The following is a 288,358-nucleotide window of genomic DNA, read 5'->3' as shown; positions in this document are numbered from 1 at the left end:
CCTTGTCCATATTTGGCAAGAAGACCAACAAGACGGCAGACTGGTTTGAAGCCCACTCTGAGGAGTTGACACCAGTCATTGAGGAAAAGAGAGCTCAAGCAGCACACAAGGCCTGTCCCAGTGAGCGCAACCTGCAGGTCCTCCGAGCTGCTCGCAGCAAAGTCCAGCAGACTGCCAGGAGATGTGCTAACGACTACTGGCTTCAGCTCTGCTCCCAGATACAGGTAGCAGCTGACACAGGCAACATCAAGGGGATGTATGACGGTATCAAGCAGGCCCTAGGTCCAACACAGAAGAAAATTGCCCCTCTGAAGTCTGCCACAGGCGAGGTCATCCAGGATCGGGCGCAGCAGATGGAATGCTGGGTGCAGCACTACTCTGAGCTATATTCCAGAGAAAATGTAGTCACCAAAGAAGCGCTGAACAACATTGAGTGCCTGCCTTTGCTGGAGGAGCTTGACAGTGAACCAACCCTAGAAGAACTTCACGTGGCCCTGGACTCCCTTGCCTTTGGCAAGGCACCTGGAAAAGACAGCATCCCTGCTGAAGTCCTAAAGTGCTGCAAAGAGATCATCGCTACTGAGCTGCATGAAATCCTCTGTCTCTGCTGGAGAGAAGGTGAAGTACCTCAAGACATGAGGGATGCAAACATCATCACGCTATACAAGAACAAAGGTGACGGGTGACTGCAACAACTACAGTGGCATCTCTCTCCTTAGTGTTGTAGGAAAGTTGTTTGCCTGAGTTGCACTAAAGAGGCTCCAGGTACTTGCAGAGAGCGTTTATCCAGAATCACAGTGTGGATTCCGAGCCAGCAGGTCCACCACTGATATGGTATTCTCCCTTTGACTACTGCAGGAGAAATGCAGGGAACAACAACAGCCACTCTTTATAGCCTTCATAGATCTCACGAAGGCTTTCGACTTGGTCAGCAGGGACGGCCTCTTCAAGATTCTCCCCAAGATTGGATGTCCACCCAGGCTCCTCAGCATCATCAGATCCTGAAGAACCTAGTGGATACCAAATTAACGGATACCGAGTCATTGAGCCTATGGGGAAAATTGGGTTAAATTCAAGGGGACCCTCTTCAGTATACACTCTATGAACTTTATTAACCTGAATATTAATGTGAAGTCTATGGAGCTGGGTGATAGCGAAAGTTCATCAGTGCCTTCAACATCTCATGCTTCCTCCATGGTAGCTGGAACTCCATACTCCAGATATCCATCAATTCATTGAAGGTTGTGGTGATGGTGATTTCTCCATGCTGGCTGTCCCTCAACTCATTGAAGGTTGTTGGCCCAACAGTGGGGCCTCAGAGTTCAGCAGTGAGGAGGAGGTGCTCCACTTGTCCCTTGGTTCCTTCCCTGGGCTTGTCCCAACCCCAGTGCAGTACTGAGGTAACCTTCCATAGTCTTCTCATAGGCTGTGCAGCATGGCCTTTCCCAGTTTGAAGAGACACTTTGCCAACAGTCTGAGGCAAAGAGGCAAAGAAGGAAGGCCCATAGCCAGGGAGACAGACCAGGGACAGACTGGACTTGCTCCTGGTGTGGAAGGGATTGTCACTCCCAGATTGGCCTTTTCAGCCACACTAGACGCTGTGCCAGAACCACCTTTCAGAGCGCGATACCATAGTCTTTCGAGACTGAAGGTTGCCAATACAATAAGTCTCATCACTAGGGTTGTAAAAGTTCTGCTGGAGTCCCCAAGATGATGGTGCAAGTCTGGAAGGGGCACAAATGTGTTCAGTTATTCTCTGGGTCAATACCAATGCCCATCTGATGTAGAAAATTGGCCCAATCCATACAACTTTAGCATGCACTGGCACAATATTTGCAGTTAATGAGAAAGGTGGCAATTCTGCCATTAGCAGATAGTGAATTCACATATAAAGAGAACTGACTGTAATTGGTATGATTTAACCCAGTGTTTCTCAACCAATGGTATGGGTACCACTAGTGGTACTTGAGTTGGTGTCTGGTGGTATTTGTGGGACCCCTAGAGATCTGTTCTGCTTGGCAGCGAGACGAGTGACATGACAAACATCAGCAGGAGTCTTGACTCAGTGGACTGAGCTCTGAAGCATGCTTTTCACACTCTTAAACTCTCCTGTCCAACCTGAGCCTCTTACTGGTGTTTGTCACATTACATCTGGTCTCTCAACCCAGAAGTAACTGTCAATGACATCATCACTGGTTACATATGGGTACTTTCAATAGGTGGAGCATGTGATGTACAGCAGAAGATAAACATTGAGAAACACTGATTTACCCAGAATCACCAATACACAGGAGTGTAGGAAGAAGCTGGTTAGAGTTCAAGGCGGAAGATGAAGAATGGACAAAGTGCTTGACATGCATACTAGAGCACAGGTCACTGAACAATGCACAATTTGAAATGAAAATAGCTAATCTTTACTAATTTTGATGTGCTGAACATGGAAATGACAATGAAATCTCTCAATCGGCTCTAGTTTAGGAGAAACTAAGCGCATTGTGTACATAGGTGGTGAGAAAGATGCAGATGCTTACCAGTACGAGTCTATGGGATTGTCTATAGCGGATTTCTCAACAAATCATAGTCAATTTTGCGTTTTCCTTGTCATATTTGTGATCAGTACCTCAAAATCTATCTTGGGGGTGTGACCTTTATAAAAATCTGTTGTCCAGTGTTGGAATCGGGAACTTTGGGCACATCATTTATTTAAAATCACTGTCAAGCTGGCTATGAAACAGGCAGAAAGGATGTACAGCAATACCTTGTGCTTTCATCTGGTTAAGGACAAAAATGGATGAACATCAAAGCATAGCCTTATTTAAGTTGCAAATTTATTTTGGTCAGTGAAAATTGCAAATAGATGTAAAAATAAGAGAAAAGAATGTCATGGAAGGTTAGATGAAATTGGACAAAAGAGGAAAGTACCACTCAGTCAGTCTCCAGTCTCTGTAGAGAGACTTTCTAGAGAGAGAGACTGGGGCTCCACTGTCACCAACTATTCTTACGAGAACAGAAAAAGTTACCTTGAGCCTGGCACTAGTGAAAGCTATTTTAGCACCGTTGCTAAGAAACTAGCAGGACTGGGACAGTCTCCTGGTACCTGAAGGGGTGCACCACGTGACTCCCACTTTACCTGGTGGTGCTCTAACCCAGTGGTCTTCAACCTTTCTTATTCCGGTAAGTTGCCTTGGCAACACAATTAAGGCTTCACAACCCCATTGGGGTCCCAACCCCAAGACTGAAGAACACTGATTTAGAAGATAAAAATACTGTACATGTATAACTTCACTTTTCAATAATCTTCTGCTGCATTGCTCTTTAAAAGGCTGACAGTGAAAGATAAGTTTTAATAAACCTAATCTGTTTTCTGTTCCCACACACTGTTCAGCTATTCTTGGGAACCAGTGTAGTATAGCTTCCTGGATTTTCATCTACATGTGCTGGAATAATTGTAATGCCTTCCAAATTGGCTATGTTGAGGTGTTTTTTTTAGCAATAATATTATTTCTGCTTCCATCAGGGTCTGTAAAATTCTGTTTCCTTACCTAATGAAAATAGTGTTGTGAGCCTAGTCTATTCTAGTATTCTGCTTCAGATGTATTTTGGAACTTTTTTTCTTCAGTGTGCAGTAACATGGCCTGTGCTGTTCTTGGACAAGAATAGTTAAGAGATCTCAAAAGAGCCATTAAAGGGAATGAACTGCACAAGTAGTGCTCTATTGCCCTTACATGGTTAAAGTACACCAACATGTGAAATTCTTGTCTGATGCTTGCGCAGACTTCACATTCAAAGGAGATCTCTATTAATTTTAGTTATTTTAGCTAAAACATCATGTTGCCTAGCCTAGCCCACAGTTACCTAGGATGTATTCCTTCATTACTGCTTAATTAATTGGGCTATATTGTTTTTGTGGGGAGGTGGGTTGGGGGAATGAGTAGTTAGCAGTTCATGAGGATCGTGCACACGTTCATATTTCCTGTTTTGATTTAAGGTGGTATTGGGTCATGACTTCTCTTGCATGGTTTTTCTTGCAGTTCTGCTACTAAAGGGATATCTTTTTTATTGTGCCAGTGGGGTGGTGAGTGCTGTAAGAAATGCAGAAGTGACACAGTCCTTTCTCAGAAGGCTCAAATATTAGTCTCCCAACTATGTTATCAAGACAAGTTGGATGTGACGGGAGGGAGGTCAGAAATGGAAGGTCAGTAGTTTGAGTGGGGTAAAGTAGAATTGGGTAGTCATGGAAAAGGAGGAAGCTAGCCAAATGGGATGGTATGCTGCTTTGGGGCAGAACTGCTTCAAGAATGCAATTCTGTAGACTGAAAGCTCCCCACATGTGTGTATGTGTATGGGGGGAGGAGGGAATCACTTTCTGCCCATATAAAATTTGCATGACGAAAAGGGCAACTTAGCCAACTCTGCAGCTTGAGTTCTAGATTGAAGGTCAATCTAGGGACAAAGGGCATGTTTGCCCAAGGTGTTGATCCCGTTCAGCCATTTTTGGCACTGACCTGGCTATTTTGGCAACATAACTGGAAGTAGCATGGCCAGGAAAGCAAAGAAGTGGCACAGCTTGGTGGCAGTGCAGAGGAGACTGGGTTATCTTGGATTAAGAATGGTTCCCTCTCTTGAGACTTTTCGGCGAGGCCTGAAGACCCTTCTGTTGAAACAAGCCTTCTGAGTTCTCGGCCTTTTTAACATCTCTTCAACATCTTTTAATATTTTAAAATACTTGGTTACAGGCCTGATTTTTTTGTTTTGCTACTCTATGCTCTTTTTACCTGACTACTTTTTATCTGAGTACTGTTTTTGTGATATGTGTTAATATGCTTTTATCTGTTTTTAAATTATGTTTTTTAATTTGTTTTAACCTGTTGTAAGCCGCCTTGAGTCCCTTCAGGGAGAAAGGCGGGGTAAAAATAAAGCTGTTGTTGTTGTTGTTGTTGCTAGTGAGAGGTTCAGGTTCTTCTGATGGCTTGAGAATCTTTAACTCAAGAAACTAACTGAGCTCCCTTAATCTCAGGAAGGTGCAGTTCCTCATGGTGTTCCTTAATTGAAATGTGATCAAAACCAGCATTATCCACATAGAACCAATTATGTGAGCATTCTACAGAAGAGATTGTAGGCTTTGCCTACAAAATTTGAGGACCACTAGCTAAGCTTGGTTTAAGTGACCTGCACTGTATGATGAGGATTTGTAGTACAATGTGTTATTTAACTTTTATCTAGCTTATATTGATGCTGATGAGTTTTGGTTGAGCTGCATTTTTCATCCTTTGCAACTTGCAATCAGTTGCAGAATTTGGAACCTGTGAGGGAAACGGAATACTTCCAACAGTTCCCCACTTCCAGCGTTATCCGTGGGACTAAACTGCCTGGAGTAAACAAAGGAAAGCCAATTAAACATTATTTCCGACAAGGAAGTAAACTATTGTTCAGGAGCAGGCAGGAGTTCCTCTTGATGAAATCCCAAATCGGAATTCATTCTACTGAATTAAGTCCACTCTGTGCATATTTCCATCAGATTAGAGCAAAAGGTCTGCTTTTCGAGTTTAAGTTAGTGTCCAATGGGAATAGTGTCAACAACGTAAACAGAATTTTATTTTCTCCGTATACAGGCACATTCTGCAAATTTCTAATTCCTTTCAAAAACCTTTGGAGGTGCAATTTAGGTCAACTTCATGAATGCCCTCTCCCTATGTTGAATTAGACCAGTGTTTTTCAAACTGTGGGTTGGGACCCTTTAGGTGGGTCATGAGCCAATTTCAGGTGGGTCCCCATTCATTTCAATATTTTATTTTTAATATATTAGACTTGATGCTCCCATGGTATGTGACTGCATTTGGGGAAATGTTATAGACCTGTACTTTTAACAAGCTACTACGTATATTATTTAACAATGATAGTAAATGGGATTTACATTTGGGTACGTGTGGTTAGGATAGCAGCCTAGGATTGTTAAAAATTTCCTGCTTGATAATGTCACTTCCAGTCATGACATCACTTTTGGTGGGCCCTGACAGATTCTCATTCTAAAACATGGGTCCTGATGCTAAATGTGTGAGAACCACTGAATTAGATTAGCCTAGTACTGTTTATTCTGATTACCGGCTATTCTTCAAAGCCTTGGGCAAAGGTCTTTCCTAGGTCAACTAGTTAAGATCCCCTTTAACCACAGGATGAACTGAAACCTTGTACAGCAGGGGTATCAAATATAAGACCTGTGGGCCGAATGCAGCCTGTGCAAGCGGTCTCTCCCAGGCAACTGCTCCCGTTCTGCTCCCACCACCCAGAATGGCTCTGAAGGAGAGGGGGCGCTTGCACTCCATGGTGACAAACCCTGCAAAACTTAGTGCTTTGCACCCCCTCTAGTTACGCCACCGCTTTTATCTTCAGTTGTTCAGCTTTTCATTACCTCCCTTGGCCACTGTGTGGTTCCAGAGAGCTGTCTTTGTTTCACCTGTAAAACAGGTGATGTCTGTGTGGGCACACCTGTCTCCACAAAATTCAACCCAAATAGTTGTCCCTGTCACAGGCCTGCAGCAAACACTTAACTTTATGGTGTCTATGCAGAACTTTGTCAGGCTTGTGTTATTTCAGTTGTAATGAAAATGAATGCTGGTTTTTTTTTTTTCTTCTGACTTTCTGAATATTTTAAAACATTTTATTGTGGTGTTCTCTTCAGGCAATCTGTATTTTTAAAAAGCATGGTCTGCAGGTTTAACAAATTTTTTAACTAGTTTAACTTCACAAAGTCAAGCTTACTTACCAGTACTACAAACATATTTAAAACACTGCCTGCAAAAGAAAAACAAAGCAGGAGTCGTGATGATTTAGATCAGCTTCCTTAAAAGCCAAGATGGTGAAATGCTACAGATGTTTGACTTAGACCTGGAAGATCCAGGTTCAAATCCCTCCTCAGCTTCATGGGTGACCTTGGGCCATTCACAATCTTTCAGCCTAACCTACATCACAGGATTGTTATGAGGACAAAAGGAGGGAAGGAACCATGGACACCATGCTGAGCACCTTGGAGGAAAGGTAGTATACAAAGAGAGGCTAGAATTACAGTCCAGTGGAGACTGTGGCATTTGCTGATGAAAGAGCAGTACCAGAAAAAAATGGGGTGTTGGGTGTTTGGAGTGCCTTTCGGGAGAAGCTGGGTTTGGTGTTGCGAGCTGGACTAATGTAGGTATTCACAATATAAGCCTTATTTCCTTTAGACCAGTGGTCTCCAAACCTTTTGGCCAGAGGGCCGCATCAAATGTCTGACTTGCCTAAAGGCAGCGTGAGGTTCTCGTGACCCGGAGTGCTACATCCCAAACTAACACTTGGAGGTAAGGTATAGCAGAAAACAGCTTGTTTATTGCTGGTACCAAAGCAAGGCAGCAAGGAGGCCAGTTGCCTCAGATCATGCGCAAGTGTAGCTAGACGCAGCTAGCTTTTATACCCATTTCAAACATAGACAAGCAAAGACAAAGGGTCCTGTAAAATTCCATCCCTGCCACACTCAAACACCCCCTTTACCCCTCCTAACAGTCATTGCTTTGGCAAGATAATGCAGACCAGCTCTGTCTGGTCTTCAAGGACTAGGGCACCAGAGAGCCAGGCTCACCAGGGTCAGGGGTGGCTCACAGTTTCTTGCTAATAAGCATTTTAGGCTCACAAGCATTTTAGGACAAGAGTCAGAACTGATGATAAAATGGTGTTACTTTAGTTAGAGTTTAGTGAGAGCATTTGGCCCACAGCATCAGCATGGTTTTGAGGGCCGGAAAAAAAATTTAAATATAAAATTTATATAAATAAATTAGAGATAGAACTTAGATGTGTGAATAAATGAATGAATGGGCGCATTCATTCAACCTCTCTGGCCCTTAGAACACCCTCCAGATGCAACCAGAGCATAATTCCAGCCATGTTTGGCAACATGAGAGTTGGGAGTAGTGAAGTCCTGGTGGTTGGCAACCTTCAGTCTCAAAAGACTATGGTATAAGCCTACAGCACCCAGTATTCCCAGGCAGTCTCCCATCCAAGTACTAACCAGGCCTGACCCTGCTTAGCTTCCGAGATCAGATGAGATCAAGCATGTGGAGGGTAACAGTTGCTGCCAAGTGAAGTCCAATGTGCCTCCATAGTCTTTGCATTACTCACTAGAACAGTAACAATGGAGCTAAATGGAGTTAGATAGCTAGACCAGAGCCAGATTTGGGGGGCACATGGTCCTTCAAACAATCTGCTCAAATTCTCAGGTTCAACAAGCTGAAAGCTGTCCATCAAATTAGGCCACACAGGTGCCTTGAGCACAGCAATTTATTCCCAATGTTGCAATGGTTATGAAAAACTTGATCAGTGACAAGACTCACAAACATGTCACGGCAAGCAACTGACATCTCCTTGCCCTCAGTTGGAGGACCCAGATGTTAAAGGCGTCTGACAATCCAAAACAGCTCCACTGGACAACTCTGTGTTGACGCAATTGTGGGGGAGAAGCCTGCTTCTTTTTCTGCCATGACTGCCAGAGCTTCTAGCCTGTGTTCAATTGAACTGGGTCCTGATAGTAGCTGATTATCTGTTAGCTGATAACAGTTAAACCCTGAAAGATTTCAATCTTCACTGGTATTTGCAAAACAAAAGCCTTCCAGTTAAGCTATGGAGAAGCAAATGTCCTGGGAATGGCCAGGCTGCGAATAAACCAAGGGAAATTCCATCCAAGAGGGTGGTAACTGATTGTAACTGGAGATAAAATGTTTATCAGAGATTTCCATAAATCCCCACATGTTTTAAACAAAATGTCATGAATCAGTAGCAGCATCCATCCGGTTCTACCCGTCTATGTTCGTCAGGTTCTATGGCTGATTTAGCTGTTGAACCCCTGAGAGAACTGCAGCTGCATCCCTGAAGATAGCATTTCCTGTACTAAGGTGTAAGCAGAAAACTGGTTAATGAGTTTCACGTACACCACTCTTTTTTCGGTTGCAGCACTCCTAACGCAGCTGGTGCATTGCATATACACACCATGTTGCTATGCTGTGCTGGGAGTGTTTACAACTGACACAGTTGCTGATAGTAAAGTTTGCAAGAACTGCCTTGCCTGAGAAGACCAAAGTCCAGCCAGAAACCTAGGAAGCTCCCAAGCTGAAAATGGAGGTTTCTGTTTAATTTTCATAGCTATTGTGGACACATGATGATGTTCGTTCATCGTTTTCGAAGGAGACCTTGACATCTAACAGGTTGTGGACTGTCCATGGTGTGTCCACAGGTGACTAATAAGGCCAATACAAGCACGGAATGTTCTGCCACATGTTGGGCAGACATGTCTAGGCACCACTGTTGCAGCATTTGCAGCTCTGGCTTTACGGAGTGCTCGCTTCTCTTGTGCTATGGTTGTCCTTCTGGCTTCAGATGTCTGACAGTCTTGGTGGATCAGTGTGCACCATGTCGATCAGTCTTGTGCCAGGATTTTCCAGGTGGTGGGGTCAATATCCAAGGACTTGAGAGAGGCTTTCAGTGTGTCTTTATATCGCTTCTTTCGTCCGTCCCCCCCCTGCAATCGCTTTCCTTGAGACAGCTCACCATAGAAGAGCTGTTTAGGGACGCGGTGGTCTGGCATCTTTACAACATGATCTGCCCAGCGTGTTTGGGCTTTCATCAGCAGGGTGTGAACTGACGGCAGTCCTGCTGGCACCCTATCCTGCCGCTGGATCCTCAGAAGTCTGTGGAGGCACGCCAGGCAACTGTAGATACATATATTTGTCTGAGCCCAATCCTATAAAGTGAGTCCCAGCTCATCACTGGTGCGCACTGACACAAATGTGCCATAAGGCACGTTTGCAGGCCCTAGCACTGGTGGAGTGTCAGTGCTAGCCTGGTACTGGGCTAGCGCCATTATTATTGGATATACCTCTGCTACAGTAAGAGCCAGGATTGTTTATTGGTTCAGGGTTAGACCTGGAATGTCCAGGTTTAAATTCCTGCTCAGCCTTGAAGCTTCCTGGGTGACCTTGGGCCAGTCACTATGTCTCAGCCTTGCCTACCTCACAGGGTTGTTGTGAGGACAAAAGGAAGCTAGGAACCATGTACAGCACCCTGAGCAATTTGGAGGAAGGGTGGCATAAAAATATTAAAAAAGAATTACTGATGAAAGATCCTGATATCTTCCAGAGACAATGAAGATGAATTGAAAATAGCATCGGACTTTGTAAGGCAGACCTTTTTTCACTTAAATGGCAAATCTTAATTTGCTCATCACTCTGATATCAGTCTTGTCTTTTTAAAATTTAGAGCCATCAGCCTGAAAAAAATTAAACTATTGTCCCCAAAACTGGGGAGAGCCAATCTCTTTCACGTAACATTGTGGTCAGAAGGGAGACATTTTATTTTCTCATTTTATACTTATACTTCATACTGTTAATAATAATTTTAAGAGAACAATCATGACTCATGATGTCTTTGTCATCGTTATTTTCAAATACATAAGCAAGGCCTATTGGAAGCAAGGAGATTTCTAAAGTAGGCAGCACAACTGCGAATTCTGTATCAGTTTCTTGAACAGTAACAGTTCTATGTCCTTTGTGCTTGCAAGAAATAGCGAAATCCTGCTGCACACTTTTTAAAAAAAGGCACATAATTTCTTCCTTCGGTTAAAATACTGTTTTCTTTATAGGTTAGCATTTGGGCAAATCTCGGTCCTTGCATCCCATGAGGCTAATAATATCCACTTGCCACTTTTCAATCTGTGCTATAAATCTACAATAATTTAGACTTCCTTCCGAACCTTTAGAGCATGCAGAACAAATGTATCAACTTGAAAGAAACCCCTTTAATCAGTAAAATCTAGGATTAGAAAATAAAGCCGCAACCTAGAGGGAAAAGAAAACAGCACAAGGAAGGAGGAGAAAGAACCACTCTCTGCACTCTGGCTGGGAGCCAAGATGCCTCCAGCTAAATCTGAAGGAACCTGAATTTTTTAAAGAGAAGAACTGCCTTTTTTTAGGGCCTCTTAACAAACATAAACCTCACATGAAATGTGCAGTGATCCTGTGACTCCTCCCCCAAACTGTCTCATTTCTGTCTTCACGATAAGAAGTCAGGAAAAAAAAAAATCCCATGGCCTGAAAACCCAAGCAGAGGTGGCAGGTTTGCAACCTGGAGATGGAGATTTTAAAATGACCAATGAAGCAGGGCTGGAGCATCCACTGCTTCTCCCACTGAAACCTCCTGCAGTCATTTTGTCCATGCCTTTCCTCCACCCGCTAAATGGTATGCTTGCAGTCCTGCTCACCACAACAACCAGTGGTGTAGCTAAGCCATCTGGCACCCGAGGGCACAACATTTTTCAACACTCCCCCCCCCCCCAATGGCTTTAGAAAGGCACTTCCAGTCAGGGAAGAGTCAAGCATGGCTTGACTTGAGTCAAGCCACGAGTCTCCATCCCCCCCCCCCCGCAAAATCACAAGTTTTTCCTTCTAAAAAGCCAGCTCTGTCTCCATGGAAAAAAATGGAGCTGCTGCCGGGTTGTGTGTGCGTGTTAGAGTTATCTTTAATCACTCCCCTGATGTCCTCATCCCATCTGTAAACAAAGTGGGTGGGCTGGACTGTGGGAGCAGGGACAGAAGCTGCAAGAGGGAGGAGAGTCATGTGCAGCAGCTGGGAGGTTTACAAGTATGACCTAATCCTTTGTAGCTCTACTCAAAAGTAGTCCCATTTGCACCAGTTGTTCAAAAGGCTTCCTCCTCCCAAGTAACAATGAAGCCCAAAGTAGCCATGTGGTTGGAAAGTATGATAGCTACGAATCACCTCCCCCAGCTTCTCTGCCTTCATTTTCCCCTCCCTGGTTGTCCAGCCAATTCTAAGGCAAGAACCCCCTTGGGCTCCTACTTCTGCCCTCCGTCACCCAAAGAAGGAGGCCAGATGCCCATTCTTCATCCAATGATCATCGGTTCCTTCAGAGATGGACAGGAGAGTCTGCTCCCGCCCCCCCCTCCTGCTCAGTGCAAAATCAAAACATTAACCCTTAATTTAATCCTCCTGGCTAGAACTTCCCTGCTGCTTGCCTGGTCTGAATTATGGCCCCATGAGATCTTTCATGCCACGGAAAAAGTAAGCAAGCACACTCAGACACAGACAGACTCCATTCTGCATGTGTGGGGACCGAGTGCCAAGTCAGTGACCTCAGGCTCAAGTCAGTGCTCGAGTCATCAATACAGGTGACTCGGGTCTGCACAAGTCAGCAAAAAACATGTGTTTTTATGATTCAGACTCAAGTAACCTGACTCGAGTTCCCATCCCTGCTTCCAACTTTTGCTGGAAACCAAAAGTGCCTTTCTAAAGCCTCCAGGAGGCCTTCTGAGGCCTTTTGCAGCTCAGGAAGTTTTTTGCTAAAACCGGAATTGCCTTTTGTAAGGCCTTTGGGAGGCCACATGCAGCCTTCCTGAATCTCAAAAGATCGCTTTTTTTTTACCTTGGGTCTGCCATTGGGGTGTGGGTTGGCATCCTTTCAAGGCATGGAACCTGGGGCAGTATACCCTGCTGATCCCTTGGCTACACCACTGCAAGAGGGAGAGGGGATGACTGGGAAAGGAATGGGTGGGAGTAGAAGTTTTAACAGGACAGAGTTAAACTCAGAGTTACAACCTTACAGCTCTCCTTAGGAATGAACCAAATTCTGCAAATTGTATACTCTTGAGTATTGATTTATAGAGTAACATAGGATCACCTGATTTGCACTAAATGAGAGAATAGGTCATGCTAGTAGGAATGAACATTAATGATGGGCACAAGAGCTATTTCTATGCATTCCAATCTAAACAAAGTTGTGTGGATGTAAATCATGCTGAATTCAACCGAAGTTGTTTCTAAAGGTCACAGTTCTTAATATCCTACTTTGGAAGATTTTTAGCTTGTGTTATTACAAGGTTTAAGGATTTTAATGTATTTTATGACATGTTTGTGTAGGGATCTTCCTTGAGCCTCGAAGAAGGCAGAGTACATCGCACCAAGGCAGGCATTAAATAATATCCCAGGTTTTTTTTAAAGCTGATTCCTGGTTTCATCAGAACATAAAAATTTTAAAAGAGCCCAGCTCGATTAAAGGTCCATCTAAACCAGCATTCTGCTTTCACAATGGTTAGCCTTTGTGAAGGCCACAGTTCTTCAGAAAAAAAGCAGAAAGAAAGTAAGGTATAGTACTCTGATAGCAATTTGAAATCCATTTTGATGCTGAACTACTGGGAGTCTGCCTGAAATGTGCATTGGGTGAGGAGGCAAGTGAGGCAGAGCCTCCCCACTGGAGTCCTTGGAAAAGTGTTGCTGCTGTGTGCGCTGAGCACTATGCGCATGGGTTGTGTGCGCTTGCACACTTCACATGGCAGTGGCTCTTCTCAAAGGACTCTAGTGGGGAGGCTCTGCCTCACCTGCCTCCCCACCTACCACATATCCCTGGAGTCTGCACAGTCAGATGCAGGACTAACTTTACTGTAACAAACAACTTTTCTCATTCACCCCCTGGGGTATTACAATCTGGCTGTAAGCATTACATTTCACTGAGTGCAGCTTTGTCTGCAACCTACAGCAACTCTTTGATGGCAGCCAATATTAAGAATGAATTGGGCCAGGACCAGATAGCATGTATAATCTTAATGGAAAGGGCATGTTTACTCAGCCAGTGACAGATAAGGTTATAAATACACCCACCTTATTCCTGTTCAGATTGCCTTGATGTCTGTACTGAAATGACACATGCTCAACAGACATAACATTGAGGCTGCCAATAAGATCTTCCTAGAGGTATCTCGAGCCATCTCTGCTATTCCTTGGGAAAGACTGATATGACAAGAAGAAAGTAGGCAAGAGCTACTGTTTAATTGTGTGGATTCCAAGCCTTCATTGCTGCAACATTCTCATGTCTAGGCCCAATTCGCACATCATAGTTTCCAGGATTGCTGTTCCTTTGGCCAGATTACTTTGAACATTGACTGTTTAAGCATGTGCCTTTCTTCCCTACAAACCTATCTCAACAAGCCTAGAGGACATTTCTTTCATTCCTATTACTTACATTTTTATCCCACCTTTCCTCCAAGGAGGTCAGGGCAGAGAACATTATCCCCCACCCCCCAAGCAGTTGAAAATGGCTGAAAAACTCTTCCAGGTTCTGCGGCTCTTTTTTTAGCACAACTGTCTGTAGTAACAAATTTTCTGTCACTCTTCCTTACTGGCAGAGGGGTTGGGGGGAGAGACAGCTAATTGCTGGCATTCTGAAGCTTCTCCTGGCTATTTTAAAGTGCTCTGCACTATTTGTGGGTGTCATTTTGAGACCTTGCTGAAGGTCTCCACTGGCTTCCTGATGTCCAGAAGTCCAATTCTTGTCTAACTGTTACCCATTTCTTACAATGCACATACCTAATCTTTAAGCACGTGTCCAAATAAACAGGCTTACAGATAAGTGAATCAAAGTAGCCTGGTGACAGGAGAAATCCAAAATATTTCCTTCTCAAACCAGGAACTTTTCTTCTCAAACTGCCTTCTAATCAATAGACGGCCCATTGATTATTGTCCTTTGCAACTTTTTATATTCCAAAATATTTTTATATCCATCTCTAAATGAGTTGAAGAATTTTGTGCAGCAATAAAACCTCTGGCACTGATTGGTTGAGGAGTAAAAATGTCACAGACAGACTGCTGATGTCACCAAAGCTGAGCAGTGATGATATCGCAGACAGACTCAACAGAAGTGGGAGGCTCTTAGGAATCCCATCTCAAGGTTGAAGGAAGAAAAGAAGTGGACACTTCACTTGTTCAGTTGCTCTGGGGTTATTGAGCAGCTTTCCTCAGATGTGCCTCATGGATGACTTGAACAAGCCTAAAACCTAAAAAGGGTAGCATGTTACGACAGTCAACTGATGAGTTACTCTGATGTAGTGCCAGAGTGTTGGGCACGCTGGGGAGACTGATTCAAATTCCTGCTCTGCCAAGAAGTTCACTGGGTGGTCCTCAGCCAGCCAATGTAGCCTTCATCATTCAAAACCCGTGTGCAGGCAACATGCAGAGAAATCTTGCCAATTTCTCTGCCTTTCCCAGTGACTGTCACCTGTAGTGGTCAACCCATAGATCAATTATTTTCAATGTTTTTCATGTCATGGTGCACTGCCTTTTCTATGGTCTTCGCCTCTTATGACACTTCCATCTTCTGTGTTCTGTGGCTCATTTTCTAGGGAAACTGTCTGTAGTAAGAACATAAGAAGAGCCCTGCTGGATCAGGCCAAAGGCCCATGTAGTCCAGCTTCCTGTATCTCACAGTGGCCCCAGGGAGCATACAAGACAACAGACACAATCTGCATCCCAGTAATGAATTGTCTGTCTCTCTTCCTCTGCTGGCACCACCTGAGGTCCTCCTCTGGCCAAGGAGGAGGGGCAGATAATTTGTTACTACAGACAGTTGCCCTAGAAACAGAGCCACAGAACCTAGAAGGATTTTTTTAGTGGTTTTCAATTGCTATGCTCCAGATAATGGCAAACATGATCCCATTGTCCCTTCTCACAAGTTTTTGAAGTCTGAATAACACTTGTCTCACACCTAACCTACCTCACATGCACTGGTGTTCAGGGGGGGTGTGTGGATGCTAAGTTTCTTTAGGCCCTTAGCTGCCAGTGTAAAGCAGTCCCTCTCCCATGCCTTCAGACCCAGTCATGGCTCCAAAAGCTTTGGGTTTAGACCAGCAACCAAGCACCTGAAGAAACTTAGTGTTCCCCCGCCAGGAATGCCAGTGTTCACATGCTTTTGTGAGGATAAAATGAGATATATGAAGGAACTTGCATTCCACCACCGCTTCTGAGCTTTCCAGGAAAATTTGGGTGGCCACTGCAGCAAATAGGATGCTGGACTAGATGGACAACCTCAGGTCTCCTCCAGTGGGGTTCTTCTTATATTCTGCTTTTTATTTTCAGAGCTCCTGCCAATCAAAATGTTTATGAAAAAGACATGAAATGGGGTGGGGGTATTATTTCATGCAAATCATGAATTTGAATGGCTTTCAACCCTGAAATTGCCAACTGCAAGGCAAGTCATAAATGAGGAAAAGGTTGCATTTCTTCTTTCTTTTGTGTAACATTTTGCATTTTGTCTTTAAATAATAATCCTCCCAATAGCCCTTGTTTAGAGATGAAATGGGCCTTGCAGAGATGAATTCCAGAGGTGCTTACTCCTACACAGGAATTCACAGTCTCCTCCTCATAGGACGCCGTCATCTTGCCATGTGGTGAAGGAATGGGCAAAATGCCAGGGTGGCATAGGCGTGGAACAAAGCAGTTCATGTCGTTAGGAGTTTGCTTACCCTCTTAACTAGGATATGTGGGGTGCAGGGTAGAATCCTTCTCTGAACTGTAACTTTCTGGGGGGGGGGGATGTGAGTGAAGAGAGGCAGAAATGGCAGGCAGGCTCAGAAGAGTGATTTCAGAGCAAAAGAATGTGCCTGAACCTCCCTTTTGCCTCCAAGGCGAAGAATTTACCATCCCTGAAGAGGCTTGTCCTTTATCAGCTCCTCCTGTCTCCCTAGGGGACTGGAGTTCCTTTTGCTGACATCAGGTCTCTGTCTTGGAGGGGGCAGGAGGGAAAGGGAAGCCACCCAGGCAGGCCTGCAACCTGTACAGCGATGCATTGTTTGATGATGGTATGTATCCCCTGGCATCCATTAAACGGGACAGTCTCTCTGTGGGTTTTTGGTAACGGATGCCTGCAAAGCAGAGTCAAGGAGGGAGATAAATGGCTCGAAAGTGCACAAGAGGCCAGCAAATTGTGGGGGCTTTTTTGTGTTGCCTTTAATACCTAAAAAGGAGGAAATGCGGAGAAGAAAGAAGGCTTTCTTTGGGAAGGTATGTGAGAAGGGCCAAAACAAACGGAAGGCTCAGAATCCAAACAGTGGCTTAGTAGGTTCATCCACTTCCCTCGTGTGTGTGGCCCCCGCCCACAATGCCCTGCATGGAGGCCCTGTACTTTGGCCCTCCAAAGGCCTTCCCCTCCAAAGGTGGGGTTTTAGGCCCACCGAAGGCCACCCCCCAAATGCAACAATGGGGGGGTGACACTCCGAGGGGGCATTCTGTGACCCCGTCCCCAGGTGGCACAGGGGCCAGTTTCGCAAGTGTGGCATACAAATCAACTTAGGACTGAGATGATTGGTTTATTGATGTGAGGCATACAATATTGTCTACTACTCCGACTGTTCTTCAAGGTCTCAGGGTTCAGTGTGACATGATGGCAGCACTTGCACAGAAAACAGGCATGAGGAGTCTTATTTTAATGGTAAAGGAGCAGATGGGAGAGTAGTACTAAGTCCTCTCCCCTCCCACCCCTTTGCTCCCTACAGTCCTGTGGCCACTTGTCTCTGTTTCCAGAACTTGTGTTCTGGCCACTTATCTCTGTTTCCAGGCCGGAGGTATGGTCTAGAGCAGGGGTGTCCAAAGTTTTTGGCAGGAGGGCCACATTGTCTCTCTGACACTGTGTCAGGGGCCAGGGGGGGAAAAAGAATTAATTTACATTTAAAATTTGAATACATTTACATACATTTACATAAATGAATATATTAAAGATGAACTTATATGAATGAATGAAGGTCTTGCAATAGCGCAAGGCCTATAAAAGGCCTTGCACAAAGCAAGCCTGGCATTTCCTTTGCTGCTGCTACTGCATCACAGATGTGAAACAGCAAGCAGTGGAGGAAGCCCTCATCCCACAGCTAACACGAGAGGTCAAACAGTCGCCCTCACTCTGAGAGCAGTTGCGTCGGGCCAGTGTGGGCTCCAACGAAGCTCTAGAGGGCCAGAGGCTCACTGGAGACTGGGGGCTCCCTGAGGGCCGCATTGAGAGGCCTCAAGGGCCGCATGTGGCCCCAGGGCCGGGGTTTGGGCACCCCTGGTCTAGAGGGTAGAGCCTCCGTTTACCCGAAGACAACATCAGAAGGTCGCCAGTTTGAGGACACCGGCAGCTCCCTGAACGGCAAGACCTTGAAGCAGCTGACGAGCCGAGTTATTCCATCTGCTCTTTGGTGTGAGCGAAGAAGCATCTTGGCTGCCCTCCATGTGAGAGATGAAGGAGCTGCTTGTCAGCCTGCGTGGGAGGCACTGGAGGCCAGAAGTGAGGTCAGACCCGGAAGATCCATCTGAAATGTTGTGTGGTTCTTGAAAGAGAGAACCGTTTATGATTGTAAAAATCCCCTTGAGGGATTTAGAAACGCCTGCCTATGTAAACCACCTTGAATAAAGTCGGAGGAGTAATCTGATGACCAGAAAGGCGGTATATAAATACCTAGTTATTTGTTCTTTCCAGCTTAATGCTAGCTAAGAGGAATGCAGCTGATCTTTGGGACTTCCCTTATTAGCTCTGGCCAGTGGTGTAACTTCAAGGCTGGTGGTAGTGGTGATTCTGGCACTGGTGCCACCTGGGGCCATGACCACAAGCTGCTGCTACCGCCCCCCCCCACCAGTCCTACCCGTGCCTCCCTTCTGGAGGTCCTGGGAGGCTGCATGCACCCTTCCCAATCCTCTAAAGGCCTTATGAAGCCCTCAGAGGGCCAAAAAACATCACTCCTGGTTTCACAGAGGTAAACCAGAGGTGACATTTTGATTTCCTTAGAAGGCATTCTGAGGGCTTCACAAGCCCTTCAAAGGGTTGGGGAGGCTGCACACAGCTTCCCCAGCCCTCGGAATGGCTCTGGGAGAGGCCCTCAGGGGGCGACACTCAGATTGACACACCGGCCAACTGAGTGGCATGGGGAGGTGCCACAGGGGGTGGACGGTGGCATGGTGCCACCCCGAAGCCTGGCACCCAGGGCATTTGTCTCCCTTGCTCCCCTCAGGTTCACCACAGGCTGGTGACACTGTAACTACTGCAGGCGCTGCAATGCACAGTGTGAGCAATAGTTTCCACTTGCCACTGGAGCCATTGCAGGCAGTGACGGCAAAACACAGGCTCACCTGCAAGTGGGAGGGGCTGTTTACATGGCAAATTGCGGCAGCTGCAGTACTTAACACACTGCCTCTCCTGTAGCTAAGCCACTGGCTCCGGCATAGATGTACTCTCCGTCTCTTCTTCTTTGGTGGTTCTGTTATAGGCATGAAAATGTGCAAAAGTTATTGTCAGTCACCCACCAACCCCCGCAAAGGGCCTGAGATCAGGATTTCCACCCTGAATGCATGCTAAATAACAGTGATAAGAAAGTTATGCGGATCCGGCAGAAGAGCCCTTCTCTTAGTCAAGATAAGTAGAGACTTTGTGTGAATGGCTCACAGACCCCTGTGTCTAATCCCTCACCCTGAAGTCTGGTTATAAATATGATGGATGGAATGTAAACGCCATAAAGATTAGCAAAAGCCAGAGAGATGGAAAAATATGGGCTCCAGAACATGGTGGCTTTTCTACATTCCCAAGGAAAGTTACACAGATTCCTCTTTCTTCAGGATCCTGTCAACCCATCTTCTGTTCTCTTGGCAAGCTGGAGTTATGGAGGAAACAAAGGCTCACATAAAACCCTGCTAATTACAGTATTTTTAAAACAGTATTTTTCTGTACCTGAGCGCCCCTGCTTTGGAAAAAGCAAAAGATTTTGCTGCTTTTTTCAATAAGCAAAAGTCATATCAAGTTTGAGAGACAGGGTAGAGGGAAGAGGGCAAGGATGCCCCCTTCCCCAGGAGAGGGAAGAGGGGTACTCCTACCTATTTCTTTTTCTCCAGTCCATGGTGGGTAGCTCGGTATCAGGAGAAGTGAATGGAGTTTTACCAACAAGGAGAACAGGAGTGAAGGCAGCACCAAATTGAACCAACAAAAATAAGGGTGACCTCCCTCTGGTGGTAAAAAGATCAGAATCTAAATACATTCTGTATGTTTGTACCTGATGTGTTTCAGGTAATATAGCTCTTCCTCAATGACACCAAAATACAGCGTTCTCTAATGTTTAAGCATTAAAATGGTTATTGGTTTATTTATTCAAAAGATTTATATCCTACAGTTTAGCAGCTGTGCGAGGAGAAGGGGAAGGCAAGTGGACCTCTGAGTTTTGGAAAAGGAGAGGAGGAAGAGAAGAAGCTAAGTGTACTCTTTCTAACTCTAGTTCTACTTTCAGAAGCAGTTGAGAACAAATTTGTTTCTTCTTCCATATGACAGCCCATTAGGTATTTGAAGAGCACTATCGTATCCCCTCTCAGCCTTCTCTTCTCCAGGCTGATTCTGTAAGTATGGAAAAATCTTGTACCTTGAAAATTAGAATGTATTATTTCAGGGTCAGTGCCAACCAAGGGGCAGTCTCTGCAACAGAGTCCTTATATGTGTACAATGCAGCCCCCTACATGTTCCCTTTGTTCTCTATGCTCCCCCCTTCCATTTGTGTTACTGGGTGGTGACTGAGTGCAGGAACAAGCAGGTGGGGGCTTGTTTCCAGGCATCCAAAGGAGGAGGCTTGATTCCATCCTCTGCATCTCTAGGAACAATGTAGTTGGCCAGGGAATGAGGCATGGAGGAAGAGCCTATACAAGTCTCACACAGCTGTGTGGATGGGACAGCTCAGAGCCCAATCCTATCCAACTTTTCAGTGCCAGTGCAGCGGCAATGCAGCCCTGAGGAAAGGGAACAAATATTCCCTTACCTGGAGGAGGCCTGTGACACTGTCTCCCTACTGCAGGGTGCAACACCTGCCCCACTGATACTGCTGTAACAGCACTGGAAAGTTGGATAGGATTTGGCCCTCACTTAGCCAACTGCTGTCTGCTGTAAAGGGTACAGGTGGGTGAGCTTCAGAGGTTGGCTGAGTGGTTTGTTGACTAACTGACCTGGATGATCACCTTTGAAGACAAGCTGTATTGGTCGAAACATGCACGGTGTGCCCATATTTACTTCCCCAAATAGGAATGGTTGTTGATAGTGGCCATACACTTGAATAGATCAAACTACTGTAACATGTTTTGCATAAAGCAGCATCATATTTCTAACAAAAAGTTAGAAAATCTTTGTGCTCCAACTGGGTACTAAAAACACAGCCAGTCAATCATGTGCTTGTTCATAAGTTTAGCTGCACTGGTCAGTCCTTCAATGCAGATGTGGCAGGCTGCATGTGGAATATTTTGAGCATGAGCTTCACTCAGCAAGAGATATGTGCTCACAAGCTAATTACCTGCAGAAGACAGCCTGATGCCACCAAAGGTTTGAACAGTTTCTTCAATCTATGATCTAAGCTGCACTCACTGCAACTTTGTTATCAGCAGACCACCCAACTGTCTCCATTCTGAGCATCCCCCAAGAATGTAAACTGTACATCCAACAACCCATTAAAACAACTGCTTTAAAAGACAGTTGACGTATGGGAGAAATGCTTTAAGTTCAGACTTTTTTTCCTTGCATGTTCTGTTTCTTTGAGGGGGTAAAATGGTTTGGGCACATTCTTAGCATTGTGGAGAAACATAACATTATTAGTTATGAATATATCTTTAAAAGAGGACTATATATTGACTCACTTGACATCATGTTTTGTGGTTTTGGTAGTTTTTGGCAAAAACAGACAATTTTGGGAGATGGTGAAATAGACCGATATACACAAAGTTTGACTGTTCGAGTAAAGAGAGCTCTACTCCAAGACAGCTTCTATACACAATACTGTAAGAGTCAGAAAGTGACCAAAGAAAGAGTCAGAAGGAGTCAGAAAGTGACCAAGGGAAGAGATACAGAACCAGCAAGAATGAGATTCTTCTCATGGATTCATTAAAAGAGACATGTATAAGAACATAAGAACAGCCCCACTGGATCAGGCCATAGGCCATCTAGTCCAGCTTCCTGTATCTCACAGCGGCCCACCAAATGCCCCAGGGAGCACACCAGATAACAAGAGACCTGCATCCTGGTGCCCTCTCTTGCATCTGGCATTCTGACATAGCCCATTTCTAAAATCAGGAGGTAGCACATACACATCATGGCTTGTAACCCATAATGGATTTTTCCTCCAGAAACTTGTCCAATCCCCTTTTAAAGGCATCCAGGCCAGATGCCATCACCACATCCTGTGGCAAGGAGTTCCACAGACCGATCACACGCTGAGTAAAGAAATATTTTCTTTTGTCTGTCCTAACCCTCCCAACACTCAATTTTAGTGGATGTCCCCTGGTTCTGGTGTGATGTGAGAGTGTAAAGAGCATCTCTCTATCCACTTTATCCTTCCCATGCATAATTTTGTATGTCTCAATCATGTCCCCCCTCAGGCGTCTCTTTTCTAGGCTGAAGAGGCCCAAACGCCGTAGCCTTTCCTCATAAGGAAGGTGCCCCAGCCCCGTAATCATCTTAGTCACTCTCTTTTGCACCTTTTCCATTTCCACTATGCCCTTTTTGAGATGTGGCGACCAGAACTGGACACAATACTCCAGGTGTGGCCTTACCATCGATGTTTATAATCAGCTCAACCACATCTTTGTACATGAACTTCAGACTTCATCAGATTTTTGTGTCAATGGTACTTTACACCAGAAAGAATTAGTAAAAAAAGATAAACTGGATATCATAAGATGCTGGAGATGATTATAGTAAAGTGGACTTTTTATATATTTGGTGAATTTTCTCTCAAGTTACAAATGTTGAGCTTAACGGTTTTCAAAAACTAGAACCATAACTAACAGTTGTTTGTTGCCAACAATGGCGTAGCTAGAGGTGGTGCAAAACACTAAGTTTTTCAGGGAGCCTCACCGCGGCGTACAAGCAGCCCCTCCCCTTTGGAGCCATTCCGGGCGGAAAGAGCAAAACAGAGGCATTGCCTCCATTTTGCACCCCCTCTAGAGTTGCATCCCTTCTAGCTACACCACTGGTTGCAAAAATTCATTATTTTTTCTTGGCAACCTCAGAGGTTATACTGAAACTCAATACAGTCAGCCTGCATTGTACATGTGACTGAATTACATGGATTCAACTTAATGCGCTACCCCTCTCCCCCCAAAAGACACAGAAAAATAACAGTTTAAATAGTGCAGGTGATTCTGTCCACCATTCCACTTCAAATGGGAGGATGAATATGAGGTTCCCAAATTTTTCTCCTAATGTGCTTTTAGTTCTTAAGGAGACAGTACATGTCTGTTGGATTTAAAGCAGTTTTGATTAAACACAATTTTGGGTTTTTTTCTCCAACCCTTGCATAGGATGAAGGTCGACTATATATCCAAATTGTTTAAAGTGCATTGTCAATAGGTAGGATGTTGGTGGCTTCAGAATTGAAACCTTCAGAGATAGTTACGCAAATGGTGGTTTAATAAATTATGGAACTCTGCAAATTTCACTATGTTAAGTAGTGGAGATTCAAACCAAGAAAAATCCTACTGGGAAGATAATATTTATCTGCTATGGAGGCCTTTTATTTAGATCCTAGAATAATAATCCTAAATTTTGGTGTAGTACTTGCTCTGAATCATGTCTTATATGTGGTTATAAGTTGAATACCTATTTTTTTCTTAGTTTATCTCTTTTTAAAAAATCATAATTTGCCCTTCTTTGAATGAGGCAATTCCAAAGGCATGCTTCAGCAGGACAGCAAAGAAAATCCCAAACAAGGTCGGCACAAGAACACAGCCCTGCTTCACTCCGCTTCAGATGTCAAAGGGGTCTGATGTGGAGCCATTGAAGACAACAGTGCCCTTCATGTCCTTGTGGAAAGATCTGATGATGCTGAGGAGCCTGGGTGGACATCCAGTCTTGGGGAGAATCTTGAAGAGGCCGTCTCTGCTGACCAGGTCAAAAGCTTTCGTGAGATCTATGAAGGCTATAAAGGGTGGCTGTCGTTGTTCCCTGCATTTCTCCTGCAGTTGTCTAAGGAAGAATACCATATCAGTGGTGGACCTGTTGGCTCGGAATCCACACTGCGTTTCTGGATAGACGCTCTCTGCAAGTACCTGGAGCCTCTTTAGTGCAACTTGGGAAAACAGCTTTCCTACAACGCTAAGGAGAGATGCTAGACACTGTTCCAGAACCACCATTCAGAGCGCGATACCATAGTCTTTTGAGACTGAAAGTTGCCAACTACTATTGTATTTACTTCATGTATGGGAGGCATATGAACCTGTGTTCTTTTTGGTGGAGTATGTAATTTTGTATTTTGTGCAGTGGTTTGACTTAGACCTGGAAGATCCAGGTTCAAATGCCCACTGAGCTATGAATCTTCATGGGTAACCTTGGGCCAGTCACTATCTCTCAACCTCATCTACCTCACATGGTTGATGTGAGGACAAAAGGAGGATGGAGGTATATATACCGCCCTGAGCTCTTTGGAGGAAGGGTGGTATAGAAATATGAAAAATAAATAAATTTAAGAAAGCAGCTAATATAAAAGCAGGAAGCTGTGGTGTTCCGTTCTGCAACTGTAGTCCTGATAAACAGAACCTCTAATGCAGGGGTTGGCAACCTACAGACTGTAGGCCAGATCCATCCCACCACCAAATATCATCCCACCCATGCGGAGCTCAGCTTGGAAGGCAAACTCCCACCTACTTTGCTGCAAGCAGGATAGGAAATGGCAGAAACACCTGCCAAGGCTCGCGGAGTTCCTATACCATTGTGTGGCAGGCAGCAAATTGGGCAGAAGGCCTTGCCTCCCAAATCAAGCTCCGTGTAGCTGCTTCTGGGACCTTGGCAACTCAGGAGTTCAGTGATGACACTATGGCATCACTGCCAATTATGCGGCCCCTTTGCTGAAAAAGTTGCCAACCCCTGCTCTAATGTCACATTATGTCCCTTCCCCCTGCACTAGTCTACTAAAAATTGCATTTGCATGATCCCATGAATAACCCCAGATATTTTAAAACGTATGAACCAGACAACAAAACTGAATTGATTTTCAAATTCAAAAGGTCAGATTAGTTACTGACCATGGGACTGTTTTTTTCCCCTTTCTCTGTAGCTTTGTAGGCACCACAACTCTTGCTCCCACTGAGCCCAAAATTACATGGGTCAAGGTACTGCCGATGGTAGGGCTTTGGCATTTGAACACTTTTGCTTTCCAGTGAGTGATTGAGGGCCCAATCCTATCCAACTTTCCAGTGCCGATGTAACCACAATGCAGTCCTAAGGTAAGGAAAAAAGCATCCCCTTATCTTGAGGAAGCCTCAGTGACTGCCCCCCCCGCCCCACAGGATGCAGCACACACCCTGTTGGCATGGCTGCATTGGCACTGGAAAGTTGGGTAGGATTGGGTCCTGAATGTACCGAAATGCTCTTTTGCTCCTGGGAAATGTGGTTCTTTAAGAATGTAAGAACATAAGAACAGCCCCACTGGATCAGGCCATAGGCCCATCTAGTCCAGCTTCCTGTATCTCACAGCGGCCCACCAAATGCCCCAGGGAGCACACCAGATAACAAGAGACCTGCAAGCCTTCCTGGGAATTGTAGTTAAGAACATAAGCATAGCCCCACTGGATCAGGCCATAGGCCCATCTAGTCCAGCTTCCTATATCTCACAGCGGCCCACCAAATGCCCCAGAACTCCTCCCTCCAACAGAATTCTTGGTTTTCTTGTCAAACTACAATTCCTGAGATTCTTTGTGAGAAGTCATGACAGCTAAAAATTATACACGTTTGCAGTGTGGATATTTGCTGGGACTCTGAGGTTGTCTTGGGTGGCTTTGCATACCCATCTTATATTTGTTTGCACTGTCAATAAGAGATTGAAGGTTTTTGTGATGTAGGGAAGAAAAATGCAAGCTGAACTCATTGGATTTAAATGAAGACTAGATCTAGAACTATTCAGTTTTTAATAGCTCCATTAGATGCAAGAAACCTTTATTGGCATATTTAAAATCCAAGCAGTGCAAAAGATAAAACAAAAGATTGGATGGAGGGATACATGAATAGCTCCATTAGATAAATGCAGTGAAGTGACCGGTACTGCGCCGCTGCTGCTGAAGCTGGGAAAGTTTGACAGTTCTGTTAAAGACCCAGATCTGTCCTGCTTGGGCCCAGCTTGAAAACCTTGCTAACCTTGCAGACCCCTGATTCTGGTATGTAGTAAGGCTGAGTTGGTGCTTCAAGTGGCAGGTTGTCGAAAGAGAAAGGGGAATCTGCAATGCCTTTATTCACAGACGAATGTCAAAGTCCCCTACTCCCCTTTCCAAGATGCTTCTCGCTCCAAGTCTTCTTCCAAAGGATTTAGCAGCAATAAGCTGGAACTGATTAAATTATTGGATGTGTACTTCCATTGAAGCTGAAGGTACCAGTTGTGCCTCACTCCTCCCATGCATGCCCTCTTTCCCTGCCAGCGTGTCAAACCTTCACCTCATTAGTGGGAGGATAAATTGCTGGCATAAATGTCAGACCCCTTTAGATAGATATCAAATGGTAATCGGAGCTTTCCAAACAAGTTTTTTGCTTCAAAGCCCTGGAAAGGCCAGGTTGTAGATAGATCCTACAGTCAATTTCTTAGTCCTTCAACACCCTACTTGTGTTTTTCCTTCTTTTCCCTCCATCTCCCTGATTTAAAAAAAAACAAGCTTAGGGTGCAATCCTAACCCCTTATGTCAGTGCTTTCCAGCACTGAATATACACATTGAAAAAATGGATGCAGATGCACATCCAGATGTGTATTCAGTGGCAAAGCTAGAGGGGGTGCAAAGCACTAATTTTTGCAGGGAGCCTCACCGTAGTGTGCAGGTGGCCCCTCCCCTTTGCAGCCATTCTGAGCAGGTGTTTGCTTCAGTTTTGCTCCCGCTGCCCAGAATGGCTCTGAAGGGGGGGGGGGCTGCTTGAATGCTGCAGTGAGACTCCCTGCAAAATTTAGTGCTTTGCACCCCCTCTCACTACGCCACTGTGCATATTTGCATCATATTACATTGCCTACATACAGATCTTCCTTGCTGGGTCAGAATACAGTTGGGGTGGTAGTTCTTAATCCAGAAGGTAAGGAGTACCCGGTGGCTAACCTTTTGCCATGGCTTGTTGACCTCAAAGTGTTCAGAATTTGCACTGGTTCTTGCAAAAGCATTGAACTCTTAAAAGCAAGTTTTTTTTATAAGGAGTTTATACATGTGCAACTGCAGTTTCAAGTTTGGAGAGCTGGAAAGGACGAAAACATCAAGAGTGTATCAGAGTGAGCAGCTATAGAGCCCAAGGATGCTCTTGTACCTTGTTTTTTTGTACCAGGATAAGCAGGTAGCAGTTATGACCCCAAGTACTATCAGCCATATTTGTTGCATATTTGTGAATAGGCTCTTACTAGGCTTCCTCATGCTTTGTAATCTCTAGGATTGACTATAATGTGTTTTTTTGTGGGGCTGCCCTTGAAGACTACTCAAAAACTACAGCTGTTTTGATTTGCTTATTCAATCAAATTTAAAACTCAAATTTTAAAATTTGGTTTAAAAATACTCCTTATTATCCTCCCAGTAAGTAACTGAAGACACCTCCTGAGCCTGTTTCTATTCTGAGGCACGCAGATAGCCTTGCAAATGTTGTGTGTCACATTCCTTAGCTAAGGGAATGGGGGAGAAGCTCATGGCTGGAGGTGATGATTTCCCACATCTTGTCAGGAAGCTCATCAGGCATTCCTCGGAAGGAAGCTGTAACTGGAGAGGTAAAGATCTCTCCAGAATACCCTTCCCCTTAGATTGACTCTTGGATAAGGAGTGTGGGCCAAGATGAAATAGCTTTGAGATTTAGGCACTTGCCTCTCAGGGAGCCATGCAATAGGATAGCTGCACACTCTTATGCCTAAGGGGGTCAGGCTGGGTCATGAGAGTAGCGACTTGTGACATGTAGAGAATTGCAGAACAGCACCGTGACACCAAAGGCATGTTCTAATTGAAGTATTTATGCGTTGGGGACTGCTACTGCAGAGCTGTATCATGACAAGAAACCTGGTTTCATAGCACGCTGGGGATATTAAGATGTTAGTGAATAAGCCATTTGCTTCTTGCTGGATCATGCTGTTAGTCCTTCCTCGCCAGCAATGTTAGATCTGCTTCAGAAAATATGGTGCATAACCAAGTCAGTTCTGTCAGCTCTCATTTTGTACGGCATCATTTTGGGGTGCACAGTTTTTTTTCCTCTGAAAGGTTAAGAGTCAGACATGTTTTCTAGGAACCAGTCTGGACAGAGGAAGAATGTGTGCAAGTCAATGCTGGTGCTAGGTTGCCAGAGACCCTGTGATAAAGACCTGCACTACTCTCTCCAGTGAGAAGGTCCCTCCATCTATTACCAGTAGCCAATTTGGCACTGCCATTGATCCTGAGGGTTCAGGGGACAGCCTGATCAGGTGGACTTTCTCATGTGGTTGGCCAACCTGGCCAACTTTTGACACTACCCCAATGTAAACTCACCAATAACAGGAGGAGTTGTGTTCTCCCTTACCTTTCTTTTCCCCCTCCCATTCCTCTTCCTCCATTGAGACGGACTAGCACTCAAGCCTACCTGGAATTTATAACTTCTGACATGAGAGCCTGTCCTCCAGTGAATGGTTGCCAGTTGTAACTATTCAATAGTGAGGAAAAGGCACTCTATCCCAATACCCTACAAGTATTGTCTGAGATTGAATCCAGACAAGACAGAGGTGCTTCTGTCTAATCCAGAGTTCTAGTCCAAGAACTGCAATTACAACTACCGTTTCAAAATTCAAAATATGTACAGTTATATATACACATGTACAGTGAATATAAAATGTCTATAATATAGTGCTAGATTGTGTAATTGACTGCCTGTGCAATTCTATGCATGTCTACTCAGAAGTGATTCCCATCAAATTCAATGGAACTTACTCACAGGTAAGTGTGTATAGCAGCAGTTCTCACACATTTAGCATCAGGACCCACTTTTAAGAAAAAGAATCTTGTCAAGACCCACCAGAAGTGATGTCATGACCGTAAGTGACATCATCAAGCAGGGAAATTTTGAACAATCCTAGGCTGCAATCTTACCTACACTTACCCAGGAGTAAGTCCTGTTTACTATCATTGTTAAAAGCATATATATATAGTTGTTAAAAGTACAGGTCAAGACTAACATATTAAAAATAAAATATTGAAATGAATGGGGACCCACCTGAAATTGGCTTGCGACCCACCTAGTGGATCCCAACCCACAGTTTGAGAAATACTGGTGTATAGAATTGCAATCCAATAATCTGTTCTGTCAAATATCTCAACTCCCTTCTAATGCCTGCTTTTTGGCTAATTAACACCCCCCTTTCCCCAAGAACAACAGCTGTGGTGTGCAAAGGAATAAACACAGAACTTCTTATCTATAGCAATTAACAAGAATTTATTGCTACAAACACATACACTCCCTACAAGTCCTCTTGTCCAGAGGCTTTCCTTCCCCCAAACTCCACTTAACTTAGTGGGTAGAGGTCTGAAGCCTCCAGTCAAGGTCCAATCCAGTCTCCAAAGCACAGTCCAGTCTTCCCAGTCCAGTATTCCCAGTCTAATCTTCTACAGTAGAGTTCCTCCTCTCCAGTAGTGTTCTCTCCAGCAGAGTGTCTCCTCCAGCAGGGTCCTGGCAGTCCTCTCTTCTGTGTCCTCCAGCAGGGTCCTGGCAGTCCCCTTCTCCCAGTGTGGGTCCGTCCAGGTTTTCCTCTGGGTCAGGGTCCCACTCTTGGTCCTGGGTCAGGGTAGCCCTGTCTCCTTCCAAAGCTGCCTTTTATCCTTGGATGTCTCATGACCCAAATGCAGCTCAGCTGTGAGCTACCTCATTAGCTCCAAATTAGGCTCAGGTGAGCCATCCCTTCAGCCCATGTCCATTCAAAGTCCCATCAAGGTCAAATGAAGCTCAGGTGTCCATCCAGGTCTCCATTGGCCTTGATTGATTACAGCTGTGGAGCCAGCCCTGCCCTTCCCAGAGCTGTCAAACAGCTGTCAAAACAGGGAATCGCTGTCAACACCACATCATCCACCTGATGATCTTCTGATCTTCCATTACATAATCATATCTCTATACTACACTGTATGTAACCAAATGAATTCAAGGTACATGGGTATTGCAACCTGCTGATCTTAGAAGTAGGCTACCTCAGAATGCCAGGCACAAGGGAGGGCACCAGGGTGCAAGTCTCTTGTTGTCTTTTGTGCTCCCTGAGGCTTCTGGTGGACCACTGTGAGATACAGGACACTGGATCAGATGGGCCTATGGTCTGATCCAGCAGGACTCTTCTTATGTTCAATTCTCTTAAATACACATTCTGTCTCCTATTTTACCCAGCCTCTATTTCCTTACCCTTCCTCTGTTGCCTCCCCTGGGTCGAATTTTAGCTTGCAAGCCACTTGGAGCAGTGCTCTATAGCAGGGGTCTCCAAACCCTGGCCCGGGGGCCAGATGCGGCCTGCAGCAAGCCTCTATCCGGCCCACGGCCAGCCTCTTGTCCCCTGAAAGCCCTTGGCCCACTTTGCCGAACAGGACTAGAACTATGCTCTGGTTGCATCTGGAGGGTGTTCTAAGGGCCAGAGAGGTTGAATGAATGAGCCCATTCATTCATTTATTCACGCATCTAAGTTCCATCTCTAATTTATTTATATAAATTTATATTTAAATTTTTTTTCCAGTCCACAAAACTGTGCCAGACATTTGATGCGGCCCTTTGGCCAAAAAGTTTGGAGACCTCTGCTCTATAGGACATGGATGGTGATATATAAATTGAAAATATATTCTTTTTCAAAAATCCTCTTATCCACAGAAGATAAGAAAGCCTGACTAAATAAAGAATATTCCACAAAGCTTCGTCCCTGGGCAGGCCTCATTGAAATTAATAGAGCTTGTGTAAGAGCACAGTTGTGTTCTTTCATAATCAACCTGTAACTGCATGCAGCTTGCTTAAGAAAAGACTCTCCATGGATCATTTCCCAAAGAAATTCATAATTGCACAAACACCAAAGTAAAACCCGATGCCTCTCGTGGGTACTTCCTGGCGGGCACATTCACAAGGCAATCTTTTTTCTATCTCGTTCAAAAACTTTGATCTTTGGGCAGCTTGAACTTTGGTTCGCCACTCTGAGTTGCTTGAAAATCCAGCCTGGATTTTGTCGCTGAGAATCTGGCAAGAACAGCAGGCCTCCACCAGCGTCATGCTTTAAACGACATCAGGGCTGTTGGCTTTCTCCACCTGTTATAGTAACTGGTGTGGTTAATGAAGCACAAAAAATGTTGGCAATTGCATTTTTACAGATGACTGCTGTTGTGTCCAGCTGCTGTACTGGCTTCCCCTCCCACTTCTTTCTAATGTGACTGAGAGTTACAGAATTGCAAATATTTGCCTGAATCAGTGAGAAACTCCAACGATAAAAGTGATCCCGAAGTTGCAAAGCCTGCAAGATTTGTCTCCATTTGGAAAGTCTGTGAGATAATCTGATTAACCGGAACAATAAATTGAGTTTGAATGTGCTGAGCTGGTCATGCATTCAACCACATTTAGAGTGGTTTTGAAATAACCCAGAGAAGTGTTATTCACACTGGAAAGACCCCCCCACCCCGTTCCTTTCCTGAAGGTATCATCTGGGTGGATTTCAGGATAGCATTTATGAATATTTCACTATATTGTGCAGTTTCTTTCCTTAAATATTTGGGGCTGAAGTGTATAAGTTATTAACACTTTCTATAACAGAAGAAAAAGTTGGGTGTAACACTTAACAGTATTCCTGAATGTGAAGTTGCTACAACTCCCATTTAACAGAAAAACTGAAGCTGAGAGGTAAGCAGTGGCGTAGCTAGAGGGGGTGCACAGCACTAAGTTTTGCAGGGAGCCTCACCATTTCATGCAACTGGCCCCTGCCTCTCCCCTTCAGAGGCATTCCAGGCTCTGTGAGAGCAAAATGGAGAGCAAAACTGTGAGAGCAAAATGGAGGTGTAAGCCTGGTTCTGAAGGGGGGGGATGTGGCCATTTGCAGACCACAGTGAGGACCCCTGCAAAACTTAGTGCTTTGCACCCCCTCTAGCTATGCCACTGGAGGTAAGTGATTTGGCAAAAGTCCCCTGTGTAATCAATGGCTAAGTACAGGTGTGAATGCAAGTTTTCCAGGACCAGCATTCAACCTTACAGGAGACATACTTGTAGGCTAGCTTATCCCAATGGGTTTATTTGGCCAGACTAGGGTCCATGTCATTACCAACACATCAACGACCCCAAGTTTGCCACTGTCTTTAGCACTCTCACCAAGAAGATGCAGCCAGTCCCAGCTCACTAATGAGTATACCAATATGTTACTTTTCAACTACCTGTTTGTCACATTTGTATTTTAAGCTTCCAGGAACACCTCTAAAAAGGCTTTGATCCTGTAAACACTTACCTGAGAGTAAGCCACATTGAACATGGTGGGACAGAGTAAAAGTATAGGATCATGCTGTCCATGTCTGAAGATTCTTTAGGAATTTTTTTTATTACTCTGCACTTCTTCCCAGAAGCTCAGAGCAAGTACACAGACTCCGCACTTCCCAATTTTATCCTCCCAACAACTCTATATGGTAGATTAGTCAGAGCACTGGAGGGGGGGAAACATTAAGGTTCATCAGGTGCTTGGCTGCTGGCATAAAGCAGCCCCTCCACCTCACCTTCAGGGTCAGTTAAGACTGGCTCTGAAGGCAAGGAGGAGGGGCTGCATTACACCAGCAGCCAGGTGCCTGACAAAACTTAGTGTTTTGCCCCCCCCCCCTTCCAGGAACTCCAGTGAGTCAGAGAGAGAGAGAGAGAGAGAGAGAGAGATCCCACAGTCAGGCAGGGAGTTCCATTGCATTCATTGTGGAAATCTGAACTGGGTCTTTGAAGAGACACTTTGCCAGCAGTCTGAGGCTAAGAGGCAAAGAAGGAAGGCCCATAGCCAGGGAGACAGACCAGGGACAGACTGCACTTGCTCCCGGTGTGGAAGGGATTGTCACTCCCGGATTGGCCTTTTCAGCCACACTAGACGCTGTTCCAGAACCACCTCTCAGAGCGCGATACCATAGTCTTTCGAGACTGAAGGTTGCCAATATCGAACTGGGTCTCCAAAGTCCTACTCTAAAGAGGAGGGGCAGTGCAATAAGTGCAGCAGGCACACAACATACTGTGCAGGTAGCCCCCCCCCCATTTGCCATCAGAGCCATTGGGGCAACAGGTGCCAATGCACAGGCAAATTGGAGGGGCCACTTACACAGTGCTTTGCAGCATCTGCTGCACTTACCTTTCCACTCCCCTCTGACTATGCTACTGACCCTAACAATAACCCCAGACTGGAAGAGAGAGAAAGTATGTTCAGTAGGCTTCATGTGTTAAAAATTGGTCACTGTTGTGTCTTCATTGGGGGGGGAGGGTGTGGGGGTAAATATGCCATATGTAGGGGAGTGGCAGCAAGATGCAAGAATCTTGTGGTCTTGTGTGCATCTGGTGGGCCACTGTGAGATACAGAAAACTGGATTAGATGGGCCCTGGGCCTGATCCAGCAGGGCTCTTCATTTGACCACACCACAGTGATGCCAGCTGCAAGCTGTGGGAAAGAAGTGGGATTCCTGCTTCATCATCTCAGAACTGTCAGCAGCAACTCCCTCCCCCGCCCTCGCCTATTGGCCTATACAGTATTAAAATTAATTGATATATTAAACTATTGCCCCACCTGTCTCCAAAAGTTCTAGGCAAGTTACAACATTTTGAAAAATAAAAATGTCTGAATTGGTGACTTGGGAAGGATCAGTGTCACAGAGATAATACTCTATATTATCCCACTGATGTTTTCTTAGCATTTGAAGGAATTACAGCGGAATTCTTTCTCCCTCCCTTCTCCACAAACACAACCATTCCTAACTTCATTTACCAAAAATTTAGAGATCAAAATTCCCTGTGTGGTCTTTGTAGCTCCATGTCAGTGTAATCCTCTGTAACACCCACACATGCAATTTATGTGAATATAATGATTTTCCAAGCATTTGCTGTGCTTTGTAATTTCTTGAGATAAATTAAGCTGTACAGTGTGTAAGTCACTACAAGTTATTGCTGTTTGTAACTCATGGTGTGTTCATACGCAGCCTTCCGTGTTTCTGCCCAGGGAAAATTAGGGATTAACAGCAGAGCAGACAAAGAGGCAAGTTTGGAGAAAAGATTCATATTCAGATTTATTAAAGCAATGCTTATAGGTGTGTCTTGGTTTTCGCTTTCTTGTACAAATATGCAGAATCAGCAGTGCAGACTACTATACTGAAATCTAAACATTTGAATTACAGATGGGACCTTGGTATCCACTGATTTGACTCACCACTGATACTGGGGTCTACCTTTAAATGCCTTGTAACAAGGAAAAAGAAGCACCAAGATCTAATTTCCTACTTCACACAGTTAAATTATAATTTCATTCCATTAGATTCCATTATTCACCCCATCTAGAAGCTGAATGCAGTATAGCATCTATACCAATGCATTCTGGGGCAACAATGGAGGAGCAAGAAACCTAGAAGTGGGTCTTTAAAGCTGTTTTCCCATTGATTTAGTATTCACTGATTTTTTTAATCCACTGGGAGTTCCAGAACAGAACCACAGTGGATAACAAGGCACGACCTGTAGTTGGCTCCTTTTGGTATCAAGTTGGCTCCTTTTGGTATCAAAGACTCCTTGCAAGTCACCAGTTAGGAAGGTCTCCATCTCCAGCAGTCACTTTCAAGGTTCCAGTTTACAGAAGCACAAACCGTATGTATCATTGGGGCAACTGACCCATGAAAGCGGAAAAGAAAGTGGTAAAATTTCTGCTATCTGCTATTGAACAAAATGGGATTTATTTCTGAGTAAGCAGGTATAGGTTTAATTCTTAGTTTAAAATATTTATAGCTCACCTTTCCAAGAGGTCAAGAGCTCAATCCTATCCAACTTTCCAGGGCCAATGCAGTCGCAATGCAGCCCTTGGTATGGGAACAAACATTCCCTTACCTTGAGGAGGCCTCCTCTTAGCTAGCATTCATTGGCAACCTTCAGTCTCGAAAGACTATGGTATCGCGCTCTGAAAGGTGGTTCTGGCACAGCGTCTAGTGTGGCTGAAAAGGCCAATTTGGGAGTGACAATCCCTTCCACACCGGGGGCAAGTGCAGTCTGTCCCTGGTCTGTCTCCCTGCCTATGGGCCTTCCTTCTTTGCCTCTTTGCCTCAGACTGTTGGCAAAGTGTCTCTTCAAACTGGGAAAGGCCATGCTGCACAGCCTGCCTCCAAGCGGGCCGCTCAGAGGCCAGGGTTTCCCACCTGTTGAGGTCCATTCCTAAGGCCTTCAGATCCCTCTTGCAGATGTCCTTGTATCGCAGCTGTGGTCTACCTGTAGGGCGCTTTCCTTGCACGAGTTCTCCATAGAGGAGATCCTTTGGGATTTGCCCATCATCCATTCTCACGACATGACCGAGCCAACGCAGGCGTCTCTGTTTCAGCAGTGCATACATGCTAGGGATTCCAGCACGTTCCAGGACTGTGTTGTTAGGAACTTTGTCCTGCCAGGTGATGCCAAGAATGCGTCGGAGGCAGCGCATGTGGAAAGCGTTCAGTTTCCTCTCCTGTTGTGAGCGGAGAGTCCATGACTCGCTGCAGTACAGAAGCGTACTCAGGACACAAGCTCTGTAGACCTGGATCTCGGTATGTTCCGTCAGCTTCTTGTTGGACCAGACTCTCTTTGTGAGTCTGGAAAACGTGGTAGCTGCTTTACCGAAGCATTTGTTTAGCTCGGTATCGAGAGAAAGAGTGTTGGAGATCGTTGATCTCCACAATGATACACGAAAGGTACACAAAGTCATGGACAACCTCCAGTTCATGCGCAGAGATTGTAATGCAGGGAGGTGAGTCCACATCCTGAACCATGACCTGTGTTTTCTTTAGGCTGATCGTCAGTCCAAAATCTTGGCAGGCCTTGCTAAAACGATCCATGAGCTGCTGGAGATCTTTGGCAGAGTGGGTAGTGACAGCTGCATCGTCAGCAAAGAGGAAGTCATGCAGACATTTCAGCTGGACTTTGGACTTTGCTCTCAGTCTGGAGAGGTTGAAGAGCTTTCCGTCTGATCTGGTCCGGAGATAAATGCCTTCTGTTGCAGTTCCAAAGGCATGCTTCAGCAGGACAGCGAAGAAAATCCCAAACAAGGTTGGTGCAAGAACACAGCCCTGCTTCACGCCACTTCGGATGTCAAAGGGGTCTGATGTGGAGCCATTGAAGACAACAGTGCCCTTCATGTCCTTGTGGAAGGATCTGATGATGCTGAGGAGCCTGGGTGGACATCCAATCTTGGAGAGAATCTTGAAGAGGCCGTCCCTGCTGACCAGGTCGAAAGCCTTCGTGAGATCTATGAGGCTATAAAGAGTGGCTGTCGTTGTTCCCTGCATTTCTCCTGCAGTTGTCTAAGGGAGAATACCATATCAGTGGTGGACCTGTTGGCTCGGAATCTGCACTGCGATTCTGGATAGACGCTCTCTGCAAGTACCTGGAGCCTCTTTAGTGCAACTCGGGCAAACAACTTTCCTACAACAGTAAGGAGAGAGATGCCACGGTAGTTGTTGCAGTCACCCCTGTCACCTTTGTTCTTGTACAGCGTGATGATGTTTGCATCCCTCATGTCTTGAGGTACTCCACCTTCTCTCCAGCAGAGACAGAGGATTTCATGCAGCTCAGTGACGATGATATCTTTGCAGCACTTTAGGACTTCAGCAGGGATGCTGTCTTTTCCAGGTGCCTTGCCAAAGGCAAGGGAGTCCAGGGCAACGTGAAGTTCTTCTAGGGTTGGTTCACTGTCAAGCTCCTCCAACACAGGCAGACACTCAATGTTGTTCAGCACTTCTTTGGTGACTACATTTTATCTGGAATATAGCTCAGAGTAGTGCTGCACCCAGTGTTCCATCTGCTGCGCCCGATCCTGGATGACCTCGCAGGTCAGAAATACCCTTTGCAGTCAGAAATACCCTGCTGGAATCCATCATCCCACCTACTGTGGGAAGTGAAAGAATTTTGTCCCTGCAGCTCCAGTCATCAGCAGGACCTGTCACTCTCATCAGTGCTTACGCACCGACTCTGTCATCTCCAGCAGAAGCCAAAGACAAATTCTACGATGACCTGGCCACCACTATCAAGAAGATCCCTGTAAAAGAGCTATTGTTCATCCTTGCCGATTTCAATGCTAGAGTTGGTGCTGATAACAGTTCGTGGCCCACTTGCTTAGGTCAGTTCGGCACTGGGAAGATGAACGAAAGTGGCCAACGCCTGCTAGAGTTTTGCTGTCATCACGGTCTCTGTGTCAGCAACATGTTCTTCAACACGAAGCCCCAACATAGAGTCTCTTGGAGACACCCAAGATCAAAGCATTGGCACCAGCTTGACCTGATTCTCTCCAGAGGCTCCAGACTTCCCAGCATCAAGATCACACGCAGTTATCACAGTGCTGCCTGTGACACTGACCACTCCCTGGTGTGCAGCAGAGTGAAACTGCAAGCAAAGCGACTGTATCACACGAAAAAGGAAGGAAGACCTCGCATTGATACCAGCAAGATCCGGGATCAGAGAAAAGTGGAGGAATTTGCACGAGCACTTGAGGAATCCTTTCCAGGCCTGGCCGACGCAAACGCATCCAACAGATGGGAACATTTCAAGAATACTGTTTACAACACCGCCTTGTCCATATTTGGCAAGAAGACCAACAAGGCGGCAGACTGGTTTGAAGCCCACTCTGAGGAGTTGACACCATTCATTGAGGAAAAGAGGAGAGCTCAAGCAGCATACAAGGCCTGTCCCAGTGAGCGCAACCTGCAGGTCCTCCGAGCTACTCACAGCAAAGTCCAGCAGGCTGCCAGGAGATGTGCTAACGAATCCAGCTCTGTTCCCAGATACAGATAGCAGCTGACACGGGCAACATCAAGGGGATGTATGACAGTATCAAGCAGGCCCTAGGTCCAACACAGAAGAAAATTGCCCCTCTGCAGCAGGTGAGGTATTATTCGTATTATTCAGTATATATTATTGAATAATAATATATTATTATTGAATTATTATTCAATTATTATTGAATTATTATTATTATTATATTGAATTAATATATATTGAATTCAATATATATTATTATATATTGATACTAATATTAATTGATATCAAGCCAATATTATAAAACTTGTGGCTATAATGTACAGATATTCTATACCCAAAATGGTAAAAAAACTATTATTCCTGTCTTCTGAGTGATTCATCATCATTCCTGCAACCCTGGTCTAGAAGAATATGCCTGTTGCATTACTGTGTTTGTAGGAACATTTCACAAATTATACCAAAGCAAACCAGGGTTTTAAGATGGAGCGGCAGCCAACCTAAAATCCTTGATGTGCATACCTGTAGCCTTCACTAGCGTTTAGAGGTGCTGCAAACCTTTGGGTAGGACTGCTCAAAATATTGAACACCTTTGCACAAATGCTTGTGAGCAGCATTGAGTTAAACACCACCCTGTTCAGTTCAGTCCTGTAAGCTATTCGTCATTGTCCATCTTCTCTCTCTCTCACTTATCAAGGTCCAACTAGGTCTGGGGCAGGAAAAGAGAAGGTGGCAGAGTTGGACAGCGGAGTGACAGGAGGCCTCCCAGATATCCAGTGAAAGACAGGCTGCACTCCATTTTTAGCCTCTAGTGCTAGGGAGCCAGGTTTTGTTTTTTATTTTAGCTTCCAGCATACTCAGGTCCCATTCTCTTGGGAAGGGGGGTACTAGGATGCTAGTCATGCTAGAATTTTGCCAAGTGAGCTTGGAGCTAGGAAAGAGCCACCATGCTTATGTCACTTCTGCCTATTTTCAGTCAAATCAAATGGCAGAAATCTGCCAGAACCATGGCCGCCTCCATAGCGTATGGAGTATATGGTGACCACATGGCAACCTCTATACAACTGATTTTCATGACTGGGTGCCATTTTGTCATTTTTAAAATAATTGCCCTGGAACCATGCTGGAAATATCATTTCCACCCATTTCCCTAGCCAAAAAAAAGAATGTGGCCATATTTTCCTTGCTGGGACTAGAACCCTGGGACCTTCCCCTTGCTTAAAAGAGCATCATTTCCTTCCAGGGGATGCTGTGACTTGTAGTTCCAGTCCAAAGGCCAGTGACAACGGCATGCTCCCATCAATTGCCTTGGAGACCTACTGCTGCCATCATCTCCAACACTTTTTCTTCTACTGCCCCAGGAAGGGTTTGGAGCACCACACCTACAGCATTCCTCGTCCCTATTTTGTTGCTGGTGCAGGGCCTGGTGCATTTTTGTCAACCACAAATGTAAGACAACCCCCCGAATTTTAAAACATTCGGGGGGGGGGGAACCTCATCTCCCATTTGGGTGCATATGTTCACTTCAGCTTTGCTATCATCCAAGGCTGAATTTCAAGCTAGCCAAATCATGACTCCCCTGCTTGGGGAAAGCGTGGTTGCACCTTGGATGGTAATAATTCATTGCAGTGTTTCTAATGTGACCATTGCAAATATGTTTTTGATTTATAAAATGCATAAACTAAAATTTGAATGGGAAAATATGTAGCAAGTGGGGAAAGGACTGCATTCTGAACATTTTTTAAAACATTCTCTCAACCATTTTTTTAACAGCTGGTGTGCTTCAGAAATTCAAGAGTTCTTATTTCATCTGGGAAAACATATATATGGAAACTGACGTGCAAGTGGACTAAAAGCAGATTGGAACCCAAGAGTTTTCATTTATAGTTTCTCTTCACTTCTCTTCATTGCCATGCTGGGTTCATAAAAACGAACCATGCTCCCTGTGAAAGCTAGCAGGGAAACAATTCCAACTGTGATTTTTGATTTTTTCAGGACCGGTTCTCAGAGAGCCAAACTACTTATTACAGCAACTGTTACCCTGCACATGCCCGATCTCGTCTGATCTCGGAAGCTAAGCAGGGTCAGACCTGGTTAGTACTTGGATGGGAGACCGCATGGGAATACCGGGTGCTGTCGGCTTATGCCATAGTCTTTCGAGACTGAAGGTTGCCAACCAACCAAACTACTTATTGTACTGCAGCCACTGAGGGGCTCTTTGTCTTCACAAAAGTATCCTCAGGAGGAGGGTGTTTTGCAATGAAAAAAGAAGGAACATGCCGGTTTCCTTTCCTGCCAACCATTTGTCCCCTGAAAGTCTTTTATGGGTCGGAGCTGCTTTGATCCTTTTGGTGTTCCAGATCTGTGTCTACTTTACAAACTTGAGTCCAGAACCCAGAGGAGGGATGAGAGGAAACACCTGGCAAGGAACACTTCAGGGGAAAAGAATTCTGAGAGTGCTTTGCAACAGAGAAAGAGCCATCAGGCTAATTAGGATCAGCATTAGAGCACTGGCCAAGGGCCCATGGGTCCTTGAGGGCCCACTTAGCTTATCTCTCAAGCCTCCCAAGATCCACTTTTACAACAGTGTCCACTTGTTGCCACCTTCCATGGACCAAGGCATGAGGAAAGGGGAAAATGCCTGTATGGATTCTTCCTCTTTGCCCTATCGCCCATCCAGTTCAGATGTTCCCAGGGATCCCCTGGATGTAGAGAGTTTCTGGGAAGCAACCCCAACCAGCAGAACACAGTCATGAGCCTCTATGTTTTGCGGACATACAAGAGCCCTGCCCCATGAGTTGCCCCACAGTCTATCACAGGGGTGTCAACATAAGGTCTGGGGGCCAATGTGGCCCACGGAAGCTCTTTATCTGACCCTCTGCCTCTCCTAGCAACACCATCAGCTGCTCTCAGCTACTGAGCTGTACTGAGGCGTCATTGCTGAAAGGGTAGCCCACATGATAATTGGGCTCTCCCATATCTTGGAAATGTTAACAAGATTTGTGTATTTTCTCTTCTATTTGCAGTTAATGAGTTCCTGGGTGAGAAAAAGTGTTGTTTTTTGTCATGACCTGCTTAATGACATCACTTCCTGCTTAATAACTTCTGGCCCTAAGCAGGCACCATGAATGCTATGTGGCCCTCATTATGAAATGAGTTTGACACCCCTGGCCTAGTACAATCTGGTGATGCTCTCTGATCTAATGCTAGTGGCTTCAGTGTAAGGCATACCTAATCACAAAGACAGGGCTGCACTGTCTACTGTGGGTGGGTGATCACATCTCTATGTGAACATTTCCTTGCAGACAGAAAACAAGCACAACAGAGAACACACTGGGTTGGAACCCTTTCCTTGCTGTTGTATGTTTGCAAGAAGTTCTTTTACAGGGAATAGCATTCAAAACCAGAATCCCCCACCCATAGTGTAAAGCAGGGGTGTCCAAACTTTTCTGCAGGAGGGCCACATCATCTCTCTGACACTGTGTTGGAGGCGGGGGAAAAAAGAATTAATTTACATTTCAAATTTGCATAAATTTACAGAAAAGAATATATTAGAGATGGAACTTATATGAATGAATGAAGGTCCTGCAATAGTTCAAGGCCTATAAAAGGCCTTTCCTTTGCTGCCACTGCTGCATCACAGATGTGAAACAGCAAGCAGTGGAGGGAGCCCTCGTCCCACAGCTCATGCAAGAGGTCGAACAGTTGGCTGTCACGCTGAGTGCAGTTGCATCAGGCCAGTGCGGGCTCCAGGAAGTCTTCAGCCAGAGGGCCAGAGGCTCATTGGAAGGCCAGAGGCTCATTGGAGACTAGGGGCTCCCTGAGGGCCGGATTGGGAGTCCTCGCAGGCCGCAAGTGGCCCCAGGGCCGGGGTTTGGGCACCCCTGGTCTAAAGTGCTACAGCCCATTCTAGTGCCTTTTTTCCTGGATCTGTAAGAGGCCAGGCCTCTGTCTCTGGAGAACCAATGTGCTGTAGTACTTTCGCCAAATAGATCAGGGTTGAAATCCTGCTCAGCCATGAACTGTGCCATAAGATGTTGGGGACTAACAATCGCTCTCAGCCAGTGGTATAGCTAGAGGGGGTGAAAAGCACTAAGTTTTGAGGGAGACTCACTGTGGCGTGCAGGTGGTCCCTTCCCTTTGGAGACATTCTGGGCTGGGGGAGCAAAATGGAGGTGTATGGCTCCAAAGGGGAGGGGGAGGGGCCACTTGCACGCCATGGTGAGGCTCCCTGAAAAACTTAGAGCTTTCTACCCCCTCTAGCTACGTCTCAGCCTAGCAAGAGCATATGGCCTGGCCACTGCCAGAAATAGTGAATGGCCCGGTCCATGCGGTGATGAACTGAGAACACCCACTAATGCAGGTAAGGCCGCACAGGGGGTCGGAGGGAAGTGGGGAGGGGTTAACAGAACAGGCGGTGGGAAGAGCGGGGAGGAGATGGGACAGGGAGGAGGGTGGATCAGGCATGGGAAGGGGGCAGGTTTTATTACAAATATTACAAATTGACCCATGGTGGAAGCAGCAGCTTACCCCAGAGGAAGCCTCAACATACCAAAACATGGCTGAGAATGTATGTGAAATGCATTCAGCACTTGAAATGTGCAGCACAGTGAAGTCTGTATTAGTATTATGCTTCTGGTAGGCAGGAGCAAAGTGGCCTAAATGCAGACAATTACTTACTTAAGAAAGAGAAAACAACCTTTTGCACTGAACAAACAAATGCTTTTGGCTCAGCAATGAGCTGGCTTTGGGACAGCCTCAGCTCAAGACAAGTATGTGCCCATGTACAGTATAAGCTATAGAAGGAAAACATTTGGGCCCTTGCCAGGTAGACAGGCAGCTTGAATGAAAGAAGCACCTGTTCTGGCTTTGCACGGGGCTTGGAACCAGTTGATTTTACAGGAACATACAGTCTGACTTTCCAAGTTGATCAAATTTTCTTGTGATCTTCGGAACTTCTCCCACTTACTCAGCATGTGGTTGGTCTGTGGAACTCCTTGCCACAGGATGTGGTGATGGCATCGGGCCTGGACGCCTTTAAAAGGGGATTGGACAAGTTTCTGGAGGAAAAATCCATTACAAGCCATGATGTGTATGTGCAACCCCCTGATTTTAGAAATGGGCTATGTCAGATGCAGGGGAGGGTACCAGGATGCAGGTCTCTTGTTATCTGGTGTGCGCCCTGGGGCATTTGGTGGGCTGCTGGACTACAGGAAGCTGGACTAGATGGGCCTATGGCCTGATCCAGTGGGGCTGTTCTTATGTTCACTTTTTGTACATGTTTATTCTGGTAAAGATGCCCAAGGAAGTGGGTGAGGGTGGAAAAATCACGAGGAGACAGGCAGGCTTGCAGTCAATGGAGTAAGGACTGCCGAGTTATTAAATCTATACAAACTGGTTTGTGTATGTTTGGGGGTTTTCTTGTGTAGGTATGTTTTTAATAAGCTTGTGCTATCACAAAGCGAATCGTCACCACAGCTGAATTAAACTCAGATATCTTTCAAGGTTATCTTGTAAAAAAAGAACTCTAACTTGATTATACTGCAGAAAAGGATTCATTTTCTGCACACTGAAAAAGACTAGGACCCTAAACCAGGTCTTCTGATTCCACAGGAACATTTGTTCCTCTTAATCTTATGCAGAAAGTGAGGCCTCAATACTATACAGATCATGCCTCATTATCCACTAGGGTTCTGTTCTGGAACCCCTATGGATTAAAAAAAAATAATCAGTGGATACCAAATCAGTGGAAAAATAGTTTTAAAGACCCACTTCCAGTTTTGCTCTTCTATTGTCACGTCAGAATGCTCTCAGCCACAAGATGGGGTGAATAAAAGGATGGAATTATAATTATTTAACAGAAGGTGGGAAATTGGATTTTGGTGCTTTTTTCCCCTTGTTGCAAGGCATTCAAAGGTGAACATCGGTATCAGTGGTGAGTCAGATCAATGGATACCAAATCAGTGGATTCTGAGGTCCCACCTGTACTTTGCCAGTGTTGTCTGGAACTATGAAGTCCTTGGCCACAAAGCTCCTTAGGCAGCTGCCAGTCCCTCTCAGCCTAGCCTACTTTATACAACTTTTTTGGCCCAATGGTGGAACTTTCATGGGCCTTTGGCTCAGGCTGCTTGGCTTGACATAGCACGATGCCATTACCTTACACTAGGGATAGGCAAACTTTCAACTTTATGGATCCTGGACCTTTAACAATTGTACAGAAGAGGAAATTTGAGCAGGTGCAGCTTGTCATCTCACAGATGACAAGCTGCACCTGCTGAAATTCTTTCTCCAACTCAATTGTTATAGGTCCAGGATCCCTAAAGGTGAAAGTTTGCCCATCCCTGTCCTACACTAATGAGCCCACATTGTATGTTCATCAACCACAGTGTTGCCTTAAGGATGAGTGAAAAAGAAATTGGGAGTGACCACAGGTGAGGAATATGTTTTGCTTGCAGAAGGCCCAGCGCCTGGCAAAAGGAAAAAAAAAATCGAGTAGCAGGTGCCAGATAAAACCCTTGTTGAGGCCCTGGCAAACTGTTGCCTGTCAGACAATACTGGCTGTGTGGTGCAGTTTGATTCAAGAAGAATGGCTAAGGGCACAATCCAGAGGAGGAGATGGGCCAGTGATGGGCTTGCACCAGCTCATCATTGTCATGAAATTGCTGAAGTACATTTGCACTGACAGGAGCAGAGAGATCAACACAGGACCTGCTCAGCCAGGGCAACAGGTAAGCCTGTGTCAGCAGAGCTAGGCTGGTATAGGGATCTGGGGGTGTGTGGGGAGGGCAGAAAAGAGACATTTTGGGGTGGGTCTGTTGGGGGAAGCAGGGGTGGGGCCAGGATTGACACTTATTATTTATTATTAATGGTATTTATATACTACTTTCTGACAAAAAGTTCACAAAGTGGTTTACAGAGAAAAATCAAATAACTACTGGCTCCCTGTCCCAAGAGGGCTTACAATCTAAAGCAATGCAAAAGAACACCAGCAGAAAGCCACTAGAAAAGAAACTGCTGGGGTGAGGCGGGCCAGTTACTCTCCCCCTGCTAAAAAGTGGAGCACCCACTTGTAGAAAGTGCCTCTTACCCAGTTAACAGGGTGGAAACTATCCCCATTCCCAGATTGCACAGGGCAGCTCCGGGCTGCTCGGATCTGTGCCACCTCTTGAGGTTCAAGTAGCCCCACTGGGGCTACTGCCACTTTACCTAGGTAAGGGGAAGCAATTCCCCTTGCTCTGGGCTGAGCCACTTTCAGCTTCAGCCCTGCCTTGGATGCAGGGCAAGCCTGCCTGCTCCAGGACAGGTTAGGATTGGGCTGTAAGAGTGAAGGCATTTCAGAAGCAGGTAATGCAGCTGGACAGCTTCCTAAAAGCGTGTACCTAGGCCTAAGAGATACAGCAGGCTGTCAATTTTGGTGCATAAAATGAAATACTACCTGTGTATTAACATATGTGATGTTAACTCTGTGGTTACAAAGTTGATGTTAAGGAATTCTGAAAGCAGAGAATTCCTATTCCAGGAGAGTTTACACAACCACAGTAAAAATAAAATGTTACCCCCACTGTTTCCTTAACAGCTGGGGGCACAGTTTGTATATGGCCCATCACAATTCCCCCTTTTCAGTCCTGCCAGATCTGCAAAAGCAATTCAGACCTTGGAGAGTTAATGATTTCTGTTCTGGTTTCTCATATCATCCATAATAGCTTGACTCATTTCCTCTAGCAGGAAATAACCTTGGTCACCAAGAGCCCATTCAAGATAGTGAGGCTGAGGGAGACCTTCTTTGACCTAACACTGAGTTGTCTGGACCAGTCACAACAGGTGCTGTGTGATGGCATCCAGAGAGTGATGTCAAGCACATGTGCACATGGTGAAATCTGTACATGTTCCACAGAGGTGACTAAAAAAGCTTTAATGGGACTTGAGGAATCATTAATAGGATGCCAAAAGTTTGGAAAATACAAAAAAATCCTACCCAGTTCCATCTGGCACTCAATCATATGCAGCTTTGATGAAGACAGGGCTGACCCAAATCTTCCAGGCACCTATGAGATCATGCCAAATGTTGCTTCCCTTTACTGAGAGATGTGCCACTTTCTGCACCTCCTGGAATGAAAATGAAAATGAGAAAGAGAGAATAGTACCAGGTATACATGGCAGTGGTTCCCAAACTGTGGCTCGGGACGCACTGATTTTGGTGGGTCGCCAAAGAGGGATGGAAAGATCAGGTAACTAATTGCCTCAGGCCTTGAGGCTATTAAAAATGATATACTGTAGTTGCGAATTACCCTGCAAAGAGCTCAGCTCCTGAAATTTACAAGCATGTGTAAACACAGAGAGATAAATGCCTGAGTCTCTTTCTTTGTTAGTACTTATAAATAAAATATTTCTTTCTAGATCTCCTAGGCAGGTTCCAATACAGTGCTAAAAAGTTTGGGAACCACTGATATAAGGTATGATTTATTGTAATATAAACACACAATAAGAAAATAACTTCACAGCAAATGAGACCTTCCCTAGTCAATTGAGGGATATTTAAATGAAAGACAATCACAAATGATCCCTCAGATTAGCAAATCCTGAGTGCACTCAAATCCCATGGACATGGTAGAACTGCATTGTTCTGAATAAAGTCAGTCTTCATTTCCATTTTTAAAATTATAATACAGGTATTTATATACCACCTTTCTTGGTCTTTATTCAAGACTTTTTATTCAAGGAAAAAGTCCTTGACTTTTATTCCTTGACTTTTATTCCTTTTTATTCAAGGAAAATGAAAATTATTTTTTTCATTTTAATTGTCTCTCGTTCCTTATTGTTTTCCTTTTTCTTTGTAGAAAAAGGGGAAAGCATGGCTTTGATCAACCATCATGGTCCAAATTTTCAAACCAAGGAATTACGACACAATCCTATGGGCCCGCTGTGCCACTGGAACACATGTTCTGGGTGTGTAGCATGCTTCATGGCAGTTGCAAAGTGTGATTCACCATTCCGTGCAGCTGCACTGCCACCTCAGGCAACAAGCAGCCCAATGCCAGTGGCCAGTAAGTCAGCATGTGGTATGGGCAGGGGTGTGAGGAACAGGGAGGGGAGGAATGGGGGTGTCTGGGGTGTGGTTCAAGGCCAAGAAGGGGGTGGTATTGGCTGCAGCAGCTCCGCTGATATCCTATCCCCTTTTCTGGCCTTGATCCACATTCCTGGGTCCTCTTGAACTTGCACTAGCAAAATTGCTGGTGCAGGTTCAAGTAGATCCATCATGGCCACAGAGACTTATCTCCAGGTAGTAGTAGGCAACCTTCAGTCTCGAAAGACTATGGTATCGCGCTCTGAATGGTGGTTCTGGAACAGCGTCTAGTGTGGCTGAAAAGGCCAATCTGGGAGTGACAATCCCTTCCACACTGGGAGCAAGTGCAGTCTGTCCCTGGTCTGTCCCCCTGGCTATGGGCCTTCCTTCTTTGCCTCTTTGCCTCAGACTGTTGGCCAAGTGTCTCTTCAAACTGGGAAAGGCCATGCTGCACAGCCTACCTCCAAGCGGGCCGCTCAGAGGCCAGGGTTTCCTACTTGTTGAGGTCCACTCCTAAGGCCTTCAGATCCCTCTTGCAGATGTCCTGACCTCTGGGTCTGCCCTTCTTTCAGCTATAACTGGGGGGTGGCATTTAGATCGGATTGGGCTGTTTCTGAATTAATTGTGGAAGATGCTTTTAATTAAGTAGATTAAATTTAATCTTTCTTTCTTTTTTTTTTACTTCCTATGTAGAAGAAAAATCAACCAGTTTGGCTAAGCACAAAGGAATTCTGCTCCAGTTGTCTGCATGCAGCATTTCCTAAGGGTATCACTAATTATGGGGTTGTAATTTAAAAACAAAGAAAAAAGCTTTGTTCTCCATGAAGACAAAGGACCTTGAAATGAGTGGGACTCTCCTGGAGCAAGTGAAACACACACACTTTGTGGCCATTTTTTGACTATATTGATTGGGTCAATCTGGAGGGATTTCTTAATTATTTTACAATCATTTATTGCTCTTTTTGTCAGTCTACAACAGAAGCATTAAAATGGCTGTTCCCCCCCCCCCAATATAATGTCATTTTATGATATTATGTAATATCATTTTCATGGGAGTAGAGCAGAAATGTCCATGATCTACCATACAGAATATTTCTCAAAGTTTTGCTTGGACCTCCAGCTTTGACCTCCCACTTCAATTTCTACAGTGTCCAGAATTAGAAGACAGCATATCGGCATGACTTCTACCTGCTTCCTAAACCCATCTACTTACTAAATGGAAAAAAAACTGAGTTGCTGTTCTATTTAACTGTACACAGCTCACTCTAGATCTAACAGTTCACTAAAACAACTCACCAAAAGAACCCTGGGATTTTAGAGAGATCATTAATTATGTGACACTAGGCTACCACCAGGGGGAATTACAGCAATTTGAATAACTTCTCTGTTTGCACTCCTTATTCCTCTGGGAGTTATTAAGTAGTCTATTTTCTGCATTTAATTTTATTCATCCTGTTAACTTAGGATAAGCAGATCTTTAAACAACATTTAAGACAGTCTACTGTTCACATTGTATTTGCTGTATACTGTATCTGTAACTTATTACAACAGGGCTTTGTTAAACACTGAGTAAACTGATAGCTTTGAAATAAGTTTAGCTTCCTCTGGAATAGTTTACACCACCCACCCAGGGATAGATAGCAAGTAAACTAGGGTCTAGAGTTGCTGTCCAGTTAATGTTTTATTGGCCACTGAGCCAAAGGAAGGCAACTAGGTTTTGGGTCCCTGTGCTGTTAGTGAATCACTTGCACTGGTCTCGGCTCACCAGGAGGCTCACAGGATCTACACCCCAAATAAGATATTCTTATTCATCCATTCATGTTCATCCAAGTAAGATATTCTGTGTCTTTCCTCTGTTTTTGAACTGGAAAAGCAGCCTGAAAAGGCTGTGGAGGAGGCCAGTCTTGTCCATTGCAGGACAGCCATTGAACAAGGAGCTGAAGAACTAAAGTGTGAGCTTTTGTTGAAGATCTCCAGTGATAAAAACAAACTCAAAACTCTTTTTCAGATCTAGGGAAGAAGACACTTGTCTGCTTCCTCCGTCTGTTGAAGGCATAATTGGTTCAGACATTCATCAACTGGGAGAAGTATCCAGGCTGCTGGGCCAATCTGAAACTTCTCCTAACTCCCAGGAGTGGGTGCCTGGGGTGTAAATCATCTGGGTTGGGTTCTTTCCTTACTAGAAAACATCAGTGGGCTCAGGTTGGGAAATCTGATGGTAAGTCCTGAGTAACTTATTCTTTGCACCAATTCTTTGCTGCTGGAAGAAATGGCTGTCCTGCTCCACAGCACCACCTTAACAGTGGCAGAAAGAAGGATTGCAGCTTGTCCACACAGCTGGATTCAGTGATCGGAGCAGCCAAAAGGTATGTTGCTGACCTTTATATAACCACTATCTCAGACTTGTTCCCCACTCTTCAGTGTAGCTGCTGTAGAAACTTGCCTTGACTCTTGATTATACTGGGGTTTTCTGAAGCCTGGCCACCTGCCTGTCTTGGACCATATTACCTGCCTCTGATCCGGTGGACTCACAGTTGCTGCCTTCGAACTTGACTTGTGCCTGCCCTGGATCATGCTGCTTGTCTTTGACCTTGCTGACACTGCCTAGGTACAACCAAAGAGGTCCCACCTGCCTTGTTAACATGCCCCATTAGCAAAAGAGGATGCAAACTCTACTTCTTGCACCCTGTCCTTCCCCTCAGGCCTTTGTACATCTATCCTTCCCTTCCATTTGCTGAAATTAGAGTGGACTCACTGCAGAAGGGAAGATGGGTGAGTGAAACAGAGGAAGAGTAAGGGGGTGGAGAAGCCACAACTACAACTTCTTTGGTGTTATTAAAGGCATGACCTCTGGGTTTCAGGCTAGTAAGCTCAGAAGGAAATGCTGCCTCTCAAGGCCCTTGTATTGACTTGAATACAATAACAGTGTGGCTCAGAATCTTTGGACTTTTTGCAAACCCTGGTATAGTAACTGCCCCAAGCTGTTGTGATAATAGTTCAGTTTGCAGTGCACACAGGTAATGTAGGTTAACCCATGACACAGTGTGGGTTACAAAATTGTAGATTTTCACTGGTGCAGACACAGCCAGAAGCAATCCTTCCAAATGAGCATGCCTGTGGAGACAAGAAATGTGACCAGCCAAGCCTGCTTTGCATAGGCTCAAAGTCTCAAAACATTACATCACAAGCAGTCTGAATGGCTGGTCTGGCAATAGTAGTTATGCCTGAGTGAATGAATGATGGAGCCTCACAGCGAGGCCTTGTATCTTTCACAGGGTTGCTTTTTTGCATACTTGAGTGGCCTGGGCTTCTGGAAGCTGATGTGGGAGGGAGAAGGAGCTATAAACAGTGAAGTCCCACAGTGCCTGCCTATGCAAATCCTGATTATCACCCCATCATTTCTGCCTACATATTCTCAACCTTCAGAGCCATGAGGTCGAGAACACTGTTTTTGACAAAACATAGAAAAGTATTTCCATAATACTGAATATGAAGTCAAGATGCCAAACTGTCTTGTACAGTGTGAGCGTAAGTGTGCAGAAGATGAACATACAACAAAAAATAGCTATGCTTGTGTTTATGTTAAATGGAAGTACTTATTAAACAATAAGGAGCAGGCCCTGCAACTCACTGATCATTATATTCTTTTAAGGATTCTTTTAACATGAAAAATACACGTTTTTGCCTTTCAGAATATAAATTTTCTGGCAGCCTTGAAAGCGCAAGCTCATTCTTAGATGCTGCACATTTCTGGATTTTTTTAAATTGTCACATCTTGCTATGAAGATGCTCAAAGTTTTCAGAATTTCAAAATTCAGTACACATCAGCAAAATGGTGCTCTTTATATGGAACACAGAACGTCCTGCTCACAAAAAGGAAACAATTTTCAGATAAACTCCAATATTAAAGATTGGTACATTCCAGCAAGCTCCTATGTGTAGAAAATAATTACCTATTAAATGTGTACAGACAGAGGGCATGGGATCAGTGTCCTAGCTAGATAGGGTGCAAAGCACTAAGTTTTGCTGGAGCCTCACTGTGACATGCAAGTGGCCCCACCCCTTCAGAGCCATTCTGGGTGGGGGAGCAAATGCTTCCCTCTACCCATAATGGCCCCAAAGGGGAGGGGCTGCTTGCAAGCTGCAGTGAAGTTCCCTGCAAAATTTAGGACTTAACACCCCCCCCTCTAGCTATGCCACTGCATGGGATTAGGGTTATTGTTATCCTTGAGAAGACCCACTCTCTGAGAAGACAACCTCTGTTGTCAGATTATGACACCTTTTGAGAATGTTTTGTTTTTAATTATATGGATTAGATTTAAGCAGAATGGACCACATAGGAAGTAAGGTCAAAAGAAGTGTTGGCCTTAAATGGACAAACCAGCTCAGAACACTATTGGAAAGATGTCTAAAATTGCCCAAGGTTTCAGAAAGCTATTCACAGCAGAAGGGGTTAAAAATGAGATTTTGAAAGTGCTCCAGGAAGTTTATCCAAAGGAAATGGGTTTGGTTGTTGTGGTCAAAATGCTTCTTTGCCATGTGGGACTTCGGACTGAGTCACCTTTGGTTACATTGAAGCTCCCGCAGCAGGGAAAGAAGCATGCTCTTGCCTGGAGCCATAGTAGTTTTCTTCCAGTAAAAAAAAATATTCCAGTTCCCCTATCAATATGACATCACCCACCTGGACATAAATTTTATACTACTGTATTGGATATCTTCACAAGAAGAAGAGCAAGGACCACCAAATCCATATTTTGAAAGAAAGTGCTGCTGGTAATGGATGGGCATAGAAGTGTTGCACTCTCCCCCCTCTGGAGGAGCAACCTGCAGGCAAAGTCACCTAGTGTGGTAGTCAGGTTTTGGCCCTACTGTAGCAGTACCTTCAGGTAGAGGTCAGGGCTCTTGTGCTCCAGTAGCACCCACTGCTAATTCCTACCACAGCTGTTTTCCTGACATTTCTCTGGGTGCCATGTAGCTCCCTCACCTTTTCTTTCTTTACTGATTTTAAGGGAGGTGAAACAGTACCATGGTGCTGAGGGTGGAAACAGTGGCCAATGTCTACTACCTTGGTTTACCCATGTAGGAAGGGCTTATTAGAGGGCATTCTGTCTCAAACCTGGAGCTGACCCTGGGACCAAAACACATCCCCTGCCTGGTGATCTCTGTGTCCCGGACAGATTCCCCCCATAACTACATCCAAAATTACAGGCCATGTATTAGTTATGATAGCTCTGAGGAACCTCCATATTCAGAAAGAGTTAGTTGGCAACCTTCAGTCTCGAAAGACTATGGTATCGCGCTCTGAAAGGTGGTTCTGGAACAGCGTCTAGTGTGGCTGAAAAGGCCAATTCGGGAGTGACAATCCCTTCCACACTGGGAGCAAGTGCAGTCTGTCCCTGGCCTGTCTCCCTGGCTATGGGCCTTCCTTCTTTGCCTCTTAGCCTCAGACTGTTGGCAAAGTGTCTCTTCAAACTGGGAAAGGCCATGTTGCACAGCCTGCCTTCAAGCGGGCCGCTCAGAGGCCAGGGTTTCCCACTTGTTGAGGTCCACTCCTAAGGCCTTCAGATCCCTCTTGCAGATGTCCTTGTATCGCAGCTGTGGTCTACCTGTAGGGCGCTTTCCTTGCATGAGTTCTCCATAGAGGAGATCCTTTGGGATCCGGCCATCATCCATTCTCACGACATGACCGAGCCAACGCAGGCGTCTCTGTTTCAGTAGTGCATACATGCTAGGGATTCCAGCACGTTCCAGGACTGTGTTGTTTGGAACTTTGTCCTGCCAGGTGATGCCGAGGATGCGTCGGAGGCAGCGCATGTGGAAAGCGTTCAGTTTCCTCTCCTGTTGTGAGTGAAGAGTCCATGACTCGCTGCAGTACAGAAGTGTACTCAGGATGCAAGCTCTGTAGACCTGGATCTTGGTATGTTCCGTCAGCTTCTTGTTGGACCAGACTCTCTTTGTGAGTCTGGAAAACGTGGTAGCTGCTTTACTGATGCGTTTGTTTAGCTCGGTATCGAGAGAAAGAGTGTCGGAGATCGTTGAGCCAAGGTACACAAAGTCATGGACAACCTCCAGTTCATGCGCAGAGATTGTAATGCAGGGAGGTGAGTCCACTGAATACCAGTTGCGGTGGAGCAACAGTGGGAGAAGGTTGTTGCCCTCACACTCTGCTTGTGGTCATTTTAACAAATCTAGTTGCTACTGCAGAGAACAGGATGCTAGAGTAGATGGACATTCTGGGCTGATCAAATGATGTTTTTCTTATGGTCAACCCCTTATTAGTCATACATCAAGTTTTGTTTCTTGGTCACCCTAGAGCAGGGGTCAGCAACCTTTTCCAGCAAAGGAGCCGGATGTTTGGTGATCATTGCTGAATGTCCAGGTTGCTGAGTTCCCAGAAGAGGCTGTGTGAAGTTCGTCTTGGGAGGCAAAACCTCCTGCCCAGTTTGGCACATGCCGAACTGGGCAGTGGCACAGGGACTCCGTGAGCTTTCACAGGCAGCTCTGCTGTGCCCTGGCCAGAGTATGGCAAATTGGGCAATAGGCCTCAACTCCCAAGCCAAGTTCCATGCAGACTAGATGACTTTGGATGGCAGCCCTCAGACTGTAGGTTGCTGACCCCTGCCCTAGGCTTGGTGGGGGGAAGGAGGGGTAGGACCAGTGGAACTCAGCTCTGCTGGATCCAGAGCCTTGTGTTGAGCCTCCCGGCAGCCATTTCAGCACTGCTGCAGCTTTGGGAGCTGGGCAGCTCAGGATTGGGCTTCCCATCTCTTTAAGGGTTCTGGTTGAGGCTGAGCCAAGTCTGGGGGACCCATGTTGAGCCAGATCTTCACATGGAAAATCCACAGATAAGTAGGCTCAGCCTGTACAGCTGAAATCCCAGCATGCTTAAGAATAGAAGCCCTGCTAGATCAGGCCAAAGGCCCATCTAGTCCACTTTCCTGCATCTCACAGTGGCCCACCAGATACCTCAGGGCACTCCCAAGACAACAAGATACCTGCATCCTGGCATTCTGAGTAGCCTGCTTCTCGAGAAGTTTGCACATAGGCATCATGGCTTGCAATCTGTGATGGGCTTTTCCTTCAGTAATCTGTCCAATCCCCTTTTAAAGGCATCTAGGCCAGATGCCGTCAGCGCACCCTGTGGCAGGGAGTTCCACAGACTCATGTCATGCTGGGTAAAAAAAAAATTTTCTTTCCTGCTTACTCTAGAGGAACTTAAGTCTGTGTTCTTGCTCCTGTCCCAAGCAGGAGTGTGTAGCACCATGTTCGAGCCCTGCAGGCTGATCCTATAACTCCCAGGAGTCAGTCCCGCTGAGTCTAGTGAGGCTTACTCCGATGTAAGCATGCCTAGAGGGGCTGCCCCCATCTGTTCAAACCCAGCACTTTGTAAAGGCCTTTGGGGAACTTTTCTCCATTCATCTGAGTTGCATGACGCGTGTGTCCAAAGTGTAGCTTTCCCCATGCAGTGGCGTAGCCGGAGGGGGGCAAAGCACTAAGTTTTGCGAATGCCTCCGTTTCGCTCCCGCCAATGGCTCCGAGGGGGAGGGACCGCCTGCACGCCGCGGGGAGGCTCCCCGCAAAACTCAGGGCTTTGACCCCTCCTGCTACGCCACCATTCCCACGCTGCTCTGTCCCCGGCGCGCTGAAGGGGTTAAGGCGAGCCCTGCAGGCCACGAACAATGGCCAGAATCAGAGCATGAATAATCCCTCGGCCACTCCCGCCCCCGCCAGCTCCATCCTCCTCCCTCCCCTGGGGGCTGCAGGGACTTGGCGAGCTCTCCTGCCCCCCCTGCCGCACAGTCGCCGGCAGAGGCAGGGCTGGTGGGGATCCAGACAGGCGCAGCAGGTTGATGGCCCCGCAGCTGGCTGGGCAGCCCTGCCTGCGCTCACTCCGGAGCCCCCGCAGCCGCTGATCGCCCCCCTGCGCCTTCCTCCTCCGCCTGCCCCTGGACCCGCAGCCATGCGCCTGCGGGCGAGCACTAGCCGCCCCCTCCCCAGCGCTCCCCGCTCCCTCCGCCGCTCCTCCCTGCTCGCACCGGCAGCCGAGCAAATGGCTCCGGGTGGGACCCGATGCGCGCCGGTGCTGCTGCTGCTGCTGCTGGCGGCCGCGGCGGCGCCCCCCGGCTCCGGGCAGCCCGTCTCCTTCCAGGCGGACGTGAACGGGCACAGCCTGCAGCCGCCCTACTTCAACCTGGCCGAAGGGACCCACATCTCGGCCACCGCCACCTGCGGCGAGGAAGACTCCGCACACAGCAGCCCCCGCGCCGTGGAGGACCTCTACTGCAAGCTGGTGGGCGGGCCGGTGGCAGGGGGGGACCCCAACCAGACCATCCAGGTACCGATCCCTCGTGGCGCTCGGCCCGCAGGGGACCCTCCTCCCGGGGGACTCCCGTCTGCGCGCTGCTTTACAACACCAGCAGTAACTTTGTGCAACTGTTTGCAACTGTTGCACCGCAGCGCGCCCGCTTATAACGCAGCACGTGCGTCCCTTTGCACCGGCCCCGTTGCTCCCCAGAATTCCGAGGCTGCCGCCAGGACTGTAAAGATGTTTGGGGAGGGGGGAGTGCTTTAAAAACCCAAATTAAGGGCCCAATGCTAGGCAGGTCTACTCATATGTAAGTACCACAGTGTTCAGTAGGACTTCCTCCCAGGAAAGCGTGTCTAGGGTTGTAGCCTAACAGCCCAAGCCTAGGCATGTCTACTCAGAAGTAAGTGCCACAAGGTTCAATAGGACTTCCTCCCAGGAAAGTGTGCCTAGGATTGTAGCCTAACAGCCCAAGCCTAGGAAGGTCTACTCAGAAGTAAGTCTCATTCTAGTCAATGGAACTTACTCCCAGGAAAGTGTGCACAGGATCGCAGCCTAAATCTGCAGCCAGATCTTGGCCCCTCACTTTTAGGGACCAAATGCTTTGAATGCTCCATCTTCTCTTGCCCCCCCCCCATCTCTTCTTTTATCTCCAAGTTTACTTGGCTTGATTCTCAGCTAATGGGACAGACACACAAAGCTCTTGGAGGAAGTAGTTTGGAAGTGAGTTGGTGTCTGTTTGCACACGTGTTTACACTGCACTTTAGGAAGTGGACTGAGGGGGCATTGAGTTTAGTGGACTCATTTTAACACCTCTGCATTGAATAGCAAAGTGTCACCTTCTTATTTTAAGAAAGCATGCAGTTTATTCCCTTGCATCACCCCAGTTCCTCCCTCCCCAGTTATCCCCCCCCTCAGTTATTTAATCTAGGGGAAACATAGTTGACTGTTAGTCTTGGTAACTTCACCCCATGATGTACATATGACCAGTTGCTAAACTGGTCATCCATATTATCTTGCCATATAGTGAGGACAATCTTGTCATGCTTCTGTGCTTGATCAGAAGTTCAGAGGAGGAGGAGGAGTTTATCCTCAGCAGGGACAACAGCGCAAACATCTAAATATTGTGGAAAGCTACTACTTGCTAAATGATAGTCTAATTTCAGCAGCGGTTGGAGACAACATTCATACATGTGCGCATTCTGAACGTTTGGCTGCAATGTGCTCCCTGCCTCCCTTTCTTTACCAATGCAGTTTGCATTTTCTTTTATCAGATTGTGCTATCTCACAGCCCAGTCCTAAACAACTTTACAGCTCCAGTGTAGCCACAATGCAGCCCCATGGTAAGGGAACACAAGTTCCCATACCTAGAAAAAGCCCCAGTGACTGCCCCTCCACCACAGGATGCAGTGCACACCTCATTGGCACAACTGCACCAGCTCTAGAAAATTGGATAGGATTGGGCCCACAGTGCAGCCCAAAGTAAAGTATTTTTTATTAAGGCACAATTAAATTATAGTGAAAAAGTTTCGGCACTTGCTTGATTTTCCTGCTGAAAGCAGTGGAACATAACTTTGGCTTAACTTTGCTAAAGCATATCTAAACTCTGTATAAAAATATAAAATTATGTAAAATCCCAGTGGAGTTTTAGAAAGTAAGAAAGATATGAAAAAAATGGGCTGGCCCTGTCAGTATCAATATTATTATGGGGGTTGAGGCATTTTAACTTTCCTAATTCCACTCAGTGAATACAAACCTCAAAAGAGATTGGAACTAGAGAGAGCCTGCTTTGCAGCACATTTTTTCAACCAGTACATTATGCTGCTCACATGACCAGTTTGAGAACAGCACAGTATTAACAGGGAAAAATAGCCTTGCTTTTTAGAGTGACATAACTCATTAGCACTTTTCCAAGCAGCTTTTCTTTTCCTTCATTCCCAGAAATGGGATTTTAAGCAGTATATTAAAAGGTTAAAGGTGAATAGGAGATGACTTGCTTCTCTGGTGTGAAGAAGATGCTCATCCAATACTATAAGAGAGACTTCCAGAGTGTCATGCTAATTATCTAGATTTTATATAACCATAGTTTAATGCCTTAACCCATTTCTGCCCAGCCCACAGGTGTACATATTTGATCCCTGTTTCATAAATGCAACGTAGGGCAGAATTGGCTTAAGAAATAATGGTGCAGGAACTTAGGGCTCAACCCTAAACCAGTCTAGTGCTGGTGCTGAGCCCTGTAAACGTGCCGTAAAGTATGTTTATGGCACCATAAGAACATAAGAACATCCCCGCTGGATCAGGCCATAGGCCCATCTAGTTCAGCTTCCTGTATCTTGCAGCGGCCCACCAAATGCCCCAGGGAGCACACCAGATAACATCCTGCATCCTGGTGCCCTCGCATCTGGTATTGTGACATAACCCTCAGAGTAGGGAGTGTGGCGCTGGGCCCACACCAGTCAGGCACTGGGTCCAACACTGGCAGAAGGAGGACACGCTGCCAATGGGGACAAGTGTGACCACCAGGCTGTGGTGTGGCCTCTGGGGGGGCAGGAGGAGGGTGGGGTGGGGGGGAGGAACAGGAGTGGGAGGGTGGTTGGGATTGGTGGAGCTCTGTTCCGCTGTATCCTGAACTCCGTGTCTGGCTGGAAAACTCCTTCCCCCAAGGAGACCTACAGCTGCTTCCTGGCATCCACTGGATACAGTGGTAGCTGCTTTGGCGCCACTGCCCCAGCGGGTGATGGGAAGTTCAGCATTGGCCTGCCTGCAGGTTCCAGACCTTCTATTTTTATGGTAGAAATGCAGCCCTCTAGAATAGGGGTGTCAAACCTGTTTCATCCAGTGAGATAAATAGCATTCATGGCACTTGCTGAGGCCTGTGGGTGGGCTTTCAGGGGCCTTGAGCCTGTGGGCCATGTGCTGGACCACCATGTTGTAAATTTTCCAGAGCATTTGTACTATTCGGTGAGAACCACTGTACCCTGCCACGTTCCTGCACAGTTCCTGTTTAAGGAATTAAAGTATGATTGTGTAAATATCTAGGTCAGGGCTCTCTAGTGTGATATATGTATGCCCACTGAGGAGCCAGGTGACACCAAGCTGCCCTTGCCTTCTTCAACTTCCTCTCATCTGCAGAGTGCAGGAAGTGTAGAAAGTAGAGGGCTGAGAGTCTCATACTTTACCTCCCACACTTCCTTGTCCACTCCCTTCCCATTCTGGTTGGGAAGTGAAGTAGAGGAAGTGGAAAAGGTGATGGCTTCAGAAAGGACAATGATAGCGCAAGCTGTGTGCCTGGTCCCTCCCTCTTGCCCTGTTCTGTTTGGCCAGGCCGCACCCATTTGGTACCCACCCTCATTGCCCACTGGCAGTGGGGAGCCTAAGTGATCTAAAGTGAGTATTTGAAGGACTATTTTAAAGGCAAACTCATTACTCCTTCTAGGTAATTCTCTGTGACAGCTTTTCATCCTCTTGAGAAGGTGCTAAACTCGAAGTACAAGGAAGGCATAGAAAAAGCCTCAGAGCCCAATCCTATCTTTTTCCCTTCCTACTGTGCCGCCTTGCTGAAAAGGAGTGTGCTGTATCCAGCGGAGGGGTGTGTGCGGCAGATCAGGAGGCTTTGGAGGGGAAAGGAGATTTAAATCTCTTTACCCCCTCCATGTCTCCTGCTCTGTAATGTGTCTGTTTGGAAAGTTCTTTAGCTGTCAAAGGAGAGGAAGAGGTTGGTTGGTTGGCAGCCTTCAGTCTCGAAAGACTATGGTATAAGCCTACAGCACCTGGTATTCCAGGGTGGTCTCCCATCCAAGTACTAACCAGGCCTGACCCTGCTTAGCTTCCAAGATCAGGTATGTGCAGGGTAACGGAAGAGGTTGGAAGGCTCAAAATAGAGGGGATAGGATCTGGCACATGCTATTGTTGCCAGATCCATCCCTTCCCACAGCCTCCCTGTCCCTCTTTCTCTCCCTCCTTACCCCATTTAACCTCTCCCCTCCCCTGCCACTGCCTTACCTGCGGCTGTGACGGGGCTAGCGACAAATGGGGAGCACTACCGCCTCTTGTAGCAGCGCTCCCAGAATAGCCACTGACGGAGCTGTCTGTGCTCCGTCCGTGGCCATTTTGCAACAACAGAAGTGTCTTCAGTTGTCGCAAAGTCCTCCATAGTACAGCCCAACCCTGCATAGAACTGGGCTGTTAACAAAGACGTACGTTTTATTTTGCTTTGGTAGCACAAAACTAGTTGTACTGTTATTGGGATGTAAATTTGGAATGTCAAGACTTCTGTGATGTTGTAGAATGTCAAGAATGAGGAAGCAGCACCCTGCAAAACCCCTCTCTGCAAAGCTTGGATACTGCAAAGCTTGGATGTGCATTTAGTATACAGTACTAAACAATTTCAGAACTGGTATGTAAAACTGGAGTCTAGTTTGGAGACAGACAGTAGTGTTTTTGTAACAGTTTAATAGATTTTAATGACTGAATAGTTTTTTAAGAGAGCTGAAGGTAGTATGATAAGGCATCTTTGCTTGTGTGTACATGAATTATTTTTGTCCTCATGTCATCTCTGGCTGAACAAGTTTGGTCGGTTTCTGAACTTGTACAGAAATTAACAAAACCTGTAAACGGGGGCAATAGCAGTTGAGCTTGTGCATCTTGGGCCACAGTGCCTCTGTTTCACTATGTATTCAGCTCTTTGGAATAACTCTCTCCCTTCAGACCTAAGTGGAGTGCTCCCAATTTTGAGAATATGGGTCTGAAGAAGTCCTCAAACTGTTTGAAGGAATGTGGGTGGAAGAGAAGGGTGTGTTAAAGATAAACAATTATTACAGATTTCTGTGAAAGTAAATGTTGTCTCCTTCAGCTGGGAACTGATTGAGATACGACAGGCCCCTAGGCCAAGAATTTCCTAGGAATGCGGACAGCTAAAGTGTGCTGCTGTTCAAAGTGACCTGTGCTTGGCAAAGTGCTTAACAGCTGTGAGCATCTGGGATGGAGGAGAAACCAGTTGCAAGGGGGGATTTCTTAACAAGGACAAAAACTGAGCACAAGTGTGTTCTGAGACACAAGTCTGAGTCCCAAACCTCTCATAATGCCTTTAAGAACAACCGGGGAGCTGGGAAACGGAGTTTGAAATCTCTCCCACTGTGAGAGGAAAGCCTAAGACAAACCTAATCAGCAGGTTCTGCTGGGTTAGGAAGATTTTAAGAAGCCAATTCACCTGAAGTCGTTCGTCAGTGGAAGATCTATAAGGACACAGTTAAATTCAAGTATGCATCATCAAAAGACATTTGACACCGGCAAGTGAAAAGTAGCCGTGGCAAAAATGATTTTGGATTTTATTGTTTCATGGTTAGAATTTTAAGTAGGCTTACATATTTTGAGTTTCCAAAACTTTACCTTTATGGAATCATCCCTTAACAATTGAATGTCTTGGTTTGGAAGGTCACATAGTAGAACATATTCTATTATTCATACAGGTGGGGCCTCCATATCTGTGAATTATCTATCTGCAGATCTGGCTCAATGTGGTTCCCCCAGACCCATGTTAAGCCAGACTTGGCCCAACCTGAACCCTCCAAAGGCGACCAGAGCTGCGCTCTGGCTGCCTCCAGGGGGCTTTCTGAAGCCCGCAGAGGACATGCGTGTTCACCCACAGCCTCTGTGGGCTTCAGAATGGTTGTCATGACCAAAAAAGCCCTCAGGAAACCGAAAGTGACATTTATGTGGCTTTTAAGGCCTTCCCCATGCCTCAGAATGCCCTAAAAGGCGTAAAAATACCACTTTTCTGAAAAAAACCGGAAGTAGAGTTTTTTGACTGTAACAATAATTCTGAAACCTTCAGAGGGCATGGGTGGATGTGCATGGCTTCTGTGGGCTTCAGAACGCCCTCCAGAGGTGACCAGAGTGCAGCTCTGGTTGCCTTTGGAGGGTGTAAAGGACCAGAACTGCAGATTTGCTTATCTGCGGTTTTTGGTATCTGTGCGGGTTCCGAGAATAGGTCCCCTGTGACCCAGACCCTACCTGTATTCTATTCTAGTGGAGGGTGACAGAAAGGTCAGGCCTCCTGACTGCACCCTCAGCACTGGATGCAGCATATGCCCCATTGGGGCGGTGGCACCATCGCCAATGGTAGGAGATAGGATTGGGTTGTTAGCAACTGAAAAGGGTTGGGAAAAATCCCAGGAGCCTGGATACCTAGAAAGTTAATTCTGACCTCTTGTTCACATGGCCTTGTTAGTGACGGGTATAGTGCAGTCTAAACAGGGCATGGGGAAGTGCCCAACACCACACAAAAAATGATTGTATGCATTAAACCACATTCTAAGCAATGCACTTATCCTTAATTTTTAAAGTTACAGCCAACACCTTTGGGCATGAATTTTGCTGAATCTACTGATCCCCGTTGTCTTGGGGTGCTGAATTGTTTTTAAGAATCTATCCTTGGGAGAAATGTAGGAAAAAGTAGGAGTTCAACATTTCTGAAAATCTATCTTTGATTTTTTGAGTTTCACTAGGCATGTATTGTCCTTGCAAATGTAGCTTTGGTCATTGAAATTCAGGAAAACCCATGGTTTTGCTAGCCAAATGCTTTGGTACTTAAAAAAAACAAAACTATTCTTTGTTTTTTCTTTAATTTCAAGCCAAGTAGAACATATCCAATAAATAAGTGAGCCCAGTGTATGATCTTTTCTCTTAAAATGGTACAAATCCCCTCCCCTCGGAAGCTAAAAGAGAGAATGATGGCTGAAGAGACATTTGTTACATGCTAGACTATGTGTTTGACAGGAACGATTGTCTAAAAGTGATACTTCCATGTCAAACTTTCTGATTTATAGCCAGCTATATAAAACCCACACAAGTGGCTTAAGTCAAGCATCCAGGTTCCCTGACAACGTCTCTCTTGGTCTGATTCAAGTCCTTCCAAAGACAGCCTTGTCCTATTTATGTGGCCTTTCTGGGACTCTACTGACAACTTCCAATTAAGCAAACTTTGGCTCAATGCACACTGGGGTGGATTGTGGTTGTGACTCTCTCCCTGTTCTCCTGTACGGCCTTGATACGCCAGTCACTTCTATATAAACTTTGCTTCCAGGGCTGATTTGTCTCTGGCCAGAAAGCTTGAATAAAATCTTTTTGTGGCAACTGCCTTCCCAGGAAGGTGGGCAGCACCTAAAAGGAAAGGTATTAGTTGAAAGGTCAAGTTCTCATTCTCTTTAGGGTTTCCAACAGTGCTGGAGTGACTTAATCACAGATGGAGGAGTCGAACAAAGGAGAGGGTTTCAATTTCAATAGACTGAAATGTCAATAATGAAGTACCAAGCCATGTTTCACCATTTAAGCTATCTCAAAAGTTTTCACCTGCTGTATCAAGCCCCACCAAAATGTCTTTATAGTGCAGAAGATTTTGGAGATGAGACTCTCCTGTTAGTCTCTGTCTAAGTTGCCAGGCTATTAGAATGAAGGCTGCCATAGGGGTGTCAAAATGGCCATGTGAGTGACAAAAATCTTATTGGTTGTCATCACTGCAGTTTTTCCTTCTCTCCCACCTTCAGGCCTGTAGAGAATGTTCTTATGTAGACCCTGTAAGCATCAATAGATATTGAGATCATATGCTTCTGAGAAATTACTTCCATTTTGCAGGTGTCAGAATGAGGTTGAGGTAAAAGTTTGCTTTGAACAAACTTTGAACAAACTTCGTTTGCCGCCGTTCAGTCGCTAGCAGTTTTGTCTGCTTGCAGACAGCCAATGCAGGCCCATCATTGTCTATGGCAGTGGTAATGGCTGAAGGCACTGTCCAAATACTTCTAGGTCCCATTGATTTCAGTGAGAGAGTTAAGTAGAATTCTGACAAGAGACAACATGTGCCAGTCTCTTTTTAATCACATAAAGGCCATGTGCGATATGTTGTGTATCTTTGTGCTAGAGATCAGTAGTGTGTGCCTGGTAACAGAGGTTGTAATGGTAGTTATCTTTTTTCTTTTTCTTTTTCCCTATCCTGGATGCCCAAAAACCTTTCATGTTGGTAACACTGTCAGGGTAGCTGACTTAAGTCACTGATTTAGGTCATAGTTTTCCTTTGATAGTGTGGGTTTGCATCCCATTCCTGGCACACTTTTAAGAGAAGAGGCTAAAACTCAGGGGTCGAGCACATGCTCGGAATGCATAAAGTTCCAGACTCAAGTCCTGGCATCTCTTGGGCAGAGAGAAATTCCTGTCTGAAAGCTTGGAGAGCCCTCATTAGTTATTATCGACAATACTAAGTCAGACACACCAATGGGCTGACTCGTAAGGCAGTTTCTTTCAAGTTTTCCACTATTTCTTTTCATCTATTTAATTGGCTATTGTGCATTTTTTAAAATGTTGGTGTGGTACAGGGGTGTCCAAACTTTATGGCAGGAGGGCCACATCATCTCTCTGTCACTGTGTGGGGGGCTGGGGAAAAAAAAATTAATTTACATTTAAAATTTGAATAAATTTACATAAATGAATATATTAGAGATGGAACTTATAAGAATGAATGAAAGACTTGCGATAGCTCAAGGCCTATGAAAGACCTTGTGCAAAGCAAGGCCGGCCTTTTCTTTGCTGCCGCTTCTCAAACATGAGACAGCAAGCAGTGGAGGGAGCCCTCATCCCGCAGCTCACACAAGAGTTCAAACAGTCGACCCTCACGCTTAGAGTAGTCATGTCAGGCCAGAGGGAGCTCCAGCAAGTCTCTTGAGGACCAGAGGCTCATTGGAGACTGGAGGTTCTCCAAGGGCTGGATTGGGGGTCCCCAAGGGCTGCAAATGGCCCTCAGGGTGTGTTTTGGGCACCCCTGGTGTGGTATATTGTCCTCCTGCGTGCTGATCCTACTGATGTTTAAATAGGCAGCAGTAAGGACAGTTATCACCTGATTTACAGGTGTCTTGTCATGCCCTCTGATGACTGAAGCAAGCAGATGTCCAGAAGTGTGCAAAGATGAGCACATTTTGCATGTAAAAAGTGCAGTAGGAGCTATATAGGAGATCCTGTCATGGAGTACAGTTTGGCAATTATCAGTGAAATATTTTTATTATTTGTGGGTTCCTTGTCAATCTCCCTCACTGACATGGAAATCATTTTTATTCCAAATGGTCTCACTGTTCACCATCCCCAGTGGCCTTGAGAATATCCTTTAAGTGTTGTGTGACTCACCCCGTGGTCCTGATTAATTCTGTTGTAGTACCTGTGACATAATCCATTTCACATATTAGCATTTGGATAAATTAGGGAGTTGTGTCAAGGCAACTTTGCCTGTCGGTTTTCTTAGGTATAGCTTACTTCCTCATGAGTTTACAGTCTACTTTTCAAAGTCTCAACAGTCCCTTGTACTTAAACAGGGAGACAGGATTAGATTTGTAATTCCTTGAGAGGAAGCTCTTCCATTCAAGCCTGCTATCTCAGTTTGTTCTCTCAGTAGTAGTATTAATTTCCTTAAGCCGTTTTGTAACTTCCCTCTTTCCGTATCCTTTCAACGGCTTTCTTCAGGTCTGCTGTAGGCCCTTCTAAGTCTCCCATCCCTTTTCCTGAGAAAACCTCTTCTATTGCTGTAATTTTTGCAATTTGTTTATATCTCCAAGGTTGGTGGATTGAAGGGGGGGGGGCTGTTTGTTTGCAAGTAGAGCAAGATTGTCTCTTCTGCAGAGCTGCTGCTTTTCCTAAAGAGGAAAAATGGTCACTGCTGCTTTTCATGTACTTAGGCTACAATCCTCACTAGAGAGTAAGTCCCACTGAATGTAGTGAAATTTGCTGCTGAGTAAACATGCATAGGTTTGCATAGTAACGTTCACCATATATGCACAGTTGCTCCTAAAAGTGCTCCTTGCTTGTTATTTGGGCTAAAGTAAAATCACCCCGCTTGGAAGGCAAGAAGAATGTTCAGAGAGCCCAACTCACAGTGGCAACTCTTGTTGATTTGGGGATCTATTTTGTATAATCCAGTGGAAAAAGGTTTAGGCATCATGGAAATTCTCATGCCTCTTAGTCATTTTTACCCTATGAGACACGAGTCTTTCTTGTTTAGAAACAACTGGGCCTGTTTTCCACTGACCAATATAGGAAATTATACAAACATATTATTTTATTGTAGTGGTTGTTGGCAACCTCGTGGGCTCATTCCCATATTCAGACTGAGATTTGTCAAGGTATGAATGACTACATTATGCCTGCTATACTTATACTAAACATTTGTATAGTGCTTTCTGGGTGTGCAAAGTGCTTCACCTGTATTATCTGGTCATTATCCTTAACACTAACCCTGTAAGGCAAGAGAGGGTCCAAAACTGGTTTGAGTTTCTGGGCAGCACTAAGTGTTTTTTGACTGTTACAAAAGTTGGCACACTGGAGTGCGTGGCCTGGCTGCCTCCAGAAGCAGCAAGTAGCTGGCTCTGCATGGAAGCAGACTCCAGACACCTGCTGTCCCAGGTAAAATTGCACAGGGGGCGGGAGGGAGGCAAGGGGTGCATGGAATGGGGTGAGGAAGAGGGCGAATTGAGACTGGGAAGGGGGCTGGTTTGGCAGCATTTGGTTTGGCCACCAAATTTGTCCCTTTCCTGACTTTGAGCTGCCTTCATTGGTCCATTCAGACTTGTACTAGTGATATAGCTGGTGTAGGTCTGAGTAGACCCACTGGACTGGGTGACGTTGACTGTGGGGCAAGGGAACAAATGTTCCTCCAGAGGTCAGAACTCTCTCACGGGATGCAACGGATGCCACATTGGTGCCACTGCATGGGGAGTTAGTGGTGGATTGGGCTGCCCATATTATTATTCCCATATTGCTGATGGAAAGGCTGAGAGGAAGTGGCTGAGGCCACCTTGTGAGTTCTAGTACAGGAAGATTTGTACCGGAGAAGTCCTGATTTGCAGTCACTGAGCTGCTACATTACACAAGGACGTTAACTCTGTTGACATATGTTCCAGGCCTGGGTCCTAGAAGGACCACACCACACAAGGAGTGTAGAGCTGGTAGCAGAAACAGGGTATTGAAGAAACCTGTTGCTAAAACACATAGACACTGCTGCTAAAAGCCAGACAGGAAGTGTGTTCTGGACCATGTTATCCTGGAGTACAGTTCCCATATGCTTTTTCTGACAGTCCCTTTATGGTGCCTTATCTCACAGATTGCAATTAGCATAGAGCTGACCCATTCTAGCTAGGTTCGCCCCTTCATTTTGCACTTCCTTCTCTGGCATTCGTCTGTCTCTGGTCAAGCTAATTAAAAAGAGGTCTTGTTCAGGACACTCAGCATTGGGTTGTTGCCTACACATGCCCTTCTGCAAGACCGTGAGGAAAAATGCAGGGGATTCTCTGTTTCCTTTATCCTTGAAATCTAGTCTGCTTCACCTAAATGTCTGCAGATGTTAACGTCAGCGTCTGCTCTGTTGGTTGATTTCCTTTTGAAGGCTTTGGGAATTAAGCAGATGGGAAATCCTTAGTTTCTTTTTTGAGATACTGTCCTGGACATAATGTAGAGCCAGCTTTAAAGACAATGCCATTTATTCATTTGTGCAGAGACAACAGTCTTAAAATCGTGAGACCTTTTGGATTTGAAGGCATGAACATTTGCAGAACGCTTAGAATGGCATTCCTGAACAAAGGCGAACTTCACAAGTCTGTGGAGTATTCTCTTTTTAAACAGTTTGTCTTATGTGTGCCGTTGTTACTGTAGTAAACATGGAAGCTGTGATCCAGTCTACAGTTACAGCATAAGTCCGACACTATTAGCAAATTATACCCCTACTTAGGTATGACTTGTACCAGTGCTGGTTCTGGAATGAAAACAAACAGCAGAACAGCTAGTTTCAGTATGGATGTAGCTTTGTATTTAGACAAAATGAGCTTGGCTTGGCATTGTTCACAAGATATTGTTATAGAGAACTGGAATTTAGGCCTTACGCTTCTGCACAAGAAGAGGAGTATATGAAAATGTTGACCTTGACACCAGAAAGTTCTGGACACCTGAGATCCAGAGATGCGGTGATGGGAGAGAGAAGATTTAGACCCAGTCTAAATGACTTAATAGTCACGCTTTTAAAAAAAAATCATATAGTTTAATTACAGATGAATTGAGGTGGAAAGGGAAGGAAATCACTGCAAAACTATTCAAAATATTATGGAATAATCACCTAACCATGAGGAAAGCATGTTATCCAGGCTGGGTGTCTTGTCATTCTGGGTTGATAAATTCAACTTCTGTTACTCTCATAAACAGGGTCATTATAATCTCTGAGGAACAATTGGTCTGACTGAGCTGTTGGAGTAGGCTGCCGAGCCTGATAGCAGCATTTATTTTACCAGTTTCTAAACTTAAGGGTCAGGGCAGGTTACCTCAGTTGTCTTCCCTACAACCACACAATGAATGTCTTTGTTCCTGTTTTTCATTTTGGAAATACTGAGGCCACAAGATAATTTCTAGAAGCCACCCAGTCAGGTCATTAACCAGGTCTTTCAGAGGAACCACTGCCTTCTAGACCAGGGGTGCTCAAACCCTGGCCCTGGGACCGCTTGCGGCCCTTGAGGCCTCTCAATGCGGCCCTCAGGGAGCCCCCAGTCTCCAATGAGCCTCTGCAGCAGCCTCCTTTGCAGCAGCAAAGGAAAGGCCAGCCTTGCTTTGTGCAAGGCCTTTTATAGGTCTTGAGCTATTGCAAGACCTTCATTCATTCATATAAGTTCATCTTTAATATATTCATTTATGTAAACTTATGTAAATTTATTCAAATTTTTAAATGTAAATTAATTCTTTTTTTCCCCCGGCCCCCGACACAGTGTCAGAGAGACGATATGGCCCTCCTGCCAAAAACCTTGGACACCCCTGCTCTAGACTAAATGGACCCCTTATGGTATTTCATGCCTTTGTTTTGGTGTTGTATTTAACTAGTTTGGTTTCGCCTGTTTTGTTTCATTTTGCTCAGAACGACAAAGTTATTTGTCAGTCTTCTTAGATTTAAAACTCTAGAGGTGTTTTGCATGTGGGAAACTAGCCCTGCTATGGTTTTGGTTTTTTCCACCCTGTAACTAGTAGTAGATTGAGCTTTGGTTTTGTTTTTTTAACGTAAGGTTGTTCATACATTTTAAAGATAGATGGGTAATTTAGGGCCCAATCCTACTTTCCAGCACCAATGCAACTGCAATGCAGCCCCAGGGTAAGGGAACAAATGTTCCCTTACCTTGAGGAGGCTTCTGTGACTGCCCCACCGCCACAGGTTGCAGGGCATACCAGATTGGTGTGATTGCATCAGCTCTGGAAAGTTGGATAGGATTGGGCCCTTAGTGATGTTTGTTGGATTGGCTTCTGTAGAAAAATAGAAGCTTCTGAACTCTACTGTTCTTTTAGGATGAAAAGGGCTGTGCATGAATAAATGGCACAGAAGGGAGTGGTTTGCATTTTTGTGATAAAGGGAAGAGGGCATGGGATTTCGTGGCCCTCTTTTGAGGCCTAGTCCTATTCTCCCCCCCCCCCCAACTGATGCAGTGATGCCGAAATGGCTACTTCTGCATCCTGCAGAGAGGGCAGTTGTGGAGGTGTCCTTTGGGTAAGGCTCTGCAGTGTAGGTCTGCTTGGACCAGCACCAGTAAAATTGCTTTGCAGTGCCATAAGTGAGTTTTGCAATTGCCATAAGGCAGTCTGCTCTGGTGGAACTAGCGTTTGGGCTATTTGGGCAATAGGATTGGGCTGCCCATTTCTTAAAGCCCCCTAGTTGCACTTTTCCTGGCTTTTAGATGTGGAGTGCTGAATTCACATTATGGTGTGGAATGAAAGTGTGGAGCCATATTATTAATAAAAAGGATGATATCTTCTTTATGGTTCTAATCTATGCTTTTTCTGTGCTTTTTTTTTATACCACAGGGGCAGTACTGTGACATCTGTTCATCAGCAAACAGCAATAAAGCCCATCCTATCAGTAATGCTGTAGATGGCACTGAACGTTGGTGGCAGAGTCCTCCTCTTTCTCGTGGGCTGGAATTCAATGAGGTCAACGTCACTTTAGATCTTGGACAGGTAACTGCAGGGCAAAAGGAGTTTATATTGCATGCTTTGTGATCAAAAGACTATTTTATTTTCAAAAGTGGAGAAAAGAGCACTTCTCTGATCACAAGTTCCTGAGTAAGACTACTGGATGAAATGGAAAACTTGTGCTTTGTTTAGCTCAATATAGTCAACGTTGTGATGGTACTCAAAGACTCGATTGCAGCCACAATCCTTTTATGTGCAGAGCTGTACCACAACATAAATGAATTGCAACAGTACCTATTTTGGAAAGTTGTCTAATTTAGGGGAAGCTTATACATTCAGCAGGATCTGGTAGTCCCAGTGGAATGTACCACTTCAGGCAATGGATGAGGATTGTGTGTTTGAATATTCCCCTATGAAGGAAATGGTATTCCCCCATGGTAGCTATGCATAAAAAAATATAAAGTTGAGAAGCAGGCTAGGTCGAATCTTCCTGCAGCCAAGCATAGGACAGTCCAGGAAAAGCTTTTCCCCTTGGTGTTGATCCAAACTGGTCGAAAAGGATTGATTCATAAACTGTTATCACAGAGATTTTCCATAAATTTAACTGGCTATATCAGTGTAAATGTCTAGTAATTTGCTCTTAAGGAAGAGTACGGTGCCTTGTTGATATAATCTCAAAAAGTGGAAAGACACAGAATCAATATTGGCCCAGCTTTTGTTGGTGAGACTGTGGGGACATTTGAGCTGTTGGATCTTTTCTGCAGGTAGAATGAAGAATCCAAGAGGTGACACTTCACTGGAATACAAAAGAAAGCAAATAATTGCAATTTGAGTAGTCACTTCAGGTTTTTTAAGTAAATTGCTGATATCCTGTTGTTGAATGTTAGCTGAAACCTTTTGGGATCAGAGTTCAGGAGGACTTGTCAGGACCAACTAGAACAATTTGAATATAAAAGTATCTGGGGCCCACTAACATTTCCTCCCTTTTGGGAACTTAATTGTCGGGTCATAGTGCACAGCTTAAGAAACAGTGGTTGATTGAAAGAAGCCCTTTGCATGATATGGGCTAATGCAACATTGTTTTATATTTTGAAAATTTCACTTTAGGCTGAAGTACAATCTGTAAATGGGGAAGCCATTACTATGAAAATCTCTGTAGATGAATATATATACTCTAACAGCTCAATCCTGTCTTTGCGAAACACTGGCAGATCTCGTGATCTGCCATTGTACTGCATGGGCCACCACTGCACGAGCTGCTCTGACTGTCTGCGGAGCACTGCTGATCAAGCAGCTGCCAGGAAGCCTTGTGGTAGGCCTGCAGACTGGCCAGTAGGTCGGTTGGTGGTGGGGGCAGATTGGGCCAGGCCAGTGGTTGGGTGGGATGGGGTGAATCTCACTGGCAGTGGCAGCAATGAGATACTGAGCCCTTGACCCAGGCTCAACACACCCCTTTAGCATTACAGATTTATACCGGCAAAATACCTGATCTGAATAGGCCCATTCAGGACTGGGGAGCAGTAGAGTTGGTACATAAAAAATTTATTTACTTACCTCTCCCTGCTGAACTGGTTCCCAGGTGGCCCGTGGGATGCGGCACAGACTGTGCCCTTGCATTGTGCAGGCATCCCATGGATAGGTCTGATCCTAAGTCCCCTACTTCCAAAGAGATTAGGTTCTGGAGATCTGCTTGTAACTTGAAGCTGGTATGGATTGGAACAGCCAGTTCTTGCTAGATCAGGGTTTTTGCATTTGCACTGGGAAAGTACTAGGAAACCACCAGGAAGCACCAGGAAAGGATGGTGCAAGAACACCTATGCAGCAATCCATAACTTGGATATCTGTAACTCAGGAAGCATGTGTATAGATACACTGAACTGAATTGGAGTTTATCCTCCAGGGATGTGTGGTGCAGGGGTGGTTGGTAAGGCAGAACAGTCTTGTGGTAGTCCGTGGTACCCGCTTTCTTGGGAGTGAGGAGACCCTACTCAGGTGTAAATGGGCAGGGCATCTGCAGTGCTTTCCCACAGACTACGAAGGGGTGCTTCTGCCTCAGCTTCCCCCTTGCACCGCATATCCTTGTTATCCTCAAGCAGTACTTGATATCAGAAGAAGAGAAATAGTCTATGGTTTTAGTATGGTAGAGTCTATGGTTTAGTCTATGGTTTAGTCTATGGTAGAGCCTCCATTTGCCTGAAGATAACATCCGCAGGTTGCCAGTTCGAGGCCACCGGTACTGTGCGACCTTGAAGCAGCTGACAGGCTGAGCCGAGTTATTCCATCTGCTCTGAGTGTGGAGGATGGAGGCCAGAATGTGAAACCAGATCAGAAAGAAACATCTGACTGTTGTGGTTCTTGAAAGATAGAACCTTCTTTCAATTGTAAAAATCCCTACGGGGATTTACATAGCCTGCCTATGTAAACCGCCTTGAATAAAGTCTTGAATAAAGATCAAGAAAGGCGGTATATAAATACCATTATTATTATTATTATTATTATTATAGAGAAATCTCATTTATTTGGAAGAATTCTGAAGTACCTTTCCACTAATTGGGTACCCAAGATTATGTACCAAGCTACATGTTGACAAGAATAAAATATAATGCAGCATCATATAAAATCTGTACCTAGAGATATATAACAGCATATAAGCCACTTGTTTCTGTTTGACTGCAACATGCCTTTAAGAAGTAAGCCAGAAGATGACCAGACTATGCCTTTTATAGGTAGGAAGTTTAGGGTGCAATCCTAACCCCTTATGTCTGTGCTTTCCAGTACTGGCATAGCAGTGCCAATGGGACATGTGCCGCATCCTGCAGTTGGGTATCACTCACGGAGGCCTCCTCAAAGTAAGGGAATGTTTGTTCCCTCACCTCAGAGCTGCATTGTCCTTATGTCAGTCCTGGAAAGCACTGACATAAGGGGTTAGGATTGCGCCCTTATTCCTTGTGTTTGTTTTTTGTTCTTTTGGATGATGATATGTGAACCCGGCCCTCTTACTGCCACCTTTCCCCCTAAAGCATGTAAGGAGATTTCAGTACAATTAAATGGCAAAGTTTTAAAATTATAACAAATTTGAATGAGTTCATATGGGTTTGTTTTTTTTAATTATACTGGCAGAGCAAAAGCGGTATAGTAACACTAATTAGCAGCCCTCACTGCCTCCCATGCCTGAGGCTTCTATTGAGCCTGAAAAGAGTGCTCTTGGGAAGTGTCAGGGCTGTAAGTTAACATTTTCCTAGCCAGGGGGAGAATTAAAAAAAAAAAATTCTCAGCAGGTAAGGAAAAGTTACAAAATCTATGTGTGGAGTTTGTGCATTCTATGATAATTGCATATGAAATTTTTAGGCATAGAAAGCATTATCTGATAATGGCCTGCTGTACTGGGTATCCCCTCATGCAGTGGTTCTCAAACCAAGGCTTCGTGACACCCCAGCCTGAGAGCCCTGGCCTCTGCCCCTTTCAGTAATCTTAAGGGGCGGGGGAATAGAGAAGGCAGCGACGCAATCCCCAGGATCGTGCCACTGTGGGAGCTGGGAGGCTTTTTACAAACACATCTTACTTCCTGCCAGGGTCTGGGGGGTGTGGGGAGCCGTGCAGAGCGCTCTGCAGACTCCTTGCAGCTTGTAAAACATGAAAATAGCAATCCCAACCCACTTCTGATTACAACCTGGAAGTGGGTCACAATCACTTTTTTTACTTTGTACAAGCTGCGGGGAGCCCTGCAGAGAGCTTCGTATGGCTCCCTGCACCCCTGGACCCTGGCAGGAAGTGTGTTTAAAAAAACCCCTGCCCCTGCAGCGTCACCTCCTTTTTCCCCACCCTCTCAAAGATTTAGTTTTGAGAATCCCTTCCCTAGTGTGCTGTCAGAAATCATCCCATGGGGTAGTGGGATGATTTCTACTTGCAAGGCCAGTGAATTGGTACGAAACATAATTTTGTAACAATATACCATGAGCATTTGACTTGATTCTTAGTGTAATAAATATAAATATTAAAGCAGAACTCCAATATGTAAGGAGATGAGGGCAGCTGTTGTGAACGGGGTCTGGGGTTGCTGGAGGACGCGGCCGTAACCTGTGCTTTAGCTATTCATTTTGAGAATGCAGAAAGAATCTGACAGCGAAGCTGCTGGTTAGAACAGGGTTCCCAGTTTCTTGCTGAAAAGAACAGGCGGAGGAGGCAGTTTGTGCTGTAAACAGTTTCGTCCTGGAATTCATGAGCTGAGTACTGTATTCAGTAGAAGAGCTTGTTTTTGATGATGTAGCATTTAAAGGATTAGTGTGTTGGAGCAGATTGGCTGGGAGACTCACTGTACTGTTATATTGATTTCTGAAAGGTAACAGTATAGGTAGTAGCCTGGAAAATACTGGTTCTTTTTCTAAATGTTTGGACAAATATGAAACAGGGTTTTAGCAACTTGCACTGTGTGTGTTGTGAGAAGCCCCCATTTGTGCACTCTCCTTTTCTTCTCCCATGGATATAACATGCAAGAATTTGGCTCAGTGGTAGTTCAGTGAATTGATTTTATCTTATCTGTCTTAAGTCTGTTGAATGGTGGGAAAGTATTCCCACTCTTCCTCTCAAACTCTTCTAGTGCAAGGGAATTACTTTTGCCATTTAAAGGAATCTGTGTTGAGATTAGGGCATACCAGGTCCTATGTGAAATCTGTGAAGGGGGAGGGGGGCTGAATACCCAAAGCTGATTGTTCCGATAGGGCATTTGCCCCAATTTATTTATGTTACCCAGGTATTTATATTCCGCTTTTCTACTTCCACTTTTTCTACTTCTATTTCCAAGGTGACTCATTGACAAGGATCTCATAATTAGGAACAAATCTTTGGAAATTCCTTAGTGATCTGGGAAAGGGTCAGATAATGTTCATAAAGTAATGTCTCTCAGGAAATCACTTGTTGCAGTACAAGATCTTTTGTTGCCTTAATACAGCCATTTTCAACCACTGTGCTGTGGCACACTGTTGTGCTGCGAATGGTCCCCAGGTGTGCCGCGGGAATTTGGGAGAGGGTCATTTATCAATAGGACCTTTGGGGGATGTGAGCCCCCATTGACAGCACAGTGTGCCTTGTCAATTGTCAAAAAGCTGATGGTGTGCCTTGCCAGCGTACTTCGAGATAAAAAAGGTTGAAAATCACTGCCTTAATACCCAGATCCACATATAAAATTTAGTAATAATAAACTTTGTCTCCGACATACTTTTAAAAAGGCTGTAGTTTCTTTTGACAGTTAGCAATTCTTTCAGATTTTATCTCAAAGCAAAGAAGAATGAACAACATTAACATAGATAAAGTTCAAAGGTAGGGAGAGACTGTAACTCAGAGGTAGAGCATGTTTTTGTCATGCAGAAGATATCTGGTTCAATCCCTGGTGTCCTTAGGTGTGGAAGAGAAAAATTTCTGAAATTTCAGCATCTGAAACCCTGGATAGCCACTAGCAGTCAGCATTGATAATACTGCACTTGATCTTAGCCAAGAAGCGATAATACTGAACTAGAAGAACCAGTGATCTTTCAGTAGGAGGCAGCTTTCTATGTTCTTACAGTTTTGCACATCAAAGCAACAACCCTGTGAGGCTGGTAGCTAAGAAGCCTGGTCTACAGAGAGGAGAAGGAACTGAGGTTGTAAGTAAAGGAATGTCTTAATTTGGCCTCATAGGTATTGCTGCAAAGAGTGGCCAGCTAGGCCACCCTTTGCAGTGGTTCCACCCCCTGCAGCAGATAGCAGTGGCTGCACAGACAGACCTTGCCACTCCCCACATTGGTGGGCTGCTCTATCTTCCTGCCCACCTGCCTGGCAGGCCTTTTCCTCCTCCTTGGCAGCTCCTTGCAAGCCTCCTCCAGCCAGTGGCGGATCTCCCATTCACTCTATGGGCAAATGCCCCGGGCGTGGAGCCTTGCGCGCCATTAGGACCCCACAGAAACCTCTCTGAGGCTCCTGACGGGGTCGAAAACTGTGCTTCTGGTTTCTTGGAAGCACAGTTTAAAGCATGGGTCTCCAAACCCTGGCCCGGGGGCCAGATGCGGCCCGTGGCCAGCCTCCGTCCGGCCCGCGGCCAGCCTCTTGTCCCCTGAAAGCCTCTGGCCCACTTGGCCGAACATGACTGGAACTGTGCTCTGGTTGCATCTGGAGGGTGTTCTGAGAGCCAGAGAGGTTGAATGAATGAGCCCATTCATTCATTTATTCACTCATCTAAGTTCCATCTCTAACTTATTTGTATAAATTTTATATTTAAATTTTTTTTCCGGCCCTCAGCACCGTGCCAGATATTTGATGCAGCCCTCTGGCCAAAATGTTTGGAGATCCCTGGTTTAAAGCATTGGGGAACCTTCAGGAGGCTTCCTTGACACATCCTGAAGTCATGTGAGGCACTATGCATTCCGGGTAAGGGGGCAAATTTGCACGCAGTGGGAGCAGCGACATTGCACAGGGGGATGCGATTGTGGACTTTTGCCCTGGGGCGCGGGGCTAGGAGGTCCACCACTGCCTTCTTCTGGAAGCTGGTAAGTATTGTTGAGGCTGTGCCCACAAGATAAAAACATACTGTGTATTCAAATCCCCCCTGAATACATTATTTTTTGATCCGAGGATGGTTACACCCGTGGATGCCAAGTCCATGAGAAGGGCCCACTATATCTTGGAATCAGTACCATTGAACTCAGTGGGGTTTACTTCTGAGTAGACACGCATAGAATCGCACTGGAAGTTTCTTGCCTCTGGTTTAAATGTTGCACTTCATTTCTGGAGTGTCTTAAAATGTTGAGTTGATGATTAGGGCCAGTAAAGGTATTATTTTTATTATCCGTCCTCTATAGCAGATTTCAGTGTACAGAGTACTTGGCAACTCGTCTCTTATACCCTCACAACTACCCTTGTCCCGTGAATGAGTTTGCTGTGACTTCCATTTTACAAGCTATTCTTCTATTTGTGCCCTTTCCTGTTGCCTGCCCATCTGTCTTGAGTAGTATTAAAGACACAAATAAAGACGCAAGGAGGAGGGGTATCACAACCCTCAGCTCGTGCAAGGAGACCTGAAAAAGTGTAAAAGGGAGGGAAAAATAAAAACCAAAGTGGCAGGCCACCCAGCTTGAATGATCTGTATAATAGACTCACATCACGTACTGAATGCTTGTGATGGCTTAAAGTTTACACATCTTTGGCAGTGGAGGTCAAGGAGTCCCAGTCATAGAATAGGAATTGATTGTGTGTTTTATTATTTATTTGAGAAAAAACATATAACGCCTCCAGCCCAGCTGCAGCTGTTCCTGGTTCCTGTATCATCAACAAGGCCTTTGATTTTAGAAGTGCTGGTAAAGACTTAATGGGAGAGGTGCCACCACATGATCAGAAAGAAACTGTAGCCTGGCTTCTTGAACAATACATGTGATGACTACTGATTGCAAAGTCAGAAAACGGGTTAGAAAAAAAAATCAGTACAGATGGCAAATATAGGCTTGTCTTTTGCCATTAATTACTACTTTCCTCCATTCTATAATGTCAATACCAATTTAACAAAAATTTCAATCTAATCTAGTCTATAATTATCATGAACATTAATATATTTACTTTCGTCTATTTTGATTTTACTTAAATGACTTATAATCGTTTGTCTATCCATCTGTAAAACAGATTCCATAATTGCTGTATTATTTCTATCTTCCCATCCTTCAATCTTAAAACAGTTAAGACATCCATTTCAATAATTTCATATAATTTCTTAATCCACATCCTAACCTTCATTTTTAATGGGCTTCAACCTGTTGGATCTGAATTCAGTGCACTTGTACATGCAGAATTTTCCGTGGCTACCTGCAGAATTTGGATTACTGAAAATCTTTCTGTATAATTAAAAAAAAAACAAAACCCAGACCAAAAATGCATAATTTCTAACCCTTAAAAATGTTTGGAAAATATTCATGAAAGTGGTAGGATTTTGAGCCTTGTGATACTGGTGTGACCTCCCTGATGCGAACTGTCTTTAAGTCTGTGCCAAAAATTTCCAAATTGTGCAAGAATGCAGATGTTCAGTATTTTTCATTCTGAACCAAACAAACTTACACAATCTAGTATGCATTTTATTGATCACCATTAACTTTTATGTAAGGTACAGGGTGGGGCCTCTGCCAATTTAGACAGAGAACCTCTTGTAACATGGAAAACTTGCAATGACAAGAATGTACTGTGGCTACTCCCTTATTTGAAGACAAGAAAGCAATGACGTTTTCAGTTGGTGAAAAAAATTGGATACTTATAGCCTGGCGGGCATGAGAAGTGGAATATTGTCTATACTGATGAAGATGTAAGAATGGGGATTTACCCAAATTCTGCCTTTCCCTGGCCCTGCCATAGATGACAGAATGATCTATGCCAGTACTTTTCATTAATGGTATGTGACAGTATGGAAGATGGTGCTTGACTCCACTGCTGGAGTGAGCACATGGCACTGCCATGCCTAGCCTGACTCCACCAGGAGTGGAACTAAGAGCGCAATCCTAACTCACTTTCCAGAACTGACATAAGGGCAATGCAACTCCATTGTAAGAAAACAAACATTCCCTTCCTTTGACGAGGCCTCTGGGAGTTTCACCAAACTTCAGGATGCGTCACTCGCCCCATTGGCACAGCTGTGCCAGTGCAGCACAGTTGGTTAAGATTTGGGCCTAACTAGTGCAGCGTTGCACCAATGGACAAGGGTGTTGCTATGTAGCTGCTTGGCCCTCAAAGTTTGAGGAAGAAAGGTGTAGAGCAGTGCCTTTCAACATTTGTCCTCCACCTTATCACTTCACATGGTCCACCAATTCAAAGTACCATCGGAAGGAACTGGTGATGACATCATTGCAAGTTACTTCTGCGTTGGGAGGCCAGACGCAACATGACAAACACCAGTGAGAGGGTCAGGGTAGACCAGAAGGCGTTTTCGAGAGGAGAAGCATGTTTTGGAGCCTCCTACTGTCATTTATTGCGTCGCATTCCTGGTCTTGCTTCCTGGTGGCAGGTGTTCAGAGGTCCCGTGAGTACCACCAGACATTATCTCAAGTTCCATTGCTGGTACCCGTACCGCTGGTTGAGAAACACTGGTGTAGAGCAAAGCCCTGCTGTGGACCAAGTTTGTGCATAGTAGCTGTCTCTGCCGATAGTGGTGGAACTTACAGAAGTGGTATTCACAAAAGGTGATACTTGTGGTGCTGACAGAAGCCAAGAAGGTTCAAAAGCCCTGGTTTAAGGGGTCAAGTGAAGAAGGGCCCCAGAATGTGATAAGTTAGGACTCTTATGTATTTTAATCTGGCTTTAGTTTAGTGAGTGTGCAACTTCAATGGGGCACAGTGGAGCCTTTCCAAGCTGTGGTTCATTACCCTGGAATGTACTTCTTGAGAATGTTACATGCCTGGATTTGCCATGCATCTGGAAGGTGGGTGGAGCAAAGAGTTACCACCTGCTAATTTTGGAGGACAAATGTTTGGCCCAAAATGTTTCACAAAGAATCAAAAAAGATGTTTCTGCAACATGGTGAATCACAAAATGGTAATCTTGTAAGCGGGTGTGCACTTGAGGGCATGTTGCCAAGATAACATAGTGCTCTGCTGGTACTTCTTATACCTACATTAACCATCACAGTAATCTAAGGGTGGATTTTTCCATTCTTTCAATGCACTTTGAAAATGTAGGGAGAAATGGAGATTCTAATGGTTCTTGAGTAAAGAACTGGTGGGCAATTATAATTCCACATAGATTAATTGAAGATTAATTAATAACCTTCCAGATGCATGGCAAACCTTGTGTATGTGCTGACAGAGAAGCCCTTACATGGGAGGAAGGATAGAACACTCTCTGTAGACATCAGGAAATGCAGCAGCTGTACCAGTGAAGGCAACTGAAGACATTTGTCCGGTACTGGTTCATTTGTGTTGGAGCTGATTTGTTCATAAGAGTCAACACATTAAATATTTGTTCCTGGAGGCAACATACTGCAACCAGAAAGCAAAGGGGTGTAATCCACAAGAGTGTTGTTTGCCAACGTGATAGCTCAGTAGTCTCTATGTTAAAAATAAATGAACAGAGGAAAAGGAGAAAGTAGAAGGTGTCTTCTGAATGTTTTCTCCTGTGTCTGACTACAGAGATCAATGTATGTTGAGGTTTCAAGGAATACAGTATTGGATGGCTGACTTCTTTCTGAATCCCTGATATCTCCCATGAAGGTGAATCCAGGCCAAGCCACAACAGAAATATATGATGTCAGAATTTCATAGTAAGCTGCGTGAAGAGAAATGCGGGGGTTCTTGAAAACAGCAACAGGATTTTCGTGCCAGTGCTTGCTCCTGGCTAAGTGTTGTTGATTGTGGGGAAGATAGACTGTTGCACTCCTTGCAAGAAGGAATTACTGGGTGTGGTTTATGCTGGAGATATAGAGATGCTTAACAGCATGTTCCTGTAAGGGTCAAGAGCGTATTTAGATCACGTATCCAAGAACGTAGTTAATCTAAGCCTCTTGACAACAACCAGGTGAAAAAGGTCCTGAAGCACCAAATATTTATTTATAGGAAGACCCTTGTATCTGTGGATTCTGTATTGGCGATTTCAATTATTCATGGATCAGGTCTGTGGGGCCGCCCCATGTTCTCCCTGCACACACCGCCTCCTTCCCTCACCTTCAGAGGGTCTTCTGAGCCCAGCAGAGGCCATGTCCATCTGCCCGCGGCCTCTGCAGGCATTAGGAGACCTGGGGAAGCTCTCAGTGGCTTCAGTAAGGCTGTCAGTGGCTTCCTTGGGCCTCCTAACACTTATAAGGCATTAAAAATGTCACTTTTGGTTTTTTTTTTAAAACTGGAAGTTGCTTTTTTTGACGCAAGAGTAATCCTGAGCACGGCAGAGGCTGTAGGCAGACATGTGCGGCCTCTGCTGGGTTTAGAAGACCCTCCAGAGGGTGGGGGGGCATTCTCTGCTATCCGCAGTTTCACTTAACCGCGGGGTGTTTGGGAACAGAAGCCCCATGGCTAGCAGGACACACCTGTATTTTTATTCTGCCTGCTCCCCAAAGGGACCCAAAGCATCTTCATACCCTTGTTTGTAATGCAAAGGAAGGGTTAATTAGGGCTATGTGTATGCCAGAATTCTTGGAAATGCAGAAGACTTGCAGAAATGTGGTATTGGGTGCAGCATATAGCTTCCCAAGAATCTCAGCTTTCATTTAAAAAAAAAAACAGATTATGTTTCTAGCCCTCATGATTGTGAAATTATATATGAAAGTGTGTAGGGACAAAGTCTAATGAAATCTTAGAAACTGGGGAACCAACTGAGCAAGATGTCTGGAAGTTTGGAGCAGGGCTTCAGCGCCCTGCCTAACCCTTAACTCTCCTGCCACCCCTCAACAGAACTACAGTGGAAAATGTTTAAAAAAGGAAAATAAACTGCAGCTTTACATATTTTAGAGCCCAGTCCTATGTAGTCCTGCTGGATGGTGGCTGTAAACCAGTAAGCACCACTTGCAAAAGGCTCTCCAACAGTGTACTACTCAGTGCGCTGCCAGCAGTGTTGCTGGGAGGTCTGTGCCTCTGCCCCAGCCTTTCTCCCAATGCTTGCTGGAGTATGTAAGTCAGCGGGAGAGGTGGAAGGGGGTGGGGCAGGGCAGGGTGAAAGAGGATGGGGAGAAGGTAAAGGATGGGTAGTTTAGGGAGGAGCAGCACAATTGCCAATGCCAGTGCCGCCAAAATCCAATCACTGTGGGAAGTGTATTGGCGGGAGGTGGTAGTAATCGATAGGATTGGGCTGTCATACAAATTGCCACACGCACCCCTGAGTTGTAGTCTTACTCATACTTTCAGCAGTGATTTCTGCGGCTTCAAATGCTGTTTGCTTTCCTTCCTCTAGAGCAGGGTTCTCCAAACTTTTTGGCCAGAGGGCTGCATCAAACATCTGGCGTGGTGTGGAGGGCAGGAAAAAAAATTAAATATAAAATTTAAATAAATAAATTAGAGATGGAACTTAGATGAGTGAATGAATGGGCTCATTCTCACTCTCTGGCCCTCAGAACACCCTCCAGACACAATCAGAGCACAGTTCTGGTCATGTTCAGTTGAGTGGGCCAGAGGTTTTCAGGGGACAAGTGTTTGGCCACGGGTCAGAAAGAGGCTCGCTGCAGGCTGCATCTGGCCCCTGGGCCGGGGTTTGGAGACCCCTGCTCTAGAGAACTGCGGCAATTGTTTCTCTGTCGTATACAGAACTGCAGCAGTTGGGTTCAGTGAATATAAAACTGGTGTTTCTTGGCAGTCTACAGAGAGAGAAGCTCGTTCTCTTCACTCCGGGTCAGTTCAATGTCGTTTCCCTTAGTGATCGTAATAAACTGGTGTCATTTGTCTTGTTCCTTGTGGAGCCTCTTCATTTTTCTAATAGCCACAACAGCCAAGATCTCTCTGGAAAGCTATTCTGTGGAGACTATTGAGGTCTCAGTTTCCTTTTCCGGGCCCGCTTTTCTTTTAGCAGTTGTCAGTCACTGTGACTGTATCCTCATTTCTTTGCTCTTTCAACAGAGAAAACTTTGCTCTCAGTTTCCAGAAAGAATTGCTTGACTTTCCCAGCTCTTTCAAAAGATGTACGTAAACAGTCGTGCATATTGAGCCTTAAAAGAGTATGGCTTGCAGGGGTAGTCATGCCATGCATGATTTCTCTGAATGGGCAGAACAGACTTTCACAAGATACCTTTAAATGTGCTGTCTGCTAATAAAACACGTTCCCATAAGCTGTGTTGGTAATTGCATTCGACTGTACTCTTTATTTAAACTAAGCAGTCACATTCTGAATGTAATTAAAGTACAGTTCTTTGATTCGTATTTATTGACTCTCTCCTTCCTGCCTGAATTCTCTCTTTATATTACCAACATATTATTGTCTTTTTTTTTTGTTTGGAAGGCTTTGGAACACTATATTGTTTCCTGCTTTAATCCTATAACAGCACAAATTTGTCCAACTCTCTGTCCTTTTCAAACCATCCTCCCTTCTGTCGGAAAACAAATGCTACAGTTGAGTTCTTCAGATCCAGTTGTGGGCCCTTTTTTCCTTTCCAAATGTAAGGGTAAATAAAATATACATAAACCAGACTCTTCCATTTACCCCCTGGAGGTGCTTCAGGCTCTCATCTTTAGCAATCCCACTGTCCCTCTTTCAGGCCTTGAAATCTCATCCCAAATCTTACTTATTTATTCTCATCTCTGAATTGAAAATTCTCAAGATGACACAATCCATTCTTCTTCCCCATTCCCTCTTTCCCAAAGACATCTTTACGATTGTACCCAGTGAATCAGGAGCTTTCTTCATGACTTGGAATGCAAAGAAAATGCTTTCCTTTCAGATGTGTAGTTCTAAGGAGTCTTGGGTATTTTTACTACATTGGCACAGCTACTAAGCTAAGGGTATAGCTGGACTATTTTCTTTTAATGTGCTCGTTTATAAAGGAGCTAGATTGCTTAAACTTCTTCAGAAAAACAGTTCTAATATATTTTTGCTTTCAGTTCAGCTCAATGAAGTTCAGTCAAGGAAGAAATTAATAGACTCTAGACTGCACCTGGGAGTTCTTGCATAGCAGTTTCCTCCTCACCCCACCCTCTGCCCCAGGGCAGTCACTTTTGTTAGCTCACTTGGATTCTTCAAAGATTAGGATAAAGCTCCCTGAGGTGAACTCTGTCCAAAGCAAGGTCAGACATGCCAGGAAAGTTGGGAATTTCAGCTAGTTTGGTTTGTAATTAATACCAAGAGGTGAAAAAAGTGTAATTTTCTTGCTGCTCTCCAGTGAATTGTTTGGTTGGTGATGGGGCAGCTGTTAAACAGTAAATAAAGTAAAACAAGTATAGGTACTGGCTGTTTCTTTTCCTATTTGAAAATTAATAAAACTAGACAAGTCAAAACACACATTTACCCTTCTGACTGTAATTGTTGGTGAATTGGGGCTGTCTGAACTTTCATCATTGGAGGAAGGCACTGAATTCTTATAGTTGATGATGATGATGATATGTATATAGTGCCATCAGTGTACAAGGTGCTTTAAATCGACAAGGTACTTTACAAATCTATGGTAAGGCCACACCTGGAGTATTGTGTCCAATTCTGGTCACCACATCTCAGAAAGGACATAGTGGAAATGGAAAAGGTGCAAAAGAGGGCAACGAAGATGATTACTGGGCTGGGGCACCTTCCTTTTGAGGAAAGGCTATGGGGATTGGGCCTCTTCAGCCTAGAAAAGAGGTGCCTGAGGGGGGACATGATTGAGGCATACAAAATTATGCAGGGGATAGACAGAGTGGATAGAGCAGGGGTCGGCAACCTTAAACACTCAAAGAGCCATTTGGACCCATTTTCCGGAGGGGGAAAAAACCTCAGGAGCCACAAAACCCTTATAACATCTAAAATGAAGATAATACTGCATATATAGTTTTTTTTTTTTACACCTTTATGCTCTTATAGCTTTTAGTTAGTTTTGTCATACATTCTTGTCCTGCGTTTTCAGACGCCTGGTCCTCTATGGTGTTTTGCTTGATTCTAAGGCCCTTCTCTGCCTGGAGAATTAGGCCCACTTTAAGCAAATTAGCTCCCCTTCTTTCCCCCAACAAATGACCCTGGTTCTGCCCTGCAGTCCTGCTGGACCCCACCTCCAGGGTAGCTCACCTGTTCAACCTGCAGAGATCCTCTCTCCTGCCAGCAGCCTCCCACCACTACAGCAGACCCTGGGTCCTCAGCAGGTCTTGGGCACAGCAGCCACACACCAAACTCCAGTGTCTCCAGCAGTCCATTAGTCACAAAGTCAGTCGGTCAGTCAGCATCCAGGGCAGAGTCCAAAGTCAATAAGCCAAGTCACAGTCCAAGATCAGATTCCAAAGTAAATCAGCCAGAGTGTCAAAGTCAATAAGCCCAACCAGTCTCCTCTCCTCTCCAACCTGCACTCCTTCTACAACCCACACCCCCTTCCTCAGGTGCTCCTTATATCCCTGAGGGCCCTATTGCCTTCAAGTGGCTGCAGCTGTGCAGCACACTCTGCTGGATGCCCAGGCTTTATCCTTAAAGGGGCCACTGCTGACACCACATCTACCTCCTCACCAGATCTTCCAGGATTCCAATACATATGGCGGTTATGACATCTGCTTATCTTACATGGATACTAAAGAACTCCCCACACCTTCCAGAGGCACCCTGCCGGAAGGAAAAAAGGACACAGACTCCAGAGGTGGGGAAGAGAAGAAGCCAGAGCTGGGGGGGAAGGTGGGGGGGAACCACAGGCTAGCTTCTGCCCTGCCTGCCTGCCTGCCCACCTGCCCTCCCTCAGGCTGCAACCCTCTCCACACTATCCTGGGAGTAAGCCTCATTGGCTACAATGGGACTTCTGAGCAGACAAGTTGGTTGGAACTCTCAGGCTGCAGTCCTCTCCACACTTTCCTGGGAGGAAGCCTCACTGACTACTTGTGAGTAGACCTGCATAGGAGGGGGCTGAGGCTGCAGCCCTCCACACCTTCCTGGGAGGAAGCCCCACTGACTACAGTGGGGCTTACTTGTGAGTAGACCTGCACAGGAGGAGGCTGAGGATATAGCCCTCCACATCTTCCTGGGAGTAGCCCAGGGACTACATGGGGGCTTGCTCTGGAACAGACCTGCGCAGGCTCCCACTCACCTGTCCTTGCGCTTGGCCTTGAGCAGGCTTCAAGGCTGCCATCCCAGACACCCTTTCCTGGGAGTAAGCTTCATCCTCTGTAATGGGGCTTACAACTGAGTAGACACGCATATGAGCAGGCTCCACGGCTGCAATCCCAGGCCCCCTTTCCTGGGAGCAAGCTTAATCCATTGTAATGGGGCTTACTACTGAGTAGACACACAGGATGTCTCCTCTGCTGTAGAAGAAAAGCCTCTCCTTGTACTGAGTGGGGACCTGCTCAGGGAAAGGCGGGCTGCAAGGGCTCGAAATGGCTGAGGAGGAGGGCAGCTCAGGATTGGCTGGTGGTCAGCCAGTGAAGGGCCCTGAGCCATTCCAACAGAAAAAGCCAGGAGCCTGCTGGGGAAGGGAAAAACAACCTGCTGGGTGCAGATTGGCTGATTGGCTTGAGACATACAAAATTATGCAGGGGATGGACAGAGTGGATAGGGAGATGCTCTTTACACTCTCACATAATACCAGAACCAGGGGACATCCACTAAAATTGAGTGTTGGGCGGGTTAGGACAGACAAAAGAAAATATTTCTTTACTCAGCGTGTGGTCGGTCTGTGGAACTCCTTGCCACAGGATGTGGTGCTGGCGTCTAGCCTAGACGCCTTTAAAAGGGGATTGGACAAGTATCTGGAGGAAAAATCCATTATGGGGTACAAGCCATGATGAGTATGCGCAACCTCCTGATTTTAGGAATGGGTTAAGTCAGAATGCCAGATGCAAGGGAGGGCACCAGGATGAGGTCTCTTGTTATCTGGTGTGCTCCCTGGGGCATTTGGTGGGCCGCTGTGAGATACAGGAAGCTGGACTAGATGGGCCTATGGCCTGATCCAGTGGGGCTGTTCTTATGTTCTTATGAGCCTGCTGGGGAAGGGAAAAATGGACCTTAAGCCTGCAGAGTGGAGCAGGCAAAATTGAAAAGGGAAACCAATGCGGGGCAGGTGGGGGTGAAGGGAGAGGAGGGCAGTGAGCTCAGGGGGCAGAGGGAAGCAGCCTGCACTCCCAACACAGGTGCCTCCTATCACACCCTTTGCCACTTTCACCTGGAAGAGCCGCAGCAGACAGCTGAAAGAGCCACATGCGGCTCTGGAGCTGCAGGTTGCCGACCCCTGGGATAGAGAAATGCTCTTTACCCTCTCACACAACACCGGAACCAGGGAACATCCACTAAAATTGAGTGTTTGGAGAGGTAGGACAGACAAAAGAAAATATTTCTTTACTCAGCGTGTGGTTGGTCTGTGGAACTTCTTGTCAGAGCATGTGGTGATGGCACCTGGCCTAGATGCCTTTACAAGGGGATTGGACAAGTATCTGGAGGAAAAGTCCATTACGGGGTACAAGCCATGATGTGTATGTGCAACCTCCTGATTTTAGAAGTGGGCTATGTCAGAATGCCAGATGCAAGGGAGGGCACCAGGATGCAGGTCTCTTCTTGTCTTGTGTGCTCCCTGGGGCATTTGGTGGGTCACTGTGAGATACAGGAAGCTGGACTAGATGGGCCTATGGCCTGATCCAGTGGGGCTGTTCTTATGTTCTTAAATATATTGAAAAGACAATTCCCTGCCCTTAGGAGCTAACTCCATAAAAATAATATCCAGTTAGCAGTAGAGATGGACCAAAATATGAGGCATATTTTATTAACATTTTGACCATGTTAACTCATGAAATGTCCTGCCCCCATTCAGCACCTTTTCACCTCTTTGTGAGATGATGGGAAACTGTTCACAATAAGGCAGGTGTTAGAGGAAAAGGGTTTGAGTTCCCATTGCCCAAGGCAGCTGTGCTTCTGCTTTTTTGTACTGGGTGCACATCTAAATGTGCCATGGAAAATAATACAGTGAAGAAGAACTATATCTTGTTGTGCAGGCATAGTTGCTTTTCATGATTTTCAGTGGGATGTACATCTGGATGGCAATTCTAGAGCACTCCTTCTCCCCCAAGAAGCAATAGATTAGGAGATGACCATGGTGGATAGATCTGAAAAAATGTGCAGGAGAGAAATTTTGATGCCGCCTGAATGGAAACTTGCACAGTCAAAATTAGACCTACAAATTAGCGCTAGTTAGGAATGACTTAATATTTCTAGACATTTGAAATGCAGGCTCAGGGCACAGTTGCTGAAACAGAAGGGGAAACTGTTTACATGGTAGCTAGGATACAGAATAAGGAGTTGGGCAGGGTAGGTATTGCATTAGCACCAGCACTTGCCAAGCAGCAACAGAGGGTTTTTATAGTAGGCCCTGAAGTTACAACTTTCCTAGAACATTAACAAAGTCTGGAGGCATTTAAATTCTGGAGGCATCTAAATTCTGGAGGCATTTAAGTTAGATCGCTCCCTAAAGAACAGAGTTTGGTGAAGGGAAAAAAGTGACACCCAAACAGCAGAGTGTGGACAAGAGGAAGTGAACTCTAATGAGGTGCAGAATATGTGGGGTTTATTTCTGTCTGGTCTGCCACTTCCTTTGTTCCTAGGGCTGAAGAGATTATCAGAGAAGGGCCTGTGGCATAGTATAGCCCAGGCATTTGGCAAGGTGTATATATCGAAGTCCTTAGAGTCAATTGGGTTCAACCAAGGATGGGATGTCAATAACAGCTGTCACAACATCTCCACTAAGGACTAATAAATCTTCGTTGAATCAGCAAGTACTGGGATTTACGTGGTGCTCCCCTTCCCCTTCTGAGGAGGTCCCGTTAACTCAGAATTAGGAGAAAGAGTGTCTGAATTAGGAGTGCCATCTTCAAACCTGGAGCTATGTGTATTCCATTGAGATAAGGTAGTTCTCCAGACCAATCCAGCTTTCATACTGAACCTCAACCGACTTTTCCGTAGGTCTCAGGGGTTGGTGTTCCCATCCTTCTGTCCCAAGCGAGTGTAAAAGAAGCAGCAGCACTGGCTCATGCTAGATATAGATTTTAGGAGGATGTTAGCTTTTTCTTGAGTGTACTGCTCAGGTCAGGAAAACCAAGGATCTGTTCATCTCATTCCATGAACTCTCCCAGGGTAGGAGAGTGTCCGCTAGTACTCTGGTTCGCTGGTTGAGTACAGGTCCTGGCGGGGGTCACCACTCATTCCCTGAGGGGTATGTCCTTGGTTGCCTTTTGGGGATGGGTGTCCTTGGAGGAGATATGCAGAACAGCCATTTGAGCATCAGTGTGCACCTTCACCAAACACTACCATGTAGCATTTCTCAAACTGTGGGTCTGGTACCCACCAGTGGATTGTGACCCAGTTTTTGGTGATCTGCAAAACTGGCAGTGCAGTTTAGGCTATGTGCATCAGGGTTTAAACAAACTGCTACTTGTGGAGGGAACATGCTACCCAATCACCTTTATAGCCATACCCCTTGGCATCTATAAATCAGGCACCAGCCTCTAAAATGTTTGAGAACCACTTCACTACAGGACTGACATTTTCTTCTGCTGAAGCAGCCTTTGGGTACAGGGTGTGGCAGAGAATATTATGGGAGAAGAGGAGCCTCTCTTGGTCCTACCCTTGTTCTGGACAAGCCCTGTCAAATCTCAGAGGTCAGGAATGCCCCCCTCTTCCTCTTCCAGAGAAAATGGCAATTTTGTCTTACTATAAATCTCTAGTTCTTGGAAGAAGGGGGGGACGGGACTATTTCACCCACAGCATTTTCAAGTTTGACTTGCTCTTCTGGATGATAGACAACATGTAGGGCAGTAGGTAGGTCTTCATAGGGGTTATCCTTAACAGGTCAAGCCTTCAACTATTTGGGCCACTTAGGTGGCCCTGTGTGGCATAGCAGTCTGTATTTGCACATGATCTCTTGAGATACTAAAGCAGTGAGAGAGGCTGTTTAGAGCTTGTGCAGTTCCAGACTGGTGTGTAGATGCCCCTCACCCAGAGAGGAGGTATGCCTTTTTTTGCCATGCCTCCAATGTTGTGGGATGGACATTTCCTCTTTCAAGAATAGGTGATTTACCTGAAGACAAAAGACCTGTTTTTTCTGGGCACACAATGTGGGTTTTTTTTGGCATTGAGTATACCTCACCATGCCAGAGTAGTTAGTTTGTGCCAGATATCTCTGGGTCAGTGGAATATGTAACAACATTGAGTTTTCTAGAAAGGGGAAAGAGTTTGCTCTTTCAAAGTATTTGCACAATTGCCTGCAATTGTAAACTCGGTCTCAAGACGGCAAACACAGTTCTGTGCTTCAGCTTTTTCATCACTTCACTGTTGTTGCTGCAAACAGTTTACTGAAGCCCTAGCTTAATCCTCCTTCAGCCCCTCACAAAGGCTGCACCCATCCCAGGCTCGGTGCCAACTTGAGGCCTGGCCAGGCTCCAACTCGGCTTTCCAGGCCTTTGTGTAACTGGATGCACTGCTAGCCAAAGTGGGTTTTAACATTTTTCTGAAAATGCACTTCAGACATTTGTTTTTCTCTATTCCAGTTCATACGCAGGAGTAGCAATCAGAGCAGTAGGCTGTATGTTCATTTGTAGCTCATGAGCATTGGACACTGGGAAGATTTGCTTCTTTGGAGCTCATTGGTGTCATATATCGAGGAATTGTTGTCTAAAGTTTCCCAGACTTTTGAAAAGTGAGACATTCTTTTCTTCTGAATTAAAATTGGAGGCACATCACTGGACTCCTTTGCTGGGGAGAAAAGTTTATTTGTAAAGTTTGTGGAGACCACCATTTCAAAGTCTCTACATAAGTTCTGGGTGCATCTCCTGAGCAGCAGGAGGAAAGCCCAGAGCAGTCACTCATGCAGAGATACAATGAACAGCCTTCTCTGGATGTTGCAGCCCAATCCTATCCCTCTCCCCTGCTGCTGGAACTAGTGTTCTGACTGTGGGGTGTGCTTTCCAGCCATCAAAATGGCCTTACAGGGGCATGCAGAGCCACACACTTCTGTCCCACTATCAGGAAGGCTGTGGAGGCATTGTGCATGCCAGCAGGGTCTTGCGCTACCGCCACTACTGGTAAGTAAGCAGTGGGACCGGAAAGTAGGTAGGAAGGGGTGAATCTGGGCGGGCAGGAACAGATGGCGGGGAGGCTGTGGAAGGAGGTAGATCCAGTGGTGATGGCATGTGCCAGATCCTATGCTTTTTTGTGGCCTCCCTGCTTCCTTTGACACATTGAACTTGCTTCAGCTAGAGAGTTGGTGCAGGTCTAAGGAGTCCCGTTACTGGTCAAGAGGTTTATGGGGAGGTAAGGGATGTATTAGCCCGAACCATCTCCCTCCCGCAGAATGCAGCAGTTGCCCTTTTGGTTCCTTCATTGCTGGGGTCTGAAAGAGGACAAAACTGCCTGAAGAGGGAGGAGGAATGGCCAGGGAAGTGGTAGATTTAGCAGTGATGGCACACGATGGATCCTATTCCCTCCTTTAACATCTTCCCCACCCTCTTTCTCTCCTTGGACTTGTGTCAGCTAAAGAGCTGGTGTCAGTCTGAGGAGACCCATTGCTTACAGGGAGGTAAGGGACAATATTATCCTTTACCTGTCCCAAGCTTCCCAGTCCATGGCACTGCTGCATTAGAGGGGAGTATAGGATTGGGCTATGAGAAACTTTATTGATTTTTATAATGTTTATTTGTAAAAAAAAAATTACAGGCAGTTCTCTTTATCCTCTGGGGTTAGGTTACTAGAAATCCCCGCAGATATCAAATTCACAGATACTGAACAATTGATCCAATGGGATCAGTGGGGCTAGGTGTAATTTACCTGCCAGCAGTGGAGATCTTCAGGATTGCAGAAGAGGCCTTCAAAATGGTGCTTGCAACTAGCACAGAACCATTTTAAATGGCCATGAGAGCTTCCAGTTCCAGTGAGTGCCAGGGAGACCTGCGAATCAATAGCCTGCGAATCATGAGGGGTAGGTTGCAATTCTGCTCCCCACAGATAAGCAAATCAGTTGGTAGGAAATTCGTGGTTAGCAAGAAATGAATGTATATCCTGCTTTTCCATCCCAGTGACAGAACAAAGGCAGCTAGTACCTGCAGAACTGAAACAATTAAAACCAATAATGATAATGATCAACTTTATTTATACCCCGCCCTTCTCCCCAAAGGGACCCAGGGTGGCTTACAACAGGTTAAAAACAGATTAAAACATAATATTAAAAAACAGATAAAAACATTAACATATTAACAAATATCATAAAAACAGTGATCAGATAAAAAATCAGGTAAAAGGAGCATAGAGCAGCAGATCATAGGAATCAGGCCTGTAAAAAATACTAAGAGATGTAGAAAAGATGTTAAAAAAGATGTTAAAAAGGCCATGAACTCAGAAGGCTTGTTTAAACAGAAGGGACTTCAGGCCCCGCCAAAAAGTCTCAAGGGAGGGAGCCATTCTTAAGTCAAGGGGAAGGGAGTTCCATAACGTTGGTGCCACTACTGAGAAGGCCCTATTTCTTGCCGCCACCCCCCGTACCTCCCTAGGCGGCGGCACTTGTAAAAAGGCCTTCTCTGATGACCTAAGAGGAAGAGCCGGATTGTACGGAAGTAGGTGGTCCCTAAGATACCCTGGCCCAGAGCAGTAAAGGGCTTTAAAGGTCAAAACCAGCACCCTGAATTGGGCCCGGAAACGAATGGGCAGCCAATGTAGCCCCTGGAGAAGCAGGGGCTACATTGCAGGGGCTGCATAAAACCAATGCAATGCTAACAAAAATCAGAAATGGAAAAACACCAGCAAGATTCACATCATGACTTTAAGATACAAGAGTAGTAGGTTTCACTGCTTGGGAGATTTGTCTGCTCACAATTGGCAGGACTTCCCTGCATTGGGAGCACCTGAGCTGAGATTAATCAGATCTAAATGTTTATTTTGATAGCAAGTCTTCAGTAAGTTACTGTTTGTCCCAGTGATACTAGCTAACTAGCTAGAAAAAGTGCATTTTACTTTTTCCTGTGGAAGTAAATTATAGGCATTCACTTATATGGAAGAAAGTAGGTACTCAGGACACCATTGGTGCCCTTGTAATGATCCCACTTTCTCAACACTAGACAAGCTTGGTGGAAGCTATTTATAATGGAGACATCACCTATCCTTGGATGTGTCAAAGTGATGGACAGAATGTTGGGATCTGGCTGGAACATACCTAGAATTGCTGAGCTTTTTACTTCTGTAAACATACACTGGAGAGAAATAAAGAACAAAGCTGTAATGAGGCTCCAGAGCAATAAGTTTCTGTTTCAAGACAGAGTGTTGTAACAGCTCTTGGGTTGTTGAAAGTAATAGGGTAATGTTGGCAATAATTAAGATTTGTGCATGCATTTGGATATATAAATGCTTTCCAAGCACCACAACAGGTATTTCTTCATTGACTTCATGAAGCACTGTGTTATTTGATAATGTAATCAGCCCTGATGGAGTTAATCACCCAACTGAAATACTGAACATTACTATCACATCTGCAAATTTTTTAAAAAGTCAAGCTATTATTTACAGTGACTTATTAACTGTATTCTTTTCACGACTCTCATGTTTTCAGATTTGCAACAGGAAATTTCAATGTACTTGATTGAAATGAGTGTATAAAATTGCACTGTAAATCGTTTGAGTTGATTGACTGTAATAACTTGAGTTTGTTCCACTTTCAGCACAGAGCAAGAATAGTAGGCCAATTGATGAAGGGTTGTCTGGATGGTGATAATTTTTATTGTCCACATTTACAAACCACCTTTCTTCCAAGGAGCTTAGGGCTGTGTATGTGGGTCCTCCCCTTCTTGCCCAGTAAACTTCATGGCTGATTAGGGATTTAAACCCAAGTATCCCAGTGCATTTTAATATTGCCAAACTAAATTGCTTTTATTGCAGAATTGCATTCCTCTTAATTATTAAAAAAAAAGACCAATAGTTTGTGAGTGCTATGGGGTATGCAAAAGGAATGTCCTGTTCAGTGTTGAGTGCACTCTGACACACCTTTGTGAAGTGTATATGCACACAAGTTTTCTGAATGTGAGAGCAGATGGGCTGTTTCAGAACTGTGATAAAAAAAGATCCAGTTTTTTATACTCAAGTTGTGCTTCAGACTTATAGAAGCAACAGAGTCCTGTGGCATCTTAAAAACTTACAAATTTATTTCAGCACAAGCCTTTGTGCTAATGAAAGAAATTAACAGATTTTGTTGAAAAGCTTTGAGACCTTGAGGGGTACAGCTTATGCTACAATTAAATATTGTTGGCTTACCTTTCTACCAAGGACAGTAACTATAATGCTTAGTTACATACTCTTCTTTCTAGTTACAGCAAACGTTACGCCTTGATTTCAGCTTTAGCAAACTGGGTTATGCAAATGTACTAGTTTAGTGATTCTCAAATTTTTAGCACCAGGATCCACTTTTTACAAGGACCCTTGGGACTCACTGGAAGTGATGTTATTAACCTGGAAGTGATGTCATGTCCAGAAGTGACATCATCAATTTAGGCTTCAAACCTAAGTGGCAATCAGCCGGAGGTCCCATTGCACAGCAGGCTTGTGCTGTTATTTTGCATAGCTTGGAATTCAAACATTCCAGCTTGGAAGCCAAAGCAGAACATAGACTTGGATCCTTCTCTAACCTTACAGCCCCCCCCCCTTTCCAGCATCCCATCTTCCCACCTATTCAGGGTGAAGCACGATGCCTCTCTCTCACCAGGAGCCCGTCCTGCCCAGCAGATCTGTACCCTATCTTTTCAGCTTTGTGTTTTCAATGGCAGTTGAGCTAGGTGCTACGTGACCCATCTGAAATTGGCTCGTGACCCACATAGTGGATCACGACCCACAGTTTTAAGAAATGTTGTATCTGAGCTTTTAGGTTTTGTTTCACATAGAGTTGCTGCTTTTTTCTTCCATCAGTAACTTGGATGTTTGAACTATTTCACAAACAAATCCACTGACACATATGCAAGGTGGACTCTCTCCCCTGTCTTCCCTGGAGCTAATCAGCTCACAAAGAGGCACTTCCATTATTTGTTCAGCTAACAGCCTTTGAAATTCCGATCACCACCTAGTTTATCAGATGAGAAGCCTGATAAGGAAGTGAACTCAGCCATGGCTTCCCCCAGTCCCCTCTTTATTAAATGCCACATTTCCCTCCTCCTTCTCCGTCCAGAGCCACACCTTTCCTCCAAGTCCTAGCTTTGTTCTGTTTGAAGGAATCTCCTTATCTGGGTCCAGTCCAAGGTTTGGGAAATGGGATTGCAAGAACAGAAGCCATTCTGTTAGCTTGATACAAGCTTTGGTTTTGCCAGACATGGTGCATGCAGACCATATGTTGCTGGTGATGATGGCATAGAAACTCTCCATAAGATAAAGACGAAACTCTCCAGATGCTGAGTTGTTCTAAAGCTTACATGCTGCATGACCTCATGGCTGATCCAGCCATGCAGCCTCATAATGCCACTTGTATCAGGGCGGCTTTTGGAAGGAGCAGGAGATTGGGGTGCTCTTCACAAGCTGCATTGACTTTCTCCCCATTCGCTAAATGCACATGGAAATTGGGTTACCTCCTTCCCTCCCCTCACTATAGGAATGCGATCCCTTTATACTTTAATTCCATGCAGGGGTAGAGCTCAGTGAGGATCCAACGAGCTTTTACTGTTCTCCTTTTAACACTGCTGGAAGAAGAAGGGGAGGAAAAAAAGACTGCATTGTTCCAAGTTAGCTGTCTTTGCCTACTAGGTACTTATGAAGCACCAAGCAGTCAAGGGCTGGTGCCTTGGCGTCCCCCTGTTTCCCTTTACTTAGAAGGAGAGAGATTTTCAGCCTACCTGGTCCGTGCCACTTCTGTTTTGACATGAGCTAAAAGCAGAGCAGGCTGGGAACACAGACTGCACTGTTTCAATTTCAAACAGAAGCTGCGTGGACCAGGCAGGCTGCAGATCATGCTCCTGATAAGGGATGGAATGTGCAAACATGTGCATGTCCTTCCCCATATTCATGGGGGTTTGTGTGTCTACAGCATTGGGGGGAATGGGATAGTGAGGTGGAGTGCTGTCTTGGGCACATGGAGGTCTTGGGTTGACCCTGTGTTGCTGGGGCATGAGGCATTATGATCCAGCAGCTACAACTTTTAATCTTAGGGGCAGGCAGGACCGAAGGATCAGATATTCTAACTCATCCTCTGCAGGAGAGTCTCCCAAGAAGTAAAGCACTTCCACATGCCACCCCATTACAGGTGAAGTCATCTCATTTATAATGACTTGCGAGCAGGAATCAGGAGACTGAATCAAGTGTCCTGTGCCCCAAGTGTCCTTGTCCTTTTTCTGTATTTATGATGAACATCTTTCCTACCTGCCCTGGCCCTGTGCCCTTCTTTCCCAGTTCTGGCCTGCAGACCACACCCTGATGGTAGGGGTAGGCAGCTCATTACTTACCAAGTAGCTGCAGCCCATCAAACCAGTTTAACAGCCTAATAAAGGATTTAGGTTTCCAAAATTTGCAGCCTGGGGGTATGTCTTTGCCTGTGATTTGTGTGATTCTGATAATAGCTCTACTCACCTTCAGCCAAACCCAGATCAGATTTGTGTGGTGATGTTGCATCATATCAAGCAGACAGTGCTTGCTGTGAAGAATGGCTGGAACTGTGCCAGCTGGCCTTCCCTACAGAAAAAACCAACCCAATGAATGTACATTCAGGCGGTATCTCTTCTGCAGTGAGTGCTTGTGCAGGAGGGCTGGGCAGTCAATCCTTCCTTTGATTTGAATTTATGTGCTTGGCGACTGCTTGCTTTGGCTGGTAATTTATGGGTTGATGAAAGCCTGTTGCTTTATACCTCTTGCTGGGTTGTTGTCAGAAGATAAATAATGCTAACCTAAAACCATGCTTTGAGTTTGGGGGGGTGGGGTGGAAATAGCAATACGATGGCTATTTTGCATTTTGTATATTGAATTACTTCCCAACTGTTGCCAGTGGCTTCACATTCTACTCCAGTGTGTGCATGCAAGCGGATTTCAAAGTCACTACTCATCCTCTGTGTGAATTGTGGACGGGCCTTTGTTTTGGTGTGTATTGCCTAATCATGTTTGAACTCTGGCATGGTAGCTGTTAACTTGGTTTACTGACAGAATGGAGTGATGGAGGAAGTTCTGCATAGCTCTTGTGAGAGTGGCTGCACAACTTATTTCCCATGTATGGTGACTGTAGGACTGCAGCTTTAGAGTACAGTCTGTCAGTAATTTATTCGGCAGAAGTACCGCTGACATGGAGGAAAGCTGTGCAATAACTTTAATAAATTTGTTTTGGAGACCTGAATTATCGCTGTTCACTTGGTGCTCTTTCAGTGCCATTTGTTTCAGTGGAGCTGGTCCTAGAAAGGTCCTCCATTGGCTTTGACCTTGAAAACTGAAGTGAACCTGCATAAGGATTCACTGGACAGAGTGTGTGATAGATCACTTCTGTCCCACTTTGTTTATGTTTACAGAACCCGTACCCACACTTGTCAAAATTCTTGTAGCAAACCCTTATAATAATCCCTGCTTACCAGACAAAGAGGCACTTTTTCAAGTGGTGTTCCTCTTATATTTAGCAGGGGAAAACAACTGTCTTTTTAGAGCAGTCATTTTCAACCACTGTGCAATGCCAATCTGGTGTGCTGTGAGTGGTCCCCAGGTGTGCCGTGGTAGTTTGGTGGAGGGTCATTTATTAATAGGACCATTGGGGGATATAAACCCCCACCAACAGTATGGTGTGCCTTGTCAGTTGTGCAAAAACTGATGGTGTGCCTTGACAATTTTAGTGTGCCATGAGACAAAAAAAGTTGAAAATCACTGTTCTAGAGCTTAAAAAGTTAGAATCTGTTACGTATGCCTTCCCCTGAATGGGAAGCTCTTATGCTACACATTTGTCTCTTGGGGTAGGTAGGCATGGGCCTTCCCAGTAATCTTTTTGACAGTCACCAGCATCATAGAGAATGTTCATTCTTTCTCTCAAGCTTTGGGAAACTTCCTCCCAAAGTTAGTGTGTTAGTTATCAGGATTGTTTGTCACTTTGCGTCCACCCATTTGTTTCAGGTGTGTCCCAACCTTTACTCTCTGAGATGACAATTTGGCCTTGTGTGGTGCACCATGGTTTCTTCAAAAAGTGCTGGGAAATGCCCAGAGACTGAGATATGATAAGCATCTCCTGTGCTCAGGACAGAACTTGTGTGTCTTTTGTCTTCAGTAGTTCCGCAAACCTCCCATATGAAGTATTTTAAATAATTTAATTGGTTAGCGCTAATTCTAGTTTCACAAACTGTGTTTTCTGCTGGTAGAATTCTTAATGGAGAAACACAAGACAGCGTATTTATTATCCCCATTTTATAGAAATCGAGCCAAGATGCATAAGGCCTGAGCACTTTTCCCAGTTTGGGATGAATCCCAGAGCTCACTTGCTGTTTCTGATGTCCTAAGCCTTCCTAGTATGTGGCCTGAACTGGTCACACTACTGTACATTGTACCATGTGTCTTTGAGTACTGAAGAAGTAGCTTAGGGATAGGACTGTATCAGTTTACTCCGTTTATGAAGACTTTGCTTTTGCTGACACTTTCAATAAACTAATGAAAAATTAAGTAGGACCAGCCAGTGTCTGAATTTTGAACCATTACTTCAGAGAGCTAAGCGGGCCAGTGACAGTACCCTAGGTAGTATATTGATTCCATGTGCTGCACATGAAAAACAGTTCTGAAGCTGATTGCAGCCTTGATTGGCTTAGCACAGTGGTTCCCAAATTGTGGGTTGCGACCTGATTTTTGGTGGGTTGCCAAAGGGTGATGAAAAGTTCAGATAACTAATTGCCTCAAGCCCTGAGATGAATGAAAAATCAGATGCTGTAGCTGCTAATTATCTTGCAAAGAGCTCAGCTCCTGCAGTTTGCAAGGTATCTGAGCTCCTGCAGTTTGTTCACATGTGTAAATATAGAGAGATAAAGTTTAAAGGTCTTTTTTCTGTTTATTTTTACTAATAAATAAATTCTTTCTTTTTGGAATCCCTTTTATTAAAGTCTGGTAAACCTAGATGGGTCCCAAAATGAGTCCTTTTAATATGTGGGTCCTTGTGCTAAAAAGTTTGGGAACCACTGGTTTAGCAGAATCTGAGCCTTTCTCCCTTGTTGTAATTAAATGCTGTAAAGGGCATGTGAAACATTGAGAATAGAGATATGTAATAGGTGTTCAGGAACAATGGCAGATAGGTAGCTATGTGAACCTGTGCTTGCTGAAATATTCCCTCTTTCTGACTATTTGAGAGTTCTCCACAATTTAACAGAGGTCTTGCACCCGTCAGCAGAAATTGACCACACGTTTAAAGCCTTTTGCCTGCAACCTTGAGAACTGAAACTTGCTGCTATTTGAAAAGTAATGCTTTGAAGAATATAGCAACCTGCACCTCCATGGCCAAGATAATCAGTTTGCCTTCTGCTGTGCAGCTTCTCAGGCCAGTCAGGTAGATGGAATAGCACCTTGCTATGATTCTGTTCATGCAGCACAATTTAAGCGTGAAGCTGCCTCTCTGGTGTGCTTTAGTGATAGAGTTAAAACTCTGGAATGTTTGGCAGTTGGGCTTGCTGGTGCAGGTCAGGAGGTGAAGTTCTCTTTGCAGCGCTGGTGGTCACAGGTTTCTCTGTTGTGGACTCAGGCCAGCTGTTCATGGCATGCTGATTTTTCTAATCCACAAAGCACACACTATATATCCAGCATTTGAGTTGTTGTCCGTTTTTCTAGTGTGGAAGTGTAATAAATTCCCTTGGTGAGGGACTAGGGCTGTAAACTGGGTATTTCTGATCCAGTGGATCAGTCTGAAAGTTACTACCTAACTGTTGCAGAGGGAGGTTAAAACTTGATGTGTTTTTAAAACAAGTGAAGCCCTAAGCTCTGTCAGCCCCTTTCCAGATATTTGTTCAAAACTTCACATCCCTCATCCTTGTCCTGTGGTGACTGACAGTCCTAATGCGCATACGTGCTTCTGTGGTGTTCAGGATATGAGTGGAAAAACTGCTACATATAAGATTACTGAATGGCTGAGGGATGACAGGTGCATAGGAATGATGATAGACACTTTCTGTGCCTGAGATCAGAGTGCCTCTGTGAATAGAATCTTTCCTAATCTGAAAGTGGGCCAGAAGCTTGACCTGGTAGCATGCATGTTCTGCCTAAACATTTTAGAGGGCTCATAGGGATACTCAGACCACTGAGATCAGGTTGGCACACCTAGCAATGGCCATAATGAGCGGTTTGCCCCTAATGCCCAGGTGATGATGCTAGGTTTACCAGACTTTTTTTAAAAAGGAGATCTCTAGAAAGATATTATTTATTTATTTATTTATTTATTTACAAGTAATACTAACCAGAAAAAAGACCCTCAAACATTGATCTCCCTATATTTACACAAGCTTGTAAATGGTAGGAGCTCCGCTCTTTGCAGCGCAGTTTGCAGCTATCTGATTTTTAAGTAACTTCAGGGCTTGAGGCAATTAATTATCTGATCTTTCCATTACCCTTATGCGACCCACCAAAAATCAGGTCCCGACCCACAGTTTGGAAGCCACTGTATAGGTCGTATGTAACACATTCTTCTTCTTTTTACCCATACCTTCACCTGGATAAAAAGCTGCTGCCACAATTTTGATGCCCTTGCCTCACAGGGCCTCAGCAGCGGGATAGATTTTATTGCTGCAAGAAGTGGCTGCAGCTGCAAGCTCTTCACCCCTTTCTCCCTCCCCATGTTTGGCCAGGAAGTCTCCATTTATTGCAAAAGTGGTTGAATCCACAGCCATCGTTTGCTTGCCTCCCTACTTATGGCAGGAGAGGTTGAGCCCACAGGCTTTGTGTTCCCTTCTGTCCCATGAGTGGTGGGGCAAGCTTTGGATTTGTAGCAAGCCCTGGGAGGCAAACCAATGCTTAATAGTCTCATTCTCACACCCCTCCCCCCCAACAAGACAGCAAAACCTGGCTTTGCTGAGCCTGCATATAGATTTTGTGGGGAGAAGGACTGAAGCTCTGTTGTCTCACATGGCTCTGTTTTCATGCCTTAACTCAGAGGTTCTCAAACTTTCTGGAAGAGCTGGAACCTCTGTAAGTTGATGCGAGGGTGGGGCGACGGCAGTGACAGCACTTCCAGGATTGTGCTGCTGTCGCAAAGAGGTTTTTTTTTTAAACTTACCATGGGCAGCACTGGCCCTCCAGAAGGTGGGGGGGGGGCTGTGGCCCCCTCTGCGGGCCTCCCCACACCTCAAAATGGCTCCCTGCAGCAATTGCGACCCACTTCCGGTTTTCACTCCCTTGTGAGTGTTTCTCCTTACTTCTTCCTCCTCCAGCCTGGTGAGTGCCGGGGTTTTAGTAGTTAGAGTTTGGTAGTGGGGTACTTGCCTCTCCTGCCTCCCATAAGGAAAAAAGTCTTCCCTAATTGCAATGTCAAGGGAATGGAACTGCATGATCTCTCCTGTTTTGCCATCTGTTTTTGACTCCAGTGATCAGGAGTTGCCCCCTCAGTCGTTCCCTATACTTCATGGGGCCAATCATTCTCAGGTTGACCTCACAACACTTCTTAGGGCGCAATCCTAACCCCTTATGTCCATGCTGTCCAGCACTGACGTAAGGACGATGCAGCTCTGAAGTAAGGGAACAAACATTCCCTTTGAGGAGGCCTCTGTGAGTGACACAGGATGTGTCTGCATGTGTCACAGAGTGCCTCTGTGAGTAACACAGGATGCAGCACATGTCCCATTGGTACTGCTATGCCATTGCTGGAAAGCGCTGACATAAGGGGTTAGGATTGTGCCCTTAGTTCTTCAGGCCCTGATGCTCAGGCTAACCTGGGCTCTTAATTCGACCAATCTCTAGCAAGTGAACAGGAACAGATTTGTAGGGGGAGGATGCAAGGAGAGGGAGAGATCTTCAAAAATTCCCCCTTCCCCTTATGCAATCCTAAGAAAAATGTAGGAAACAACTTCATTTATTTTTCAAGATTTGTGACCAAAGAGATTGTAGTTAACAGCTATCAACAGCATCCTGCAGAGGCTCTGCTCTGTCCAGCCACTTATTTAGAGATTTCCTGTTATTAGTTAAAATAACAGAGTGTTTTAAAAGCAAATTCGCACAAATTCTCTCTATAATGAATGCAAAGCTGTCACTGAATCTCAACAGAACTTGTTTTCACAGTAGCAATGTTCCTGGTACTAAAAGGTGATGGGATTTCCAGAGAGGCCAAGATTTGTGTTTATAAACTGAGATTCATAGCGAGAGTCTGTAAATGTGTCATTGTCCTGCAGAGCCGTGATCAACTGAGAACGGAATGAATTTCCTACCATAAGGTTAAAAACCTTATTGAAATGTCAGACAGTAGGACATGGCTGGTTGACATGGTTACCACAGTAGGCCTGGCATGCTGAAGCACTGTCACACCCGTTATCATGTTTGTGTGAGGCATCCAGTGAGAATTTTCAAGGATTTAATTATAATGGTACTTTGCATTTATTTATACAGCTTTTCAAAGTGTTTCACGTACAGTATGTTGATCATATTTATATCATCCCTGAACACTAGACCAGTATTATCTCATACTCTAAATCAGGGCTTCTTGAACACTGGTCTGGGGGCCAGATCCAGGGTTTGGACGGATCCATCTGCCTGTTGAGCAGACCTTTTTGTTCGCCTCCAGACAACTCCTCTCTATGGGACAAATATATTTGATTTATTTGGTTGCTATGTATCCTTATGTATCATTTATCATAGGCTTATACTCACTACTGTTGTTCTGTTTGTTGTGTTGTTGTGTTTGTGTTTGTTATGTATGCCAATAAAGGTCTTATCTATCAATCTATCGATATATCTATCTGGGCAGATCTGGGCACCAGGATGCTCTGGGCAGTCGCATCTGCCCGGACATCCTGTTGCGCAGCCTTCTGGGATGCCGGGCAACACACATGACTGCCCAGAGCATCCTGGTGCCCAGATCTACTCAGAAGAGAAGCTGTGTGAAGTTGGAATGAAAAGCTGCGGTCTGAATGGGGACCGCATTTTCATCCGTCAGTGGTCACAATTTTGGGTGCCACTGCTCTAAACTATGAGATAATACCAGTCTACTTTTCAGGGATTTTGTAAATGGATGGTGGTGGTTCTGAGAGAGAAGGTTGCCCAGTACCACCTAATGAGCTACCAGGGCTGCGACAAGTTTTGAACCAGCTCATAGTTCTTATTCTTAGGCTGCAGTCCTATACCTGCTTTACTGAGAATAAGCTACATTAAATACAGTGGAACTTACTTCTGAGTAATGCTTAGGCTTGCACTGTTTAAAGGCATATAAAACTGCTATTCTGGCTTGATAATTATTACACATTGGATAAGAATACCAATTCAAAATAAAATCAGAGCGGGGAACAAACTGACTTGCCTCTAGTACTACTGATGAGAAGTTTGGACTTGTTGCAGATCATGAATCAATAGATTTTTTATTTTGCACAGGAGGTTGGAATCATTTTTGCATTTCCTTTTTCTGTAATCCAAATGTCACAACTAAAGTGACTTAAATGTACATTCTGTTTGACTCTCTTCAGCTTTAGTCCTTTATCCTAGTTGTGTTGTTTCTGCTTGTGGCAGATAATATTGGGCACAAAGTGCTGCAAAGCTAAAGAACCTCTCCAAAGTACATAATGGTGTAAATTGCACATTAACGGCCCAATCTGAACAAAGGTTTTTGAACTGAGGTTCTACTGTTGTAAGTTGCCATACAGTGAAAACTGCTAAAGCAACACATTCAGATCGCAGAATATCTGATACATGTTGGATATTGGGAAATGCTTCCTAATTGTGATTGTCTAATCGGTTTTGCTTGTGGCCTTTAAAACTTACATATAAAGTATTCTGCAATTGTAGTATCTAGTTCTAGGACTCTGTGAAATAAATGGCAAACCATTTGACAGAAGATAGTAAGCAAGCTTCAGTGTGCTTTGTACTTGCTCATCCTTGCAAATATTATGGAATTTGCTGGCCAGTAGGCCTCCTCCCCAAGCCAAATCTTCCACCAGCAGAGGCTGGTAGATGTTACTATATGTACTTATATGACTCATTATAAATGCTACTCCTGCTCATTCATTGATACACTCTTCTTCCCTGTTTGCCACTAGCAAGGGCTCTGAGGAAGCAGTTGAAGTTTTAACACTAGATCCTCTCTAAAGGCAGCTGAATTTTAACAGTGGAACTAAATTATAAATTATTTGTACTCATGCTTGTCAGAAACAGACAGGATGAGTATAATGAGTACATCCATCATTGGCATCATGCTCTGAATTCTCCAGTGCGCAAAGCCTGGGTAAAGCAGATATGGAGGATAGACTGTTACCCATGCAGCAAATCCCCCCTTTCCGTGTCGCTGAAATGGTCCAATCGAAAGGCAGAAGCCAATACCGTTGGTTCCAGCTGCGTCACAGGAGTTGCCAGAGCGTGACTGTATACAGCCGTGAACTGCCTCAGGGACTCTGACTCCAGATTTTGCCTCCAGGTTGACTCCTGAAGCTTTTCCATAACTGGATATAGCCACAAGGCAGTGGAGGTTTGGGGTCAGAGTTTTCCTTCTCTCAGATGTGCTGCCTTCCCAGGCTAAGGAGTCCCATCTACCCGGTTGCTGTTTAGTTGCCTCTTAGGACAAGTACAGCCAAACTGAGGGCCTATTCTTATTCCCCAGCCTCCAGGGGATTATGGGTACATATGGTCTGCATATACATATTAGTAAAATGGGTACATATGGCAAGGGCCCAGAAAAAGCACAGGTTGGTAGTGCTGTGTGCCAAAATTAGCTTCTGAGAACCACAGACTTAATTTAAAAGCAAGTTTGTAGCCTTTATGGCTACAAATATGCAAATGAAAGTGTGTGGGCAATGCCTACTGAAAACTTGGGAGACAGAAGTGGTGGCTTTTCAGTGACAGGGATTTTGCTCATATTGGCTAATTTATAGAGTTTGCAGAATTGAGCTGTTCTTGGCATGGAAATTGGATGCTAGAGTGGAGCATTGTAATTTTTTTAGATGGAGTAGGCACAGCTCTGTTTATGCTGAATGAGAGTCCATTGGTAGCAATTCATTGGGCTCTATCCAGTTCTTAAGGGGCAACTTTGCAGCGGCAGACAGTTTCTTGAGTATTGAGTGTTTCTATTCCTGGCACAGAGCCCAGCTCATGTATTGGAGCTAAATGCCAGGAGGATTATGCTTGTACTCAAGTGCTTTTTTGGAACCAATATTTGGGTTTGCTTCCTTTTTGTGCTTGGGGCATATTTGTGGTGTGTATATGGTTGTCACTATGATACAGTACAGTTTGCCTAGGACATGGCCTAGTCCTATTCCCCCCCCCCCCCGGCTAGACAAAAGAAAATATTTCTTTACTCAGCGTGTAGTTGGTCTGTGGAACTCCTTGCCACATGATGTGGTGATGGCATCGGGCCTAGCCACCTTTAAAAGGGGATTGGACAAATTTCTGGAGGAAAAATCCATCACAGGTTACAAGCCATGATGTGTATGTGCAACCTCCTGGTTTTAGAAATGAGTTATATCAGAATGTCAGATACAAGGGAGGGCACCAGGATGCAGGTCTCTTGCTATCTTGTGTGCTCCCTGGGACATTTGGTGAGATACAGGAAGCTGGACTAGATGGGCCTATGGCCTGATCCAGCGGGGCTGTTCTTAGGTTATGTACTTAGTGCAGCCGTGCCAAAAAGGCATGAGCTGTATCCACTGGGGAGGCGGATTGGGAGGCAGAAGACAGGAAAAGTGCCTGGATCCTGCTGCATCATGCAGGTGTAGAAACTATCCACCATCACCAGGTGAGGCAGTGGGAGGGAGGGAGAAAAATGGGGGAGTTTCCTGGTGGGGTGGCTGAATGAGGGAGGGAGGGAGGTATCAGCTGCACTTGTGTGTGGCTGGATCCTATCCCTTCCGCCGTCTTTGGTTCTGTGCCAGCAAAATAGCTGGTGCAGAACCAAGAAGGACCCATGGAGGGGGGGGCAGAAGCTTTCCCCAAGTTAAGGGAATGAAATTCCCTTACCTTGCAGAGACCTCTGAGACCACTCCCCCACCATAGGATGCAGCGTGTGTCTCTTTGGTGTGCATGCATCATTGAGAGGGTGTATTTAGTTTTAGGTTTGGGACCTTCGTTGAAATTCACTTGTTCACCTCCTGGGTCCAGAGGAGCACGAAGCAATGGGCAGGTAGCTCTGCAAATGCTGGAATTCAGATCTCAGTCCAGTTGCCCCCTTATTACAGAATTTTGAAGGATCAAGAACAGTTTTTCACCCATTGGCTACTCCAGCAGCAGAAGACCCTTACTTGGCTCCCTGGACCTCCCCTTCACATGTTCAGGTGAACTGCCTTGTGTGAGCAAAATGCAGTGGGGTGCTCATGGTTCCTGCCTAAGCCATTATTCTCCCAGAGCCAGTAATGAGTCACACCAGTGCTCTGTTAAGCCTCAATTAACATCCCAGGTTAAACCTTGCCCAATGGATGTGCAGGTTAGAGAGGTTAAGATGTTGGGTTGTCCAAGCTGATAAAGCAAACCTATCTCCATATGTACATACAGGGGCTCCCCATTTGGATGAAGCAACTAAAAGATAACCACATCCACCACAGCAACTAAAAGATATCCATTCACTTCCAAAGTGAACTCTTCTTCAGAGAAGAGAAAATATTCTCTAAGGTCCATGTTGCCTTTTTGTTCATTTTATTTTCTGTTATTAAGTTAAACAGCAAGTGATTTTTTTTTGGGGGGGGGGGGGTTGCACTGTAGATTGGGTGCCAGGTTGAAAGAAGACAAGTTCATCATGAGATTTTTTTGATGATACAGGCTTTTTTTTTTTTTTTAAAAGAGCTGTCTCTTGATGTAAGGATCAAATAGGTTTGGTCCAACTAGCTGTGCGAGACCTTATAAATACTCCCTCAGCTGACTAGATTTTGTCTTTCCTTGAGCTCCTTTCTATGAGCTGGTGTGGTTTTGAGGTAAAAAGTGTTTCTTTCACAGTCTGCTATGGAAGGGGTTTTCTTTTGGCCTGGTAGTTCACGCTCCACCATCGGAAACCAACTTCCTATTCCCTATTCAATATGAAAGATGGGATGAATGCCAAAACTGCTAGTATAAAGAACCTTTTGAACTCCGTGAGAGCTTAAGTCACAAAGCCAGTAGCAGCTTGGTGCCCAGTGCTGTGCAAGATTGAACACATGAACAATTAAACAGAAAAGAGTCTCCTGTTCATCTCTTGTTCCCTCCACATCTTTTTCAAAGACCTGTCGCTCCTCAGTGTCGGGGGGGGGGGGAGATTCACTGTGTAGCAGCAAGGCTCAGGTTAACCAGTCTCTCTTCCTGTGAGTTGTCCTGGAGCATAGAGTACAGTGCCTCAGTTCTTCAGAGTTCTTCGTTCAAGACCTGTGATGTACAAGAGGGGACACCGCAGGAAGTGGTTACTCAACTAATGCCCTACATATGGGATATTCTGGAGTCATCTGGTTGACCAGTGTGGCAGACAGAATGTTGGTGTAGGTGCCTTTTGGTCTGACTGAACACCAGCCCTATCATATACAGCAGTGGTTCCCAAATTGTGAGCCGTGGCTTGCTGGGAAGCCATAGAAACCAGTTGGGGAGCCGCAGTATCCTTGTGAAAAACCTGCTGCCTTATACAACATATAGGACTGTGGCCCTAATGGGGAGCCAGTGGCTCAGTAGGTCAAGGGAGTTGCCAGTTTGGGAACCACTGGTGTACAGGATTGGGCTGTTGCATCGAGGGGTTTGCGTGAAGACACACTGCTGATGGAATTGTAAAATGGATGCTGACAGAGTGTGCAGAGCTCTGTTGGTGGCCATTTTGCGCTGCCACAACTAGCGCTGCCACAACAGAGTTCTGCAACTCCTCTGACAGATTCTGTCATGCCCACTGGACCAGGTAAGGTAGTGGGGGGCAGAACAGGGGCGGGTGAGGGTGTGATGGAGGCAGGAAGAGGGGATTCTGACTTGTGCAGCCTGCACCAGTATTCATTCCCCTCCTTGTCTCCCAGCATGCCCTCTTTCTCTCCTTGGACTTGTGCCAGCTATTGAGCTGGTGCAGGTCTGAAGAGACCCGCTGGTGACCAGGAGGTTTACCCAGGCTTACTCCCAAACCTCCTGATCTCCCCCCCCCCCAAGCTGAATCTAGTATGTGCCTTTTTAGTGCAGTTGCATCAGCAGATTGTACTCCATGAGTTCTAAATTTAAGATCAACTGTTTCAATCTCCTAGCAAGTAGAGAGCCAAAAAAAATGGCTGCAAACTTGCTTTTGGGGAGGTTGCAGGTTTCAGGCTGTACCTGAATTTGGAGAAATGAAGTTTGTACATGATCTTGATGAGTGGTAGCTTAGGCTTAACTGTACTTGACCTGTGTGGGAGGCTCAGTGAAGAGCTTTTACCATCCTTTTTACTGGAGTTGGGCAGGGAGGTGGCTTGTTAAGACTGGAATGAAGGAGAGAGCCCTAAGTGTCTACACTACGGAGCTAAAAGCACAGCAGTTATTAGCTAGGGCCTTATTACTTAACTAGCTGTCAGAAACAGTAATAAAAAATGCTGTCTGTGGGAGTTGAGTGTTTTATTAAATCAAAACAGCCATTAATTTTACTTCTAAAGTTGAGCTGCCAGGACCAGATGGAAAATACTCTGCTGATGTGATCTTATTGGCTCTTGCTTGCTAATTGCGACAAAGCATAATTGAACCTTCACAGATGTTTAAACTATTTTACATAAGGGAATATTTTGGGGCCGACTTTTTAGCACCCAGCTGCTAATTTTTTTTTAAGATATGGTTTTCTCTCTGTCCCTGAGAAACATTTTGTCTTTCAGATCAGGTTGCTCTCCAAAGTTTTTGACTTTTTAAATGGGGAGAATAATGTGTGCATCATTTTATCTCACTGAAACCTCTGTGACATGACACGCATGTCTTCTGGGTGGGGGGGGGGCCCTTACTGTGCACGCTTGATGAACTTTTTGCAAGTTGTAGTCAGAGCTGTCAGAGGTGTATTCTGTCATTTTGTGACCGTGCCTGAATGCAAGTGCAGAAACTGGGTGCAGAATTCAGTCTTTGGAGGATCTTGGCTTTTGTTTTTAAAATGGCAGTGATCTCAGAACCAGAATATATTATGCTAAGTTTGCATTTAAGAGATGATCCCTGCTGGTTTCAGTGAGGATGGAAGGGGTGGGGTGAGGGGGGAGTGGAACATACCCTTCAGAGCTCTGTGCATGTGGATGAATTGAGTGTGGGTGAAGAAGAGAAATCCTTTCAATATGATTTCTTCTTCATGTTCTCTTTGAAGCCCTTCGTATGGGTTTTGGGCCTGCACAGACCCAGCTCTAGAAAAATTCTAGAGCTCTAGCCAGAGAGCTGCTATTCCTCTAGACAGGAGAGTTTTGACTTTGTGCACATGGACCTTCCTATTCAGTGTTTTTTTCATTGCCTTGACAACACTGGTGGAGGGCGGCAACTTTTCTTCGCAGCAAGCTCCAGCTGCCATTTTTCTCTAGTCTCCTACCAGGAATTGTCATTTTGTATCCTTATCCGTTTTTGTTTTTGTTTTTTTGTTTAGTTGAGCAGTGTTTGCAGAGAACACATTGTCTAAAATTTATCAAGCAAATTAATGGCAATTGATCTTCTAAGTGTAGTTTATTTGAGAGCAAATTTCTGGTGTTTCCACTGAGGATTAAGAGGGGAGATACACACCCTGAGTCTGAATATATTGTCTGTATGTGGGTGGAGCGGAATCCTTTTAACAAAATTTTGTTTATTTCTAGTTGCACCTTACTTATTATTTAGTTACAGTGGTTATAGTTATCTTTATATTTTTACCATCCAGTTGGCTCCATTAGAAGTTACTGTAGAAGTGATGCCCACGTACCATAACTTGTGATGTCATCAGACGTGTGCTTCAGATTAGCTATAGGACAGGTCTGGGTTACTGCCTAGTATCTCTTAGCTTGGCTGATTGTCTTTTGGTCCTCAAACTACAACCTGTTTAACCAAAGTGTACATTCCTTTAACCAAAGTGTTTCTTGTTACAGAATGAAATGTGTATCATCTTCTCACTGATAAAAGAATTAACCACCCAGTTTGTGTGTGTGTGTGTGTGCGTGCGCGCGTGCATGCGCGCACACACGCGCGCGCGCACACACACACACACACACAGATATTCTATTGCAACTAAACAAAGCAATATATTGGTGCTTCAGGACGAAGTTTTACTAGTTGTACTGGCTGGTACTTGTAGATGGATGGCGAAGAAGCAGAGTGAGGCAGAGTGAAATTTTAGACTCACTTTCCTGGGAGTAAGCATCTAACACAATGGGACTTCTGAGTAGATATGCATAGGATTGTTCAAGTCACAGTAAGGGTCCATGGAAAATGTCTGATCTTGGAAGCTAAGCAGGGTTAGGCCTGGTTAGTAATTGGATGAGAGACCACCTGGGAATACTGGGTGCTGTAGGCTTATACCATAGTCTTTCGAGACTGAAGGTTGCCAACCAAGCTCCCCCCTCCCCATTACAACTGAATTGCTCCTATCTCAGGAGGTGTGGTCTGGAGGTGGGAAGTGTTGCCTCACTTGAAAAAGCTAATCAGGGTCAGCAGCTGGATGGGATATTGGGAGGCTGCTGGTGTATCTGTGTGGAGGAGTCTGCTGGCAAAAGGATAACATCTTGAGAAGCCAGTCTGAAGCACAGTTGCAGCTGCCTGTGAGAGGCTTAGGGTCCAATCCTATTCAATTTTACAGTGCTGGTGCCATTGTGCCAGTGGGGTATGCGCTGCATCTTGTGAAGAAGGAGCAGCCACTGGGGCCTTCTTAAGGTATGGGAACATGTTCTCCCTTACCATGCGGCTGAATTATGGCTATACCGGATCTGGAAAGTTGGATAGGATTGGGCCCTTAGAAAGTTAAAGAGTTGGCAGCCAGGATGAATAACTGCTCAGTTAAGGGAAACATCTGGCAAAATGAAGGCTTCTCTGAGATTTCTCATGGAATAATATTTGTAAAAATTTCATTGAAGAATGGATTTCTGTTCAGCCTGCCTAGGCAAACCGCTTTGGGTCTAATGAGAAAGACGGTATATAAATCAATAAATAAAATTTTAAAAACTGTCAAATTTTTAATTGCTTCTAATATTGTATTGTTTTTATGGATTGATTTTATTGTTAGCCACCTTGAGCCCCCTTTGGTGTGGGAGAAAGATGGGATAAAAATAAATAAATAAATAAACAAACAAACTGATATGTCCACTGTGCTCACACAGTGTATCTGCGGTTTCACTGTCAAACACTTCAGTTGCGTATATCATTTTCAGAAAGGATAATATTTATCACTTCTTTATCATTGCTTTTTTATAAAAATTATTTTCCTTAACAAAGTGAAATCCATCCAAGAATGTGAGAGGATGGCTGGCTACCACAGCCTACCCATAATCGCTGTCCGTTGTGAATAATTTTGTCTTAAGTACTGTGGGAATTGGATTTGCTTCGTAAAGTCTTCCCGGATGTCCCTTCAGCATTTGAGCCCTAAAAATATCCCTACAAAATTGTCCAGTGGCCTTGACGACATTGGAGATGTTTTGTATACTACTGCGAAGGAGCAAGAATAGATGGAGAGCCCTCGGTGCCTTCTGGTCTCCCAGTCCTCAGACAGAAACCTTTGGTGGATGGTTCATTAGCTCCTGGCTTTCATTAGCATTTAACCCTAAGAGTCCCTCCTCACTCTTTTTCTTGCTTGAGCATATTTTTTCTGTAATGGGTAAACAATTGGAGAAAACAGTAGCCTTTTATTGGAAATTTTAAACTTCTATGGGGCCTGTTAATTTGATCCCAAAGAAAACTTGTATCCAGAACAGACCTCAGAATTTTCTCTAGTGGGTTGTGTTTGGCTAGATGCCCTAATTTCTGTTTTACAATCAGCCTTTTTCCTGTCATCAAGTGTCTTAACAGAGGAGATCCAGGCCTGCATAGGAAGATCTGTACAGTGGCAACAGCATTTAAAACAAAGCAGTTATTAGTTCTTCTCCCCATACTTCTCCATGTTCTGAATGCTTTGGCTGCTTGCTGTGGAATCTGTGGTGTTGCACATGGGTTCTTTTTCTGTCCTACCATAAGTCTTTGGAGACAAACTCATAGCTAGAGACTGAATCACCAGCTGTGACTCATCATTTATGGATCCTCTGTGTCTGGTGGATAAGTTCTAAGACCCGGGAAATGCTGGGTTCATTAGCCTTCATAGCTTTGTTTCTGCAGAATAGAATATTAATACTATGGGAATGCCAAGCTGTTACTCAAGCAGCTCCAAAGACCTAAAACCTGGAGAACACAACTGTGATTATTCTCAACTCTCCACAGTTTTATGTACAGGAAGAAATGAAAAGGTTTTTAAAGAACATTTTTTCTGCGAGTTGGGAAAACTAGCTATAGTAGATGAAACTCCTGATCTACTTAAATGAGTTAGAATGGGGCGGTGATGAGGCAGGGAGGAGGGTGAATCAGGTCTGGGAGGGGGGTGGAATTGGTGGCAGCAGTGCATGCTGAATCCTGACTCCTTTCTTGGGCATGATCCGCATTCCTAGGTCAACATGAACTTACACCAGTGATTGAGCCAGTGCAGATCTTTGTTGACCCATAGCAGCTGCTGGGGCTTACCCTAGGAGACCTCCAGCTTGTGGCATACATTGGTAGCCATACCGGTGGTGATTTAAATAGAATTGGGATGTAATTCCACTTCCTTGCCCAATTTGAGCTCCAATGTATCCACTCTAAATAAAATGCTGGATATCATTTGTTATCCAAAAGATTTGAATTGTGCCCCATGGATGATTGATGAGCAGTGTATACATAAAGAGATTCAGGATGAGAGAGAACTATATTTACCTTTGGCTGGCTTGATCTCTCTCTGTCTCTCTCAAAGCATTCCTTTGGATCTTCTTGTTTGGGTGATCTCTTAATAACTGAACATTTCTTTCTAAGTATTCAGGAGAAAGAATATTAAAATGGTTCAGAAGCTCTTTCTTCTTGTATGCTGTCTCTCCTCTTACCTGCCATCATGTCCTTTTATGAACAGCAAAGAATAAACTCTGCATCCTTTTCCACCCCTACCCCATGTGTAAATGCTTGAATGACCAAGTGAAGCAATTGAGACAGGAAGGCTGTGGTGATAAGAGAATGTAACAGGAGTTACTGTCAGATTGTGGGAGCCTTACAGGTTGCGCTAGGCCATGTTCTCTGAAGTGTACAAGCTGTCAGCTTTCAGCGTTCAAGGAAAGTCCAACTGTTCCCAGATAATGCTGGCTTCCTTTCTGAATCTCTGCTCTTGAGATGTTTTTTGCAGACCTAAAATAGTGCTTGTGGTATATAATATTGAGCTCACAATGTGATGCTGTTTTGCATCCAAGAGCACACTTTTGAACTGCAGTGCAGCAAATTGCACTTCCCTGTTAGTCACTGTTGTACTTAGAGCAGTGTTTCTCAAACTGTAGGTCGGGACCCACTAGGTGGGTCGTGAGCCAATTTCAGGTGGGTCCCCATTCATTTCAATATTTTATTTTTAATTAGACTTGATGCTACCATAGTATGTGACTGCATTTGGGAAAATGTTACAGACCTGTACTTTTAACAAGGTACTATGTATATTCTTTGAACAATGGTAGTCAATGGGACTTACCCCTGGGTAAGTGTGGGTAGGATTGCAGCCTAGAATTGTTAAAAATTTTCCTGCTTGATGATGTCACTTCCAGTCATGACATCACTTCCGGTGGGTCTTGAGAGATTCTCATTCTACAAAAGTGGGTCCTGATGCTAAATGTGTGAGAACCACTGACTTAGAGAACGGGAGCCCAAATCCTAACTAAATCCCTATGTGGCGATGCAGTAACCCTGCTGCAGCTACCTCTGTACCCCACAAGGGATTTTTGTCTGCTGGAGGACTCTTAGGACCCAATCCTATCCAATTTTCCAGTTCCGGTGCAGCCGTGCCAGTGGGACATGCACTGCATCCTGTGGTGGGGAGGCAGTCCCAGAGGCCTCCTTAAGGTATGGGAACATTTGTTCCCTTATCTTTGGTTTGCATTGCGGCTGCACCAGAGCTGGAAAATTGGATAGGATTGGGCCCTTATGCTCTTGCAAAAACTCGGTTGATTTCTGTGGGGTTTGTTGAGATGTTCCTGGTAAACTGGAAAAGTAGAATCTTCAACTATTCAGAGTAGAATCTAGTGGGATATTGGGAAGCATTTTTTAAATGTAAGAGCAGTTGACGGATGGGACTAATAACAGTTCTGAGTTGCTCTTCCTTTAAGATTTGTAAGAGAATACTGGAACAGAGTAAATACCAGATGTATTTCAGTTTGAGGTATCTTGCTGTGACAAGGTTGGGTGGGCTTGGTGAGGAATGAGAGTTCTTGCTTTTTCTTAGCTAAATGTCGGTACATTTAAGTAGATCCTTCTGCTTCGTTTATCCACTGAACTTTTCTGCTAGTCACAAGGTCTCCTTCTTAAACCTTCTTTACCTCTGCATTCCCATTCTGCTAATTTGTCTTGTGATGTCTAACATCCAGCTCTTCAAAGAGAAGGGAGCTATCCATCTTCTGCTGGGCACTTCAGTTTAACTTTACCCTAATTTGTTAGGACAAGCTTCACATCCTGAAAGAGGAATCTTAACCTGGGAAATGCGTTTTCTTGTCTCCAGTCTAATGACTGACTGTAACCCTCCAACTTCTGGGTAATAGATTTTGCTCAAACTGAAGTGGATTTTTTTTTCTGTCTAGTGCGTTTTTCAAATTAATTTCAAGTTTAACTAATGGAGACTGCAATCCTAACCACACTTTCCTGAGAGTAAGCCCCATTAAACAAAATAGAACTTACTTCTGAGTAGACCTGGTTAGGATTGTGCCCTCAGTTATAGTTTTAATACATACAATTTCCTCTGAGCTTCTGTGCCCAATTAAACGAAAAGTTATGTGTGGTTGGAACATTTGCCGCACTACATTATACAGTGCATACCTTGTACATTTAATTCTACCACAGAGTTCAACAGCACTTTGTTATTCCAGAACAGGGGTGCCCAAACCCTGGCCCTGGGGCCACTTGTGGCCATCGAGGCCTCTCAATGCGACCCTCAGGGAGCCCCCAGTCTCCAATGAGCCTCTGGCCCTCTGGAGTTTTGTTGGAGCCCACACTGGCCCGACACAACTGCTCTTAGCGTGAGGGCAACTGTTTGACGTCTCACATGAGCTGTGGATGAGGGTTCCCTCCACTGCTTGTTGTTTCACATCTGAGATGCAGTAGCAGCAGCAAAGGAAAGGCCAGCCTTGCTTTGCGCAAGGCCTTTTATAGGCCTTGAGCTATTGCAAGACCTTCATTCATTCATATAAGTTCCATCTTTACTATATTCATTTATGTAAACTTATGTAAATTTATTCAAATTTTAAATGTAAATTAGTTCTTTTTCCCCCCAGCCCCCGACACAGTGTCAGAGAGACCATGTGGCCCTCTTGCCAAAAACTTTGGACACCTCTGTTCCAGAGTAATGGCCAAATAACAGGTTAAATTAAACACATAGTTTGATGCCATGTTTGTTTTCTCCGAGTTAAACAGCAGTCACCAGGAGATGGGACAGGAGTCAGTCTTGGGACTGCAGTGTACATGCAGGGGTACTTAACCCTTTCCCACTATGCCACAATCTCAATGAAAACTATACCACTAACGCTGCTGTTAACCCCTGGAGGCAGCATCCCTTGTTGTCAGTGGAAGTTTCCCTCCCAGAGAGAGCAACTTCACAGGTGCCTTTTGATCAGGACTGCGGTATGACAGAAAAGGGTCAGATATCCCCTCCCATTTTGCCATGGTCCCAATCCTAATCAGGCCTCCAAATGGCTGCAATTTAACTGCAAAACTGCAAACATGTATGAACAAACCCTGTATTCAGTGTACAGCCTTAGGCTGCAGCCCTGTGCATGCTTAGCTGAATGTAAATTTTGTTTAACTTGCTGATAGATATTTCCAAGTAATCATGCAAAGGATAAGTCTGTTAGGGCGCAATCCTAACTCGACGTTAGGCTGGCACAAGTCCCTTGTGCCAGGCTAGGAGGGTCAAGTTTGTGCCTCCTCAAGAGGAAGCTGTACCAGCGCATGGAGGTGCGCTGGAGCACAAAGGCTGCATCCAGCCTCTGCAGCAGCTTCCCCCAGCTAAGTTGTGTCAGCCGTTCCAGGGCCGGGAGAGGGCAGGCAGAGGGTGGCCCCGGGGGCAGGTGGACAGGGAGCGGGAGGTGGGACTGGGATCTAGTGGTTATGCCGGATCCCAACCCCCATTCCTGAGCTGTGCAGAGCGGCTTCAAGCTGCTCCGCTGTCCTTGAACTTGTGCCACCTCAGGAGGTGGCCCAACTCCGAGGAGACCATAGGAGCTGCAGTGGCTGGGGAAGAGTTACCCCTTACCTCTGGGTGAGCCACTTTGGTGTCCTATCTTGCACTGGATACAGCACAAGCCTCCTGGCCTGCCTGTTCTAGCATAAGATAGGATTGCGCTGTTAGTTGCTGAGCTGCAGCAGTCCAACTGAACCAGAACCAAACCTTGCAAGCAAGTTGGCTATTCAAGCCAAGCTATTCCTGCACTCCGTCCATAGCTAGCAAAGGTTCCAGCAAGGAACCAAGAGGTGTCTAGGACAGTGGTTCTCATACATTTAGCATCAGAACCCACTTTTTAGAATAAGAATCTGTCAGGACCCCCCCGGAAGTGATGTCATGACCGGAAGTGACATCATCAAGCAGGAAAAGGTTTAACAATCCTAGGCTGAAATCCTACCCACGCTTACCCAGGAGTATGTCCCATCTACTATCATTGTTAAAATAATATACACAGTAGCTTGTTAAAAATTCAGATCTGTAATTTCTCCAAATGCAGTCATATACCAAGGTAGCATCAAGTCAAATATATTAAAAATAAAATATTGAAATGAATGGAGACCCATCTGAAATTGCCTCGCGACCCACTTAGTGCATCCCGACCCACAGTTTGAGAATCACTGGTCTAGGATGCTGAACTTTCATATGTGTCTGGAAAAGATAACCTAGCTAACATCACAGACTGTGGTGTACAATGGAAGCAAAGTGAGTCGATGTGGTTTTGGAGTGTTCCTAACAAACTGTGTGAGGATGTAAGGTTGCAATGTGTGCAGATTGGTTGATTTGATTTGTTGCAAATGTGTGTCCTGAGGTTTGATCTCAAAACCTCAAGGTTTTGCCTCCAGAGGATAAGTAGGACTAAGCAAACTGGTATAAATCTTATATTTACATCAAAATTCCAAAACCAACCATTTTTTTTGCAATTCTTTATCAGTGGGTCTCTGCTTCTTATATATATATTGGCAACCTTCAGTCTCGAAAGACTATGGTATCGCGCTCTGAAAGGTGGTTCTGGCACAGCGTCTAGTGTGGCTGAAAAGGCCAATCCGGGAGTGACAATCCCTTCCACACCAGGAGCAAGTGCAGTCTGCCCCTGGTCTGTCTCCCTGGCTATGGGCCTTCCTTCTTTGCCTCTTTGCCTCAGACTGTTGGCCAAGTGTCTCTTCAAACTGGGAAAGGCCATGCTGCACAGCCTGCCTCTAAGCAGGCCGCTCAGAGGCCAGGGTTTCCCACTTGTTGAGGTCCATTCCTAAGGCCTTCAGATCCCTCTTGCAGATGTCCTTGTATCGCAGCTGTGGTCTACCTGTAAGGCGCTTTCCTTGCACGAGTTCTCCATAGAGGAGATCCTTTGGGATCCGGCCATCATCCATTCTCACGACATGACCGAGCCAACGCAGGCGTCTCTGTTTCAGCAGTGCATACATGCTAGGGATTCCAGCACGTTCCAGGACTGTGTTGTTAGGAACTTTGTCCTGCCAGGTGATGCCGAGAATGCGCCGGAGGCAGCGCATGTGGAAAGCGTTCAGTTTCCTCTCCTGTTGTGAGCGGAGAGTCCATGACTCGCTGCAGTACAGAAGTGTACTCAGGACGCAAGCTCTGTAGACCTGGATCTTGGTATGTTCCGTCAGCTTCTTGTTGGACCAGACTCTCTTTGTGAGTCTGGAAAACGTGGTAGCTGCTTTACCGACGCATTTGCCCGAAGACAGATGGTTATTTGGGACAAGAGGTGATTACCATTGCTAAATAGGTGATAGTCACTGATGATTTTGCTTATGCCACCTGACCTGCTTGTAACATTTGATGCTGGCCAAGAACCAGACATCTTTTTGTCATATCTGAAGGCTTTCATGAGCCCTATGAGATTTACGCCTCTTTTTCTCTGTTTAATAGCAGCCCCCTGTGCCATCTTGCAAACTGCTTTTCTAACTTTACTCATTCTTACAAGCAATTGGCTATACAGCATAGGAGCTGCTGCTGCTTGAAAATGTAACTCCAACCCATACTTGGAACTTCTGTTCTGCCCCCCCCCAATATCTGAATTCACATATATGAAGGGAGTCCTATTCCCACCCCCTGGAGGCAATGGGAGCTTTGGGGGGGGGGTTGTCTGAACCCAACAGAGGCTGTGGACATTAGGCATTAGGAGAGGGGGCATAGATATCTGAATCCCCGGATACAAGGGAATGCCTACCCCCAACCTCTGGAGGCAAGGGCTTCCCTGGACCTTTTAATACCTTATAAGGCATTAAAGAGTCACTTCTGATTTTACGAAAAAAAGTAACATTTTTCACCTCTAAGGCTCAGTCTGAGGCCAGCAGAAACTGCAGATGGATGTTCGTGGCCTCTAATGCGCTCAGAGGAACCTCCAGAGGCAAGGGAGTGGAGCTCCCTTTGCCTCCAGAGGGGGCATGTGCCAGGAGGGTTTGGGTGGGGGGCCCCGGGTGGGGGGCCCCGGATGGGGTGCCTCACGGTCCTGATCTGTGGGTAAGTGAATCCATGGATACAGGATTCATGGATATGGAGCCCCCTGTATTAGAATTTTTGTGTGGTTTAGACTTTGCCAGAGTAATTTTATGCATTTTTATTTTTATATAATGATTATCCTGGCCACTCCAAATTTCTGCTGCCGGTGGCTAGCAAAAATATCTCCCGATAATGCAGCTGTGTATTTTGTGTGTGTGTGTGTTTGCATTTATTTCCTTACAAAGGTCCCTTACAAAGATTCCTTACAAAGATTGGGGATAGCGATCTATCTTCTGCTTTATGTTTTTGGCAGGAATCAGGATCACGTTTGCAGACTCTTTTCCATTTTAGTGCAGGCATACCACCACTGCACTCCATCGAATAATTCACTGCAGAGTCTGTCTGTCCTTTCCCTCCCTCTGAAGCTACATGGGCCTCGCTCCTTGCAACAATGACCATGTGTTGCAATTGCAGACATCTCTGACTCAAGAATGAAGAGTTTAGGAAGAAGCATATGTTTGTGTTCACACACACCAAAACAGCAGCAATTGCTAATCAATACTGGGAGGTTACCGATCAACAAATTAATACTTTAAATACCGGAACATTATTTGATCAGCCAGTTGACCCTGCTTTTTAAAAATTGGTGAAAAACCAGCCCTAGATCTTTTCCCTTCTTTCCTGCATTCCCTTCCTTCCCCTTCTGACTCCCATCCTCTTAATTCTGTTAAACATAGGGACCAGTTAAGTTGAAATGAATCTCATAACATCCAATGAACCTCCTAACCTCCATTGTTAGGAAATTTGCACTTAGTTTGAGTCTACCCACCCTCCCTGGGGTTTTTTGTTGTTGTTGTTGATTTTAAGGGTCTTTTTCAGGTGTGAACCTAGAAGTAAGTGCTGATGAGATCAACATGTTGCGTATTGCCGGGTCATCAGCACTTACCTTCGGGTGCGGTGATAAGCAGCTTCAGGAGCAGAGTGTTGCCAGCCTGGTCAGTTTGGGAAGTGCTGTTCTATCTCCACTGCATTTCTAGTTGGACAGAACTCAGCTATAAATAGATGACCCCTTTTTTTACTTAAGCAGTTCAGAAAAATGGGACAGTTCTAAAGGTTAGAACGAGTGCTATTTTTAGGAAGGGGGAGTTACCCCTGGTTTTAAAAGGAAGCCCTGGAATTCCAGTCAGTATAGTTCATTATTCAGTGCAGTATTCTGACATAGATAATATGGAAGCACTGTGGTTAACCTGGAAGAAAATTGCTCCATGACAGTGTCATTTTCAGTTTTACCGTTATGACTAAATGAAAGGGAAAACATAACTTGCTATCTGTCTGTTTGAAGCTTTGATGCTATCCATGGGTGCAGTTCATAAAAATACCAAGAGGAAGGGGCTGATCCAGAAAATGATGCAGGATGATCCATGCCCAGATTGGGGATTTTTTACTTTCTTTTCTAATTCTCGGTTGTCTTGGGCGGGATTGAAAGTTCTTTCTGAAAGTCCGACAGGGATTGGCAAAAATAAACTGAGGTTCTGCTGCTTGAGTGCAGTTGATTGTACATGCACAAAGAAACTCATCACAGGTTTTTGGACATAGTCCCCTTCTCTTCATTGTTGTGTCACATGTGGGGGAGGGGTGACTGCTGTCTTATGGAGGGTCATGGCTCACCGGTAAAATACCTGATTTGTTATATTTGGCTGCCACATTCAGTCTTTGGCATATGCAGGACATCTGATGGCAGAACTAGGAAAGAACTTTGCTTAACATATTGATAAGCAATGACCAACCAGAAAGGATGGTTTTGGGCAAGGTAGACCAATGACCGATGTTGCCTCTTAGGAGCATGGTAGTGTAGCCATGCACTTCTCAACCAAACTCGGCAAAGCAGAAATTCAGCTATAACATGATGATGTCATCACCAAAAGCTTGGAGTGGGCAGCTGTCAATGACCTGGCTTAATATAAAATGGCATCACACTGTTAAATATTTATATGCATCTTTTCAGCGAAAAGTTCTCAAAATGGTTTGCGCAGCAAAAGGAAGGAAAAAATACTTTCCTGTACCAACTAGTCTTTGCAGTCTAAAAAGAAATAAAAGAGAGACAGTGGGAGGGACGCTTTACTGGGATGGCTGAGTAATTTTGGGGGGCTATCCTGTATGGCCTGCATTGCTCTGGTTTCCCTTTTGGGGCTGTTGAAAACATGGTGGTGAGCAACATGTGTGCATGGAGCTGTTGCCTAACAGTAACACTTGGTTTTCACTTGGTTTTCTGCCTCCATGATGACAATAGAGGCCTCAGTCACTCTGTTCCTTAGTCAGTGTACAAACTGGAGATGTAAAGCACGTAGGATAGCTGCTTGCCGCCTTTGTGGGATCCCCAGTTGCTTTAGAGTCATGATCATGGACTATGCCTGCCAAACGTGGACATGGAATCAGACACGTCCAAACATCATTCCTTTTCTGATGAATTTCATTCTTTCCCAAGTGCATTCCAGAGATGACCAAGATTGCCAGAGGCAGAGACCATTGAAAGTATCCTGGGATATGTTAACTCCAAACAGACCCCTTGATTCCTTGGAGTAGTTTTTTTTTAAAGGGTTGAAGTAGTATGTCATTTCTCAGTGAAAGGTCAGAGAGTTTGAAATTCCTCATAAGGTTGCAGTGCAGTTATTGTAGCAACTCATTATCTTTGGCTTTTAATTATATTCTGGGGGAAGGATAGCTGCAGCTGCTGTTCTGGAGCTATGCTGATGTTTGCAATAGGCTTAAATCAGCTGTTACGTGTCTGTGAAGAGCAAGAAGAACAGAGGTAGGGCTGTGCACTCTCAGGCTATAGGTACCTCAGGCTGGCAAGCATGGACATAGTATAATGACGAGCAACTAGAAAAACACTGTTTGGGTGAAGTATCCAAAAGAGTGAGGTCTGCTGAGCAGAGAGATGGCACACTTTGCCTCTTGGGTTTGTAAACTAAAGTCAGCCATGCTTCTAAGTACTCCTGTGGCTACACTGGCTGCTGATCCATGTCCAGGCCCAATTTAAGATTTGGACTTTTAAAGCTCTATATGGCTCATGACCAGGTTACCTGAAAAGCTGCCATCTCCGTTATGAACTGACCTGGCCTTCTCCTTTTAGTTGCTTTTGGTATTCTGAGTTTCATTTCAGTGTTTTTTTAATTGCACTGTTCTATACAATTATTTGACTATTGTTGCTCTTATTTTTTCTGATTTTGCTTTCTACTGTTTTTCAATTATATTGTATGCAGCCTTGAATGCTCTGATTACTTGGAGAAAAAGGTGCGTTGCAATTCATTTAAATACATACCTACATACATAGTGTCTGGGGATGCTGTGTGTACCACTAGACATCACCTCATGTACCACCAGTGGTACCCGTACCACTGGTTGAGAAGGACTGGTTTAGAGTCTTATTCAGGGCTATGGTTCCAACCCTGCCAAAAGTCAGTCATCTAATGCAATGATGGGCAAGTCATCATCCATAGGGACACCCCCATTGATTTCTACCGTTTAGAGCTGCTTGGTAGAAATTTGGTAGATGATGTTATCTGTTATTGTACTGCATTTATACCATACAAAAAAATTATCTGTAGAATTTCTACCAGTTATAATCATCTTTAAATCTAGTTGCAGTTTTCATTTGGGAGAAATTAGACTTTTTGTTGGACAAAAGTAATGAGGGTTGTAAGGAAGGGAATTAGGGGGCATCCATCCATCCTTCCATCCATCCAATCTTTCATCCTCTCTCCCCCTAAGAGGACCCAAAGCAGTAGAAAACAAAAGGGGCTTATGGAGAGGCATAGAGAGCAGTGTAAAGAATAGGCATTCTAACCTTAGCCACTGAAAGCATTTGATACCTGCTGTGTTCTGCAATCCTTTAGCAAACAGTAGGATTTTTTTTTTCCTTTTGCAGTTTTAAATGAAATCTTAGATTCTAGGGATCCCAAATTCTCTACTCACTCCTGCTTCAACCTGTAAATGTGTTTAAAACTCGCAGCCTTGCTTCTCAGTAAAATATGCTAATGGAGCTTTTGCTACAGCATGCTGGTTGAGAACACTTAACATTCACAGCAGGATATACTGTACACCTGTTAGAACAGATGTCAGCTGTGTGGTGCCACCTGGAAACAAGAGAATTAAGACTGATTCATTTCCATCCACCTGCCTTGTCGTTTGAAGGTGTGAAATACAGCTGTGAGTTTGATCCAGTTCTGTGATACTTTTTTTTGTAAACAATGCACGTGTATTGTTTGGTGTCAGTGCATTGGTTGGGGGGGGGGGGAGAATGCATAGGATTGGGCCATAAGACAACCATAGTGGATCAGGAGGGCAGAAAAAGGGATGCAGTCAGAGCCAGAGTTGCAGTGAAGCACTGGAGAAGCTAGTAATAAGGTGCTGTGCCTGACTGCTGGGAGTCTCGGTTTGAGATGCGTCCATAGAAACTTTTTCCCCTCATGCCATACAGTGTTTGTCTGTTATTAACCTACTTTATTGGTCAAGACTACTGTTCACCAGCGAACAACTCCCCTTCAGCTGTTGATTCAGAACATGGCTGGATCATTGTCTGAGTTCACTAGCATATTAAATTATGATGCCTACCTACCTCACAAGGTTGTTATTGTTGGAGTTGATGCAACTCCGTCTGCTGTTCACAGGGGGCAGGATGCTGTCCAGAAGGGGTCAAGCTATGGCCCAGTGACTCTACTCTTTTTTACCTGTTCTCTCTGTGATCCTTGTGGGGGTGTTGCCCTAACCCTTTATCCTTCCCTTCTCCTCTGAGCACTCTCTCTCTTGTCCTCTGACCACTGACCTGTTAAGATGCGCACACCAGGGCTCTGATGCCCAGGACATCTTGAGCACAAGGCATGCAGGGCGAGGCAGCTCTAGGGCCTTGCTATCTCTAAGTGTTAGCTGAACCTCTGATCCTAATCAGATGCTGTAAATATACACTCAATGGAACTGTAAGTAAATAACTTCTTTTTTGCAACTTTAACAAGCCATTGCCTCTTTGTCTTTTTTTTTTTTTTTATTGATTAGCAGTCAGCTGGATGAGGGAGGTTCCCTGGGGTGATACCCAAAGGGGGGGTCTGCTGCTTAAGCTACTCTGCTTCCCCCCCAAAGAGAAAACTATTTTTAATTTCCTCCAACAGTTGTGAGGACAAAGTTAAGCCATTTCTGCTCAATGTTGCATATACGCAACAGGGACCAACTGCGTACCCTTGTGGGCCGGTCAAAAATGGGTTTTAATATTTATAAAATACTTCATTGATTCAGCTTGCTCTATGAAGGACTCTAATGGTTTGAAATGGATTTGTTTAATGTATATTTTGCTCTTCCTTTTTAGGAGGCTCAGAGCAGATTAAATGCAGTTCTTGGTGGTCCCCCATCCAGGCACTGATCAGGTCCACCCCTGCTTCGCTTCACCAGTACTGTAGTATTATGCACTTCTTGCCCATTCATTGGGTTGTAGTGCACATTCTTTATTTAATCCAAGTTCTGTACTAGCATAGGAAATTGCAGCAGTATAACTCCTGTCACTCTGCTTGGGCCCTGTGCACCATATATGTGCACAACTAAATGCTCACACGCTGACTTTCATTGTCCTGTCCCTGCAATAGTAAGGAACTTAACATTTTCCCCCCGTCAAAGGCTCTTCCATCTGGAAGTGGCAGCCTGAATGGAGGCCTGCCCAGGCTGCTTTATCCTCTATCCAGTGGTCAGCTGACTGAATAGCTGAACATCAAACGCTTCACTAAGTAACCTAGGAGACAGAACTTCCTACTTGCATGGAATGACTTAATACGGACCCAGGCACCCCCAGCTGAACCCTGATGCCACCAGTGTGCTCCTGCTGAGTTGCGTGCCAAGAAACCGCATGCTGAGTTTCTCAAGTAAACTTAGTGGACTGTGCTGATTTGTTACCATCCTTGAAAAGACTGCTGGGTGTAGGAAATTCTGCTATTCAAAACCTGTGCACCCACAAATCCAGCGATGCCAGTCATTGGTTAGGAGGTACTTTTCTGTCTCCTGGGCCTTTGATTTGTATTTTTTGTCCTGCATTTTCTCTGTGGCTCAAGCCAGATCACACCTTTCAAAACAAAACCAACAACAAATACCCAAAGTGTGGTTTTTAGGAAGTTTAGGCCCAAATCTTAACCCATTTTGAGCACTGGCATAACTGTTTCAATGGGACGTGTGCTGCATTCTGCAGTTGGGTGTCACTCACGGAGGCATCCACAAAGTAAGGGAATGTTTGTTCCCTTACCTTGGAGCTGCATTGCCCTTATGTCAGTGCTGGAAAGTGGGTTAGGATTGTGCCCTTAGTTTCTTATATCTTTCTGAAGCAAACATCTGTAATGGGTTTATATGTCTTTATATAAAACTTGTGTAACCGTGCTCCCAAATTCCATGTGACCCAGACACCCAGTTTCCAGGACTATAGCAAAGCTGTAATGTAAGACTATTAATTAGTAGTAAGCAGACATTGCATGCCATTATTCTCAGCAACTACATCTCTGTGATGCCTTTCCAAAGCATTCCTCTTCACTCCATTTTTTCCTATTGAGATTTTGTGATCCAGTTGCTGCTTCCCGTGTCGTTTAAGAATCCTCCCACTGTGATGTACATGTACATGCCTTTGGGCGCAATCCTACCCTGCACTAGAACAGGCAAGCCAAGAGGCTTACACTGTATCCAGCGCAGGATAGGGGCCCAAAATGGCTCAACCAGAGGCAAGGGGAAACTTTTCCCCTTACATCCAGGTAATGTACCCTTATCCCTATGGGTCTCTTCGGACTTGTGCCACCTCCTCTGCAAGAGACTTGCGCCCGCCCAGGTGGAGGGCAGAATTGCGCCCTTTGTCCCTCACCAGGGTCAATTTTATCACAGTAGTACCTCTGTGGGTGCAATGACTACTTACTGCTGTCACCTTGGTAGAATCAGGAATCAGGAAACATTTTGGACCTTTCCGTCTGTAGTTAACATGGTTGTAGCTATTTTTTGAAGGTGTGTAGCTAAAGATACCTGATATGTTGAATGAAGTGAGCCCAGGGAGTAGTTGCCTTCTGTTAACCAAGAAGAATTATCAGGTTTCAAAAATCACATGGAAAAATATCTCCCCCCAATCACCACTTTGGAGAGAAATTGCTGCTTCATGGGTGTGTGTAACTTTCATATGCAAGGGATACAGGGGAAGCATAAAGCCCCCCATGGCAACAAGAACACCCATGCCAACCAAACTCCCTTGTGGTGGTTTGGTGGCTTCACTTTTGGTCAGCTTCTGACTTTAACCTGTCTCCTAAAGGTGGGTTTAAAATACAGGCGTGCACCCCTTAATAGCCATCCACCTAATGACAGACCTCACACACCACAAAGAGGCTCTTTTAATGAGGTCTCCCATAGCCAGAAGCAGAGTGTCTGTTTACACAACAAAGAGGCTCTTAATGCAAGAAAGAGGCAATCTATCTCACTAGCCTGTGCAGCCAGCTAGTGTCTGGCAGGGAGGGTGTGTTTACACAACAAAGGCACTAGATTGGGTTGAATGTTTGCTTAAGGACCTAATCGCATAACAATGGGGATTGGAGAAGTGGCAAACACCTATAATGTCTTTTTTCCCCCTGAAGGCCAGAAGCGATGTGATGTTAATCATGTGTTTCCTCCTGTATGTGTGTGTGTGTGTGTGTGTGTGTGTTTTAAAATGTAAATAGCAGTTGTGCCCACCCCCATCCAGATCAGGAGCATAACAGAAAGAGTTAAAGCCCCCACTCTGTCAAACTGGTTAAGGTTTCTGCAGATGCTATTTAGGTTAAAAAACAAGCAAGCATGCGGGAGCAAAAAGACATGACTAGAGTTGTACTGAATCTAGTGTGACCCTAAGGGCCACTTTTACATTTTGTACTGATTCCAGGGTAAAAAAGATATGTGCATCACGTAATTTATGAAGACACTCATATGTATAAATTGCAGTTTTTGTCTGTGAAGCACCTTTTCTTTTGCACTAAAATGAACATTTGTAATTGCCTGGGTCCTCACCATCCCTTTACCTTCAATCAGGTTTTTTAAGTTGTAGCTTGTTTCTGTCCTCCCCTAGGAATTGCACCAGTAATATATAGTCCAGAGACCATCCCACACAGAAATAAAAGAGAGAGGTTTGATTTGTATTCCTTTCCAGCTAGATTCCTCCATAATTAACCTACTGTAGAAAGATAAGAACAAGTTCACCTTCTCAGGAATGTAGGGGGGGGGGTGTTCCGGAGGAGGGAGGATGAGGCACCTAGAAGGGTCTTTAAACATGTGGTTTGCTTTGGTAACAAATCATAGCATTCAAACTACATCTGCAGATGAACAAAAGTTCTTTTATACAAGGATTGTCCATATTATTCTACAGAAAAGAGTGCTGAAAATGTTTTTAGCTCATGTGAACTGACCCTCAGAGAAGTGCCTTGCAGTTTTGGGGTGCTATTATCCAGGAATGGGCACTCAACTTAGATTGACTGTGAAAGCTCCGTAAAGCACTTTCCAGGAGATTGCCGAGTAGCTTGCAACCAGGCCTCCGACAGGAAGAACATTGGTTTCCCGCTTGTCATTGGCTCTCTGGAGCAGATAAGATGACCACACACTGGAGCAGATAAAATGACTGGAGGGGGTGCGGGAAGGCAGAACAGGGATCAGCGAGGGGGTGAAACTGTGGGAGGGCTTGATCTGGTAGCAATGGCATGTGTCGGATCCTATCGCCTTCAGCAACGGCAGAGATCCTATCCCCTCCCTGCACCTCTTCTCTCCTTGGATTTGAACTTGCAGTGAAATTGCTAGCAGGGTTCTAAGGAGACCCATTGCAGAGCAGAAGGCTCATGCAGGGGTAAGGGGTAAGACTCTCAGCCTCCCTTCTGTGTATAGCACGCTCGTTTTTGGTGTGGCTGAACTAATAGGAGAGAGGGGAGGATAAGACTGGGCTGTTAATTACATTCCAGAGCCTTCTGGGGCAATCTTCCACAGAAGCATCTTCCTGGTGCAAGGCTCTGTGGTTACCTGCCACATCAGCAGGTTACTGCAGGCTGGAATGTTAATGCTTTCCCTACAGTGCCGCAGGCCAGGTAAAATCTTTTGGGGGGTCAGATGTTGTCCACAGGCCATAGTTTTGGAGATACCTGCTTTAGATGGATGTAGTTGAAAACAGCTTCTGCTTTGGAATGTACTCTTTAGTGATTCATAAGCCCGTTCATTCCTTCTAAATAGTGCATACACTGAACATGTAGTGGGGATGGGATTGCTCCCTTTGACCTTTCTCCCTAACCTCAGTGTACCCACTAGTCCCACCCCCAACCTCTGTGCCTCAAGCACACAATATGAAAGGGCCCCCCTTGATGCCTACAACTTTTACACATACAGATTCTTCCACATGATAAGGAACCTTGTTGATTGCATGCATGGGACATCTCCCAGACCTTCAGCTAAACATGAGGTTGGGGAGCAGGGACATCAGGTGTGATTCTATTCCCTGCCCTTACACATTTCAAACTACATGCAGCTGGCGGTATGAAAGGCTACTAGCTACAAGACCAGACTGCCAGTGAGTCCCAGTGAGCTTGGGTCAATGGCAGCACACTGGCAAGATAGCCACCACCTCCACCAGCTGCCCTGTTCATCTGGTGGTATTATAAGCCATTGCCACTGAAAAGTGACTGCAGCTCCCTCCATCTACTGAAAAGGCAAGGACAGGCCTGGGAACCAGTTCAGAAGGGAGACATGGCCACTGTACCCACTCACACTTCCACTCCTCCCTTTTGGTCCCCGTTCCCACCCATCCCCAGCCTTTTCAAAAGGGAGGCCAGGCATGGGTATGGAGGAGAAGAACCACCATGGCCAAATGGAAGAATGGTGTAGACTTAACTCCTTGCTCTCCAGTCATTTCCCACTCAAAACAACACTCCAAACTGCTTTTTCCTGTGGATGGGAAGGGATGGTTAGATTGATTTTCAACTGACGAAGGCCTTCGTTTGTTCAGTTTCAGTTCAAAAGCCAGCAGCATCTTATTTGCAACTTTGAAGTTGAAACCAAACAGGTTTCCTAATTTTGCATCCATGGATAATTAGCTGCCCAACACTCTGCTGTGCCCTAGTTGGGAACATGTTGGGCTGAATAGGGTAGGGATAATTGCATTTATCTGAATGAAGACATGAGCTAAATAAAGATTCTGGGGGAAAACAAAATGCTGGCTTTTTCTTGCTGTATTAGTGGCTGGACAGAAATGCAGAAATAGACTCAATTTGGCATAGAAGCAGCTGCTTTACTTGGCAGTTCTCTCTATTTTTAGAGCCACTGCACAACGTCTGTATAAATCTGTAAATGTTCTCGACACAGGCTTGCTTGATAAGAGGCATCCTGGCTTTTAGTTGTGTTTCCTGTGTTCGGCAAAAAAAGTGTTGGAAACAATGGAGTTCATTTCACATAAAGTGAGGCCCTTCTCCATTCTCCTTTGGATGACATCGAATGGCACTCAGTGCTTGCGGCTATATGAAGAATAAAGTATTTTTACACATTATGTAGGCAGAGATGAGGATGAAGTGGGATAGTGATGAAGAAGAGAACTGTAAGATAGAGTGGATATATCTTCCAGTTTGGGAAAAGTGGTCTGTTGTCCCAGAATATATCTGTTCCTAAGGTGTAAAATTACCATTTTCAGAGCAATGATACCAGCCTTCAAGCTGACAAAAGAGAATTGAGATTCAAGCCTCCTTCTTTTGTACATGCAGTCTGAAGTAATAAAGTCACTACCGGCCTCTGTCCATGCTACACAATAAGCCAGAAATTGGAGTAATTAGTGCTTCATGTTTCAGCAGTAGCTGAACTGAGGAATAATAACCACTGTGGAAAACAACATTTAAAGTTATAATGCTGATCCCTTAACATGCTTTATGTACCTGATTCTTCATACAGTCATGATGAAAATAGAGTAAAAGACTTTTAGTGCTTTTTCAATAAACGAGTTGTTGTAACGATACTTTGTAACTCTTTGCCTATTCTGTACTAGTGGCCCAGTATTACACCCCCAACCAGTTTCTGCTATGCAGCCATGTTATGGAAGTGCGCGCTGCATGCAGTGGTGGTGGTGGTGAGGGGGCTACCAGACAGTCTAAGACAGGTAAGTAAAAATATTTTGTGCATTCCTCTCAGTAGTTCTGCCTGGCCATCAGTTGGTCTCCAGGGACCTATACCAGCTCTCTCACTGGCATAGGTCTGCGAAGAATCAGGGGCAGGTCTGGGCCAGGAATGGGGCATAGGATCTCAACATACACTGCTGCCACTCAGACCCTTCCACTCCAATGCCCTGCCTGGCCCGATCTCCTTCCTGAGTCATCCCCTGCCTGCCACCACCACCATACCTGCTCCAGTGGGTGTCTGAAATCTGCTGGTGAGCATGTAGAGCCTTCTATGTCCTGAGGCACTGTTTTGTTCGGTTGGACACAGGAGAGCGAGCTCTGCTCCACTCAGAGTGTTGAGGTGGGACAGGCTCCTTTAAGGTGGTCAAATTTTGGATTAGGGATGCTCAACCTGTAGTAGTTATATTGCTAAATAGCAACAGTTATCAGTACTCTGCTGGACTGTCCTTGTAATTCTTGTGTGAATAATAATTTGAGCCTTAAAGCACCATTTGGAAAAATCCTGCCCTTTGGTCACTCTTGATAACACTTTGATAGTATGAACTAAGGGGTGACTGAAGTATGTTGAAGGATAACTAATCTGTATTAAGTGGACTTGAGAAAATGCTTTTATCTTTGGACATGGTCCTGCCATGTAACTGTCACCCAGGAAAGACCACCCTGCGCAAAGCTTCAGATACTGGAGTGCCAAATTGCATGTAATTTTGTCTTAGACCAGTAAATGTTGTGGGAAACTGGAAAGGGAATAATGAATCCCATCATGCCAGAAGCCATGCAGAGTTCTGGCAGGGATGTTAATTTATTCCCTGAAGATTGAAGCCATTCCAAGGAGGAATTCATAAAGCAGTAGAATGCATAACTTGGTTGGTATCTTGCCATGATTTCATTGCCAAGAAACAAATTAAACCAATGAGAATAGAATCCTGTGGGAAAGCAGCTGAATGCAGAATCTGCCCCAGGAGTTTTAGCTAATAAAATAACTTAAACCGGTTAGCATTATTGGCACCTGTCCATCAGACAATGGGTTTGTAGGACCTGTGGATGAAAGCAGGGACAAAGTATCTTTTCTATGAAGCACTCCAAGACCCAGCAGTGATTTGGAGACTATAACTTACCTAATTCCCGACTTCTGTCCCACTTAACCTTTGGTGACTGATCCCAAGGAAAGTATTTCTGGAGGAGCTGTAGTTCAGTGGTAGAGCAACTGCTTTGCACCAAGAAGTCCCAAATTCAATCCTTGCCTTCTGCAGTAAGGGCTAGGAAAGATCTTTGCCTCAAAGAAACCCTGGAAAATGGCTGCCACTCAGAACTGAATGGTCTGACTCAGTAGAAGGCAGTTTCTTGCACTTCAAGGGTTTTCTGGAAAGTATTGGACTGTTCACCTAAGTCCCATTGCCATTAAAACAAAATCAGGGTGAGCTTCCTTAGAACCAAGCACCTGAATAATTTATAAAATGAACCCATAAGGTGCTTCAGACAGTAGATTTATGTATGGAGGCTGGCTGTCAGTAATATAATACAGTAATAACATTTTGTGAAGTCCTGGCGCCATCCGACCAACTCCACTTTAGCCTTCGGGTTTTGCTGCTCTTGGTCCATTTTGTTTATTCTTGATCTTCCTACTTCTTTCTCATGTGGTCTACACAGGGCTCTGCTGTTCATAGCATTATGTGTACAGTTCTGCCCCAAATGCTGGCTAGTTCTTAGAACAGACAAAGCCAGCACTGTTCCTCCTTCCGCACTTGAGGCTTTGATCTAATGCAGAGGTTCCCAAACTTTGCAGCTCCATGACCCACCTTGTCTTCTGTGGTGGGTCATGATGCTGCTGGTGGTGCTGGAGGCCTCTCCTGGTCCAGTGATCTACTCTGCAGGCCTCTGCAGGCCTCAGATGGCCCTCCGAAGTCTCCAGAAGCACCTCCATAAAAACCGGGATATAAATCTAGTTTGTAAGTAAAATAGCAGTCCCTTGTCATGTTTCTTTATCTGTATAGATCTGTTATTCCATATTCATCTGTGCTCCTTTTGTCTTGTATTTCTCCTTGTCAAGCAATTCCATTCAAAATTTTGACCAAAAAAAGCAAATATGTTGTTCAGAACAAATATTAAAGTTGGATCATCATCATCATCATCAAAATAATTGTATTTGTGTGACATTTAGTTATTTTGGAATGAAGAATGTAAAGAATGTGGTTTCTTTTCAAATCATGGTTTGGGAGTTGGGAGTGCCCTGCAGTTTGCAATAGTTTCCCATTTCTCTCCTTTTCTATACAACCTTTCACTGTCATGAAAAAGAGGAATTCAAGCATGGGGGGACTGCATAACCTTCTGGGGTCCTCTCTGTCTCTTTACCATGGTTAGGAGATTGAACCGTACTGGTACATCTGTACTGGTACTTGGAGAGCTTCTCAATGTATTTTTTTTTCCTGACAGCAAGTTTTAATGTAAGTTACAAATAGAACATAATTACAATAATAGAACTCTTCCCTTGATTTTGGAGTCAAGATCCTTGGAATTGTGCGTCATCTAAAAGTCTTTACTTCTAGCCAAGACATGAAGATTTGAAAATATGCCATCTTGTAAGTGCTCAGTTTCCTTTGGGCGTTGGTCTTGAGGTGCTTTTACTTGATAAAAGGGTCTCTTTCTGTCTGCCTTTTAATATCACTTTTTGACAGGATGACAAAGTGAAGATTTTTGGAGAGAGCTGGTGCCAGCACGTGAAAGGAAATTCTGTTGCTGAGTTTGTTTTTCCTTAGTGCTGACATTTTTAAACTGTACATTTATTTCAGTCTTGTCAAGGACATGGTTACATAAATCAACATTTGGACTAATTGGGAGCAGTTCAAGCTTAAAGCTAAGAAGGTCTTATCAGAAGCTACTTGTTACTTTTGTCTAAGGAATTGATTGGATGGGCATGTATTTTATAGACTCTTTCCTCTCCATGTGGAGAAGAATGTAGAATTAATTGTTGAATGGTAAATAAAGAATTAACTGCCTGAGGAGGTGGTGTGCTTTAGAGGAAGTTGTACACTCACAGATGTGTTCACTGAAATATGAAAGGAATATAAATGATACTTTCAAATAAGATCCTGAGCGTTGAGGGAAAATATACTGTTTTCTAGAACAGTTCCAGACAACTGAAAAATGCTGGATCTTTTGTTCCTTGGCTCTCTCTGCTCCACTCAAATGCAGCCTGCATCAACCACTGTGGCCTTTCTTCCTAGCATGCAAATCTAACTGTGTTTGTAGAGTGAGGAATTGCTTCCTACAAGTGGGGGTGAGGTTCTCATTTGGTCCCTCACTTTCCATTCAGTCACTGATCTGAATGTCTCCTATTCCAATTATCTTTATTCTTATTTGCTACTGTTTCGGTTTTCTGGCTAATAGTGTTTAGTGACTGCAGTTTCAGAATTTTACAGTCCAAGCCTATCCTGGTTTGGGCTGTACTGCCAAAAGGTTCACAGCAGCAGAAGTGAGTTTTGCTGTTGTAAAATGGTCATTTTTTTGAGCACTGCCACAGTAGGCTGCAATGGACCCCACAGCACCTGCCAAAGAAGTTAAGGCGGTGGTGGAGGTGGGCGGGGGGGGGGCAAAAATGGAGGGAGAATGGAGGAAAGGAGTTGGCAGGAGATAGCTGTGGCGCAGTTGCAGAACTGCCATGGGGTTTGATGGGGCAAATGCCCCAGGCATGAGCTGCTAGGACCCCACAGAAGCCTCCCTGAGGCTCCCGATTGGGTTGGAAACCGTGCTCCTGGTTTTCCGGAAGCATGGTTTATAGCATCATAGAACCTCAGAGAGGCTTCCCGGACGTGGGCTAAAGTCCCGAGAGGCTCGGTGAGCCTCAGGTGAGTAGGGGGGGTGGATTTTCGTGGGGGGGGGATGGCAAGAGCCTGCGGGCGGGTTGCCATTGTGGACCTTTGCCCCAGGTGTAGGGCTGGGGAGGTCCACCGCTGACATTGTGCAGGTCTGAGGATCCCCATTGTGGAGCATTTATGGAGGGCAAAGGGGAATTATTATATAAAATATATGAGGGAATGACATATGATCTGTGTCTCTGTGTCATGGTCATTCCTATAGGAAGAGATCATTTTGATTCACAATTTTTGTGTTGCTTGATTAATCTTTGTTTCTCTCTTCCTGTCACAGCTGTTCCACGTGGCCTACGTTCTAATAAAGTTTGCAAATTCCCCTCGTCCAGACCTGTGGGTGCTTGAGCGGTCAACTGATTTTGGACTTACATATGAGCCTTGGCAGTATTTTGCCTGTAAGTATGACACAAAAATAGAAGCGACATGGAGCATGCACATACACAGACCAATCCTAACAATGTTTTTGGAGTGTATAGCATCCAACATTTTGGCATAATGGAAATATCTTGTTTCCCCTCTGACTCTTTGTATCTCAAACATACTCTTATGACATACTTGATCACTTAATGTAGAGGTAACCAAATGTTCAATATCAATACTTTAATATTTCTTTTTAAAGTAAAAAAAATTCTTTTCTTTTTCTAGTGTTCTCTATCAAATCTATTCTAGAGCATGGATGGTGGATGAAGAAGATTCTTTCCCCTCATTTTGTGTGTTAGACAGATGGTCAAAGGATTCTCATTACAATGCTAATGGCTTGGCCCTTGCAAGATTTTCCGTTATTTCTAATCTGCTCTGGCTTAAAGGGTTTAAGGAGTACCCCAATGCTGGCGAATTTACATACATGTCCTCTCGTAGACTAAGCGTCGTAGACTATACGCTAATGTCCATGTCTTTGAAACCACATGTGAAAGAGTTTGACATCGGGGTTCTTACCATTAGTGATCACTTCCCTCTAACCCTGGTACTCGATCTATACTCGGGGAGAACACCAGCACAGCCAGGGGTTGAAGTAAACACAGAGTAGTGGCAAAATCATGGTGAATAATACCCTTTCTTTAAATTCCCATCAGTTAATTAGGGAATCAACAAGATTGACTATAGATTTATTATTAGACATTTTGAAGGAACCTGATCCCTTTGCCCAAATCCAGTCATTTGAAAACCTAATTGATCACATCCTTAGGACCCTGGGCTCCAACCCTAAGCGGAGCATTATACGTGGTGTGTCTGATAAAAAGGATTGGTTTGATAAAGATTGCAGAGACCTCAAGGCATTGACCAGAGCAACTTATTTAGCCTTCAGAAAGTCTAACGCTCCATGTGAGGCAGTTAAATATTTTTTCTACAAAAAACAATTTAATGCCTTACTGTTAGATAAAAAGCAGAAGTATACCCACGCTCAATGGATCAAGTTGTTGCAAGCGACACAGCAAAAAAATAACAATTTTGGGCCATGGTACCAGGCTCTCTTAGCTCCAAAATGTATGACCCAGTTGTAATCTCTTCTTCTATATGGATTAAACAGTTTACATGGGTAAACCGCTTTGTGAACTTTTAGTTGAAAAGCAGTATATAAATAAAGCTTCTGGTCCAACAAGAAGCTGATGGAACATACCAAGATCCAGGTCTACAGAGCTTGCGTCCTGAGTACACTTCTGTATTGCAGCGAGTCATGGACTCTTCGCTCACAACAGGAGAGGAAACTGAACGCTTTCAACATGCGCTGCCTCCAACACATCCTCAGTGTCACCTGGCAGGACAAAGTTCCTAACAACATAGTCCTGGAACGTGCTGGAATCCCTAGCATGTATGCACTGCTGAAACAGAGACGCCTGCGTTGGCTCGGTCATGTCGTGAGAATGGATGATGGCCGGATCCCAAAGGATCTCAGAGGATCCATAGAGATCTTGTGCAAGGAAAGCGCCCTACAGGTAGACCACAGCTGCGATACAAGGGCATCTGCAAGAGGGATCTGAAGGCCTTAAGAATGGACCTCAACAAGTGGGAAACCCTGGCCTCTGAGCGGCCTGCTTGGAGGCAGGCTGTGCAGCATGGCCTTTCCCAGTTTGAAGAGACACTTGGCCAACAGTCTGAGGCAAAGAGGCAAAGAAGGAAGGCCCATAGCCAGGGAGACAGACCAGGGACAGACTGCACTTGCTCCCAGTGTGGAAGGGATTGTCACTCCCGGATTGGCCTTTTCAGTCACACTAGACGCTGTTCTAGACACTAGACCCTAGAAGAACTTCACGTGGCCCTGGACTCCCTTGCCTTTGGCAAGGCACCTGGAAAAGACAGCATCCCTGCTGAAGTCCTAAAATGCTGCAAAGAGATCATCGTCACTGAGCTGCATGAAATCCTCTGTCTCTGCTGGAGAGAAGGTGGAGTACCTCAAGACATGAGGGATGCAAACATCATCACGCTGTACAAGAACAAAGGTGACAGGGGTGACTGCAACAACTACCGCGGCATCTCTCTCCTTAGCGTTGTAGGAAAGCTGTTTGCCCGAGTTGTACTAAAGAGGCTCCAGGTACTTGCAGAGAGCGTCTATCCAGAATCGCAGTGTGGATTCCGAGCCAACAGGTCCACCACTGATATGGTATTCTCCCTTAGACAACTGCAGGAGAAATGCAGAGAACAACGACAGCCACTCTTTATAGCCTTCATAGATCTCACAAAGGCTTTCGACCTGGTCAGCAGAGACGGCCTCTTCAAGATTCTCCCCAAGATTGGATGTCCACCCAGGCTCCTCAGCATCATCAGATCTTTCCACAAGGACATGAAGGGCACTGTTGTCTTCGATGGCTCCACATCAGACCCTTTTGACATCCGAAGCGGAGTGAAGCAGGGCTGTGTTCTTGCACCAACCTTGTTTGGGATTTTCTTCGCTGTCCTGCTGAAGCAGGCCTTTGGAACTGCAACAGAAGGCATCTATCTCTGGACCAGATCAGACGGAAAGCTCTTCAACCTCTCCAGACTGAGAGCAAAATCCAAAGTCCAGCTGAAATGTCTGCGTGACTTCCTCTTTGCCGACGATGCAGCTGTCACTACCCACTCTGCCAAAGATCTCCAGCAGCTCATGGATCGTTTTAGCAAGGCCTGCCAAGATTTTGGACTGACAATCAGCCTGAAGAAAACACAGGTCATGGTTCAGGATGTGGACTCACCTCCCTGCATTACAATCTCTGAGCATGAACTGGAGGTTGTCCATGACTTTGTGTACCTTGGCTCAACGATCTCCGACACTCATTCTCTCGATACCGAGCTAAACAAGCGCATCGGTAAAGCAGCTACCACATTTTCCAGACTCACAAAGAGAGTCTGGTCCAACAAGAAGCTGACGGAACATACCAAGATCCAGGTCTACAGAGCTTGCGTCCTGAGTACACTTCTGTACTGCAGCGAGTCATGGACTCTTCGCTCACAACAGGAGAGGAAACTGAGCGCTTTCCACATGCGCTGCCTCCGACGCATCCTCGGCATCACCTGGCAGGACAAAGTTCCAAACAACACAGTCCTGGAACGTGCTGGAATCCCTAGCATGTATTCACTGCTGAAACAGAGACGCCTGCGTTGGCTTGGTCATGTCGTGAGAATGGATGATGGCCGGATCCCAAAGGATCTCCTCTATGGAGAACTCGTGCAAGGAAAGCGCCCTACAGGCAGACCACAGCTGCGATACAAGGACATCTGCAAGAGGGATCTGAAGGCCTTAGGGATGGACCTCAACAAGTGGGAAACCCTGGCCTCTGAGCGGCCCGCTTGGAGGCAGGCTGTGCAGCATGGCCTTTCCCAGTTTGAAGAGACACTTTGCCAACAGTCTGAGGCTAGGAGGCAAAGAAGGAAGGCCCATAGCCAGGGAGACAGACCAGGGACAGACTGCACTTGCTCCCGGTGTGGAAGGGATTGTCACTCCCGGATTGGCCTTTTCAGCCACACTAGACGCTGTGCCAGAACCACCTTTCAGAGCGCGATACCATAGTCTTTCGAGACTGAAGGTTGCCAATACCAATAATAATAATAATAATAATAATAATAATAATAATAATAATAATATGGATTAAACATTTTTCAGAATTATTTTTTTGATAAGAGCAAATCCCCAGATACCCGACCCGACTTTACTTCTTCTGATCTACCTATCTGGCCCCCTGTGATGCTCATGGAGATTATACAGATAATAGATCAATTGAAATCAGGGAAAGCTGCCAGATCAAATATCACCTGAACTCTTAAAATGTGATCCTGAGTGGTGGGCTCACTTGCTTGCGCCCTTTTTCACAATGATCGATAGAACTGGCTTAGTTCCCAAAGATTGGGTCTCGGCAACAATCATCCCAGTTTTTAAAAAGGGCGATCCTAACCTCCCTGCAAATTACCGGCCTATCAGCTTACTCTCTGTAATAGGCAAAATTTATGTGAAATACCTAAGTAATAAACTTTCTACCTGGATCATCTCTAAGGACATCCTAGGTCCTGAGCAATCAGGATTTTGTTGGGGCAAATCAACAATGGATAACTGTTTAATTATATCTCATCTAGTCCATAAGCAGATTAAGAAAGCCAAGGCAAGACTCTACGTGGCTTTTCTTAATCTAAGAGCTGCATTTGATTCCATTCCTGCCTCCCTCTTTCTCACTCACTCCAGGGACCTCCTCCAGGTGTCTCTGGCTACCCAATCAGCTCGCGGGGCTGACTTGATACGCAATCCTAGGTGTGTCAACTCAGAAGTAAGCCCCATAATAGTCAACGGGGCTTACTCGCAAGTAAATGAGGATCGGGTTTCAACCTTCCTCTCACTCAGCAGCAGGAGATGCAAAGCAGCCGCAGCTGCTGTTTTTTAGCAGCTACCACCTGAGGATCAAAGCAGCCGCTTCTCCCCCCCCCCCCCATGCACACAGCTGCTGCCTGCTCCTGCCTCTTCTGGCCCCACACCTGAGACAGCCTCGTGGCACACCAGTGTGCTGTGGCACAGCGGTTGAAAACCGCTGGTTTAAGCAAAGCCTACAGGACTATCAAGGGAACATTGCTTGATATTGAGCGTCAAGAACTATTCTGTGCAGCTAACACCATTTGCTCCCCTCTCCATCTGCACATCCCAGTCAGTATTGGGAGGCCAGCTTCTTTCTTTTGTCATCTGCAGTGCCCGCAGGCTCGCAAAGCATTCTCCCTTGCGAGATGTAATGCATTTCCATCAACTCTGCTAGCGGGCAGGTTTAGTGGCATTCCCTACTCAGGAAGAAGATGTATCTGTGACAGGAACTGTGTGGAGACATTACATCATATTTTTTTTATTGCCCACTGCATGACATCCTCCGCCAGAACTATCTGACTCCACTGCTGAACATAATGCAGGGTTGGGAGGGTTCATTTAAATTACAAACTCTTCTCTCTATAGAGGAAACTGAGTCTTTTGACAAGGTTGCCAACTTTGTTTCTGGGATTCTTTGTTGTTGGCAACCTTCAGTCTCGAAAGACTATGGTATCGCGCTCTGAGAGGTGGTTCTGGAACAGCGTCTAGTGTGGCTGAAAAGGCCAATTCAGGAGTGACAATCCCTTCCACACTGGGAGCAAGTGCAGTCTGTCCCTGGTCTGTCTCCCTGGCTATGGGCCTTCCTTCTTTGCCTCTTAGCCTCAGACTGTTGGCCAAGTGACTCTTCAAACTGGGAAAGGCCATGCTGCACAGCCAGCCTCCAAGCGGGTGTCCTTGTATCGCAGCTGTGGTCTACCTGTAGGGCACTTCCCTTGCACGAGTTCTCCATAGAGGAGATCCTTTGGGATCCGGCCATCATCCATTCTCACAACATGACCGAGCCAACGCAGGTGTCTCTGTTTCAGCAGTGCATACATGCTAGGGATTCCAGCACGTTCCAGGACTGCGTTGTTAGGAACTTTGTCCTGCCAGGTGATGCCAAGAATGTGTCGGAGGCAGCGCATGTGGAAAGTGTTCAGTTTCCTCTCCTGTTGTGAGCGAAGAGTCCATGACTCGCTGCAGTACAGATTATTGTACTGGGATACTGGCAGGACGGAATTCTGGGTCTTCTGCTATATTATGGTGAATGGGGAGAGGGGGTATTGGATGATTATGATTGTTTTATTTTATTTTATTTTTTGTTTGTGTGTTCTGGATGTCTGTTAGTTGTGTATTTCCTTTATCTATGCCAGTAAAGGTAGGTAGGTAGGTAGGTAGGTAGGTAGGTAGGTATGTATGTATGTATGTATGTATGTATGTATGTATGTAAGTATGTAACCATTATAGCAGTTCCCTTTGAAGAACAGTGTAAGTGAATCGCAATGTCAAACCACATCTGACATTATGGGTGTTATTCACCCTGAAGGCCAGGCAGCCCAGTCCTACCTAACTCCCAGTGCAGCCATGCCAGCAGGGCACATGCTGCATCCCTTGGGGGAATTTTGGATCCCAGAGGTCTCCTTGAGGTAAGGGAGCATTTGTTCCCTTGCTCTGGAGTAAGTCTCCACTCTCCTAATAGGTCTACTTGAACCCTTCTTGAACAAAGTAGTACTAGCCAGGTTGGGGGATCAAGGCTGGGAAGGGGAATAGGATATCAGTGGTGCAACTTCCACCAATACCATCTCCCTTCCCAGCTTTAATCCCCCCCATTCCAATTCAAGCCAGCTCAGGATAGGATTGGGCCATTAGGCTATTCTTTGTTTAACTGGAGCACAGTACTTGCCAAGTAGAGAACCTCTGCAATATAGCATCCTTTCTTAGTAGAGGAAAAGGAAGCTTTCCTTCCACAATGTCCTTTGGTTTGCAGGACACAATTGTGGGCTAGCAGTGATCTTGGAATGAGCTAATATTATCCACAGTATATGCCTGGATTGTGTTTTCTGTAGCTGAGAGTGAGGCTGACATTAGATACTGAAGTGTTTATCAGGAAAATCTTTTTCATTGCTCACTCATTTATCTAAATTGCTGTATCCTGGGTATAAAGTGTTTTATATATTTGCTTAAGGAAGTTACTTTATTGGTTGGTTCTAACATGATAAGCACCCAGGAATTTGTGTTGTTTATCCCTAGACAGCTTTCCAGTTAAAGAGCAGAGCAACCTGCAGGGAGTTATTCTATGTTCCTTGCTGTGGTGTCTCAAATAGTTTTGCAGTGGGGTCTTGTCATTTCCTTCCTGCCTTTTACTTTCCTCATCCATCATTCCACACATTTATTGGAAAGGTAATGCTTCAGCCAGAAATCCTATGCTTCGTACAAAGAATGTTGGGTGACCTTCTAAGCAGAAAGATTAGATCGCAAGTGAGCAAGATTCACCCCTATAAAGCTCTTTCGAATACACACTGGACAGAATCTTTAAATAGTAAGAAAGTTGGCTTGAGGCTCATGTAAAAGGAATATATGTCCCTACAATGAATGAATGAATGTTCATAGCAAAAGGAATCAACAGAACCCACTAATTTGGGTTGACCATGGTCGCGAGCTGGCATTTGTATTTGCTATGATTCTGTATCACAAAACCTGACAGATGGCAAAGTCTTCTCTGTGATGTCATGCTGAACTTCAGAGATACCTTGAGCATTATTCAAAGCTTGGTACAAAGTTGGGGCAATCCCCTTTCCCTGCTGCCTCAGAACCAGGCTGGGGAGGATGGGTGGGGCAAGCTACAGTTCAGATTAGCTAAAAAGTGTAGAATGAGTTCAGGGATGATTATCCTTTTCCATCTGTAGGCTAGTCATGTTTGCTTAGAAGAAGCACAGACACGTGCCATGACAACTGTTGTAACTGACTCAGTGTCTGGGATCCAGTGTCTTTCTATGACTTTAATTAGGTGTACAGGTGGGGCCTTGGTATCTGTGGGGGATCCTTTCCTCAGTATCCCCCTGGCAGGGATCCACGATTTGAAAATTGTGGATAATCATATCAGCTATCTTGGGCCCCTTAAGCCCTCTGAAGGAGACCTGAGCTATGCTCCAGTTCCCTCTGGCAGGCTTTCTGAAGCCGCAGAGGCAGTGCACATCCATCTGCTGCCTCTGCAGGCTTCAGAATGTCTATTTTGGCTGAAAACAAGTTCCTGTTTCCCATGGGAAACTAGAAGTGATGTTTTTATGCCATATAAGGCATTCTGAGTTCCAGGGAAGTCCCTGGAAGACATCCCCAGGTGTCAGAATGCCTTATATGGCATAAAAATTCTGCCAAAACGGCCATTCTGAAGCCTGCGGAAGCAGTGGGCAGATACGCACTGCCTCTGTGGACTTCAGAAAGCCCTCTCAAGGCGACCGGAGCACAGCTCTTTTCACCGCTGGAGGGCTCAGGTGGAGCTAAGTCGGCTCAACATGGGTCCAGGGGACCTGCATTGAGCCAGATCTGCAGATGCACAATCTGCTGATATGGAGGCCCCACCTGTAATGTTAAATCACTGATTTCACCAACTGTAGTTTTGACTCCAAAGCAAGTGTTGTGTTCAAGGCATACAGGCAAACCATGCTTTGTTCAGTTTCTTCCGTCCTCTGCTTTCCCTGAGTATTTGGGTTGCTATCTGGGCTTGTGTCCCAAATAATGGCCTCTAAAAGTACAGCAATCTCCCAAAACCATGATTGGATGTTCAGATTGGAACCCTGAACCAAAGTTTGTTAAGAACATAAGAACAGCCCCACTGGATCAGGCCATAGGCCCATCTAGTCCAGCTTCCTGTATCTCACAGCGGCCCACCAAATGCCCCAGGGAGCACACCAGATAACAAGAGACCTCGTCCTGGTGCCCTCCCCTGCATCTGGCATTCTGACATAGCCCATTTCTAAAATCAGGAGGTTGCGCATACACATCATGGCTTGTACCCCGTAATGGATTTTTCCTCCAGAAACTTGTCCAATCCCCTTTTAAAGGCGTCCAGGCTAGACACCATCACGACATCCTGTGGCAAGGAGTTCCACAGACCAACCACACGCTGAGTAAAGAAATATTTTCTCTTGTCTTTTCTAACTCTTCCAACACTCAATTTTAGTGGATGTCCCCTGGTTCTGGTGTTATGTGAGAGTGTAAAGAGCATCTCCCTATCCACTCTGTCCCCTGCATAATTTTGTATGTCTCAATCATGTCCCCCCTCAGGCGCCTCTTTTCTAGGCTGAAGAGGCCCAAACGCTGTAGCCTTTCCTCGTAAGGAAGGTGCCCCCAGCCCCGTAATCATCTTAGTCGCTCTCTTTTGCACCTTTTCCATTTCCACTGTCTTTTTTGTTCAACCAGTTTGCACACCAGTTCCAAACCATAGTTTCAGACCTTAGTCTGTAGCCACGCAGAAAACAGTTTGTCAGATGGTATTTGTACTGATATAATGACTAACTATTGTTTGGTTTTACATTTGAACTATCCATGTACCCGTGACTGTGAGTACACTCATATGCTAGTTCGTAACAATGTGTTGTGGCAATCAGAGTTTATAATAGTAAAGGTGCTTACTCCTCTAGTCCCTTAACACAAGACCCTAAAGATTTTTCATGAGTCTTCAGTCTGAGTCCAAGATTATTAGTTCCCATATTTGTAACTAAATATACAAATATATTTTTCACATTGCATAGCCAGTATTTTAATATGCATATTTCAAAGTGGTTGTGGAGTCTGGTGATATGTTTCTAAACTTCTTATTCTCCCCTTTGAGCAAGAAGCACCTAAGTTGCACCTCATGCTCCCTTATTTGTGCGTAAGTGGGGGAGGGGGAGGGGAAGCTATGGGGGGGAGTTGGGGAAGCCTACATTCTTTCTGGCATTGCCTCACATTTTTTAGTAGCTCTCACTTGATCTTGGTGTCTTTGTCTGTCCTTCACATCTACATATTTTGTATCAACAAAATTGCTAATATAGAAACCTACCCGTGATTCACCACTATGGCCCTAAGCCCACATGTGTTGCTTCTTGGCAAAAACTCTTTCCTAATTAGTTGGCAGTGCCAAGACCTATTTGGCAGCCATTTTACTATATTGACACATCACAGAACATTCTCTCATTTTGCCATTGTTCATGATCTTAAATTGACCTTGAAGAAGAGCTCTCATGCCGTGTGCGCAGATAGAGGTTACCGCTTCCTGCAGCTTATACACTAGGCACTGCTGACCAGACAATCAGGGCAGCCTGTACTTCCTCTGGAAGTTCCTTGGGAAGAGAAAATTAAGGAAATGGGACATGAGAATTTATTTTTCAGTTTGAAGTTGCCTTCTGGTTTCCAGAGCAATAATCTGATACTCATGTTACCAAGAAGCCCTAGCTTGTTCTACTAATATATCACTATAAAGCACTCAGAGAGTAGCCAAGCTACTTTGAACATGCTAAGCACTGACTCCTCCAGGGAGCGTAAGCAGTAATTGGTAGAAGATGTGAGTTTAACTTTATGATGATCTTTTGAACAGAAAATCCTGGTGAATGAGTGTCTGGAAAGACTATACAGTGAAATTTCCTCATGCAGGTGTTACAAACCCTCATTTTCTTAAAAGTGGTTCACATTTTCTTCCTATTTAAAATACTTTTTGTTGAGAGCTGCAAGGGCACCGTCAATAATAGCCTAGGTCAGTGATTCTCAAACTTTTGAGTCTCTGGAGCTCTTTACACTCCTAAACAGAGTCTCGGGGAGTCCTACCAACACATGCATGGAGTCTCCAGTAGCCCTAGAGTCTAGACCAGGGGTGCTCAATAGGTGGATCGTGATCTACTGGTAGATCGCGAGGCAAAATGAGTAGATCGTGGAGTGCCGACCCCCCCCTTCAGGTGCCTCTGGGAGGAAACGCCGGGAGTAAGTCCCATTGTACTCAATGGGGCTTACTCCCAGGTAAGTGTGGCTAGGATTGCAGCCTCACAGCCTAATCCTAGGCATGTCTAGTCAGGAGTAAGTCTTGTTATACTCAGTGGGGCTCAAGGTACACCAACATACATTGTACACATAAATGTTATATGTTATGATGGCACGAACATTGTAAAAAAAACTCTGGTAGATCTCCGGGCCTTGCTGGGTTTCAAAGTAGCTCTCGAGCCAAAAAAGTGTGAGCACCCCTGGTCTAGACCACCAGCGCATGTGTGGAGTGGCTCAGCACTGAGCAGGTGGCGGTCACTCTAAGGCTTGTAGAGTCACTGAAGGGGTCTCAGAGAGCCCCAGGACTCTGAGGAGTACACTTTGAAAAGCAGTGGCTTGGGTGGGCCCCCCTCTTCTGCTTTGTTTTTTGTCTTTTGTTTTCCTTTTGTATGTATTTTACTTGTTTCTCTTGGGGTTCTGTGTAGGTGCACAGCATGTTTCAGTGGAATTCAGGGAAGGTGATATACCTGGACTTCCAGGGGAAAGCAGCTTTTTGTGGACTGTAACAGCATGCAGAAATTAAGTTCATTTATCAGGCATTTGACGTGGCTCACTGTAACCCCCTTTCTGCCTGTTGCTTGTGGAATTAGGAGTAGCACCTGGCAATAATACATATCTGGGCACTTAATGACAAGCGGGGCGAGGAGAGCAGAAATTTGGAGTGGGGGAGAAGCCCGGTCTGGGAGCCTACTCTCTTAGTTTTTCTGTGTCCAGTTTTGTTCACCATAAATGAGTACTTCTCAGAATCATAACCGTAACGATTGTTGAGGATATTCTCTAGTCACATTTTCTTGGAGTTGACCATGTTTTGAATCAGTGCTGCTTTCAAAGCATGAGCTGTCCCTCCTGGGACAGAGGTTTAGCTTTAGCTAGAGTTGTCATATTTCATCTGAGGCAGGACTCCTTTTTAAAAAAATAAAAATAAAAAAAGAGTGCTGAGCACTGACAAGTTCATCAAGTTCATCTTCTTCTATTATGGTTCTGTTTAGCTAGAAAAAGCTGTCTGCTCCCTTACTTTCAACAACAGAAGCCTCTTTTGGTCATATGAAGCATGACAATCCGTAGCTCATATGGCAAGTTGATGGACACTCATTGGTTTAATTCAAATGGCAGTAGTGCACAGGTACCTTATCACCACCTTAACACCATCTTTTATCTGTTTAGGAACCTGCAGCACTTTGTAAAGGAGAAACATTCAGTGGCATAGCTGGAGGGGTGCAAAGCACTAAGCTTTGCAGGGAACCTCAGTGCAGTGTGCAAGCAGCTCCTCCCCTCCCTTTTGGAGCCATTCTAGGCAGGGGGGACCATTCCAAGGCATATGCTTCCATTTTGCTCCCCCTGCCTCCTCCAAAGGGGAGGAGCCACTTGCACACTGTGATGAGGCTCACTGCAAAACTTACTGGTTTGCACCCCCTCTAGCTTGAACTAGAAACATCTCTCTGTTAGAAAGGAGTTCAGTTTATTGTTGATTTAGCAGTGAGCCTTTTGTTTTTCTGTCACGAGGGGGTGTTACAAAGCATTGAGCCTTGACCTGTCAAAGAGAGGCAGAGTATTCAAGTATGTGAGCAATTTCCAGAAGGATTAGATGTTTCTGAGGAAATGACCACCCTGTTGGTGTCTATAGCAGGGGTGTACAAACCCCGGCCCTGGGGCCACTTGCGGCCCTTGAGGCCTCTCAATGCGGCCCTCAGGGAGCCCCCAGTCTCCAATGAGCCTCTGGCCCTCTTTGTTTGTTTGAGCCCACACTAGTTCGATGCAACTGCTCTCAGAGTGTGGGCAACTGACCTCTTGCATGAGCTGTGGGATGAGGGCTCCCTCCACTGCTTGTTTCATGTCTGTGAGGCAGTAGCGGCAGCAAAGGAAAGGCCAGCCTTGCTTTGTGCAAGGCCTTTTATAGACCTTGAGCTATTGCAAGACCTTCATTCATTCATATTCATTCACTTATATTAATCTTTAATATATTCATTTATGTAAACTTATGTAAATTTATTCAAATTTTAAATGTAAATTAATTATTTTTCCCCCGGCCCCCAACACAGTGTCAGAGAGACAATGTGGCCCTCCTGCCAAAAACTTTGAACTCCCCTGGTCTATAGTATACTGCCATGCCGTGCCTTGCTGATATAGGAATGCCAAACATGCACAAGGAAGAGGACTTTGGCCTAAAGCTTTCAGGCATGTCTGTGTGACATGTACACTCAGTAACACAGTGTGATTTTTTGACAAAAAGCCAGTTATCACGACATTCATTTTCAGCCAGTTCAGAACATTTTGTCATGAAGCTGTAGTCTCGCTTTTCCTTGGATCCATGTAGGAATGCCGGCCTGAGTTGCAGATGTATCTTTCATAGTTAGCAAGTTCTATTTTCCTTTGTGCTTTGGCCCATTTGTTTGCATCTGGTTTTGTTACCTGTTCGTGACCAGACTGAAGTTTTAGGCGAGTTAGGAAATGGTTTTCCAATAATAATCTATCCTTCACTGTAGAAGATTGTGAGCATAAGGATAGTCCTATTGGATGAAGCCAAAGGCACATCCAGTCCACTTTCCTGTATCTCACCGTGGCCCACCAGATGCCTCAGGGAGCACCCAAGACAACAAGAGACCTGCATCCTGGTGCCCTCCCTTGCATCTAGCATTCTGTAATGCCAGTCCCAACAATTGGGAGCAGAGTTGAGTCAGTATAATCCTTTCAGGGGCTCTGAGCACATTACCATTTGCCTCCCTTAACTTAGCCAATATTTAAGTTACTTCTTGGCAATCATCAGTGAAAAGTTCCTTCTGTACTTGCTTCTGGACTATGGTCTTAGGCAATGCATCTAAGGGTTTCCAGCTCCTGATTTTATTTATTTATTTATTTAGAAACATTTACCTCCTACCTCATTCTCAGAGAGACTCAAGATGGTTAATAACATATTTTACAAGGCAATAGAGCATGGGTGTCCAAAGTTTTTGGCAGGAGGGCCACATCATCTCTTTGACACTGTGTCGGGGGCCGGGGGGGGAAAGAATTAATTTACATTTAAAATGTGAATACATTTACATAAGTATACATAAATGAAGATATTAAAGATGAACTTATATGAATGAATGAAGGTCTTGCAATAGCTCAAGGCCTATAAAAGACCTTGTACAAAGCAAGGCTGGCCTTTCCTTTGCTGCTGCTACTGCATCATAGATGTGCAACAGCAAGCAGTGGAAGAAGCCCTCATCCCACAGCTCACTCGAGAGGTCAAACAGTTACCCTCAAGCTGAGAGCAGTTGCGTCGGGCCAGTGCGGACTCCAACAAATTCTGGAGGGCCAGAGGCTCGCTCATTGGAGACTGGGGTCTCCCTGAGGGCCACATTGGGAGGCCTCGAGGGCCGCATGTGGCCCCAGGGCCAGGGTTTGGGCACCCCTGCAATAGAGCATTAAAAACAAGCTTCAAACAAAAATAAAAGCATCATAGAAGCAGAAGTGAAACCAGAAACGAGACAGAATCTGGATAAGCCTGAGCTAATATTTTTTCAAAGAGCAACAAAACACAAAGAGGGAAGGAGGAAAAATGAACCTCCCAAGCAATTGGTTTCCACCACTGATCAAACCTTCCTATGAGTTCCCTCCCATCTTAATTCAGACAAATGAGGGACATGCAGAAGGACTCCCCCAGTAGACGTTAGGGCAGTGTTTCTCAAACTGTGGGTTGGAACCCACTCGGCGGTTCGCAAACCAATTTCAGGTGGTTCCCTATTCATTTCAATATTTTATTTTTAATCTATTAGGCCTGATGCTACCCTGGTATGTGACTGCCTTTGGGGAAATGTTACAGATCTGTACTTTTAACAGGATACTCTGTATATGCTTTTAACAATGATAGTTAATGGGGCTTACGCCTGGGTATGTGTGGGTAGGATTGCAGCCTAGGATAGTTAAAAATTTTCCTGCTTGATGATGTCACTTCCAGTCATGACATCACTTCCGGTGGGTCCTGACAGATTCTCATTCTAAAAAGTGGATCCCAGTGATAAAAGTTTGACAACCACTGCCTTAGGGTACAGATAGATTCATACAAGGGAAGGGAGTCCTTGGGTACATCTGTGTGGGGCCTCTATTCCTTATAAACAGCAAAGTTAAGGTACATATGACAGATCCTCTGCTTCAGCATGGTAGACTGAAGTTTTTCAGTGTTATCGCTGCTTGCTGTCTTACGGCAGGAATGTCTTCGCTGAATATAAGGAGCACTGAGATAGAAATCTGTGGTTTGATTATCATCTCTGCCATGCAGCAATGGAGTGGCCTTAGTGGCCATGGTCTCTAACACTCAGTCTCCCAATCTGCAGTATATCAGAATGAGAGGATTTATTTGCCGTACAGGAGTGTTGTAAGGATGCACTGATAGTGTTTATGAAGCCTTTTGAATATTTGAAAGGACTATATTGTTATTATTGTTGATGATGATGATGCCACATGTGGATCTTTTTATGTGGATCTTTTTACATCTTGGCTTATGTATTCAACAGCTTCCAAGAGAGACTGCATAGAAAAGTTTGGTTTGAAGACTGTGGAACGAATCACCAAAGATGACGATGCCATCTGCACCACCGAGTACTCTCGCATTGTGCCACTGGAGAATGGAGAGGTGAACTGTTTTCTGTTTTTTTTCATGGCTGTGCATCCAGGATGCTCAAGATATGAAACAATAATGGTTAGATTCATATGACAAATTTGCCTTAAAATATACATAGAGCCCAATCCTATCCTTCGCCCCCCCAACAATACAGACACACTAAAAATGGGTGAGCTGTATCCAGTGGGGGAGGGGGATCAGGAGGCTTACTGATCAAAGGAAGAAGGGCTCCACTAAGTCCAGGAGGGTGCCCGCATGGTTAACCAGCCAAGTTAGAGAGGCCGTAAAGGGCAAGGAAGCTTCCTTCCGTAAATGGAAGTCTTGCCCTAATGAAGAGAATTAAAAGGAACATAAACTGTGGCAAAAGAAATGTAAGAAGGTGATACGGGAGGCCAAGCAAGACTATGAGGAACGCAAAATTATGCATGGGAAGGATAAAGTGGATAGAGAGATGCTCTTTACACTCTCACATAACACCAGAACCAGGGGACATCCACTAAAATTGAGTGTTGGGAGGGTTAGGACAGATAAAAGAAAATATTTCTTTACTCAGCATGTGGTCAGTCTGTGGAACTCCTTGCCGCAGGATGTGGTGACGGCATCTGGCCTGGATGCCTTTAAAAGGGGATTGGACAAGTTTCTGGAGGAAAAATCCATTATGGGTTACAAGCCATGATGTGTATGTGCAACCTCCTGATTTTAGAAATGGGCTATGTCAGAATGCCAGATGCAAGGGAGGGCACCAGGATGCAGATCTCTTGTTATCTGGTGTGCTCCCTGGGGCAATTGGTGGGCCGCTGTGAGATACAGGAAGCTGGACTAGATGAGCCTATGGCCTGATCCAGTGGGGCTGTTCTTATGTAGGCTTCAGAGGCTGAAGTCTTAGAAGTCTCTTGACCCACAGTGGGTCTCCTCAGACCCCCACTAGCAATTTTGCTCGTGCACATCTGAGGAAAGGTAGTGGGAAGGCTGCAGGAAAGGGAACAGGATCTGGTGTGCCCCATTATCACTGGATCCACCCCCTCCTGCAGCCTCCCTGCCTCCCTTTATGCCCCATCCTCATCCAGTTTTGCCCCTTTCCATCCCCATTATGCCCACTCCCTGTAGCTTCTCCTGCTGGTTTATGTGCTCCAGTGGGCAGTGGGAGAACTGATGATGTGGGTGGGAAGGCACTGGTCTTTCTGCCAGCATCCCCGGCAGTGTGTTACTCAGCATAGTCAGGGGGTTTTTTATGATGGTGTCAGCTGCTTTACAGCAGTCAGTGGAAGAGGCACTAAGACATTGGCTGGTACAGAAGGTTAGAAATGTTAGACTGCATTTTTTTGTCAGTAAAATTGTGCTCTTTAAGTTTTCATAGATGTTCAGGGTTCCCAGAGCTCCTCACTGTAGGAGCCTGGGACAGCTGGTATTAATAGCAGAGATCTGATCAATTCAGCAAATTTCAACCACTGTGCCAAAGCACATAAGAACATAAGAACATAAGAACAGCCCCACTGGATCAGGCCATAGGCCCATCTAGTCCAGCTTCCTGTATCTCACAGCGGCCCACCAAATGCCCCAGGGAGCACACCAGATAACAAGAGACCTCATCCTGGTGCTCTCCCCTACATCTGGCATTCTGACTTAACCCATTCCTAAAATCAGGAGGTTGCGCATACACATCATGGCTTGTACCCCATAATGGATTTTTCCTCCAGAAACTCGTCCAATCCCCTTTTAAAGGCGTCTAGGCTAGACGCCAGCACCACATCCTGTGGCAAGGAGTTCCACAGACCGACCACGCGCTGAGTAAAGAAATATTTTCTTTTGTCTGTCCTAACCCGCCCAACACTCAATTTTAGTGGATGTCCCCTGGTTCTGGTATTATGTGAGAGTGTAAAGAGCATCTCCCTATCCACTCTGTCCATCCCCTGCATAATTTTGTATGTCTCAATCATGTCCCCCCTCAAGCGTCTCTTTTCTAGGCTGAAGAGGCCCAAACGCCGTAGCCTTTCCTCATAAGGAAGGTGCCCCAGCCCCGTAATCATCTTAGTCGCTCTCTTTTGCACCTTTTCCATTTCCACTATGTCTTTTTTGAGATAGTGGATATTCACAGCACACCGGTGTGCTGTGAATGACCAGCAGGTGTGCCACAGGATTTGGGGGGAGGGTCTAACATTTCTATTAATAGGGCCATTGGGGGCTGTGAACTCTCTGCCAGCCATGTGATGTGCCTTGTCAATTGCCAAAAAACGGATGGTGTGCCTTGACAATTTTAGCACCTTTAGCACCTTATCAGTGTACCATGAGATGAAAAAGGTTGAAAATCACTGGACCAATTGCTTCCCCTTGAAATCATGGCTGTCAGGGCCAAGACACAGAACACTGGAAGTTTTGTTCAATTTGCTTTTGGATTCAGAGCCTTTTCAAGCACTTCTCTTACTTACAGGCTTAGTCATGAGTATTAGAAACTTACTTTAATAAAGAGGAAAAGATGAGGCTCTCAGGATGCCATATCTCAGCGTACCTGATTCCATTCTTGCACAGTAGAGTCATAGAAATAGAGGATGTACACGATTGCTGTTGTTCCTTTCTCTAAGGAGATAAGTGAGCTCTTGCCCTCATCTGCCCAGTGAATGTTACTCTTTAAACTTGTCTTGAGCTTTGCAAAGCTGATAATTGGCCATGGGATGTTGTGCCTGGGAAACTCTGGTGCATCCTGTTGCTAAATTCTGCTTGTAATCTTGAGTCATGCTGGCAGAACTGTTCCAGCTGTGCAGATACTATGTTTCAACCCATGAACTCTGATGGAACTGGCAATAGGTTGCAGCAGGGTGTAAAAAGTTCATTCAACCACAGACATACTTGTTCATAATGCAAAATGTTCTGCTTAGGCAGGGTACGGTAGCGACGGAGAAGAACAAAGCCTGAGAATTCAAGGGAAAATGCAGAATGGGAGCACTCATTGATATGAGCAGCAACTTGTGGCCATAATTCAATGTGTACTTTGCAGGCCTACCATATAAGAATTTGATTCATGTTTTATCTGCATGCATCTTGAAGCCTGCCTTTACTTTTGATGTGCAAGAGATTTTACTTGTGGCATTTTTCACCTGTTTTTCCTCTGTTCTCTTATGGACAGCACTTTTATTTTCAAGGATTACCTCTATCTTTCTCTTACTATCTTTCCCTAACATTTTAAGGGTATTATGCATTTTTGGATGCGGTGTTTTTGAAATAGAAGCCCTGTGCAACTATTACACTTACAGTAGATATGACTTATGTTAGGTATGCAAATTAAACTAGATGTTAATGTTAATTGATTAGTGTTGCACATTGTCAGTGTTGGGTCTGTTCATTCTTCAGTGCGAACATATAATGAATCAATTTACTTATCTGGTAGTTCGTATATTCTTCATTTATGTTTGGGGTTCAAGGACCAGGATAAGAATTGTCACATTATTGAAACAATGTTTGCAAAGAGCCAGTGAGGTCTTGTGAATAGAATATTGAACCTGGGATACACTTCACACAGTAGCAAATCCATGTCTTAGAACATGATCTTTCTTCCTCAACTCTCTGGCTCAGCAATTTCAGTCAATGTGTTGCATCACATTGGTGTGTCATGAAAGAACTGTAGTGTGCATCTGGAGTTTGGCACACGGCGGTTGAAAATCACTGAAAAACTTCTGGGTTCTGTACCTGCCGAAAGAGGAAGAGGAACAGACAATTCATTACTAGAGACAGTTGCCCTAGAAATAGAGCCGCGGAACCCAGGAGAGTCTCCTGGAAGCCAGAAATGACATCATAAGAGGCAAAGCCCATAGAGAATGTAGAGGCCAGTGTGCCATGAGAAGAAAAATGTTGAAAATCATTGCTCTAGCTATAAAATGAAAAATGTAGTGAACAATTCCACAGATTTATTGTGTGGAAGAATAAGATAAAAAAAACTGTTACCTGCCTTGAGCTGAGAAGTAAGTATCTTCAAAGACATAAAAATTGAATTGATTTATTGCTATGGAAAAAGGTTTGCCTTTGCTCTCTATGCCAAGTTCTGATGCCTTTCTTCCACTTTTCTCTTGTAGATTGTAGTCTCTTTGGTGAATGGGCGCCCTGGAGCCATGAACTTCTCTTATTCCCCTCTCCTGAGGAATTTCACCAAAGCCACCAACATTCGATTGCGCTTCTTGCAGACCAACACCTTGCTTGGGCATCTGATGGGAAAGGCCTTACGGGACCCCACCGTGACCCGGAGGGTGAGACGTGTCTAGATTTCTCTTGATTATCTCTCCAATTGTTGGTGTGGGAGCAGCAGCTTTTGAAAGCACTCAAGAAAATGTATTCATAGGACCATTTGCCTTGGATGAGTGCCATGCACTCCAAACAAAGCAGGAAACTGTTAATTTCCTAGTCCCTAATCAGTTCAGCGGGAAACAGTTTGTCAATGCCATTGTCAAATTAGAACTGTTAGTGTCCCTTTTGAAAAATTCATATTACACTATCCAAAAATATGCCTTAAACTTAAACTAGATTAAACCAAAAAGAAAAAAAAGATGTGTGTTGATAGCCAATGTGGCCATAGTCATTCCTGGGTGACTTCAGTGTAAATCCCACTTCCGAATCACTTTATAAATTAATTTTTTATTGGAAGTGGAAGTGCACGTAGTGTGAGCCAACACACACAAATGTGGCATGAACTTTGCTACCTGAACATGCAGTGGGAAGTCATTGTAGCCTGCGGCTTTCTAGTGCACGTACATGCAGTATTTATGCAAGCAGGATAATCATGTGTTACAACCTATGTGCAGGAATTGCTCTGTACTTCAATTGTTCCTTAAAAGAACACACATCACTTCAAAAACTATACATACTATAGCATAATCGTATGCATGTCTATTCGGACGCAAGTCCTATTGGGTTCAAAAGTGCTTACTCCTAGGAAAGTGAAAGGCTCTTGTCTAGCCATCCACCCCACTGTGCAGTGAGTGTCTTGCCATTGTGGTAGCATCTGAAAGGGCTGCTTGAAGGTGGTAGAGGCAAAGTTTGACTAATCCTAGGTTTGAATGACATGCCAGCTGGGATTCCTTGCTGTTTAAAATCCAGGTGAAGGGAAAAAAAGAGGGGACAAACATATAATGACACTTTTGGTTTTTAATTTATTGCCCCTTTTCCGCCTTCCCTGGAGACTGCCTGATTAGACCCATTTCTGCCCAGCCCAGAGGTGTACACATTTGTTCCCTGTTGCGTATATGCAGTGTTGGGTGGAAATGGCTTAAACAACATCTGCAGGGAAGAATAACAGGTTCAAGCCTTGTAACTCCTGCACAACACTTTTCAGCTCTTACTTCCCCATAAGCATGTCTCTTTCCCTCTCTGTACACTCAGCGCATGACATTTCTGTGATGTCATCTCAAGGTTGTTCTGTGGTAATAATGTTATGACTACTGTTGCCATGCCATTGTAATCCTCTGGTCTTACTCCATGCCCTGTACATCCAGAGTTATCAGGCGTGGCAGAGCTGCTGATGCCATCTGGTTCTGCCCGTAAGGGGAATCTGCTTAACTGGCTTATCTCTCAGAAATCATTTTGTAAAGGTCAATCAGATTGGGCCCAATCTCTGAACGTTTGGTCTGTTTCTCTTGAATTTTGAAAATTTCTGGCATGTGTGTATCCTCTTGTGAGAGTGGCAATACCTGGGGATTTTCTGCAAATAGATAAGGACAAGCTGTTCTATGTTCTTCTAGTATTACTACAGCATCAAAGATATCAGCATAGGAGGACGTTGTGTATGCCATGGACATGCTGACGTCTGTGATGCCAAGGATCCTACAGACCCTTACAGGTAAGAGTTCTGCTGAAAAAACAGGATCCCAGATACTTTTGAACTAAAAAGGGTAGTTGTTGAAGGGCAAACAAGATTCATAACATTGTGAAGGAAACTGAGGATCAACTATTTTTTTCTAAAACATGTTCTTGTTACATTAACCCATGCCTTCTCCCTCAGGCCCTTTTTGTCAATTTCATCTAGACCAGGGATTCCATTACCCGCTGGTGAATCCAGCACACCATCTGAAAACATCCAGTCCATAGTCCCAAAAAGATCTATCCACCCAGCCCATGGTGGTCCAAAAAAAGAATTCAAGTTTGTAATTCTATCTTTGCAAGGTTTACAGTATAAGCAGGCCATGGGCAGAAGCGCCCTTTGAGCATCAGTCTCTGCCTGGGCACGTGTCTCTCTATGCCATCCCCATCTCTTTTTTCTTAACTCTGAGGCCTAATTGGGAGGTTCATGAACGTATATCAAACGTGCAAGCATTCTTATATTTGCCGTGGAACATGGGACCAAATACCCACCCAAATGCACTAATTATTTAAACGGTAAGATCCAATCCATGTGCCATAAAGGAAGTCAATGAATATAGTAGATAGTTACATTCTTATTGCAAACCCAAAACCTTCTTATGGAATCACCATAAGAGAAATATTTTCTTAGCTGCAGAAGACAAAGAGGGGAACATTCCAATGATAATTTGTGTGATTCATTTTTAATAAATATGAAGTTTAATATATACACTAGTCTCAGATTGTGCCAACACTGAAGCTTACAGGATTAGTTTTATGACCTGTAAAAACAGAAATTTTAAGGTAGGATGTCAGTTGGGTGATCACATTGACTGGCCAGAGCAAATGTATAATTAACTACCACATGATCACCACCTCAAATATCACTGTGTATTTATTCATTGCAAATCAAGTTGATCTGTGGAGCTTTTGTTGGCATTTATAAGTTCCATACCTTCAGGACTTTTGGTGTGGTTTTGAACAATAAATCCTCTCTTGTAACTCTCTACAGTTTTTTTTTTTTTTTTTTGCATACCTTGCATCAGTGATTAGCATGGTTGTATACTTGTAGGCCTTGCTTCCTTGTCCACTTTGTTTGCTCCGGTGCCCCATTTACATTTGACCTTCATAAAAGATAAAGCTATGTCCTCAACCAACTTCCATGTTTGAGCCATTTCAGGTTGGAGAGACAAATTCACAAAAGGAATTTCATGAACTGTGATGGCAGTAAAATCTTCCCTTAAGTAAAAATGCTACTTCAAGGAAGATTCAGTACTGTATTTGCTTGTACTTCAGCAGTCTCACAGTTTATTCAAACCATAGCAGCATAAGGTGTCTCTGAATGGTTGTTTTAGTTTATAGAACTATTGCAAAGATTGCGTTGACCTGTATGGGATTCTTTCATAGGGAAAATGCAAAACAGTTTGGCCAAAAGCAATGAAAGGTAGAAAAAGTTTGCAAGGGACATTTTTAGCTCTTATAATACTTCATCTTGGAAAAGTTCTAAAGCATGTGATTAACCTGAAACAAGGCCAAGAGTTTTCTCTTGAGGGCACAGGAGAAGAACTTGGTTCTATTCCCTGACCCTCGTCATGTCTGAATTTTTAGACATTCTCTTATGGATGATAAGAGTCCAGACATATCTTTGATTGTTGTGGAGAGATAACAAGAATGGAAAATGTTGCCGTCTTCCTTTCTTTTGGAAAATTAATGGGGCTGAAATAAGGCAATGCAGATTAATCTGCTTATTTAGAGATTGTGGATTTGCTGTTTGTTCCCCTTTCTGCCTACCTCTAAAAACAATAACTGTGTGACTCTCCTTTCTGTTTCACAACCTCCTGGTAACTTGTTAGTTGTTGTTTTTTTAACATGATGTCCCCAGACTTTATGATCAAAAGCACAACAGTTAATATTGAAGAATAAAATCACTTGCCGTTTCCTGTGAATAGTCAGCTCCAGTTATAAACCTTAAAGCACAAGATGCTTACAGCCTAATCCTGTACTCCAGCTATACCAGTGTATCCCTATCTGCGTTGGTGCAAAAATAGCCCTGCTGGCATAGAAATCTGCCCACTGACAGACACGCCGTGGACACCAGCGCAGTGCTGGAAAAATGCTGTGCTAATGTAGCTCAGCTGTCACTCAGATGCTAGTACAACTCTGCTGGTGGAGAGGCCAAAATAGGGGTGTAACACAGGAAGAATATCAGAGGGGTGAGGAAGAGTCAACGTATATCTATTTTGACCCCCCCCCTTTCAGACAATGGACATGCCCCAAAGCCAGAAAAATGCTACACCAAACAACAGAGTGAGTGTAGGTAGGAGTAACCCTATACAGGACAATGGTGTAAAGGGAGAACTAGCAGAATATTACACCTCCTGCCACGCACTGCCCCACCCACTTTCCTGTGACAGAGCATAGGATACAGACTACATTAGGTAGTCAATCGCAGCATGCCAGCTCCAGTACTAAAACTCCTTCCAGGGAGACTAGAGCTCAATGCAGCATGGGCTTTACCTCTCTGACCTCTCAAAGGGCAAGTCTGATGATGGGAACCATGGTGAAAGGGCACGTGGATCACAAAGGGAGCACTTCGCACAAGTGACCTTTAAGGAGTAGTTGGTGTGAGTTCGACCCCCACTGCTGCCTTACTTTGTCCAGCAGGTGCGACAGGGTATGTTGGCAGGATTGTGACGGTGCCTCCTCTAGCATCAATGCTCATAAACTGGTGGCTGTCTGAGTGCTGCGTGCTCTGTTGGCAGCCATTTGACAACTGCGGAACTCTGTTCCTCTGTTGTAAATCATTCCACGCTGTGAGTTGGATTACAATACCAAACAGAAAATGCAACTTTAAATCTTACTGATGGGGGAAATTGATTGTCTTATTTCTACCCAACAAGATAGAATAATTCAAATTATTCAAACTTCAAATTGGTTGAGTTTCTGCCTTTTAATGGTAGTCCAAAATCTTAAGTAGGCTGCCTCAGCCTACCTAACAGTGCTGACTGGCTCTCAAACAGAAGTGTTTTCCAGATGTTTACAGTCCAACTATTGATTTTCAAGATGTTCATAGCATTGTTATTGTAGGAGTTTGGAGCAAGTATCCAGTCAGTTGTCCAGGACCTTAAGCAGAGATCCTGTGCACACTTACCTGGAAGTAAGCTCTGTTTGGGAATAGGACTGTATGTTGAGTAGGGCTTAAATAATCAAATGTTTCTTCTACAAGCAGTTCCTTTATTTTTTCCTACCATTTTCCAATTTCAATAGTTCCTAGCCAGTATTAAACCCATAAATAATGAAGAAAAGAGCATTTTTGTTGGCTTGCCCTTCCTTGAAAGAATAATTTTAAAGAGTAATTGAATTAATTTCTCTTTAGACTCTAGCCCTTCTTGATGTGTTTATGCTTTGCATCAATATTGTGTAATGAAGCAGCTGCACAACTCAGAAAGATTCCTTAACAGAAAGAGACCTCATCTCACCCGAGGTATGAAAAACATTTGGGCAGAATTCCAGGTTCAGTTGACCCTAGCAGGAATTCTACTATTGACTTAGGTTTAGCCAGATGTTACTGCTCTTGTATCTTATCTCCCTGGGTGTGTCTGATGATAGTGTGAAAATTGACATTCCTTTGATGGCAATAAGAAAAATGCATGGATAATAAATTTGGTGTACCAACCATGGGTGGAACCCGATTAGTAGTAGACCAGTGACCTTCCCCCTTGCTAAACCATAAACTGGAAATTAAAATAAGGCTGCAACCTAAGCATGCTTACTTGAAGGCTAATTCCATAAGTTTCAGTGAGATTTACTTCCGAAGGCAGCATTGGTGTTCTCTTTCAGAAATCTAAGTAGTTAAATGAAGCTCACTCAAAATACACTCCTCCTCTTTTTTTCTGGTACCAGAAACTAATTCTGGTACCAGGACTAATATGAACATGAAGGCAAGTGGGAAGGAGAGAGAGACACCCTTAAGCATGAAGATGGAATTGGCCAGATTTGTTTGACCCTTCTTGATCCCCTTGCAGCTCTGGGCTCTACTGCAGCTAGGTCTGCTGCAGTTCTTCCTACTTTCTCGATGCTTATCTGATGATGGTGAGGGCACTGTTGCTTTCAGATAACTCTCTTCTTGCAGAATGGAACTGGAGTAGTATAGCCACAAGCTATCCTGCTCGCCCTTCCTGGCCAGTAATGGACCTGTCCCCCCATGGCACCCTGGGGCACAGGCCTGCAACATGCCTTCGCCCCACAAGGGGATACTTACCCAGGTGTAGTGGAGCCTTGCATGTTGCTCTGCAGTGCTCAAAAAGCCTTCTGAGGCTTATGCTACCTTAAAGTGTTCTTCTGGTTTCCTGATGAAACCAAATAAGATTGTGCTAGAAGCCCCAGAAGGTTTTTCACATGCTTTGGAGCACCACATGGGACTTTACCTGCCTGCAGAATGGCTCTGACGGGCAGGCAGGGTGGCTTGACAGGTGGAGGGGGCTGGGGCTGGGGCTTTTGCCCCCCCCCCCAGCCTGCTGCTGCTCTTGGCTAGTTAGGAAGTAATTTCTGCTTACTAAACATCCACTTGGCTGCCCAGATCAGATAGAGAAATTGTAGTGGGGTCCTGTGCTTGGTTATTAGAAAGATATATGGCTGGCTATACATAGATGTACCAGAAGTAAGAACATATATATCGCATTGTACTAAACCCATCTTCTTGCATACACGAGTTTTGAAATGAATCTCCCTCTCAGTCAGGACAAATACATAGATGAAGATTTTCCGGCTGCAACTCCACTTTAACAAAGTATAGTGGACTGGATCAGAGAGACAGCTGTTTATGTACAAGAGCTGATAGGCTGGTTGATGGGCTTTTGGAAAGTCCCCTGCAGATTGCCTGTTGCTACCTGATCACAGAAATGATTTTCTTTAGATTACTTGCTTTGTTATCTTTCTTTATCAGCCCCTAGGACAGTGTGTCTCAAACTGTGGGTTGGGACCTACTAGGTGGGTCTTGAGCCAATTTCGGGTGGGTCCCCATTCATTTCAATTTTATTTTTAATATATTAGACTTGATGCTACCATGATATGGACTTCATTTGGGGAAATGTTACAGACCTATACTTTTAACAGGCTACTATGTATAATCTTTTACAATGATAGTAAATGGGACTTACTCCTGGATAGGAGTGTGGATAGGATTGCAGCCTAGAACTGTGAAAAATTTCCTGCTTGATGATGTCACTTCCTGTCATGACATCACTTCCGGTGGGTCCTGACAAATTCGCATTCCAAAAAGTGAGTCCCAGTGCTAAATGTGTGAGAACCACTGACCTAGGAGTAACTGGGAGATCTTTGGCAGTGGAATTTCATTGCTTTCTACTCTTGCTCCTGAAGGCAGCATATTTCAGTAGCTGCTTGGAATACTTTTAGTGATTGTTTTATTGGCAGTTAAGTTTATTACAAGATAAATATTAGATAAACACTGTATTTCTTTTCTTGGAGAAAAACAGTTTGAAACCTTTCTGGCTTTATCTGTTTGAAGGTAGCTGCTTAGGTTAGGTATCTTGTTAGAGACATGGTTCCTATCCCTAGAATATTTGCTTACTATACACATAATAAAATACCAAGTAAAAACTGGAATTAACAAAGAAAAAAGATGGTTTAGGTTTTCAGAGCCTAAACAAGCTCTCCTATGTCCTGATGCCTGCAGTATGGAAAGCAAATTGTCTTGAAGTTGGATGTGTATTGCAGGTAAGACAGACTTCAGGCTTACAGAGATCTTTGCTGCAACACAGAGTGTATAGTCTATCAAGGAAGTATGTAAACACTATAAGAAGAACATTGATGTGTAATTCATTAAATAGAGCACTTGACATTTAAGGTGCTCTGGCGAGGCAGTGACAGATAGTTATGCCGAAGGTTTTAGCTGCCTCCCCCAGCAGAGTAAACAAAGTGTCTGTTTCTGAGTTTCAGACCTCTGGGCAGGGGCTCTGTGCTGAAGAATTCAGCTTTTTGCTTAGAAACGGGAAAGTGATAGGCAAGCTTGTAGGGACAGTATTTAAGGGACATCACAAAGCTGTGCAGGCCACTGAAGCTTTACCCATTTGGCACTTTTGAGTATACCTCCTGAGGTATCACAACTTTCAGCAATTATTATTATTATTTTTTTTATGTTTACACCCCACTTTTCATCTCAGTGGATTCCAAGATGGCTCCTTACCTCATTTGTAACCTGTTTTTTTAAAAAAGTTGCAATAACTTACAAAACAATAAAATATACCAGAAACATGATTTCTATAAGTTTTAAAAACATAGTAGCTAGAAACTTGATTTTCTTCTATCACAACCCCAGAAGTGGTTCACGATCGGAGACGCCAGCTGTTTGGAGCAGTGAAGAGGCCCGCAGAGGGAGCTGTGACCCCCCCTGCACCCTCTGGATGGCCAGTGCTACCCCCGGGTACATCACAAAGCCCCTTGGTCATGCTACCACCACAATAACAGCTGTGCCGTTGCCCCCCCCCCTTGCAAATACTTAAGAATTCCCAACTTACAAGTAGAAGCTTGGAAACCGTGGGCTTAAATGACAGTTTTTGAATATTGTATAATGACTTTTGTTAAAACCATGAGTGAATCTTCATCATACAGTGTAGTTCTTAAATGTACAGCCAATCTTGACATAGCGCTTGCCCCTGTGTTTTCAAGATCTGAAGTCCTTTCCTTATTCAGAATCTTCGGTCCTTCTTTTCAAGCTTTTTTAGCCTCAATGGAAACCTAGTAGTATGACCTTTATAGCCTATGTAGGAGATTCCAGAAGCATCTGGTTTGCTGCTTTTGGAAGAAAAATGCTTACATATGGTCTTATCCAGACATTTGTAAGATCTCGTTTACTCTTAAGGCTCACTTTTGTCAACAATTCTTGGGCCAGTTCATAAATAGTCTGCTACAAAAAGCTGTCTCTCATGAATTGAGCAATTGGCTCCTACCAGCCCCTTCTTTTCTTCATTAGCTTACACTCGTTGTCTAGCATCCCAATCCTATGTAACTTCCTGCATGGTGATGCAACTGTGCCAATGGGGTGCGCACAGTCTCCCACCAGGGGTGAACAGGCCCTGGAGTTCTCCAGATAAGGGAACATTTGTTCCTTTGCCCTGGGGTAAACTCTTGCTACCTGAATGGGTCTATTAGACCTGCACCAGCAATTTAGCTAGTGCATGTTCAAGTGGAAATGGGAAGGCAGACTGTGGCCAGGAAGAGAGATAGGATATGGGCAATACCAGTGCTGCCAATATTGTCCCCTTCCTCGCCTTGATCCACCCCCCTGCCTCATTCCTCCCCCTTCCTGCCTTCTTCCCACCTTCACACGCTGACTTTCCGATGCCATGGACGAACTGCTGGCACTCAGACCTGGCCAATTTCTTCTTGTCATGATGGCCAGACCGCACGGAATGGTGTGTCACCAACTTTGAAGGACCTTACGCTATTAGGGCATATTAGGATTGAGCCATAAGAGTATATTTTGACTGTGAGGTGTCTTTATGCTTTTCTGCATTGTTCCTGGTTATACTGAGTAAACATGTTTCTGCAGATTCTCATTAATGTAAATTAGAATCTGCGTGCAAATACCTGCAAAATTTCTGTGGTTTTGTGTTACTGTGTAGCAGAGCATAGCTTCTGTCTGAATTTTGGCCAAAGAAAAATCTGCAGAGCATTCAGCTGATACTTATGTTAATGGAAAGCTATTTATACAACAGCCTTCTCAAAAAGTATGTTTTACCCTCACATCTAACACAAACCAGTCACGGAGTGGATGATCCACTTACCAATTTCTTTTCTCAATAACTTATTTTGGCTTATTGACTTATTTAGCTTATAACTTCTTGATAACAAGCAGTCATCTGGAGAGTTTCTCCTATCTAGGTAGAATTTTTTTGTTTTATTTTTTCTTTCCTTTTTTTTTTTCTTCAAAGAAGTTAGTGTAGTTTGCTAGGAGCCAGAGGAGAATCTTGCTTCCTGACCTCCGTAGCAATCAGGTGGTTTGCGGGATTGCTGTCCTTGTATTATGAAACCACACAACATAGACATGGCTTGCTACTTATGTATATTGAACCAGATTTGTTCCGTGCATGAATCCAATGCTGTAGGCAACCTTCAGTCTCGAAAGACTATGGTATCGCGCTCTGAATGGTGGTTCTGGAACAGCGTCTAGTGTGGCTGAAAAGGCCGATTCGGGAGTGACAATCCCTTCCACACCGGGAGCAAGTGCAGTCTGTCCCTGGCCTGTCTCCCTGGCTATGGGCCTTCCTTCTTTGCCTCTTAACCTCAGACTGTTGGCCAAGTGTCTCTTCAAACTGGGAAAGGCCATGCTGCACAGCCTGCCTCCAAGCGGGCCGCTCAGAGGCCAGGGTTTCCCACCTGTTGAGGTCCACTCCTAAGGCCTTCAGATCCCTCTTGCAGATGTCCTTGTATCGCAGCTGTGGTCTACCTGTAGGGCACTTTCCTTGCACGAGTTCTCCATAGAGGAGATCCTTTGGAATCCGGCCATCATCCATTCTCACGACATGACCGAGCCAACGCAGGCGTCTCTGTTTCAGCAGTGCATACATGCTAGGGATTCCAGCACGTTCCAGGACTGTGTTGTTAGGAACTTTGTCCTGCCAGGTGATGCCGAGAATGTGTCGGAGGCAGCGCATGTGGAAAGTGTTCAGTTTCCTCTCCTGTTGTGAGCGGAGAGTCCATGACTTGCTGCAGTACAGAAGTGTACTCAGGACGCAAGCTCTGTAGACCTGGATCTTGGTATGTTCCGTCAGCTTCTTGTTGGACCAGACTCTCTTTGTGAGTCTGCTTTGTGAGTCTGCTTTGTGAGTCTTTGGTAGCTGCTTTACCAATGCGTTTGTTTAGAAACGATGCGATGTGTTTCTCTCAATCCAATGCTGACAGCTAATGAAACACCTTTCTTCCTCTCCCATCCTTCCCTCTAATGGAATGTGGTGGGAGTTCAGTGGTGGAGCACCTGCTTGGTCCCAGGTTCTGTCCCAAATAGGGCTGGGGAAGACCCCTGTAGGTAACTAGTGATGTTAACTCAAGATCAGGCAGCTTCATATGTTTCTACCCCCACGTTTCTTACTGTCCCCTTCATCCCTTTTGACAGAACTAGCAAAGCTAGTTGGGGAAAACTGGGATGTTGCCAGTGATTTAATATATTGGTAGTAGCAGGAAAATTGCCAGGACCACTTCTAGTAGCACATCCTGTATAAGAGGAATGCACTATAATTCCTAGTGATTCCAAAACCAGATTCACTTGACCATTATTAGAGTCTCGGCCTCCATGCTTATCCATGGTCACAATGCCTCAGATATTTATAATGTGTGCAAGATAAACACATGGCTTGTTTGTTTGTTCACTTGTGTATTTACTGTATTCATTACCCACCTTTTAGCTAGGATTCTCAAAGTAGCTTAAAACAATAGAAATCCATCAAAAAGATACAACATAACAGAGAGAGAAGGGTGGGGAATGTTTGTAATTGGCAATGTTAATTTCTTTCATCCTTGCATTTTTGAATTGTTTTTTCCATACCCTACATATGACAAGCGTATTCCTTCTGAGCATTATGTAATTAAATTCAATTGCTGATCCTTAACCCTCTCCTACACAAAAAGTATATTCTACTAATCTGATGTGGGGTTTGAATGTTTCTCAGAATTTGTCATAAAAATAACAGCCTGGGTGGGTTACCTTTCACATGATACCAACCACAAAGAAGGAGAAAAAAAAAATCTTCATGTAATATTTCCCTATGGCAGGACAGGAATAGAACAGCAGTAACAATAATGAGTGACTGATAGTGCTGTGTTTGTACATAGAAAAATGACACTGAAAACAGGTGCTTATCAGCTTCCCATTCAATGCAGTTAGGGTACAAAATAACCTCAGCACCATTGGAGTATACACTGTGCGTACAAAATTATAAGCTGAGGGGGATATGAAATATGAAAGGATAATTAACTTGGATAAGGTGCAGGAATGTAATTAGTACAGAGTTATAGAAGATTGAAATCAAAGTTTAGACAGTTTTTTAACCCAAGTCCGGTGGCGTAACTAGAGAGGGGTGCAGGCGCCTGAACGCACTGTGCAAGTAGCTCCTCCTCCTCCTCTACTTTGGAGCTGTCCAGGGTGGTGGGAGCAAAACACCCAGAATGGCTCCAGATTTGCTCCCCCCATCCGGAATGGCTCCAAAGAGGAGGGGAAGGGACTGCTTGCACAGTGCTTTCAGGCACCTGCAAAACTTAGTGCTTTTCCCTCCCCCTCTAGCAACGCCACTGCGCATGTCTCTGAATTAGTTAAACTATCCTGGTGAAGTCCAAAGGCAAGCAAACAAACTTGCACATGCATACACACAGTGAGAAATTTCCCCTGCATAATGGGGAGGTTACATTAAGCAGTGCAGCATCTGTTAAGGGTCTGATGGAAATAGACACTGTCTGTTGCTAGAGATGTTGGTGGCAGGGAACATATGAGACATTAGTTTACCCAGTGTTGGGAGCTCTGGGGCCTGCACTGGGCTTCCAAGGGTACCCTCTGACTTTCCTCTGATTATACTTACCGCACTTTCACTGTCACTGGAAATGAGGGTTCAGGGGTTGGCCCAGCCAGGTGGACTCTCTTTGGGCCCTATCCTATCCACCTTTCCAGCATCAGTGCAACTGCAGTGCAGCCCTAAGGTAAGGCAACAAATGTTCCCATACCTTGAGGAGACCTCTGTGATTGCCTCCCCACCACAGGATGCAGTCCACGCCCCATTGGCACAGCTGCACCGGCACTGGAAAATTGGATAGGTTTGGGCCCTTATTCACATGGCCACTGCCCAGTCCAGCCAAACTCTAATGCCACCCCTGATTCCACCATTTTCACCTTTATGGTCTAACTGCTGATGGTTTATGTGCTTTACGGCATCCATCTGATGACCTTCTTTGGGAGGAATTCATTCGCTGTTTGGACCTAGCACTGTCTCTTGTCAAAGATGATGGTGGGGGGGCGGGGCGTGCATCATTAAATTTTAGACCACCACTGTTGTCCTTAACATTTGGCTGAAGATTTGCCTTGCAAAATTAGGCGTCTTTGGAAAAATATGGGTGTGTATCTGAAACAGACTGTATATTACAGCATTCTCTCTATTTCTGATAGTCTTTTTAAGAAAATGTGTCTATTTTTATGCCCTGCATTTTGAATAAGAGAACAGTGTGCGGGCGTGTGCCATTCTAGGGAGAGGCATGCCCGGAGAGGAAATGAGTAATTGCACAGATAAAAGCCGGAATGTATCTATATTATCCATCAGTCTGACACAACAGACAGGATTTTTATTGGGCTGGTATAATGATTTTGTAGAGTGGAGGTTTCTGGCATGATGTCACTTTTCTTAATAAATCAGTGCCACGATCCTAATTCTTCCCTAGCACCTCCAAAAGTGCCAGCTTAGTTGATGCTTCTCTCAGCTGTCGAAATCAGAGAGAGGGTTCTCCACAGGGAAATTCAAATGCAGATCTCCCTTTGAAATGACTAGGATTTGTGCAACAGTGCCATTGTGCACAGCTTCCACACATTTCAGCAGGGCTCAGGCAGTACAGACTCTTGGTGCATTAGCACCATATATGTTTTATAGAACAAATTATAAAGCACCTCTGAAGTGTAGCACTAAAGGCACAAAGGTGGGAGCTTTTACATTTCTTTAAAGGGAATTTAGTACAAAATGTTGATAGGAAGTAGTGAAAGGAAAGGACATTGTCTAATTTGTCATCTTTGATGGTCCATGTTTATCAATTGTGTTCCCAACTTAGGTTAGGAAGCATTCATGGTGAAAGAAGGAAAAGAGATTTGTGGCTACATGAAATGCAGCTCTGAACCATGGTGTGAATGAGGAAAGCCAAACCTTGGGCTGATGTGGTCTTCCCTCCCCCCTTAGTGTGCAGATGGGAGAATAAACTGTTTCCTGTTTTGTCAAAATATGCTATTTCAGACCTGGTTTCAGATCCTGGTTTGTGAACTAACCATGGTTAGAATAAATTGCATATTCTGAAATTTGAACATAATGGTCGTTATTCTGAACTGAAAGTGTAAATCCTCAATTTTCTCACCTTGGTCATGAAGGGGGAGGGCTATGTAAGGGGTAGAATATAAATCACCCTCAAAAATTTGTGGTGCCCTTTCGATTTTTGGGTGCCCCTTCAAGGAGAAAAGCAGAATATAAATTGAATGAATAAATAAATAATAGTGGCAGCTGCAACTCAACTGTACAGCACAGGAGAGGGGGGTAAAAGGGGTAATTTTTACCCGGGCCCAGGGTCAGAAAGGGGGCCCAGGCCAGGAGCCAAAGGAGGGGGCTCAGAAAGTTCCTAGGACTTGGACATTTTCTTGTCTCACCTGAAGTCGTGGCCAGTGCATAATGCTGAGGCACAACCATGTGGATGCAGTGTTAACTGCTGCTGCAAGCCATACACACCAGGCCCAGGAAAGCTTCCATGACCCTCCTTAACATAGTGTCAAATCTGGGAGGAAACTGGCCTGCTACGGTAGCTCTTTAGCTTGTGGATCCCATAACCATGAAGGAGTGTATAGAAGCTCAGGGACCCAGCTGTGGGGCTACAGCTGCTGAGGAAGTTCATTTTGATCCATTCTAGTGTGAGCCTAAATACGATGATGCTAATTTTCTGCAATCAATTTTCTATATTTCAGAAATTTTAGAGAGACTTAGGAAGGTGTTTGGTTTTCCATATTACTTTATCTAGCTGCCAGTGGCACATGATCAGATAGACTTGGGCTCTGCATCAAGAAGTCTAGTAGACCTGAGTTCCAAAGACTATTGTGGCTGCCAGCACTTCCCCTGCCCTATTTTATACCCCATTCTGCTTGCCCCCATTGCCCCCCTTTCCCTTTGGGAAGGGGCCCAGAAGAAACTTTGTACCCCCTGCTAAAATTCCTCTCATAGGCCCTGGTACAGCATAGAAAAAGTTTTTTCAGCTAGTCAACCCTAGTTCTTAGAACTCTAGATGGGAAGATTTCAGAGCTGGTTGCACATAAAGTTGTTCATATGGTCCGCAGATTGAGCTGTATAGCAGGAGATACTCATATTTTTTGAGAGAATTATTTTCCCCCTTTTGTCTTCATTCCCCCTGTTGTCTTAATTGAATGGGAATGAGGAAACTGACTGATGGCCACAAGGCCATCTCCTGCCACCCAACACCTGTCGTGTCAGGACTTTCAACCATTTAACATTCTGTTCCTATGGGATGGCTTTTGTGCATGTGGAACAACTTGTAAGGAGAGCTTGTCAAATGGGATTATCCCTGCCTTTTTCAGAGTTTCTGCGTGCCCGTGAAGTTCCCCAAATATGTAGAAAACCTGCCTTGCCTTATACTCACAATAGTGGCTCCAGTTCATTGATCTACTGGTCAATATGAAATCATCAAGTTTGCTGTTAGGGAGCATGATGTATTGAGTTATTCAGAGCAAAGTGTCAATGTTGTCAATTGCTGGTGCGCTGCAATGTTTGGAGCAGGAGTGGTGTCGGGATCAACTAAGTCAGTCACTGATGGAAGGACCTCACCCATCAGAAATCCCACTTGGCTGGGCCAGTCGCTGAACCTCCCATACTAGTGGTAGTGGTAGCATTCAGTGTGCCATCAGAAGCAAGTAGGGACTCCATGAGGAGGACAATGCCAGGCTTTGCCACCAGGTCACCCAGTTTTGGGGGTCAGCTTTGGTTTGGAGCAAAGTGAGAAGCACTGGCAAGGTATGTCGAAAGAGAATTTCTAGACCAGTGGCATCTTGTGGTGCTTCTTGCATCCTCTGCTCTTACCTCTCAAGCTTCACTGACCTGCACTGACCATTCAGTGATCTACTACCAGGTCTGTCAATTCAAGATAGGGTGTGGGCACTCTGGGCAGCCCTATGGGCAATTCTTTTAGTGACAAGTTTTGGCTTGATTTGACAGCCATTGTAGATAGAGTATTTCCGTTTTTTTGCAAAATTTTCATTCCCAAACCTGGAGAAAATGTTTTCCCTTGGCTTCAAGATATCTGGGAATTTTACATATGTAACCAGGACTAACTCAGTTCATTCACCTTTTGCTTACCAGGCTACAATGTGATTGTCAACACAACACCTGTGGTGGGTCTTGCGATAGTTGCTGCCCGGGCTTCAACCAAAAACCATGGAAACCAGCCACGACGGACAGTGCTAATGAATGTCAACGTGAGTTATCGAATGAACATTTTGCACTAATGGTTTAGTGTCCCAACTAATCATGCCATAGGCAGCTACAAAATCAGAAATGAAAACGCTGTATTCCTCTGATTTCTATGTTGGTCTGTATATTGCTCATATGCAGGGTTCATAGAGGACAGAAATCTGACTCTTTCATGCTTCATTAGCCTTTGCTGAAAGTGGGGGGGGGAGAGGAGGGAGTGAGTTTTAAGGGTAGTTTGTAAACTTAACCTCTTGCTTACTAGTTCACAGTGTGTCTGGCTCCTCCAGCTAACGTGCCTGATTCATTCTTTGATAATTAGATAAAATTGTTATGAAGACAGATCTTCTTATACCAGTATGTTAGAGGAATAAGAGGGTAGGAGTAAATAGGCAGTGGAGAGGGGGAGTGAGTAGTGTTATCCCCCAAAGATCTGTATTGGAACCCCTAACTTATTTAGATTATCTGAAGTGAGCCATAACACACACTTTGTGATGAAATTGAATGTTCACCTTGCACAACACAGAGTTATCCCACTATACATTTCCAAAACATGCAAACAATGTAGTTCAAATTCAGCAGATAATTCTCTTGCTGTAGAATGGAGAAATTGGAAATTGGAGCATGCCTCCATTCAAACTCTCTTCCTCTTGTAATTCCAGCCTGTAACTGCAATGGCCACGCCTATGATTGTTACTATGACCCAGAGGTTGACCGTCACAAGGCTAGCATAAATCGTGATGGTCAGTTTGAAGGAGGAGGTGTGTGCATTGACTGCCAGGTAAGATTTTGGAAAAATTAAATAATTCATTAAATTTTCTCTATAAAACTTTCTATGAATGTTTTGTTGAAAAACATTGCATAAATATCCTCAATAATAAGAGGCATGGAACAAAGATCTCTTGTGTCTTTTGCATTTCAATGTGAAGTTCTGCTTTATCAATGGCAACATTGAGATCTCTTAAAGGAAATGTGAACTTTTACCGTTATTAGATCATGTCCTAGAGTAGAAGAGCTGGAAGGTGTCTTAAAAGGTTATGAATCAGCCATCTGTATTGAGGCAGAATTCTCCAGGTATTGCCAGCTACTTCATGCATTACATCGTGTAGTCTAGACTAGAGAAAGACCTCTCAAGGTCCAGAGGAAACAAATTGTTTCCTCTTTGTGGCAAGTTAAACCAGTTAATGTCTAAGGTAACATATAAATTTAGGCCTGCAATTTGTGTTGCAGTTTTAAGGAAAGAGTAAGAACTAGCTGCCTCTTTATATATGCTTTAAGTTACAGCCCAATCCTATGCAAGACTGGGCTGTTATATGTCAGGGTTTATGACAGCAGAACATAGTTCAGCTGCTATAAAACGGCTGCCGATGGAGCGAACAGTGCTCCATCAGTGGCCATTCTGTGAATGCTGCTAATGGAGATGGCAGCTCCGCAACCCTTCCAACAGACCCCACGGTGCCCACTAGGCAAGGTAAATCAGTAGGGGGAGGGCAGGGAGGGGTTGAAGCTGGATGGGGATGGGGGAGGAACGGGACCAGGGAGATGAATCCAGGACAGTGGCGCACTCCAGATCCTATTCCCCTCTTTTTCAAACCTCCCTGTCCTTCTCTTGTCCACGGACTTGCGCACAGATTGAAAGAGACACATTGCAAAGAGAGAGGCTTACAGAAGGGTAAGGGAAATATTTATTTTATTTACTAAATAATTCCCCTTTCCTAAGCCTCCCAATCTGTCTCACCCCTACTGGATACTTCGGCAGAGCGGAGGAAAGGATAGGTTTGGGCTCCCAGTTGTAAGCAGAGCTGTTTCAAACTATTTGTAGTTCTTCTCTTGCATTTCACTACCTAGTAGTGATGTCTTCAATTAATGGCAGCTAATAGACAGATTGTCATGTTTTTTAGCATCACACAACTGGTGTCAACTGTGAAAGGTGCAGCCCAGGATACTATAAATCTCCAGATCATTCAACAGACTCACCATATGTTTGCTATCGTGAGTATGATGATAATGATAATTGTTGCTGCCTCCCTCCAACCTGCCACAGACGTGAACCACATTGAACCATGCGAGCTGTTAGCTAGCTCAAGAAGGAAGCACATTATTGGCCACCTTGCTGTGCACCGTTTCTGTGATCAATATGCACAGTTTCCACAAAGCCTGGAAGTGGGGGGGGGGGCGGCGGCTTCCAGTTTTATTTACAGGGACCATGCAAACATAAGGGCTCATTCAAATAAAGATCCACGTATCCAGGTTTGTGGAAACTACATGAAGAACACAGTCAGGGGCTTTTCCTTCCCAGTGTGCTCAGCAGAGGCAGCATCAGGCAGTGTTCCAGGATGAACTGGCCCTGAGTGAGTGTACAGTATTGACATAGGTTAAAATTCAGAGTGCTACAAGCAGAATTCAGTGCCCACGGGGGCTTTATAGTGTTCGGTTTCTGAGACCAGCTCCTCAGAAGCTCCGCTGAAGGCTAGGGCCTCCTGGAGCAGCATGCCACAAGATGCAAGGAGCTGCTGTTTGAAGGGAAAATAGGCTCACCCCCCCCCATTCCTTGAAGACCTCACTTGCCACTATTCCTGCAAGCCAAATTATACAGGAAAACATTGAATCTTGTATTACATGGGCATCTTGCTCCACTGTTATATGTATTGCAAGGACAGTCATGGTTTTGCATGAGTTTCTCTGAATTTTTCCCACAGTGCCTTGATTGCATTCCAATGGTAACTCATGTGATGTGATGTTGGTAATGAGATTTTTATTTTACTCAGGCTGTTCACATGCTGTTAACATTCAAATTCATTACTGAAATTCAGCATGTGAAAATTGTGAATTAACAGGAGCACGTTTTGGGCAGTGCTTTATAGGAATCTTGAGCTAGAAAAATATCTTAGAATTCCTTGAGTCTGTCTTGAGTCCCTTCGGGGAGAAAGGCGGGGTAAGAATAAAGTTGTTGTTGTTGTTGTTGTTGTTGTTGTTATTATTAATTCAGGAAGGACCAGGTTATCTATCTATCTTCTTGGCCAATAGTAGGCATCAGTGGCGTAGCTAGAGGGGGGAGTAAAGCATTAAGTTTTGCAGAAGCCTGAACATGCTGTGCAAGTGACCCCTTCTGAGCCATTCCAGGCAGTGGGCCCAAATCGGAGGCATACACCTGCAAAACTTAGTGCTTTGCACCCTCTCCAGTTATGCCACTGGTATGTATGCGTCACCTAGCTCAAGAAAGGTCTCATCAGCTCTGCTCGGGTCAAGTAAGCACTCTGCTTCTAGACATTTTCTTCCTTAGATCTGATTGCATCCTGCCTTCCTCCTAGGGTGCAATTGTGACTCAGACTTCACGGATGGCACCTGCGAAGACCTCACTGGCCGCTGTTACTGCAAGCCAAATTACACAGGGGAGCACTGTGACTCCTGTGCAGATGGTTACATGAACTTCCCACACTGCTATCGTATGTATTGTTAACGTAATCCCAATTCAGATTTGCTATAAGTGTGGAGAGTGCTTGTGCCATTGACATGGTCTGTGGCTGGCCCTCCCTTCTCCCAGAGAGGGAATGTATGCGTCAGTACATATAATCCTTAATATTCTAGCCTAGGCTTGGGTGAGCAAAACCTGGCTGGCTCCCAGAAGCCTGAATTGCTAGCCCTTCTGTTTTGGTTGTGGAGCCATATAATAAACTACAAGACAGGCACAGCGCTCTTAAGTATATTTGGCTCCTACCTTCTACATCACCATATCTTTCAGTGCCAGACTGACCTATTTAATGGGATTTGCAAAAAGGGTGGAAATCCTTTATTTTTGAAGAGAAAGTGATGTAGAAGCATTTGTATAATGAAGACTGGGTTTAGTTGAGTGTGGACACTTACTGTTGAATGATGCTTTCTTGATTATGAGATTAATACTTGAATTATTCTTCCCCTCTCTTAGCTATGCCTATTTACTCTTACAATGATACCGGAGAGCAGATTCTCCCAGCTGGTCAGATCATAAGTAAGCTTTTGATTTCATTGTTCCTTTTTGAGGTGATGAAGATGAACTATTTATGATAGCTGTAGCTCACTTAAGGTCTGCTTTCTCAAAAAAGCCATTTTTTCTCTCCTGCCCTCTTTCCTCCTCTTTCCTTTTCCAGACTGTGACTGTAATGTTGCTGGAACACGAGGGAATGCCTGTCGGAAAGATTCTCAAGTTGGCTTCTGCATATGCAAGCCCAACTTCCAGGGGCCTCAGTGTGATCAGTGTGCACCTGGGTATTATGGACCAAGTTGCCAGCGTGAGTAACTGAAGCCAAAGCAAGTGCTGCTGGTCCTTTTCTTCCCCTTGAAAGCTCAAAGGGTAGGGTTTTTTGTTATCATTAGAGCCATCTCTACAGAGGTTCATAGGCAAGATATGCTGCTCTCTGTCCCCAACAAGTTTGCAATCGAAAATCAGCAGTGGAAAAAGCAACCAAGGGGAGGACAGATGGGGTAGAAAGGGATGAATGTGAACATTGCAGTTAGAAATATTTAAGGTTGGTTACAGTTAAGGGGTTAAGCCAAAAGTCTCCTACAAAAGCTGTGTTTGAGGAGACATTGAAAAAAGAGAGAGAAGGGGTATCATATATGTGTTCAGGAACAGAGTGCCAGGCATAGGTAGAGGTGGGAGAAAACGATAATGAAATAAAAACCCATGGCACTGCTTTTTGTGCTTATTTTTGTAAACAAACAAACCCTGAAACCTGTGAAAAAATTAAACCAGTTTATTTGGTTTTCATATACTATTTAATGGGAAGGTGCATGGGTAATGACTGTGGCTGCATCTTCTATACCACCTATATCATCTCTCTAGCACACTTTTAAAAGTGATTGTAATTATGATGAAAATTTTGAATGAAAACACATAGTGCCACTTTCTGCACTTCTAATTTTTGGAAAACATGGAAGTTCATGAAAAAATAGAACTGTTTTCTCCCACCTCTAGGCGTAGGGATCAGTGAGGGAGAATGGCAAGATGCAGTGCCAGCATTTCCTTTACTGACCACTGTGTTTTTCCTTGGTTGTATGTCTCTTTTTCCATGTGAGGATGTGTAACTGACTGAACATCCCAAAGAGCCTTAACCTAGAATCTTAAAAATGTGGTAAATGAAAGAGATACCTTTGATGTTGGAGGGACATCTGCAGTAGAACGCCAAGGTCTGGCCCCACGATATGGCCTTCAGGCAGTGGTGTAGCTTGAGGGGATGTGAAGCCAACTTTGAGAAGTTTTTTTGGGAAAACTTTGGGAAGCTCACCGTGGCATGCAAGTGGTCCCTCCCCCTCCCCTTTGAAGCCATTCTGGGCTGCAGGAGCAAATGCCTACAACACCATGTTGAGGCTTCCTGCAAAACTTAGTGCTTTGCAGTACTTGGATGGGAGGCTAGCTTGGAAATTCTGTGTTACCTTGAGCTCCATGTGAAGGTAAGGTAGAATATAGATGTAATAAATAACTAACAGCCCAATCCTATCCAGGGCTTACACTGTTGGCTCTTAGTAATTTGCAAAAGGTGCTGTAATAGTCATTTGTTTGTTTTCACCCACGCAGCTTGCCAGTGCTCTGGCCCTGGCTACTATGATGGCTCTTGCGATAGTGAGACTGGCCAGTGCTTGTGTCGAACTGGATTTGAAGGCTATGCATGTAATCAGTGTGCCCCTGGCTACTTCAACTATCCTCTCTGTCAACGTGAGTTCTTGGACCTAGGCAGGTGTTTGCACGTGTTTATTCTACAGATGTGTGCATTGTCTCTGCCTTCTTGTGGGGAAAAAGCAGGGACGTGTGTGGGGAGGCAGGTGAAGCAGAGCCTCCCCACCGGAGTCCTTCAAAAAGCGCTGGCACGATGTGAGGTGCCCAAGCACCCACAACCCACCCATCGGATCTTGCCAAGGCTATACTTTCCCCTTGTGTGCTTCTCAGCAGCCCTCTTTGCACACCAGCATTCAAAAATCAACGGGAGAATTGGTTTTCCTGGGGCTATGCTTGCTCTTTGTTGTGGTGCTGTGTTCCCTCCTAAAGATAACCACGTTTGGTACCCTGGATCTTCTTTCCATTGTAGTTTGTGGCTGCAGTGCTGACGGGACATTGCCAGAAGGCTGTGATGCTTCTGGGAGATGCTACTGTCGGCCTGAGTATGCTGGGCTTCACTGTGACCAGTGCAGCTTTGGTTATCATTCCTACCCTCATTGCCAAGGTAAGCCGGTTTGTGAATGTGTTGCCTAGGAACAGTCGGTTTTTTCTGATTAATCATCAAAAAAAGCTTCCCTTTGCAGGTCAAGACCTAAGGTAAAGACACTGTTCTCTTGACACTGTTTTTCTAGGCAAGGTTCAGACAGACGATCCTGTAGGGTACCTGGGGGCAAGGGGGACAAATGCTTTGGGAGCCAGGCTTGGGGGCAGTGCTGTGCCACTAACCACCACCCCCTTTGCACCCCCTCCATGGCACTCACTTGGCTGACACACCAGTTGAGAGCTGACCCCTGAGGGCGAAATGCCCAGAGGTGTTCCGAGGACTGGGGAAGCAGCGTGCTGCCTCCCTGACCTCCAAAGGCCTTGTAATGCTCTTGGGGAGGAGAAAAAAAATCACTTCTGGTTTCATGGAGGAAACAGGAAGTGACATTTCTAAGCCCTTAGAAGGCCTTCTGAGGACCGGGGAGGCTTCCCCAGCTTAAAAACAATCACTTCTGGTTTCCTCCATGAAACCGGGAGTGATGTTTTCCGCCCTTCTAGGGCTTTATAAGGCCTTCAGAGGGTTGGGGAGGCTGCATGCGGCCTCCCTGAGCCTCCAGAAGGGCGTTAGGGGGTGGCAGCCCGGCCAGTGGTGGGTGCAGCAGCCCAGCCAGTGGGGGGGGGGGGGTAGTAGTTTATGGTTGTGGTCCTGGTTGGTACCAGGACCATGTTTACCACAGAGATCATGGACATTTTCCAAAATTCACTCACTGTTCTTTCACCCTCATTCATACAATTTATTGCAGACATCCTTCATGTCTCCTAGTAAAGCTAGTATTTGGGCCCTTTCTGTTTTTTATGGACCAGGAACCAGCAATGTACAATATAACATCTTATCTTCACATTAGCTAATATGAATTGCCCTTAATGAGTCTCCAGTAGTTTCCCTACCCAATAATTTTTTTCAGCACTGCTTTTGTATGTGTGTGTTTTCCCTCTAATATAAATTCTTAATCCCAATGGTTAAGGAAACATTTTGGAACATGGATGAACTGCACCTGCTTAAGGGCCCAATCCTATTCAGTTTTCCAGTGCTGGCGCGGCTGTACCGAAGGGTCACGTGTGGCTTTCTGCAGTGGGGGGGGGGGTGTAGTCGCAGAAGTCTCCTCAAGGAATGGGAACATTTATTCCCTTATCTCAGGTCTGCATTGCAGCTGAACCAGTGTTGGAAAGTTGGGTAGGATTAGGCCCTAAGGGTGCAATCCAAACCCATGCTGGAGCAGGCAAGCCAGGAGGCTTGCACTGCATCCAACACGGGTTTGTGGGCAGCAGTGGCTCAGCCATTGGCATGGGGAAACTCTTCCCCTTACCCCTGGGTAAGGGCTGCTGGCCCCACTGGGTCTCCTCGAACCTGCGCCACCTCTTGAGGTAGTGCAAGTCCGAGGAGAGTGGAGCGGCTTGAAGACGCTCTGTTTTCTGCAGGGACGGGAATTGGGACCCAGCATAACGGCCGGGTCCCAGCCCCGCCTCCAGCTCCCCGCGCACCCGCCCATCACCTGCCCTCCCCCTGCCCAGAAATGCCTCCTTCCATCCTCCTCCCCACCCCCCACGCCTACCTTTGCTGCTTGTGCCAGTGTGAACGTGCGGACACTAGCGACTGTGGGGAAGCCGTGGTGGAGGCTTAAGCTAACCTCCACAGGTTGGCGCTTCTCGGAGCGCCAGCCTGGCTTCCCCGCGAGGAGGCAGAAATGTACTTTACGGCACATTTGCGACCCTCTTATGCCGGCCCAAGGGAAGGCATCCTTTGGATTGCACCCTAAGATGCATAACTTTGTTGCATCTCATATCCATCGTTTCCTAACAATTCATCTCCTTCTTCCTGAGTCATCTCTCTCATCCTTCTTGTCAGCATCAGGAATATTCTTAGAAAGAATAGAATATTCTTTGTATTCTTCTACAAAGCAGTGGGTTGTGTTTAGGGAACTAGTTTTGATGTAAATAGAAGATAGGCTCTAATCAATTCAAAAGCACTGATACTCTGGGATTGATGCCAACCTTCATCTGACCCCACCACCAAGGAGTATGAAAGTTGGTCAGCTATGTATCTGTGTGCATGGATATGGAGGTAGATACCACTTTGTTCCAGAAGGAAGGATGACTTATTTCGAAGTGAGTGTTCAGCCACCATTAGGAGTATGTGGCCTTTGGTTTTGCCTAGAACAATTTTGACACAAAACCAACTTTCTCATTCCTCATTATTCAGTCCCTCATTATCCTGTTCTCCTTTGCAAATGTGTTTGTGTGTCTTCCCTTGGCAGCCTGCTCCTGTGACCCCAGGGGCTCTCTGGACAATGATTGCAGCCCATCTGGTCAGTGCCAATGCCATTCAAATTATATGGGCCATACATGCAACCAGTGTGCACCTGGCTTTTACGGATTTCCCACCTGTACACGTGAGTTATTTTGAAGATGGTACCTGTTTTCCTGGCAGTAGAGAGCAAGTCAGCCTTCTTGTTTAAGCTTCTTGTGTTTGTCTCTTTTTGAAAACAATGATAAAGAAGTAGACAGGTTTCATAGGAAAACAACAAACAGAATTTAGAATATGAGAAGCATTTGAAGATGGAAAGAACTGGCATTGTGATACAGAATTGGGAATATTTAGTGCAAGTTTGGTACAAGCTTTGCAGAGACCTAGGAATTGTGGCCTTTGGTTTCATATAATCCTGGCCTCTCCTATTGTTGAATTTTTACAGCCATTTGATAAAGTGTATTAGTTGTTGGCAACCTTCAGTCTCGAAAGACTCTGGTATCACGCTCTGAATGGTGGTTCTGGAACAGCGTCTAGTGTGGTTGAAAAGGCTGATTCGTGAGTGATAATCCCTTCCACACTGGGTGCAAGTGTAGTTTGACCCTGGTGTGTCTCCCTGGCTATGGGCCTTTGCCTCTTTGCCTCAGTCTGTTGGCCAAGTGTCTCTCTGCCACAACAGATGGCATCTTGTGTGTTCACATGGACCATCACTGACATAAATGCCACAGACTATACTTTTGTTTCGCTCTAAACAAACATTTTTTTAGTGAAGTCATTTTGCACATTCAGTTGTCAGTATTCAAGTGTACAGAAATGAAGGAATATTTGTGCATGTGTGAAACTGACTCCGTAATGCAATTCTACATGCATAATTAGCCACCCTCATTATATTCAAGGTGACATGCAAGAACGAATACCCAGCATGCACTTGTGGTTCCTGATTAAATGTCAGTGCTCTTGATGAAAACAACTGCTGAAAGATGGAGTATCACTAAATCACCAAAATGGCACTTCCAACACTTTCCATTTCATTTTTTTCTATCTGCTAAATGTGGGCAGGAGGTCTGGTCTAGAGGCTAGAGCCTCCATTTGCCTGAAGAAAACATCCGAAGGTCGCCAGTTCGAGGCCACTGGCACCGTGCGACCTTGAAGCAGCTGACAAGCTGAAGCCGAGCTATTCCATCTGCTCTGAGTGTGGGAGGATGGAGGCCAGAATGTGAAACCAGATCAGAGTGAAACACCTGGACTGTTGTGGTTCTTGAAAGATAGAACCTTCTTTCAATTGTAAAAATCTCTACGGGGATTTAATCAGCCTGCCTATGTAAACCGCCTTGAATAAAGTCTTGAATAAAAGACCAAGAAAGGCGGTATATAAATACCTGTATTATTATTAAAATTATTTTAAAAAGTTGGGCCACAAGCAGCTTGCTAAGCATTAGATGTCAGCAGTGATGTCAGCAATAGGCTTTTGAAGAGAGTGGAAAGCTAAATTGTGTTAGCAAGAGTAGGTGGCAAGGCTGGTTTTTTCCATTTTTTGTTCCTTGTCAATTGACATCTCAAAAATGCATGGTATGATAGATAAAAGTATTAAGGGGAGGGCTGTACGCATGGGCAGCCCAATCCTAAGCTGCCCAGAACCCAGACGAGCAGCGGCAACAAAATGGTTACCACAGTATCCTGTGGGCGCCATGGCAACCACTGGAGTCTCCTCGGGGGAAAGAGACATGGCATTTATATGCCTTTAAAAGGCATTCTGAGTGCTGGGGAAGCCATCAGCGGGCTGGGTTGGGTAGTTTCTGAAACGGGATAAGTTCTCGCATGCACCATTGCAGCCGGATCCACCCCCTTCTGCCCGCTCCCCGGGTCCTCCCCTAGAACGCCCAGTTCCACTTCCTCTCCACCTGTTTTCCTCTGGCAGAAGTGTCAGGATCCAGTAAGAAGTGCCTGGATCTGGTGTATGTTGTGAATGTTGTCACACTTGCTGATTCTGCCAGTGAGGACAACAAGGCCGCCAGCATAATTACTGGTGGCTGCTCAAACTCGCTGCAGCAAAGACAACATTTACCAGCACCAGATAAGGCAGCAGCGGGGTAGGCAGTGGAAGGGAGGGGGAGGAATTGAGTATTTCTGGGAGAGGAGGGAGGTGGAATGGGATAGGAGCAGATGACAACTGCGGCACCCATCTGCGGCCGTATCCTATTCCCCTTCCCTCTTTCCCTCTTCATTGCTCTCCTTGGTTCTGTGTCAGCAAAATAGATGCAGCATCAGCAAAATAAATTCCCTTTTCCACAGAAAAAGTGCAGGCTTTCCCCAGTGAAAGGGAACAAAAGTTTCCTTACCTTGAGGTGTTCTCTGCCTCTGCCACCCCCACCGTATGATACAGCATGTGTTTCATTGGTCAAGCACATCGGTGGGAGGGGAATCTGGAGAGGATTGTGCCCTTAGTTAAAATACCTGTAAATAAATCAATTAACTCAATTGAATCAATTATCAATAGTATCATTATATAGTCCAAATCTGATGTTTTTTGTTTTTCCTGTTAGTCTTTCCCATAACTCTGATTTGCTGTCTTGTATCCTCTTCAGCTTGCCACTGTTCCACAGAAGGTGCTTTCTTTGACACCTGCGATCAGGAGACTGGGCAATGCAGCTGCCGTCCGAGAGTGGTTGGACTTCGTTGTGATACTTGCATTCCAGGAGCATATGGATTTCCACAGTGTGAAGGTAGTTGAGCTTAACTCCTGTATCTCACAAATATAAACTCTTGATGGTAGTACTGGCACATCTCAGCACCCCATGTGCACAGCATTCACAGTGTATTAAAAAATAAGTACACTCATAATGTAGTAGTTTTCAAACTGAGGCATTGCTACTCCCCAGCCTGAAGGCCCTGGTCTCTGCCCCCTTTAAGGGGCAGGGAGGAGGCAGCGATGCAATCCCCAGGATCGCATCGCTAAGGGGGGCTGCAGGGACTAGGATGCACTCACCAGTCCCTGCAGCAGCCTTCCCGGGATATGGGAAGCCCTGTGCGAGCATCTGCAGGGCTCTCCAGCTCACCAGAAGTGAAAGTGGAGCGATTGCAGCCCCCTAGCGACACGATCCTGGGGGTTGTGTTGCTGCCTCCCCCTGCCCCCACCCCGCCCCCTATGACAGAGTTTGAAAACCACTGTCATAATGAATAGCACTGAAGTGGGGGGAAAATCACAAAAACTATTGCATTTGGATTTAGAGCTCATCATTAGAGGTCTTCAGAGTGCTGATAAACTTGCCTTTTCACATTCTTAGGCTCTACTTTGAGAGTAGCAAAGCTTTTGGAAACCGAGGGGCCCACAGTCCGTACTGAAATTCTGGTTTTGTTACATGAATTTCAAGATGTGTTTTCTGTAGATTTTAATGGATTTTCTCGCATTGGTTTCCCCAATTGTAATAATAAGCATATAATAGCATGGGCCTACATGTTTTCACTTGGAAGTAAGTTCCATTTTGTTCAGTGTAACTTATTCTCAGGTGTATTTAGAACTGCAGACTTGAGGCCCAATCCTAAACAGTGCATATGGACTTATCACCAGCACACACTGTCACAAACATGCTATTAAGCCATTAAGCACGTTTGTGAACCCTAAGCGCCAGCTGAGTGGCAGATCTAGCAGTGGCAGGTCTCTACTGCACTGCGGTTACCCGAACCACTGGGTGGCAGAGAGGCAGGTGGGGGCATGGGGGGGAGGCAGAGAGGAGGTGTTCCAGGGTGGGGAGGAGGCGTGCAGGGGGAGGGAATGGGGCAGGATGGAGGTGTGATCAGTGGAGCTCAGCTCCACCAGATCCTGAGCTCCATGTCGGGCTGCACGGCCAGACACAGAGGCTCTTGATTCTACAGCAACCCAAGAGCCACCACAGAATCAAGTAGCCCCATTCCCTTCCCCCACGGATCCACTGGCAGCTGCCCTGTTGCACACAGGATGCAACTGCAGCCGTTTCAGTAGTCTGGGCGCAATGGGCAACTTAGGATTGGGCTGCTGGCCTCTTGCTCCAGCAGCTACCCTAATCTATTCATCTCCAGCACTACTGGAGTCCCCAATATTTAAACCATTATCCCACAAACCGAAACTTACTCCAGGAACTGTACAGTCTTCAAGTGCATTTTTTCCCCCTCAAACCCTGTGCTTTCTCTGTTGCAGTGGGCTCTTGTAATCCTGCAGGACTTGCAAATGCAGACACCTCCCTGTCAGAGGTGAGTGTTTTCTGTAGTTGTTGCTCTTAGTTTTGAATCTCGGTTGTTAGCCTGGTCCAGTGCATTGAATATTTTTGTAGTATAAAAACGGAGAGTTCTTCATAAGACAAAGTAATGGATCACATGATCCTGTATAGCCTTAGATCCTGCTCGATATCACAGCCACTTTCTTACCCTCTCCCCACCTTTCTCCGCAGGGTTCCTGTGAATGTCGGGCATATGTGGAAGGCAAAGCTTGTGATAGGTGCAAGCCTTTGTATTGGAATCTGACTCCAGATAACTCATTTGGATGCATGAGTAAGAAAAGACTCTTCCAAGAAAAGTCTCATTCGCTAGATATCTTCTGAATATTATGCTGGTGATAAAGAGAAGATGGTTCTAACTTCTTCTCTTTATATGACTGACTATATGGCAGACAATGAACAGCCGTAAGAGAACTTGGTATGGGCCACAGCAAATGGAATTGCTGTGAAACTTCAGAACCACCCACTGCTGAGTTGAATCAAGGATTTGGTTATCTTTATAGCAGAGTAATGGAGGATGTAATTCGGATGTATAACTTGATGTTCAGTTCCTAGTTTCTTTAGTTAAAAGACCTTAAGTTGTGGAACAGAGAATTTGTAAGGCATTTTTCTCACTCTCTGGCAAGGGTTAGATTAGTGGTCCCCAAACTAACTGGCGTCACAGTGTACCCCCAGCCTCTTCTTCCCAGCTCAGCTGAGTGCCACCATCTTGGATTGTGTGAAATCCAAGATGGTCCAAAAGATGGCAGGTGCAAGGTGGCCCAAATCCTGCATGAACCAAGATGGTGGAGCTCAAAATCTCGCAAGATCTAATGAGATCCAAGATTATGGTGCCCAAATCTCTTGAGAAATCTCCTGAGATTTGGGCACTGCCATCTTGGATCATGTGAGATTTTGTGTGATACAAGATGGCAGTGCCCAGGACAGCCAGTGGGAGCGCCCACTGGGGACAGCCCTCAGTGTTCCTATGAGTGTGCCGCTGCACCTTAAAGTGCCAGGGTACACAGTTTGGGAACCACTGGGTTAGACTGTTAGATGGGACATTAATCTTTCTAAGGTGACTACATATTTTGAAGCTTAAGCAGTAAGGATAATCTTGTCAAAATGACCTCCTTGCTCCTAGAGTTCGTGCTGGAATGTAGAATCAAGATACTGACTTAGGGCCCAATCCTATCAAGCCTAGCGCTGGCCTGACAGTCACGAAAAGTGCTGTAAGGCACTTTTGCACCTGAGGTACAGGCGCACCTCCGGTACCAGGCCCAGCAGCAGTCAGCATGAGCCAGGGCACTGAAGGACGAGTGGTGAGAGCTCCCGGTGGTAAGTCTTACCGCCGGCCAGCAGCAGGGCATTTTGGGGTGGGGAGAAGGGGAAAAATCGGGTGGGGGTGTGGTGGAGTGGGCCCAAGGGAGGGGGGAGACAGCAGCAGGCTCTGCTGCCATATCCTAACCCCCCTCCCAGGCTGAGTAACCCGACACAGGTCTCCTCAATTCTGCTCCCGCTCAATAGCGGGCGCAGACCCAAGGAGACCCATTGGGGCTGTCCAGCTGCTACACGGGGTAAGGGAATGTTTGTTCCCTTACCCCGAGGAGACCTGGCAGTGCATCCCTGTCCCATTTGATGCAGCGGTTGCCATTTTGGCATCACTGCCACCCTGGGCAGTAGGGAAGTTTAGGTTTGAACTGTTGCTTCTCCATGAGACTTTCAATCTGCTATTGGCTTCTGCTGTCCTGATGTGCAAGAGAGTTAGTTTGCAGCAGCCTAATTCTGGTCTGTTGCTAGATGGACTGATGAGCCATCTGATTTGCCTTTTCTATTTCCGTCAGGCTGCCAGTGTCACATTGAGGGAACAATGGCAGGGGTTGCTGAATGCCAGCAAGTAAGTTTCCTGTTGTGATAAAATCCATTCTTAAGGCTCTACCTAGAACTTGGGTCCAGCAGGGAGAAACATTTACAGTCAACCTGCATCTTGTGCACAATAGACTTGCATGAATTTGAGTATATGTGCTCAGTCCCTGCCCCCAATAAGGTGCTTCTGCAGACTGGGCACATCTTCACCTAAGCTCTGGATGCTACCTGATGTATGACTGTTGTCTCCTAGGGTGATGGACACTGTTTCTGCAAGCCCAACATCTGTGGTCAGTTCTGTTCAACTTGCAAAAAGGGGTACTACAACCTGGAGAGTGGGAACTACTTTGGTTGCCAAGGTGCATCCTCTTTCCTCTAAGACAGTATGTTCAGCTTGCCACTGTGGGTACATAAGTCATAGGAGCTGTATACTAGAACCAAGAAGCCATAAGCCTGCCAACTGGGGAGGAGGAAGAAGAGCTTATAGTTTCAAATATGGAAATTCTGGAAATCCAACTTTGTAAGGATAAGAGGTTTGAGGGGAGCAAATATTCACAAAGTGGTTAACAGAACAAAAGAAATGGAAAGCCCATTCCCTGCCCCCAAAAGACTTTCAGTCACAAAGAGACGCTCCTTTCCCACTTGCTTTTCTTTGATTTGACCCCCTTATTTTATAATTCTTTAGAAAGATGCCTTTTTAAGGTCACCTTCCCCTTTTCAAACAATCATTGCTAAAGGACGTTGCATCAAATTGTGTTGCTATTTTGTGAGATGCTAAATTTAGAGCAGAGGAGAATTGAAGTAGAGTTCAGATCAGGACACTTTAGTGGGTTCAGGTTGCACAAGCCACTTTTGATGTATAATAGAACAAAGCATGCTAAAATTGGCTGGCCATAACCCTGAGTGTGGGTCCTTATCTTTGATTTGTAACACAAACATATATATCCCTTCACTGCTCCTGGCACTGAGAGAACCAGTGATGTCTATTGCTGTTAGTTTGTTTTTTTTAATTAATAATACAAGGTTGTATCCTTGGGTGGGTTATGATGCTGGTGGTGGAGGATGATCTTCAAACAGTGCCGGGAGGCTTTATTTAGTAGCCCAGTGGGAAACAGTGGGCATAGTTTTGAAATAATTCAGGACCGGGAGGCAATGGAAACAGATCTAGACAAGGCCAGAAACCAACATTAAAGCGGATACAATGGAATAAAAATAGAGTGCCAAGTTGCTGCCCCCCCCATACCAGGCTTTGATGAGTGCCGTTTGGAGACCCATTAGCAGCTGTGAAATGTAAACATGTGCTTCCTATTTACAGGCTGCCAGTGTGACATCGGTGGATCGGTTGGGCCTGTATGCGAGGAAACAACAGGAGCCTGTCTGTGCCGATTGAACACCCATGGCCCCAAATGCACTCAGTAAGAGGCAGGCTGCAGCTGGGGTACCTCTGGGCACCCCTACAGTTTTAAATTTCTCATTCATGGATTTCAAACTCAGCCCTCGCTTTCTGTGCATTAAGAGTGTGATGAAGAGTGTGAACAGATCATTTGGGGAGCATTGCTGTTGACAAGCAGGCTGAGTGCTTGGATGTTGTAGACAAGGGCTGTTTGCATGGCTGTGATCCTGCATGCGTGGTGAAAAAATGACCAAATGGGAGGACATGATGCAGGTTTATAAGAACATAAGAACAGCCCCACTGGATCAGGCCATAGGCCCATCTGGTCCAGCTTCCTGGATCTCACAGCGGCCCACCAAATGCCCCAGGGAGCAAACCAGATAACAAGAGACCTCATCCTGGTGCATCTGGCATTCTGACATAGCCCATTTCTAAAATCAGGAGTTTGCGCGTACACATCATGGCTTGTACCCTGTAATGGATTTTTCCTCCAGAAACTTGTCCAATCCCCTTTTAAAGGCGTCCAGGCCAGTCGCCGTCACCACATCCTGTGGCAAGGAGTTCCACAGACCAACCACGCGCTGAGTAAAGAAATATTTTCTTTTGTCTGTTCTAACTCTCCCCACACTCAATGTTAGTGGATGTCCCCTGGTTCTGGTGTTATGTGAGAGTGTAAAGAGCATCTCCCTATCCACTCTGTCCATCCCCTGCATAATTTTGTATGTCTCAATCATGTCCCCCCTCAGGCGCCTCTTTTCTAGGCTGAAGAGGCCCAAACGCCGTAGCCTTTCCTCATAAGGAAGGTGCCCCAGCCCCGTAATCATCTTAGTCGCTCTCTTTTGCACCTTTTCCATTTCCACTATGCCCTTTTTGACATGTGGCGACCAGAACTGGACACAGTACTCCAGGTGTGGCCTTACCATAGATTTGTACAACGGCATTATAATATTAGCTGTCAATATAAAATGACAAAGAGTGTGAAGAGGATGAACAAAGAGACCTTATGCTCCTCCCCTTTCTCAAAATTGTGGTGACCTAATGAAGTTGGTTGACTAGTAGGTTGAGGATAGACACCAAGTAGAGCAATCTTTATGAATAAAAAGCAGCTACCAGCATTCCATTGGACTCTAATGTAACCAAGAAAAGGATGTAAAAAATTCAGGGCAACACTGCGTAGCTAGATGCAACTTTCATTCAGTGGCTCGGTTTGCCAGCAGCAGGGAGCACGGATACCCCCAACAGGGCACCCTTTTATTTTCCCTCATGTAGGTGGATTTTTTTCTTTTCATTTAAATGTTTTGAATCCCACTTTCCTTCCAAATAAATTGAGTGCTCAAGGTGGTGTACAATATATTGAGAAAAAAAACCAAACAGTAAGATGCAAAAAAAGAACAAAAAATAGTGTAATAATTGTAACAAAACCATAAAGAATTTGTGCAATTAAAAAAAAAATTAAAACAAAATCGGGAATGCAGCCACAAAACCTAAAAGCAACTGACTAAGAAGGAAAGTCCAGATGAAGAAGGAAAGCCTGATGGCAAAGTTAACAGGGATGGAGGGGTTCTTAATCCCACTGGAAGGTAGTTCCATAATAAAGATGCTGCCACAGAGGGCCCTGCTCCTTGTTAGCAATCTGACCTCCTCCAGGGGTGGCATACACAGCAGGGCCCACTCTGCCGACAGCAGGAGGTGGGTCAGTTCTTATAGGAGAATGTGGCTTCTCAGATATCCTGGTTCTGAGCCATATAGGGCTTTAAAGTTCAAAACCAGCTCTGTGAATTTGGCCCAGAATCAGATCAGCAACCAGTGTAACCTCAGGAGCAACAGGTGGACTGAGTCAAATTGTCTAGTTCCCCAAGGCTACACTGACCACTTTCTGTGTTAAATGCAACTTCCAGAGTGCATTGCAGTAGTTGAGTTTTAATGTCACCAAGGCATGTATCATCATGGTTAGGTCTGATCAACTCAGATATGGCTGCAGGCAGTGCACCAACCTAAGCTAGGCAAAGACCCCTCTGGCTACTGAGGTATCCGGAAGCAGCAGGGTGGACCTGCTCCTGCAGAGATTGAAACCCCATTCAGAACAGGCTAATATTCTAGTGCTGCATTGTGGATTCCTAAACCAAGAAGACCTCTGCTTTGTCCAGATTTAATCTCAGTTTGTTGTCCCAAATCCAAATCCTTACCACCTCCACACAGTGATCCAGTGTGCCTCTCACAAGGGCTTGTGTTTTGATGGAGTTCCTTCCAGTTCTGAAGGTCTGAAGTGACTTGCTTGGTCTAACTGTCACTAAAAGAGGTCACATGGTAGGGGATATGAGTGTATGTGGCATGAACACAGACAGCCCAGCCTATAGTAGTGGGTGTGTTCAGTCAGTAGTAGAAGGAGATACCGTTTATTTAATGGAGCTTAAGTATGGTAAAGTGGAGTCTTTTCTACTCCACAATACAGATAGAAATCCAACTGTTAACTGTGTGCCTCACTTTTTATCCTCAGACCAACAAAAGACCATTATATCCCTGACCTTCACCACCATAAATATGAACTGGAAGAAGGAACTACGCTGGATGGCCGTCCTGTTCGCTTTGGCTACAATCCCCTGGAATTTGAGAAATTCAGCTGGAGAGGATACACACAAATGTCTTCCATTCAGGTAGGACTTCTTTCATCACCCCTTTCCTTCAAAAACAACGAAAGGCTGCTTCAAATGGTGTGAATTTCATACAAGCAAAATACCTTTTGATAAGAAAATGTATCAGAATTGTGTGTAGATCACAGCATGTAACAATCATACTATTTTGTCATGTGTTTGTGTGCTGGGAAGCCATGGTCAGCTGCTTGTCCTATGCACACACCACACAGATGCATGTACAATTGTCCCATGTGGTGATCTACGTGCTTTCAAGCCTCTTGCCAACATGGAAGTTCTTTTCCTGTCGAAAATGTGAAACATTTGAAGGGAACTTGAAGGTGAGGGATTTCTCACATTTATACAGAGGGCTTCCCGAAAGCATGAGGCAGCAAAAAGCCAAATGCAAGCATTTGTCTGCCTACAACAAGAGCCTGTTTGCGCTTAACAGGTACTTTAAGTTTGGAATAGAGCAGCTGCATGATAGATAAGATTTCAGCTCTAGAGCCACTTCACTGTGTCAGACTGAGTTCATTTAGGAGAAAGTGACTAGGCAGGAACTATGGAAGGAAGTGTATGTAAAAATAAAAATCCATGCAGGTCTCCTAAGGGGCTATTCACCCATTTCCTCTCTCCCCATCGCAACTCAGTGCATAATGTCTCCCTGCTCCTGAAAGAAAAGGAAAAATCCCTTGGCCTTTTTCCTGTGCAACGTGTGGCTTTTGATGTCCTTTTGTTCTTTTCAAGAAGATAGCTGGTTTTTTGCTTGAGTCGTATGCCTGAATGACTAGAGATGAACATCTGCTGAGCCTGCTCTCTGGAGATACATTGTCTCTCTGAAGTCTGAAGAGACCATGGAGAGAATGGGTGCATGTGTTGGGGCTTCATTCGAAATTCTACTGTGTGATGTTGTTCAGTGTGAGATGTTTCTTAGAGCAGAAGTAATCTTTGCATGATTTTTGTCCTCTTAGACAAACTCTTTGAAGTAGAGGCCACCAGTGGCCTCGCTAGAGGGGTACAAAGCCCTAAGTTTGCAGAGAGTCTCACCACACTGGGCAAGTGGCCTCTCCCCCTCCCCTTCAGAGCCATTCCAGGCCAGGAGAGCAAAATGGAGGCATTTGCTTCTTCTCTGGCATTCGCCTCCTTTTTGCTCCCCCTGCCCAGAATGGCTCAAAAAGAGAAGGGGAGTGGCTACTTGCACTGTGCTGTGAGGCTCCTGCAAAACTTAGGGCACAATCCTAACCAACTTTCCAGCACTGACATAGCTGTGCCAATGTGGCATGCACTGCATCCTGCAGTGGGGAGGCAGTCAAGGGGGCCTTTTCAAGGTAAGGGCATGTTTGTTACCTTACCTTGGGGCTGCATTGCAACTAAGTCAGTGCTGGAAAGTTGGTTAGGATTGCGCCCTTAGTTCTTTGCACCCTCTCTAGCTATGCCACTGGTGGACAGGGCCTTATTTTGCTTGTTCTCTTAGGTTTTGCTTGGTGATGCTCATCAGAATGCCATGAGTCATCACCATATACTAACACGTTTAGTGTTTAATAGCCAGAGAATTCATAAAACTGCTAACCCCACAATTTCATTGTTGCTTGAAAGATGTGAATGAGCTCTTTAGAAAGTAGGAGGCTATTCCTGTTTCTCAGTTGTTCCCCAGATGCTCCCTGGGGCATTTGGTGGGCCGCTGTGAGATACAGGAAGCTGGACTAGATGGGCCTATGGCCTGATCCAGTGGGGCTGTTCTTATGTTCATACCTCTAACATTCTAAGATACAGGTAGGTGGCTTGTTTAGCCTTATGGGAAATGTGAGCTGGAGCGCCAATGGCTAATCTATCTGCATATTCTGTTTGCCCTGGTTAACCTGATTTGCATGGATTGTGGATGCCAGCCTCTTAGCGTGGACATCTTTCTGTTTGCATTTTCCAATCAGCTAAGAGAACCCATGAATTAAAAAAAAAATGCAGCACCCAAAGGAAGGGCTGTGGCTCAGTTTTGTAGAATACATATTTTTCAGGCAAGGTCAGTGTCTGGCAGCTCCAGGTTGTGCAGGGGAAAATTCTGAATCCCTGGAGAGCTGCTGCAGGTAGTGTTGACAATAGTGAGCTAGATGGACCAGTGTAAGGCAGCCAGCTATGTTCCTGTGAGATATAAAAGCAAAGTAAGTGCTGGGCTCTTAGGGCCAAACCCCCAGTGATGCCAAATGTATCAGAATGCAGTTGCAGACTTAATTGAAAGGAGCAGCCATGTGGGGCAGTGATTTGGACTAGCACCCCAGTGCAGAGGTTGGAAACATTTACCTCTGCATTGTTGTCCTGCTGGAAATCACCTCTCCAAGCAGCTTTGTAAACTTGGAAATTTCATCCTAGCTTAGCTTCTTTCCGGTGACCTTAAACCTATAACTACATGCTTATACCTTTCGTATCACATGTTTTGTGTCTTCTATTTGGGCAAGGCTAAACTTCCAGAAAGCAATGGTCTGGAGTTGAGAGCAAGAAGAGAAATCCAGCGGGTCTGGACTTTGCCTCTACTTCAAGGTTCAGAACCAGAAATTAAGAGTGATAGTTAAAAAAATCTTCAGAACCCTGGACAGATCCCAGGGTGAAGAAGAAGTTTGGACAAGGGCCTGATGGTCACTAAACCCTTATACTGTCTGTTCCTTGGGTCTGATTACCTCTCCCTGGCAACACCCCTTTGCAGAGGAATGGACTTAAAAGACTGTCCTTCTGGTCTCAAAACTCGGTACTCCCAAAGCCTCTCCTTTATCTTTTGTAGGGTGTGTTTTGATTAGGCTTACTGAAGTGTGAGGTCACTGAAGGCAAGGACACTAGCTTCTTGGTAGTATCCTGCTCATTGGTTTCTAGTCAAGGATTCTCTAGCAGGTTCCTGGTTGTTAGAATCAAGGTTGGTGACAGGAGCTTGATCCAGTGCTTCTGCCATCTATGCTTGGACCCAGCAGGCCCCTTTCCTGCTGAGTTAGTTTCCGGATCACTGCTGGAAATCTGGATCATGGCATCAAATGTCAAAGTGATAAATTGGGCACTTTGGGAAGTTCACATACAAACTTGTTAAGGCTTAATTTTACTGGGCGTTTGATGTTTTCAAAACAGAACTTTTAATCAAAACTGCATTCTGATTAAAGATATGAGATCAGTGGATTGGTTCCCCCTTGTAAGCAGTGCTTTGGAGGGGAGAACAGGGTTTAAGAGTGATCACATGCAATGCTAAATCACAGTTTAACATTGCAAACACCAGTTTTCTGCTCACACATTCTCTCCTCCCTTTGCCTGTGCGGATTGAATACATCTGTTCTTGGTTTACAGCAAACCACAGATGGTTGTTTTGGCTGGGCCTATCAGAATATGATTAGTTGCAAATGAGGAGCAGAATCTTCCAATTTGCACATGTGAGGGGAAGAGGGAATGTGCAGTCATGCAGCTTGGGGCTGGTCATGTTCACAATACTCACTGTGTTTTAACTTTGTGCAACCATTGTATTAAAGTTTGTGAGAGTATCTTAATGCTGTTTTCCTCAACCTGATTTTGGGATTAGGTCATGTTCTCTCTACCTGTCACCATCAGTCTAGGTGGTGCCCTCCTCTTCCAACCACAATGAGGCAGGTTCTTTCAAAGAAAGATCTGACTATGAACTGGACCAAGAGGCGCCTCTCATTTCCTCTCTGTAGGTCACTCCTTTGTTGAAAGACATAGTCTTAGAAGGCTTTATGTGCACCCCTGTGTGCAAGAAAGACATAGGTATATTGAGGCATTGTTGGTCTCTTATCATTCCCGAGTCTCTCTCACAAGCAAATTTCTGTATAAACCTTCCCATGATTTTTGGAAGCACTCCCATCCTTTCAGGTTGCAAAATGATAAGCAGGTGTTAGCCAAATACTGTGCACCTCTCTTAGGAAGTTATCTGCCTCTCTCAATTTCTTTCTGCTGTCCTTTTCTCTTACCTTGATTCTTTGGCTGTGGTTTGTGCTTTACTGGCAAGGCTGGACAGATGACATAGGTGCAGTGTGCCTTGTAGTGAGTGTTTCTGAGGCATCCCTCTGGGCAGTTCAGCCATTCTGTAATAACAGGATGGTACTGGCTTTGTTTCTTACCTGCTTTGGCATGCTGCTTTTGGGAGCAGGAATCCAGGAATGCTATGCTTGAGCTTGAGCTGGTGGCTGGCGGCAGGTGATGGTGGAGGTTATTTAAGGTGTGCTCTGCTTCTCTCCCCTTTCTCTCCCACCAGTCCAAGGTAGTGGTGACCCTCAGTGTGAACCTCCCCTGACCTGTTCCGCCTCGTCTTCCGCTACGTCAACCAGGGGCCTGCAAATGTGGAAGGGAGGGTCTCAGTCCTTGAGGAAGGAAAGTTTAATGTTTGTGGCAACTGTAAGTGCATTTTTCACTTCTGGACTAATCCCTACCAAAATCAATCAGCACATGAGCTGGCCTTTGCTTGTCTGCAAAGCAGCATTTTCTTCCCCCTCCCCAAAAGATTTTGCCACCTGTGTAATAGACTTTGCATTTCCCCAGGCAGTTTGCCCCTAGGAGCAGTGGCAGTTGCAAAGGGGAGGGCACCTAGAGAGGCAGAGACAGATAGAAAGGCAGGCAAGGAAACAGGCTCAGAACTTGCCCTGCTGCAATATGTGCCCAATGTGCTTTTTGCCTTTTGCAGAACAAAGTCAAAGTCACAGTGCACGTGAGAGAAGCAGAGCTCTATGTCTTCCATATCATCCTTCAATATATTAATCCTGGAGCTGCCACTGTGTATGGGAAAATTACAGCTTATCAGCCACGAAGGAAAGGTAAGGATACCAGATTGTCACCTATTTATCCCTGTCCCATTTTTGCAGTGCTGTTTCCTGAAGTGTGTGTGTGTGTGTGTTTTTCTCTCCTGCAAATTCCATTCTTAGGCTGCTTATTATTGGTAATCAAAAGAGAAAAAAATCATTTGAGTTTCTTAGGCACAAATCCTAACCAACTTTCCCCCACTGGCATAGCTGTTTCAATGGGACGTGTGCTGCATCCTGCAGTTGCGTGTCACTCATGGAGGCCTCCTCAAAGTAAGGTAATGCTTGGAGCTGCATTGCCCTTACGTTGTTGCTCCAAAGTGGGTTAGGATTGCGCCCATAGAGTGTGATAAGCATCTGTACTGGGACTGACACAGTGGCATTCAAATGATTGCTGTCTGCTTCTGGCATTCATCCTTCTACTAACAGTCCAATCCTATCCTTTTCCCTGCCTTAGCAGGCAGCTGTGCCAAAATGGGCTGGGGGCAATTAGGAGGCTGGGGGCAGAAAGGGAAAATATTTTCTCTTACCCCTCCATAAGCCCCATGTGCACCAGTGGGTTTCCCCAGACCTGTGCCAGCTTTTTAGCTGTTGCAGGTCTGAGTCAGAGGAGGTTGGCTGGCTCTGGAGGGGATAACACCCGGTGCAAGTTGCTCACACCATTCCCACCTCCTCCTGCCTCTGACAATGCCCTTGGTCTTCCCCTAATCCTCCCACCTCCCTGCTTCGCCAACTTACTAGGGTCAGCAGGGCTCCTCTTCACCACTTGTGGGGTCCTCCCTGCCATCTGTGGCAGTGGTCCGGAAACATGCAGCTCCATGCACTTCCAGATTGCAATACTATAAAGCTCCTAATAGGACTGAGCTGTAATTCAAGGTTTTGCTAAAGTCTGCCTATAAACTATTCAGTATCTGATCATCAGATGCGATCATTAGTGATCATCAGTCACTTATGTTTATCTCATTATCTTTTTCCCCCTCTATAAATTCAGGAGCAATCTCTATGTCTTTGTGACAGAGACAGAGAAAGAGAAATGAGCATTGATAATAAATTATAGCTTGGGTACCACTTCTGAGATGGTTGGCCAGAAGATGTTAAAATGAATTTGTTTCTGTTTGGTGTTTGCCAGTCAAAATAACATTTTCTTTCAGCAGATTAAAACCATGATTCATTAGGAAAGTTCTTTCTTGAGATGAAGCATGAAGATAATGCTTTTCTCAGATGTGCTGTTAGAAAAACCCAAAACTAACCCAAAATATTTAGCCTGAGTGTATTCTTAGAAATGGAAAAAAGGATTTTAAAACGATATGAAAAAGGATCATTTGAATCCCGTGGTTTGATCTCAGGAGAGATTAGGACGGATTTCCTTTCCTGACTCTACAGCTTATACAAGTGGGATACAGTTTTTGTGCAACCATGTTACTTGCAAATGCAAAATGCAAGAAAGTAGGCCAATACTGAAGCTAGCGGTGAAGCTCCTACACTTCCTTGGATGACTTAGGGCCCAATCCTAAACAGTGCGCACTGGCTTACCACCAGCATGCACTGTTGCAGACTTGCCGTAAAGCACGTTTGCGAGCCCTTAGTGCTGGTGGAACTGCTGTGCTCTGCCACTCCATGGTTGCCTGAACTGCCAGGGGTAGGTAAGGTCGTGGGGGGGGGGGTAGGTAAGGTCCTGGGGGGAGGTGGTGTTCCAGGGTGGGGGGAGGGTGGAGAGGGGGCGAGGAGGAGGTGAGTTGAGGGGAGGTAGCGGGGTGGGAGGGAGGCAGGACTGGTGGAGCTCAGCTCCTCCAGATCCTCAGTTCTGTGTCGAATTGCACAGCCCAATGCGGAAGCTTTTGATTGTACAGCAGCCCAAGGGCTGCCACAGAATCAGGTAGCCCCATTGTGGGGCTGCTTGCCTTACCCGGAGGAAGGGGACAAAAGTCCCCTTCCCCCAAGAAGCTGCTGGTGGCAGCCCTGTTGCGCACAGTATGCCATGGCAGCCGTTTCGGAATGAAAGTCCTAGAATGAAAGCTCAGAATGAAAGTTTGGCAGTCCTGGTGGAATGAGCAGCTCAGGATTGCCTGTGATGCTGAATTATACTGGCAGCAAAATGGACTGCGAGTGCTGCTTGAATTGTTCTGCCTGGGCACCAGCTGGCTTTCCTCAAAGATGAACTTCCCTTTCATTAATGCAGTTCACTTGCAGATTGACTGTCCTTAGCAGTGCCAATTTTCAGTTCCTTCACCTGAGAAGAGAAACAGCATGGCTTTTGAAAATAAATCCTTGGGCACCTATCAACTGGAAATGCTTTGTCTATGCAGGCTTTGCTACTGACAGTGCTAAATCTGGTGTTTCAAGGCGGAACTGCCAGATCTCCTTTAATTTTGTTGTTTTGACTGATATGATTAATCAGCTAACTGCAGCTGCCTACTGGGATATCTAGATCCACTGAAGTCTTCTGTTCATTTGCTGTGCCACTGTATACTACCAGGGCTATTATGCTTGATACAAGTAATCCAGCCTTGTAAATAAGTCCATAAAATTTACAGATGTGGGGCTCCAATTCTGCCCCCCCCCCCACCAGCCACACTGTTGCAACCGGATGGCGGAGGCTTCTGTTCTCTTACTCAGAGGAGACCTCCGGAACTGCCACCCCTGCAGGTTGAAGTATGTGCTCTGGTTGCATCTTCAGGAGTGGGGGTTTGACAGGATTAGGATGTCAATGGACCTTTTCCACCCTGTTGTCACACTGTTGGAAGGGTAAGATCCAGCTGAATAGTTCCATCTATATATCAAACTTGGAGCCCTGGATTCTCATCACGAAACCTGCTAATGGATGCTTAGGAATGTGAGGATTGATCAGGATTGATGCAAGAACTTGACAGATGCATATGTTCACCCAAGCGCAGATTCTTTTCTCGTGGCTTTCCTAACTCATTCTCAGTATCTAGTTAGAGAATGTGTGCTTTTTCCAGGCCTAACTGAAAGTAGACCTTTGTTTTCTGTGCCCCAGGTACAGATCAGACCAAGCAGATTGTGTTTGTACCTACCAAGGAGCCAGCTTTTGTCACTGTACCTCAAAATAACTTTGGTGAGCCATTTGTGTTGAGTCCTCATGTATGGTCTCTGATCATTGAAGCTGAGGGCATACTGCTGGTAAGGATTATCCTCTCCCTTTCCTCATCTTTAATCAGGACAGAGGCAAAAGGAGCTGAGTCTCATTTTTCCATCCTTCATTCCAGGATTACCTTGTCTTGTTGCCAAGTTCATACTATGAGGCTCCCATATTGCAGCTGAAAGTCTCAGATCCTTGTACTCATAGCCCATCACCTGAACAGGCTGGTAACAAGTAAGATTTCTTTTTCCAACTTTGATGTAAGGTTAGTTTACACCATTTTAGGCCATAAATGCTAAAACACACTTTTGAATGCTCTGCATAGTCCTGCTTCCCAATGTAAGGAGCACAGTGTCTCAGCTTCTGCTGGGGATCTCTCAACGCATTGTTGGTTTTCATAGAGAATTTTCAGCAAGGCCTCTTAGTTACTGAACCTTTATGATCTAGAAGGACTAGTAGCTGGGACACAAATATCCAGACATGTTTGGAATTCAGCCAAATGGGCAGTGTAAAGAATTGATTGGTGCCTCACGAATACAGTGATCTCATGCGAGATTTCCAGCAAGTTATGAGGACATCATATTTGTAACCAGCAATACCAAATATCTGGAAGGCACCATAAGATCTCCCATATGCTGAAGAGGGGACAAGTTTCTGGACAAGTTTCTAGAGGAAAAATCCTTTACAGGTTACAAGCCATGATGTGTATGCGCAACCTCCTGATTTTAGAAATGGGCTATGTTAGAAGGCCAGATGCAAGGGAGGGCACCAGGATGAGGTCTCTTGTTATCTGGTGTGCTCCCTGGGGCACTTGGTGGGCCGCTGTGAGATACAAGAAGCTGGACTAGATGGGCCTATGGCCTGATGCAGTGGGGCTGTGCTTATGTTCTTAAACTACAATTCCCAGGAGGCCTTGCAGGTCTCTTGTTATCTGGTGTGCTCCCTGGGGCATTTGGTGGGCTGCTGTGAGATACAGGAAGCTGGACTAGATGGGCCTATGGCCTGATCCAGTGGGGCTGTTCTTGTGTTCTTATGGGATGGCTGGCACTGGGTTATCTTCAGATGGTTTTGACAGTCTCTATGAACTTTATTTGGGAGAGAGTGGTACATTTAAGTGGTACACATAATGGCTACAATCTTGCATGCAAACTTAAATCCCTTGGCACTGCTGAGCTTCAGGCAACCTTTTCTGTCCTTTTCAAACTAACTATTTGTACTTTTTCTGCTTGATATTGGATATACACTTCCCTGTGGCATTGGAGCCAATATTTTTTGCTTTTAATCAAATTCTTTTCCAGACAACTTCTGAGAAAATACAGTGCTTTATCCTTCCAGTTATCTTAATGCAGAAATAAGTTGTTTCTGACCTTTTCTAGCTGTCTCCTGTATCAGTACTTGCCCATGGAGCAGTTCCCCTTTGGGTCAGGAGAAGACGCTGTGTGCAAATTGGACAACAGTTTACCAAAGCCCTGTCCGAAGGAGCACATCACCCCTACACAGCCTGAAATGGTCGTATGCAGTGGCAGTGATGTAAGCAGTTCCATTCATACTCATTCTTAGTTAGAACCTGTAGCTCTCAGAGTAAAATTCACCTTCTCCACGCTCTTCCCCTAGTAGGAAAAGTGTGTTTTTCCTCTGTCTCATCTACCAGTGGTCCAAATGCTGCCCTGCTGCTTTTCAGAAATACATCTTGGTTGGATTGGTCTATAGCTCATGGAACTTCTAAGATCAAATGTGGTATTCTACCGAATAACAGATTTCTGGAAAGTTTACAAAGGAGGATTACTGTTGCCTTCATGTCCTGTTAGTGGGCTTTCTGGAAGCATGTGGTTGACCACTTGTGGGAAGTAGGATGCTGGACTAGATGAACCTTTAATACAGCAGGACTGTTCTTATGTTGACTGTAGGAAAGAAGTGTTGCCTTGGAATTTGAGTTCATAACTCTAGCCCAAGCATGCTGGACTCTCAAATTTGAATCAGAGCCTTCTGTTCAGCAAACAAATTGAATTCACTGGTGAGCCTGAATTTTGCTTTTCCTGGATCTACTTAGGGCACAATCCTAACCCCTTATGTCAGTGCTTTCCAGCACTGGCATAGCGGTATCAATGGGACATGTGCTGCATCCTGCAGTTGGGTGTCACTCACAGAGGCCTCCTCAAAGTAAGGGAATGTTTGTTCCCTTACCTGAGAGCTGCATTGCTCTTATGTCAGTGCTGGAAATCACTGACATAAGGGGTTAGGATTGCACCCACAGTGGCTCACTGCATCTGACACCAGAGGTGTAGAGAACTTATAGCCTTGTGACGCTGGAGCGCAGTTCTGCTATCATAAATGGCTGTATGCCAGCAACCATTTTGGACATTTAAATGCCACTGGCATCCATTTTGGGCAGCCGCTGCAAAAGGTGGTGATGCCAGAGGCCCACTGCCACTGCTGGCTACATCTAGCAGTGAAGGTAAGCCAGGGATGTGGGGTGGGTAGAATGGGGCTAACTGGCACATATCTGAGAAGATTTGCTGGGGCGTTAGATGCTTGCTCCCTGGTAAAACAACTAGTTTCCTTATCTCAAGGATTCCTCCAAACTGCCTTCTGCATTGGTGCAGCTGTATGGGGGGGGGGAAGGATTTAGTTAGGATAGGGCTGTAATCTTATTCACACTTGCTAAGAAGTAAACACTGTTCAACACCCTGCAACAACTTGCAAGTAAATATTCATAGGAATACCATAATACAAATTCTGATGTAATGTTTTACTCAATAAGAGTTCCTTGGGATTATTGCTGTGAAGGACTATGTGCAACAAACAGCTTTATAGTGAAATTAGGAAAGATTGTTGAACTAGGTACAAGCTTCTATCCTGCTCCCACCCATGGGTCTTTCCTGTAAAGTATATGGGTATTTCAGCTCTGTGACTTCCTTCTCTGGAATTTTTCCAAAAGCTTTTCCTTGGAGGGAGACATTGCTTCAGAAGTGACTCATGGATGATGTCACACACAATCTGGTTCCAAGCAGAGATCTGGATCAGGCTCACCTGAATCCTAAGTAGTGCCCTTTTATCCTTAGTGTGGTTGTTTCCTCTGTGTAGGTTGAAGTGCAACTGCAGATCGTTGTCCCTCAGCCAGGGAGGTACACACTCCTGGTCGAATATGTCAACACTGATGTTCCTCAGCGGGTTGTTGTAGCAGTGAGTTCACCACAACTTGCCAGCCAACAGGGCACTCTTGCTTTATACACCTGCAAGTACAGGTAGGATCTCAGGGTGTGTGGGCCTAATGGAGGAATATGCACATCTCACAGGGCTTTTCTGCTCTTTGCTTGTCCTGCTTTCATTGTAGCAGGAGTCTCTGAATTTGAAGTAAGCCTTCCTGAGTTAATGATCCCAACTTCCTCAAGCATGACTTGGTCAAAACGGAGATGAGAATTAGGGCCACATGGATCTACAGCAGGGGTGTCCAAACTTTTTGGCAGGAGTGCCATATCCTCTCTCTGACACTGTGTCGGGGGCCAGGAAAAAAAAGAATTAATTTACATTTCAGATTTGAATAAATTTACATAAATGAATATATTAGAGATGGAACTTATAATAATGAATGAATATTTTGTAATAGCTCAAGGCCTGTGAAAGGCCTTGCACAAAGCAAGGCCAGCCTTTTCTTTGCTGCTGCAGCTGCATCACAGATGTGAAACAGCAAGCAGTGGAGGGAACCCTCGTCCCACAGCTCATGCGAGAGGTGGAACAGTTGGCAGTCACACTGAGAGCAGTTGCATCAGGCCAGTGTGGGCTCCAGCAAGTCTCCGGAGGGCCAGAGATTCATTGGAGACTGGGGGCTCCCTGAGGGCCGGCTTGGGAGTCCTCAAGGGCTGCAAGTGGGCCTAGGACCAGGGTTTGGGCATCCCTGATCTACAGCATACTTTCTAGGTTTCTGCAGAGGGCTTTTCATGGAGCCAATTTCACAGTTATTTGGACTGCTCCTGTAATCCCCCAGCACACACAATGACTGCAAAGGGCAGACACACATCCTATTGCAGTGTTTCTCAAACTGGGTTGGGACGCACTAGGTGGGTCACAGGTCAATTTCAGGTGGATCCCCATTCATTTCAATATTTTATTTTTTAACATATTAGACTTGGTGTGATGTGATGGTATGTGACTGCATTTGGGGACATGTCACAGATTTGTACTTTTAACAGGCTATGAAGATGCTTTTAACAATGATAGTAAATGGGACTTACTCCTGGGTAAGTGTGGGTAGGATTTCAGCCTAGGATAGTTAAACTTTTCCTGCTTGATAATGTCACTTCCAATCTTGACATCACTTCTGGTGGGTCCTGACAGATTCTCATTCTAAAAAGTAGGTCCTGGTACTAAAGGAGAGAGAACCACTGTCCTATTGTATTGCTTTAATTGGGGTGGAGAGGCAGTGAGGTTTGAGGGCACTACCCATTCTGCTTTACCATTCAGCATGCTTGGGAGGTCTCATGGTCAAAATATTTGCATTTCTTGCAGTTGAGTGGAAGGCCCATGCCATTTAGACATTCAGTACTGTATGTATTAGTGCCAGAACGAGCCCACATCTGCAAAACAGGGCATGACTGAGATGGAAATAGCATGAGCATCCTGAGCCCTGGTGTTTAAACAGCTAGACAGTATTTATGTAAATGACAGATTGATTACATTGTCTGGGGGTTCCTTTTTGCAAGTGCAGCTTCAGGCTGTGACTTTAACAATAGGAAATGAGGGCCTGGGATATCCTTAGGAAACATGCCCTTGTTATTACTCAAGGAAAGCAATTCAAAGAGTGCAATGCAAAGGTTTTGTATTAAGTCAGCATGAAGAAAAAATGTATCGGACAGGATAAGCCTGTCCTTGAACTTGATGAAAGCTTTTGTCTTGCAGTTTCCTTTGCCGTGGGATAGTTTTAGATTCACAAAATCGCTTGGCAGTTTTTGAACTGGCCACAGAGGCTACGATTCAGTTTACTGCGGATCAGGCCCATTTCTTCCTGGTAAGCCTTCGAAGTGAAGCATAGCCCACCATGAGATGCGTCAACAGCAAGCCTGAGTATTCTCACTTCAGGGCTGGCAGAATGGTAACTGGAGAGAGCGTGAAGCTGGGGGTATGACTTTGAATACAACCTGCATTCAAGTGCAGGAAGGCTGGGACAAGTCTTGAAAGGAGTCCTGAGCTGCCAGCCTGCGCTCGGTGGTAGAAAAGGGGTTTGATTGCTCTCCAGATACTCAATCTGAAAAAATGATTTGTACACTAAGGGAAAGGTTTGTTTATTCATTAATAACATATTTTTAAAAGACTCTTGAACAATTAAAACTACTTTGGAAAACTCTAGCTGCCCATCCCGGTTTCATTCCTGCATCAACTCCTCCTTTCCATTCCCCAAAGAGATCTTCTTTCCTCCTCCTGCCCTCTACCCACTTTTGGCCATTTCATACCCATATTTGAGTTCATTTGAGGGCAGTGTAGATCTGGCACTCGGGAAATAAATAAACAAGGGGGTGTAAGTTAAAATAAATAAATATTTGCCTGCCAGTAAAATTTTGACTAGAACATGCAGTCAGTGACATGCAGAGCAAGAGACATGGATTTGATCTAGGCCAGTGTTCAGTCAGTGTGGTTGAGAGTCCATGCAGATGTTACTGCAGCTAATTGATGTGGGCAGATAACTCATCACACAAGTGGTCTGCTAATGCAAGGAGTGAAGCATTTGTTTTAGGAACACACTATAGATTGTAGCTACTATTTCTGTGGTTAGAAAAATTATGAAATGCTTTTTATCTAATTGCAGTAGTAACATGATTTTTTTTTTTTTGCTTGTCCTCACTGTGGACACTTTGTGTGTGTGCAGCAAACCTGGGAGTTCTACGGTATCCCACAAATGTTTTTAAATTTATATCCCTCTTTTCATGTAGCTCCAAGATTTTAAAGCTTACTAAACAGAAATTATATCACAACATATTCACTGGCTTCCCTTCCTTCTTAGTGGTGTTGCCACTTGAAGAGATAGATGCTAAGCCCCCTTCGCCAAGGCAGTTGATCAGTCCTGCTACCTCTTTCATTTCTGTATCTTTCTTGGGGGGAGGGGGGGGTCACAGGTTTTGAGTTGATTTGATAAGATTTATTCTCATCTTCTGCACACTTCTTGTCTTTTGCTTTTAGTATAAAGTATACCTGGTCCCATATGACCAATTCACCTTGGAGTATGTGGAACCACAGGTCCATTGCATCAGTGTCCATGGAGCATTCTCACCAAACAGGTAACTTTTGAGATTTAATGACTATTATGAGCAAATCTGATTTGCAGCCTAATGCTATGCTGCCGGCAGTAGCATTGTTAGAGTTCCTCTGTCACAGAATTGCTGCTGACAGTGCACAGAGTGCTTCATTGGCAGCCATTTTGGCAGCATTCCCTGTCCCTCGCTGGACCCCACCACTGCTGCTGGAGCAGGTAAGGCAGGGGCAGGAAGGGGGTGAAACTGGGCAGGAAGGCGGGAGAAATGGGGGTGGGGAGGCCTCAGAAACGGTGAATCTGGCAGCAACGGCCAGATTGATGTCAGTTTACATCTGAACTCTTCACCTCGTCCCATATCTGGTCATTTGCCTACAACTGAAGAAGAAGAATAGAGGAGGTGGGAGAAGTGATACTGGAGAGCAATTTGGAGGCACTGCCCTTTCACTGACTGCATACCTATCCTATAATTCTCTGCGTGTTATGCTTTCCATTCTGAATTTCCCCAGCCTCCCTTGCTGTGTTCCATGAGAAAATTAGTCTTTTCTCTTAACCGCAGAGCCCTTAAAATTCTTTCCTTATTTTCATAGCAGCTCCTGTGTCCCATCAAGGTACCAGAAAATCTCCCAGTCAGTTGTCCTAGAGGAAGGGCAGTTGCTGCCAGTAGCTCCGGGCTTCCCCCTAATTCATGCGTTTAGCATCCCTCCAGCTGGTATCCTACCTGCATCTCCAATTCGGCCTCCAACTTTGGTGGACTCTTCTGCAGAACTCATCCTGCTACAGGCTCCCCAGGTGGGTGGATAAAAGCCATAGACATAGAACTGTTTAAATTCTACAACAGTTGATATTAGAACTTTTCTCTAGAGAGCAGGTTTGTTGTTCTGCAGTGTGAAAAGAAATGGCATTGTGGGGTTCTGGTGGTCTGTGAAACCCGGTAGAGTGTATAGCTGAGCTGAATGATTCCACCTGCTCTTGGTGTGAGTAAGAAGTGTCTTGGCTGCCCTCCATGTGAGAGATAGAGCTGCTTGTCAGCCTGCGTGGGAGAACTGGAGGCCAGAAGTGAGACCAAACCAGGAAGATCCATCTGAAATGTTGTTGGTTCTTGAAAGAGAGAACCTCTATATTTGTAAAAATCCCCTTGAGGGATTTAGAAATGCCTGCCTATGTAAACCACCTTGAATCAAGTCAGAGGAGTAATCCGATGACCAGAAAGGTATATAAATACCTAGTTATTATTATTATTATAATAGCAGGATTGTATTGTTTTTTTTTACTTTCCATTTTTTTCTTTTAATGTAATTTTTGTTTTCCATTTTTCTGTATGGGAATAAAAGCAACCCAGCCTTCTGTTGTTTTTCATCCCCAAGCTGCGGCTATGCTGGCGGAATCTGCAATAGGATTGGGCTCTTAATCCATTTAATACTTGTCTAAGAAGTCATGTGACCCTTCTGCATTGGCTTCAGATTGAATGGCTACTGCAGGAGGATGTCTTAGCAGCTTTTAGGATGCTGAGACATATAGAAATTCTGGGGAGCTGGAAATGCTTGAAAGTACTGAAAAATAGGAGAAAAATAGGGAAAAACCAGGGCTTTATACCACCCTTCTCCCCAAATCTGCTTAGGAAGGAAAAAGCATAAAATTGGATTCTCATTCCGAGTTCTCCTTACTTAAGCCATTTCAGCCCAATGTTGCATATATGCAACAGGAACCAAATGCAACAGTGACCAACCCATGGTCTGGGCAAAAATGGGTTAAAGCACAAAATATGGAAGCACATTTGTTCTTTAGATAACATCACAAGCAAAGCAGTAACACTTACATAGGTTCAAAGGGGTCCTATGAGTTAGAAATCCTCTATGTAAATAAAGTAGGCAGTAATATTGGAGTTGTTTCCCTTGTGTTTTTTTAGGTGGCCATCGTGTTAAGTGGTCGCATCCAGAGTCTGGGACGCTATGCCTTCATTTTGCACTATTACCAGCCCAGTCACCCCACTTTCCCTGTGGAAGTGTTGATCAATGGTGGACGAATTTGGCAGGGTAAGTAGCCCACAGGTTTGATGTGGGGCTCTTTATACAGTGTGGATACTTGGACCGAGGGTTTGCCAAAACTAACCCAATGCCTCCCTGTCCAGCCTCAGGAAAAGGGCTTTATATAATGTCAGCAGCATAGGAAACACACAAAAGGGAGGGCACCAGGATGCAGGTCTCTTGTTATCTGGTGTGCTCCCTGGGGCATTTGGTGGGGCCACTGTGAGATACAGGAAGCTGGACTAGATGGGCCTTTGGCCTGATCCAGCGGGGCTGTTCTTATGTAAAAGAGTCTTGTGGAATCTTAAACACTAAGGTTTCTCGTGGCACAAGCTTTTATGGGCCAGAGCCCAAGCTTAAGAATTATTGTGAAGAAGATAGCAAGGAATGAGCTAAAGTTGGCTCAGTGATTTGTGTTTTCTGACTTTTCAGGTCAAACTAATGCTACTTTCTGCCCACATGGATATGGTTGCCGGAGTCTGGTTGTTTCTGAGAATCAGTTTGTCCTGGATGTTACAGATAATGACCTGCATGTGATCATTCGTGTGCCAGAGAACCAGTACCTTTGGTTGGTATGTACCAGCTTTAAAATACTGGTGATGTTGCATCTCCTGCTGTAGGAGAAGTCCTAAGTCAGCATCAGTATCACCAAATTGGAATGTCATGTAGGGGAAGAGTGTCTGTTCACTACACATGCAAAAGAACAACACTGATACAGAGGGTGTGCAAACCTAGTCTTATAAATGAGAAACCAAGTATCTGAGTAACTTAACTGGCAGAGTTGCTGGCCTGCAGTATTTACTATCTTTTGTCCAATTGTAGGATTACATCCTTGTGGTTCCTGAAGACAGTTATGATCCCCGCTACCTTTTGGAGGAGCCACTAGACAAATCCTATGATTTCATTAGCAACTGTGGAATCAACGGCTTCTATATCAAGTGAGAAGCAAAGTAGAATCTATTGCTTATGGGTGGTAAAGTGGGCTTGTGCTCTGAATAGCTTGATGGATATATCTGGAGTTTCATAGGATCAAACTTTAGTGCCAGCTCCCTGTGATGATTTCAGACTAAGACCCTCAATACTCTAGCCTTTGTAGTCCATTTATAAAAAGTTTCTTAACTTCCTTGGAAACTGGGTTCCCATAATTTCAGTTTATTTCAGCCAGGCTTTGAGTCAGTGTATACTCCGTACATGTAAAACGTGGCTGTTCAAGTTCACAGCTGGTGTGTAATCAGTGCATACGTGACAGGTTCAGCAGTAGAAAAGATTGCCAAGGGAGGTGGTGGATTCTCCCTCAGTGGAAATCTTCAAGCAGAGAGTCAACAGGCACCTGATGGAGATGCTCCAGGAGGATTTCCTGCTACAGGCCGGGGTTGGACTAGATGGCATTGTGGGTACCTTCCAACTTTATGATTCTATGACATCTTAGTGTCTCAGACTCTGAGCCATTTTAAAAAAATCTAGCCTTCACATTTTCAGAAAAGCTACAGGGTGGGGCAGACCGCAAATATTTACTAACTCATGAAATGTATAAATAACGTTCTCTTGAAAGACCCGGTGCAGGAATTTCTCCTTCCAATTTTTGCAGCCCTGCAACGTCATCCAAGTTCTGCCAGGATTCTGCCATCTCAATCTCTCTTTTTTACAACAATGGAGCCCAACCATGCCACTGCCATGAGGCAGGTGCCATCCGGAGTGAATGTGAGCCATTTGGTGGCCAGTGTGCTTGCAAGTCAAATGTCATTGGACGAGAGTGCTCCCGCTGCGCCACCGGCTATTGGGGCTTCCCCAACTGCAGGCGTGAGTCTCTCTTTCTCTGGGATGGGACAAAAAGTATATCGTTCAGGAATGATTTATGTGGTGCTTTTCCTACTTATGGTTTAGCCTCCCATAAACGACTGGTTTTTTCAATGTGTTTATTACATGAATGAATCAGTGGTAGAAATGATGCTTAGGTTTGGTCATATTTTGTATGCCATTGTGAACCCTGAAGTCTGTTTCTGGTGCAATACTTTCCCACGAAGGTATATCCACAGAGGACCCCATAGTGAATTTTAAAATCTGTGTGAAAATGGCCAGAAGGACAGATGAATTGGAACTGGCTGAAATCTAGTAGCCTGTTCAAAAATCCAAGCATGAGAAAGAAAACAAATGCACTTGCCCAGGGAGCAAACGCACAATGAGGCCCAGCCCTTGGTACAAGTCCATTGCCATCAGGACAAAATTGTATATCTGCACGAGGAAGCTTCTGTAAACATATTCCCCATTTTTGTTGGGCATGTCCAGGTCTTGTAAGGTCTTCTGAAATATGCTGGAGCCAATCAGATACAGTTTTAGAACAGGTCAAGTGGCAGTCCAAACAGTGAACTGCTGGTCTGGAGAAACAGAGGCAGGGGGAGGAGGAGAGGAGGAGGGTTTGTCCACTCTTGAGACTTGAGAGACAGCAATGCATGTGTCACTCTCTGTGCTTATAGTGATTTCCATCCTCTACTAAAGAAACACCCTGTTGGCTGAGATGGTCTGTTATACAGCAGAGAGAGTAATTCTGAAGAGCACCTGTCTTGTTTCTGCCTACTGTTTACTGTCTGGGAAAATGTATACATTAGGTTTGGCATCCTTCAGTCTCGGAAGACTATGGTATTGCGCTCTAAATGGTGGTTCTGGAACAGAGTGTCCTCTCCAGTGCGCGAAGCCTGGGGAAAGTAGATATGGAGGATAGACTGTTTCCCATGCAGCAAATCCCCCCTCTCCACGTTGTTGAAATGGTCCAATGGAAAGGCAGAAGCCAATACGGTTGGTTCCAGCGACGTCGCAGGAGTTGCCAGAACGTGACTGTATTCAGCCATGAACTGCCTCAGGGACTCCGGCTCCAAATTTTGCCTCGAGGTTGACTCCTGAAGCCTTTTCCATAACTCGATGTAGCCACAAGGCAGTGGAGGTTTGGGATCAGAGTTTTCCTTCTCTCAGATGAGCTGCCTTCCCAGGCTAACGAGTCCCATCTACCCATCTACATACACCCTCAAATTTTGGGCAGACCCCTCCAGAGCAAGCAACCATGCAAGCTAATTAAGGCCTTTGATGGGCTTCTTGAGTTTTTCATGCTTATGTGTAGCTCACTGGGATTTGGAATAGCATTCAGATTTGAATGTACTCTGAGTCCGATAGATGTATGAAAGCATGCATATGCGTGTGTTTGCACATATGTGTGTCTTCTCATTATAAAGGATATCTGGCTTGTGTCTTTTGTAGCTTGTGACTGTGGAACACGTCTGTGCGAAGAGCTGACAGGCCAGTGCATCTGTCCCCCACGCACCATCAAACCAGAATGTATAGTCTGTGAGCCCCAGACTTTTGGCTGTCACCCATTGATTGGTTGCGAGGACTGCAATTGCTCTCGAGCTGGGATCCAAGATTTGACAGAGCCTGGATGTAATGTAGACAGTGGACAGTGCAGGTGGGTACAAATGGGCACTGCTTCCATACGTAATAGGGCACAGTTGTACACAATCTTATTACTTGGTTAGTTTGTTTTGTAAATGGGATCTATTTAGGTTTTGTTCAACCCCCAGAGCATCTTGATCTAATATTTATTACATATTACCCTTTAAATTGGCAGAGTGTCCTACATCTGATTTTTCTCAACCAGCATGTGAGGTAGGCCACTGTTTCCCCCCACAATGAATCTATGGCAGACGTGGGATGCAGGCAGGGCTGTGTATATGAGGTTGCTGCTGCCCTGTGCAAGTGTGTAGCTTTGTATTGGGCACAGAATCCAGAATGCTGAACATCACAGCAAGTTTTTGCTGTGAAAAACAAGTTTGTTGTCAAATCCGTGGTGGCATCTCAGGCAGCAGGAGCAAAGGTGAGCAGGATGTCTAGTGTTCATTGTCCCTCCACATGGCTAACAGAATCAGAGTAACTTATACAAAATTGACATGCAAACGTACATACTGTACATATTTAATACAGGCTGTGGAATTCAGTTTTTCTTGACGTAGAAGTTTAATTCCTTTTAAAATTACAGTGTGTACATTACAAACATAGCCCGGCATCCGATGAACCATTTTTTGCATCTCACTCTGCCTGCCTCACTCTGTCTGTGTTTTTGATGCTTGTGGAGCCAAGCTGATTTATATAGGCAGTTGGCTTTTTTTTTTTGTAACCCCTTCTCAATTTAACGCAAAAGTTAAAAAAAAAAAAGTTTTGGCCAACTCCAGTGAGTCACTCTCAAAACAGGACAATAAATCTGTAAACAAAGCCACATTTTGTTGTCCTCTTTCTCCCCCCTCCCACTTTTGTGTTTGTGCCTCATTTCAGGGTATGCTCATGTGGCTTCCTGTCTCTCAAACATGGTAGCAGTAGCTCCTTGTTCTGTGGGTCACTCTCCATTTCCCATTAGTGGTTGTACTCTGTCATCTTTGAATGCTCTTCTAGCCAGAGCACTGAGCATGCTTCTGATATTCCATGTAGAAAAAGTAGATTTGTCCTTCAAATGGTTTCCCCCCCTTCTTCTGTTAGTCACCTCTGCATTTTCTTTTGCATCCAAAAAGTATGATCAACAGCCAGTTGTGCTGTTTGACTGCAGCATCTGCTTTCTTTGTTTTATGAAGCAAGCAACAATTTTAAACTTCTTTTGGAGCAAGGCAAACCTTTACTTGCTGGAGATTCAGTAAGTTTGCAAAGTTAGCCCCATGTTTTTTCCTGAAACTGCAGTAAGTTAACAGTGCATTTGCTGGATGAAGCAGTTGGGATTCTGAGGAAAAGTTACTTGGATGAGAAAGTGGGTTTGAAGAGCAAAGAAATTGGGGTAACAAAGTTCTGGCTGTAGTTCGTGCTGTGTGTGTGAGGATTTAAGGGAGACTTCCGTGGTTGATTGACCTTGAGTGGGGAAGGGAGGAGGAAGAGGTGAGCACCAGATGCTGGAAACAGACATTAAGGCTGTCACCTTCATGCTGAGCCTGTGAGCTTCTCAGAGGCATCTGATTGACCTTTCTTGGAAACAGAATTCTGCCTTGAATGGATTTTTGGTCTGATTGTACAGTCCATCTCTTATGTTTTCCTCTACCTGCTGCTTCTCTTTTTAATATTCAAGGATGAAATTTGTCACTGAGAGTCTAAAGTGTCCTTACTCTCACTAAAGATGTCATAAACATTATTGCTATATTATGAAACTGATGGCCCAATCCTATCCAGGCCTTACAGTGGCAGATCTCATGATCTGCCACTCTCAGGCTAATGGCACAAATGCCATTCTGTCGTTTAGTGGGCTGCAGCCACCAGCAAAAATGCCAAGAGGCTGCGCATGATGACAGCAGCCTGCTGAACAACAACAACAACAACAACAACTACAGTATTTATATACTTTTCAACAAAAAGTTCACAAAGTGGTTTACGGAGAAAATCAAATATCTAATGGCTCCCTGTCCCAAAAGGGCTCACAATCTAAAAAGATGCAACACCAGCAGACAGCCAATAGAAAAGACACTGCTGGGGTGAGGTGGGCCAGTTACTCTCCCCCTGCTAAATAAAAGAGGAGCACCCACTTGAAAAAGCGCCTCTTAACCAGTTAGCAGGGGTTAACCCACTGCAGAGCAGGTAGGTTGGTGGGGGAGGATTGAAGTGAGGAGTGGACTGGGACAGGGGAGGTTCAAGGGTAGGAGGGGGAAGATCTCAGTGTCAATGGCAACATCCTACCCTCCCTTCCTGGTCTGGACCCACCCTCAGGAGTCTCCTTGGATTTATGCCAGCAAAAAGGCTGGTGTAAATCCAAAGAGACTACTGGAGACTAGGGAGGGATAAGTAAGAACCTTTCTACTTGCCTGATCTGTGCCCCCCCCCCGTCCATAGCATACAGTGGCTCCTTCAATGCATAGCATGATTTGGGCTGGCCAGGATTAGGATTGTGCTCTGAGAGATGCACGATAAGAGATTCAGAGCCCAATCCTGGGCGCGGACCACAGTTGCAAACGTGCCATAAGGCACGTTTGTGGGGCTTACCGCCAGGCTCCCACTGGAGGTGGCTCAGCTCCGGCTGGTACTGAGCCACTGCCTGGCGGGCGCCTACGTTCCGCAGCTCAGCAGTGCCTGCGACCGCTGGGCTGCAGAACGGGGAATGGGGGCATTCCTGGGGGGCGTGGGGGAGGCGTTCTGGGGAGGGGGGAGGCGTGGTCAGGGGCGTTCCCAGGGGCGGGGGAGAGGTGGGTCCATGGAGCCGAGCTCCGCAGGATCCAGGGCGCTCAGGTAGGGCTGCTCACCCTACCCGAGTGCCTTCACTTTAGTGGCGACCAAACAGTCACCGCTAAAGTGAGTAGTCCCATTGCACGACTGCTTCCCTTACTTGGGGGAAGGGGACAAACGTCCCCTTCTCCAGAGGAGCCTCCCGCGGTAGCGTGGGAGGCTCTGGATCCGGCGGGAGCCCTTTGTGGAGCCGCCAGAACCCGCAGCTCCGGGCGGCTCAGGATTGGGCTGTCAGGGCGCAATTCTAACCCCTTATGTCAGTGCTTTCCAGCACTGGCATTGTAGTGCCAGTGGGACATGTGCTGCCTCCTCAAAATAAGGGAATGTTTGTTCCCTTACCTCAGAGCTGCATTGCCCTTGTGTCAGTGCTAGAAAGCAAAGACATAAGAGGTTAGGATTGCACCCATATAATCCCTGGTCCCTGAATTAGCTGAAACAATCAGAGAGAAAAAAACCATGAAACTTTTATCTTCCAGGTGCAAGCCCAACATAGTGGGACGTCAGTGTAACCTCTGTGCCCCAGGTTACTATGGCTATCCGAATTGCAGGAGTTGTGACTGTCACAAGGCAGGGACCAAATCAAGTGTGTGTGATCCCGTCACGGGGCGGTGTCACTGCAAGGTTAGTCTGATGTTCTGACTCTTTGTTGCCTGCCTGTCTGCTGGGTAACAACATGCCATTGGAGTGTGGTAAGAGATTTCCTGTTAATGTTTTCAGTGTCCGGTAGCATCACACTCAAACCTTTTGCAGAATGCTTTTTACTCTGTCTCTGTTATGAAACGCATCATGGGGCATTTCATCAAATGGTGAGGCTTATCTTTAACTGGCTGAAGTTAATGAACTGGTGCTGATCTGCAAAGGCCACTGAAGCAGGTACTGCTGGAAAGCAGCTCTCTGTTTGGAGGAACAAAAAATAGTATTGAAGCAAAATGCTTTGTCATGGACTGTGGTTTTGCTCTGAGCCTTGAGAAATAATTCAATCCATACTGAGATGAAAATTAATTCCAGTCTTCTAGGGCTACTCTGCAGTGCTGCTTTGCAAACAAGTAAGTCCATTTACACCTGGGGGTTAACATTGGAAAAACCAGCAGCATAGCTACAGCGGGTGCAAAGTACTAAGTTTTGCAGGCACCTGAGTGTGCAAATGGCCCCTCCCCCTTCCCTTCAAAGCCATTCTGGGTGTGGGGAGCAAAATGAAGGTGAATGGAGGGCATGGACAGTCAAGGCAAATGCCTCCATTTTGCAAAACTTAGTGCTTTGCACTCCCTGTAGCTTTGCCACAGGGAAAAACACTCCTTCCCATCACCTTATAAACACAGGTTTCACTTCTAGTTTATCAACAATAAATTGGACACTGAGACATAAAGGTTATGGGATCCTTTCTAAGTAGCATCATGGAAGCTTGGCTCACAGAATAATGGAGGACCCCCAATCCCTTGGAAGCAAGCAAGAAGCAACTTAGTATAGTGTGTAGAGATGGTGACTAACAGACGTAGACCTTCTTCATATTTTAGTTGTATCCTATTACCCATGTGAGATAAAAAGGCAGGTGGAGTCTTTTCCATGTAGAAAATGCAGATTATACAGTCTGGATGTCTGTAGTACTTGGATGCAGTGGCATAGCTAGAGGGAGTGCAAAGCACTAAGTTTTGAAGGGACCCTCACTGTGGCATGCAAGGCGCCCCTTCCCTTTGTACCCTTTCTGGGTGATGGGAGCAAAGTGGAAGCATACGCCTGGCTCTGAAGGGGAGAGGAAGGGGCCACTTGCATGGCACGTTCAGGTGCCTGCAAAACTTAGTGCTTTTCACCCTTTCTAGCTACGGCAAGTTTTACTGTGTTTTACTATCTTTCATCTTGTTAGGCAAGTAAAGAAGTGTGAGCACTCTTCACTTTTGTCTGCTCTTCATCTTTTTTTCAGGAAAATGTGGAAGGTCCAAGGTGTGACCAGTGTCACCTGGGGACTTTCTCCCTAGATGCCAGCAACCCTAAAGGCTGCACCAGCTGCTTCTGCTTTGGGTCGACGGATCGCTGTCACAGTACTGAGAAGTATCGTGTGGAGGTAAATGTGTAGTCTGAGGCTTTGGGATTGGCACTCTTAACTGTGGATGCAAATCAGACCTTGAGGGAGGTGTGGGGGGTACTGACCTCTTCTTTTTTCAGCCAGTGGGCACCCATCATTTCCTATATTTTTGTCTTGAGTGCCCAGAATGCAAAAGGTATGCTGTGGGGCAGTAGGATCTTGCATCTGCACCAGCAGAGAAACACGGCTCAAAATGGTTTTTTATCCTCTCTTGTGGATCCTTTTAGTGAATACTGGTTTGCTTCCCAGTTGTTGCACATTCATTAGAGTCATCTAGATCTGGAGCTGCAATGTAAAACGGTTTCCAAGTCCCATCCAAACAATGTCCTAGGTCAGGGGTGTCAAACTTGTTTCATACCGAGGGCCAAACAGCATTCATAATGCCTGCTGAGGGTAGGAAGTGATGTCATTAGGCAGGAAGTGATGTCATTAAATAGGTCATAACCAAAAATAAGCACTTTTTCTCACTTAGGAACTCGTTAACTGCAAATGACAGAAGAGAAAATACCCAAATCTTGATCATATTTCAAGGTATGGGACAGCCCAATTTTCATAAGAACATAAGAACAGCCCCACTGGATCAGGCCATAGGCCCATCTAGTCCAGCTTCCTGTATCCCACAGTGGCCCACCAAATGCCCCAGGGAGCACACTAGATAACAAGAGACCTCATTCTGGTGCCCTCCCTTGCATCTGGCATTCTGACACAGCCCATTTCAAAAATCAGGAGGTTGCGCATACACATAATGGCTTGTACCCCATAATGGATTTTTCCTCCAGAAACTTGTCCAATCCCCTTTTAAAGGCATCCAGGCCTGTCGCCATCATCACATCCTGTGGCAAGGAGTTCCACAGACCAACCACATGCTGAGTAAAGAAATATTTTCTTTTGTCTGTCCTAACTTTTCCAACACTCAATTTTAGTGGATGTCCCCTGGTTCTGGTGTTATGTGAGAGTGTAAAGAGCATCTCCCTATCCACTGCATAATTTTGTATGTCTCAATCATGTCCCCCCTCAGGCGTCTCTTTTCTAGGCTGAAGAGGCCCAAACGCCGTAGCCTTTCCTCATAAGGAAGGTGCCCCAGCCCCGTAATCATCTTAGTCGCTCTCTTTTGCACCTTTTCCATTTCCACTATGTCTTTTTTGAGATGCGGCGACCAGAACTGGACATAATACCCCAGATGTGGCCTTACCATAGATTTGTACAACGGCATTATAATATTAGCCGTTTTGTTCTCAATACCTTTCCTAATGATCCCAAGCATAGAATTGGCCTTCTTTACTGCCGCCGCACATTGGGTCGACACTTTCATCGACCTGTCCACCACCACCCCAAGATCTCTCTCCTGATCTGTCACAGACAGCTCAGAACCCATCAGCCTATATCTAAAGTTTTGATTTTTTGCCCCAATGTGCATGACTTTACACTTACTGACATTGAAGCACATCTGCCATTTTGCTGCCCATTCTGCCAGTCTGGAGAGATCCTTCTGGAGCTCCTCACAATCACTTCTGGTCTTCACCACTCGGAAAAGTTTGGTGTCGTCTGCAGACTTAGCCACCTCACTGCTCAACCCTGTCTCCAGGTCATTTATGAAGAGGTTGAAAAGCACATGTGGGCTGCCCTTACAGCAGTAATACTCAGCACTGCTCAGCAGCTGAGAGCCTGAGGGCCGGATAAAAAGCTTCTGCGGGCTGCATCCGGCCCCAGGGCCTTATGTTTGACACCCCTATCCTCGCTAGTGAGTTCGTGGGCTGCTTAAAATGGCTCAGAAACCATTGTATATGGGTAAGACCAAGAGTCTGTGGGGTCTAATATCCAATTTCCAGAAGCTGGATGCCTCCGGTTAGCCTACAAGCAGGGCATGAAGGCAGCACTCCTCCTTCAGTGGAGAAGGTTATCCTTGAATGGGTTGCCCTCCTGCTCTGATGGTGATGCTAGTGGTCATCATTACATGTTGTGGCAGTGAATTTCGGAAATGAATAATACATTGTGTGATGGAGCATTTTGCTTTTGTCTGTCCTAAACCTGCCTGTCAATTGAATATGATTGTTGAATTCAGCATTGTTTGAAGACATTTTTTTGCTAAATTAACTGAAATCATATGCAGTGACCTAGATGGGCAGAAGTACTTACCAAACTTGACGTGCAGCCCAGTCCTAATTAACTCCCCGTGCAGCAATGCTGCAGCACCAGTGCAGATTCTGCTGTATCCTGCAGTGGAGTTTCAACATGCTGAGGCCTCCTCAGAGTAAGGGAACATTTGTTACTTTGCCCCCAGGTAAGCCCTAGCAGCTACCAGAGTCAGCTTGGACCTGTGCCACCTTTATAGATTCTGCAGGTCTGTGTTGACCCATGAAGATCAATCAGGCCTGTGAAGGTGGTTAGGATTCAGTGAGCACTGTTGCCACTGAACCCACCCCCTTCCTGGGCCTGCCTTTCTCCTCTTTCTGCCCACCTCCTGCCCCTTTCCACCCCCTCCCAACCTCCCTCCCAACCCCTGCACTGCTTTATCTGCTCCCGTGGGCATCCAGTGCTTGCCTTCATGTGGATCTGGCTGTTTGCCACTTGCGGTGGCAGCTAGACTGTGCACCCTGGTGCTTTTCAGTTTGCATCAGCTATAAAGCTGTTTATACCAGCGGAACATGTATTATGCTAGTATAAATGGGCAATAGGACTGGGCCATAAGAGTTTCTGATCCGTTGAAAGACAGTATTCGGGATCTGGAAGCGACCTGAAGGTCATGTAGTTAAACACTCTCAACATGGGCTCAACTCCCCATACTTTTATCTGCATAAAATGAGTAGGCGCATAGTTAATACTGGCAGAATAAAAAACTGCAAGAATCATTCAGTGTGACTTCCTGAACACCATGACAAGCATCTGGACAATTTCATGCGCCTGCTTGTTTACCAGTCTAGCTTTCTAGAGCATTTCAAGGATATTTCTTCATCTCTGTTTCCTAGTTTGTTGATATGAATGACTGGATGTTGCTGAGTGGAGATCGCCAAAGAGTACCCACCTTGGTCAGCCTGGAAGCTGAGATTGTTCGTGCTGATCTCAGGAATTTTCCTGAGGCTTTCCAGGAGCTTTACTGGCATGCTCCCAGCTCCTATCTTGGAGACCAGGTATGTAACGGTGACAGTGCTGGCTGCTTTCCCCTTGGCAGCATTTTAGATTGTGGTACTAAACTTCTTCACAGTGACCCACTTTCTGAATATTTAAAGGCCAATTCTGATATCTGATACGTAATTTAGACTACAATTAGTTTTATTTTCCTTCCAGGAAAGCTAGCAAGACTGAAACTGGCACACTGATAGGTTATCTAAAGGCAGATGATGACAAACATCTTAAAAATTGAGTATCGAGTTAAGCTCTCAATTTTAAGTATACTGGAACATTTTTACAGATTCTTACCATGCTTTGGAAGTTTTTAAATTGAGTAAACATGAATCTGGTAAACTATATGAATTTTCCTGTATTTTGAGCAGAGAATGCCACCTCCATATTGGAGAAACGGATATTTTTAAATTTGTTTTTAATTACAAAATTCACATTGAGGGTTTAGTTATGGCTCCACTAGCTCTGTTCAAGTATTTCAAGTATTTGGGGTCTGCATCTTTCAAAAAAATGCTACCATGTACTCCTTTATGCACTGAGTTATGTTTTCCTTCAGATCAATTGCTAATGCCTACTCATTTAACATGGCCTGCCTTGTGGTCTTGTTAAAAAAACATATAGCCCATTCCTGTGGGCCTTCTGTGTCAGTGGATCTTGCAATCCACTGACACAAAAGCCTAGCAAGGCAGAAACATTGTGTCACCATTCATATGAGACAAAGTTCCCCACAAACCAGATTTGGCTGGCTGTGCCACCAATCCCAGTAAGCTGATGGTGGGGGTGGGCCATAGATGGGAAGTGGGGCATGTCAGGGGAGGAAAATTTAAGTGTATTGCAGGAGGGGTGGGTGGATCCGACAGCAGTCTTGCACACCAGATCCTACCTCTGTAAGTCTGCCCCAGAATGCCCCCTGGCTCCATAGGCTTGTACCACCTCTGTAGCTCATGTGGGTCTGAGGAGATCCATAGGCAGCCAGAAGACCTACACAAAAGTAAGTAAAGAAGTTTTTAATTACCTCTGTTTTGCCTTTGGGTTCCACCCTCCATGACATGCAATGCAGGCTCCATGCCATGGCACAGTGAGGGATGGGATTGGGCTGAAAGTCTCCCAAATATGCAAAACCTCAGCTATCAACTTCAAGCTGTAACATGTAAATACCCCAAATAAGAAAACCTGCATAAAGCACAATGCAGCTGGAGATAATGTTACATTGAATTGATTTAAGTTTGCATCTTGATTTTGAGAGTGAGAGACACAACCATAAATAATCTTGATCGTAATGCCTTTGAGATTTGCCTCCATTTTTTAGATATCCTCCTATGGTGGGTACTTGCGCTATGAGCTTCACTCAGACCCTCGGAGGGGTGATGTGTTCGTACCAATGGAATCACGGCCTGATGTTATCCTGAAGGTACAGTCCATGCTGCCCTTCTTCCTTGAGCTTAATAGTGCTCTGTCAAACAGTACTGATGTCCAGTGATTTATGTTTTTTTTTTCTTTCCTAGGGAAATCAAATGAGTATTATGTTTCTTGAAAGCAACTACCCCATTCTTGGAGAGGTCTATGAAGGACGGCTGCAACTTTTAGAGGTCAGTTCAGACACATAACATTGTGCAGAGCCCTCTAAAACATCACCTTTGCTTCTGATGGCAGAATGATGGATTGCCACTCTTTCCAAACTATCTTTTGTATTTTGCTGATAAAGCATTTGCCTTTCTGTCTGGACTTATAAGGCAACCAGAAGGAATCTTGCAACCATGGGAACAGGGCGGTTGCTTTTGGAAAAGCTTCTAACAAGCTGTTTTCAGATGTGGTCTGTGGAAGAAATATGCTCTGTGGATTTTGCAGTTTCATAATCCATGGCCAAGAGCCAGCTCAGTTTTGTAAAGACCAGTTACTACAACTCTTTTGATGTGCTTATCACATGCATGTAGTAGATCTTTGAATCCTCATCAAAGTAGATCATTGAATGGTTCCTATATGGCAACTTGTCAATCCATTCATGAAGAATTGAGCAAGCACAGATTGCCGAGCAGTTCTAGAAGTACATAACTGCTCCAGTGTGGATTCTGAGCTTCCTTTTTGTTGGCAAGCCACATTGTACCACATGAAAAGACTTGCTTGAATTAGTCTATAGTCAGGGGAGGAACTTTCCAAACCATCTGTTCATAGTTTGACAAGTTTGAAGCTGTCTATTGTTGTGTGTAATCCAGACATCTTCCCACAAGGAATTGCTTCTGTTTCAGCTGTCAGTTTTCCAGCACACAAACTGAAGTTTGAGCACCCCTGATTGTTTTCCCGCAATACCCCAAAGCTGAAACTTTCTGTAGCAACACTATCCTTTGCTAATTTCATGTGAGTTAGATATCACCTTGTCTCAGAATCACAGAAATAAGAACTGGAAGGGACGTTCAAAATAATCACAGAACTCCCTGCCGATGCAGACTTTTCACAACTGAGACATCTATCCAGCCTCTGCTTAAAGACCTCCAATGTTGAAGAGGTCACTTTGCCTCTATCACAATCACCATGATCACCTCTAACAAGTGGAATGGTGAACATGCAAGCAAACATTGTAGAACTGTGCAGAATGTCACTATTTAACCAGAGGAGTATTTTTGTGACATTTTATGACTCTTGGTCTGTCAAGAGAATTCACTGGCATTTCAGTGAATAATCCCTTTGAGGTCAGTTAATGGAGCCTTTATAGTTTGCTAATGTTAAAATGCAACTCTCTTTCAACCCGTAGGATAACTTCAGGCACAGTGAGACGCACAACCCTGTCTCCAGGGAAGAACTGATGATGGTCCTGTCTAAGCTGGAACAACTGCAGATCAGGGCTCTCTTCTCCCAGATCTCATCTTCTGTGTCCCTGTACCGGGTGGTCTTGGAGACGGCATCAGAGACCGGTGGGGGCATCCCAGCCACCCATGTGGAGCTGTGCATGTGCCCAGCCAATTACAGAGGAGATTCCTGCCAGGTGAAGAAGATACTACTATCAGAATATGTGTACAGCAGTCAGACCTCTGCTCAGGCCGTAGAATGGAGGATTTCCCTTCCAAATCACATTCCCTTAGCACTAAAGAAGATGATATGTACTTCTAAATAATATATACTGACTACTGTTTTGTTGGTAGTGGGTCCCACTGATTGATAGGAGCAATTTAAGTAAGTGAAAGAGGATTGAAGGTCCTCCAAGCCTATAATGCTTGACCAGTAAATGAAAAAACAGGGTTATGGAATGTGCACAGAGTATGCTAGAGAAATTGACTGGGCTGAAGCATCCTAGGAAGGTGCCGTATGATGGATTCCAGAACTCCCATTAATATTGTCATGGGTAGACACGGCAATGTTCCCTTGTACAGGCACCATATCATGCACTTTTACATATTCAGTGTAATTTACATTTAATAGCATAAATGCATTAATTATTACTCATCTTCATTGCAAAACTTCTAAAAGGTTCTCAGTGACATACAGAGAAAACCTTTCAAGTTCCTGTTCCACATTTCCTTTCCTCTCCTGATCAATATGGCACAATTAGCCAAAGGGAAACCAAATCAGTTTCAGATAACCTAGATGAGAAAATCAAAAGAGAACTATTAAATGACCCACCAGTGTGGTTGTTAGAAATGTTTGTATACTTATCAAGATGTAACACATATTTTCTCCTCCTTTGCATTTAGGAATGTGCTCCGGGCTACTACAGAGATACCAAAGGTCTCTTCCTGGGAAAATGTGTCCCATGTAATTGCAACGGCCATTCAGATCAGTGTCTACCAGGGTCTGGAATTTGCATTGTAAGTTAATGTAGTGCTTGTCAAGATTGTTTTGCAGTATACATCTGTTTGCATGATCAGTTATACTGGAGATGGAGGTATTGTTCCAGGGCTGTTATCATGAGTCAGCAATTCTTTAGGGCCCAATCCTATGGAGAGTGCACCGTCTCACAGCCAGCACACACTGTCGTAAATTTGCCATAAGTCATAAGTTTGCAGGCCCTAATGCCAGCGCTCCACTGGTGCTAGCCCAGCAGTGGGCTAGCGTCGGTGGAGCACTGGAGCTCCACTGCTTGGTGGTTGCGTGGACCGCTGAGCAGCAGAGAGGAAGGTATGGGGGGAGGCAGGGAGGAGGTATTCCAGGGTGTGGGAAGGCGGAGAGAGGGTGGGGAGGGGACATTCTGAGGGGAGGGAGCAGGGCAGGAGGAAGGCAGGACCGGTGGAGCTTCTGGATCCAGAGCTTCTGAGTCAGGCTGGACTCCCAACACGGAGGCTCTGAATTCCACGTTAACCCTGGGGTTGTAGAATCGAGTAGCCTCCAAGTAATTACTTGATCATGTAGACTCTATATGATCTACATTATAGAGCAAGACCTCAACTGAGTTATAAAGTTGTTACTACAGGGTAAATGATGATTTAAACAAGTCTCATATGAATCTCTTCTAGGGTTTATGCACAGCCTTCATAGTACAGCCTTGTATTAAATAGGGTATGTACTGAGGACTACGCAGTGACTCTTTAAATTTAGGAGAGGGAGAAACTCATGTGAACCTACTCAGTTAAATCAGAATTTTCCCCTATGTTTTAAACTGCCGTCATTTATGCATGTTTTGTGTCTGCAGAAAGGAAAATGTAAGTCTAGTTGTATGGTCAAGGGGCTTTGTAGAGGCACAGTCAGATTTACCGAAGAAGACAATAGTAACAAAAACTGTAACTGATACATGTGCTAAATGAGTTCAATTTCTTCTGTGTCAGAACTGCCAGCACAACACAGAGGGTGATCATTGTGAAAGGTGCAAGGATGGTTTCTTGGGGAACTCTTCGCTCGATGGACCTCAGCAGTGCATAGGATGCCCCTGTCCTCTTTCAGTTGCTTCCAACAAGTGAGCCTCTTCTGCAAAGCTTTTCACTCTGTTTCCTTGCCTTGGGATGAGTCTGGTTCTTCTGCGTAGTAAGACTAATGTTTCAGCTGTCCTTGTTTGTTCCAGTTCATTAATTCATTCTTTAGGAGAAGAATTCTTTGGGAATTAATCCTCTGAATTAACCTCATTTATCAGATAATAGGAGGAGGAGGAAGATTGGCCAGTTTTAGGATCACTGCGTGTTTTAAAAATATACCAGGCCACTTAACTGTTCCCTGGCTAAGCAGGGATATTCAGTATCAAAGAATATAGGACTGCCCTAGTCCTATAGCCACCCTTTTCAGCATGCTCAGTGCCTTTACAATGAATCTTATTGTAAAGGTGAAGGAATCTATAATTAAGATGTTGATGAGATCTACTGATGGGGCGTAGATCTCATTTAGTTTTGTCATAATACTTCAATAATCATACACGACTCTATCAGCCCAATCCTGTGATTTTTTTCCTGCCTTACAGCCTTACAGTAGCATACAGCCTTTCCAAAATGTATTGTGTAGCATGCTGTGGTGGTGATGGGACGCAATCAGGAGTTTTGGGATGGGAAATGGAAAATATTTCCCCTTATCCCCTGCATAAATCTCCTTGATTGGCAGGGGGATCTCCTCGGACTATGCCAACTCTTTAGCTGTCATAAGTCGGAAGAGATGGTGGGGGATGTCAGTTGGCACTGGTGGGATAGCATCTGGCTCAAGTCACCTGGACCAGATGCCGCTTCTCCCACCTCTGGCCCTCTCCATTCCACTCCATTACACACACCCCACCTCTGTTGGTGGGCTTCCATCATCTCTCTGCTATGCATTGAGTCTCTCTGGCAATGGTACAGAAGCTCACAGCTTTGCACACCTCTGGAGCACCTTGCACAACAGCTGGTTTCGGTGGTGGCCATGGCCCATAGGATTGGGCTGTAAGCCTAGTATCTCTTAGTAAATGTTAATGACTTTTGCCTCTCTATTGATCATTTTCACCTCAGCTTTGCCATTGGATGTGTCCACAAAGGCTCTACCACTCAATGTCTTTGCAAGCCTGGTTATGCTGGAGTTTCCTGTGAAAGGTAAGTAACAGTTTGGATCATGTCATCTGCATCGTGGTTTTACCTGAGACTGGGCAAAGGTGAGAATGGGGATGAAAAATGGCTAACATCTATCTGTCAACTACCCAGTGCTTTGTTGGTGCGCCTGATGGGAGATAAAAGTGCAGTGGGCTCCATGATAGCTTAAATGTATCTACTGCAGCTCTTTAAGTCTACTTTTTCTTCCAAAGATGTGCTCCAGGTTACTATGGAAACCCTTTAGTGATTGGCAGTTTCTGTCAGCCTTGTGACTGCAGTGGGAATGCCGATCCCAATATGCTCTTCAGTGACTGTGACTCGTTGACAGGAGTCTGCACAGGGTGTATGCACAACACTGCTGGGCCCCAGTGTGAAGTGTGTGCCCCTGGATTTTATGGCGATGCAGTGGTGGCAAAGAATTGTGTTGGTAAGTGTGCCCCAAGATGCACTCCTTGGCACAGACACAAATTTGGGTGGCATATTGCAAGCTGTGGCTCTTCTCCTACAGCAGTAGTGGGGAAATCATTAGCAGGAGCAGTGATGCTTCCTTTTAAACTTTTTTTAAAGAACCTTATCTGAGAAACAGCATTAAACATAGCAGGAAGCAAACTTAGAAATTTGCCTAGGGGTACAGTAATGGCTAGGTCATCATCTTTCTCAAGGATTCTGGGAGATAGTATGTGGCTCTTGTTACAGTAAGACAACAAACTCTGGCAATTTTACCTGGGAGTAAGTAAGTACCTTTTGTATTTATCTGGGATGTTTTTTAATTCCATCTTTCAATTTTTATATATTTGCTTTAAATGTTGCAGTCCACTCCAAGAGCTTGGAATGAAAAGAACTAGTTCTTTAAATGAAGTAGGATAACTTCTGAAGTAGGAGTAAGTGACAGGACAAGAAAACAGTGCCGAATTTCATGAAAAGGTTTATACAGGCATGTGCTGCTTAACAACCATTCGCTTAACAACGTACCACATATACAGCAGTGATGAAAGCACAATAAAGAGGCTCTTAATGTGGTGGTCAGGTCTCCCATGGCCTGCAGCAGAGTGTCTGTTTATGCAGCAAAGGTACTAGATGGGGCTGAATGTTCACTTAAGAACCTAATTATATAACAACAGGGATCAGAGAACATATCCCCATCGTTAAGGGGCACATATCTGTAGTTGATTTTTTCTGTTATATAGTCTTTGTAAGAAGTTGATGTCGTGATAAGTTATGGATTATATGATGAACTTCTGAATTTACCACTGCCCAAGTCCCACCATCAACCTAGCCTGCAAAACTGGGATCCAATTTTAATGTTTTACAGTAATGTCTGTCATCTTCCTTCTTTCTGTTTTTTTTAAATCTTTTTTCCTTCTCTCTCTCTCTCTCTCTCTCTCTCTCTCTCTCTCTCTCTCTCTCTCTCTTTAAAAGAAAAGAAAACATTGATGGATTCCCTGGTGTAACTTATTTTAGGTTGGAACGTGATCTAGTTAGATTTCTTTACCTACCACTGAATATCAGTAATCTGTAGGATGGCTTCAGGAGTATATTTTTGAATTAAAAAAACCTTTTGTAGCTGAAAAGTTGTCCCTGATTCATTCAGCAGCTGGTTTAAAAAGAAATATTTTCTTTCATAATATGGCACTTAATAAAAATATTATTTTTAGTACAGGTACTTGTCGAAATGGTCAGTAACTGGTACCATCCTGGCAGAGATGTTCTGCTTCATTTCCCACTCAACTTAAAAAAAGGGAGACCAGATTTTTTTCTTCAAACTATTACTTTTTTTCCAAATACAAATTAGTGCAGATTTACAGCCCAGTGCTGAACCTGGTGGCACCCAGAGGAGCAGTGGCACCAAAATGGCGACTGCTGCATCCTGTGGGCACTGAGGCTACCGCCGGGGTCTTCTGGGAGTAAGGGAGAGCTTGCTTCCTTACCCCAGGTAATGCTGCTATGGTGCCAACGGGTCTCCTTGCCTCTGCACCCACGTTTGAGGGGCGCAGAGCCCAAGGAGACCTGTGTTGGGTCGCCAAATTCTGCAGCAGATTCTGCTGCCTTCTCCACCTCCCCCTAACCTAAAAATACCCACCACTGGCCGGTGCTGGAAGTCCACCAGCCAGTCACTCGATGCTGAAGCCCAGAGCTACCTCCTCTCCCAGTGTTGCAGATGTGTTTTACAGCATGTTCAAGACACTTAAGAGGTAAAAAGTGTTTTGCTTTTTTTTTAAAAAAAAAAAAACTTGGTTCCCCTTTCTCTTGCAGAATGTACCTGCATGCCCTGTGGGACTGAGTCATGTGATCCCAGAACTGGCCAATGTCGCTGTAAGCCTGGAGTTACAGGTCAGCGCTGCGACCGCTGTCAGGTAAAATGAAATGAGCATTCCCCAATCCCTGGCCCCCTACTCATATCTGTATGTATCATGTGACATTTTGTTGCTATAACCTTGAGAGTCTTACCTTTTTCAGTTCATTATTTTCTTCCATATCGCAGTGGTCTCCTTGATATTCAGGAACTCTCTCCAGCCCGCTCTTTGATCCTGTGTTTGCCCAGTGGAGTCATACACTCAATTCCCCCCATACTCCCCCTATTCTGCACCTCATTACGTGTGGGAGTTTAGAAGTTACGGATTAAACCAGGAGACCCTGTGAATGTTTGAGTGGAAGGTCTTCCCTGATCCTGAGAGGGTTCACTCACTCATTTCACTTCTTAGTGAGGGGAGCAACAAATGGGGAATTTAAGACCTGTTCCCAGTCTGCCACTGAGGAGAATGTGATGTGGAGGAAAGTCATGTCCAGACTGGCCCTTGAAGCAGTTCCTTCAGGTTTACCAATAGGAGGAATAACATATCTGGGCTGTTACTGGTGTAGTCATCCCAGGCTCCATTGAGGAAGTGCCATAGCCTAAGCCCAGCTGTGTATTAGTTTGATGGCTGAAACAGATATCTGACTGAATGCTGCAGTGGATGCCTGGGTGCCTGATGGAAGAAGCAGAAATGAAAGAAATGCCCATTTCTTATTGGTGCTTTTGATGCAAGTGATGAACCAAATCTTCCTGTTTGCACACAAATTGCAGTAAACATGGAGATGACCCTAATCTGCCACTTGGGATAAACATATGTTCAGTCTACGATCCCAAGGTTTATCAGAGCACTTGTGTACTAAAGCACAGCATTGCTATTAATCCAACCCTTTTGTCATGAGTTGCGCTACTTTAAAATGAAGACCTGTCCTCTTAAGCAAAGAGGGTCATATTAAAAGAGAAGCAAACACTGCTCTACCACCATAAGAACAGCCCCACTGGATCAGGCCATAGGCCCATCTAGTCCAGCTTCCTGTATCTCTCAGCAGCCCACCAAATGCCCCAGGGAGCACACCAGATAACAAGAGACCTGCATCCTGGTGCCCTCCCTTGCATCTGGCATTCTGACATAGCCTATTTCTAAAATCAGGAGGTTGCGCAGACACATCATGGCTTATACCCCGTAATGGATTTTTCCTCCAGAAACTTGTCCAATCCCCTTTTAAAGGTGTCCAGGCCAGTTGCTATCACCACATCCTGTGGCAAAGAGTTCCACAGACCAACCACACGCTGAGTAAAGAAATATTTTCTTTTGTCTGTTCTAACTCTCCCAACACTCAATTTTAGTGGATGTCCCCTGGTTCTGGTGTTATGTGAGAGTGTAAAGAGCATCTCCCTATCCACTCTGTCCATCCACTGCATAATTTTATATGTCTCAATCATGTTCCCCCTCAGGCATCTCTTTTCTAGGCTGAAGAGGCCCAAACGCCGTAGCCTTTCCTCATAAGGAAGGTGCCCCAGCCCCGTAATCATCTTAGTCGCTCTCTTTTGCTCCTTTTCCATTTCCACTATGTCTTTTTTGAGATGCGGAGACCAGAACTGGACACAATACTCCAGGTGTGGCCTTACCATCGATTTGTACAACGGCATTATAATATTAGCCGTTTTGTTCTCAATACCTTTCCTAATGACCCCAAGCATAGAATTGGCCTTCTTCACTGCCACCGCACATTGGGTCGACACTTTCATCGACCTGTCCACCACCACCCACCACCACCACCACTTTTAAACTGGAAACGAACTGAATCTTTTCTCCTTCAGGAAGGGCACTATGGCTATGAATCCTGCTCTGGCTGTCAGAGATGCGACTGTGACATTGGATCTGTGAGCCCAGACTGCCATTCTCAGAATGGCCACTGTCGCTGCAGTCCAGGTGTAAGTGGCTCCCGTTGCCAGCAGTGCCTTCCGGGCTACTGGGGACTCAGCAAGAACGGCTGCTCGAGTAAGTTGGCCACTCTTGTCAAACTAAGGGAAAGGTCTGGCTTTTGCTACTCAGGCCAGAAGGCTGGGTATATGTTTTATGAATAGGATTGCCCTTGATGAATCCAAAGTATGCTGTCCTTTACAGGACAGTTGCTGGATGCTGTACTGGAAAGTGGTTGTATCCATAAAGTTTATAGCTTATCTATTGATACCGTTTATAGCTCATCTAGTTGACACCGTTGGTAATGAAACACATTGTATATAAGATATTCCTATAGGGACTCTATCTAGATCTGAGGTATTCAATCAGTGCGTCCCACCTCCCTAGTGAGGCGTGGCTAGCCTCCAGGGGTATCGCCAGGCATCTGGGGAGAGAGGATGCTTTGCTCTGCTCAGCTGCACATGCTGCCTGCTGACTTGCTGCTTTTCTGCAGCTGTGAAAGAGGTGGGTGGGGCAGCGTGAGGCTGGGAGGGCGTGTGAAACATGGTGGGGGGAGGTGGGAGAGAAGGCTGGCTGGGCAGGCAGAGGTGCTGCATCTCATCACGGAGCTCTCTCCATGTGCAACCTCACCCCAAGGACTACATTTCCCAGTGTGCTGCTCACCCTGGGCATCCTGGGATTGGTCAAGGCTGCTTGGGAAGGAAGGAGCCAGCCTGCTCCTAGTGGGGAGGTGTCCAGATGCCCCAGCCTGCATCCCTCCGTCTTGCCTGGGGGGAACAGGGGTGACATCTGCATGTTAGGTGTATGTGTGTGAGCAGCCCCCGTCTACTTTGGGGTGAGTTGTAATCTTGCTGTATGTGGCTGCAATCCTTTCCACACTTTCCTGGGAGTAAGCCCCTTTGACTCAAATAGGGCTTACTTCTGAGTAGACCTACATAGGCTTGGGGTCTGTGTCAGCTTAACCAAGAATCCTCACCTTTCTCTTTTTCCTCCCCCTTCAAAAAAGAAAAAAAGCCACTCTTGTTGGCTTTGTCTCCAAAAATTGATTAAAAATTCCCCATTTCTTTTCAGCCATCCCCTTTTTCATCCTGCCTCCCTTTTTTTTGGGGGGGGGGGGGTACTCTGTTGGCTGCTATTGTAAGACAAAGGCACAACCCTAGCTAGGTCTACTCAGAAGTAAGTCCTATTGTATTCAATGGGATTTACTCCCAGGAAAGTGGGGTTAGGATTCCAGCCAAACAGTCTCAATGTCTCAGTTTGCAATTAGCTGATACACACAAAACAAAGTATTCCCCTCCTGCAGATTCATCACTTCCCCCCTCCCTTTCCAAAACCCTCCAGATATGCTGCTAACAAACTCAGGGCACAAGCCTAACCAGGTCTACTCAGAAGTAAGTCCTATTTTGTTCAATGGGGCTTACTCTCAGGTACGTGTGGTTAGGATTGCAGCCTCAGAGTGCTGGCAGCCTTGTTTCTAGTGTATAATTACAACAACTTCATCCCTACTTTGGGGGGATTGAGGTGAGGCGTTGTAATGGGGAGCCGTGGCCAATGGCTACAAGGATTGGGGGAGGCGTGAGCCGGAATAGTTCGAGAACCACTGGTCTAGATGTTCCTTGTTTCATATATACAGGGACTGTAACCTAAGGATAAAAATCTTAGGGCCCAATTCTATCCAACTTTCCTGCACTGATGCAGCCGCAGCGCAGCCCTGAAGTAAGGGAACAATCCCTTACCTTGAGGAGGCCTCTTGAACTGCCTCCCCACCACAAGATGCAGCGCACACCTTTTTTGCACAGCTGCATCAGTGTTGGAAAGTTGGATAGGATTGGACCCTTAACTGAAAAATAAGAAGCTTCTGATTTTTGACATTGTAAGTGGCTTTTTGGGTACTTTGAAGATGAGAAAGGAATTGGGCTGGTTTTGTTTTGTTTTAATGTTTTGTGCTTTTCAGTTCAGGGTTATGTGCAGGCATGGTTCTATGGTGGTGGATGGTGTAGCAGTGGTATTTGCAGCCTTTTTGCATTGATCAATGCAATGAAAATGTTGTGACCTTATAAGTGTATCTTAAGTCAAGGAAGTTTTCATTTTTTTCTTGGCAGGATGCCACTGCAGAGGAGGTTCCTGTAATCCCCGGACTGGAGAGTGCACCTGCTCCAATGGCCTGACAGGGAAACAGTGCAACATCTGTATAGAAAAGCATGAGATTCCTATTGTGGATGGCTCAGACAACATGAGATGTGAAGGCTAGTCCTTTGCTTTGTTTTGATATGTTCCTTTCCTTATACAAGTTCATTGATCCCAGATGTATCTACTCACCTAGAACAGACACACTGGGTAGAGACTGTCTTTTTGCAAGCCCTGGATGGTGTTGGAAGGGGAGAAGACATTAGTTTCCTGTACAGGTGCTCTGCATTTTGCGGGGGGAGAGATAATGTTTCAAAGAAGCATAAAGGCCTGAAAAAGCACAGAAAAATTCCTTTCTCTTAACACAAGATAAAACTACCAACAGTTCTACTTATGCATTCCAGCTCAAGGCATATCTCTCTCTGAGAGCAGGAATACCAACATACAGCAGTGAGCTGCTTACAAAGCAAATGGCTGTAAAATACATGTACAAGTGAGCCAAGCTTGCTTCTTTTTAATTAAAAAAAGCCATAGACATTAACCAATTTAAACTGAGATGAAAATAAATGTCCCTACAATGTCTCATTTGTCTCTACTTGACAATAGTAAGTGCTCTGTGGCCTTTGATATCACAAACAGTTATATGGATATTTATTTCATTTATATTAAAAATTCTAAGCCACTTCTCAAGGCAAGAGCACTGCTTAACAGCACTGATAGTTTTAGGCAGGATCAAACCACACAGCACATCATTGTGTCATACCAGAGTCTTGGGCTTTGCACGAGGAGTTTGGGTACAGGCGTAAACCCATAACTTACAGCAGTGCTTCTCAAAGTGTGGTCTGTGGACTGTTTGCTAGTCTGATCCAGAGGTTCTCAAACTTGTTCCCACCAAGTGGGTCGCAACCCGATTTTGGGTGGGTCATGAAAAGGTGGGTGGCGCCATCTTGGATTCTGGCAAAATGTGAGTGGACCTAGCATGTGGTTGATCTGGGGGGCTAGGAGAGATGGAAGATTTCTGTCTTACAGGTGTGCAGAGAAGTCTGGTTTTGCTGGATCTGTAGGAGGCTTCAGGTTTGCAAGGTGCCATCAACACTGATGACCATGTTCAAAATATATTAATGCCATACTCGACACTAGCTGGAAGCAAGCACACCCTTCACACACGCACCTCATTACAAGAAGCATATTGAATGTTACAGGTGGAATGCTTGATAGCAATGGTAGCATGGGACAGAGAACTGGGAAAAGCTTCTGTTGGAATTTTTTCTCCTGTCATTTGAAATTTATGAGTTCCTAGGTGAGAACCTGGAAGTAATGTCATGTCCTGCTTAATGACATCACTTCCGGCATTGGCATCACAGTGATGTCACTTCCTGCTTGAAGATGTCACTTCCGGGCATGACATCACTTCCAGGTTAATGACATCACTTCTGGTGGGTCCCAGTCTAAAAAAAGCAGTGGTCCGAGAACCACTGCTGTGATCTATTAGCTGCTGGTGCATGACTTGGGGATGCACCAAGCCTCACAAGAGGCTCTGAGAGGTTGGAAGAAGGAAGCAGGAAAGCCCACATCAAAATTAAGTTTAACTGACTATTCTAGATCCCCCCAATAGATACCTGACCTTTGGAATTCTGCTTTGTGGATTTGAGAAGTTTTACAAGTGGATTATAAAAATGGTTTAGGTTAGCTGTTAGCCTTGATGGTCCAATAATGTAATCTTGATGGTTCACCCTGAACCTGGTGGAATTTGGAGTCACTTTGGTCACCCACTCTAATGTAAGGTAGTCTTTTGTATTTGTTATGGCTGTTATCTAAGAAATGCACACTTCCTTTCCTCTCTTGCTAACAGCTTGCGACAGCTGTGTTCTTCTCCTGCTGGAAGATCTTCAGAAGATTGAAAGCTCCTTCCCTGCCCTCAGGCACCAGTTGACGAGCCTCAATGCCACTTCCATCGCATGGGCCCGTCTGCATAGCATCAACGGCTCTATGCAAGCCATCGCGGTATGCAGAGTTCTCTAGCAAATTCTTCTACTTCAGTTTTTCTGTAGGTCTTCTGGGTCACAGTTTTGGCTCACATTTTCTCTTTCCCTTGCAGAACCTCCTGCATGATTATCAGAGATCCATAAATAGGGCCAGGCAACAGGCAGATGAACTAGATGAAGAGAACACAGACTTCGTTCAGGATCTGAATGCACTTCAACACAAGGCACAGTGTATTTCTTTTCTCTTTCCATCTGGTGGTACAAATACAACAGACCCTGTTTCAGGCGACAATTTCCTGGCAGACACTGCCTAGTCCTCCTGAGCTTCAGAGATGGAGCTACAAAAGGATCCCCAGCAAACTTCCTACTACAGAAGCTAAGGGGAATGGAGCCCAGTGGGAGAGTGCATACTTTGCATACCATAGCTCCCCAGTTTGATCTCCAGCTCAATGGATCTCAAGCAGCAGGCTCAGGAAAATGTCTTACCGGTGCATCACTGAGCTACTGCCAGTCAGAGCAGACACAATGGTTTAACTATGTAGAGCAGCTTCATATGAGGCAAAGAATTCATCATAGTGGTGCTGTGGCCTCTCTCACTAATTAGGATAAGAAGCATCCCAGACATGCAAATGTTGATTTATTTTTTTATTTTTTGCAAAAGCCTTCCAAATCTGAAGGTTTTTTCTCCCCAATTTTGTTTGCTGTACCCGCTGTCTTGAGTCTTGTTCACCTCCACTGACCCTGGAATGTTGTTTTTAGGCAACAATGACTGACCGAAAAGCAAACCAACTCAGGCATAGCACAGAAGACAGCTACCGTCGAGCAGAGAGCCACATTCTGGATATTGGGAAAATTCGGAACAAAATTAATGGTGAGACACAACCTGTCGCTTTGATGTCTATGCCTGCTTTAGAAAGACATCACCTGAAGAAAATTCAAGTCCATCATGCATGAAAACAACTTGCAATAACAGCCATGGTGTTTTTCAGTGCTGTTAGAGATTTGAGTAGACTGTGGGGCTCTTTAAATGTTATTCTAGCTGTATAGGAGACACTTTTGAATGAGCAGCTACTGTGTAACTGGGTTAATCCTTAAGTGATGAGACCATGTGGATAGGAGCGGTTTGGATGGGTCCAGATCGCAGGGTTGATATGGTGCACATTCCATGAGTGGGGCTCACATGACTGGTATGTTCAAGGCATGTAGAAGGTAGAGGTTGGCTGCCTCTGATTGCCAGAAGCAGGGGAGGGCACCAGGACGCGGGTTATGTCTGTTGTCTTGTGTGTTCCCTGAAGCATTTGATTGGCCACTGTGAGATACAGGAAGCTAGACTAGATGGGCCTTTGGCCTGATCCAGTGGGGCTCTTCTTATGTTCTTATGACTGGCCCCCATGCATTGGTTAGGTCATTTAAGCATTATTCCAAATGCTCATGGAAAAACCCTTCATGCACCTAGGGCAACATTTTAAAGGCTCCATGGTCAAGGGATGGGAATGTTTTGTGTAGATCTGAATAACTCTTCAGAGAACAGTGATGTGGTATGCTTATTTTAGCCTTCATCCTTACAATATGTGAGGTGGACCACTGCAATATTGTGCAACTCAACATAGGGTTTATCACATGTCCCAAGTCTTGGACTGAGGACCAAGTCATACAATGATACAATGATACAATAATGATGCAGCAACCTTGCTGTAGAGCCTTGTCTGGTGGGTCCCTGAAGGGGAGACCAATTGAGAATCACACGTATGCTTCCCTTTAATTCCATGGTAGAAAACAGAAAAAAAGATTTAAAAGTGTATGTTTCAGAAGAGAAACTTCTTTAAAATCATTTTATTTTGGCCATCATTCAGTTTCTCAAAACACTAGAGACTTTTTGAAGCACATGAAGAACAGGATTATGAATATTCCCATGGCAGGCACCATAACATGGGAAGCATTTCCAACAGTGTCCACCCATAGGTCTGTGAAACCTTCCAGATTTGGGGGCCTAACTTGTGAATTGATACTTGTGAAAGCTGTTTCCACATTGTGATTTTTTTGGTCACAGAATGGGCATGCTGATTCATTCTTGTGAATGAAAACTGTAGAATGGGAGAATGCCCCTTGTAACTTGCAAGCCTTTTGTGAGACAAATTCATTGAGCAGAACAACAGCCTCCACTGGATAAACGAGGACTTTCTGTTTAAATTGATTCCTTGAGAAACAGGGCTGGAAGATTCCATATCTGCAAAGGGTCATTTGTAATTTGGCATCCAACACAGAACCTGACAATGAATGTGGCATCCTGAGATTGTTGACTTTCCTTTTACGGAAACAAAGCAAGCTGCTGGCTGTCAAGTATGCAGAGTTATATTTGAAATTGCACAAATGCAGTGTAGTATAGTTTTTCAAGCGTTCATTTGCATGTGGGAAACACAGGTTCAGATCCCTGCAGCACTTAGTTGTGAAATTCACTGGGACCTTGGACAAGGTACACACAGCTTAACTGACCCCACAGGGATATAGTGCAGATAAAATGAATTAATTCATTAAAGCCATCCTGAACTCGTTGTATAAAGGGGGCAGAACCTTTGGGCCCAAAGGGAAAAAAATGTAGAAAGTGTGCAAAAAAGTTTTTTTAAAAAGTAAAATAAATAAAATAATGCACTTCATTTAAAAATGTGTTTAATGTACTAGAGCACTACATTTGATGGCTATATTGTCTGGTGTGGTGTTTTGTATAGATCTTGTATACCAGATGGATGTCTTTGCCACTGCAAATGCCAGCACCACATCCACAGAGGAGTTCCGTCAGAAGCTGGCTGAGGTAGATGCAATGCTGAGACATATGAAGGCTTTGGATTTTAGTTTCCAAAGAGCAACAGCTGTGGAGGAGAATGATGAAGCTCAGAAATGTGAGTGTAGTGAAGACCACACATGAGACCAGGGTGCTTGTTGGAATGGTCAGTGGGCAACTTGGGCCTGGTTGAAATCTTCTCTGCAAATGGTTAGGGACACTGCTACCAAATGGCATTGGAATCTCCTGGTTGGAAGCACAGGGAGGTTTATAATATTTATCTAATCAAACTAGGCTGACTTCTCATTTATTTGTTCCTGCAACTTATTGTAACTGCAGAGAACATGTTACTGTGAACCAGTCATAACCAAACAGTCGTATAGAATTCATTGAGTTGAAAGGAATCTTGGTGGTCATCCCATCTATTTAAATTTCTGTCCTGCCATTGTACCAAAGACCGCCCCCAAACCCTACCATAATCTCAATTTCTCTAAAAATGTTCCTCCCTCCAGTTACCAATTTCCTGCGTAGACTTCTTGAGAAAGATGGGATTTGCCAGCAATGTCTGGCTGAAGTTTTTGTCTGTGAAACATTTTGGAATGCAACCTGTTATATTTAGGGGTGCCCAAACCCCGGCCCTGGGGCCACATACGGCCCTCGAGGCCTCTCAATGCAACCCTCAGGAAGCCCCCAGTCTCCAATGAGCCTCTGGCCCTCCAGAGATTTGTTGGAGTCCACGCTGGTCCTATGCAACTGCTCACAGCGTGAGGGTGACTGTTTGACCTCTCACGTGAGCTGTGGGATAAGGGCTCTCTCCACTGCTTGTTGTTTCACGTCTGTGATGCAGTAGCAGCTGCAAAGGAAAGGCCAGCCTTGCTTTGTGCAAGGCCTTTTATAGACCTTGAGCTATTGCAAGACTTTCATTCATTCATATAAGTTCATCTTTAATATATTCATTTATGTAAACTTATGTAAATTTATTCAAATTTTAAATGTAAATTAATTCTTTTTTTCTCCGGCCCCCGACGCAGTGTCAGAAAGCTGATGTGGCCCTCCTGCCAAAAAGTTTGGACACCCCTGTGTTATATGTAGATGAAATTTCAACATGAACATTGCTCCATATTTCATTTATGTTTTATCCAAACATATGTCTGGACTCAGTTCTAGTGATCCTGTGTTCATGCTAATAAAAGAATGATGATGATGTGAGAAAGTAAGCTTACTCTGGAGATAGACTGAGGGCCCAATCCTGAACTTTCCAGTGCTGGCACTGAGCCCTAGCACTGGCGCTGGGTGCCATAAACATACCATAAAGCATGTTTTACAGCACTGAGAGAGCACTGGTGGTGGGCCTGCACCAGGCAGGCGTTGGGCCCAGTGCCGGGAGGAGGAGAACATGCCGCCACAGGTGCTGAACCTGCAGGCACACAGATCTGTCTGCTTTTATCTGTCAGTAACTACTTTGAGCTCTCCTCTCTCAGTGCTGGATCGTGTGAAGACTGAGTTCTTTGGCAAGTTGGATTCCAACCAAGGAATGGTGAACCAAATCAATGACCAACTGGACCAGTACAGCTCAAAGCTCATGGACTTGCGAGATGCCCTGAATGAAGCTGTGAATAAAACGCGCCAAGCAGAGGACCTTAACAGCCTATATCGTAATCACCTGGAGGAAACCCAGGTATGAGAAGGCTCACGTGTGTGTTGAATGAGCTGTGGTGTTTGAGGGAATTTGATGTTACTATAGGAGCAGCTAAAATTGCCTAATGTTTTGGTTCTGGGTAAAGCATTTCTGGTATATGGGCTGTTTGATGTGTTTGCTGTGTCTCTGGCAGCCATATCTGGCCCATTCAGCTGGAAACCTCCAGTGGATCCTTTCAAGAGCTAATTGGGCTGATGCTGTGGCTGTAGTTTCAGAGGAGATTGGGCTAAAGAGCCTCCCTGAGATAAGGCAGAGGTGGGAGTGTAAAAAGAATACAACTGGCTGCTAAGCAACCATAATTGCTTTTTCTGTCATATTTGTGTGGTCATTATTGTATTATTCCATTTCACCCTTTTTCCTTGAACATATCTTACGGTATTTCTAGGTGGAACTAAAGTAAAGAGAAAGGGGTTTGGTCTTCCCATAAAATGAGCAGTTTAGTACACAAGGAGCTGCCTTACAGAGTCATACTGTTGGTCTGTTGAGACTGGTACTGTCTTTAGTAGGCAGTGTCGTCCGTGTTCCAAGCAGAGGTCTCTCACAGCACAGCATCCTGAGATCCATTTCACAAGAGATCATAGAAGTTGAACCTAGGACTTTTACAGACAGAATACATGTTCTTCCCTTGAGGTATAGTCATCTCCAGAATAGGATTAACTCCCATCAAGTTTGATTGATACTAGCATTGCCTCTTGTGTGCAATGTTATTGTTCTACCTGTGGTCTATGTCCTCAGATTGTGTAGAGTAATACAGAGAAATACTTCTCTGTATTGCTTCTGTTGGCAGACAAGCTGAAGCCTTTGAGTGTTCATCAAGGGCAGTGCTACATAGCAGGCGGTACATTATTCTAGCACTGGTGTTAGAAAAGGAAGAGTGGTTACTGTTTATCTTGTTACTAGTTACCATTATTATTTTATTATTAATAATATGTATATAATGCTTTCCACACAAAAATTTCACAAGTTTTTCACAGCTGCCATGCACTGGGTTTTCAGCGAACCATCCACCAATCATGTGACAATAATAAAGCGTCCTGTAGAACTTTAAGGACTAAGATATAAATGGTGGCATATAATTTTGTGGGCCAAATGTATATACAAGTAATAGTAATAGAAACATCAACCTGAGTACCAAAGAGTTTTGAGACATTAGTACAGTTATTTTGAAAGTCATAGCTGTAAAGCCTCTTTTGATGCTTATTTTTAATACTTAGCATCACCTGGACTTTTGGTCAGCCTAGCAGGCCAGGCAATTCATCCAGTGAGATGTCACAGTGTGTCAAGGGAATTTTATTCTCTGAATGTGAACTGCCGTTTATAAGGCTTCAAGTTGAAGATGTGTGACTGAGATGAAAAAACTGCAGCTCAGGTGCAAATCGAGATCTGAATTAACTGATGACAACCTTTTAAAGCATTCTGTGGACTGCCAGTTCCAGACTCACATCAGAAATAGCATGGTTGGCATTTCAGTGGAAGTGCATGGTGTACCCTAGTCATGGCATGTACTGTATCTTCATAAACATTTTATGTCAGTTCTGTTAACTGTAGACTAATAAAATGTGCCAGTCTGTTGATGAATCTCCAAATTCAAAATGATTCTAATGAGGGCCAGCCAATCCACAAGACCAGATGAGGCCATCATCTTAGACAGCAGATTGGCAAGGAGAACCACGGGGTTGAAGGCTCATCTCATCAAGATAGTGTCCATTTAGTTTATTTGGTCTCCAAATTCGAGTTGGGAGATGTTCTGGGTCTGGGATAGTCCTATAGCCAGAAACAGGTGGGATGAGAATCTGTGTGAAGAGTGTGCATTATCAAGGCATTCTACATCACATGGTGATGACCTTGGGAAAACATAAAATGTTGGATTTTTAGGTTGGTCTGCAGTATTTCATGTTATTATTATCCTACATCTAACAGCAAAAAAGCAAGGAGCTACAAGAACAATATGGCATAGTCCAGGACACTTTGCACATGGCTGAGGACCATCTTGCCCAGGTCTCTGATTTTCTGAAGATCATACAAAATGCTAAGGAGGTAAGTGGTGCAGAAGGCCAATCTGTGATTCAGCACTGCAGTCCTTCTCAAGAGCTTGAATATTCTTCATGTTACTGTCTGTACTGAAATGCATCTCCTGCCAGTAAAGGGAGGAATGGAGAAGCAGGACTTGCAAGGCTAATGAATGCTAACAAATATTCCCTGCTGGCTTGCAGGAATCTGAGAAGTTGGCCGCCAAACTGGATGGAGCCAGGTATCCTCTGTCAGACAAGGCAAAAGAATACTCTCGCGCCAGCAGCAAGATCCCAATTGTAGAGGAGGCTGAAGACCATGCAAAGCTTCTGGATGAGCTGGCACGAAACCTCTCTAGGTAAGATTTCCTGTTTTGTTGCCTGAGCTTTTATTCATTAACTTAGCTGGGCTTGTGTCCTGGATTTTCTTGATTATATCTGCCTAATGGTACTTTCTCATATATTACCTAGAATTTTGTGACCATGGGGAAAAAAGGGATTCTGCTAAAGGAGGGTTACAATTCGATTTTCATTATCCAAGGTTTTAAGCAGTTTTCTAATTCAGTTCTTGAAACGGTTTAATGGAATAAAAATAGTTTTGCAGTCATTTTCACTTATGAACCCTTTCTCAATTTTTGAAATGAGAAAGCAAAGTTTTTTTTTTCCCCTTGAGATAATTTTTTGCTATAGTGGGGTGAATCCCATATCTCAGTGTTTCTCAGATTGTGGGTTGGGACCCACTGGGTGGGTTGTGAGCTGATTTCAGGTGTGTCCCCATTCATTTCAATATTTTATTTTTAATCTATTAGATTTTATGCTACTATGGCATGTGACTGCACTGGGGAAATCTTACACATCTGTACTTTTAACAGGCTGTATATGCTTTTAATAATGCTAGTAAATGGGACTTACTCCTGGGTAAGTGTGGGCAGGATTGCAGCCTAGGATTGTTAAAAGTTTTCCTGTTTGATGATGTCACTTCCGGTCATGACGCCACTTCCAGTGGCGCCTAACAGATTCTCATTCTAAAAAGTGGGTCCTGGTGCTAAAAGTTTGAGAACCAGTGCAGCATATCTGATTCTGGTCAAAGTCTCTGCTTCTCCAAATCAGCCTCTTTTGGAGGGTGAAACGCTCCCTGGTTTTTCATTGTACAAGGTCCTTCACAGTTTTTAACTACAACAGCCCCAAAAGATAGTGTGGGATGTTAATGAGTCATGGCAGAACAGAATGTCAAGGTCCAGCCATGGCTCTGGTTGTGATGCTTGCCATTCCAGCCTGCACTGGGGAGTGTGAATCTTGTTGCTTGCCTAGCTGTGTTATTGAATTTTGTCTGATAATAAAGCATCTGTAAAGAGGCCATAATAATAATAATAATAATAATAATAATAATAATAATAATAATAATAATAATAATAATAAAGAGGCTGTTAATGGCAAGGAAGCTTCTTTCCATAAATGGAAGTCTTGCCCTAATGAGCAGAATAAAAAGGAACATAAACTGTGGCAAAAGAAATGTAAGAAGGTGATACAGGAGGCCAAGCAAGACTATGAGGAACGCATGGCCAGCAACATTAAGGGGAATAATAAAAGCTTCTTCAAATATATTAGAAGCAGGAAACCCGCCAGTTGGCCCTCTGGGTGGTGAGGGAGGGAAAGGGGAGATAAAAGGAGACTTAGAGATGGCAGAGAAATTGAATGAGTTCTTCGCATCTGTCTTCACGGCAGAAGACCTCAGGCAGATACCGCTGCCCGAACGGCCCCTCCTGACCAAGGAATTAAGTCAGATAGAGGCTGAAAGAGAAGATATTTCAGACCTCATTGATAAATTAAAGATCAATAAGTCACCAGGCCCTGATGGCATCCACCCTAGAGTTATTAAGGAATTGAAGAATGAAGTTGCTGATCTCTTGACTAAAATATGCAACTTGTCCCTCAAAACGATCATAGTACCAGAGGACTGGAGGATAGCAAATGTCATACCAATCTTTTAAAAGGGAAAGAAGGGGGACCCGGGAAACTATAGGCTGGTCAGCCTAACATCTATACTGGGTAAGACGGTGGAATGCCTCATCAAAGATAGAATCTCAAAACACATAGAAGAACAGGCCTTGCTGAGGGAGAATCAGCATGGCTTCAGTAAGGGTAAGTCTTGCCTCAAGAACCTTTTAGAATTGTTTGAAAAGGTCGACACGCATGTGGATGCGGGAGAACTCGTAGACATTATATATCTGAACTTTCAGAAGGCGTTCGACACAGTCCCTCACCAAAGACTACTGAAAAAACTCCATAGTCAGGGAATTAGAGGGCAGGTCCCCTCCTGGATTGAGACCTGGTTGAAAACCAGGAAACAGAGAGTGGGTGTCATTGGGCAATTTTCACAATGGAGAGAGGTAAGAAGCGGTGTGCCCCAAGGATTTGTCCTGGGACTGGTGCTTTTCAACCTCTTCATAAATGACCTGGAGACAGGGTTGAGCAGTGAGGTGGCAAAGTTTGCAGACGACACCAAACTTTTCCGAGTGGTGAAGGCCAGAAGTGATTGTGAGGAGCTCCAGAAGGGTCTCTCCAAACTGGCAGAATGGGCAGCAAAATGGCAGATGCGCTTCAATGTCAGTAAGTGTAAAGTCATGCACATTGGGGCAAAAAATCAACACATATAGACTAATGGGTTCTGAGCCGTCTGTGACAGATCAGGAGAGAGATCTTGGGGTGGTGGTGGACAGGTCGATGAAAGTGTCGACCCAATGTGCGGCAGCAGTGAAGAAGGCCAATTCTATACTTGGGATCATTAGAAAAGGTATTGAGAACAAAACAGCTAATATTATAATGCCGTTGTACAAATCGATGGTAAAGCCACACTTGCAGAGGCTGCAGACTGAGATGTGTGCTAGGTACAGAGGTACATATAATGAGCTCCTTTGTTCTGAAGGATTAAATGAAACCATCCCAGCACGCCTTTTTTTTCTGCCAAGGTGAGAGCTTGAAAAAGAAACCACTACCAAAACAACAGAGCATGCTGAAATAGAAGGAGATGGAGGAGAGCCATCGTTCAGTGGTAGAGCACACTCAATCCCTGGCATCCCCCAATGAGGCTAGAAAAGCCCCTTCCTCCAAGCACTATATAGTTGCTATCGCATAGCAGCCAGCTAGAGGGCTCAATGATTTCATCCAGTATAAGACAGCATCACGTGAGATTTTCATAACTCCTAGCAGGATCTCACAGGCTCAACATTTCAAGGGTATCTCTTTTAATCCTTAGTGAGTTCATAACCATCCCTGGATTTATATACTTTCTCTAGCCAGCACTCCTTGTAGCAACTGGGGTAAGAAGTCAGTGTGGTAGAAGGTTCTTTAGGGTATTTTTAGAGCTTACATGGCTTACGTGCTACCTTTTATGTAGCAAGGTCGGGCTTCACAATCCTATCAACAAGTATTTCTGAACCAATCTGAAAGCTAGTTTTTCCTCTCCTGCTGTTGTATATGAAGGAAGAATAGGAACATTTTAAGGCCTGCCATATCTCTTCCCTGATGCCATGTGTTAGATTTTCAAAGGCACAGTATCAGTTAGCAGTGGTAAGGGAACAGCTCCTTAGGGAGCTCCAGTATGCTACTTTTGAAGACAGCTTCTTGGTGTGACTACACTGGCAGGATCCTGGGCAAACTGCCTTCTTGAAAGCACAAAGCACAAAACCTTTGGACCCCTCAACCATGACAGCAGCTGGAGCCTACCAGAACTTTTGGCAAACTTTCTTGTATGTCTTCATTTGTCTTCCCAAAACAGCATCATACATGGCACAAACCAGGATGGATTCATTCAGCGAGCGATCAATGCCTCCAACGCCTATGCAAGCATCATTGACGCAGTTAAGGATGCAGAGAGTGCAGCCAATGAGGCAAACCGTGCTGCCAGTGAAGCTTTGACGGTAGGGGGCTCCTGCAGGCATTTAAATCCTGACTGTGGTTTATGCACCCAACTAAACCAAAATGCAGTGCAACTCTCCTGATTAGTCCAGTGCCTCTCCATTTAAACAAGTTCTGCCTGGTTCAGCAGCGGTCATTGTCAGAGAGACCTGACTTCTTTCTCCTGTAACTTTCCCCTTGCTCTGATATCTTCCAGACAGACAGCTCTGTTTGTAGGACTTGCTGGAAAAGAGCAACCTGGCAGACAAAGAGGAAAAGAACCCAGCAAATTGATAGTCACTTGCTAGGGGTACTGTTGACAGCCAAAATGCTCCCTCAGTTGCTCTACTGGCAACTCCGTCATCCTGAACCTTGTCCTGATCCTGATCCACATGGCCCAAAATGGAAATCCAGATTGTGCAAGCAAATTGGAAAATGCCTCTGTAGATTGTATTGACTTGATTCAGTGGGTTGAATGCCTCAGGTTTATAAAACAGTGAGCTCAGCATTAGCAAAACCAGCAAGAGCTTATTTGAAATAGACCTACCCATTCAAAGATGGAGGCTCTGTCCTTGTTCTGAAACAGTGTGATAGCAGATCATTGGGAAACTATGGGATATTGGGTACAATAAGTAAAGAAGTGTGAGCTAGAGTCCGTGGGATAGGACCCAAACAGGTTAGATCTGTCATGTAAACTCAAAGTTCAGGATGTTCCATGTGGGTGCCTTGGCAAGCAAGGTTTGAGTAGTTGTCTTATGTGTTTTTAGAATGTTGCCTTGGATGATCTTGGAACCAGGTCGGAAGATATGAAGAAAACTAGCAGTGCCATAGAAGAGGCTGTTAAGAGAGAGCAACAGAAGCTCAGTGCAGGTATTCTCTTGGATGTATTTTGTGGTTTTTTTGCTTTATATTTTAATCTTTGTGTACAGATGAGCACTGCTTTGCAACACTGACCAGTTGACAGTTTGCATATGCGATGCCACCACTGCTCCCTGCTCCCTTCTGTTCTGCTTCTCTCGCCTCTGAAGGCTTTTCTGAGCCTTTTCCTGAGGGAACCGGGAGTTGCGTCTCTCATGCAGTTCCAGCATTCTGAGTCTCGCAGAGGTAGCGTACAGATGCTCAGAAAGGCCTCCAGAGGCCTGAGGCTCAGAAAGGCCTCCAGAGGTGAGGAGAGCGCAGCTTCCCCTTGTCTTCAGAGGCTTTGTTTCCTCGCTTGGTGATGGGGGTACGGTCTGCTTCCGTGTCACTATGCGATCCATGACTGTATTTATTATTGTTGTATATATTATATACATATAAATATATATGTATTTATAAATATAAATATATTCATATTTATTATCGATATAGTTAGTCACCTTGAATGCCCTTGGGGAAAGGCAGGGTAGAAATCTTTTAAATAAATTATTGTCCTTAGGAGATATTAATGTAAGAGTAGCAGTGAGCCAGAGGATGAATGGAAGATCATTTGGCATGAACTTTCCTATTTCCACGTAAATGGAAATAATCAAGGGAGATTGTAAGTAATTGCTAGGAGATAACATTGTGCTTTTCTCTGTTTTTGTGTTGATCTTGGATTCTAATCCCAACTGCCTACTGTCAGAAGACCTTAGACTGGAAGAAACTGAGGCAGAGAAAAAGGTGTTGACAATTGTCTATCTCCATGAATATGCTGGGGTTGGGAAATAGGCTGCTGGTGCCTTAGTCCATGGTCTTGACATTCACAACCTCTTCCGCACTGTTACTGCTTAGAGACTTTTTGTTCTAACAAATTTGTTTTGTATGTACGTAACTCTGTACTTATGCATGTAAATTTATTTGAATCAAAGAAATAAAGGGAGCACTGCAAGCAGCCAAGGACAAGTTGGCTGATACCCGAGCAAAGAAAGAACGACTTCGGAACCAGCTGCAGGCAGTGAAGAGCACATTGGACTTGGTCCAAGGTTTGTCTACTTTGTGATTTCTTCAAAAACTCTCAAAAGAAAAGTGCCTCTGGAATCTCCTCTGACAATCAGGGCACTCTAGTTCATGATGGCCTCTTTTAGTGTTAATTTTTATCAACATTGATTGTTGCCCGCACAGGATGTAGAGGTGAGATGTACATTCCTTTCCAGGTTTCACCGCCAAGTAGTGCTTGATTCAAAATCACTTTGTCTATGTCACTGTGACATAACTTGAAATGCATGAAATTCCTAAAATTTGACATTTGTATTTTTATTCCCTATAAATCAAATTAAATTAAAATTTACAGAGTTCTTCATGCACTTTCTCATATAGTAGAAATTCTTTCTGAGCTTATTTCATATGACCACTTTCTGGTTCACTTATTCGCTTTGCTTGATTTAGAGTGACTCTGTGTTGCACAGTGTGGGGCTCTCATGGCTGTTCATTCAGTAGAAGCTCATTATTTTTGCTCACCTTTTGGGAGTGTGCCCTGCAAGTCTGTTTTTTACAGCCTCTCTCCCTTCCCTTGTAAGATGGCACAGCGGAGGCAATTCAGAATGCTAAAGATGTTGCTGCAAAGGCCAATGAGACAGCAGCTAGGATGGCAGGAAGACTGAGCGACATGAAAAAGAACGTGGATGAGTGGAAGGAACAATTTGGAGACCTCAAAAGTGAAGATTTAAATCAGGCTGTTCAAGATGCCAAGAACACTGGTACGTCCCCTATTCAACTCTGTCTGCTGTTCCAAGGAAAGAGGGAGACTGGATGGCGATGAACCTTTTCCACAATAAAAAAAGATTTGAAACTGTTGTTTTGGAAAGGGAAGGTGTATGGCTGCCATCTTCCATTCAGGGTCTATTGTGGCCTGTTAAATAGTTACCTGCTATATAGTTTTGTTTGAATGAACACTCTAGCAATGATTTGTTCATCTGTGGGGATTTGGTCTCTTTTTTTTCTAGCAGGATGCAGAATGGAAAAAGATACTAACTGTTCCCTTCTTTCGCCTTCTGGCTATTAAGAACATAAGAAGAGCCCTGCTGGATCAGGCCAAGGGCCCATCTAGTCCAGCTTCCTGGATCTCACAGCGGCCCACCAAATGCCCCAGGGAGCACACAAGACAACAGGCACAACCTGCATCCTAGTGCCCTCCCCTGCATCTGGCAATCAGAGGCAGCCTGCCTCTAAAACCAAGAGCTTGCACATACCTGCTGTTACTTGTAACCCGTAATGAACTTTTCCACCAGAAATTTGTCCAATCCTCTCTTAAAGGCATCCAGGCAAGATGCCATAACTACTTCTTGTGGCAAAGAGTTCCACAAACTAATTACATGCTGCATTAATAACGTTCTAATAACGTTCTGCATATGTTTGTTAGGAAACCTACGTTCCTTTGCTTAATAATAATAATACAATATACAGTATTTATATACCGCCTTTCTTGGTCTTTATTCAAGACTTTATTCAAGGCGGTTTACATAGGCAGGCTTATTAAATCCACGCAGGGATTTTTACAAATTGAAAGAAGGTTTTCTCTTTCAAGGTGTTACACTCCGATCTGGTTTGACATTCTGGCCTCCATCCTCCCACGCTCCGAGCAGATGGAACAGCTCAGCTGCAGCTTGTCAGCTGCTTCAAGGTCGCACGGTGCCAGTGGCCTCGAACTGGCGACCTTGTGGATGTTAATCTTCAGGCAAATGGAGGCTCTACCCTCTAGACCAGACCTCCTGCCCAACCAAATTCTATTGTTACAACCAAATTCTATTGTTTCTTTCTTTATTCAGCATGTAGTTAGTCTGTGGAACTCTTTGCCACAGGATGTGGTGATGGCATCTGGCCTAGATGCATTTAAAAGGGAATGGGACAAATTTCTGGGGGAAAAGGCCATCATTGGTTACAAGCCATGAGTGTATGTGCGAGCTCCTGATTTTAGAAGAAGACCTCAGAATGCCAGATGCAAAGGATGGCACCAGGATGCAGGCCTCTTGTTATCTTGTGTGCTCCCTGAGGCTTTGGTGGGCCACTGTGAGATACAGGAAGCTGGACTAGATGGATCTATGGCCTGATCCAGCAGGGCTCTTCTCATATTTTTACCCCCCCCCCCCAGTGCAGTGGCACTGAAATGACTGCTCCTGTATCCTGCAAGGGGGGGCAGTTGGTGAAGTCTCCTCTGGGTAAGGGAACAATTGTTATCTATACCAGGGGTGGGCATACTTTCAGCTTTAGGGATCCTGGACCCAGGGCCTCTGAGAGGAATTTTATCAGGGAGTACAAAGTTTCTTTTGGACCCCTTTGCAAAGGGGGAGGGGTGAAACAGAGCAGGGGAAGGTGGTGATGGGTGAGCAGAATAGGGGCAGGGAGGGGCAAAGCAGGGGAAGGGGAGGGTAGAGACAGCTGGAAAAGTCTTTGGAGCCCAGGGCTACCCACCCATGTGGCATCAGTAGTGTCCCCAGCATCCCGTATGGGCAACAGGTCTGAGTAGATAGGAAAATATCAGATCCCAGGAAATTTCTGGGCCCCCTCCTTTGGCTCCTGGGCTCCCCTTTTGACCCTGGGCCTGGGTACAAATTACCCCCTTTACCTCCCTCTCCTAGGCCCTGCCTGAACCTTTAACAGTTGTATTGATAGAGAGATGTTTGGGACTTGATCTCTGGGTCAGATGCTAAGCAAAACATAGACTTCTTTAAAAGCATATATAACATTTATTTTACATGCTATTTACAAATTAAGAATAGATTAGAATGGATACAGGTTTTAAGTTACCCCATGATGGATCTTGGATTTCTCCCCGAACCACACCCAAAACTCTAGTACTTGTACTCTATGGACAACAAGTGACCCATGTGATATACATGTCATTTCCCTCTCCTTATTTAGCATACTGGTGCATGGTTCCAGCCCTAACTGGGAGCCATGTATGGAAGTTCTGGCCTGCAACTTTGATTTCACAACACCCTGGAATGTTCCTTTTGGGAAAGCTATGACACACATGTTTTTTCTGCAGGTCATCTTGACATTTTCTACCTTTTTTTTTAACAGAAAACACGAGTCATGTTTTTTCCTAATGTTCCTCCTCTGAGAGAAGTTAGGTTAACCTCTAAAATCTCTAACAGTATAGAAGAGGGAATTTCAGTAGGTGCAGCTTGTCATCTCACAGGCGACAAGCTGCCCCTGCTGAAATTCCCTCCTCTACACAATTGATAAAGCTGAAAGTTTGCCCACTCCTGATCTATACCAATTGGCAGTGGCTCTCCAGGTCCTTAGGCAGGTGTCCCAGACCTAGATTGAGACGCCCAGGGAAGGTGCTGTGCCACTGAACTACAGTTGAGCCTGAATGTCTTCTTTCTGACCGTGAGCTCAAGAAGGTTTTAACAGCCAAAATTCTAACAAGGATTCTTTTGTTCCTGCCTTTCGGTTCCTTTATACAGCATGAGGCAGGTGTGTATAACTTTTGCCCCATCCGGGGTTCGGTAAAGCTGTTTTGATGCCTGCCTGAAGCTGCAAAGCAAAGGACGAGTCAAGTACCTGTGTGGTCTCAGTAGAGCCTGGTGAGCTCCATTCTGCTGGATCTCAAATTATGCAGGCCTGCTATAGGAGAGTCAAATATTATGGATGACTGAAGCATTAGAGTCCTGGGTAACATCGCTGAGACCATGTTTTCCAGAAGTTTGCCCTGTCCCCCTTCGAGCCCAATTATTTCCGTCTTTGGTAACTTGCCTGTTTTGTGCCTCTTGTCTTCCCACTGACTTGGCTTCTTTTTTCTCTCCCATGGTGAATTTCTGCCCTCCAGTATCAAGCCTTGAAAGCACCGTCCCGCTGCTCCTAGGCAAGCTGAGTAATCTGGAGAACAGGAGGAGCCACAATGCCACCGTTTCAGACAATATCCTGCGGGTGCGCCAGCTCATTTCGTTAGCCCGGAATGCTGTCAGCAAGGTATGAATGGGGGGGAGCTGACATTCTGACACTTAGCTCTGCTGTCTGCTGCAGCAGGATTTACAAGCAAACTTCCATCGTGTTCCACGTCCCCTGAGCAAATCCTTCATAAAAGACTTCAGATTGGTTAGATTGAACTTGTTTGTAACACAGGCAGATACACTGATGCATCAACAACAGCCTTGGGCTAGCAACTATTTACAAGACCAGTGCAATAGCCAGTGGTTCCGTGTTGGCATCTGTTGGTTTGTTCTCTTGGCTTCTAGATCAGAGTTCCAGTGAAGTTCAACGGCACTTCAGGTGTGCAAGTCCGGACTCCCAGCAACCTCCAAGATTTGGCTGCCTACACCTCCCTCAAATTCTATATTCAGAACCCGGAGCCCAAAGTCAGGCAGCGGCGGCAGAGTGGAGATGACACAGGGCGCTTTGTGTTGTACCTGGGACACAAGGATGTAAGCATGTTTTTCCTATGAGAGGGACCCACTGGGAAACCTGGAGAAGTCTAACCTCCACAGTTCTGTCATAGTGACAGGTGCAGGCAGGTGAAGCAATCCCATAGCATCCATTTTAGCATAATGATGCTTCCATTCACATGGCCTTGTAATATGGCATGTTTCATATAAGATAGAGTTTCTCAAACTGTGGGTTGGGACCCACTTGATGGGTCACGAACCAATTTCAGGTGGGTCCACATTAATTTCAATATTTTATTTTTAATGTATTAGACTTGATGCTACCATGGTATGTGACTGCATTTGGGGAAATGTTACAGATCTGTACTTTTAACAGGCTGCTATGTATATGCTTTTAACAATGATAGTAAATGGAACTTACTCCTGGGTACATGTGGGTAGGATTGCAGCCTAGGATTTGTTAAAAATTTTCTTGCTTGATGATGTCGCTTCTGATCTAAGAAAAACAGTGCATTTTAAATAATAATAAATAAGTGAGTGGGACACCAAGAACAACACTGCACACACATGTCTGAGGGCTACACTTGATTCCAATATGTAGAGGTAATGAATGTTGATGCCAGGCAAACTTGTAGCTCCTCAGCAAGTTTTGTGATACATCATCAGCACAAAGCTGGAGGGAGGGGCAGAAACCATGTATATGGTCCTGACATCCTTGGAGAAAAAGCAGAATAAAAATGTAATAAGGGAAAGTAAAGCTGTAACTTGAGGAACAAACTTGATATGGTGACTTCAAACTGGTGATCTGTGCACATCTAGGCCACTGGTGACTACATGGGTATCATTCTGAAAAACCACAAAGTGCAGTGGGTGTATAGACTGGGAGATGAAGAACCGACGCATTTAACGGTCGATGAAGAAATTGGAGAACAGTTTGCCACAGTCAGCATCAACAGGTATGGAAGGGAGAAATCAACGGTAAGGCCACATCTGAAGTCCTGTGTCCTGTTCTGGGACTGAATGCTTTGCCCTGCTAACTTTGAAGTGTCCCAGAAGTCCTCTTGGAGCTGCCAAGCAGCTAATCTAAGAAAAGAGTGTCCTTTGGGTAATGTATTTCTTCTCCCCTTTTTACATGGTGCAACCCGGCCTCTCCCACCTTGCAGGATCTTGCAGTATGGACATATGTCTGTGACAGTGGAGAAACAGACCTTACATGAAACTAAAGGAGACAGTATTGCCAAAGGCGAGCAGGGACTGTTCAACTTCAAACCCCACAATGTGGTCTTGTATGTGGGTGGCTACCCCTCCAGCTTCAAGGTAAGATGGGCTTGGTCAGCTGGCCGCAGAGGATTCTTCTTTGTTTTACGAGGCTGGGCAGCAAACATCAGGAGCAGTAATTTGTGACTTGGATCAGATCCAATCTTTCACCCCTTAATTTTGGTTTCAATTAATGAAAGATGAATCGCACATAGCATTTTCACATAGCTTGTGGGTGTGTGTACACAGTGTCTAAATTTGTGTGTACTCATATGGGAACATTGAGGTTTACCTGACATAGTGTCTGGTAACCCAGTCATCTGTTGCTGAAATAATAAATAATGTGAACTCCGCTCCCCAACCATTGTATGGATGGCTCCCCAGGAAACTCAGGGCCCAGTCCTGTCCAATTTTCCAGTGCCAATGGAGCCTTGCCAGTGAGGCATGCACTGCTTCCTGTGGTGGTGGGTCAGTCACTGATGTCTCTTCAAGGTAAGAGAACATTGGAGCTACACTGCAGCTGGAAAATTGGATAGGATTGGGTGCTTACATTTCACAACCTGATAAGTATTATTATTATTATTATTATTATTATTATTATTATTATTATTAATTTATATCCCGCCTTTATGCCCAAAGGGCACACAAGGCGGCTTACAACAATTAAAAAATACAACATTAAAAACAATAATTAAAACAATTTACAAATAATTAAAAATCTAAAAACAAACCCCATGGATTCTCATATAAAAAAGCAAGAAAGCCAGCCAGCCTGTCAACAATTAAAAGCTTTTTGAAATAAAAAGGTCTTCAGTCCACACCGAAATGTTAACAAAGAGGGAGCAGTTCTCAATTCTAAGGGGAGGGTATTCCAAAGTTCGGGGGCCACCACCGAGAAGGCCCTCTTCCTGGCCGCCGCCCCTCTCACATCTCTTGGTGGCGGCACAGTCAAAAGGGGCCCCCCCAGATGATCTAAGAGCCCGGGCAGGATTGTAAGCAAGGAGGCGGTCCCTCAGATACCCTGGACCCGAGCCGCAAAGGGCTTTAAAAGTCAAAACTAGCACCTTGAATTGGGCCCGGAACAGAACCGGCAGCCAGTGTAGCTGCCGAAGCAGCGGCTCGACAGAGTCAAACCGACGTGCTCCAGCCACCACACGAGCAGCCGCGTTCTGTACTAATTGTAATTTCCAGACCATCTTCAAAGGCAGCCCCACATAGAGCGCATTGCAATTATAATAATCGGTCTTGTGGCTGCCTATGCTGCAAGCACTTTGCATCAGCATTTTTTAATTGTAACTAGTAGGCAGAGCCTGGTCAACCAGTGGGAGCATGCCTTTGCACAGGTCTACAGCAAAGGTTCAGGTTAGGTTTGGGAGCAGACAAATGTTGTAGTCAGGGATGGTAAACTGTAATAAAGAGGCACAGGCAAAGATGGATGGGAAGAGCTTGTTTGCGTTAGCAGGGTCAGGTAGGCAGGTCCTCTGGAGAGAGAGGAAGCCAAGTTGTGGCAGGCAATATCCAGGACTGGCAGTTAGACCTATCCAAGGAATTTGGAACTGTGCCCATTAAGGCCCTATTCAAACCCAGGATCTGGATTCTTTTCTCTTTCGGCAGCCCCCTGCACCTCTGCAGTATCCTGGCTACCAAGGTTGTATAGAGATGGATTCCCTCAATGAAGAGGTATTGAGTCTGTACAACTTCCAGCGCACTTTCCATCTGGACACTACAGCTGAAAGACCCTGTACAAGGTGAACCGAGTGACCATGTGCCCATTTTAACTTTTGCTCTTGTTTGTCAGGGGCTGGCTTAATGGTTGGCAACCTTCAGTCTCGAAAGACTGGTAGAAGCCTATAGTGCCCGGTATTCCCAGGCGGTCTCCCATCCAAGTACTAACCAGGCCTGACCCTGCTTAGCTTCCGCAATCAGACAAGATCAGGCATGTGCAGGGTAACTGCTTAGGCACTGGAGAAAAGGTGGGACTAGGACTTGTAAAGTATATGCTGGAGGCTGTCAACGTGGAGTGGTCAGAAGCATAGCCTACAGCTGTGGTTCCCAAACTGCGTGCTGCAGTGTCCATGGGCACCACAGCTAACTCACAGGGTTAGGCTAACTCACAGCTAGAAACTCACAGCTAAGTCACAGGATGACCTTGGCTGCTACTTCTTGCCAGCTGTCCAGGTGCCACCATCTTGTGTCTCATATGATCAGTGAGATCGTGCGGGATTCAAGATGGCAGCACCTGTTAGAGCCGAACAATGGTGTGCCATGACAGGGCACTGTGACCACAGTGTGCCATGACTGTGTTAAGTTTGGGAACCGCTGGTTGCATCATTTAAATTATGACTAATCATAAACCTCAAGCAGAACCTGTACATTATCTTCAAGCTCTTGAGGCTAGAAACTTGCTTGTAAGAATATTAGAATCAAGTTTAGAATTCTTATTGTGATGTAGAGATGCACCTGTCACCCTCGTATCCAACCCATCCACCAAGCACACCTGTGGGCCCAATCCTATCCAACTTTCCAGCTCTGATGCAGCCACAATGTAGCCCCCAAGGTAAGGGAATGTTTGTAAGAATCACATTTTTCCCTTACCTTGAGGAGGTCTCCATGACTGTCCCATTGGCACAGCTGCATCAACACTGGAAAGTTGGATAGGATTGGGCCCAAAGTTATTTTTCCAATTTTTTAGAATTTCCTCTAGGTAGGAGTCATATTCCATGTAATCCTAGCCTGGCATGTTTCTGCCAACAGTAATTAGCAGCTGCCATCTTCTAGCCACTTCCACCATGTGCCTGTCGATCTGCTGATTTCCAATTCTCTGCCTTTCTGCTATGTGGAGAGAAGAACATTTGGTGCACCACAGCCAAGGAAGTTGGAAGGTTGAACAAGCCAAACTTTGCTATCTTGATGCCACAATTTTCTTTTTTAACAGTGTGGCTAAGAGCTTTTTCTTCCAAAAAGAATCAGATCCCTAAGTTTCTAAAGACTAGCAAAGTGAAATTAGGTATGCCTGTTATTAACTTTTTACTACTTGTAGGTCTAAATCAACGGGTGATCCCTGGCTCACTGATGGCTCCTATTTTGATGGCACTGGCTATGCAGAAATCACATTTGAGAGTCAGATTGGCATCATGAAGCGCTTTGAGCAAGAGATGCGGCTGGTGTCCTACAATGGGATCATTTTCTTTCTGAAATACCAGGCAAGGACTCCTTTGAATTGCCACCTGTTGTTCTTGTGGGAAGCCCTGCCAGCAATTGGGGGGGGGGGGCAGGAAGGAACTTTCCAGCACAAGTCCCATTCTTGTGAGTGGTAATAGGAATATTGGAGGACTGAAGCGGATGTGGTTTAGACAAAAGCCTCAGTCCTACAAGGCTTGCACCAGAATCACATTTGGCTTGATTGTCAGGAAACAGAATTAACATACTTCTCTCCGCTGTGGGCTTCTGAACTAATTATACCATGGCTGGGGTCCCAGTTTAGACTGAGCCTTGAGCATAATGGGGATATCTACCCAAGGAGTTTAGATACTGTTGGATCCCTGCTTCGGTTTTTTCATTATTTTCTCCTTCTTTTCCTTCCCAACAACCTGAGGCCCCCAATTCTTTCAGGGCAGAATGATAGCTATATTGGGGTGGGGGAAAGTCACAGCAGCCCAATCCTGTTGAGGACGTTCAGCAGTGGATCTCATGATACACTGGCTGGCGTTCTTGCTTCTTGCTTTTTATATGAAAATCCACGGGGTTTGTTTGTTTTTAGATTTTTTAATTATTGTAAATTGTTTTTAATGATTGTTTTTGATGTTGTATTTTTATAAGTGTTTGTAAGCTGCCTTGCGTGCCCATTGGGCAAAAAGGCGGGATATAAATTATTATTATTATTATTAATGATAATAATGATAATAATGATACACTATTGTAAGTCCTGGGCCTGTGTTGCATTTCTGTCATATGCTGCAGAATTGCCAGAAGACATGGCTGGAGGTCCTGCACGCATTGCAACAACTCGCCCAGCCCATACCGGAGCAGATAAGTGGCGGGAGGGATGGTTTAGAGGAGGATCAGAGTGGGAGTAAGCTGAACAAGGGTTGGAAGGGGGTGGATATTGGCAGCAGCAATGCATGCCAAGATCCGACCTCCCCTTTTCCTTGCCTGACGTGTTCCCTGTGGCTCCTTGGACTTATACCAGCTAAATAAATCTTTACTTGAAGGATGAGGTGCAGGCTGGTGGGGGAGAAGTTTGAGCTGTAAGTATCCAGGCTCAGTGGGCTGAAAGGGGCTTGCCTGTGTTTCTCCCTCAGGACCAGATACTGTGCTTGGCAGTTGAAGAAGGAAGGCTGGTGCTGTACTATGACTTCAATGGAGGTCTTAAGATGGCAGCGCACTCCAAGATGGGATCTTCCTCCAAAGATTCTGCCAACCTCGTCGTCAGCCGCAACACAAACAAAGCAGTAATAACCAAAATAAGGCATTCATACTTTGATCTCTTGGCTGGGAGTGAAACTGTCTGATGCTCCATGCATCAGTACTTGTAAACATACATGTTCCCTTCACAGCTTTGGGCAGGGGTGAGGGAGTGAACCTTCTTGACCTTCCATGGCATCATTAATTTGCATTGTCATGCAGTGATTTCCACTATTTTCATCCCAAGGATAGAGTACATGTCATCACTCAGAGACAGGGTGAAAAGCAGCTGGCACTGGTAGAACTTTTGAGAGTTCAGACTGTCAGGAGACCATTAAAGATATGGATTGCCTGAGCTAATTGGGTACCTTGTTGGCTGCTTCCAGAGGGTTTACCCTTTGGGACTGTGGCATGGAGGAAAACATGCAGTGCAACTTCATAGGCGAGTCTGATTCCACCCCTCTCCACCCCTCTCCCCTCCTCCTGCTGGAGGATGCTCTTATATGGGATCTCATGGCTCTTGTCTGCTGTTCGTGGGATAGATGTTTGTGGGATAGATACCCCAGTGGCATAGCTAGAGGGGGTGGAAAGCACTAAGTTTTTCAGGGAGCCTTATCACAGCATGCAAGCAGCCCCTCCCTCTCCCCTTCGGAGTCATTCCAGGCAAGGGGAGCAAAACAGAGGCATTCACCTCCTTTTTGCTTCTCTGCTCGGAATGGCTCCAAAGGGGAGGGGCTGCTTGCACATTGCTGTGAGGCTCCCTGGAAAACTTAAGTGCTCTGCACTCCCTCTAGCTGCAACACTGCCTGGCTCTAGCAGTGGCATCACGCGGCCATGTGGCTTCGTTTGGGGCTCAGACTCGCAGCTGGGAGCGGGGGAGATTCTCTGGTGTTTTGGGGGGGCTGCATTCATTGGATCAGGACCATTCTGGTGTCGTTGGATTCTTCTCAGCCTGCCCTTTCCAACGGACTATGGCACGTATGCCTGCTCACAAGTAAACACGCGCTACAGCTCACTTTCACTTTCCAGAGGGCTCCATGCATTTCTTCCTTCTGGTTTTTTGGCCATAACTTTTGAACGAAAGGAGCGATTTCAATTCTGATTTTTGCATTTCACTCTGCTGGGAATTCCGCATCCGACGGTGTATGGCATGACGCGGTGGCTCCTAACCCCGCGATGTTAGTGCGTCCTTCCCCCAGGGCACGTCACCCCCCCGTGTGTCACCTGGTGCAGCCCGCACCCCCCTAGCGACGCCAGTGGGCTCTAGGGACCATATTCTTGTTTTTTCTCTTTGATTGCAGATCCAGATTATCCTCTTCAAAACGGGTACCAAGGATCGCGTTCTGGTGCGTCTGGAGCAGTCCACTATCTTCATGGTGGAGCAGCAAAATGCCTTACAGAATGCTACTTCCTATTACTTGGGTGGTGTGCCTGAGTCCATTTTGCCCGAGAGGTAAGGCCTACCCTTTCAGTCAGTGTCCAGCGGTCCTTCTCTCTGTACTTGCGCATCCTTCTGGATACCAAAGTTGCCTGTGCACTGCATAGCCTCACAGTTGAGAAGACATTAAGGGCGCAATCCTAACCCACTTTCTAGCGCCAACATAAGGGCAATGCAACTCCGAGGTAAGGGAACAAACATTGCCTAACCTTAAGAAGGCTTCCTTGACTTCCCCTCAACTGCAGGATGCAGCAAGTGCCCCACTGGCACAGCTAGGCCAGTGCTGGAAAGTTGGTTAGGATTATGCTTGTAAGATGTCGATATCTGATTTGTAGTGCATGTTGCATAGGGACTTCTTTTTAGTATGATGACACAGCCCTGATGATAAGTGCTTTCCATGTGTAGGGCTTTGGGCACTGAGCCATTTTTCTTATTAGCCCATTTTTGCCCAGCCCACAGGTGTACAGATTTGGTCCTTGTTGCATATATGCAACGTTGGACAGAAATGGACTAATTCTAAATTAGTAGTATGATTTACTAGTTATATTGTGTTTAGAAAAAAATAGGGGTTTACCAAAGGCTGTTTGAAAAGACATTTGGGCTTGGCCTCTGTGAGGTCTGTGTTAAAAGATGTCAAGTACAAGAGCTTTCTTTCCCTTTTCTGCCCTGCCAATGGCCTTCCTATTGAACCCTCTTCAGGCTCTGTGGAGCCCAACCCCTTTTCCACTTTTTCAGTGTCACGTGTTTTTCAGCCTGAAGAAAATATTCCCCAAAGGTGGATCCATCAGGGGTTGTATGAAAGGCTTGAAGGCCCTCGGCAAATATGTGGATTTAAAACGTATGAACACCACTGGAGTGAGTTTCGGGTGTACCTTGGACCTTCTGGTAAGTAGGATGCATCTTTCTCTTTCATGGTGCTGAATATAAGAATTACTGGGTTCGCCCAAAGGATCCATCTGCTCTGTCTTATCTTTCCTGAGGTTGCATTTGCCTGCTCTTCATTTCCTGGTTGAACAGCCCAGTCCTATCCACACTTTCCAGGGAGTGACTCTAATGGGACTTACTTCTAAGTAGACATGCATAGGCTTGGGCTGTAAGTCATTAAGGCAGGAGGGAAGCCTGATTGTTTCTCAGTTAATTCAGCATATTTAATTCACTTTCATTTGGGTAGTTATTTTGTGGCAGACAAAAATTCAGGGTAGAGATTGATTAACAAATGATGAAATACTGTACCTGCTGCTTTTGTGGTGCCAGGGGGCCTGATTCTGAGTTCAGTGGTGCTGGCATATCATTGGAAATAGGCAGTCATTGCTGGTGTTGTTTTACTGCGGGTATTACTTTTTTTAAAGAGTTGTGTGCATGACAGCATCCCTGGCTATCACTGGAGGTATACCTATGGTGGTGGGCTTACTACTGTGTGTCACACGGAGCTGAAATCTGCCAATCACTACAGAAATCTTGAATACCCTGTCACTTGTCCCAGCATCATCAGTAATTTTTAGTTGTTGTAGGAAGCTTTACTGAGTCTTGAGAAGGTATTTCTCGCCCGCCCCCCCGCCTCAGATTAGGTTGCCTTGTGACTCTTGGGGGTCTCCAGGCTTCACCCATGTAGCATATGGCTTGATTTGAATGCTTAATCTACTTAGATTTATTGGACTAACCTAAGTTTGTGTCCTGTGAGCACCTCTGGTTTTGTGATTCCTCCCATTCTTTGATTGTGGCACAGCAGAGTCAGGGTATCAAGGTAGCAGATGCACATGTGCTAAATGGCAGTCAGTTTTCTCCTTCGCTTTGTAGGTATGTGATATGTTGGTGGTGGTGATGATAATGATGATACTGCTTTTCAACAAGATTACAGAAAAAAAAGTTATCCTCTGGTATTGCATGCTCCCTCCTTCCCTTTGTAGGTGGCTCGCTCAGTGAAATTTCATGGCCATGGCTACTTGACATTGTCACTGAGGAATGTCCCCTCTTTGCAAGACTTCTATACTGGTTTCAGCTTCCGCACCAGCCAGAGCAATGGCTTGATGTATCACCATGCCACAGAGGTATGCCATGTTTGTGTCTTAGAGCTTGCTTTGTTACCATGGATACTTTGGGGACATGTGTACACTGGTATACATGTGCACCCACAACATGCAGGTCTTTTGGTCTTTGACTGTTGGTCATGGTGCACGCACTTGTCAAGACCAGAATTGTCACGACCAGAAAGAGGTAGGGAACAGTCACCCAACTGGGAATGCATATGAATGAATGGTAGCTACTTGGCTTCGGGGGGGGGGGGGGCAAGGGATAGAAGGCATGCTGTGGGGAATCACAAAAGAGAACGGCAGGGCTTGGAGAGGGTAAGAGGAATGAGGAAAATTCACTTCGTGCATGCTGGGTGGGTTTTCTCCCAGGAGCAGGTGAGATTCCTAAAGGATACCAGGTCTGAAGCAAGAGAAATTGGAAAGGGTGACCTCAGATCTGACCATGGAGCTGTGTGCAAATTGGGTTGGGTTACCATGGGGGAGGACAGGCAGAGTGACAGGGTATTGAAGCTCGTTGGAGCACCCTTGGTGAGCATGCACACATCTCCTAAGGAACAAAGATTGCTAGGTTTTAACCTTTTGCCTGCTCAGAAGACACAAGCGGATGGAAAAATGGCACTGAAACCCAGTTTTAGGGCAACAGCCTAACTCTTGATATAATGCCGACCCAGCCGCTGGAGTGGTTCATTAGCAGGTGAGGAATACTTCTGGCAGTGCCTTAATGCTTTATAAGTAGCAGCTTATTATTCCTCTGTGTGACTCTCCACCTAGATGACTTGTGCTAATGGGTTCTCTCAGGGTTGCAGTGAAGCTCAAGGCACCTTAACTGACACATGAAACATAAGTCTTGCTGGATCCAGCCAAAAGTCCATTTAGTGCAGCGTCCTGGTTCTCCCAGTGATTACCCAGATGCCTCCAGGAAGCCACAGGGCATGAAAGCAGCCTCCCTCCCCTGCTGTTCGCCTTATCAACTGTTATGGAATGGCATATGGTCTCTAAACCTGGAGATGCAGGAGGTCCTCGCTATCTGTATCTCTGTTAATCAGTTCTCCTGCATTTTCGAGGATCTTTGGATGAGAGCCTGGAGTTTCTGCAGAAATTCAAAATTACCCTGCTGTCCAAAACTTTCATCACACACGTGTCTCTCGCTGTGCAGATTCACTGTGCATCCTGTCTTCAAGTCACCCTGCTCCAGATCTGTCACTCCCCCTTTCCTCCACTTCACCCTCACCCAAACCTCCACCGACATCCATCCAATCAAGCCCAAGTTTAACATATCCAACACTGTGTATAGGCCTATCAAAACACATTTCTTCATGGTTTTATAATAATAATGAGTTGCATGGTCCTGTTTCCTAAAGCATAAAAGCTTTAGTACACCTTTCCCTCTTTATTCTTACCTAATCATCCTGGAAACAGCCCTTATAATGAAAATCTGGATAATTATTACATTAATTTCAATGGGGAATATTCTGAGTCATTCCTAAGCCATTCCAAGTTCACCCCCAAATCACCCCAAATAGCGTAAGGAAAAAGCTGTGTGGCCTGATAAAATAGAATAAATAGCATCAAATGACAACATTGTACAGCACCAATTGTTAAAGGTGACAATTAAAATACTTGAGGAGCTCCAGCATCACATAATGAAGTTTACCACCTCAAACTTTAATTGCAAGCAACTCTCATGAGTTTCACCTTTGTCATTTTTCCCATGAGTTTTTTTTTGTACCTTCTTCTCTTCTTTAGGACCCATATTCACAGTAATTTGTAGAAACACAACACCAAAACATACACCCTCTAAAAGGGCACGTCATACCCGTGTTTTGAAAGTGTGGGACATGCTTTCCATCAGGCAGCACATCTCACACAGAGAGCGCTTCTTCCCCAGCTGAGGTTGGTACTTAGGGTACTCGTCAGACCCTAAGGAGCATTTCCCCTAAAGCCCACAGGAGCACATCTGAGAACGGGGGCACTGCTGGACCTCTGTCCTACCAGGGGGAGAAATCCAAAATTAGATCCAGCCTCCTGGAACTCCTTCTTGAGCACGTGAGGCAAATTCATAATGGGATACGCTCCAATTTGGACTGGAAGATTAGTGACTACTCTCAAAGACCTACCCAAAATTTGTTGTGTCCCAGGTTAGGTTAGTTTCTCCTCAGGCCTGTCTGGTTGTAAAGAAAATTTTATTGTTCTCAATTCACTAGATTAGAAAGATGGTAGCTGTAGCTGCCCCACCTGAAACCATCTTGATGAATGGTCTCTTGTTAGCATTGATAGCCTCAGAGGCAAGTTGCTGCAAAGGAGCTGAGGGCTTGTGATGTGTTTTGCTCTTTCTCGTTCTCTCTAGGAAGGAGTCTGCCAGGTTTCCTTGCAGAACGGAAGAGTGGCTGTAAAAGTCCAGACAACTGAGATCAGCACAAAGAATGCCTATGCAGATGACATAAGCCACTATGTTGCCATCTACAGTGATGCTGCAGGGTACTTTTCAGGGCATTCTTTATACTGCTTGTTCACCCCACTCATCTCAAGCTTTCCAGGCACAGGGAAAGTGGTGGCCCAAGTTAAACTGTCCCTTTTGAAATGAATGTCTTTCCATGGCAGGATCCGCCTTTATGTGGATGACCAGCTTCAGGTGACCAAACTGGAGCCTGACCGTGTCAGGAGGCAGAAGCGGCAGGACGAGCAGGCTGTGTTCCAGCTGGGCGGCACACCCAGTGCCAGCGAAATGGACAACCTCACAGGCTGCATTGGGAACGTCTTCGTCAGGCGGTGAGTGTGGGCAAGGCCTTCTGCTGCTCCAGCTCCTTGAAAGGTCTTTTCTCTCTTATGGCCTGAAGGAACAATGAACTCTTTTGCTTCCTCCATCTTCTCTACACAGGATTGTTTGTTTAACATTCTTCAATTGAGCAGCTGTTTTCTTTGGCACTTCAGAAAGGGGTTGGGAAGGTGGGGGGGGGTATCAAAATCCCAGAATTGACAACAGGAAGTGAGGACTATTACCTGTACTGCACGGGGCAGCCTCTCCACCCCCAGGCTTGCTGACACCTCAGCAGTGGGCTGCAGCTAATCCAGGCTGACAAAGTCACTGCCTGATATGGCACATTTTGTGTTTTTATTTACACACTGAGTGTTAATTAAAAAACTTAATGTGTGAGTTGACCCAGGGACCCACAGATTTAAAAAGAAGAATTCTGACCATTCAAGTTCAGTGTTTCAGCCAGTTCTTTGGTCTTGAGAATGCCATGGGGAGCCTCAGGCTTGTGAAGTGTTTCTGCATCTCTGATTATGGACTGTCTGGTTTCCAAGCTGGAATTATTACCAGTGATAGTTCCTTTCCAGCACAGTGGAGGTTTTCAAATGTTCTACTTCAAGGAACACATTTTCCTGTCTGCCAAGAAGCTCCCTGCATATTGCAGAGGAGCGGAAGTGCTGTAGGGGGTGCAAATGCTGTTCAATCAAGGCTTATCATTCCTCTCCTTCATGCCAGAACAGAGTGCGTGTCCTAGAATGCACCCAATGCTCTCCTGTACATTTCAGTGGTGCTCGGCAGCAAGCTATCTCTGTGGGAAGCTGACCTGCCCTTTCTGAATGTCTCTTTGAAAGAGACCCTGGAAAGCCAATGCATTGTGGTAAAGAACTGCCCACTGTTACCTTGGAGAGCTGTCTGTGGCATTCAGCCAGCCATAGTAGGCTTTACAAGATAGGCAAAGAAGGTTCCCCCAAAATGTAATTGAGTAAAAATGTCTCTGTGACTGAGTGCCTTCTGCTGGGGCATAATGATCTTTCCTTCCACCAGAGGAATCCAGTGTTGCTCCCATAAATTGGAACTGCCCTGGCAAGTCTGCTAGACAAGATAGTCCCAGCTTATGGGAATCCACATGTATGGAAGGAACTGTCTTTGTGCTGCTTTTGCTGCTGCCCCCTTTGTTTCCACGTTAGCCAAACAAAGTGTGACAGCCATTTGGATACTTGAAGATGCTATCATACCTTCCCTTGGATGATATCTTACCTTCCCTTGGATGCTATCATACCTTCCCTTTGCCTGCTCTTCTCCAAGCTAAACATACCAAACTCCTTTAACTGTTCCTCGTAGGACTCGGTTTCCAGACATCTCACCATCTTCATTGCCCTTCTTGGAACCTGCTCCAGCTTATCAGTGTCCATCTCAAAAAGTGCCCCAAACTGGATGCCATGGTCCAGATGAGGTCTAGTCAGTGAAAATGAGTGAAATTATTTGTGGACTCTAAAGCAACCCAGTAATGCAGCTGCAGCACCCTGATGGCTCATGTTTAACTTGTGGTCCATTAAGGCTGCAATCCTGTGTGAACTTACCTGGAACTTCCATGGAACTCAGTAAGACTTGCTTCTGTATAGACATGCATAGAATTCAGTTACTGTACCAGAGTCCTGCTGCATTTCCTAACAAATGGTGATGACATCGTACATCATTGCAGGTCTTCCAAGCACGCCAAGCCCCAAGCTGTGCAGAGCTTGGCTTCCTGGGGTTTTGAGCTGTACAACAACACAGCGACGCAGCTTATAGGGAACACTGGCTAGATCTTTTTCACAGAACTCCTGGAAGCTTATGCTGCGTAATGATTTGCAATACCTAAATGATAACTGCAGGCAGGAATAAGTTTTAACAACAAACCCTGTACTTCTCAGTGCCATCCTTAAAAATCAGTTATTCAGTTAATGCAGTAGTAAGTAGAACTTGGTTGTTCTCCATGCATTTTAAGGACAAATTATCCTAGATGCTTTGAGAATTGCTGTCCTTCCAGCATTGGCTCATACAGTCCAAAATCCCTCTGCCAGCTTCCTCATGGCTGCCATCTGGCTGCAGTCCTGGCTGAACAGCTGTTGAGCTCTTTCCCCTTTCTGTCACAGGAAATCAGACCCACAGGTGGTCGTGGACCTCCAGCAGAGCACCGAGAGTGTCAATGTGACCATAAACTGTCCCTGGGATCGACAGCCACAGCAGATGAGGGCGTCGGAGAAGAAGGGCAGGTGGAAACCAAAGGTGATGCAAATCTTTTTCTCCTTTGCAGCTGTCTTGTCCTTGGCAGTCCCTTGAGAACATTTAATTCTGTCTTCCGATGAGGCAACCAACATTAATTGGGAAAGGAATAATAGAAGACAGAGGTCTGATTTGCTTTGGGGAGCAAAATGTGCTGCATTGATCAGAAGGACCCTGGAAAGCATCCCATTCCTGCTGGGTCCCATCATGGTGTTCTGCTTGTGCAACTATGGCCACAGCTGGGGTCTGCAAAATGGAATTCATTCCCCCCTCCCAAGTCAGCTATGAGCAGCCACCTCCACCAGCCTTCACAAACGCACTCCACGCAGTGAGAAGCGTTCTTACCAAGCCGCTGTCTTTTGTATTCAGAAGTCAATCATCCATTACATACACAGTCACCCTCTCCTGTCCCTGCAGCCCATTCAGAGTGCTTGTGGCTTTTGCTCTTCCTGGGCAACACAACAGATTGTGATGCTTGATTCTTTCCTTTTAAGGACAACATGAGACCATGAAGGAGCAGTGGCATCACGTGGCATTTGTCTTCCTAGAATAGTTGGAAATAGGTCAACCTCCCTGTGCCTTCTTCTTCACAGACACCTTGATGTCATGGGAATGTCTGCCTGTGTTTCCTAGGAGCAGCAACAGCATCCTCTTAGCGCTAGTTTACTGGGATGAACAGGTCAACAAGGGGTGCCCATATTGGTCAGATGTTTCCACCTGTTGCCACCACATGCCCACATCACATTCCGATATGAACACCCTTTGACAGTCTCACACATTGATCTGGCACAGGGCAGGGAAGCTCATGAGAGCAGGGATCTCCAGTATAGAACTCAGCAGAATCCGTGCTGTATATTGGGAGGGAAGTGTGTGGAGTGAGGAGTAATTGCCATTACAGGCAATCATATGGTACCTGCTACTTGTGTGCTGAGGTTGCTTTGAGTTTTGAAGCCCATGTTGCGTTCTGTGTTTCTTTCACGATCCAGCCATCGAAGAGTGCCAGGATCAAACCATATGTTCTTTATCTTTCAGCTTATGGAAGCTTGACATGTTTTTCTTGAAACAAAAAAGAATACAATAGATAGTTCTGAATCATTGCCCCACAGGTGACAAGCAAGAAAGTGCTGAAAGATGCAAATTGTCAGCTACCCAGATATCCCAAAGCCATTAAAGATGCCTTCCAGTTTGGTGGATCCTCTGTAAGCCATTTAGAATTCAGTGATATTCCAGCAACATTCCAAGAAAGGTAATAATAATAATAATAAATATAAATAATAAACTTTATTTATATCCCGCCCTTCTCCCTAAAGGGACCCAAGGTAATAAGAAGTGTGGTGTTTTGTTTTTTTGCTCCCTTCTTTCTAAGGAAGTTCCTTGTACCATCCTATATGACAAAATCCCCAAATTTGCGAGCATGGTCCTCCAAAAATGTGGTTCCTGTCCAAACTGCAGCTTTTTGTTCTATCCCCAATCAGCTTGTCCTCCTGGTAGATCTGGGCCCCAGGATGCTCTAGGATGTTGTGTGTTGCCTAGCGTCCCAGAAGGCTGAGCAGCAGAACATCTGGGCAGACGCAACTGCCGAGAGCATCTTGGTTCCCAGATCTACCAGGAGGACAAGCCATGTGGAAGTGGAACAAAAGGATCTGCTCACTGGCCAGACAGATCCACCCAAATGCCAGATCCTGCCCCCAGCCCTGGGTTTGTACAGCCCTGCCATATGAGAACAGGGAATCAAAGAATCTGAAATGTGTCTCTGGTTTAAGCTTGGGGAAGCAATCCAACCACTGTAGGAGCTCTGGATAGGACTCTGAACCAACATCTCACATTTTTATATTCCAGTGATTCCACAGTAAAGCACATGGCTGACTTTTTAACCATGAATTTGGTCCTTTTACAGCAGCCCATTAGAAACCATATAGCTAAGAATCCCTCACTCTGCTTGGTATAAAATGAGTGGAGAACTCTGAAGCTTATTAAAGGCAACATTTACCATTTGCTTCCTTCTCCAGAGTGACATGAAGAACCACTTTTGATCCACTTTATTTCTTCCTCCCTCTTCTCAAACTCCATTCCAAAATTCAGAAAGCTTTAATGCCGCCCAACTCTTTTTCTCTAGATTCCACTTCTCCATGGAAATCAAACTGAACTCATCCAATGGACTGCTGTTGTACATGGCCAATGAATCGCTGGGCTCCTTCCTCTCCCTTTTTGTCTCCAGTGGCCGTTTGGTTCTCTTGGCTGACATCAGTGGGAATAAGCTGAGACTCAGGAGCAAAGACAAGTACCATGATGGAAGGTGGCACACAGTAAGGAGGGGAAACTGGGTGACAGGATGTGAGCTGAGCCTGTTGTTATAATTGTGTCAAAAAGATATATATGTGCCTTGCTTGGCTATCCCACAATGACCTGTTCCTTGCACTAGATTAGCACCAGAGAACCTGAGTAATTTGAAAGGACAGTTTCACTCATGGAGGCGTGTTAAACAGGAAGCATGATTTATCTTGTCTAGCTTTGGGTGAACAGTCTGAATGATGGGCTGTAACCAGTTTTGGTGTAATTTTATGCCACCTCCCTCACACAATTTTTAAGGGTATAACTAAAGATGCATGAATGAGAAAAGAAAAATGTGTTTGGAAACACATACATTGTCGAGCTACACTCAGTAAGCAGGACTGGCTGCATCTCCCTGTTGAGTATACACTCAGTGGCAAACCCAGGTTTGCTTTCTTGTAATGTGTGAAAGCAGCTTCAGTGGATTATCAGTCTAATAGAGCCTTATTTTACAGCAAGTGAGACAATAACTGATGTGAAACTGGAAGGAAAGAGACACAAGAATGGGATAAGCTAATATAAACCAAGAGTTGTCTCTCAGATATCATGTACTAATTTCTGTGGGTTCAATTTTTTTTCCACTCTATGGGATTGTTTGTACTTGTAAACCAATGTAGGCCAAAGGATGAAGTATTACTCTCAGATTTAGAGTATCAAGGTTCATACTAGGATTTCCTGACTGACCTCGGGGAAGTCCTCGCTCCTTGACCTCATCTGTAAAATGGGGTTGTTGGTGAACTCCTCTTACAGAATTGTTGTGGGGGTGAATGTACTTAAGGCATAGATACCAAACACAGACCGGTTGCAGTACCTGTACCAATGTTGTACCACAAATGGAGACGGTGATGTGAATAAACCCTGAGTGCAGTGGGCAAGCATAGCTGCTGAATGGTTCTAATATGTGACTCTGCTGGGTATCTCTTTCAATTTGCAGGTTTTCTGTAGCAGAGACAGAAACAGAGTTCAGCTTGTCATCGATGGACTCAGAGCCCAGGAGAAGCTGCTGTCCGCTGCTGCAGACATTTGGATCCCTGGCCCTGTTTATGTGGGTGGAGCCCCTGCAGGGAAAGCCAAGGCTCATATACCGGTAAAGAACGCAAAGCACCTGGAATAGTGCAGGGGGAACTTTTGTGTCATGCTGCTCCTGCATAGCAGACCCATACCAGAATGCAGGTTGTGTCTGTTGTCTTGTGTGCTCCCTTGGGCATTTGGTGGGCCACTGTGAGATACAGGAAGGTGGACTAGATGGGCCTTTGGCCTGATCCAGTGGGGCTCTTCTTATGTTGTTAAGACTCCAGTAATAAATCGGATGAGAAGCCTCTCCTGTCCGAAAGCTCATTGACAGTCTTGGCTTAGAATTGGCTGCTTTCTTTCTACTACCATTCTCTAAACCAGAGTCAAGAAATAACGACCATTTGTCAAGAGGCTCTTTTGGGAAGCCAGTTAGTTCTTATTTACTGGGGGCCTATTGATGCTGTTGACAAACTGTGGAAATCACATAAGTAATGGCCAGTGTGGCCACATCTATTGCTACATGTGGTACAGACCCTACAGGTGTAAGTCAGTAAGGTCTGTTCCCACAGTCCATCCACCTAAAACAAGGGAGTCACATTATTGCACATCCTTTGCTGTAAAAGTTCTGGGATGTTCACCCTCTTTGATCCTGAGCAGCAAGGCTAAGCAGCAAGACTATCCAGGGGTTGAGTTCCTTTTTCCTTCCTGCAGGATGCTTCTGCCACCAGTTTTAATGGTTGCCTCAGGCACTTGAAATTGGACAGGAAGCCTCTGGATTCACCATCCAATGTGGTCGGCGTGACCCCTTGCTATGTGGGTCCTTTGGAAAGTGGCATCTATTTCTCTGCTGAGGGAGGATCCATCTCTCTGGGTACTGTACAGATAAGGTTTCCTGAACTTTCTATGCCCCACCATCCTTTTTCAGAGTCATTTGTCCCTCCCAGTTTCCATCACATCCCCTTTCCCTGCACGTCTTCTCTGCTGTTCTGACAGCCCTGCTTGCCTTTTCTCCTCCAGACAGTTTCGTAGCTATCGGGCAGGACTTTGAGTTGATGCTGGAAGTTCGCCCACGAAGCACGTCTGGTTTGGTATTTCACATAGGCTCAAGACAAACAAACTACCTCAGGTTGTACACCGACAACCAACAGGTGAGCTAAGGCATCTGAAAGGACTTGGCATTCAGAACTATAGAAGGAATAGCTGAGAATGCTCTGTATCCACCAAGTTGGGGAAAAGGAAGAGAACTTTAAATTCCATGTCTGCTTATTGACCTGTCTGATGTTGCAGACAGGCAAAAAGAATAAAAATATTAGAAAGTTATTGGCCGGAACTGGGGTGGAGATGTGGAACAAGATGAGATGGCAGGAGGGACAGTGTGATCTTGACGGAGCCATGAAGAGAGGCTTCAGGTGTTGGGTCAGCCACAGGAGACCTTGTTTCCAGGCCTTTTGCAAAGATCTGGTCTGACTTTCCTGTGTGTCAAGAGAGAAGCTTGAAAAGAGTTATAAATTTATAAATTCTCGGGACTCTGAAAAGACGTGCTCTAACCCCTTTTGCTGCATTAGGTTACTGTGATTGCAAACACTGGTGCAGGAGAATTCTCCACTTTTGTGGCCCATCCTTCCTTGTGTGACGGCCAGTGGCATACAATAGCAGGTAAGCTACTTTCCTCTAAATGGTTGGGTATAATCTTTTTCTTTCTTTAACAAGAAATCAATTACTTTGAGCCCCCTCCCAGACAACCATGACTTTGCAGGTGAGGAAGTTGACTTTCCAAGTATAAACTTTTCCAAGTTTGCTTTCCAAGCAAAATAATTATTTCCATTTGATTTGGTTAGGGAGGTGGACTTAGACCTGGAAGATCCAGGTTCACATCCCCCTCAGCCGTGAAGGGTGACCCTGGGCCAGTCACTTTCTCTCAGCCTCACCTACCTCACAGGGTTGTTGTGAGGACAAAAGGAAGGGAGCAGCTGTGTACACCGCCCTGAGCTCTTTGGAAGGGCGGTATAAAAATGTGAAAAATAAAATTAAAAAATAAATTTGTTGCATTCAACTTTCCTGACCATCACCTTACAAAGCATTCTCTTTTCTGCCCAGCTACAGAGTAAGTCTGTACAATTAAGCCAATAAGTTGCAGTATCTTTTTATTTCCAGCTCTGCATTTATGATTTTAAAAAGGGCTTTGCCTCACCAAATTGCTGTCTGTGTTGAATAAGAATGGACCATCAGAATTATTTTGCAGCTGTAGAGGAGGGTACCCAGAGTGGGTTACTTCTCCTACTCCAAAAGCAAGACCATGTGCATCCACACCTGCACCTCGCCGCCCCCCCCCCCACACACACACAGAGGGACAGAGAAGGCTCCAGTTCCTTCTTTTCTCAAATGGTACAGGTTACATCCACGCACAAGCCACAGTGGAAATGTCTTCCAACCACCCTCACCATAGTTTGCATGTAAACACTAGCCCAACTAGTGGGAAGGATGTTTCAACACAAATACTTGTGCCAGATAAGGCCATCACCCTTCCAGACACACTTATCTGAGAGCAGGAAGGCCTGTGTGCATTGGGAAGGGGATTACAGTTCTCAGCACAACTAGCTCCAACTTAGTTACATGCCTGTTTTCATTCCAAGTCATCAAAGGTGGCAACGTGATCCAGGTAGATGTGGACACAGAGGGAAATTACACAGTGGGACCTAACCAAGCGCATACTGCTGCCATCAAAGAGAGTTTCTTCCTTGGTGGAATGCCAGGTGAGTAGCAAGGGCTACAGGAGCCTTTGGGGAGGGAGCCTTGTATAAATTGTTGTGTTGACTTTATTAAACAATAGCCACATAACCTGGGTTGTTCCTGTACCAGCTTCCATAGCTCCTGTGTTTTGCCTAGCACAATGGATTGAAACTGTTCTCAGAGAAGAATTTCCACATTGGCTTGGCTATTGAGGAAGCTCTACCACAATATCCTTCTGTGTTTTGGAGAGTTCTAACGGTCCAATTCTATCCAACTTTCCATCACAAACTGGGGCGTTGTGATGCCCCAGCTGGGAAACTGTCACTGCCCCTTTAAGGGGCAGGGCTCTCCAGAGGATCCAAGGAGCCTGTGAACCCCTCTGCAGACCTCTGTGAGTCTCCCAAGAACTAGAAAAAGAAACCTTTGTTTTCATCAAGCAATCCAAAAGTGAGTTTTTTTGCTTTTATAGCCCTCATGGAGGCCTGTAGAGGGAATTGCAGGCTCCTTGAACCCTCCAGAGAGCCCTCTCCTTTAAGGGGATAGTCTCCCCCTGGCTGGGGCATCACAAAGCCCCAGTTTTGGAACCATTGGAGTAGACACTCCACAGAGCCATAGCAACCACGTAAGTTTTTTAAAAAAACCTCCCCCCAGCAACGTGATTGTGGCAATCACATTATTGCCTCCTCCCCTCCCCCACAAACACTTATCAGTTCCCAACTCTCTCTAAAAATTTGGAAACTTCTGGTCTACTCTAAAAGGGCTGTATGCATAGGAGGAATGTGAACATGCAGGACTATAGCCAGCTGAGCTCACTGGGAAGCAAGTGACTAAAGGCTAGCTAGTATAATCCTACCATGCCCAACCCATCTAACTAGGCTAAAGTAAGAGACACATATTTACCTTGGGGCTAGCAACAGTTGAGCGCTCCAGATACCATAAACAAATGCTTCTTACCAGCAACAAACTGAGGTTAAATGTCATGTTAGCAAGACCCAGTTGTGAGAAAACCACCTGGTCCCATTCCAGAATGATTTGTACCTCAGAACTGATTGAAATCACTAGGACAGGTTTGTTACAATAAACAAGCCACACTGATCTTGGTGGGATGCAATGCATAACTGACAGTTTCACGAATAGTTGTCTACTGTTGTGACAGTCCCTGGCGTTCCCAAGAAAGGGGCAAGCAAAAGCCTGTTGGACTAAGGGTGATTTATTGTCATTCCTTCTGCAGAAAGCACCAGTGGTGGTCTCATTTCATCATTGCATATGGCTCATCCTTCACCTTATGTTGGCTGCATGAAGAACCTGGTGATCAACCGCACTCCAATCAACCTGAGGCAAGCAGGGACACTCAGGGGCGCTGTGGGGCTTAAAGGCTGCCCTGTGATGTAAGAACAATATGCACGCAGAGGTCATGTCAACAGAAAGCTGCACTACCCTGCACGAGGCCAGCAAGCTTCATCTTGCCGCGTATACCCAGGTGCTTCCTAGGAACCTAATGTTCAGTACACCTGGAACCCTTCTGCTACCATTTATTTTTGATTTGTACTCCTTTTCCCTATATGTCTGCCACAAAATATTTTGAAAAGTTCAAAGAATGTGCCTACTGAAGGATTATAAAAGTAGGTGAAGCACAGGGGCACATGCTCCCCCAGTGAAATTTCAATCTCTCTTAATGACTTCACTAAGTCGGCATCACAAAGCTAAGGGGCAGCATTGGTAATACCAACTCATCCAAATGGCAGCACACAGCTTTCAAGCAACCAGACCAAAGGACACTGGTCTATGTACTACTGAAAACAATGAACTGTGAGTGGGCTGCAGAAGCTGGTCTTTGAGCATCATAGTCACTTATACTAGGTATGCATCACCCAGTCTCTACCACCAGGAATCCCTTTATATTTGGCAAATAAGGTCTTTTTAAGTGTTTGTTTCCATCTTAAAAAAAGTTCCCCAAGTGACTACAAGCAACTTCCAAAAGCATGGCTAAGGAATAGAAGAAATAGAGGCAGGCTGTCCTGCCCCATCGTTGGCCTGCATTGATTAGTCCTATCAATACACTCACTAAACACCTAGTCTGCACACCAGTTCCCCAACCCAGTCACTTATACTAGGTGACTCTTGCCAGGAAAAAAGTTCGGCTGGCTCTTGTGCCACCTTTCCTTTATTGCCACCTATTTTAATCTCTTCCTCCCCTTGCAGCCACTAATTTTACAGCCCCTACAGTATAGGGTTCACTTCTGCACTTAGACATGTCCTCACTATACTTGTGAGTGTGTATATAGCTCTCATCACATGGGACAAGACGCTGGTTCTGAAATGGAACTTTTATAACTTATCAGTATATTGGTTTTTTTATGCTGGGGTAAATATTGTAAAATGGGTTTAACAAGGCTTGTTTTCTCTTTCAACAAATGTAATTATCTGTTTTTAAACTGTACTATTAAGGGATCTCTGTAAATCACTGGTACATTTTGATTCAAATAAAATTTTATGGTCTATACTTTGTTGCTCTTGTTCAAGACCAGTAATTTTATAGTTAATGTATTAGATTAGTGACTAATGCAGACTCCTACATCCATTATCATTTCATATGTACGAGCTCCCTTACAATATAGTTTTAGTGACAAGCAATAGAGAAGGTTCCTGTCTTAAAGACATGACATACAAATGGGGCTTGAGTGGGGCTCTGAAGTAAATCAGAAGTAGCTTCTTATGGTATCCAATCCATAGATATTGGGGGTAAATTATAGCAACCCTTTTTCTGTGGCAACAAGGAAAAACAGCTCCATAACAACTCAGGGGGAAAAAATGGAGTTTCCGGGGGGCACAAGGAAAGGACAGGATGAAGGAACCAGGCAGAATGGTCACAGTTAATTGGGTACAAGGAAAGCTGAGCTACTGCCAGGAACATTAATACTGTATTACAGTGTTTCCCAAACTGTGGGTTGGAACCCACCAGTGGGCCAAGCATTGATATTTGGTGCCTCCTGAAGTTTTTGAAACATTAAAAAAATACTTTGCAAGCACCTATGTCTGGTGTGCAAAAGACAATCATTAGCCAACCTGTGGCATGAGGTAAACTTCATACCCCAAAATTAAAATATCACGTTTTCAGTTTTCACATGTAATTGGTATGCTGCACAGCACAACTGAACCCAGTTTCAGCCTTTTGTCCAAAGTCCCTAACAGCACATCTTGCATTCCAGTTCAGCCTTCTGAGTACCCTGGAATGATTGTAAAGATTTGGGGGAACAGTCCTTGAACATTTTGCAGGGAGAGTCCAGCCAATGCATGCATGCATACATAACTATATGTAAGGTCTCTTGCGCAAGACCCCAATTATTAATGAAGTACTTCTTTCTGGATCCCTTTTTTTGTCTAGTGGGCCATTTTAAAAAGTAGAGTATTTTAAAAGGGAGTCCTGGTGCTAAAATGTTTGAAAGCACAGCTATATGAGAAAAAGTGGACCTGAATGGAAGCTACTCCAGCATCAAAACACAGCCACTTTTTATCACTGCCAAGCAAGGAGGGGAGAGTTTAAAGCTGAATTTGCTAGTCTCCCCCCCAGCTGCCCATCTACGCTCTTCGAGATGCAAAGAAAATCTTATAGTCTAAATCTTAATTATGATTAACATGACTAAGGCTGCAATCCTAACCTCACTTTCCTGGGAGTAAGTCCCATTGAACACAATAGGACTTACTTATGAGGAGACCTGATTAGGATTGTGCCCTAAATGTTAAGAGCAAAGGAATGTTCTTATGACAGCATGGTTCTGTGTTATTTCTTTGGGCCATTGGACATTCAAGAGCCATACCTTTGTCCATAAGCAAGTCTTTGGAATTATACAGCTCCCCAAGTTATAGAGGGCTGAGCTGGCACTTCTGTACAGGTGCAGTAAATCCTTCACAGTGATGCTTTTGCACAGGCATAATAGCAAGAACCAAGTGTCTGAACAAGTGCATTTCAACTTAAGCTCCGGAATCTTGACCAGTTCATACATTAGGACTGCATGCCCCATTTAAACAGGCAAAGCAGGCTGTCAATATATACAATCTGGGCACATAAAGGAACCAGAATTATGTAGGGCAAAACAAACAGAAGAACAAACAAACTTACTGCCTTGGCTTCCAAGAGCCATGAATAATATTTTACACGCAGGACAGTCTCTCAGAGAGCTGAGCATCTCAGACCATCAAGAAGGAAATACTCAATAGGACACAGGAGGAGGCAGCAGAAATAAGACACTTTTACACACAAGTCACATTCTGCTCCCATTCAGGCTCTGCTGAACCAAGCCATGCCCCACAAGGTTTTTTTAAAAAGTTAAACATTAGTCTGGGTGCACTCAGGTTCTACAATCGCAGCAGAGTGATGATGCTCCTAACAGTTTATCCTTTATCAAGGAAAATGTGTGCACAGCTGTTTCATCAACCAGCTCAAATTAGTGGTCCTCTGCAGTAATGGCAAGCAAACTAAAAACAGCATTGTTGAAAACATTCTTGAAGAGCTGTATAGAGAGCTTCCCTTGAGAAAGATTGCAATGCTTCATGCCCGTCCTGCAAACTCTCTTGCCACTGCACACTTCAGGATCTTTTTGTAATGTTTTCAATTTTATTTTTTAAGTCTTCAAATAGCATTTCGGATGTAGGCTCTACAATAAACCTAGTTTTGTAGAAAAACGAAATGAAGCTGCCAAAGTGACATGCAGGCTGTGAAAACCGCAAGCTTAGAGCTCCAACATTAGACACAAGAATTCACATTTAATTAGGTAAACCAAATATATCCAAAGGGAAACAATAAGAAACTTCCAGAGTGTATTTTAAGGCCACAAAGACAAACATCTGTTTGAGACTGTAGCAAGTGGGAAAAAGACCCAGAAAACCCAGAAGTAATTTGGCAGAGACCCTTTACTTGTATATTCAATTTATGAAGCTTTACCTAGTGATCCTACTTATCTTTCATTAATATCTAGGGGTATCATGTGAGATACAGGTAAACCTAATCTAAACTCATGTCTTCTTCTTCATCCTTCTTGTCCTTTGAGTCTCCTTCCTTTTGGTCAGATTTGACATTGTTCTGCATTGCTTTTGCAAAGGCCTCTACATCTGGAAACAAAAATATATTAAATTGGTAATTGACAAAAGAAAACTGTTGCATTAGAACAGTGTTTCTCAACCTTTGTCCCCTGATGTATCATTTGTCATGGTCTATCTTATCTTAAGTATTATCAGTACCAGTAAGGTCATGGTCTGCCCATTCCTGCTCCATGGAATCTGCTGGGAAAGGGGGAAGGCAGGAAACTTTTGCACTCTTATCAGCCAACAGCTCACCAGCTGATTGTTGGAAGTGCTGCCAACAACTGGCTGGTGAGTGGGAGCCTGCCAGAGATCCTCTAAGCCCAGGGCTATTCAAACTGGGGCGTCACAACATGCCAGTCTAAGGGCCCAGGCCTCTGCCCCCTTAAGGGGCGGGGGCAGCGAGGAAGCAGGGAGGACGCAGCAACACGAGATCCAGGATCACGCCGCCGCTCAGGGGGCTGCAGGGGCTTGGTTGTACTTACCTGAGCTTCCCGGGGGTGTGGGGAGCACTGCGTGACTGTCTGCAGGGCTCCCTGAAGCTTTAGAAGTGAAAGTGGAGCGATCACGCTCCACTTCCGGTTTTGCAGAGGTGGGGTGCGATCGTTTCACTTTCTAAGCTTTGGGGAGCCCTGCAGACGGTCACGCAGGGCTCCCCGCATCCCCAGGAGGCTGCAGGAGGCTCTGGTAAGTCCAGACAAGCCCCTGCAGCCCCATGAGTGATCCTGGGGATTGCGTTGCTACCTTCCCCCTGTCCCCGTTGCCTCCCCCCTGCCCCCTCAAGGACTTAGAGCGGCTCAAACTCTCCCCGAGAGTTTGAAAACTGCTGCTCTAGCCAAACGCAGCTTGGGCAGAGGAGGCAGAGCTTTGCGTATCATTGGACAGCAGCTCAAGTACCACTGGTTGTTTGAGTACCACTGGTTGAGAAATGGTGCATTAGACAACTTGTGCACTGCTCAATCTTGTTTGGAGTGAACTATATATGGCAACCTTCAGGCATTCACATTAAACGTCTGCTTCATGTCTCATTTGCATAAGTTTCCTTGCTGGTAATGCAGTTCTTTCCCCCCCTTCACATGCTCCATTTATAACAGTAAGCCTTCTAAATAGCACATGCTGATACAGGCACATGCCGAAAGCAATAATGTTGGTTTATGAACAGGTGCATTTGAAGTGTATGCACAATCATGTCCATTAGGACTAGGACCAGTAGTCTGATGCAACCTCAAGAACTGCAACTCACAGAATTCCTCCTACTGAACAAGAGCATTGCAACAGGAGTTGCCTCATCACTGTTAAGACATATTGAATTGCACTGACTTTTCTCCAGATTCCTACTCCAGACACTTCCAAATCAAGATAGGATATGGCTCCAGAGAATTCCTATTTTCCTAGTGCAGTATCTCTGGACCAGAAGGAGAACTGGCAGCCTCAGAGCAGCTGTAAGCTCCAGCCCCATCGACAAAAGGAACTTACCACCTTTGTTTGCTGCATCTACTGCCTCAGCTGGTAAGCCAAACTGGCTCATTAGAGGTCCCAGCTGCCCGGAAGCCAAGGCAGCACTGAACATGCTCAGCGCCTGCAAATAAAGAAGGGCCATATCAGAGGCATCCCTCTCTAGATTACGAAGGCACCAGATTTGAGAAAAATCAAGCCCACCGCACTTTTCAAATGGTCTACCCTGACAAACACTGAAAAGATTCTGACTTGTAACAGCACAACCCCATACAAGTTTACTTGGAAGTAAGTCCCACTGAAGAACTTACTGTCAGTGCGAAAGTGCAATGAGGTGTAAGTGTAATGCTCCGTGTAAGTGCAAATGAGGCTTACTCTCAGGTAAGTATGCACAGAAGGAGGCTACCTCAGAGTGCCAGATGCAAGGGAGCGGCACCAGAATGCAGGTCCCTTGTTGTCTTGTGTGCTCCCTGACGCATCTGGTGGACCACTCCCTTGGGCCTGATCCAGTGGGGCTCTTCTTATGATTGCAGCCTAATGAAAATTTGAACCAAGAAGGCAGAGTTCTCTTGAGAAAGCAACTCTTTTCCAGGAGTGGATGAGGATCCCCTTCTTTTCACTGCTGAGAAGGAATGTCACAGTAGATCCAATCCTCAATTTCTGGCCCAGGTTTTCCACTTGCAGCCAATTGGCTCTAATGAACTAAGAGTTATCCGCTCACTGCTACCACATTCTGAATTAATTCAATAGGTCATTAAAGGCAACCTTGTGAGCTCACAGCTAAGGAGGACTGGATTAGACCATCCAAAGCAGGCTTTTAAGCAACTGCTTGCTTGTTCACCTCCACTGAATTGCTTCTAGGCAATATCTTTTTTTGGAGGATGGGGCAAGGTTAGAGAAAGAAAACACTCCAAATAACTTACGTATAGATGGGCATCATGAATGAACAAGCATAGATTGGGGATGATCTTCAGGCTCCAAAAGAGATAAGAAATGCTGGCAGTCCTTGCCCCTACAGAGTCTCACAGGAGTTGTATATATCTTGTACATCACTCAATTTTCTCCCAGTCATTCATCCGCCAGCCATTTTAATGTTGGTAAAGGTGGTGTCCCTGTCCCCCACCCCCACCCCGCTATGTGTCAGATCATTCTGTTTAGCACAGGTATGCTCACTGTCTCCTCCTGCTTCAGGTGGCTGCCTCCAAACTTAATTTTTCCAGCAACATGAGAGCTTTTACCTGCTGAAACTGTGGGGAGGTCAGTGTGTTCTGGATCTCTTCTGCTGTCTGTGGCAGAGATTCCCCCGAGGGAAGATAAGGCAGCAAGCGCTCCTGAACCTCTGTATTTGCCAGAATGGGCGCCATTATCTCAGGGGTCAGCACACTAGATAGGTCAACTGGGGAAAAATGCAACAAGATGTCTCCTGAGACAGAGACACTGGGAATTGGCAGAGTTGCCTCAATATATGCATTCTTGTCCTGTAAACACACAGTTGTGCCATTTATTGAACAGTGCCTCTCACATACATCCATACACCAGCCACTGACACAATACTACAACTCCTGCACAAAAGAGGCTTGTCCCTTATTAGAACTGGTCCAACAAGGAGCCAGAGTGTTAAAGGCACTGAAAATTAAAGTGAAAATAGCAGCAACATGAAAGCACAAAGGCATTTTCACCCAGGCAGGCAGGCACCCCTCTACTCAGCCAAAGGAGCACCACCCACTCCACCCTATTCCTGCTTTACCTTGCTGTCCTCCTGCTCCAGCTGGCACATTCATAGTTGCTAAGATGTTCTGGAGGTCACTCAGTTGGATGGGCTGGGTAGGGCTTGTTGCTGTGCTTGTTCCATTTCCTGAGCTTGGGGCGGGACTAGGACTGGTGGCAGAGGCTGCAGCAGGAGCAGTAGGAGCTGGGGTTACTCGCGTGGAGGAAGTACTGGAAGATGGGGTCACAGCAGCTGACTGACTGCGAGAACTAGAAGGCAATTCAGGCTAGTTAGCCCGCAGTAAATGCACAGTTTCCCTCCCCCCCAGCACATCTGGTTCTCAGTCACATTTACAGTACTAGCAAAAGCTTATGACTAAATGGTACGCAAAAATCACCGAGAATTCTCATTGATTCTCAGAATGATCTCTAAAACTATTAAAGGATCCAAAGAATTAGGCTAGTGCTTAAAACCCTACTGACCTTTTGTTCTTTATTTTCTCTAGCCAGCCCTCCTCAACAAAGCCCCATTCCAGAAACAGTTAGAATCAAGTCCCCCTTATACATTATATTGTTACTGAAGGACCTGCTTTTCCACAGATTCATCCAGCAACATGGCTGTTTCTAAAAGGTCTACAAGCACCTCCATCAACAGGGCTGAGTGTACCTGCCTCAAGGGTGAACAGTTGTCAGGAACTTGCACAAATGGCTTCCTGCACATGGTGGAGGCCCTTACACATTGCAGGAGCAGAATCAGAAGAACCCGTGGAAAAGGGGCTCGCAGGATGCCAACTCCATGCTTAAAAAGAGCCTCCAACACTGGCAATCTGTTAATAGAAATGTTACAGCTCTTACCTTGAAGAAGAACTGCTAGTTGGGGGGGCCCCACTTCCCAGCAGACTAGCTAGACCAGGACCAGTCAGAGCACCGAGCCCACCTTCCACAAAAAAAGAGAAGAATCAGTTTAGAATGAGGTTTCTAATACACTGCTGTCATCTATGGGCTTGTCATCTATGGGCTACTTCAGATATGACTGTTTACCTGCATAAAGAGAGGCAGGCACAATTGTTCCCAAGAGGCTATTATGCATGAAAACCACAGGCTTACAAAGATACAGAGGACTTTTGGTCCTTTTGCAGTTTCCACCCGGGTCATGGTCTATCCAGACCAGAACACGTGACTAGGTCTCGTGGTTACTCTTCTGGCATCACACTACCCTTCCGCCATCTCAGGTATTGCCCTCTGCTTTGGCATACATACACACATATCCAGAGCTCTTTGTCCAAGCCCAGGTTTTTGTTTTTTTTAAATTGTATCAGATACTTTGGACACTTTGAGACTTGTCCTGACAAAGCATCAAGACAACTCTGAGTCTGTCTTCCAATCTGTCCGTTCCAAATCACCCATCAAGAACACAGAGGAGAAAACATGATGTTGAAAACTAGATTTATGTTCCGCAGTACTTTGCTAAATGTGCAAGTATTAGGCCTCTCTTCCTACATTTCCATAAAAATTCCCTTCCACTAGTCCCAACTGTTCCACTAGTCCCAACCTACTGAATGCAACAAGAATGCACTGAAATTGTACAAGCAGCTACAGCTTCTAAGGAAATCAAGCAGACAGTTTATTTCCATACTGCAATAAAGTCTACCAAGCACTACTCCATCCGTTGCTATCCCTCTAACCAGTCATTAAGGGAACTGCATCCAAGGAACGTTTTAAAATCAAATGCTAAGGAAGGAAGAGATCTTTAAAATCTTGTGGCACTGTGCAGACCTCACACCAGATTACTACAATTGACACTGGTTTTTGGTCAGTGCCCCCTACTGAACAAAGATATTTCTCTTCAAAGGTGTAGGAGAAAGGAGAGACCTGGTTCCTTCATTACTTGGTACAGCTTCTTATCTGGTCGTATTTGCTTCCCACTGCACTTAAGGAAGATTTTTGGGGAAGCCTAAGGAAAAGATTACACACTATTTTGGTAAAAAAAAATATGACAAAGCGTCTTACCAAGTCCTCCTAAGCCTGTTGGTCCAATCAGTTGCATGAGCTGGTTATGGCTCATGTTTCCCAGAAGGCTTTGCAAGCCACCCTCACCTAAAAACAGAACACATTACATTATTCAAGCCGTCCATCAAAAGGTATGCAATTTAAACTGGTGGCATGTTTTATGGTAAAGAATCAGATACACAAGAGAGAAAACACATGAGCACAGAAGAATCTTGGTAACACAATCCTTCCCAAGTTGTATCTGTGCTTTCAAAACAGCACAGCCCTAGATCTTTAGAGATTAACTGCCTGCACCCTTACAAACATAGAGGCCTTTCAAAGAGTACCTCTGCTTCTTGAGACTGGGTGGGTGGCTATCAGAGTCACAAGGAAAAAGAGAGACAGGGCCTTTGTGGTGGTCACACCCCTTGGTTGCTGCCCAACTTTGCTAAGCTTTAGATGACGTAAGGTCATCTAAAGGGTAAGGTTTAGATGGGCAGGAGGTTTGGTCTAGAGAGCAGAGCTGTTGTTATGCCCGAAGATAACATCTGAAGGTCTCCAATTCAAGATCACTGGAAGCTTCCATGAGTGGTGAAGAACTGACAAGCTGAGTTGATTTGCTCTTGAGTGAGAGTCAAAGCTGGCTCTGAAGCTCTACTCTGTGAGAGGGAAAGGAGCTGTCTGTCCAGGGAGGGAGGGGGGGAAGGTTGCTGCAGCCAGAATGTTGACCAGACTGGGAGCAATCCAGTGACCAGAAAAGCAGTATATAAATACCAGTTATTATATAAAATGAACCATATCTTCTTAAACATTCAATTGCTACTGTTTATGGTGACCTTACTGATTTGGTTTTACCACAATTTTTTATTTTCTGAAATTAAGTGGTTCAGTGGGCCCTTGGACTCTGCAGGGAATCCTTTTGTTTTTTTGGAGGGGGGTGGGAGCTGCCAGCAAACCAGAAGTGCCTCTTAGAAGCATCTGGGAGGTCATCCGAGGCACAGGGAGACTGCAGCTTCCAGTCATGGCCAGGAGGTCCTTGAGGGCCTCCAGATGCAAGCTCAGCACCCACATTGAGTCAAATCCATGGGTGCCAAACCTGTGGATAAAGAGGGCCCACTGTACATTCTTCTAACCTATATTGAGCCTGCTTTTACTGCTATTGTTTATTTTATTGATTACTGTTTTTTTCTCTCCAATTTATTGTCAGTTGTTGCTCTGCAGGCATTTATACTAAGAGACAAATCCTTTAAACACACTCCCCCATCAAAGTATCCAAAAACGCCCTTTGGTGGCTAACAAGCACAGAAAAGGAAAGAGCCCTGTACCTCCAAGAGCTGAAAGTTCATGGCCTCCACTTCCACTACCACCCAGAGCTCCAGGCATTGGTGGGTTGTTTAGGTACTCATTCACCTTACGGCAGTGCTCCTCATCTTTCTCTGTTTTGGGCTCCTGGAAAGAAAAGAATAATTGTACAATTCAGTCTAATCCACAGAACTTCAACATCTTAGATTGACACAGCTGTAGCAGTACACAACATAAGGACAGAACTGATAACATTTCTGTGTTATCTATTGGCATCCTTCAGTCTCGGAAGACTAAGACGATACGTGCTCTGAATAATGGTTCTGGAATAGAGTGTCCTCTCCAGTGCGCGAAGCCTGGGTAAAGTAGATATGGAGGACAGACTGTTACGCATGCAGCAGATCCCCCCTCTCCACGTCCTGAAATCGTCCAATGGAAAGGCAGAAGCCAATATAGTTGGTTCCAGCGGCGTCGCAGGAGTTGCCAGAACGTGACTGTGTTCAGTCGCGAACTGCCTCAGGGACTCCGGCTCTGGATTTTGCCTCGAGGTTGACTCCTAAAGCCTTTTCCATAACTGGATATAGTCACAAGGCAGTGGAGATTTGGGATCAGAGTTTCCTTCTCTCAGATGAGCTGCCTTCCCAGGCTAACGAGTCCCAACTACCCAGTGGCTATTAAGTTGCCTCTTACCACAAGTACAGCCAAACTGAGGGCCTATTCTTATCCCCAGCCCCCAGGGGATAAGACACTGACCACTTGTGTTATCAGTGAACAGGAAATTGTAGATGGTGAGACTGATGTGGTCACAAACCTGCATCCAGAAGAAGAGTCGTTTCGATCCAGCCTTGAATTTCAACACATACACACGGCCTGTAGTACACTGAGACACCCGCTTAAATTCACAGTCATCAGGAAAAATAATCAAGTCCTGAAACACAAGGTTGTATTTTCCCAATCAAAGCCTGTCCACATCTACCACACACATTCAACAACTTTCAATCCAAGCTTAAATGCACACTTTCAGCATGAGTGTCTAAGAACAGCTTTGCAAGTTACAAACAGAAGGAAACAGATCCACCAGCTGCTAGGCAAAGTGTATAGCCACCGGTGGCTATGTTCCAAATACACTCATGACTTTCTTCACATTACCTACACATTGCCTCCCACACCACCCTGCTCATAATGCACAAGGCAGTTTTAACTCTATACATGTACAGCTCCTGGCTGATGCATTCCACTTACATCCTCCACATTCCCAGAAGTCCTATCTTTCCAACAGAAGTGAATGAGAGAATCATCTGTTTGCTGGATGTATACAAGTCCTTTCCTTTTATCTGGGGTAACAGTGCTGCCTTTCAAAGACATCTTTCCTGCACGGAACTCTACCAAGTATTTGCTAGATGAGCCCCTGGAGCCTGGCACCAGGCTTGGAAACAAAGCACCTGAAGACATCCTGGAAAAAGATAAGGAAAGCAAGGTTTCATAATGACTACCTCTCTCATATATACACACGTATTACTATCCGAATTCACAGTTATCCTGGCGAAGCTGTCTCCCCAACAAAGGCAATGGATTTCTAAAATCCAGAATTTAAAGAGAGTTTTACAAGTGTCTGAATAGGTAGAACTGAACAAAAATTCATGTGGAGTAGTCTCTTCCCTAGCCGGGCTGAACCAATTGCAAGTTCAGGTTTCAATGAAGGGTCAGCAATCAGACATAAGCATGGACAATGCTTGAAAGGGCAGCAGCCCAAATAGTATGATCTTCATTCATTCTTGCAAGTCCCAAAACAGTTCTTCCTTCCTGTTACACAGCTTCCACAGATCTCTAGTATCTGTCCTCCATCTTCCTGCAACCTTCTGACAAGCTCTTGACAGGACTGAAATACAATAGTATCTGGTGATGCAGTTGAAGGGAGCTTCTTGAATCAGGATGGTACTTGAGAAGCATTTATGTGGAGCAGCAAAGAATTAGAAAGCCATTATTATGGTGCACCAACTGCCTAAAAAGACAAAGAACAGAACAGATTGCTTTAACATTGGTTGCATGTCATACCAAGGAACACAGACACAGCAAAGCAAAAGGAGCTAGGCCACCTCTGGAATAACACCTTTTCTGCTATTGAAAGACCCATTAACAGCCTCAGGGGTATTTATTTTAAAAATGTATACAGGTCCAGCCTTGTTATACATGGATTTTTTATACATGGATTTGACTCAACACAAACGGCCCCTGTAAATGAGAAGGAATGTGCTGATCCCTGGAGAAGGGGAAATGCACCCCTTTAAAATCAGTTTTAAAAACTGTCTCCTTAATGAGAGAGGGCAGCTGGTTGATAATCCATCAATCCTTCTCTCTCTCTCTCTCTCCAGCAGACCCCTCTCTTCCCCCTGAGCTGAAAGAAAAGTGATCACTTTGCATTGGTGAAGGGAGGGGCTGAGTGAAGCTCCTTTCTAAGCTCTTGGAGGATGACTGATTGTCTTCTTAATGACTCTCATCTTACATCACAAATGTCAGCAAGGCTGTTTTTAAATTACACCAAAATTTTAAAGAAACTTTGTTTTTTAAATGGATTTGCTATAGTGCATTTTTTTTGCCATCCACATGAGCGCTTGGAATGGAACCCACACGACTAATGAGGCTCAACCTGTATCCTGCTTTTCCCATCATGCATCTCTAATGGGAAAGGAGATGCTCTTAGCAAGATAGCATGGAACCCATCTCAAGGAGGAATCAGAAGACTTCTGCATCTATTGTACTTGTCTATACACATAAACTACTTTTCCAAAGTTACCTTAAGTAGAACACATTCCACTTGACATTTTTTTAATTAAATAAACTCTATACATTTCAATAACAACAAGCATAACAGCAGCAGTCAAAAACACCATTTCAAAAGCCTAGCAAAATAAGAACCGGTCTATTGGTTGGCAACCTTCAGTCTCGAAAGACTATGGTATAAGCCTACAGCACCCGGTATTCCCAGGCGGTCTCCCATCCAAGTACTAACCAGGCCTGACCCTGCTTAGCTTCCAAGAGAACCATTGTTAATGAAAAAGGACTTTTCTCTTTAAAGCAATTCACATAACTAGTCTGCCATCCTTCAAACATAGAAGCAATACACAACAGTGGCTCACCAACAATGCAGCGCTCCAGTGTCCAGAGCATCAAGAGGTGAAGGGTCTTCCACTCCAAGCAGTCATGTCTGCACCCTATCCATGGCTCTCTTCCAAGATCGACTCCTGATCATTCTTAAGAGCTACTACAGATTAAGGAATAGCAGCCAAAAGATTCTGGAAGAACTTATCAGCATTCCACATAACAGTCATTTATGGTTTTTTGTCACAGCTTCCTTTGGCAACAACCATCAGATATGCTCACTACAATTCAGTTCCAATAAATATCACACCATCCCCCCACCCTGCCAGGACACTAGCAACTCACACATTCAAATAAGATCATGACCTCCCCACTACAACACACCACTGCTGAAATTCAGAATCACATCCAATAAAAAATATTTTTCTGCCATCTCTACTCAAGTTTAATAAGTAGGTAATTTTTTTTCTAATAAATAAAAGCCCAAAAGTAATTAAACAGGAGTGGAGGAAGAATTTCAGTGCTAAGACCCCGTGTTCATACACAACACACAAAGGTTTTCACCAACAGAGGAAAATGGATAGTGCAGGGGAATCAATATTAAGAGGTAATTGTTCAAAATTTGAAAAAAGAGAGGCACCTCAAAGTCACAGGGAAAATGAGAGTTACCCATTATGGTCTATAACAGCCTGAATCTCCTTGACAGCCAATGGTATTATTTGGGATAGAAATATTGTAGAGTTCGGGTAGCCCAGTAACTTTAGGGGTTACTGACCATATAACTGTTACTACTACTAAATTAGTCTTATTTTGCTTTCCATAGAGATCTGAACCTCGCAGTCCTAAGTTAAAATCCCAGTTCAACCAGTGAATTCTTACAGAACTTTGTACAAGTCACTGTCTAAAATTCATTTGCTTGGTTATAAAAATGGAACAACAGAAGGCTGAGAGCATACGCTTGTAAGATTAAACACTTCTCAAACTGTGGTCCACAGAAAAAAAACTAAAATATTCTCACACATTCTCACACAAGGTTATTATCCAGATATCATCACATATATATCCCAACAGCCACCTCTGTCTTCAGAGCAACTCTGCAAGGAGAGTTTAGCTGAAAGATTGACTTGTCGCAAAACTGTAACATGAACATTAGGGACAGAGATTTAAACCGAGGGAGACACATCCAACCCTAATTACTACTACAGTACACTTGCTCTCAAGTTTGTGTCTATTTGTTTTGACTGGGTTGCAGAATCAGGAAGTCTGAAGTCTAGTTCAAGTTCTTGCTTCTAATATTGACTCACTAGGTAGCCCTACACAAGTGTCTCTCAACTTTCTCCTCTGCAACATGGGTATGGAAACACTGGCTTACAGTTCTAGTGGAAGAATTATAACATCCAAATAATGCATGTGTACACGCTAAATGCTTGAATGGTGCATACAAACACCAATAACATAAGAACAGCCCCACTGGATCAAGCCAAAGGCCCATCTAGTCCAGCTTCCTGTATCTCTCAGTGACCCACCAGATGCCTCAGGAAGCGGAGAAGACAAGAGACCTGCATCCTGTGGCCACTCCCATGCATCTGACATTCTGAGGTAGTTCTAAAACCAGGAGGTGCTCATCACAGTTTGTAACCTGAGATGAACTTTTCTTCCAGAAATCTGTCCAATAACCCTTTTAAAGACATCTAACCTGATGTCATCACCACATCCTGCAGCAGGGAGTTCCACAGATTAATTACAGATTAAGAGTTTAAACCATTTCAATTAAAATCTCAGCTTTTTCATCCTTATCCTGTTTGTAAACTGAGTTTTCTTCCAGAAATCTGTCCAATCACCTTATAAAGGCATCTAGGGCAGAGGCAAGGAGTTCCACAGACTAGTGACATGCTGCGTAAAGTTATATTTCATTCTTCCTGAACAAAAAGGTCTTATGCTCTGAACACAGAGAGGAGGAAAAAACAGGTCAAGATGCAGAAAACAAGCTTGGAGGAAGGAGAAGCAAGTTATTTCAGAAGCAGAAACTAATATACAGCTTTGCCTTGCTCAGTGTTTCTCAAACTGTGGGGCGGGACTCACTAGGTGGGTCGTGAGCCAATTTATTTCAATAATTTATTTTTAATTTATTAGACTTGATGCTTCCCTAGTATGCGACTGTATCTGAGGAAATGTTACAGATCTATACTTTGAACAGGCTAAGTACATGCTTTTAACAACGATAATCGATGGGGCTTACTCCTGAGTAAGTGTGGATAGGACTGCAACCTTTGGGATGTTTGGGGATTTTGACGTTTTGGGGGGTGCTAAAAATTTTCCTGCTTGATGATGTCACTTCTTGCCATGACGTTACTTCCAGGTAATGACATGTATTGCCATGACATCACTTCCAGTGGGTCCCAACAAACTGTCATCCTAAAAAGTGGGTCCCAGTGCTAAAAGGTTTGAGAACCACTGGCTGAGATGGAAACAGGCTGAACTGGAAAGGCAAGACTGGACTGGACCACTTCCAATAGTGGTTAGGGGGAAAAGATAAGGAAGAAACCATTCCTTTGAGAGCACCTCGTTTGTTTCTGAATACGAGGGTTCCCTATATACAGAAAAGGAGCAGAGGAAAGAGGAGGCTGTGTTGGGACCCTGCTCCCCTCTGAAGTATGAAGAGACCCCCCCCGCAAGGGGGCCAGGGCAAGCCCCTCGCCCCCTCCCCCCCACGCAAGGGGACAGACCCTCACACCGCCCCCTCCCAAGGTGGTACAGCCCACCGCGACCCCTCACTCCATGCAGCCCTGACAGGACTCAGCCGCCCCCACTACCTGCCGCCTCAGCCTCCCTCGGTCCTCCGCCTGCAGCCCCTCCAGCACCACCGCTCCGCCTTCCTTCCGCCTCTCTGAGAGGGCCTCCCCTCCTGCACCGGAACCCCGCCCGCCTCGCTCTCCCTCCGCCGCCCGCCATTGGACGAGCGGCGAGCGGCTTCCCACGCACACTGGTCGGAAGCCCTGTCAATCACGACGGAGACGCCTACCCGGCATGCACCGCGGACGCCGCCCCGCCTCCGCTCATCTTTCCGCTATTGTGCTGTGTCATATTGGCGGCGGTGCAGGGGAAGAGAGCAGGGGCGGCCTCTAGCGGCGGCCCTTGGAAGTGCAGGCGGACTGCACCACTGCGCGCCCATTGCGGGGGGGGGGGAAGAGGGAAGTAGTACATTCCAGCCCTGGGAAGAGTTCTGGCCACCTGCCCAATGCTATGCACGTCTACTCAGAAGTAAATCCCATTATAGTCAGTGGGGCTTACTCACAGGTAAGTGTGCATAGGATTGTAGCTTGTATTATTGTTTCACTAACATTATTGAGCAACATCAGCAAAAACAAAGGAGCTTTAAATATAAAATATACATATGTATAAAATATTTTTATGTTGATATTTATATATACATATACAGACATATACATACATATTGTATTGGCAACCTTCAGTCTCGAAAGACTATGGTATCGCGCTCTGATAGGTGGTTCTGGCACAGTGTCTAGTGTGGCTGAAAAGGCCAATCCGGGAGTGACAATCGCTTCCATACAGGGAGCAAGTGCAGTTGTGGGTCAGGACAACTAGGTGACTTATATAGTGGGTCAGGACCCACTAGGTGGGTCACGGGCCAATTTTAAGTGGGACCCCATTCATTTCATTATTTTATTTTTAGTACATTAGCCTTGTGAGGTTGGCTAAATTAAGAAGTGACAACTTGCCCAAGGATTCCCCCAGGAAAGAGTGGGAAGAGAATGGCACCCTGAGGGGCACCAGAGGCCAATGTCCATAGTGCCTAACAAGAGTCCCCCAGGACCATCTTCTGGAGCCTGCACTCCAGGAAGGCAGTTTACAAAACACTGCCCCAGAACCCCAACCCAGCAAGGTGGTCCAGAGGGATATTGTGTTCCATGTGTTTCAAAAGGCACTGAAAGGTCCCACAGAACCAACAGGGATCCAGTGTCCCACTCCAATTCCCAAGGTAGGTCATCCATCTCAGTCCCAAACCTAGGTGAAGAGCCTCTTGGAGCTGGGTCACCACCACACACTCAAGCACCTTACCCAAGAATGGCAGATTGGAGACTCACTGATGGTTCTCAAATACGTTTGGGTCTAGGAAGGGCTTCTTCAAGAGGGGCTACACCACTGCCAACTTCAGGGCAGCACAGGATCAAGCAAATGATTTTTGCACTGTCTCTACACAGTTTCCTGTGAGTAAGCCCCACTGAATATAATGGGACTTCCAAGTATACACCCCCCTCCCATGAAGGGAGCAGGAACAACACACACACCTACCTTCTTTGGAAGACAGTCCCTCTGTGAAACGAGTGGTGGAAAGAATAAAGAATTACTTGATGAAAGGAAGACTTGTGTTTAATGCAGGCCTTTTCAGCAAGGAGACAGACCTTGGTGGAGAAGTGGTAGTTTATGAGACAAATTGCAAGCCTCCTTCCCTGCAACTTGGGCTATGGGCCTATGTACACTTTTGAAGGTTTAAGCCCCATTAAATTCATGTTTGCATGCATGCATAAACAGCAGTGCCCAGGAAAGTCCCTCCAGCAGGAAGAGGTTCGAAATGCTGATGGGGGGGCGGTCTGTTGACTGCCCTGAAGTGGAGTTTCTCACTTCAATCCCCCCCCCCCAGAACAAAGTATAAAGCAAAAGCTACTTTTGCTGCTGTATCTCCTTCTTGCCACAAGCAAGGGGCAGAGATGGCTTTAAAGCCAAAAACAAGGGGAGGACAGTGAAGGATAGTTCTGCCATCTCACCCAGTTGCCGCAAAAATAGAGTCATCTCATACCTTCAAACCCACATGGAAGATTCACAACTCACAGAATAAAAAGTGAAAAGGGCACTTGGCTTATTGCATGAAAGTATTATGGACAGGGAAAACTACATGGGTTTTGCATCCAAACAACCAGTTTATCCATGGAAAATGCCCATTTCCACATGGGTTGGGTTCTGCACTTTGTTCTGAAATGTAGAAGAGATACCTTTTGTAAACTAGCAGTCTGGCACATGACATACTAAGCAAGCAGCACATGATTAAGTTATCTAAATGTACCAGTGTATTCTAGGAAATGGGCAATGAATATCACAATCCTTTAAAAAAAACAAAACCCTGATGAAGGTATTCAGGCCAGATAAAAGCAGTTTGTCTTCCAATGTGAGGTAATACCATCTGATTTAATACAATGTAGTTTGGATGTTACACCAATTTCAGGATTCACAGGCATGTATGTGGTATGCAGTATAGATGTTCTTTGATCATCACAACACCGACAGTGTCTCTTCCCTGCAGATGTAATCAGCTTACATCATCCCACCTCCTTTCTTCAGGACTCTAGTTTTGTGAGATCTTGGCACCTCAATGAACTACAACTCTTAGTATAATCTGAAAGAATCCATGCCAAAAAAACAATTTGAATTTGTGGTGTAGATTTGTACCTCAATTTTTCCTGACTATCCACGGCATCCAGAATTAACACTTTTGTGAATGGAAGGAGCACGAACAGATCATTCCTATTCTTGGAAGGACCTCCCACTAATGGAAGTGTTATGCCAGCTTCCACTACATCTTTGATTGGACTACTTCTATTAATAATAATAATAATAATAATAATAAAACTTTATTTTTATCCCGCCCTTCTCCCTAACGGGACCCAGGGCGGCTAACAACAGATTAAAAAACAATAGAATTTAAAAAAACATTAATACAGACAGATAAAAACATTTAAAAACACACTACAGGGCCATAAAAACAGTAGTCAGATTAAAAGAGTAAAAGAGCAGATCACCGAGGACTCAAGCCTGTAAAACTAAAAGATGTATAAAAAGTTAAGAAGGCCAGAAATCAGAAGGCTTGTTTAAACAACAGTGTTTTCAGGCCTCGCCGAAAGCTCTCAAGAGAGGGAGCCATTCTCAAGTCAAGGGGAAGGGAGTTCCATAATGTTGGTGCCACTACCGAGAAGGCCCTATTTCTTGCAGCCACCCCCCAGACCTCCTTGGGTGGCAGCACTTGCAAAAAGGCCTTCTCTGATGACCTGAGATGGCGAGCCGGATTGTACGGGAGTAGGTGGTCTCTAAGATATCCTGGCCCAGAGCAGTATAGGGCTTTAAAGGTCAAAACCAGCACCTTGAATTGGGCCCGGAAACGAATGGGCAGCCAATGCAGCCCCCGGAGAAGCGGGCTGACAGAGTCAAACCGCCTGGCTCCGGTGACCACACGGGCCGCCGCATTCTGTACTAATTGTAGTTTCCGAACCGTCTTCAGGGGCAGCCCCACATAGAGCGCGTTACAGTAATCTAACCTCGATGTCACCGTGGCATGGATCACCGTGGCCAGGTCTGCACGATCCAAGTACGGTCGCAGCTGGCGCACCAGCCGAAGCTGAGCAAAGGCCCCCCTAGCCACAGCCGCCACCTGGGAATCCAGGAGCAGCTGCGAATCCAGGAGGACCCCCAAGCTGCGAACCTGCTCCTTCAGAGGGAGTGCAACCCCATTCAGAGCAAGTTGATAATCCAGCACCTGCATCGAGGATTTCCGAACCAGGAGAGCCTCTGTCTTATCCGGATTTAATTTCAGCTTGTTAGCCCCCATCCAGATCCTCACTGCTTCCAGACAGCGCTCCAGGCCCTCAACCGCCACCTTGGAGTCTGGAGGAAAGGAGAGATAGAGCTGGGTGTCATCAGCATATTGATGAAACCTCACTCCAAACCCCCGGATGACCTCTCCCAGCGGTTTCATGTAGATATTAAATAGCATGGGGGACAGAATTGAACCCTGCGGCACCCCGCACCTCAAGGGCCAGGGTGTCGAACAGGCATCCCCCAGCACCACCATCTGGGACCGACCCTCCAAGTAGGAGCGGAACCACCTCAAAACAGTGCCTCCAACTCCCAACTCGGCCAATCGGCCCAGAAGGATACCATGGTCGATGGTATCGAAAGCCGCCGAGAGGTCCAGCAGGACCAACAGGGACGCACTCCCCCTGTCCAGTCCCCGGCGTAGGTCATCCACCAAGGCGACCAAGGCAGTTTCCATCCCAAAGCCCGGTCTGAAACCAGATTGAAAAGGATCCAGATAATCCGCTTCATCCAAGACCCTCTGGAGTTGGGCCGCCACCACCCGCTCAATTACCTTGCCCAGAAACGGGATGTTGGAGACTGGCCGATAGTTATTCAACACAGTGGAATCCAGGGAGGGCTTCTTCAGAAGGGCTTCTTCTATTGGCATAGGAGTGAGCCAAGGCACATTACAAGCATGCAGATGTGGGTAAATTGAAATCTTACACCTGAAGGTTGCCAATACAAATACACCTACTTACAGCACTAGAGTTTATAAAAAAGATACATTATTTGGTCTTGTATTTCTATCATCTTGGAGCAAAGTCCAAAAAAGGTGAAGACCTTCCCTCCTTCAAACTCCAAGAACAAGCTACAGCAGTTCCTCATGCAGTCAAATCCTATGTATGTTTGTAAACCTACTGGGTTCTGTGGGACTTACATAAGCGTGTGCATAACTATAGGTTTTACAACCTCACAATTTTTACTGTAAGATCTGAGAAAGCACCTAAAACTATACATTTCTGCTCAGCCCACAGGTATATCCATTTGATCCCTGTTGCATATATGCAAAGTTGGGCAGAAATGGCTTAATCTGGTCTTTGGCTATGCTACCACTTCTCCTACTATATCGGTTTGATGGAAGGTACTACAGACTATAAGCTCTTATTTAAATAACTCTCCAGAGGAACAATATTTATTCAATAAGTCAAAGTTCTGTGGAAAAACACAAAGACAATGAAAAAACAAAGACCAGAAACAATATATCTTCTCCAAAACAGTCTTTATTCAGATTTACAGTTTTAACATTTATGTCCACAAACCTGTACAGACTTCTCTAAAAAGGTAAATATGCTCTTGTATAATTAATATAGATGGGTATTGACAGTTATTAATTATAAAAATAAATCCATTTCACTAAAGCCTTTTTTAATAATTATCTTCCAACATTTTCATGCAATGGGGTAAGGCAAAAAATGCAGTGGGCACAATCAGCCAGAAACTGCTCTCTAGTGCAAGCCCCATTTGAATAAACTGAAGACACACACAAGTCTGGAGGCTTACATGAGACCTATGTAAGCTCCATATGCTTCAAATGAGGTTTGGACAAAGGAAGTTTCTGGTGGATTGTGCAGTGCATGCAAGTCATTGTTAACTGGGATATAGCAAATTAAGTAAGGCCAAAAAAAGAAAA

General features: G+C 45.0%; 2 protein-coding genes and 1 pseudogene across 3 annotated transcripts; 2 read left to right on the top strand and 1 right to left on the bottom strand.

Moving 5' to 3' along the window:
- Positions 1–39,769: 39,769 nt before the first annotated feature.
- LOC136650475 (5S ribosomal RNA) lies at positions 39,770–39,889 on the top strand (annotated as a pseudogene).
- Positions 39,890–54,854: 14,965 nt separating this feature from the next.
- Positions 54,855–267,945, top strand: LAMA5 (laminin subunit alpha 5). The gene is made up of 80 exons (XM_066625238.1): positions 54,855–55,146; positions 68,980–69,132; positions 132,907–133,024; positions 147,930–148,048; positions 152,101–152,271; positions 153,760–153,857; positions 167,974–168,089; positions 168,744–168,862; positions 169,983–170,073; positions 171,393–171,527; positions 172,007–172,069; positions 172,209–172,349; positions 173,636–173,773; positions 174,144–174,278; positions 176,572–176,706; positions 179,147–179,284; positions 180,736–180,788; positions 180,986–181,085; positions 182,635–182,687; positions 182,910–183,015; positions 183,972–184,071; positions 186,547–186,703; positions 191,343–191,472; positions 194,456–194,598; positions 194,685–194,791; positions 195,934–196,087; positions 197,642–197,802; positions 199,454–199,562; positions 200,729–200,826; positions 201,392–201,590; positions 202,708–202,834; positions 203,258–203,397; positions 203,648–203,763; positions 204,414–204,625; positions 206,075–206,279; positions 209,539–209,683; positions 210,981–211,121; positions 214,109–214,270; positions 215,572–215,673; positions 215,768–215,851; positions 217,012–217,242; positions 217,949–218,062; positions 219,017–219,144; positions 220,154–220,234; positions 220,444–220,658; positions 222,485–222,585; positions 224,343–224,523; positions 226,548–226,691; positions 228,425–228,576; positions 228,671–228,781; positions 229,317–229,428; positions 231,284–231,454; positions 232,818–233,014; positions 234,956–235,072; positions 235,249–235,403; positions 238,823–238,964; positions 239,709–239,811; positions 240,771–240,884; positions 241,419–241,598; positions 244,673–244,815; positions 245,082–245,267; positions 246,048–246,184; positions 246,392–246,545; positions 248,100–248,233; positions 249,526–249,688; positions 250,787–250,936; positions 252,191–252,342; positions 253,080–253,212; positions 254,235–254,375; positions 256,705–256,835; positions 256,959–257,126; positions 259,245–259,377; positions 260,481–260,620; positions 261,491–261,680; positions 262,640–262,792; positions 263,431–263,590; positions 263,737–263,867; positions 264,285–264,375; positions 265,353–265,472; positions 266,681–267,945. The coding sequence occupies exons 1-80, from the start codon at positions 54,862–54,864 to the stop codon at positions 266,839–266,841; spliced, it is 11,079 nt and encodes a 3,692-aa protein (XP_066481335.1). The 5' UTR covers positions 54,855–54,861; the 3' UTR covers positions 266,842–267,945.
- A 2,241-nt stretch (positions 267,946–270,186) lies between these two features.
- ADRM1 (ADRM1 26S proteasome ubiquitin receptor) lies at positions 270,187–282,982 on the bottom strand. 2 transcript variants are annotated; one of them, XM_066625237.1, is made up of 11 exons: positions 282,894–282,958; positions 280,119–280,243; positions 278,224–278,983; positions 277,793–277,909; positions 277,005–277,128; positions 275,701–275,787; positions 274,546–274,627; positions 273,731–273,960; positions 273,222–273,379; positions 272,005–272,107; positions 270,187–270,558 (listed from the first exon to the last, which is right to left on the bottom strand). In XM_066625237.1, the coding sequence occupies exons 3-11, from the start codon at positions 278,431–278,433 to the stop codon at positions 270,452–270,454; spliced, it is 1,218 nt and encodes a 405-aa protein (XP_066481334.1). In that variant the 5' UTR covers positions 278,434–278,983; positions 280,119–280,243; positions 282,894–282,958; the 3' UTR covers positions 270,187–270,451. The 2 variants fall into 2 exon arrangements, with proteins under 2 accessions (XP_066481334.1, XP_066481333.1); XM_066625236.1 differs by lacking the exon at positions 280,119–280,243 and having other exon boundaries at positions 278,224–278,434; positions 282,894–282,982.
- Positions 282,983–288,358: the final 5,376 nt, after the last annotated feature.

The sequence above is a fragment of the Tiliqua scincoides genome, chromosome 4 (genome assembly GCF_035046505.1).
Source record: "Tiliqua scincoides isolate rTilSci1 chromosome 4, rTilSci1.hap2, whole genome shotgun sequence".
NCBI classification, from domain to species: domain Eukaryota; kingdom Metazoa; phylum Chordata; class Lepidosauria; order Squamata; family Scincidae; genus Tiliqua; species Tiliqua scincoides.
Note: the sequence above shows the minus strand (reverse complement) of the source record. Positions and strands in the feature narration are given on the sequence as shown.

What these genes read in the sequence shown, in the direction of transcription:
- LAMA5 (XM_066625238.1), top strand. Translation starts at nt 54,862, where the DNA reads ATGGCTCCGGGTGGGACCCGATGCGCGCCGGTGCTGCTGCTGCTGCTG. An exon ending in TAACTCATTTGGATGCATGA is followed by an intron (nt 181,086 to 182,634) that starts GTAAGAAAAGAC and finishes TATTTCCGTCAG; the next exon opens with GCTGCCAGTGTCACATTGAG. An exon ending in ATCAACGGCTTCTATATCAA is followed by an intron (nt 203,764 to 204,413) that starts GTGAGAAGCAAA and finishes CAATTTTTGCAG; the next exon opens with CCCTGCAACGTCATCCAAGT.
- ADRM1 (XM_066625236.1), bottom strand. Translation starts at nt 278,433, where the DNA reads ATGTCTTCAGGTGCTTTGTTTCCAAGCCTGGTGCCAGGCTCCAGGGGC. An exon ending in GACTCTTCTTCTGGATGCAG is followed by an intron (nt 277,129 to 277,792) that starts GTTTGTGACCAC and finishes TTTTCTTTCCAG; the next exon opens with GAGCCCAAAACAGAGAAAGA. An exon ending in CCTCCCCACAGTTTCAGCAG is followed by an intron (nt 272,108 to 273,221) that starts GTAAAAGCTCTC and finishes CTTTATTTGCAG; the next exon opens with GCGCTGAGCATGTTCAGTGC.